General features: G+C 38.1%; 3 protein-coding genes and 1 long non-coding RNA gene across 4 annotated transcripts; 2 read left to right on the top strand and 2 right to left on the bottom strand.

Annotated features, from left to right (window-relative positions):
* Positions 1-121,526: 121,526 nt before the first annotated feature.
* On the bottom strand, positions 121,527-139,548 carry CA2 (carbonic anhydrase 2). Its single transcript, XM_034966305.2, has 7 exons — positions 139,303-139,548; positions 137,945-138,142; positions 129,543-129,661; positions 128,938-129,030; positions 127,190-127,252; positions 125,765-125,920; positions 121,527-122,350 (listed from the first exon to the last, which is right to left on the bottom strand). Exons 1-7 carry the CDS (start codon positions 139,334-139,336, stop codon positions 122,231-122,233), a joined length of 783 nt encoding a protein of 260 aa, XP_034822196.1. The 5' UTR covers positions 139,337-139,548; the 3' UTR covers positions 121,527-122,230.
* On the top strand, positions 138,149-161,274 carry LOC103783782 (uncharacterized). The gene is made up of 3 exons (XR_010112983.1): positions 138,149-138,829; positions 140,614-140,679; positions 161,212-161,274. It is a non-coding gene; the product is annotated as an uncharacterized LOC103783782 (long non-coding RNA).
* On the bottom strand, positions 154,405-235,621 carry CA3 (carbonic anhydrase 3). The gene is made up of 8 exons (XM_003831245.5): positions 230,343-235,621; positions 164,506-165,448; positions 163,541-163,738; positions 161,258-161,376; positions 159,322-159,414; positions 158,230-158,292; positions 157,158-157,313; positions 154,405-155,425 (listed from the first exon to the last, which is right to left on the bottom strand). The coding sequence occupies exons 2-8, from the start codon at positions 164,834-164,836 to the stop codon at positions 155,306-155,308; spliced, it is 1,080 nt and encodes a 359-aa protein (XP_003831293.2). The 5' UTR covers positions 164,837-165,448; positions 230,343-235,621; the 3' UTR covers positions 154,405-155,305.
* A 9,924-nt stretch (positions 235,622-245,545) lies between these two features.
* On the top strand, positions 245,546-278,333 carry CA1 (carbonic anhydrase 1). Its single transcript, XM_057302953.2, has 7 exons — positions 245,546-245,668; positions 265,143-265,419; positions 266,608-266,726; positions 270,065-270,160; positions 271,132-271,194; positions 273,837-273,992; positions 275,009-278,333. Exons 1-7 carry the CDS (start codon positions 245,546-245,548, stop codon positions 275,123-275,125), a joined length of 951 nt encoding a protein of 316 aa, XP_057158936.1. The 3' UTR covers positions 275,126-278,333.
* Positions 278,334-288,358: the final 10,025 nt, after the last annotated feature.

Genomic DNA, 288,358 nt, shown 5'->3' with positions numbered 1-288,358 from the left:
TGGATATGTGTCCCCACCGAAATCTCATGTTGAATTGTAATCCTCAGTGTTAGACGTGGGGCCTGGTTGGAGGTGATTGGATCATGGGGGTGGATTTATCACGAATGGCTTAATGCCATCTCCTTGGTGCTGTTCTCATGACAGGGAGTGAGTTCTTGTGAGATCTGGCTGTTTAAAAGTGTGTGGCACCTTCCCTGTCTTTCTTGCTCCCGCTTTTGCCAGGTGATGTGACTGCTCCCCCTTTGCCTTCCGCCATGACTGGAAGATTTCTGAGGCCTCCCTGAAGCAGATGCCACTATGCTTCCTGTACAGCCTGCAGAACGGGGAACAAACTAAACATCTTTTCTTACAAATTACCCAGTCTCAGGTATTTTTTAATAGCAATGCAAGAACAGTCTAACACTAAAATTTATTCACAGGTCTCTAGACCAATGTAAAGACCATCACAAAACCCCACTCTTCATTGAGCTTGGTGCCATGAATAATAGGGTTATCTCCTAACGGGGGTAGGTAAGTGTGTTCTGTATGTGGGCACTGAAGAGAAGTATTTGTAATATGTGCTATCCTTCCCTGGAAGCAGATTATACTTTCCCAACCTATTGATGTCAAGCTTATACATGTGACTTGCTCTGGCCAATGAAAGAAGTGACATGAAGAGAACCACAGCTGAAGCTGACCCTGAAGGGCATAAAGCACAAGCAAGAAATAAACACTGGAGTCACTTGCTATAGCAGTATAGTTGGCTATCCTGAAAATATATACTAATTATGGTATTTAGTAAACATGTATTGAATTATTGCCATACGCCAGACACTTGAGGTGCAAAGTGGTCCAAGGAAAGAACAATTGCAGCAGAGCAAAAGGGCAACCAGTTATTCCCTGCCTAAGTGCAAAATATGTGCTGAGAATTCAGGATATGGAACTAGAAAAATAAATGCATTTATATTGTTAAGTATCAATCATATATACAATTGTGTGTGCGTGTATTTCATATATAGAATATCTGCTTAGCTGTATCAGAAGTTCACTCTTTAGACTTGTAATAAAGCTTCATTGCACCATTAAAAAAACAAGAAAAAGACATGCAAAAGCATCCCTAGAGCAGCAGGCAAGCCTGGCTGCTTTTGTTGCTGTTATTTTCAGCTTGCCCTGCTTCTGTCAGACTGGGTCAGCGCTGAATGCCAGGGGCAAGATGGCGTCCTTGGCAGGAGCAAGGCCATGTGGTAGAGAGGTTTAAAAAAGAATCCATGCCTAAAGGACTAAGAGGATGTGTAATGAAGTAATTCTTACTTCGGAAGCAATTGTGTTGTGAATTTTAAAATGTCAAAAGTCTTTGAATTGAGGAGATACCACAAATGCCCTTGATCAACTGAAATAAGAACAATCGGCCGCCTCGGCCCTTCTTTCAAAGCATTTTAGCCTGGGCACCGTAGTGCTGATGGTGCATACTCCATAAAGTTCAGTGCTCACTAGATCTTTATTTGGAAAGATTATCTAAGCATCAAAATGTCTTACATTTCAATTTAAGTGACAAGGTCAGAAGGAAATCCTGAACTACAGATTAAAGGAATGCCTCAGAAGGATAAAAGATAATAATTTTGATTCTTGGGTTAGCAGAATCATTTCCAGAATTCATTAATTCACATTTCCAGAATTGTGAATTAATGGTGATACATTCTTCTAAAAAAGCATTGCTTTTTGTTTGTTTGTTTGTTCCTTAAGGTTTTGCTAAGGAATTGGGAGGATTATTATATAGTTTCTTGAATCTAGGTGAAGGGTGAAAGATGTAATCTGGTATCCTCAAACAGAGTCTTCCTAGATTTAGTACTGGCCAGGGTCTGCTGATAAAGTTCCAAGGGCAATTCCAGATGGTGGAAGTTAGACTCAATTATTGCCCATACTCCTAGTTTGTACACAGACTTCTCCAGAATTGGTCATCACCATATCATATATATGCCTAATCAGCTTTTTTTTTAATTATTATTTTCAATGCTCTTTTACAGTATTGTCCTGGAACAGGTTATATTTCATGTACCTCCAAAGATAGGCCTCAGATCACCTGGCAGATCTTAACACGTAAGTCTGAAGTCTGAATTTTGCATGTCCAAATTGCATAAACACCAGGCAATTGTTTATTTCTTGCCTCTGGTTCTGGAAAAGCCAAGTCTTTTTTAATAGGCCTCCATTTGAGAGCCCAAGCTGCAGACTCCAATTGTGATCTCTCTGTGTACTGGAACATTGAAGTGCTTCTCCCACAAAAAGGTCATAACCAGCCCCTCTTCAAATTGTCCCCTTCTTTTGATCAGTTTTCGCAGAAGGTCCCTCCCCTTGTAATTATAATCCCATTCATTCATGTGTTTGTTTGTTAATTCACTGGGAACAAATCAGTTTATACCAAACTGGTTTCCTTCAAGCAAGTTTTCTTTCCATGCTGCTTTTGCTCTGCTTTCTGTCTCTGTCTCTTGAGGTTTGTCCCAGCCCACCAATGCTGTTTATCATGCTACTGAAACTTGCTAGGACTCTGGGGCTTTTCCTAGCTTGATCCATACTTTTTAGTCTCAGGTAACTATTCATTTTTTTCATTCATCTTTCTTAATAATTTGGCTGGGACATCCTAAGAAGACAGGAATCTTTCATTTGTTCTTCATTTTAAATCAAGGCTCTTTTCCTTTTTAATGGATTTTAAAAGGAATCTTCCCTTGATTCATCCTGGGTTTCTTCTAGCTTTGGCTTCTGCTTCCAGTGTTTATCTGGCTAATTGTCCTAGCCTTTCAATTCATTTTGATTTCGTTCTGTCTGAAACTATAAACATTGGTTGAAGGAGTCATGTAATTTTACTTTAATTTCCTTGTGGACAGGGTGAGGTGGCTCGCACCACCTATAATCCCAGTACTTTGGGAAGCCAAGGCAGGGGCATCCTTTGAGTCTAGGAGATCAAAGATACAATGAGCCATGATTGCACCACTACACTCCAGCCAGGGCAACAGAGTGAGAACCCATGTAAAAAAAATAAAAAATAAAAAATGTCTTTGTGCATGAATTGACTATCTGCTTGTGCATGAAGCTTTTATTTTCTCCAGTGGACTACACACCATACCTTGGTTACATACAAGTCATATTTTATCATATTTTTAGTAATTATATTACTGTTGTTCCCCTTTCTTGAGCACATAATCACATGCCAGACCTATGCCGAGTACTTTGTAAATATTTATCCGTGTTTTCCTTGGAATACAATAAATAAGCCATGAAGATACCTGTTACAAATTGAGATCAATGTACAAATACATTTCAAGGGTTTTCCTTATTATATTCATTTCTTAGCTACTTAAGTATGCTAAAAAATTCCAATTTTCTAACCTACTTAACCAGAATTCCCCCCAAATTAATACGTATTGACATGTCACAAAACCAGTTTTTTTGTGGTATACACTTTGTCAATGGCAACTTTGTGTCCATTTTTTATTATAGGAAACCAGGAAGGTAGATGTCAGCATCCTCATTTATAGATATATGGATAATTTCAAAATGATTAAGATCCTTGTTCAGTTGTGCAAGTAGTGAAATAACACAGTTAGGAATGGAATGTTGAGCTGTCTGACCCCAAGGCCCATGTTCTTAATTCCTCTGTTATTTTTACTTCAACATTTCTAATGTTACAGAAAACTTATTTTCAGCCAGTGATATTTTTCTGCCATTTAGCTTTCTGAATTCCCACAAACTGATCAATTTGGCATGCACTATTTGGATTTGAAGGAAGATAAGATTTGCAATGCTTTGTGATCTCCTTAGCCAGATTTTCCTTTCACCAGCACACTTTTGTGACATTTATCCATTTTGATAACTCAATTCAGTGGTGTTCTGGAGCAATCTCATCCTGGCTCCTGAGAACCAGTTGTAAAATTTCCAGGAATTTTCTGAGCCAGTTGATAAACACAGCCTTAACTCAAAATCAAGCTATATAAACCTACAATTAAATGTTATATTAAAAACAAACAATAAATGCTTCAAACTCATCAATTCCTAATTATTTTACTTGTTCCTATGTGCTTGAGTGTTTTTTACGTCCATTGTGGCTGTTTGGTAGAAATGCTATGTAATTGGTAGAAATGCTATATAAAAATGTGCTCAGCACATCTCTTTCCATAATACTGACAACTTGAAATTGACCATGGTGGGAATATTTATACCACAAAACAAAAAAATGCAAACTTCACAGATCACAGCTTGATTTATTGTTTTGTTGATTGTCTAAACCTGTACCTTCCTAGATGGTAGCACCTAGGCACATGTGGCTATCAAGCACTTGAAATATGACTAATACAAATTAAGATGTGTTAGAAGTATAAAATACGCATCAGATTTTGAAGACACTATGGAGAAAGACAGTAAAATATCTCTAATAATTTGTATATCTACTACAGCTTGAAATTATACTATTTTGAATATATTTGTTCAAATAAGATATATCAAGATTAATTTTAATCTGTTTATTTTTTAAGTGGTTACCAGAAATTTACACATATATGGCTCACATTATATTTCTATTGGACAGTGGCCTAGACTTTAAAAAGTGATGATGGAGAAAAATGTTAGCAATACAGATTAAACTTAAAAGTATGTTTTCCTTTACTCATTACATTGTGAATACTGCTCGCGCACGCACGCGCACGCACACACACACACACACACACACACACAGACACACACACACAGAGAAATAATCTTCCAGTATTTAAAGACTGTTATCTGGTTTAGCAAAGAAGTAGCAAAAACTACACTTATTTATAAATTGCAAATGTAGATTTACTATGTATGGATGTATTTTGGCAAATATCAGTGAAAGCATCTGGTGAGGGTCAATTGGCTACATGTAATTTATAGTAAAAAGAACTTTGTAGTTTATTATTGTTTGCAAATTTTGTTTGATACATCCTTTATATCAGTAACATTTATAATGTACATATATATAGACATGTACTTTTTTTCTGAAAGCAAGTTATTAAACATTTACCAGCACACCACTGGCTCAACTCCAGCCCTTTTATCAGCTGCGTTTGTCCATCAACTCTTCATTCCTGTAAAATTAGCATCTTACAACACATCTTTGCATATCACATTGGCAAAATAACTATGGTCAGAAATTGAAGAACATACAATTAAAACATATAAAAATAAGAAAATAAAGTTGATCCATATCGAAATGCAGGAAAAAGACTGATTAGAGCTTTAAAATCTCAAGTTAATTTTTAAGGTAAGTCAACTGTGTTCAATATAGAAAAGTAAGAAATCAAAGTTAATAAAATCTCTTCTCTGACTATTTAAATTCAACAAATGTCTTTCCAAAAATAGAATTTAAACAACTTAAATTTACTTAGGTGATATTTGACACTTGCTGTTTTTTGACAAGGGCTGTGGTTGTTGTTTAGTTTTAGCTCAGAATCAGGTCTTTCTCTATGTTTACCTAAGCCCGCTTCATTAAGTTTGAGACAGCCCATCTGTGAGAGATTGTAGTCACCCTCAGAGTGCTTCATTAATTAAATTATTGCACAAAAAGTGTAGAACCACCACTCTTACAAGTGCTGTGATGAGTGGCCTACCCTCCAAAGTAAAAGAAGCCTGCTCTGAGGCTGTGGAAGTGTGAGGTGTGAAGCCCTAGGGAGAAGGAGGAAAGGATGTTAAGATGCCTTCTGGGTGCGGAAAGCAGCAGGGGAACATGCCCTGTCGGGGGAGGGAGCGCTGCAAATAAAAGGGACTGAAAGAGGCTTTTGAGCATAGAACAAAGAAAATGAGAAGGAAGTTGCTTCAAGATAAGGCCAGAGAGGTAAGATGGCTCAGATCTACAGGTAAACATGCTAACAGTATTCTATTTTACCTTGGGAGGTGTTAAAAGCGAACTAAATATGACCTGAGAAGGACTCTGTACTTCTATATTGGAGTCCTTGTGGACAAACTGCAACCTAGCTTAATAGGTAGACAAGATTGAAAACCTAACTTAGGAGTATGCGCCTGTGACAATAGCTGGGTCTTGGCAAATCCCAGCGCTGTACTTCAACCAGTCATACACTGCTGAGTGTTCAAACCGTGTTCAAATAAGGCAAACGCCAGCCTGTAACCAATCCAGCTGCTCTGTACCTCACTTCCCAATTTCTGTACGTTATTTACCTTTTTTGTCTATAAATATTCTTCCACCATGTGGCTGCACTGGAGTCTCTGAATCTGCTGTTTCTGGGGGCTGCCCAATTTGTGAACTGTTCGTTGCTCAGTTAAGCTCCTTTAAGTTTAATTCGGCTGAAGTTTTTCTTTCATCAGAGAGATGGGAAGCCATTGAGGTGGTAGTGGTAGACGGGAGGGCAGCAGCGTTGATGGACATGGATGAGAGCAGGTGTGCATTCTACAAGGTCAATGCTAGCTACGGAAAAAACAATTGGGCGGGAGGAATACAGTATGGAGAAAGGAGGATCCATTCTAGGAAGCTATTCTCAGGTAGGTGAGAGAATACAGTACTTTGGAATGGAGAAATAGTAATGGAGAAGGAAAAAATGGGTAAGTGTGAGAAACTTACAGAATGCAAAATCGCCAGGATTTTATGTAATCTCTACTGAAGACAAACTCCGTGCTTCTCACAGAATAAAAAAAAAGCCATTGGCCCGGCCTTGCTAGGGCATGTGCAGTCAGCTATTTTTTCTCGCAGTCGGAGGGAATTTGTGCTGATCAAAAAAATATTTGTTGTGTTTCCATCTAGATCTAGAAGAAAGGATCTGAGTGACAGGCTTAGGTGCGTTGTCTGCGTCCCAGGAACAGAGCAAAGCACACTGGCTCAGGCACGAGGAAGCCACACCCCAATCCTGCCTTTCAGGTGCCAATGGAGAACAACCCCTTCAGCGGAACCATGGTGCTTTACATCTCTCTCTGAACTCTCAGATCTCCTAAGTGGAGATGACTGATTAAGGCTCTTATCTTTCACGTTCTAAAATCAATTTAGTGTTGTTCGGAGCCAGCAATGTTAAAATATATTTGTATTTTGAAACAAAGTTAACATACAGAAATGAAAAATTAAATGTTGAGAATTTTACATTTAATTGCAGATATAATTCTGTGTTCTGTATGTTACTTAGTTTTCTATCTTAAATAGTTTGAAGGTAAACACTTCTTTTACTTTTTTTTTTTTTTTTTTTTTGAGACGGAGTTTTGCTCTGTTGCCAGGCTGGAGTGCAGTGGCGCGATCTCAGCTCACTGCAACCTCGGCCTCCCGGGTCAAGTGATTCTCCTGCCTCAGTCTCCCGAGTAGCTGGGACTGCAGGCGCGCGCCAGCACGCCTCGCAATTTTTTTGTATTTTAGTAGAGACAGGGTTTCACCATGTTGACCAGGATGGTCTCCATCTCCTGACCTCATGATCCGCCAGTCTCGACCTCCCAAAGTGCTGGGATTACAGGCCTGAACCACCGTGCCCGGCGTACTTTTTTTTTTTTAATTGGGAATATTCTCAACTAAAAAAAATTAACAGCATTCACCATTTTCCTCATTCTTGGATGTCTGTTAAATCTCTCTCTCTCTCCTGGTGAAATAGATTTTCCGATATTTCTATCTGCTGTAAAAATTCAAAAAAACCAGATTGGGCAACATAGTGAGACCTTGACGCTTAACACAAAAATGTTAAAAATTGGCCAGGCGTGGTGGTGCATGCCTATAGTCCCAGCTACTCAGGAGGCTGAGGAGAGAGGATTGCTTGAGCCCAGGAGTTCGAGGCTGCAGTGAGCTATGATTGCACCACTATACCCTAGCCTGGGCAGCAGAACAAGCACCTATCTCAAAAAAAAATTCTTCAGAAAAAATATGTAAGGCCGGGCACGGTGGCTCACGCCTGTAATCCCAGCACTTTGGGAGGCTGAGGCTGGCGGATCACGAGGTCAGGAGATCAAGACCATCCTGGCTAACACGGTGAAACCCCGTCTCTACTAAAAAAATACAAAAAATTAGCCGGACGTGGTGGCGGGCGCCTGTAGTCCCAGCTACTCAGGAGGCTGAGGCAGGAGAATGGCGTGAACCCGGGAGGCGCAGCTTGCAGTGAGCCGAGATCCTGCCACTGTACTACAGCCTGGGTGACAGAGCAAGACTCTGTCTCACATAAAAAAAAAAAAAAAAAAAAAAAAAAAAAAAAAGTATACATGTGTTTGCATAGAGACGACCAAGATATGACAAGTTACTCAATTTTAAAGCCTTCAAAAATCAATCGTGCAACAGAACTCTATAGGTTTCCATTAAAGTGATATCTAATACTGTCAAACAAAGAGAAATATTGATGGCATTTTTTTAGTTTACTTAAATCTGATTTTTCCCCACATTGAAAGTCATCCATTTTGTTCTATTTAATTAGAACGTGATGGGCAAAAGTGTTAACCTTTCCTCAGGTAATTGTTCATCAAAATCATCATGTCATTGTGCCATGTGACAAGAGTTTCATATTTGATTAGAAAAATCCTTGGGCTAAAATTAATTTTTTGAGATAAAAGTTACTGTGACTGTCATGATTGTACACCAGATTTGTTTGTTCTTCAAATTCAATATACACCATGCATCCTCTACACATACTGACCTGTTTAATGTTATCCTATATGTTGTAGGAAGGCAAGGCCCAGCTGTGCTGTTGTATGTCAGGGAGCTTATAGAGCAGCTCTAAAGGGGGCAGTCATTTGGGCACTAATGGAACAGGAAACAGGAAATAGAGCCTTCGCTATCTCAGTGGACATAGATAATGATACCTGTATTTTATCTTTTTACAACAAGGCAAGAAACAAGATGGTCAATAATCACTGCAACAGAATATAATTATAGAATAGTTTTACTTGTAATGCATATTGTCAAAAATCTCATTCTAGAGGCCTTCTACAGATAATTAAGGTCATAGCAGCTATTGACAAAGAGGAAAGGAAAAGGAATGTTAGCTATTTTACTATGATGTAATGGATGTCTTAGAAACCTGGAGGAAATAAGGGTCTCTGGAACCAAGAAGGTACATTTCCACACTCATTATTAAAGGTGATGTGATTACTTTGGCAAGTTTCCAGACTTTTTCTAAGGTAATAATGATACTGAGAGAGGTGACATTTTTGATTAGTTGCTAAATGCCATGTCTTCTTCTTAAGACTGCACGCTTTATCTTATTCAGTCTTCACAACAAGTTTGTGAGATGAGTCACATTACTAACCTCCTTTTAGGTAAGAAAATGGGGTACAGAAACAGTAAGTTGCAGAGTTGGCGTCAGATCCCAAAGATAAGGGAAGTAAATGGCATGTTTTCTATTAGTTGAACCAATTGCTTATAAATATGTTGTGAAGTTGCGAAATACGCACAAGTTGTGAAAAAGACATCATGCAAATTTCAGCATTTTGTAAAAAGATGTCCTTTTGTTGGCAATTATATAAATCTATTCACGCATGTTTCATCATTGTTGTGCATCTTGTGTGTGTGTGGCTCTTGCTGAATTGCTGGACTCTGAGGAACTGCTGACTCTTATATAACTTCACTATATGGGATTACACTTCAGACTACAGGCTTTGCAGTTTATATCATCCCAGTATTCAGTGAGGAAAATATTCAAAAGAAACACATAGAAATGCATCCTTTAATTTGCCCCTGTTCATTCACAAAGGAAAGTAAATTATCTTCCAAAATCTGGATGACAGACAACAGTTAAGAGGCAATAACACAGATCCAGGAAGGCTAGAGAGCACTGAGTCACAAGTTTAAACAACTCAGCATCATTCTTAGAAAGCGTGATTGTGACCAACCTAGAAACCTGCATGAATAATCCTTTGCTCACTTTACTAAGAGGTGTAACTGAAGTCAGAAGCTCTGTAAATAAGAGCGCTTTTTTGTTCTGTGCCATGCACTGCCTATTGTGGATAGAGTTGTATAAAACCTCATGTGTTGTTTCCCACTTATCCTGTTAACAGATAGTTCCATTTATTCTCATTAAGAAACAAAAAAAATCTATAGCTAAATTCAGATGAACAAGTTGAACAAGTTAAAACTAAATTTTAACCATTGATATATCCTAACTGAATCCTAACCATTGATATATCTCCTAAAGAAGATGGATTGCCCTCTTATGTAAAGGGACTGGTTATATAATCTGTCTTAACCTCTTGAGCGAAGTGAAGGCCCTGCTCTCTTAATCTCACACTCTGCCTGTAGCGTATTTCTTCCGCTTCTTTTGTGCTCCTTTGCTAAGCAATGCCAATTTAATAAAACCCATCTTAGCCAATACACTAACACGTGATAGCATTTCAAGAGATTTTTAAAAGCTTTCATTGTATGATCACTTATCTACCAATAAGGTGCACACACATGCACACTCACGTGCTCTGTGAACATACAAGTTCCATAACATCCCCATGAGAAACAGTATGGTGGAGTGATTAAGAAAAGGGCTCTGGAGGAAAACTTTCTGGGTGTGAATACTGCGACTCACTTTGTAACCTTGGTCAAGTCTTTTAAACCCTCTGAGTCTCAGTTTTCTTACATTTAAAGTTTTGCAAAACCAGTAAAGACAATACTAGATGATTTTAACCAGCATGTTTCAAGCATTTAAAATATGCCAGGCATTGTTCTAATCACATACATTAAATCATTAAACCCTCACTACAACCCTAAGGAGCAGGTATTATTATTATTATTATCCCGTTTTAAATAAAGCAGAGGCACAAAGAAGTTATTTACTCAAGGTTACCCAAGATAACTGCCCTGCCTTTAATTAAAATGTAGATATTTTGTTTATTGTAGATTTATTTGGATTCCTTTTGATTTTTAAATACAATTCTAAAATGTTATTTATTTAATAACTGAGTTTTTGGTGCCCTGTTAAATTTTGTACCTGAAACAAATGCCTCCTTTGCCTCACCCTAGTCCCAGCTTTGAGTTGCTTATCAATAACAGTTATTGAGGGAATTAAATGAGGTAATGCATGTGGAATACTTTGTACTGCCAGGGCTCTATTAAATGGTAGCTGTCATTATTATTTTTTCACGTAAAGAAAAACAAAGTAATTTTTCTAAATAAACACATAATGAAAGTTTGAAGAACAATTTACAACTCTTGCCTCTCTCTTCATATAATAGTATAAACTTTAAAAGTCTGCTTTTGTATCTAAAATTAACAAAACTTTTATAATACTTCCTCCTTTTCCAAAACACATTTATATATAATATATTATATATGTGCTATATTATATTTATGTGTGCTATATTATACACACACAAAGTTTCAACTTTACAACAAGATTAGGAAGATAGGGAAATTATTTATTATCTTCTTCTTAAACGATGGAAAACAACAAACTCAGTGGGATTAAGTTGTTTGCTCACCCAGATAACAAGTCATAAAAAAGCTTTACATTGTCTTTTCTACACGTTTAAGGGGAATTCTTAGTAATTGCATGAGGCAGACACTTTCCTGCCTCAAAATCTACATAATGTCACGTCAGGACTCTGATGTGCACAATTTCTGCCATTTCGATCTTCTGTTCTTCTGCAGACAATGTGATGAAATGGATAGGAAAGCCAGGGAGAACGCTACTCATTTCTGAATCTCTCCAACCCTTTGTTTTCTCCCTGAATGAGCCATAAACACTTGCTGCTTCTCTTGGGAGCCAGGGTGGGGGAGGGGCGGGGGAGGGGCAGGGAGTTGTGGTTAGCAAGGAAATGAAGAATTTAAAATTCTTCTTTCTTCTTTGTTGCTTTTATGTTTTCAAAGTTGTCTAAAAGAAACATGTATTTTCAGACAGTAGTGAAGCCTGAGTTAATCAAAAAATTAAAAGAAACATGCAAGTGTTTTATAACTCATGAAATGACATTTTAAAAAAAACCCTCTGAGTCTTTAGTTTGTGAGTATTCAAACTGCATTATCCTTTATGACTGTACCTAGAATACTTAGAAAAATTATGATGATGACTTCATTTCCTAAAATAATTTAATTTTAAGGATTTTTGTTTTCAGTCTGTGCTTTATGGTTAATATTATCTTGTCCTTTCTCATTTCAAATTTTGATTATAGTTTCCTCATTACAGAATGACACTTAAGCACAGTGTGAATGGTAATGTCCCTCATTTTCCAGAAATAATACATAAGCTTATGACTTCTGAAATTATCTGCTCACACTTGTGCTCCTGCAGGGGAAGGACAGCTTTGGTACAAATATCTTTTGCAAGGAAAATGGAAACAGCAAAGATACAATGTACAGCATCAATAAATGAGTCATGGTAAAAATATTTTTCTCTTAATCTTTCATCTGAAAAATAATTTTAATTCTAAACATACTCACCTTTTTTATTGTTCTAATGCTACAGAATAAACCCAGCCACTTCAGTATTTTAAATTGTGTTTTTTAATCTCATTTTTTATTAGTGTTTCACATGTTAAAGTCAAATCAGAACATCATGCTCATGAAATACAGAATTACAATCAACAACTATGTAAAAATCAATGAATTTTTTTATGTTGATATAGCAAAAATTCATTAAATTGGTTAGCTTTCATAGTTTAACACTATCTAGTATTTGTTGAACATCTCTTTGGTTAGAAGTATCAACCAAAGGCTAACAAGGTTAACACTGGAAACAGACTGCCTGGATTTGGGTCTGGCAAGCTCTGTGACATTGGGTGAGCTATTTAACCTCTAAGCCTCAGTTTCAGCCTTTATAAAATGGGATTAGTAATAATACATATCTCATAGGATCTCTGAGTATCACAGAAGTTCATGAGTTAAAAAGCAAACAAAACAATGCCTGGCACATAGTAAGTATTTGGTAAATGTTAGCTATTATTATGGAGTGGTCCTGTTACCAGCAGCGAATCCATACAGGTCTGCAGCAACCTCAACTCTTGCCACCTCAGAAGAAAGAATAAGACCGAGGGGCATATGGCAGAAGGAGAGACTGAGGCAAGTTTTAGAGCAGGAGTGAAAGTTTATTAAAAAGTTTCAGAGTAGGAACAAAAGGAAGGAAAGTACACTTGGAAGAGGGCCAAGTGGGTATTTGAAAGACAAGAGCACGGTTTGACCTTTTGAATTGGGGTTTTATATGTTGGCATGCTTCTGGGGTCTTGTGTTCCCTCTCTCCAGAATCTTCCCTTGGGGTGGGCTGTCTGCATGCAGAGTGGCCTGCTAGCACTTGGGAGGGCAGCATGTGCAGTGTGTTTACTGGAGTTGTATGCATGCTCACTTGAGGCTTTCTTTCCCTTACCAGTCAAATGTCCCTAGGAGGTCACATACCAGCTAAACTCTGCCATTTTGCCTTTTAATGCACATACTTGAGCCTACTTGCCCAACTCCTGAGATCTTATCAGGAAGCTGCTCATTACCAGTTTTATGTGTTTCTGTTTATTGGAGACTACCTTTCCCTTGTACTGGCTGTGACTAATTATATTTTAGAGAAACAGTTAACAACTGCCTGACCATCACCTGATGGTGGCCTGACATTCCTGGTGTGTGTGTGTGGTGGGTGGGGAGGAGAGGGCTCCTCATGCCTGACTAGCTACCTGCTATAACAGTCAGAACTAGATAAAATGCTTTGTGGTTACCACTATGAAGCCATAAGATAAACAGTGGTGCCCAATTTTGCCCACAAGGAGAACTCACACTCTCTGAAGTTTGTCTGTAATAGGGAATAATAAACAAAGGCATGACTTAGCTTGTGATATGACCATCTGTCATATCCTATAGACAAAGGCAATCAATATATGCTCATTTGCTCATTCATTTACATGTGCTTAATTCTGTATACTCTTATCTCTATGAAAAATAAAAGAAATAGCACGTACATGCATGCACACACAGGAAAATATTGAAGGTAATTCTTATGTACTTTGGAAATATTAGCTTGGACAAGACAGATAAAGCTTGAGGTAGGCCTCATGTGAAGGGTAGGTCTTGCATTGCAGAAGAAATAAAAAGTCCTATAAGTAGGAAAATAGCATTCATAAAGCAAGGTGAGAGGATCATCTTACTACATTTGTAGTTTAATATGGGTCTTCATCAAACTTTATGAGGATAAGGACCAGCCCATTCTTTTTAAACAAGATATCTTCTGCATTTAATATGGCGATTAGCATGGCAGGTATTCAACAAATATTTATTAAATGAATAAGGGAGAATGAGAAGTGTGTACAAACCGGTGGCAGTACAGACAGAAAAGTCACCTTTGTAAGTCAAACCCTGGGCAGGATGGAATAGAGCTAGGGAAGGGGGGTGTATAGTTGGGGCTCTCCAGAGAAACAGAATCAATAGCATACATGCATATATGAAAAGATAAAATGAGAATATTGCAACAAATTTGATTAAAAAATATTTAGATGAAATGAACAATTTCCTAGCAAGGACTTATCAAAACCAACATGAAGCATTGTATAATTATAAATTAGTTCATCATTTTTAAAATTCCCACAAATCAGGGACAAAACTAGCTTTGTGGGCTCTTGTACACACCTTTGAAGATACTGTGTAAGAAAAAATATATATATAAGTACAAATACAATATTACACATGAAAATGAGTATTTCTTTGAATGAGAAAATAAGTCATAGTAGAATATTGAATGAATATGTTAGTAGTGGCAAACATCCAAGTATCACGACATGAAATATATTACTGGTGGAAGGTATCTGAATTACCGGCAGTGAATTCATATGGGTCTGCAGCAACCTCAATCCTTGCCTCTTCAGAAGAAAGAATTTGACTGAGGGGCATAAGACAGAAAAGGAGATGAAGGCAAGTTTCAGATCAGGAGTGGAAGTTTACTTAAAAGGCTTTAGAGCAGGAAAGAAAGGAAAGGAAAGTATGGTTGGAAGAGATCCAAGCGGGCACTGAGGTCAAGTGCAGTGTTTAACCACGATCCTAGGAATTTATAGGTTGGCCCTTTCCACATGATTCCTCCCTTAGCACGAGCTGCCCATATGTGCAGTGCCCTCCTTATCCTTGGGAGGTAAGTAGGTGCAGTGTCTTTAATAAATCCCATTTATGCCTAGTGTTCCACTACTGGAACGCTAAGCATGTGGGAATTATTTATATCCTACTGCTCAAGGTCACTGCCAAGGTCTGATTGCAAAAATGCAAAAAATTGCAACCTCAGGCATAAAAGGGTTAGGAAGTTGTATGCATGCCCATCTGAGGCTATTCCCCTTTTCCGGTGGGTGCCTTTGGAATATCATACTCCGCCATTTTGTCTCTTAAGGTGCATGCCCAGGAAGTTTCTTCTCCCTGGTGCCTACATTCAATTAACACTTTTGCAACAGGTGTGGAGCATCAGGAAACGGCCTCTCCCTGGCACCAGCTGCCAATTTATCACTTTTAGAGAGGCAATGTGGCAATTGCCAAAACAGCACCTGATACTCCTGGTGGATGGGAAAAAGCCCTCTCCTACCTCGTTCATGCCTAACTACTTGTAACAAATATATGTATTTGTTATGTGTGTGTGTGTATATATATATATTTGTTATGTGTATATATATATTTATGTGTATATATATATATTTTTGTTACAGGTAGTTAGACAGGGATGAGCAGGACAGGATATAGGTAATGAGTGATACAGGTAATAAGTCTTTGGGGGAGTCATTTCTGGTTTGGCACAAATTCAAGTGTGGCTTTGAAAAGATATCAGCACACATGTGAAATGAAAACATTAAAAGAAGTTTCCCAGGATGATGGGGATGGCTCTAGAGTGTTTGGGAAGAATAATGCTTTCATTTCTTGAGTGTTGCCTTGTGTTAGGTACTGACATGTATATAATCACTGATTTTCCCAGTGGCCCCCGAACAGGCTTTATCCTTGTGAATTCTCCATTTCACAGCTGATGAAACTGGCAATGACAGTGGGTACACAATTTGCCCATAAGCATGAAGCTAGCAAGTCGAAAGTTATTGATTAAAGCTGGGTTGCATCTGCCTTCAGAATTCATGTTTTCTCTTTCTGGCCCATCACTTCCGGCCGTGTGAGTTTTGGCAAGCCACTTACCACCATTGTTGGTTTGTTCTGCAGTTAAAAAACAAAACAAAAAAAAAACGTGTAGATATATTTTCAGGCCGGGCGCTGTGGCCCATGCCTGTAATCCCAGCACTTTGGGAGGCCGAGGTGGGTGGATCACCTGAGGTCAGGAATTCAAGACCAGCCTGGCCAACATAGTGAAACCCCTTCTCTACTAAAAATACAAAAATTAGCCAGGCGTGGTGGTGCACACACTTGTAATCCCAGCTACTCCGGAAGCTGAGACAGGAGAATCGCTTGAACCCAGGAAGTGGAGGTTACAGTGAGTTGAGATTCATAAGTCATTATTGAAATGTTACATAAATTAAGATTTTCAAATTTGAGAGATACCTCTATCAAGTTTCTTTCATATGTAAACTATACAATGTCAGGGTATTATCAAGTGTATTCCTGACAGGAGAGGAGACTTATTTTGACTACTCACTGAGAAGAACCAAATCCTCTGCTTACAGTCTACTCATCCATATAATGGAAGAATTTTCCACATACTAATTTTGAACTCTGTATTTTGTCACCATTTGATGCTGGGTGCAATAGGATAAGACGGCAATGCAAGACAACCTCTGGTCCTATACCTTTGTGTGAGGACACTAGGTAAAACAGCATGATATCAGCTTTATAATAAATTTACTTCTGTCAAAAAGAATATTCTAGGTCATGAACGCTTCATCAGTAAATTTTTGCAAACAAGGAAGAAGTAGTGTCAATCTCTCACAAATTTTAATACTGAAACCTAACAAGGACATTACAAGAAAGAAAAATTACAAGAAATCACTCATAATCATAAATGTAACAATATTAAACCAAGTATTAGCAAACCAAATCTAGTTATATATAAAAGGAATAACACTTCATAACCAAGTTGGGTTTATTCCAGGATTTCTAGGTCTCAAACTTACCTTTGAACTCAATCAATGTCACTTAATATATTAACAGAATAGAGGGAAATAATCACATGATTATCTCGATAGATGTATAACTGCTTTTGTTAAAATGTAACACTTATTCATAATAAAGAATGATTAGCTGAGAAACCTAAGAAATCAGAAGACTTCCTTAACTTGGTAAAGATATCTATAAAAGGCCGGGCGCGGTGGCTCAAGTCTGTAATCCCAGCACTTGGGAGGCCAAGACGGGAGGATCACGAGGTCAGGAGATCATCCTGGCTAACACGGTGAAACCCCATCTCTACTAAAAATAAAAAGAAAATTAAAAACATTAAAAATTAGCCGGGCGTAGTGGCCAGCGCCTGTAGTCCCAGCTACTCGGGAGGCTGAGGCAGGAGAATGGCGTGAACCCGGGAGGCGGAGCTTGTGGTGAGCCGAGATTGCGCCACAGCGCTCCAGCCTGGGCGACTGAGCGAGACTCCGTCTCAAAAAAAAAAAAAAAAAAAAGATATCTAGATATCTATAAAAATCTTTCAGTAAACTAAATGGTGAGAAGAGGAATGAGATGAGAATGCCCAGTAGTAGTCAGCATTGCAAGGTCCTAGCCCGTGTAATAAGGCAAGACGAAGAAATAAAGGATATGAAATTAAAAGAGAATAAAATTTTTTTATCAAAATGACACATTTGTGTACAGAGAAAACACAAGCACATCTACCTACAGATCATAGAATTAATAAAGGAATACAGCAAGTTTGCTGGATATAAGCTCTTTCTATAAAAGCAACTGTATTTTTACATAACAGCAATTAGACATTAAACATTTAAAAATTACGAATGCAAAAATAAAATCCCATAAATACCTATGCATTAAAGATCTGTGAAGGTTCTACAGAGAAAAATATAAAACATGATTAAGAAGTTAAAGAAGTCAGAATAAATAAAGAAACGTACCACATTCATGGATTAGAAGACTCAATATTATGAAGGTTTGATTTCTCTCAAATTAATCTGTAAACTCAATGCAATCTCATTAACAAATCTCAGCATGTCCTTTTTAGTAGTAATTGACATGTGGACTCTAAAATGTATAGAAATACACTTGGTCTCAAAAAAGAAAAATAAAAGTAAAAGGCAAGACATAAAAGCTTCTGGGAAATAATATAAGAGAATATCTCAATGACCTTGCAGTAGCCAAAAACTCTCTAAATGAGGCCTCAAAAAACGCTACACACAAAGTGGAATCAGGGCCAGTTTCATTGCCATGTGACTCATATGGCTGCACAGGGCCCTGAGAGTAAAAGGGCTTCATGCTTGGTTTAATATTCTATGTCCTCATCTTGAAATTTTTACTAATTTTTGAATATAGGATCCTTCATTTTGATTTTGTTCTAAGCCCGGTAAATTATGTAGCTGGTCCTGTAAAGAATAGATAATTGTCCTACATTAAAATTAGGAACTTACATTCATCAAACAACCTTATTAAAAGAGTAAAAAGACACAGAAAGTGGGAGAATAAATTTATAATACATCTAACCTCAAGACTAGTATCCAGAATAAAGAATTTTTACAAATCATTAAGAAAAAGTACAATCCAATTAAAAATGGGGAAAAGGATGAAACAATTCTATTATAAAAGAAGATAGCTACATGTCTAATAAAGAAATAGAAAAGTGCACAATTTCATTAGCCACCAAAAAATGCAGATTAAAACAACTGTAGGATATATCCATAGAAATGCCTTCCAGAATGATTAAAAATTTTAAATGACGACATCAAGTGTTGACAATAATGTAGAACAGTACGAACTGTCATGCTTCTGATACTATAACAGACACTTCTCATCATTTTGAGAGGTGATTTAGACCCTGGCAGAGTTGTGGTTAAATTTGTGATAGTTATACAAAATGACAAGCAAATGAATAAACTACACAATTCCAGTGGAAATTAAAAGTTGTGGAGGAAAGAAAAATTATTCTAGATGGTAGATGGCTCAGTTGTGAGTAGCATTTGCATGTTTGTAACAAAATACTTTTAATAATTTAAATACTAATATTGACCTAATTAAATTAAGATAAACGTTTTATCACAAAAGAGGTAGAACAGGGTGAAGGCATAAAAGAAAAGTATATCCTTATCTTCCTAGTGGGAGGCGAATAGAAAATCCCAAAACTGAAAAAATAGTAAGTAGCAATATAAGCAAATTATTTAGTCATATGGAGATAAAGAACAAAATAACTAAAAAATGGAGTTGAAAGTTATTTCCTCAAGTAGAAGAATGGGGACTGCCTATTTTGGTAAACACATTATAAAATCAACCTTTTAAATTAAATGCCAGAAGATCTTAGGTATAAAGGAAGGAAAATAAAAAAAGAACTAAATAAATTTTTTTTTTTATACTTAGTTTCACTTTTGTTGCCCAGCCTGGAGTGCAATGACGTGATCTTGGCTCACTGCAGCCTCCACCTCCTGGGTTCAAGTGATTCTCCTGCCTCAGCCTCCAGTGTAGCTGGGATTACAGGCATGTGCCACCACGCCAGGCTAATTTTGTATTTTTAATAGGAAGGTGTTTCTCCATGTTGGTCAGGCTGGTCAATAAATGAAGTTTTAAAAGAAAGAAAATAGTTAAGAAAAATGAGAGAGAAAATGAAAGAAGGAAGCTGAGAACTAATTTTCAAGCCTCCAGTAAAGGGATTTCTAATATTAATGGATATCTGGACCATTCCAGTAAAGTCAGAGTCTCACCGTGACCCTCCTCCTGCTCTTGTAACCATTGCCTGACTAGCTGGGTAAAGATGGGTAAGTTAACCCCTGTGTCTCAGTTTTCTCATTAGTTAAATGGGCCAATAGTAGAATCTATCTCATCGACTGAAAAGAAGTTATCACAAAGCTGACACGGTGGCTTTCAAGTTTTGTAAATTTGCAAAGGTAAGATTTTTAAAGCACCATTGACAAAAAAAGTCACAACAAAGCATAAACCTTACAATGCTTGGCTGGGCCCAGTGGCTCATACCTGTAATACCAGCATTTTGGGAGGCTGAGGCAGGAAGATAGTTTGAGCCCAGGAGTTTGAGACTAGCCTGGGCAACAAGTAAGACATCACCTCTATTAAAAAATATTAAAAATTAGCTGAGCATGGTGGCGCTTGCCTGTAGTCTCGGCTACTTGAAGGCTGAGATGGGAGGATCCCTTGAGCCCAGGAGTTTGAGGTTGCAGTGAGCTGAGCTTGTTCCACTGCACTCCAGCCTGGGTGACAGAGTGAGACTGTCTCTCAAAAACAAAAACAGGCCTGGCACGGTGGCTCACGCCTGTAATCCCAGCACTTTTGGAGGCCAAGCCGGGTGGATCACAAGGTCAGGAGTTCGAGACCACCCTGGCTAACACGATGAAACCCCAACTCTACTAAAAATGCAAAAAATTAGCCGGGCGTGGTGGCAGGCGCCTGTAGTCCCAGCTACTCAGGAGGCTGAGGTGGGAGAATGGCGTGAACACAGGAGGCGGAGCTTTCAGTGAGCTGAGATGACGCCACTGCACTCCAGCCTGGGTGACAGAGCGAGATTCTGTCCCAGAAAGAAAAAAAAGAACCCATATACAATGCATGTATACTTATCTGATTCTAGCTTGTTGTCACCAAGATTGGATTCTACGTTTGCAATTTGATTTTTTTCTCCAATAACACGTCATGCTCATCCTTCCATATGTAGACAGCTTATTATTTATGTGCAGAGAACTCCATGGTAGGTGAGTCATAAGTTATTTTCAGCGTTTGTCTATTGATAGTTTGGTTGCCACTGATTTTTGGCTAGTACAAAAATATGTCAGTGTACATCTTTCCTGTATGTCCTTTATCAAGTGTGTTAACATTTCTATAGCAGAGGTTCCTAAGTGTGGAATGTCTAGGCCAAAGTGTTTTTGCCTATGTAAATTTTGGTTGTAAAATTTGGTATGTTCTACCAAATTGCCATAAAAAAATCAAAGAAAAGAATGTGTCAGTCTACAGCCCAGCAACAGTGAATGCAAGAGCTCTCTAAAACTGAGTGCCATCGAGGATGGCATTTGTACTACTCCTTTGTATTTACAGGAAGCAAGTTCCCTGATCTTAACAGGAACTAAAATAAACAGAAAGGGGAAATTGATTGAGCCAGTTTGAGAGGGAAAGGTAGAGCAGTGGCCTTAGAGAACTCTATCACCAGGAACTTCAAGGTCACCAGAGTGCAGTCATGCTCCTTTCCACACGTTTCTGCATGTCAGCTGCATTAGCTCAGTGGGCTTCTCCATGAGCCCCTCTTCCCAGTTTCTAAGAAGTGAGACACACCACTGAGTTCATATGCTAATAAGTTCCATTAGCAAATAGTAAGAGGCTTCTTCGTCCCATCATCAGTTTGAAAAGCCCTAGGGAAAATTCTGACTGACCAGCTTGCATCACAGACTCACCACTTAGAACAATTATGGTGTGTGTGTGTGTGTGTATGTGTGTGCTCACACACACGAGTGTGAAATACTGTGCTTGAATCAGTTGAAAGTGTGTGCCCTGCCAACTCCTGTGCTTGATACCTATAAAAGGCAGAAAATAAATGTTGGATTGTCTGATATTGTTGGATATTTTATATCTATGTTGGATATTATATATATATAAGCGTCTGTGTGTGCATAACTGAAATAAACTGGTCATTTGAATGATTAAATTACCATCAAGCTGGAAATTTGCATGATTAATTTACCTTTCAACTGGTCATTTAGATGATTGAATTATTAATTTATCCTTTGGAATCGTAGTTCAGCTTTTTACATGTAAAATAATTTTTGTTTGTTTGTTTTTGTTTTTTTGAGATGAAGTTTCACACTGTCACTCAGGCTGGAGTGCAGTGGTGTGATCTTGGATGATCCGCTCGCCTCTGTCACCCAAAGTGCTGGGATTACACTCCTCAGCCACTGCGCCCAGCTGTAAAATAATTTTAAAGTTATTCAGATGTTTAAACAACTACTGTGGACAGCATCTCTTAGCCTAAAATGTGTTCTCTAAAGGTTTGTTACAAGTTTAGATTGAAGAAATCACTGCAGACTCATAGTAGAAGGACTTTTATGACTGATCTTCTGAAGCCTACATCTGTCAGCTCATCATTCTCCATCCAGCTTTGTTCCCTTGCTGGTGAGGAGCTGGGATCCTCTGGAAGAGAAGAGGCACTCTGGTTTTTAGAATTTTCAGCTTTTCTGCTCTGGTTTCTCCCCATCTTTGTGGTTTTATCTACCTTTGGTCTTTGATGTTGGTGACCTACAGATGGGGTTTTGGAGTATATGTGCTTTTTATTGATGTTGATGCTATTCCTTTCTGTTTGTTAGTTTTCCTTAAAACAGTCAGGTCCCTCAGCTGCAGATCTGTTGGAGTTTGCTGGAGGTCCACTCCAGACCATGTTTGCCTAGGTTGGCGGGAGTGTGAACAAGTTCAACCATTGTGGAAGACAGTGTGGTGATTCTTCAAGGATCTAGAGCTAGAAACACCATTTTACCCAGTGATCCCATTACTGGGTATATACCAAAAGGATTATAAATCATGCTACTATAAAGACACATGCACACATATGTTTATTGCCGCACAATTCACAAAGCAAAGACTTGGAACCAACGCAAATGTCCATCAATGATAGACTGGATTAAGAAAATGTGGCAAATATAAAAAGGTAACTTCATGTCCTTTGCAGGGACATGGATGAAGCTGGAAACCATCATTCTGAGCAAACTATCACAAGAACAGAAAACCAAACACCTCATGTTCTCACTCATAGGTGGAAATTGAACAATGAGAACATTTGGACACAGAGTGGGGAACATCACACACTGGGGCCTGTCATGGGGTGGAGGGTGGGGAAAAGGATAGCATTGGGAGAAATACCTAATGTAAATGATGAGATGATGGGTGCAACGGGCCAGCATGGCACAGGTATACCTATGGAACAAGCCTGCACATTGTGCACACGTACCCTAAAACTTAAAAATATAATAAAAAATAAAAAATAATAATGGGGCAATAATTTTTTTGTATATTTGATTCAGGTTCTTTTGGACAGTTTCCTGAGACAAATTATACAACCTCCAGATGCCTCAATCAAAGGATATGAAGGTTTCAATGATAATTGATGTATGTCAATACCTATTTCAAATACATATTTTATCAATTTAATGCTGCCTCAAAATACCACACTTTTGTCTGAATTAGGTATAGTGTTTTTTTTTTTAAAAACTAGTGATTGAAAATAGTGCCTCATTTACATTTTAATTACATTTCTATGATTACTACAGACGTTTGACTTCTCTTGGTTGCTGTAAAAGTTTTCTCTTCTGAGTATATTGTTGTTTTCATGATGTTTACCTAATTCTCTATTAAGGCCTTCAATCCAACTAGTTTGTAAAGTCTCTTATTAAAGTGCAGTGTTGCAAATTAAAACCACAATGAGGCCCAGCGTGGTGGCTCACACCTGTAATCCCAGTACTTTGGGAGGCCAAGCCTGGTGGATCACTTGAAGTCAGGAGTTCAAGACCAGCCTGGCCAACATGGTGAAACCCCATCTCTACCAGAAACACAAAATTAGCCGGGCATGGTGTGACATGCCTCTAATCTCAGCTGAGGCAGGAGAATCACTTGAACTTGAGAGGCAGAGATTGTAATGAGCCGAAATCACGCCACTGCACTCCAGCCTGGGCGACATGAGCAAAACGCTGTCTCAAAAAAAAAAAGTGGTATATATACCCAATAGAATACTATTCAGCCTTAAAAAAGAAAGAAATCATGTCATTTGCAACATGAATGAGCCTAAAGTGTGTTACAGTGAGTGAAATAAAGCAAACGCCAGGCACGGTGGCTCATGCCTGTAATCCTAGTACTTTGGGAGGCCAAGGCAGGTGGAAGAGTTGAGCCCAGGAGTTGGAGATCAACCTGGGCAACATGGTGAAACCCCATCTCTACAAAAAATACAAAAATTAGCCAGGTGTGGTATTGGACACCTGTAGTTCTAGCTACTCAGGAGGCTGAAGTGGGAGGATCTCTTGACCCCAGAGGTGGAGGCCGTGGTGAGTGAGCCGTGTTTGTGTCACTGTACTCCAGCCTGGGTGACAGACTGAGACCCTGTCTCAAAAAATAAATAAATACATAATAAAGTTTTAAAAAGCAAGCACAGAAAGACAAATACTGCATGATCTCACTTATATGTGCAATCTAAAACAATGGAACTCATAGTTGTAGAGAGCAGAATGGTGGTTACCTGAGGCAGGGGCCCGGGAGGGATTGGGGAGATGTCAGTCAAATCATACAAAATTTCAGATAGGAATAGTTCTAGAGATCTATTGAACAGCATGGCAACCACAGTGAATAACTATGTATTGTATACTTGAAAATTGCTATAAGAGTAGATTTTAAACATGTTCTCATCACAATAAAATTAGTATGTGAGGAAACGAGTGTGTTTATTAGCTTGATTTTGTCATTCCACAATGTATACATACATGAAACTTCACATTGTACACCATAAATATATATGATCTTTATTTGTCAATTTAAAATTAAAATGTAAATAAATTATAAAAATAAAATGAAATAACACACACTAAAAAAAAGACTTTTATTTATTAAATCTCCACAGAAGGAGTCTAAGTTATAAAGGAAAATAACATTCCAGGAAAGGTAAAATCAATCAGAAATGCCCAACTTCAGTGCTTTCCAAAATTTGTCTGACAGAGTGGAAATCCAGTTCTTCACTAAGTCATTGCTCTGGAACAGTTAGTGTGTGTGTGTATATATGTGTGCGTGGGCTCACATACAAAAACTAAATTAATGGTAATGTAAGCATTCAAATTATCAGTTTAATTTAGTTATGTACACATACACACACTCCAGCCTGGGCGACAAAGCGAGACTCCATCTCAAAAATAAAAATAAAAAGGACACACACAGACACATACTCACGCACACACAGAAACATCTATATATGTATAGACTCTCTCTGGGATGGTGCACAAGAAATGGATAACAATGGTTGTCTCTGAAGAGACAACCTTAAAGAAGATCCTTAAAGAAGGTCCCTTAAAGAAGACCAGGGTCTTTAAGGGACAAGGTGAGAGGTGGGTTTGCTTTTCACCATCTAGTTGTTTTATGTTTTATTTCAGTATTTCTATGCATTTTCCATACAAAATAAATATTTTAAACATTTCAACAATTTTAAAAATGTGATACCAAGAGATGCAATCAATACCATGGTAAACCCAAACCCAATATCAAAATAAAATATCAAAATAGCTTACATCTTACTTTAGTCACTCTTCAAAGAATGGTGAGTTAGACAGAGTCTCGTATTTGACTTTCTTGGACATTGTTGGTGAATAAAAACATATTTTCATTATTTCTAGCTTATGTCTGCTAAACCAAATGAAAGTAATAAAATCAGAAAATCTAGTGAGATCACTTAATTATTTTTATAACATTTAATTTTGCTACCTTGTTTTAAAATTAATTAATTATTTCAGTTAACCTCTATTGTACACATGTGTGGGGCAGACTGCTAGAGGATAAAAGAGATTGAACTACAGTGCTTGTCACACAAAGAATTTCTCAAGTCATATAGGAAAAATAAATGTATGTGCCTATGGTAGTGTTTATTACATTGTGCATTGGGTCTCTTTGGTTCATATTCTGCTTAAGGTTAATTCTCACTTACTTGAATAACAAAATCAGTGACAACAGTAATAAATTATAACCTAAAGAATACAATAAAAATATATAAATCTACACTAATAGAAATGAATAATTGTCTAAATAATGGAAAAGGGTTGACCCTTTCTCATAATTGTATTCCCATTAAGAAATATAGATAGAATGATGGAACTAGAAAATCCCCATTTGGCAAACACCACAGTAGAATTGTTGCAGACAAAAGTGAAGAATGGATAGTAAAATTAGTGAGTGACGCTATGGTCAGAGACAGGACATTTGCATAATCTCAAAGTATCTCTTAGGAACATACTTAATAATTACAAAGGGCAACATAGTAACTTTACATTGGCAGACAGCTCCATAACCAAATGATTAACTTTAATGCCATCAGTAAGAAGACCTATCCATATTATGTATGTACCCTTTTACAATTTCGTTTCTGTGATAATACTGCCAAAAATGCATAACCTTAATCTAGTTATAACAAGCATCAAACAAACCAAAATTCTACAAAATAATTGGCAAGTATCCTTTAAAAAAAGTCAATGTCATGAAAGAAAAAGAAAGACAGCAACTGTCACAGATTGGAAGCAACTAAAGAGACATGACAACTAAATGCAATGTGGGGATTTTAGTTTAGTTCTTGGAATAGAAATAGGACATTAGTGTGAAAACAGGAATCTCTAGTAAAGTCTATAGATTAGTCAGTCCTATATTTAGTTAATAATATTAATTTCCTGGTTTCAGTGATTATATTATGATTATGTAAGATGTTACCATTTGGTGAAACTGAGTGAAAGGTATACAAGAACTCTCTGTACTATTTTTTTTTTTTTTTTTTGAGACGGAGTTTTGCTCTTGTTGCCCAGGCTGGAGTGCAACAGCGTGATCTCAGCTCACTGCAGCCTCTGCCTCCCGGGTTCAAGAGATTCTCCTGCCTCAGCCCCCAAAATAGCTGGGATTACAGGTATGCACCACCATGCCCGGCTAATTTTGTATTTTCAGTAGAGACGGGGTTTCTCCATGTTGCTCAGGCTGGTCTCCAACTCCCGACCTCAGGTGATCTGCCCACCTCGGCCTCCCAAAGTGCTGAGATTACAGGCGTGAGCAATGGCGCCCAGCCCTTTGTACTATTTTTGAAACTTCAGTGTAAGCCTAAAGTTTCAAACTTAATTAAAAAAAAAAAATAACAGGGCACGCAAATCCTTAACAGAAGTTTTGATTAACTCAAAGGACTTTAATAAATGTCACAGCAACTTGGTTGCTGCTATTGTGGGAGGAAATCTAGCTTCAGTTACTTGTGGCAAATAGGCCAAGCTCAATTTAAAGAAAAATTAAAGCCTTTCGTGACTAATTTTTTCTGTAATATTTGATATATCAGAGTGTTTTACGAAATAACCACCTAAACCTTGAGATCTACCCATAAGCAAACGCTCTCAAGTAAAGAGAAAGGACTAATTTTGACACCAAAAACAGTTTACTTTTTCCATATCTCCAGATTTGTGTATCTCCCTTTGGTCTACATGTGGCTAAAATCTCATTACAATTCCATGTCAGTTTACAATGGCATGAAAGAGCTGCTCTAGGAAAACAAGGGATAAGATTCACAAGTAGTGTGAAACAATGACTTCTCAGTAGTTCTCATCCAGGATAAAATACAATATTAAGAGTTGACTCATTCTTTTTGTATGGTACTGTGAGCCCTCCTAGGATCCAGGAGCTTTGGGAGAATAGGACAGAAAATAAAGCCTATTTGCAACTATGGATTGTTTATTATCTAATTTGGAAAAAAAGAAAACCCAAGTAAAATGACTTAAGAATTAAATACAAAACAACATGTTTTGGTTCCACTTCAATTAAATGAAATCCAGCTAGCCTAGCCAAAACTCTTAATTAACTTTGTTTTCTTTCCAGTTTCCCCTTAAATTGAGGGGAGGTGAGCAAGGAGGCTGCCATGCATAGTCCAAAGTATTCAGGCCCTGCTGGATCTGCCCCTGCCTGCTCCAGCCTTCTGATCTCTCCTTTCGCTCCCCTCCCAGCTGGCCCTAATCAGCCCCACTGGCCTCCTTGGTCTTCTTCAGGGAGCACCAAGAAGCTCCAGAAGTTCTGAGAAGTCTGCATCCGCACCTCTTCCGGGATTGCTCCTCCCGCCCTTATTCATAGGCTTACTTCTACTTACTTCAAGTTTCTGCTCGAAGGTCACCAGGATGTTCTCTGAGAATCCAATGCCAATCAGCTGGCTGCCCCTCACCCCACAGTCCCTATTCTCTTTACTCAGCTTTATTTTTCTCCATAGCTCTTACCACCATTTAGTACACTGTACATTTAGGTGCATTCATTTATTGTCTGTCCTCTACCTCTCATGAAAGTGAATCCCATGAAAGCAGGAACACCATCTCTTTGTTTGTTTTTTCACTGCTGTATCCCAGGGCCTAGAAAGTCCTGGCATATTAATAAGTGTCATTATTTGTTGAATGACACTTGCTTCATCATCTATTTATCCCAATGTCTTACAATCTCTATAATTCCCGGTATCTGTGAAAATAATCTGTTCCTCCACTAAGGCACTTAATGCATTCTGCCCCCCTTAGCATTATTCTATATGAGTATTGTATTCCCCTGTTGGATTCTAAGGTTTCCTAAGGCTGAGCCTATTCATCATTAAGGGCCTAGGACATAGTAAACATTGAAAGAATGAATACATTTGCCCTTAATGATCTAGTCCCTTAAAGCATGGCAGGAACCCATCCCAAAATAAGAGTCAATCCCTTTATTATATTTTGTTTTCTAGGGCTATAAAATATGTTATATCTTAGAAATGTTTCAACAAGGGAACAACTGAAAGGATGTTTTGTTGAGCTCTCATTTCATATAAAATCCAATTAGCCGGTACAATGCTTTTTTTGAACATTCTAACTTCACTGAGATAAAGGCTCATTGGAAAGAAAGAAATGAATCTTACTTTCATTAAGCCAGGGAAATGAAACAAAACATACAAATGAGTGCCAAAAACATTAAAGATATTCAATAGACATTAGAAATCAACTTTTCTGGGTACAGAAGGAAAAATTACTTCATCTGACATACTAATGTTTGTGCCCTCTGACTTTTAGCCTCCTGTAAAATTTGTGGCCACATTTGCCCTGATTTATGTTAGTCCTGGTCTCCAAAAATTCAGTAGGAGTGTAATAGTTGCAACCATTGGCGGCTTGAACCACGCCTTTGTGGGCCCAAAATGAATGGAGCCAGTAGAGTGAGACCAGAGCTTAGAGAGGCCCAGGAGAGAAAAGTCAGGATAGGCAGATGATGTTTAGTGGAATCTGACCAAAGGAAATAGGACAGGACTTGGGGAATGTCACATCAGAAGTCCAGATGAAGGTGGCTGTCTCAGCATTTACTATTGAGCTGGGCAGAGCACAGATGCAAGGAGTACAGATTTAACATTCAAGAACAGGACTCTTGTCCTTGGGAGGATTGTTTCAAACTTTAAACTATAGCAAGGTCATCCTCAATCAGAGAGAAAATTACTCCATGTCTTGGTAATTCACCTAATGCCCCAAGGATAGAGGAACAGAGCAGTTGGAAATTTGGTCATAAACAGTAGCAAAGCAAGAGCCAATTCCCTAGTAATTGCACCTAAGATCACATTTGACTTGCTGACTCAAGGTCTGTAACTAAGAAGAATAATTGGTCTCAGTAGATAGAAGCATGTTAATCCAGAGGACAAGATGGATGGCCCACCTGGGGAGGTGGAAATCTGTCCTTCCAGCAGAGAGCAGAGGTGCACCAGACTGCAATGGAGGTCTTCCCACCTCATCCCCATGGACTGCCAGCTTTCTCACCGAAGGAATTAGTTTCAGGCTTAGAGGCATTTCATTTACTTTGTATACTAAAAACCTTTGTGATTACCTCTGGGAGAAACAAAACAGGACAGAAGGCTGAATATTGGAATTCTCTCTCTTAGCATTTCGTGATTTGTTTTTAATGGGCAGGCATTGGAGTCAACATGGAGAAGCCACTAATTAAGGAAATGAAAGATTTTGGGTGGAATTATTTCAATAGACTGTGCATTCAGGTAATTACACAAGGCTCTGCTTTCTTTAAGCATTGTCCACACGGACTATGTAAAGTCACCCGCTATGAGAAAAGTGCCCCTTCTCCCACAGAAGGGTGATTAGCGAGGTCTGGAAACAATCTGTATCAATGTGAGAGTAGAGGAAGAAAAAGAAAAACAGAGTTATTGAGATAGAAAAAATATACAAGATTTTAGGTATGTAATTTTTACGGTAAAGGAACTATTATGAGAAAATATAGCTATCTCAAAATGTGAACATAGCTAGAATTCTGCCCTGGATTCAGGAGCAATTAAAGTATGAGTGCTAGAGTATGTTGAGACTAAAAATTCAAGAATAGAGGACCAAAGGGGTAAAGGTGAAGGAAAACTTTAGGGGGGGAAAAGAAGAAAAAGAAAAAAAGGAAGCCAGGAAAAAATAAAGGTGATCCCAGGAGACTGGATTGAAGAGCCAAGACCAAATGCAGCCTAATGATGAGACCATTGAACCAGCCAGGGTGATTCTAAGCCAGAGAGTGAGCAGATCACCCTTAAGCAAGGCTGTTTGGTAGCCTGAGCTCAACTCCCAGAGCAACACGATGGGGCACCTTTTGCGTGATCCAATGCAAGGGTTAGTGACAGCCCCTCACAGTGCAGTATCCGTAAGTATTTGGGTGCTGATTTACAGTGAACCAAAGTAGAATATAGATAATATACACCCTCATAAAGAGAGAAAGACTAAATAGTACATGTTTTCTGCTTAAAATTGTAAGCAAGAATTTTCTTGTTTCCTCTTGTCTGTGTTTCTTTCTGTCTTTTTCAAAGTGCCTTTGAAATAAGACATAAGTAATTATTCATAGAAAATTCTGTCATAAAAGCAAATTCCTTGGGGCAGAAACTGAATGTTTTACTTATTTCTTTTATATTCCCATGTCTGCTTCAGTGCTGGACAACATAGGGGGACTTAAAAAATTGCTAATTGACCTTTATTGAGGAAACTGAAGTTGTGTGTGTCCAAGCTCTGGTGATCTCGGAGTTAGTTATGAGAACCACTTTGTATCTCCTACCTGAACTCAAATTACCAGACCCATAATCTTCTTGGATTCTTGCACTATTACAATTTGAAATTAAAATGATTCCTTTTATGGTTTTAAATGAACAGATTCGTTTTATTCATGTGAGTTCAATGTGAGTTCTTATGCAATGAAAGTTCTTTTTAGCTTATTATGACAGTATTAAGAAAAAGAATTAGACCTTAGTGTTTAAACAATTTTAAAAATGTACTTCCAAACCATAAAACATTTATTTTTTAAGTTTTCAATGCTTTAATCTCATTTTCTCCTCTCATCATACACAGAATATTCTGATTATTTTGTTAGTCCTGTTCTCTGTACCACCAACTCCCCAAATATTTGGTTCACCTCTTTCATTTAAATATTTCTTCTTTTCTAATGTTTTCCGTTAATTTAACTAAGAATATTTAGTTAAATATTCCTTCTTTTCTAATCTTTTCTGTTAATTTAACTAAGAATATTTACTAATTTAGCTAAGAATATTTACTGCAAGGTGATTAGCAAATCGCCAGGTGATTTTTTTTTTCTCTTTGCTATGCCATCCTTTTTCACCCTCAAAATTAGTCTTTGGTGCATCAATTGGTCATTATTATTAACTATTACTTTACAAAAACAAGTCCTGCTTTTCTCTAAAGATCTGACATCCTAAAAGGATGACCATTAATTTCCTGATTCATGGAGCCATGTTTTATGTCCTGTTTCTTTACAAGCATGAACATGTTTTGAAATAGTGGCTGCATGGAATCTCTCTTTATAAGGTGTTATGAACCACTTGTATTTTCTTTGACTGGTATCTGACTCATTAAGATTACTGGTTTCTTTACTTTTAAAAATCCCTCTATTAATCAAGTTAGTACCATTCTAACTCTAAAACCATATGTTGCCATTTTAAAATAAATTTATTTTAGGAAAAAAGTAAGTAGATATAATTCTTAAATTTATTTATGTAAATGGATGCAAAAATGCGAGAAAAAGAAATGATGAATCATGGTCTGCTTGTTCTCACTAAATCATTTCCCTGAACCACAAAAATATTGGTCTCTCAGTCCAGTGAATTTTCACCATTCTGAGATTGGTCTCATTTCATATTTTAAAGCAGGTGCTCCATTGTTATTATAACAGACATTATTTTGTACATATTTAGCATGCGTTAGCTTCCAAACCCTTAGACATTATTCCATAATTTTTGTTTGAAATTTTGAGTAAATTATGTGTGTGTGTGTGTGTCTGTGTCTGTGCATGTGTGTGTGAATTGAATGATAAATTTAAATACTTGGAATAAATTAATATTTGATTTTTGATATAGACTAAAATAGCACATTGATACAATTAAGAATTTTTATAAGGTTAGCTGTAAACAGTTATAAATAAGTAGTTATCCTCTTCATCAAATATACAGTATAATTACTTAAATTTTTCCAATTTTTAGACAGTTCTACTACTAATAAGCGGAATTCAAGCCATTTGCTGGTGAAAACTTTGTACAAATTTTAATAATATAATAAAAGACAGGAGCTTTTTCTGACTTTATGTTACAGCTGTCTCAAGGTGGTTTACTGCAGTGCTTTGGAGTCCTGTCTAAATCTTTTCTCCCATCTTGTAAGTTGTATAACCTTAAACATGTTGCTTAATCCCTTTGTGATTCAGTTTTTACCTTTTTAAAGCAGTATGACAATAGCTCTACCTCATAGGGTCATTGAGGGTATTGTATGAGTCAGTAATGATCCTCTATGTGTGATACTCAACAAAGACTCAGTAAGTGTTTGCTGGGTGGCACGTTCTCTTCCAAACCAGAACTTATCTTTCCTAACAAACTTTTAACCAACAAAAATATCCCTAAATTTTTTATTTTGTTTTTTTTTTTATGAGACTGCCTCAACTCTGTTGCCCAGGCTGGAGGGCGGTGGTGCGATCAATTAAGCTCACTTAATTGAGCTTAATGAGCTCAGTTAAGCTCACTGCAGTCTCTCGACTTTTGGGCTCAGGTGATCCTCCCACCTCAGCCTCCAGAGTAGTGGAGCCTGGAGGTGTGTACCACCAAACCGGCTAATTTTTCTATACTTTTGTAGAGATGCGGTTTCACATGTTTCCCAGGCTAGTCTCAAACTCCTAGGCTCAAACAATCCTCCCACCTGGGCCTCCCAAAATGCTGGGATTACAGGCTCGAGGCACCGTCCCCAGGCTAAATTTTTACACTTTTGTAAAACCATCAGGACCTCATTACAGAACTTCAATGTCATATTCACCTTTGTTCTTTTAAACCAACCCTTGCTACTCACCGTATTTTCAAATGCATGTTATTATTTTTTACTTTAAAAGCTTATTTATGGCCAGTCACGGTGGCTCACGTCTGTAATCCCAGCACTTTGGGAGGCCGAGGCGGGCAGATCACCTGAGGTCAGAAGTTCGAGACCAGCCTGGTCAACATTGTGAAACCCCCATCTCTACTAAAAATACAAAAATTAGCATGATGTGGCAGCAGGCACCAGTAATCCCAGCTACTCAGGAGGCTGAGGCAGGAGAATCGCTTGAACCTGGGAGGCGGAGGTTGCAGTGATCTGAGATCGCTGCCACTGCACTCCAGCCTTCGTGTTACAAAGCAAGACTCTGTCTCAAAAAAACAAAGCAAAACAAAACAAAAACTTATTTACTTGTAAAACAAAAAAGTTTATTTACTTGTGAGCACAAGGCTCACCCTCTCCTATGAATCATGAAGTTATTCCCATAAAGCAATTTCTGCAACAATATTGATTGTCAGAGGAAGGGTTGGACCTGAGAATACTGGGGTTTAAAGGCAGACTGTAATTCTGTAATATTAAGAAACAGGGTTGAGTGGTCCCCAACTCTTGACTAGTGAGCATTCTCCGGCTTCCCTCCTGAAATATTGTTCTCATAAATGGCAACATTTTGATTTTTAAAAATTTAAGTCTGTAATCTTTTTTCCTTCCCACAACTTTGGCTGCAAAAGCAAATCATCAGAATTTTTAATAAAAGATTTTCTTAACTTAGGACATTTTGAAAATTTAATAAAATCCTTTTCTGAATAAAAAAAAAAAGCTGCATATATACATTATATGGTTTTTTTCCAGGTTATTCATTCTTCATTTCTGTAATTAAATGGGACAGAGAGGAGATTTATTTAGCTCTGAACTTGAATTTTCCCTTTCTTTAAGGGAAGTGGGTTCAGTTAGAAGCCAAATAATTAGGTTTTACATTGGGAAGAAAGATTCACAGAACACAAAATACCTGGAGTACAACTTTTATTTCTCCCTCAGATAACAAGGAAAGAAATAATTCATAACACCAACTTCAGTGAAAATAATCCCTCTTGGAAGCCAGCTGCTGCCAGTGTCATGTGTCTGTTCAAAACGGCAGAAACAGGAAGAAGAGATTCTTCTTTTTTTTTCCTCAAAGAAATGCTCGAACTCTCTGGGCCTAGAGCTCAGAGTAGTACACAGAAAATCTCCACAGTGGAGTCTACAGTCTGGAAAACAACCATCTCACACAAATGTAGACTTTGGAGCCCTGGGTCCAAGGGTCCTTTGAGTCTCAATTAACATTAACTAATGGAAGAAAAGTCTTAAAGTCCTCAATACCTAAACCTTTAATAGATATCAAGACATCTCAAATGCCATCTGAAATGCTTTAAAAAAGACACTTTAGATTTATAGACAGGCTTTTTCTGAAAATAAAATTGCACCAATATGTATTTCTGACCTTACTACACCATCTGGAGAAAAAGCATTATTTTATTATTAGACCGGTCCTCCGACCCCCCTTGGCCATGGGAAAAAGTAAACAAAGAAGGAATTCATACATGCAGTTATAGCCTGTCAGTTATGGTAAGAATTGGAATAAACAAAATTCATATTTAGCAAACCATGTGTATTTCTAACCTCACCCTCAGAATCACTAACCAGACACAAACAATAAACTGTTATTCCTAAATCCAGAAATATAACAACATCCATAGATTTTTGCTTGATCTGTGCTTCTTAGGTCACTCATGGTGGCTTAATAAGTGTCTTCCAAATTTTTCCTGACCTCATTAACCTGTGGACTCAAATGAGATCAGTGTGTTATTTAGACTCCCCTTTAGCTCAATGACACTCACTACTTTGACAAATTCTGAGGGTCCCTCTCCCTCTCTCTTTCCTCTGAGCATCCCCAGGGACTGTCTCTGCCTGCTTCTGGATGGATCTGGACCCATCATCTCCCTGGTGCACCCTAGACCAGGGCTTGTGAAGTTCTACTTCAGCAGATGCCAGTTATTCCCTTGCAGCATCCTCAGAACTATTGTTCTGTTGTGTGCTGCTGCTCACTGCAAACGGCCGCTTAGGTGGTCTACTCAGAAACTTTCTCCTTTGGGAAATTAGGAGGAAGCCCCTTCCTCCTCTGGATCAGCAAACCTGTGTGTGACCCAAGCTGCAAGAGCCCACTACATTTAAATACAAATCTTCCTCCCTATGGTATTAGGAAACTTCCAGTTTGTCTGGTATCAGGGTGGGTTCCGGTTCCAGCCCTACACCAGTTCCAGATGCAGACCCTTCTCTGAGTCTCCCCACTTTGAGTAAATTCTTTCAAGGGGCCCACAATTCCTTCTTATAATTTGCTTTCTGTCATTTTCCCCTCTTCTAATTAATTGGGCACATATATATATTTGAATTCCTATCATAGACCATGTTCTGGTTCTTCTCACAGGTGGTTCCTCAGCCATTATAAAGTTGGCCAATGAAATTAGATAACAGATAGGAGGTGTTACCTAACCCTATATCCCAAGTGTATATATATATATATATGTGTGTATATATATATATGTGTGTGTATATATATATGTGTGTGTGTGTTTGTGTGTGTGTATATATGTGTGTGTGTGTATATATATATGGTATATGTACATCCAATTAGATGTGTGTGTGTGTGTATATATATGTATACACACACATACATATATATCTCCAATTAGAAATAATTGCTATGTGTATCTCTAATTAGATATGCATATATATATAAAATATATATTAGAAATACATATTAAATACATCCTGCCTTTGCCACCCTAACAAATATAGAGAGTAAACATACATATATATATACACAACTAATTTTCCCAGATCTCACCACCTATGATGCAAATGAAGTTATCTTAATAGATATCATTCAAACTCTACTAGCTTTTATATCTGTCATTCAAACTATCTATCATTTTACATATATATAATGGGATATAGGGTTTAGAATCAAATCCCTGGATTTGATTCTAAAATTTTGGGTTCTGATCTTAGGACTGCCACTTACTAGAGGGACAACCTTGGCAAGTTACTTAACCTCATTGCAGTTCAGTTTTCTCATCCCCAAATTTAGAACAATTATACTTAGTAAACACTGCTACTTTGATATTTGAAAGAGATAACACAATGGGAACTTTGCAAAAAGTTCTTAGTATAAAGGATTTCATATGTGGCAAGAGTCCTCACTTGACCTGTAGCCAGGGTTCAAGAGCACGTGAATGTGTCTGGGGAACTTGCCTGCCTGGGCCAGCTAAAATCTTTTTGCAAGAGGGCTGAAGAAACTTCCGAGAGAGACTCCAATCTTACCAAAGGATTCAGATACAAGGCACTTGACTCAGTAAAGAGATTTTGGTCTTCAGAAAAAAGGGTTTATTTTCAGTTTAAGATGATAATATACCTCTCTTTAAGCTCAATCCCCAACTATGCTCAGGTCTCCCTAAACACCTATTGAGGAAGCTAAGCTTATTTTTGATCAGGGCAAGCTTTTAAAAGCTAGTAGAGTTTGAATGATATCTATTAAAATGACTCCATTTGTATCATAGGTGGTGAGATCTGGGAAAATTAATTTTGTGTGTGTGTATATATATATATATGCTTACTTTCTATATTTGTTAGAGTGGCAAAGACAGAATGTACTTCATGTGTATCTCTAATATATATTTTATATATATATACACATATCCAATTACAGATACACATAGCAATTATTTCTAATTGGAGATATATGTGTATATATATACATCTAATTGGAGATATATATATGTGTGTATATATGTATACACATATATATTAGAAATACAAATTCCAATTAGAAATACACGTTAAATACATTCTGCCTTTGCCACCCTAACAAATATAGAAAGTAAGCATTTCCTAAAAAATTATCCTGTTTACTTCATTACTTTATACAATTTTTTCTGATACTACTGAAAGTTATAGTTTCCATTTCTTTATCTTTGATCTACAAAAGTACAGAAAAGTACAAGGTTTAGTTGGTCACCAGAAAATGGTTTGGGCAATTACAATTAACAATGAATTACTACTTTAAAGGAAATTGTATATAATGGAAATGCTCTTTCTTATTTTGGAAGGTAGTTATCAACTAAGATGAATCACTGGTAATGTTTACTTCTTTGTGACTTGGCAAGAAAACAACAAACAAATCTCAAAGGAGATTGATGAATAAAGTCTCAAGGACAATATCATTCTTGCTTGAAACCGTAACCAACTGAAAGACTAAAGGTACAAAATTCAGAATTTCAATGTTCTTCAAATTGCTAGTGGACAAATGGGGAAAAAACCAGGATATTAATTTAACTGTTCACAAAACAACTGAAGGCAGTTACAATAAGTCAGTCATGGCTGGGCACGGTGTCTCACGCCTGTAATCCCAGCACTTTGGGAGGCCGAGGTGGGTGGATCACGAGGTCAGGAGATCGAGACCATCCTGGCTAACATGGTGAAACTCCATCTCTCCTAAAAATACAAAAAAAGTAATTAGCCAGGCATGGTGGCAGGCGCCTGTAGTCCCAGCTACTCAGGAGGCTGAGGCAGGAGAATGGCGTGAACCTGGGAGGCGGAGCTTGCAGTGAGCCATATAACAAAATCTTGAAAGCAAAATTACTGTCTCAAAAAGTAAGGTGACAACCCTCTTAATGTGCTGAGTCATGCCTCCTCAAAATTCATATGTCAAGTCCTAACCTCTAGCACTTCAGAAGGTGACTGTATTTAGAGACAGGGCCCTTAAAGGGATAATTAAGGTCAAATGAGGTCATATGCATAGGCTCCAATCCAATAAGACTGGAGTCCTTATAGGAACAAAGACAGGATTAGAGGGAAGGTCACATGAAGACAAGGGAGAAGACAAGGCAAGAGAGTCCTCAGAATGAAACCAGCACTGCAACACTTTGGTCTTGAACTTCTAGCCATCATCAATGTGAGGACATACATTTCTGTTTGTTGAAGCCACTTAGTCTGTGGTATTTGTTATGGCAGCCCTACCAAACGAATATAGTCCCCTACACCAAAAGCCTTCCCTAAATTTCACACAAAGGAGGGAGGGCCATAACTCTTTTTCTTGAATCATGAGGTTGTAATCATCTCTTATGTTTGGATCTTGCTCATAATTTTGCTTCGTATCTGTTATCTCCTGTGTGCCCCATGACAGCCCCATTTAATGGATGGCAAGATGGAGGCTGAGAAGAGAACAATGATTTTCCTTGCTCAGTGACAGACTAAATACCACAACAAAACCTTCTGGTTCACTTGTACGGTGGCAGCTAAGGTTTAATGAGGACAGCTATACCATCCCTCCATGTTTACTGTTGGGGAGACTGAGGCACCATGTGACTAGGTGACCTACCCAAGGTCCACCCAGCAGGAAGCCTACTGCCGGGGCCCAAAGCCAGGTCTTCAGATGTTGGGTCCCATAAGGTTTCCACTGTTCTATGAGAAAAAGGCATGCATGGCTGAGTGTGGTGGCTCTCGCCTATAACCCCAGCACTGTGGGCGGCAAGCCAGCAGAATCACTTGAGCCCAGGAATTCGAGACCAGTATAGGCAATATACTGAGACGTCATCTCTACAAAAAAAAAAAAAAAAAAAAAAAATTTTAATTAGCCAGGCGTAGTGGTGCAAGGCTGTAGTCCCAGCTACTTCAGAGGCTGAGGTGGGAGGATCATTTGAACCTGGGAAGTGGAGGCTACAGTGAGCTATAATGTCACCACTGCACTCCAGCCTGGGTGACACAGTGAGACCCTGTAAGGAAAGAAAGAAAAGAAAGAAGGAAGGAAGGAAGGAAGGAAGGAAGGAAGGAAGGAAGGAAGGAAGGAAAGAGAGAGAGAGAGAGGGAGGGAGGGAGGGAGGGAGGGAGGGAGGGAGGGAGAAGAAAGAAAGAAAAGAAAGAAAGAAAGGAAGGAAGGAAGGAAGGAAAGAAAGAAAGAAAGAAAGAAAGAAAGAAAGAAAGAAAGAAAGAAAGAAAGAAAGAAGAAAGAAAGAAGAAAGAAAGAAAAGAAAGAGCAGGCATGCATTTTCTCTGCAGTCCCAGGACAATTCCTGGCATCCTTCCTTTCCTTCCTGCTCCTTTCTTTGCCAAGGAGATGCCAGCCCTCAGGCCTAAAGAGAGAATAACCGGTTAGGTTAGGCGTATACTTATAGCTTTTGAAAGAAATCTTTACTACAAAGGCGAATTTGTATTTTTCTGACTTTAACTTTTGTTTCTAATAAGAAAAAGTTCAATCTCTACATGACAAAAACAAACATAGTAAACATATAAGTAACTACAATCATACATACATGTTATTGTACCCTTTTAGGGAGGGAATAGATTGTTTTACATAAAGAAAATCATTTAAAGAGACAGACTGGGGACTAGGTTTGGGGGTTTGTAGAGATTTATATAACCACAGAACATTTGTGGGAAAGGAAAGATGTCTAATAGAGGTTTTTAGGAAACTTAATTTGTAATGTATTGTGTGAACCCTGCTGTATCCCAGCCTCCTTGGATGTCTTCAAGGACTGTTCAGTAGAGGCCTACATTACTTTTCAATGATTTTTGGAGCCAGAATTGTATTTCTTTCTTTGAATGTCATACAGACAAATATAATCCCCTAGGACTGGTCTTAAAGAAGGACAATTTTGTTTAGATACAATTATTTCCCATTAGTTTCACTGAGGAATAGAAAGCAGCTTCTGCTGCAGAATGAGATAGTGTGAATTTAAGGGAGCGGGCAGCTGGTAACCAGCCAGAAGAACCTGGAACTCTCTAGACACCAAATTGTGACTACCGTACAGAGTCTCCCAGATTACCCAATACCTCTTAGCAAAAGTCACTGAAGACTGAAAAGGAGTAGTATCTATTTATCTTTCTACATTTATGTCTATATATTCTACTAAGTAGTTTCTGTATACAGATTTTTGGTTCACAAAATTATCCCATATGAAAGTTCCAAAAAAGAAAAACTATCCATGACTAAAATAACTGTAAAATCAGAGCCCCTGTTTATAGCTCAATTTTCCCCAGTTGTTGACAATCGACTTCCTGTCTCTCACCTTCATGAAATACAGCGCCAAACGGTGAAGGAGTAAGGATAACACAGTCTTTAATCAAAAAGGGGAAAAAACCTCTAAAAAATGGTTCCCAATTCTCTTAAGTGTTCTATCAGAATCTTCTCTTAGTCTTTTAACATTGTTAGTTCACATTTATCAAACAAAATCATCCGGAAGGCAATCAAATCCAGCCAGGGATTGCTAGAGGGGCTGGGCAGGGTCTTGGAATGAAGACATGCATCTGAGCACTCTTTTAGCATGTCCCTGGTTACTCGTGTTAGCATCTCTTGGAGAATTGGTGGTTGTTTGCATGAGAGTCATTGAGATTCCAAGTGATCTCTAGAGACTTCCAACTGATATCCACCAGTTAAGGAATTTAGCAAGAAGGCCATTGCCGAGAGTTAAAATGCACCCTGCATGTTAATGCTCAGGCTGCAATGGAACTGCGTCCATGATGTCAGACACAGTCAGCAACTCCTATAAAGCAAGAAGAAATGGACTTTGCCTGAAAAGCCCCAAAAGAGAGGCCAGAATTTCCCAGACACAATCTTAGATTCAGCCTTTCCTGGTGTTGTTGTGGCAGAGCAAGCTCATGCTCTGGCCGTAAGGAGGGAGGCTCACCTTTTCTGGAAGGTCACTCCCTCCAGCAGCCCAAGAGCTTTGGGCACCTATTCATCCTTTATTTAGTAATAGTCTACTCTGCAATCTGCTATTCCCAACTGTCTCCTCTATTTTTATCCATGTCAGAGCTGGCTCTACCTAGCTTATATGCTGTCTGTATCCTGACCCTCTCATCCACCCGACTCCATCCCTAAGGTGCTCCCATCAATAAATACACATAGTTCAGCAGAATGTCTGGCTGTTCTTGGCTGAGTTCTCCTTCTCTTGCCTTAGCTATGTGCTCACCCTTCAACCCCTCCCTTCTTGACTCATTGTGTGGAGGGCTTTCTAGAGCACTTTCCTCAGACATACCCCTCCTAGGAGAAGGTTAGTCTTAAAATAGTTCCCAGTTTGGCAAGGCACTGTGGCTCACGCCTATAATCCCAGAACTTTGGGAGGCTGAGGCGGGAGGATTGCCTGAGGTCAGGAGTTTGAGACTAGCCTGGCCAACATGGTGAAACCCCGTCTCTACTAAAAATACAAAAATTAACCGGGCTTGGTGGCATGCAACTGTAATCCCAGCTACTCGGGAGGCTGAGGCAGGAGAATGACTTGAACCCGGGACATGGAGGTTGCAGTGAGCTGAGATCATGCCATTGTATTCCAGCCTGAGTGACAGAGTGAGACTCTGTCTCAAAGAAAAAAAAAATTCCTAGTTCATTGCCCATCTTCTCACCTACATGGTTTCTATTTTAAGTCTCTAAGGGTTTTCTTTCTTTCTTTTTTTTTTTTTTGGTCAAAAGATTATCACATGGAAATCCAAATACTCCTGGAAATTATAAAGCCTTATTAGCAAATGAGCAAATATTTTAATCAGAAAACAGTTGAAACAAGACCCTATAAATGCTTGATGCCAAATAATGGGTTAATGATACTCACATTGGATTTTCAGCTCCTATTTTTCTCCTGTGCTTTACACTTATATATTCAGCCATAAGCTAGGTATTTCCTCCTGGATATTGTCCATATCCTTCACTCTCTACATGTCCCATGTAGATATGTCTACATGTACATATGTACATATATATGTATATATGTATATATATATGTCTGTATATATATATGTATTTGTGTGATGATGATAAAGCTAAACATAAGATAGCTTTATTTGCATTTATGCAAAAAGGCTTAAATACTATATTCTTTGAAAGGGATAACAAACATGTAAATCAATCCCAAAGTAATTTAAACTATTTGATATAGCACTCTCCCATAGAAATAAAATGCCAACTACATTGTAATTTTAAAGCTTTTACTAGCCACATCAGAAAAAGTAAAAAGAAACAGGTAGGATTAAGTTTAATATATTTAACCTACAATAACTGTAATAGTCATTCTGACATGTAATCAATGCAAAAGTTATTAATGAGATATTTCGCATTCTTCTTTTTGTACTGTTTGATAATAGGTATATAATTTACATTTACAACACATTTCAACTTGCACTAGCTACACCTATGACTAGTGGCTACCAAATCAAATAGTGCAGAACAAAAATAATCTCAATTAGGCCAGGTATGATGGCTCATGCCTGTAATCCCAGCACTTTGGGAGGCCGAGGCGGGTGGATCACTTGAGGCCAGGAGTTTGAGACCAGCCTGGTCAACAAAATGAAGCCCATCTCTACTAAAAATACAAAAATTAGCTTGGTGTGGTGCCACATCCCTGTAGTCTCAGCCACTCGGGTGGCTGAGGTGGGAGAATCGCTTGAACCAGGGTGGTGGAGGTTTCAGTGAGCCGAGATCACACCACTGCACTACAGCCTGGGTGACAGAGAGAGACGCTGTCTCAAAAAAAAAAAAACAACAAAAAAAAAAAACCTCAATTAAAATATAACTTGAAAAAAACTTCTGACATTATTCTAAAATTTATCAACTTTAAATTTCAGAAAAAAATCTGAAAAAGAAGAAAAATAAAGTATTAGACAAGTAGAAATATAGAAACTTAGATTAACGGGGGCAGCAAACATTATAGATTCAGTTATAAATAAGAATGTAGTTAACTCCAAACAAAGGAGAAAGGGAGAAACATTTAATAAACAGCTTTAAGATCATTATTCAAGGAGGTGAGGAAATAATATTTTTAAGTCTCCCACACCTTTTTTACCATATATAGAAATAAATTGCAGAGCATATAAAGTATTATGTTTAAAAGGAAGAAAGATAAATTAATCAAAAATAGAAAAATTATTATATCTTCAGAGAACTACTAATTTTCCAATAGATGATATGATAAAATAAATTACAAAGGAGAGGACTCACAGATACAATGACAAAACAATTTAACACATGTGTAGAAAAAGAATGTAGACAATAAAAATATGTGAAAAATTTGAAGGAAATGTTCTTTAGATTTACAAGAAATGATTAAGATACCAATTAGAAAAGAATACAAATAGATCATTATATTTAAAAATCAGTAGCAAGTATATAGAATCACCATTAGTCAAATAAATGAAAACAACTGCAAGTAATACTTTATATAGCTTAAATTTACTAAGTCAATATTTATAGAGCATGTAATGCATGTAAGAAATTCTTTAAGGTTCTATGGATGTGCAATTGAACGAAACAAGCAAATACTCCTGCTGTCATGGAGTTTATATATTCTATTTTTTATATTCCATTGTGGAGAGAGAAAATGAATTTATAAAGATGTAAATACATTCTGTAGGTGACAAAGACCAAGGAAGCCAAGTACCCAAGAATATGGGTCAGGGAGCAGGAAAGAGGGGTGCTGTCCGGGAAAGCCTTGCTGCTAAGTGCATGTGAGCAGAGACCTGAGGGCTGTGAGTGAGTCAGTGGCTGATGAAAAAGAGGACATTCTATGCAGAGTGAAAAGCAAGTGTCAATGCCCTGAGTAACAGGGTAGAAGCTAAGGAAAGTAGGGCAGTTGGAGATCGATCTTGTGGGTGTTTCAGGCTATCATAACAACTTTGGCTTTTACACTAAATAAGATGAAAAGCCATTTGAAGTTTTTAATCAAGGGAGTGATTGATCGGACTTTGTATTAAAAGCAGTGCTTTTGCATGTGGAGGGTAGCATATGGAATGCAAGGGTGAAGAATAGACTGTGGGACCAGAAGTAGAAGCAGGAAAAGACCTGTTTCAATACTTCAACAGAGAGGCCACGGTGCCAGGATGAAGACGGTGGAGACGGCAAGAAGTAATCAATTCTGGGGATGTTTTGAATTTAAAGTTCTGTCGATAGATCATGTGTGAGTTGTGAAAGAGAAAATTCAAAGATGAATGGAGACTTACGTCCAAGAAAGGGGAAGAACTGTTCTGTTCCCATTTCCAAGAGAGGAAAGATACATGTGAATAGAACATGTTTCAAGGATGGAGGTGGGGCGATGACATTAAGAAAGTTAGAAAAAAAATCAGCAATTTCTTTTTGGATATGCTATTTTTGTGCTACATAATTGATATCCAAATGGAAAAAGGTTAAGTAGGCAGTACATTATTAGAAAATGTATCAAACAATTTAGTAGAATAAAGAACAAAAGAAGAAAATCATTTTAGAATCTCAACAGGTGTAGAAGAAGCATTTCTTACAGCACTTACTATGAAAAAAATGTGAGTTTTTTTTTTTTTTTAGAAAGTCAAGTATGGGAGAGTACTTTATTAACTTGCAAATAATATATTCCAAAAACCTATTGTGAATATAATACTTAGGTTAGTTTCTTTAAATTTCATAATTGTCATAAATGTCTGCTTTCTTAGATGTTTTTTGCATTCTAATGGAATCTAATGGAAATCATGGCCAACAAAATAAGAAAAGAAAAGGGAACGAATGGTGTAAGAATTAAAAAGTAAGAGATAAGCCATTAGTACTGACAACTCTTCAGAATGACCACATAATACAAGATCAATAGAATGCCTCTACTCCATGTGCTTGCACACTTTTTCTGTAAAAAACAAGTTAGTAAATATTTTCACCCTTGCAAGCCATAAGTCTCCATCACAACTATTCAACTGTGCCATTGTGGTGTAAAAGAAAGCAGCCATAGACAATCTGTAAGTGACTGGATGTAATTGAGTTTTAATAAAACTGTGCTTACTTACGAAAACAGGTTGGTGGGCCAGATTTGGCCCCTCAGTCATAGTTTTCCAATGTTACGTCTTCTCTATGCCAATGTTACCAACCAGAAAAGGGAATCAAAAATGATATACCTTTCTTGTTAGCAGCAAAAACTGTGAGGCATTTAGGAATTAATTTAAACAATATGGCACAATACTTTTATAGAGAACATTTTAAAATACTCTCAAGGATATTGAAAAAGACTTGAATAAGTGGAGAAATATACGTGTTCACAGATGGGAAGTCTCATTGTGAGGGTATCACTATTTCCCAGATTAATCTCTAAATTAATTTAATCAAATAGAAATTTTAGCCACATTTTTCAAAAATATGAAAACACTTATTCTAGAATTTATGTGGAATATAAAAACCACAAATAACTAACTCAATAAGGCAAAAATAAGAGCAAAGTAGGTTGCATCTTCTACTATATTTTAAAGCTATAAAGGCTTAGTAATAGAAACAAAATTATATTGGTGGAGAACAAACTAATGAAACTTAGGAGAGACAATATGCATGCATGCATATATATCCTATATATACATATACATATGTATTAAAACTATATGAGAAAAGGAGCATCAAAACCAATGAGGAGAAAATTCCTCATTTAGTAGATTATACTGGAAAAATTTCATTCAGTATACAGAGCAAAATAAACTAGATCCTAACTTTGCTTGTTGTTTGTTTGAGACAGGATCTCCTGTCCCCTTTTCTCAGGCTGGAGTGCAGTGGTGCAATCACTGCTCACTGCAGCCTTGACTTCCTGGGCTCAGGTGATTCTCATGCCTCATCCTTTTGAGTAGCTGGGACCACAGGTGTGCACCACCACACCTGGCTAAATTTTTTTTGTGTGTTTTTAATAGAGATGGGGTTTCTCCATGTTGCCCAGCCTCATCTTGAACTCCTGGACTCAAGCAATCGCCCACCTCAGCCTCCCAAAGTGCTGAGATTACAGGCATGAGCCACCGTGCCCAGCCTAGATCCTTACTTTACAAAATATACTATAATGAAAGCCAGATTAAAGATATTAATTTAAAATTAGAAAGTCAAAATAGTAAATATAGTGGACTATCTTTATAATCTTGTAATGGAAAAGAGATATATTTACACGAAACACAAGATATGCTTGTCAATTTGACAAAAATTAGAGATATCTTTTTTACAAATAACATTATAGGCAAAGTTAGTAACAGATGACAGAATGGCAGAGGATATCAATAATATCTGAAACAGTCAAGGGATTAATATCTTAATAACAGGAAACTCTTGCACATCAAAAGAAAAGAAAATGGACAAGTACTGGAATAGAAATCACACAAAAAAGGAAAACTGAATGGATTAGAGATCCTAAAACTCATCAGTAACCAAAGAAATGCAAATTAAACAACAATATCACTTTAGAGCCATCAAATTAGCAAATTTTTAAAATTCAGATACTGCCCAATACTGAAGAGAATGTAAGTCAACTGGAAGCTTCACGCCTAATTGATGAAAAGATTTGAGTCACTCTGAGCAGCAGTCTGACAGTTCTTAATGAAACCTATTGTGAAAAAAGCCTGTGACTCAGCAGTCTCATTCTTGGGTATAAATCTCAGAGACGTGCTCTCAAAGTCCATTATGTGATATTTGCAAGGATATTCATTGCAGCATTATTTGTGTTTCCTGGAAATACGAGGCAACTTATACAACAAAATGCCACATATGTACATTTAAAACTCTTGTAAATATCATGTTTTAGAAGGGTGCATACATATCCAAAAAGCTGATGTCTACTAGAGAAGGAAATGTGTTTGCGAGTCAGGAATAAAGGGAATTAAGAAAAGGGGAGAAGAGAAAGGTCTCAATTGCACTGAGAGTGATGGAGCTTCATAAACTGAGTGTATGATCAATTCTACACATGAGGCTCAAATAGAGAAATGTCTTGCTTCTATATTGCAACCAAAAATTGTTGAAAATCATAACTAAGAATCATACAAAAATATAGACATGCAAGAAAGTAGTGTAGAAAAAAGCAAAGATTGGTGTGTCTGAGTGATAAAATTATGTGAAAAAAAAATTTCCTTTGTTGTTATAATGTTGTTAGTGTTAATGAAACTTCTCTTTAAGCACAATACAAGGTAAACCCTAACAATGATGCTTGTTGTCAGTGCTGAACATTTTCCAGGGGCAGTGGATAAGCAAAATTAATACTCTGAGTAAAAGTACTAATTAGTTATTTATTTGGAGCTTTGTTAATTTTTTTTTAACCTCATAATACCATGGTAAGTATTTTGGCTATTTCTAATATGTCACAATAACTTAGTTTCATTCGTTTACGTAGCACATTTTTGTTCGGTTTTAATTGCTGAGTACGGTAGCCTCCGGTAATAAGCTTTGGGATTAAGGAAAGGCAGTGGGGCTCTGCTTCAACATCCACTGGCAGATAAGTCTTGACAGTGGGAAGATTTTAAACCCTGTACATGACCTCCTAAACCAAGAGTTGCAAACCCCTAGTCTAAGTTTTTCTTGATAAACCCAAAAACATGAAAGGACTCACTCAAATCCACTACAACCTGTTCTCCTTGTTAAATCCTCACAGAGTGGACTCACATATCCTTAGCCATCTAAGAACATTTGCCTCTCTATATACCTCATTTTTTTTGTTTCTTTGTTCTCCTTTTCTCCTGACCAATTTCCATTGCTGTAATATATAAAACCTCTGTTCACTACCAGCCAGGGTTGTCCCACTTTGGGAATGACCTTCCTGCTAGCAGCAAATAAAGGTTTTCATGTGGTTGCTCCCTGTGATAGTCTTTAGTTTAGGACCTTTCTAGAGTGGCCAATCCAACATAAGGCTCTGGAATTCAGCCTATACCTATTGTGGCACACTTTTATAAACTTCTGAAAGTCTACCCTTAGGACCAACAGGTTTCAGACCAAATAGTCTTTTTGGACTAGTAAGTCTTCAGTATGCCTACCATTCTGTGGCTTCTAAGTCTTGAAAAAGAGCAGATAATTTTTTTTCTTAAAGGGAGAGAAAGTGATTTTCAGGCCCATTGTGGTTTTCACTCTCCTTTTCTCTAAACTAATGGTCAAGCATGAGCCTAAAGCCAGATGACTGGGTTGCAATACCATTTCCACCACTTACTATCTGTGTCCTCTTGGGTAAGTTACTTGGGTAAGTTACTCTTGGGTAAGTTAACCTTTCTGTGTCTCAGTTTCCTCATATGCAAATTGGAGAAAATAGTAATAATCTCATAAATTTGATGTGAGGATTAATTGAACACCTAAGTAAGTACTGATTGCATTTCTTCTATTATCATTGTTACTATATGCCATCCACTTCAGGCTCTGTGCTAGGTTTGCCGTGATGAATCAGACATAATCTCTGTTCTCATATTGCATCTAACTTAACAAGAGTCATCAATCTGTCATTTAGCAGCAAGCTTCCATTGACTAAAAGGCAAGGCCCTAGTTGCATATCCCAAATACTAGGATTCTTTGTGCCTCCAAATACCCTCTTCTACTTCATTTGTTGGGACCAGAGCTTTCAGGGATTCCTATCCACTAATCTCTCATTTGTTGCTTCACAGCCTTCAGGGGTTCTTAATATCAGAGCCATCTGCTCCAATATCCCCACTCGCTAGAATGGCAGACCTAGTTATATAAGAAAGAGAACACCAGGAAGAAGGTTGTGAACCTGTTTGTAAATAGAGCAAAGGCAACACCCTTATAGCCCCTGTAATGATAAGTCAACAACTTATGTTGCAATTGAAATCCTCCTCATTGGATTTATGTTAATGTGTCAATGAGGAAAGAGATTAAATGTATTACCAAGGGTGAATTAAGAGTAGAAAAGTTTTATGAGAAATTACAAATTTAGGCTGGGTGTGGTGGCTTACGCCTCTAATCCTAACATTTTGGGAGGCCAAGGCAGGTGGATTGCTTGAGGCCAGGAGTTAGAGACCAGCCTGACTAACATGGTGAAACTCAGTCTACAAAAAAATACAAAACTTAGCCAGGTGTGGTGGTATGTGCCTGTAGTCCCAGTTACTCAGGAGGCTGAGGCACAAAAATCTCCTAAACCTGGGAGGTGGAAGTTGCAGTGAGCTAGGAGCATGCCCCTGCACTCCAGCCTAAGCAACAGAGCAAGACTCTGTCTCAGAGGAAAAAAAAAAAGAAATTACAAATTTAAATTTGGCTCAAGAAAAGCTGAAAGGCAAGTAGTCCAATCAGCTTGGCTACAATATGTGATCCAGGCAAGGCTCCATCTGATTTAGATGCATCCAGGTGTAAACCTAGTACCAAACAATAAAACTAAACAATACTGTAGTACAACTGATAAGAAGCTAGCTTCATCACAGACAAGAGATGCAGAAAAGAAAATAGATTATTAGGAAGAAGACACTGAATAATTCCAGTGAAGACTTGACGGCTGCAAAGGTTTATTCAATCCCTCTGGGCTTATGAAAATAAATCTCTAAGGCATATTATTAACACTTCAACCCAAATGGACTTTTCTTACCCACTGTTCTCCCTTGGAAACTACACAGAACAGGTATAGTATGTGTGAGAGTGTTGTGTATGTGTGTATATAAATTAAGTAATGGAATAAGTAATGCAATCAAGACTTTAAAATTTGAAACTTGAATCTCTTGGTGAATTATTCTAAACCTTATCCACCTCCCAGCATGTCTTACACTTATAAAGTTACTATTTGCCTTTTACTTGCAAGAGGATAAAATTTGGAATCTTAGACTTCATTAGGCTGAAAGGAAGCATCTAGATAGACTGATAGGATGGTGATGTGGTTGGGATATTATCCCCTTCAAATCTCATGTTGAATGTTGAAATGTGATCCCCGGTGTTGGAGGTGGGCCTAGTGGGAGGTAATCTGGTCATAATGATGGATACCTCATGAATAACTTGGTGCCTCATGAATTGCCCCTCTCTCGCTGTGTAACAGGCCTACTCCCCCTTTGTCTTCCACCATGATTGTAAGCTTCCTGTGGCCTCACCAGAAGCTGAGCAGCTCCAAGCACCAGGCTTGTACAGCCTGCAAAACCATGAGTCAAAAAATCTCTTTTTTAAAATAAATCATTCAGCCTCAGGTGTTCCTTTATAGCAACACAAAATGAACTAATATAGATGTCCTGTCCCTAGGGGAAAGTTATCCAAGTCCTAGGATTAGAAATATATTTTCAATAGCCTAGCCTCTGGAACAAATTATATCTAAAATTTAAAATATTTGAAATTAGTTGAATCTAGAATCTGGTAGGTAGATAGATCTAGTGGGCTGAGAGGAGGCCCAAAGTGTGCAACTCATTTCTTTGATTAATGAGGTACTAATGGCTAAATGTTGTTCTAGAATCATGTGTCTCCAGTCCTGCCTGAGGCAGGACTGTATAATGTATATATACTCATGCCTGAGTGTACTATCCAACCAACAACAAAACAAGCTGCTACATTTAAATGCTAACTTCTGCAGATATACAAATGACCACACACTGACACTCAAATATTTATTCTTATTAATAATAAACCTCAAAATCTAGAGTACTGGTGCAGACACACTGTTTATTTAAAAATATTCCAAGATAAAGCCACTGCTCCTCTTGCAAATATATGTGCTACTTTGTTGAATAATTTGATAGGAATTTTAGGTTAAACAACTATTACCTTTTGTCCCAGGCCAAGTTGCCTTTTACTGATTTAAATGTTGACTACAGCAAGTGGAAAGCATAAAAAATATAATGATACAGCCCTATAAAAAAATCAAGAAAGGAGAGGCGCAGTCCTGCCTGAACAAATATCATTAAGCCTAACCATACCTAGAGGGCAGGGATTTGTGTCAGTTTTGTGTCTCCAGCGTCTAAGAGAATGCTTACGAGCTGGAGACACAAAATACATATTTCTTAAATGAATGGTCTTCAATTTTTAAATTCCTTTCCATTTCTAATTATAAACTCTACATCTCATTCTCTCATTTATTTAATTCCATTTTCTCCTTTTTGTGTGTCATTCCTTCAGTATCTCTAATAAGCACATCTCTGTCTATCCCCAAGACACATGCTAAGCAGCTTAATGTGATGCCCATGCATCTCCAAGGTGTTTCCTAAGGGAAAAGGGAGATTTTGGAATCTTGCAGGATCAGATTTTGTTCTTTGGAAATAATAACTGAGTAGATGAAAATCTGTAAGACAATCACTCTTTAAAACATTTACTACCTTGGAAGACCGGGAGGATTGAGGGTTGAGTCAAGAACAAGCATCCTTACTAAACATATTTTATTTAAATAAGAAAGCTTTTGACCACCAACAAAATTGTTTTTAAAAATACAGCAACAACAACAAAAACCAGTGATCCTGTGAGATGTAATTACACCTCAGGACACCACATAATTTTAATTATGCCAGAATATGTTGGAATATGGTGAAATGTATAGAAAACGTGTCCATCTGAAACCCTTTACTGGGCGAAAATGTATTTCACAATAGCAAGCTTAAGCAGTAATGAAACCTGCAGTGTATCAGGATGACCTTTCAGACTGTGCCAATATTGACAAAATCAAGGAACTCTTTGGAAACCTAGATAGGACAAGCAAATAAGAAACGCCAAGAGATCACACTACATATTTAAGTCAACCAAACCAAGTTTGTTTGTAACTTGATAATATTCCTATGAATCAGAAATTATAATGCCTTTAAAAAATGTGTTGGGGTTCTAAATTTTAAATTTGATCTCTTGGAATTGTTCATGTTATTTTTAAGAAATTCCCAGACTAGCAATTAGCTCAAATAGCTTTTTAAAAATCAACTTGCATTAAAATTAGTTAGCATTAAAATGTTCTATATTATTGAAATATGTCGAAGCCACTTCAGGTGTTTGCCTGGAAATCATGGAACCATATGTATGCATATGGTTATGTATGCATGTGTATGTATATGCATGTTTATGTATGTGTATATTTATGTGTGTATATACCTATATATGTCTGTGTATATATGTGTGTGTATATGCATAATGTTTAAATATCTTTAAGTATAAAAACAACAAAAAATTCCAACTCAGTGCTTGTTTAGGGTAAAATTCAATGCAGATTCTCAAGCCTTAGCATATTAATGCTCTCCAGCTCAAAAGATCAAATGTCAGCATCCACAGTACTTGTAGCAGATTTAAGACAACAGGGAACAAGAATCCCAGATGCTTTGCCTTATCAGCAAATCTTTTTCAGGTAACTAATCTTTAGCTCATCATGCAGTTTTGCCACCTAAGAGATTTCTTTTACTCCCTCTCTTAAGTGTCTGTCTGACTGCATTTGTTCTAACAACTTAACTGCAGTGTCCTGTCATTATTACCTGATTTATTAAGTAGCCAAGGGTCAAACATGCTTGAATGTCTACGATAGGTATCAACAATGTGGGCAGCATAATAAAATGAGATCCAAATAAATGACTGTGTTATAAATATTTTATATTAGTGAAAAAAATGGTAAAAGCTTTTGGGCTTCTCTGAGTCCTTCTGAAAGGATGTGGTTTTTAAACAACAGAGCCACTTCAAAACCAAACTCTAATTTTAATTCAAAGATGATGTCTCTCAGTGTTCCACACCTGAACTCCAGTTGGTATGTAATTCCTAATAAAATTTCTAGGTAAAGGACGTCACTGTTTTTGTCACTGGATAATATTCTGAATACCATTTCCATCTCAGCAGCCTGTATTTGGCAGCTTAATAGTGCTATGAAGTGAAAGGCATGAAAGAGGACTACAGTGCTGGTGTTTGGGGAGTGAAGAATATTTTTAAAGCAGTTAAGGCAGGAAAGAATAGGCTGGGTCTAGGGAAAATAACTTATTCAAGTTTATTGGAAAAAAAAATGCAGATAGCATCACAAAGCTAAGTCTCCTGCTTTCATGTTAAGGATGAAGGATATTTCTTAGCAATTTTGAAAGTCAGCCAGCCTTTAGTTCTTTTGCATTATAATGAGCCACTTCCTTATTCCCTGCGTATGCAACCTGTTGTCCTTACTGACCTTCATTTCTTTCTATAATTGTGGTAACATTTAACATGAGCTCTACCCTTTAAATAAATTTTTGAGTGCACAATACAGTATTGTTATCTACAGGTGCAATGTTCTACAGCTGATCTCTAGAGCTTTATTCATCTTGCCAGACTAAGACTTTATGCCCATTGATAAGTAACTCATCATTTCCTCCTCCTCCCAGCCCCTGGCCACTATCATTCAACTTTTTCTATGAGTTTGACTACTTTAGATAGCTGATCTAACTGGAATAATGAAGTATTTGTCTTTCACACTGGCTTATTTCACTTAGCACAATGCCCTCATTGACACATATGGCAGGATTTCATTCTTTCTTTAAGGCTTAATAATATTCCATTTTTTGATATATATCATATTTTGTTTATTTACTCATCCTTCAGTAGACATTAAGGTTGTTTCCACCCTTGGCTATTGTGGATAATGCTGCAATGAACTTAGTAGTGCAAATATCTTTCAAGATCCTGATGTCAATTTTTTTTAATAAATACCCAGAGGTGGAATTGCTGGATCATAAGGAAGTTTATTTCCACACTTGCTCTCATCTTCATCAGGGTTATCCCTATTCACTCATCAGGTCACATTTTAGCTGTCACTTCCCAAAAGAAACTTGTCTGGCCCCACCCTCTCACAATTGTATTTCTTGACTTCAAAGTGTTACAACTCAATAAGCATAGACCCAAGGTCACCACGCTTCACCAAGCCTTCTTATCTCCTTCTGTGTTCTTCCCTCAGGGAATGGCTCCACATTCATGCAGCAAATCCATCCATCCACGCAGGGGCCCAAGACAGAAATGTGGATGCCATCTTGGTTCCCCTGTTTTTGTTCCCAACATCAACTTGGTAAATAAGGTTCTCAGTCAAATCTGCCCACTTCTCACCATGCCTACCCTGACTCCTCCGATTCAGGTCACCATCATCATCTCTCACTTGCTTGATGACAACCTCAGAGTTTCCTGTTCTTGGCTCCCTGATATCTGTTCTCTACTTTATTGTCAGCCATCCTTCTAACATGTGAATCTAATCATTTATTCTTCAGTGCTACCCATTTACTAGTCTCCGTTGCCTTCAGGATATAATCGAAACTTCTCATCACGATTTACAGGGTATTTCATAATCCCTAATCCATAATCTGTGTGGTAGATATTATCACCCTTAGATTGATTATACAGAGATACACCCTTGATTATACAGAGATAATCAAATTAGAGTCTCCATGATATTGAAAACCTTGATTAGTATCATACAGCCAGGAATTGGTGGTGTTAGAGGTGAATTCATATTATAAGCTTGAATAATGCATTCAAGTTTGATTCATATTTAGAAGTTTTAATTTATTTTTTGCCCAGCAAGATATACATTCTAGGGTCCCACTTAACATACTTATGATTTTATACACAGTATAGCACGGTTAAATTTCATTAGAATGTTACTTGTGTATAAGTCTTTAGACAACCCTTACTTGTTATCTTAGGTGGGTTCTCCTCAAAACAGAATCTGATAAAGGATTTGTGTGCAGGTAATTTACTTGGGAGGTGATCCCAGGGAGCAGGAGTGGGGAGGATTTTGAGCCAGGGAAGGAGAAATAGTCAACAGAAGTATGTGTTAAGGAATGCCAATGCTATGACATTGGGGCTTAATTTTGTAAGGACCTCATAAAAAGTGTCCTGGATGCCTCCCAGAACTCCTACCTGAGGGACAGAAAATGGAGAACTTTCCATCAGCTTCTGGCCTCATTGGCTAAGAGTAGCCCTCAGGGATATTAACTTCCCCCAAGGTTCTAAGCTGCACATATGCAACAACCAAGCAAGATCCTGCCAGCTCCTGGGATCTGCAGAACTCCAGGTCAGAAAGCAAAAACAGGCAGCACACATATAGTCTCTCTGCCAGAATGATGTGAATTGAAGACCACATAGACCTGTCTAAAACAAAATCCGAGATAGCGGCCTTGAGGATAAATCTGGGCACCAGGCATCTAAAACATCCATCTCAAGAATGAAATAATTTAGAAATAGAATGCTATTTACTAACATTTCTAGACTCAGAACAAATTTCAAGTACAAATCATTGGTTATGGATTAACGCAAATACGTTTTTCACTGATTTTTCTCTGCAGAAAATAAGTATAATTGAATTATGTGTATGTGGTCTTATTAAATGATTCATTTATTGCAAATAAGCACTAGGTATTTAGCTGCAAAGCTGGGGTTAATTAAGAAATCATTCTTTCTGGAAAAGGAACAGAATTCGCCACTATAATAGTCAATTTATGGAAATATTAAATATTAAAAACTCTAGGCCCTGAATTTTTCACACAGAAAACGGTTTTAACCATTGGTAAGAGCCTTTGAAGTCATATGGCTGACATTTTTCCTTCTTTTTATTCTCAGTCAGTTCTCAAGGTTCTTTGCTGACTTATGTATTAGGGCATTAAGAAGTATGTCAGGATCATCTATAACTTTCAAAAATGAAATATTTCACATATTTTTGAAACATAAACTCTTTATATCTATTTTGCTTCATTTAAAAATGTATGTTAATATATCCCCAGGCAGGGATAGGGACAAGATAGGAATAGGATGTAATTTAACATAGTAACAAAAGTGACTGCTTGATGTTGGAATTAAAGGAATTTTATTTTCTTCCTTGTGTTATTTCTGGATTTTCTATAGGTCTTACACAATTTTTGTAATATGAAACAATCCTACACTATACATTTTTGAAAGTTAAATTAAAAAGAAAATACTATGGTAACCACTTTTAACTCAAATGTGGCCCAAGATACTTTTTATGAAAAACTCACAACATGAGCTCAAGTAGAAAAGTTTCCCTTGCTATGAAAAAGTCTCAACCATTTGATTGTGTACTGAGTTAATCTATTTCCCATTTGTCAGAGGTGTTAATATCTTTGGTTTGGAGCCCATGCAGAAAGGGCTTGAGAGGTGATGAGCAATATGTATACAGAAGTGGGAGCTACAGTGGGGAAAAACTACAGTGTCCTTTTTGTAAGATAGGTTGCAGCAGAGCCTTCCAGGCAGGAATGAGGGAAGAACTGCAATATCCCACTGGCCTTAATTTTGACTAGATAGGGACACACATAGCATTGTACCATTTGTCATTTCATGTCATGCCTTTCTGGGTTGGTGATGACCTTGCAGTTTCTGGATAGATTTATCCATATGCTCCTGTTAGGAAGGTTCTTCTGGATATATTCCACTGTATTTCTCCTCCTGTGTTAATGGAAAATTCTGGGAAAGAACCAGAAACTTTTTACCTAAGGGAGCTGGTGAGCCCATTAATCATTAACCACTGTAATCACACCAAACCAGCCAGAAAAATAGGCTGATAGGCATAGCCGATAATTGCGTCAGGCTCACTGCTTACCACTGACAAACCCTAGGTGGATCTTTATGTTGTTAACATGAGTCACTTCCGAGGCTCTCCTTTTCCACAAATTCCTGACATTGGTCAGCTGTCGCAGCATTTCTAGAGCTGCAGCATCTTGTCCTTCTCTTCCCCATGGCTGGCTGCGGAGTGGAGCTCCGTCTTTCTCCTCTGCCATGTCACTTTCAAAGACAGTCACATAGGCCCTTCAAGTTTGTCAGAGTTTTTGGTTTTTGTTTTTGGGAGGTTTGTTTGTTTGTTGCTTTGCATCATGAAAAAAATGGGCATAACTGAAATAACAAACAAGAAACAAAATCTAGTTTCTGATCATCATAGCCCTCATGCTACAATGCTGATGCATTACTGAGATGGTATCTAGTTCTAGTCTCTACTTTCATTCTTCAAGTTGTTGTTTCCCAAATATCCCATCATTTTCTGACCTCCTCATTAGAGAAAGGAATGCAGAGTCTTTCCTATTCAAAGTTTTTTTATTCTGTGTATGTTGGCAAGGAAAGAAACTAGGACAAAACAAATGTGCCCTTTGTCTTTAGTGATTGATTTGCCTCTCTGTGAATGTCAATGCTAGACATTAGAGAGGCTTTACCTAATTCCCAGTCTCCCCACCAATATATGCTCTCTAAACACTACATATTTTCCCTTTACAGCAGAGTTTCTCTACCTTGACACTGTTCACATTTTGGGCTGGATGATTCTTTGTCATGCAGGGCTGCACTATGCATTTTAAGATGTTTTGCAGCATCCTTGGACTCTACCCACTAGATGTTGGTAGCACCACCCCACCCCTTATCCTGGTCATTCATTCCTCAAGTTGATGCTCTCCAGATATCCCGATTCTGACCTTCTCATTAGAGAAGCGAATGCAGAGTGTTCCCTACTTGAAGTCTTTACTTCTGTGTATGTTGGCAAGCAAAGAAAACAGGGCAAAACAAATGTGCCCTTTATCTTTAGTGGTTAATTTATGACAACCAAAAATGTTGCCAGACATTGCCAAAAGTCTTCTGAGGGGGAGGGGGCAAAATTACTCCTGCTTGGGAGTAAAAACCACAGCTCTAGAGAACTTATTAAATTTGTAATTATATGTTTATTTGTGTAATTTTAAGTAATTACTGTCTCTTCCACTAGACCGTAAATTCCAGAAGGCTAGGATCATCTCCATTCTAAAACATGCCTAACTTATCTTCCTGGCACATAGTAGCTACATATTGAATATATATTGACTTAGTTAATGAATAAATGATATGGTCCATTTTATGAGCAATTACAATAATTCTGAAAGATCCAGGGTTAGTGTCTACATCACATTTCATGAGAAAAATGACTATTCTTGTTATGCAACATAAATTATATTTACAAACTTTAACAATATATAAGGGACATAATATTTGAGACATATGAGTAACTTTTTTCTTATATTATTATTTGAAAAACTTACAAGTAGAAGAGTTAAAATTTTTTCAAAAATTGATTTGAATTTTAATGTATGTTGTATTTCTCCACAAATTATATCTGAATGTTTTTAAGTATGTAAGTACATTTATTAATGCTGATGGCAGAATAATTGTTAAGTTCTCTTAAAACATTTTATAAACCAGGTGTGGTGGCTCACACCTGTAATCCCAACACTCTGGGAGGCTGAGGTGGGCAAATCACTTGAGGTCAGGAGTTCAAGACCAGCCTGGTCAATATGGTGAAACCCCGTCTCTACTAAAAATACAAAAATTAGCTTGGCATGTGGCATGTGCCTGTAGTCCCAGCTACTCACGGAGGCTGAGGCAGGAGAATCTCTTGAACCCAGGAGGCGGAGGTTGCAGTGAGCCGACATTGCGCCACTGCACTCCAGCGTGAGAAACAGAGCAAGACTCTGTCTCCAAAAAAAAAAAACAAAGCTAAATTTATTATAATTTTAAAAATTTTAATTACAAAATTAATATTCACACACTCTAAAAAAATAATTTAAAAGAATTTAAACTATACAGATAAAGTAAATCCCTTGACTGTTTCACAAACTAGTGTTGTCCTCATAGTTGAAAACCGTAGTTTTGTTTTTTAATAAGTATTAAGATATTAAGGTTTCTTCCCCATACACACATTTATTTCCTGGCCCTTGACTCCAGTTAGTGGCATTCATCACCTTGGGGGAGAGCTAGCACACTCAAATGAACCAAACAGCGAGTCTAGTTCTTACGTTTCTAAGCAAACTTTTAAAAATCATGACAAAAACCATAGTCTTGAAAACCTTTTTTAAAATTTTTGATTACAAATATGGGGTTTTCGGTTTTGTTTTGAGTTTTAAGACTCAAAAGTAAAATTTGGGCAGAGCTGAGTAAAAGGGAAAAAAGCCACAAACAATAGCTTGAAAAGAGAATAGCTGAAGATTCAGAACAACTACCCCACTTCCATCCCTTCCCCCACCAGCATAGTAGATAATACCCGTCCTGGGAATGGAGATAGAGCAACAGTCAGACGTCCATGTAGGTCTTGAGGAAGAGAAAACTTTGACCAGGTGCTACAAAATTGATGGAAGGAGGGCTGTTGCAATGATCTGTTACTGCATAACAAATTACCATAAAATTTTAATGGTTCAAAACAAAAGTAATTATTTTATTACCTCTCACAGTTTCTGTTAATCAAGAATTCAAGAAGGGCTGGGCTGGGTGGTTCTGGCTCTGAGAAGCCTATATATTCAGTGACCATTCCTGAGAATGGTATGATACCCCTGTCTGCGTGGGCAGACACCAAGTGGAGACCATTCCCAAACCTGATGGCCCTTCAGCACCTGTGAATATACATGACAGCTAAGGTAAGAGAAAGTCCTGAATTGATATCTGGAAGTGACCAGATTAAGTTTTCTACCATCAGTCCACATTGGAGCTCAACATATAATCTCTATGTTGATTTACAGAAAAATAAAGAATGCTATTAATTTCATTTTCATATGATACCCACTATATTACTATTCCTCTTGGGTGAACATTTAGATTGCTTCCAATTTTTTACCATAGAAATTATGCTGCAATGACAACTTGTACATGTTTATATGTGTACATGTCTATTTCTCTAGAAAAGATAAAATTTAAATAAAAATTCAACAGATTCTTTGTGCTTTTCCACAAAGAATTATCCTGCCCAACCGTTCATTGTATTACTAGAATGTGAGCTACTTGAGGACAGGGATTTTTGTGTGTTCTGTGAATATTACTTGTACAATAAACTTACGTTGAACACAGTTATCCTTTATGTATCAAATAACTCTATTCTTTCTACTCAATATGTTTATCTTTGGAATAATCTCATGAGCCCTTTTTCTCAGAGAGCTCCATGTTTCCTGAATAAAACTAATGCCACAAGCAGTCTTACAAACCAGCTAAGGAAGATTGAGTAGGAATTTGAGTAGGAAGCTGGCTAGGGGACCCTTGCTCAAGAATATCAACCCTGTCATCTTTGAAGCTGTAATTTTCACAGCATAGTTGTTAAGGGTCTTGAGGAGGTTTGATCCTCTACTAAATGCAAGTATTCTCAGTAGATAATAAATCTTCTGCCCCCACCCATCACCACCAATAAATTTTACCATAATTATCAGCTGGTAATTTAAACATGGCTTGACAGAAACCAAGAGGACCAATTTTAATTGAGATTTTTTAAAAATAAGAAGACCAAAAAGAAGGACACCAAAGGCATAAAATCTCCTAACTTCATTTTGTCTGGAGCCCACTTTGCCTGGGATTAGAGATGACAAAATTTTATACTTAGAGAACTTCAGTTGCTTGACAGTTACATTTCATTTGTGAATGTCACTCACTCTCTACTTCTCAGGTTTTCTTTTACCAATGTAAATCCACTGGATAAGTGCTATACCTACTTCTACTTAATGTATGAAGAAGATTGCATTATTAGACATCAATAAGCATCTGTAATGTCACAATGCTGTCATTAAAATGTTCAGGTTTTATTTCTCTTTTCACACAGGACAGCCCAGGCAAGTAGAACAATAGTGTTTGCTCTCTCATCCACACAGCACCACCATAGTGGATATTGGGTTTTTTAAATCCCAAACCTGTCTGGGTGCGGTGGCTCACGCCTGTAATCCCAGCACTTTGGGAGGCTGAGGCGGGCGGATCACGAGGTCAGGAGTTCGAGACCAGCCTGGCCAACATGGTGAAACCCCGTCTCTACTAAGGATACAAAAATTAGCCAGGCATGGTGGTGCACGCTTGTAATCCCAGCTACTCAGGAGGCTGAGGCAGGAGAATTGCTTGAACCTGGGAGGCAGAGGTTGCAGTGAGCCAAGATCGCACCACTGCCCTCCAGCCTGGCGACAGAGCAAGACTCTGTCTCAAAAAAAAAAAAAAAAAAAAAAAAACAAAGAAAGAAAGAAATCCCAAATAAATGACTAAACAAGAAAAATGCAGACCAAGGCTTTTTCTGGGAGATCTTAAAACTGTTGATAACTTTTGTCAGTCAGCTTCAGATTTACACTTTTAGCTAAATATAATTGTGGAATAAATAGACCTTGGGAAAAAGACAGGTGGGAGGGAAAGGGAGATTGCTCATGCACCCTCAAGGATGTTCTTGAGACTTTCAGGATTACAAAAGGCATTGTTTTCTGCTTCTCTAAATCAACCAATAGCAAAGGTTTCACATAAAAATGTTCTTGGGAAAAAAGCAAGACTAGTAAAACAAAATAAAAATCTATATGAAAAGAATTATTTTTCATTCTTATTTCCCTTTGACAATTGGCTAATGATCAGTTAGAAAATGAGGATATGATAGCTCCACTGGCAGTCTAATAATTTAAATTTTTTTCTGAACTTGGCTTCCATGTGTGTTTCTACAGAAGGAAGCTCTTGGCATTTCAAAAGAGTATTAATAACCCAAGACTTCATCGGATTGAACAGACCTGGATGATTCCTTCTGTTCCTGTGGCTCATTCTTAGCTGATCTTCGAATGTCATTTAGATGACATTCAACAGCTATTGTATGTCCATGCATATTAAATATTCACTGTGTGCCTCATAATTTATGCAGCTATCACATTTAATTATCATAACAACTTTATGACTTGAACACCAATGTTAACCCCATTTTGGAGTAGAGAATGGAGGCTCATGGTGCTAAAGTCATATGTGTTTAGCTGTGTGTATGGGATTAAAATGCAGGTAGCCTGACTCTGAGGCCTATGCTTAACCTTCATGTAATCAATCCTTCAATCTGGCTATATGCTTTCCTATATGCACCCATGGATCCAAGCACTTACACTATTCTTGAACTTTTAAAATATCACTGTGGCTGCCTGCTAAATTGCCTATCTCTCCTACAAGATTACAAGCAACTTGAAGGCATAAATATTTTCAGTCATAGTCATATTCCCAGTGCCTAGCACATTGCCTGGCACATAAACAAAAACATTTCAAATGAATATTTTTCCCTCTAGTGATAATAATAGTGAATAGCTTTAACAACTAATCTACCTGGATTCAAATCTTGGTGCTGATAGTTACTTGCTATATTGACCATGGAAAAATCATTAACCTCTTGGTATCTGTTTCCTTAGAGATAGTAATAGTCTGCTTCATAATATTGCTGTACAGATTAAATGTTAAAATTAGAGAAATTAAAATAGTACTTGGCACATAGGAAGCCATTTCATGAGGAATTCAATTCACAGACATTTTCTTTTAATGAAGAAGACAATACACTGACGTTAAAGAAATAAAAGAAATTATATTATTAAAAAGAGTCTATTGAGATTCAAAGGAGGATCACATGCTAACTAATGAAAGACAAGATTGATATCTTACACAATAGATGACTATTCTTTGCAATTTAGCTATAATTAGAATTTTACATATTAGACAAATATTATCCTTGGCTGCACTTCATGCTTCGGAATTATGGTTATTGACCTCTAAAAACAACTACCCATAAATCTCAAAGCATTACCTCTAATAGTTCCTCAAAGTGGCTGATCATAATAGTAACTTGAGAGTTAAAACACACACATACACACACACAGACACACACACACGTTTCCTAGCCTTACCCCTAGAAAGTCTGATTCTTCAGAACTAAAGTGGAACCAGAGTTTGCATTTAGAGTGTTTTATTGATCTTTTTTCAATCTGGGAGTCATTGATTCAAGAGAGTTCTACTCTGGTTAGCTACAATATGCTCCCTTTTTGACCCTGTTTTTCAAGAAATACCAGCAGAAATCAGGCCACAGCTGAGAGATCATGCTGCTCCAAACTCCATCCTGGATTTTCCTGATGGTGTTCCTCTACCCCGTTCAAGGATTTCCCATCAACCACATTTTGCCTCTTTTGCTGGGATTTACTAAATATTGAAGATTTTAAAAATATTTTTAAGAAATGTATTGGAACCTAATATTTCATTTTGTCCGTAATTAAAACTGTGGTTGAAATTATTGACTAAAAAAACACATTTTTTGGTAAACACTATCTTTTTTCAAACAATTAAAGCAGGAAAATTATTCATTTCCACGAAATAATAAAGATACTACTAACATTACTGAGCATCTACCCTGTCTCAGACACAAGCTGATTTTACTCTTTATAATAACCCTGCAAAGTAGGCATGATTTTACCGTCTTGTTGATTAGGAAATTGACATTCAGTTCAGTTGAGTAACTTGTTCAAGATCCCATGGCCAGTAAAAGGCTGAGCTCAGGTTCCAATCCAGATTTCTGATTCCACATTCACAGCCATTTCCTCCTTCACTGGCCAGTAGGGGCACATCTCCCTTCTGCAGTGAAAATTACATTCAATTAGGTTTTTTAAAAATGTAATGCATTGTCAACATATAATAACATTTTTGGTAACCTTACTTTTTAATAGGCAATGTCTTTTTTGTTAGAATTACTCCACAGTGCACTGTGAATAGGCTGTGAAAATTGGCAGCACAGGCCAGAGTCTGATTTAGTCAAACATCAATCTACTTGTAAAAGTTCTCAGAAAACAAAAAAATGCCTTTAACACTTCGCCAAGCATGGAGAGGAGGCTGGCTTGAGGGTTACATGTGCTTTCTTCCTACAGTACAGAACAGTCTACTTCACATCTTCAAACATCAGTACATATATTTTTCCTCTTGTTTGATCACTTTGAGTACGCTTGGAAATGCATTTGCTCCATAAGACACATGAAACTGCCAGGTAGCCCTCCGGGTGCCCACAGGTGCCCAAAACACATCATTTTGGGCTAGGTGCCCTTCTCAGCTTGGTCAATTTGCTGCCAACAGAAAGGGAAACATTCGCATCCTCTGAGTGGGCAGCCACTGCTCCCAACACCTGCTCCAAGACCTTTGTCTTTCTTCATGTAAAGCCTTTTTCCAAAGTTCCTTGGCTGAGCAAGATGAGGAAAATCTCCTCAAAATAGATGACTCAGCATTTATAACCCACTTTAAAAATCTTGCATGGCTGAGGTGGGCTAGTGACTTGGGGTCATTTTCCAGCTTCATCCCATTTTCATTTACTCATTTATTCACTCATTCATTTATTCAATGCTTTTTAAGGGGCAGCTGTGCGCCATGTGCTCTGTAAGCACTAGGGATGATTAGTTATCCACTGTCCCTCCTCAAGAAGCTGCCCGAGAGATGTTTCATAAAAGGCAGCCTGATAAGTCCAGTGATGGAGGAATGTGCAGGGCACTGTGGGAGGAACAGAAAAGGTTTGTCCATCCCAGCAAGAGGAGGTGGGCCGAGGGTGAGGGAAAGCTTCCCGGGGAGGCAACCCCTTAGTTCATTCTGACAGGATGAGTGGGAGGAATCCAACTGGGGTGGGAGACTGGGACTTGCTGAGGGGCATTATGGACAATGAGGACAACATGAGCCTAGACTTTAAGGAGTTCACTCTGTGTGTGTGTGTGTGTGTGTGTGTGTGTGTGTGTGTGTGTGTGTGTGTTTGCATCTGTATGTGGGAGCTGTGGGGATGCGTGTTGTACAATGTGTGTTGGGGAGGAGCAGAGCTGCAGCAGCTCTGCATGTCTAGGGTGGAGGCTGAGGTAAGAAGCCCCAGCAGATGAGGCTGGAAAGACAGGAGGTGAGGCAGTTAATGAAGTCAGTTCATCGTGTCATCAGGGAGCGGAACAAAAAAGTTAAGAATGAAAGACTACACTCATAGCTGCCTTGTTATGCCTCTGTAGTTACTGATCAGAAATCCTGAGGTGTTCCAAGATCTAACAGCTTCCAAAAGCATGAAAATTAAGACTGACACTCCGGAGGATCCTTGGCAGCTCTTCCTCAAAGGCTTCTCTGGGCTTTCGTTTCTTAAGTGGGGAAGTGAAGAACCAGAATTCTGGAATGATTATGCACAAAGGCTCTGAGGTTGACTGCCTTGGTCTGCATCCTCACTCCAATAGCAAGTTCTATAAGCTGAGGCCAATCACTTAAGTCTCTTTGCCTCAGTTTCCTTGTTTATAAGGAAGATTATGGTTTTTATCTTTGAGTTGCCCTATTCACAAAATATTCATAAAGAGCTTAGAAGCTTACCTGGCACAAAAGAAGCACTCAGTGAATGTCCACTATTACTGTAATTGTTGCTATGGAAACTCATCTTAAATCTAATACTTTAGGACTCCCCAGTTATCTCAGATATTTACTGCATAATTTTCATTGTAAAAGTTTAGCAAAGGTTTAGAGAAAGAAAAAGATTTGTGGGCTAGAGTGTCATAAACTGCCACATTATAACTATGGAAGCATTTTTTGCCTGTTTTCTTATTGAAAATATAATTTATAATACCAAAGCTCAAGATACCTACATGTAATTTATATAGTTATTTTAGGATTAAATAAAAGGAAGTATGTAAGGATGCTGAAACGCTTGGTATAGGCATCTGGTATACATATTCAATATGAAATAAATAATTATATTCCCCTTTATTCAAACATAAATAGTTACTATTTCCATTAGAGGAGAGAGAATATAAAGAATAGAGCATATGTCACTTTTTGATAAGTCCTGCAAATGTAAGGACAAGAAGACACATGAAATTATAGGTACTTTATCAGAAACAAGCAAGGTGGAAATACTTTTACAGCCACCTGTGGAATTGGGGTTATTGATAGCCACAGATATATATTTAATAACAGTGCTTTATGGATATCAGTGACATCCATGAGTGCTTTATGGATATCAGTGACATCAACATCATGCAAGCTGAGTGATGGCAATGACAGTATAAAAACCTTGGGAGGTACACCTGGAGGGTGCAGAAGAAATCTTCCCTCAATACAAAGCAAGAGGATGGAGACTTATAAAACAAACTAAAAACAGGGGTGATCAAAAAGGTGTTCTTAGAAATGTTAATACTAACCATGATGCAACAGATATATTAAGAAAAAGTCATCTTGTAAATAGCATAGAATTATGTATTGAGTAGAACCAATGCATATATTTATGTACATGATTAAGCTAAAAGAAGAGCTTTTAAGTGGGATCTAGATAGAAGGAAAAATAATCATGATGAGGCTTCCCCACACTGTCACTGAGTGTCCTGTGGGTGACAACAGCTCCCAGCATATGCTGAGAGAGTGGCAACTAATTATTTGCCAAACCTATTCCCATGCCTCAGCCTTCTCTTACATCAGCCACCCCTTCTATTCCATTCCCTCACTGAAAAGTTACTTTCAAGACCCCTGCAATGAAGCAGACTAGGAAAATACTAACTTACTCTCTTACTCATAGAGGCAGCCTCCAGTCCTGCCAGCCACAATAATGGGACACTTTTTTATTTAAATTACCAAACCCATACAGTCAATCAATAAATATCTGGTGTTTTCCCAGAAAGTTTCTAGGGAAACTTCTAGGGAAGTTTCCCAGGGAGCATCTAGGACTCATGGAGATGGCAAAAAAATACATTTCATTGATGATGCCATCAGTTATAAGGTAAGCAATAATTTTATGTCAACTCAGAAGGGAGAAACACTTCCAACTAACTGATGACACAATGCCATACTGATAGTATGTATGCACGCATGAGTTGGTCATATCAATTTTCATTGTGTTACATTTTTTTCATCTATTAAGAGGTAATTAGCAATTTCTCCTTTTTTCATCACCTTGCCTTGCATATGATAAGCAGTCTTTTTGCCCACATTTTAATAAAAAGTGTAACAAAGCTTCAACCATTTATGGATATCTTTCTTAGGTCATGTAAAGCACTTCATAATTGCTTTGCAAGAAAATATGGAATTGCATTCATCCCTCCAATCACTAATATCTTCTTCATTACTATTACATGTATGCCCCCACTCTTCTATTTCTGCATCTTGCTATGTACAAATCACTTTCATTTCATTATTGGATTATAATATATTCTTTCTATATTCATTTTAAGTGGCAATTAAATTCAACATGTGGATTATCAACAATGCCTCAACAGATGTGATGATATTGTTGAGAGCTACAACCAAGTTCACCCACGTGCAGGCAATGACAGCTCTGTCACCATGATGATGGTAACAATTCATAAATTACAAGACACATCCTGCTTTCAGAGATGCTAAAATATGGAGGTCTTGGATAAGCCCATCTTAGAGTGGATAAAATGTAATAATAAGCTTGATTCCTGTCTCCCAAATGTCCATACACCATAATTTGTAAATAAGACACAGGCATATAATATGACACCCACAAGTCAGTGACTTGCATAATTTCCAAAAGGCTGTCACAGACAGCAAGTTCTCTAATTTTTCAGTGCAGAAAGAAAATACTTAATATTGATTTAGATTCCTTCCAAAGAAAAGGATAGAGACCCAATTCTCTTTAGTATTTTCATTTCCTGTTGTCCTATTCCTACATGCCAAAATAGTGTACAGTAATATTTTATGCAAGGTAATCTGACACCTCCACCTTAATTCCCAGGCATTAAAGAGGTGTAGAGTGTTATAACACAATCCAGAGTGCAGCAAATATTTACCACACAGGCGTTAGTGCAGCAAATAAAGAGGAATGGGGAGTGTGTGTTTTGAAGGTCAAAGTCTCTACACAGACCTCCTGCCAGGCAGGCCCAGGTGCTGTCTCCATTAGAGTTGGCATATATGTGGATCTGTACATATTTATTCTCAAACCATGTCCCCAACTCAAATATTCTCACCTAGCCTCAAACCACCAATCATTTAAAGAAAGCTCAGCTTAAATCCTCAATAAGAAAAAATGAGGTTTGAGGATTACTGGCCACAGGAGGTTGATCAGGGCACTGGAAGAGAACAGATGGACCATTACTAATGGTATCACCCAGAGGACATTCAGCATCTACCAGGGCAGCCGTGCAACCATCCATCCTCTTCCCATTCAAGCCCTTCAGCCTGCTTCCATAGTAGAAAACATTTAAATCTGTAAACCAAAGGGTATAGTCCTTAAATCTGAGCATAATACCTTTCGTGTATTTTGTGGTTATTTCGAAAGATGTGTAGCCAGCATGTCATGGGTGGAATTGTATCTCCAAAAAGATAGGCTGAAGTCCCACACCCAGTACCTCAGAATGTGAGAATGTGACCTTATTTGGAAATAGTCTCTATAGAGGTAATCAAGTTCAAACGAGGTCATGAGGGTGGCCCTAATCCAATAGCACTGGTGTCATCATAAAAAGGGGAAATTCAAACACAGAGATGGATACATACAAAGGAAAAATATTGTGAAGATACAGAAAGAGAATGCCATGTGAGGATAGAAGGTTAGAATGATGGTTCTGCAAACCACAGAAACCCATTGACTGCTGGCAAATCATCAGAGGCTAAGAAGAAGCAAGGAAGGATCCTCTTTTTCAGGTTTCAGAGTAAACATCGCGATGACAACACCTTGACTCATGACTTTGAGTTTACAGAATTATGAAACAATAAATTTCTATTGTTTTAAGCCACCCAGTTTATGGTACTTCCCTCTGGCAGCCCTCCCTGGGACATGAATACAGCATGATACAATCTTTTTTTTTTTTTTTTTTTTTTTTTGTGAGGCAGAGTCTTGCTCTGTTGCCCAGTCTGGAGTGCCCTGGTGCAATCTCAGTTCATTGCAACCTCCACCTCCTGGGTTCAAGCAATTCTCTTGCCTCAGCCTCCAGAGTAGCTGGGATTACAGGTGCACGCCACCATGCCTGACTAATTTTTTTTTTGTATTTTTTAGTAGAGATGGGGTTTCGCCATGTTGTCCAGGCTGGTCTCAAACTCTTGGCCTCAAGTGATCCGCCCGCCTTGGTCTCCCAAAGTGCTGGGATTAGAGGCATGAGCCACCACCCCTAGCAATACAATCTTTTACTTAGTGGGCTCCTAAGAATGATAAAATGTCAACACTTCATCTTTTGTTCAAAATATTTTTAAACATAGAGGAAAAGTGTGGAGAAGAGGAGCCAAAATACATCTATTTATTTGTTACAAGCTACCAGAGTCCAATGAATGCAGTAGATAGCAACATTTTTGCCCGTGCTGTTTCCAATAGCTACCATAGGAAGTGCTGATGTAAATTTGGCTAAGTGGCTGTTTCCCACTGGAATGTGATTAAAACAAAAGCAATGCTAGACCACACCAAGGATTTCAGGCAAGATGCCAGCTTTTCCAAGGGAGAAAGTTGAAAAGTACTTCAGTGGTTCAGAAACTGTTACAAACCAAACACGTCACTGTTGCTGTGAAAAGGAAAGGTCATAAGCATGTTGTTCCAGTGTTGAGGAATTGTGGATGTAGCTGCAAGTTGGTTCCCTGGGAATAAAAGATTTTTTAAATTGAAAAGCTTGTGACTGAAACCTAACACCCAATACCAAAAGCTAATGGATTTATTGTTAGGGTATCCATATCCTATTATCTACCTGAGCATTTTCTAGACTCTAATAGCAACCCAAAATTCATTAAACCTTTCTATAATTCAAAGAAACACAAAGTCTGAGATATACAGGTTTTGAATCACAATCAAGGTATGCTATAACTTAAAATACTCTCAAAATATGAAGTTTCACCTTAATCCAAAAGATGTCAATTTTTCCAGCAAATGTAGTAAGATCTACAGATTTATATACTCTGTTTTTTGATAATACCAAAGATGAAATATACAGTAGGTTTTTTTAAAGAAAAATGTTATCATTCAAATATTTGTTAAGATGACATTTTAATCAAGTATCTTGAGAAATATACCAAAATCAGATTTTATTAACAGATATTTCAAAGTAGAAATGTATTTCAGTATTACAGAATTACCCAGCATGGGGACACTATAAATTCTCTTTAGAAGATAAAACGTTATTCAAGTTTTTACATATCTAAAATAGTATAAGGAATAGTTCTCTATAGGTTTAATAAGATGCTAAATAAAACTTAGTTTGTGTTTTAATACTGATTAAAAAGAAAATGGTAGATTGTCTATAACTGTCTCAATTCAGAACACTTCTTTCATTTGTTTCATTGGGATTTGTCACTATTTTGGAAGTGAAAACTTTCACTTTCCGTTTTTTCCCTACCTGAAACTCTCCTGGACTTCTTTTGGTCATTACATTCAAGCCCAAATTGTTTATTCATTCACCATTTCTGTCTTCACTCTACAAACTCTTTATGTCATCAAAGCCATGTAGGAGTCTTTAGGTATGACTAAAAGGAAGACGAAAAATTGGTAATTTTTAACAGGTAGTAAGTAGTCTTCTTTATACAAAATTCCAAAATTTTTCCTCTTAATTCAAACAGCTTTTCTTCTATGTCTTATAGAGCAACTGAGGCAATGAGTTACTGCTCAGCCCTGTGTTTTCTTGGAGTCCTAATAAAGATCACAGCGATGCGGAGGAATGTGGTGTCATGGCTCTTGCTTTTTTCTTAGGAGCTAGCTTGTAGGTCCTCCTTCTGTGCTAAATAACTTTCAATGATTATTGCAAGGGCTGTGCACAAGTTTGGATACCACATGAAATCAATTTGTTAATTTTCACTTGTTTCCCAAAGAATAATTAATCTCTGTGATAGAACCAACTTAACACTTCCATTTTGAGGGTCCGTTACCTGAACCATGTCAATACAGAGATTATTTTCAAAGTTACTGAGTCAGTTTTTTAAGGGCCACTGGATAGGTTTTAATCATCATGACTTTTAAAGTCAATTAATTACAAGTAACTCAGATGTGTTCCGTTCTGAGACTGTTTCCACACGTTTGTTAAAATTGATTCCCCTTTGGGGTCAGGTTGTACTTGCTTTGTTCCTGCTGAAATCAACATTTTGGACTCAATGAGTTTTCTTGAGTCCTATTATTTTCAGAAATTTTGCTATGGAAGAATTGCTTTCTCTAACACTCAGAGTTGACATTCCATGAGACTGAGTATAACACACCCCCTACCTTCATCTACCCAAGTCAGGATTTACGCTGGGATCTGAAACTCATACCGTCACTCAGTTCAAAATATTGCTTTTCCCCAGAAGAATATTTAGGAGTCATGGAGTCAGAAGAGATTAGCACAAGGGAGGCAGAGGATGATGGCAGTGTGGTTCTAAGAGGAATCTCAAAGGGCTCCTTCTCTAAAGGTCTCAAGTTTTACACCAATGATTGCCTGAACATGTGGGTAGAGTTGATTAAAAACTGGAATGAAAAGTATGTTATTCTTAAGGAACCAGGAGACCCAAGTTACATCTGGTAGGGCCTGGATATCATTTATATTCAGGAATAGAACAGCAACTATTTTTAGATGTAATTATTCATAATAATAAAAGGTAGCCTTATTATGGTCTTCACAGATGATACTCATGCTCCTTTAGTTCAACCAAATCTAAAATGCATATATTATCACTTCGTATTCAATGTCATTGGTTTTTCCTCATGTTTAGTTACTGTATTGCAATAACATTGCTTTATTATCCCTTTCATTTTAGATGAACAATTCCACAACCATATTAAAGACTTAATAATCTTTTCCTTGTTATTTTGAAAAACCACGTATACAATTTCTGTTAGAATGTGCATTGTAATTTCAAAGAAAAGATTTTAAAACAAAATTTTGCAGTATATCCATTTATGAACTGGGTCCTGACGGTCCTAAGAGCTGAGTCTAAGAGAACTGCCAGAAGGGGAGAGTCAGTAGGGAAGGATGTGGGGGACCACAGAGATGAACTTCTTTTTATAGGGAGATACATTTAAAGAGGGTAGTAATTAGACTGGGTACTGTGGCTCACGCCTGTAATCCCAGGACTTTGGGAGGCCAAGGCAGGCGGATCACACGAGGTCAGGAATTCAAGACCAGCTTGACTAACATGGAGAAACCCCACCTCTACTAAAAATACAAAAAATTAGCCGGGCATGGTGGCGCATGCCTGTAATCCCAGCCACTCAGGAGGCTGAGGTAGGAGAATCTCTTGAACCTGGGAGGCGGAGGTTGTGGTGAGCCAAGATTGTGCCCTTGCACACTCCAGCCTGGGCAACAAGAGCGAAACTCCATCTCAAAAAAAAAAAAAAAAAAAAAAAGCAGGTAGTAATCGGTGAGGGAGTTTGGGGTTAGTGCTGATAAAGGGAAATTTATTGTGTTGAAGGAGAGCCATAGATTAAATATAACGTTGTTAGTGAATTCTGAAGAACATATTTCTCAGCAAGACATTGAGAAAAACAAACTAGATAAAGAGACTGTAGAATGTTTATATTCTTCTGACCAACCAAAGTAAGGCAGGCCAAGTTTATGGTTGGAATTACTCCAAATGGAGAGAGGTTCCAGCTACATTCAAAGCACTGGCACCTCTCCCAGTTGCTCTAGTGATTGAGCCCCTCCTAACCTTAATGATTTTATAATATAAGGTAACATGCAAGCAAAATAAGTCTTACGTAGGAGTAAGGTCTGGCGAGGAAAGTGTATGGGTGAAGGATGAGATCGTGAGGGAAGACGCTTAGGTGAACTACATGGAATACTGTCACCCTGAGTGCTACAGCTTCTCACGTTTTAATGCACACACACATCACCTGGAGGTCTGGTTGAAATGCATATTCTGGCTTAGTAAGTCTAGGGTGGAGCCTGGGACTCTTGCATTTCTAAAAGACTGCTGCTGGTCCATAGGTCACATACCCTAGACATCTTGCCTCTCCCTCTGACATCAGTGTCAATAAATTATTCATTCCTGAATCCATCTCAACTGTTCTACTGTGTAGAATTGGTGTCCAGTAGGAAGTCCTGGAAGTGGGAAACTGGGAATCTTTCTCCCTGGGACTTTTGTGAACTGGCTTGACTGTTAGCTGTGGCCACTTGCTGTCTTCGCCAGTTCCTTGGCTTTTGCTGTCATCAAACTCATCCAAACGGGTTAGGAAAAGTAGAAGCAGGCCCCAAAGGGGATATTATTTATTAAGTAAAAAATAATTTTGCTTGGATGAACAAGACATACAATATGATGTTGCTAAGAGTACAAAGATTTATCAGGGCCTCCAAGTCCTAAGAAACTTTTGGTTTAGTACAGAGGTTCTCATCCTCTGGGGAAAGGGAAGCTTCTATCTTTATGTCACTAGCCATTAACTGAGATGTACTACTTCTTTCCAGTATGAAAGTATGTATCACCGTGATATTAGAAGAATCTACAACTCCATCATTAATGGAAATCTCAGATATTTTTATATTACATTATTGTTGCAAATGTCTCTCTCTCTATATATGTATATATAGAGAAAGACTAATGACAATTCCATCACTGTTTTGGAATTGCAGTCATTATTATACTGACATCAGGGTTCACATGATTCTAGTCTTTCTGCCCACAAATGTTATTGTAATATAAGTTGGCCAACTATTGGGCAGTTTTGAAATTCATTTTGATCAGCCACCTGACAGTGAAGTCATGTGTAATACCTTGGTGACCTCAGCATCCACATTTCTTTCCCCATCTACAATTTTGTATTAGTCAGTATGTGGAAAGAGATGGGTCAAGGACCACTCCACAGTTTAATAATCTTACTTTAGCTAAGCTACAGTAGCTGATGTTTTAAAAAATAAAACTAACTTGCTGACTCTTTAAATGTTGTCTTTTTCTTCAATGTGTTAACAAAAACATATGTATACTACTATAACACAAATTTGTTTTTTAATGTTTTGATAACTGTATTTCACTATTTTAAATAATTTCTTTTATAATCCCATGCATTATATTTCATGCATTAAAAAATTACTTTGAGAAGGGGGCTGTAGGCTTATTGACTGCAAAAGGTGTCTATGGCCCAGAAAAATGTTCAGAACCCTTGATCTGGTAGAATAATGCCCATTTGAATAGTTCATTACCATAAAAAATACTTTTTTCATAGAGGTAAGCTAGTGACTAGAGCTACTCCAAGGTACTGGGCAGCTCTTTTGTTAAAAATTCTGCAAGAGGCCAGGCTCAGTGGCTCACCACGCCTGTAATCCCAGCACTCTGGGAGGCCGAGGTGGGTGGATCACAAGGTCAGGAGTTCGAGACCCGCCTCTATTAAAAATACAAAAATTAGCTGGGCACATGCCTGTAATCCCAGCTACTTGGGAGGCTGACGCAGGAGAATTGCTTGAACCTGGGAGTCAGAGGTTGCAGAGAGCCAAGATAGCACCACTGCACTCCAGCCTGGGTGACAAGAGTGAGATTCTGTCTCGAAAAAAAAAAATCCACAGGAAACAGACACTGAGACATTAAGTTCTTGCCCGTAATGTGGTGTAGAGTTATCCAGGGAGAAACTGGTTCTGTCTCCAAGGATCTATTCCTTCACTTTTGTTGTTGTTTTTTTTTTTTTGAGACAGAGTCACTGTGTCACCCAGGCTGGAGTGCAGTCGTGCAATCTCTGCTCACTGCAACCTCTGCCTCCCAAGTTCAAGTGATTCTCCTGCCTCAGCCTCTTCAGTAGCTAGGATTACAGGCACATGCCGCCACAACCAGCTAATTGTTTGTATTTTTAGTAGACACAGGATTTCACCATGTTGGCCAGGCTGGTCTTGAACTCCTGACCTCAAGTGATCTGCCCACCTTGGCCTCCCAAAGTGGTGGGATTACAGGCATAAGCCAATGCGCCCAGCCTCATTCATTTATTTACTTTTGGCTGGTCATGTGGCTAATGCCTATAGTCCTAGCACTTTGGGAGGCCGAGGCAGGCCGATTGCTTGAGCCTAGGAGTTTGAGACTAGCCTGAGCAACATGGCAAAACCCCATCTCTATAAAAATACAAAGAGAGAGAGAGAGAGAGAGAAAGAGAAAGAGAAAGAGAGAGAGAGAAAGAAGAAAGAAAGAAAGAAAGAAGAAAGAAAGAAAGAAAGAAAGAAAGAAAGAAAGAAAGAAAGAAAGAAAGAAAGAAAGAAAGAGAAAGAGAGAGAGAGAAAGAAAGAACGAAAGAGAGAAAGAAAGAATTAGCCAGGTATAATGGTGCATGTCTATGGTCCCAGCTACTTGGGAAGCTGAGGTGGGAGGGTCACTTCAGCCCAGGAGGTCGAGGCTGCAGTGAACGAAGATCAAGCCACTGCACTCCAGCCTGGGCAACGGTGTGAGACCCTGTCTCAAAAAACCAAAACAAACAAAACAAAGGTTTCTTAGTTCCTACCTGCCACATGCCAGGAACAATTCTACCTGTTGGGGATAATAACAATAACAAAACAAAAAGACAAACAAAAATGCTATCTCCTGAAGCTTATATTCTAATGGGTCATCTTTCCTCCACTGCAGATACCTCAGATAAAGAAACCACACTTAAGAAAAACAGTGAGAATGCAGGAGATAGAGACAAAAACTTCAGCTAACAACCAAATAAGCAATACTCTTTTTGAGACAGCAAGAGACTATAATTTACTGCTTTCTTCATCCAAAGTGTCTTGTATTTTAAAAAGTTTCACTTTGGTCCTTTCAAAATAATTTATAATTATTTAAAATGAATAAGCAGAACACTAGAGTCAGGATATTTTCATGAGTTTTAGGTTTCTAGGGCATAATAATTGCAATAAATTTATCTGAGAGAATTTGATATTTATACTACTTGAAATTGTATTTTCCACGGGCACCTTTTTCTGAAATATTCCAGTGGCCACATAAATAATCTTTGCAACCTTCGCCTTAAAAACTCCCAGGCCAAGTTGTTTGAAGTGATGATGTGTAACCCGGAACTTTGGGGACTTAGTCACTAGTGACCTACATACTGGAGCAGCAGGAGAAGTGTTTTCTGAGGAATATCTTGTCCCAGCATCTAGGCAGTACCTTTGCCCACCTTTCTGCTACTGCAGGGTGGCCATTCCTTTCAGGCATGTGTCTTAGTAACAGACTTTACCCCTACCCTCTGTTTCTTCCATATCTGCACTGCAGGTTCTTGGCAGAAATGACAACTTCAACCATTTGTTGTATAACTTCTCAATAATAGCCTCATTATGAGAACTAGTAAATGTGTAGAAATGCTTGAAGAACATATTCAATTCTCCAGTTATTCTAAATGTTTTCTTCGGACCAAAACAGAAAATGAAAATAAAAACAACCATTCTTTGAACACTTATTCCATATCACTGGCTAAGACATTTACTTAATGGTGTGCTAATAACAATGCCATGTGTAGCTATTAATTATCTTTATTTTGCCGATAAGGCACAGCGAAGTGATCTGCCTGAGGTTGTACAGCTAGTAAATGGACTACTATTCATATCAGTCTGTCTAATCCTAAAGAGAGTTACCTTTATCGCAGTAAAAGATTCCACATTAGAGTACTACATGCTTAAATTATGTTGCTTCAGACATTTATGAATTATTTTTACTTAAATATGAGTTAGCCTTCCTTTACCAGACGTCATTGCAAAGTGCTCCAATACATATCCATACAAACTGGCAATGTTGATTATTATTGTTGCATAAATGAGGACACATCAGAAATTATTCCCGAGGGTATTGATCAAATAAGTTTAAGATAATTCTGAATAACTTTTTTTTTAATCTTGAGGATACTGAATGTCATGTAACTGATCATGTTTTCTTCTTTACTTTGGCTACTAGGATGCACAAAGACAATTGATGCCAATCTCTAGCAACTGTACATATGCATTTCAAAATGCCAATTTTACCATAGATATATTATTTTTCTACTCATACTTTTCCTTTATCCTAGTTCTCTCACTTATTTATTTTAGGTATTTTTTATTGCATGTATTTTTAAGCCTACTCAAATCCTTGGTGAAAATAGGCATAGTAGATTAAGTAAATAAATGCAGCATATTCAAAGTTATTCTAATTACTGTATTAGTCAAGAATTTATTAAGTGCTTACTATATTACCACAACTATTCTAGGCACTGCATTTATATTGAAACCTAAAAAAAAAAAGCCTATATATTATTCTGATGTTTAAAATATAACTTCTACTTCTTATTTTACTAGCCAAGCAAATATCTGGCCAAAAATAAAAAACATGGACTAATAAAAACTTCCTAATTCTGGTATCCTGCTTTCTCGTACTATAATATACAAGGACCTTTTACTTTTTTTTTTTTTTTTTGACAGTTTCGCTCTGTCACCCAGGCTGGAGTGCGGTGGCACAATCTTGGCTCACTGCAACCTACACCTCCCACGGTCAAGTGATTCTCCTTCCTCCCGAGCAGCTGGGATCACAGGCGCCCACCACCACACCCTGCTAATTTTTTTATTTTTAGTAGGGATGGAGCTTCACCATGTTGGCCAGGCTGGTCTCGAACTCCTGGCCTCAAGTGATCCACCTGCCTCGGCCTCTCAAAGTTTTGGGATTACAGGTGTGAGCCACTGCGCCTAGCCTTAATATGTACTTTTTTTTTTTAACTATATTGAATATTATCAGCTTGAGCAGTGTAATGGATAAGGCAGGCAGATCAATTACAACCAAAACATATTCATGAATGAAGCTACAGTAGAGGAAAGCAAAAATAGAGTTTCTTTGACATCTTAACAACCATTAAATAATACTCAAAACTACTTTTTCTCAGCTAGATAATGTTCTTGCACCTCTAGTCCTGAGAAGAGCAATGCATTATGCTTTATGTAACCTTTTCCATGAGATGAAAATGAAATGCAACCGCAGAACCCAGATGTAAGCCAGAGTTGCCTGTTATGACTACTAATCTTATTTTACAGAGAAAAGAAGAAATAAACTAAGAAAATTAGTCAAGATTACCCAAAACAGACCTGTGTAATTCAGTTTTGTTATCCTTAAAGTTTATCTCACTGAGTGTTCTGACCACCTTTGAAAAAGTGAATTAATTATTAAGTAATTTCCGTAAGGCTACTTGGTCAGCTTTTTCCTCCCACCTCAAGAGCAATAATGCACACAAATGTATCACAGAGTGGGAGGCAATTAAACCTTCAATTGATTTCAATTATTGACAATACTTCAGTTAAATTAGGGGTTTAGGATTTCTTTCCCTGACTATCTTTTATTTCCTAGAAAAGTGAGAAAATAGATGTTTTAAACTTCTTGACCATTTACTTGTAAAACACATATTTTAATGTTTTTTCAATACAGTAACTATTATCCACTGTTCTTTTATGAATAGAAACTTCTCTAATTAATGGACTTAGTGATTTTTCATAGCTATTTCCAGAGAAGATTGCTACTTAATTCTGTCAAGACAAAACAAAGTTCCTAAAAGTTCTTGAGAAAAGACAATGAAAATAATAAGCTAATATTATAATTATTGACCTCTAGTCATATCTTCAATAATTGTTGAAATGTTCTGACTTTATCTATGGTAGCCTGGTACAATGACTTTAGAATTAGATAAAATGCATTTTTATTTTAAGAACAAAACTGAGATATACTTAGGAACTCAATTAAAAAATCTTTTTCTGATGTGCAGAATTCTGTGTCAAAGTTATCAAATGTTAAATAATGATCCACTCAAGGTAGGGTTTACCTTTGAAACAAAAACTTTTCTGTAGATTCATTTGGGCAACTCTTTATGATTAGTGTTACTGACAAATGAAAATTTAAAACAGTTTTTTGTTTGTTTGTTTTTGTTTCTTTTTTCGTTTTTTTGAGACAGAATCTAGCTCTGTCCCCCAGGATGGAGTGCAGTGGCCCAGGCTGGAGTGCAATGGTACGATCTCAGCTCACTGCCACCTCCACCTCCCGGACTCAAGTGATCCCACCTCAGCCTCCCAAGTAGCTTGGACTACAGGCGTCTGCGACCATGCCCGACTAATTTTTGTATTTTTTGTAGAGACAGGGTTTCGCCATATTGCCTAGTTGGTCTCAAACTCCTGGGCTCAAGCTCTCCTCCCTCTTCGGCCTCCTAAAGTGCTGAGATTACAGGCGTAAGCCACCCAACCTGGCCTAAAACAGGATTTTAATCACAGTTAAAACATACGCTGTTTGAGTTGTTTTCTGTTGTGGGTCTCTGACAACGTTTCCAAACTCGCTTGAACAGTAACAAGAGGTTGATTGGCCCCAATAACTGAGGTCTGCCGGTGCTGGGGCTCCAGCGTTTCCATGCCACTTTCTCGTGTTCCTTCAGCTGTGTCCTCTGCTGGGTTTTGACTTTGTCTTTAGATGGAACTCCCATCATGGAGACAAGATGGCTCTGATGTTCCAGACATAATATTCGTGGACCACAACATCCAGGAAGAGATCATTTCTTTGAGTAGCTTTCTCTAAAGAGAAGCAAGGGCCTCCGCAACCAAAGCTCACATCTCATGAGTTTGAACTGAGTCACTTACCCATGGGGCGGGGCTGCCCTGACGGGCGTGACCCAATCACAGCTCCCCACAGGGCGTGACGAGGGGCGACGCCCACCCAGACCACAGGCTGCCACGCGGGCCGAGTCAGGTTGGATGCCAAGCAGACAACTGCACGGACCACTCCAGTCCCTAAACTTCTTTCTGCCTTTTTTCGTTCTACTTTATTTAAGGGTGGTGGGGGTTGGGGGCTATAATATGAAACCCAAGCATACCAAGAGAAGCTAAAAATAATTCTCATAGAGAGAAGCCTAGACATCATGTGAGTCCTGACTTTCCACTTGTGACATTTTACCAAAGACCCAAACACCGAAATTTACTTCATTCTAGATCAAAGTAAATGTGACTTTTCATAGTATTTTCTCACCGTTCTTAAAAGAAACGTTACTGGCAAGACTTTACTGCAACTGGCTCCCGGGCTGCCTCTGATTTGGGAAAAAGCAGCAGGCATGAGGATTCCCATCTCCTTAACAACTTCCTGGGAAAGGCTGCTGCTCGGTGACATCTCGATGTGAGAGTCCAACGGCAAAGAAGCTGCTAAGTGAGCCAGAGCCCAGAGTTAGGTGATATGTCCTCGTCATGAGCACAGAGACAAAGAGGCCTGCTGAGCCAGCAACTCCTCGTGAACAGCACTGGAAAATAGAAAGAATAGACATGTTGAAGAATGTATCTAAACAAATCTGTAAATGAGTCCACAGAGGCAAATCATTTCTGAAATAAAAACAATCAACCATGCCACTAAACTTTATCACTGAATTTTATGTACCTTAGCGACTGTTAGAAAAGAGAACAGCAGCATCTAGGCATCTACTGAAGGATTCTAGTACCTCTCTTGAAAAGAAAAAGATATTGTATTCTAACCAAAATAATAAATAAATTAAGGAATTTGTCCATAGGAGTATGCATTACCTATTCATGTGACAAGTTGTCATTTAAAACAATAGAATTCACAGTGTTTTCTATTTTGATTCTTTCATTTTTAAGTCTCTTAAAATTGAGTTACTAATAAATTCTGTCAGCTTCACAAAAAACACATCACACCCAATTAATGAAATTCCTGTCAGTGGCCAAGCAGCAGATCTGTTAGTGCCTAGAGGAAGCCAGAGAAGTGATCCATCTTGATTTAGGCAAACCTTTAGACTGTCCCATTTGGCATGTACTGGAATAATCTAGGAAAATATGCTCTCTAGAATTCCACTGACTGCAGAACGGAATCTGTTCATTGATTCATTCATTTAGTCAGTCAGTCAACAAGCATAACATGTGCACCTATTGCGTGCCAGGCACTGGGCTTGGTGCAGTGGTCTCCAACTTCACCACTCCCAGAACCAAATGGAAGTTGCAAGAGAAGATAGTGAGGGATGGAAAAAATTGGGGGCAGGAGAGAGGGAAGAAGAAAGAGAAGAAGAGAACGAAGAAATGACAGGAGAGAAGAAGGAAGAAGTAAAATGTACCTATTAATGACCAATTAATGTTGCTGGCCAGACTTGTTTCCTGGCCAAGCCTTTGTTTAGTGAGAATGAACAGGAGAAAAGGGAGAATGGGGTGGAGGCAAAATGTGAAGGGGAGGAAGACCTGCCTTAGAGGTCTCTACCACACCCATTCATTAAGTCTCAGTGTCATTCTTAATTCTCACATCAACCCACCTCCTAGATTCAGTGTCATGCCTCTTAATACTGGTTACTTTATCCCAGATTGTTGGGAAGACAACTCTAGTGCCTTGAAACCATCAGTGATGAAACAGAAGATGTACGCCTATCTCGTTGAGGCATAAATCTGAGCAAATATTCCAGTGACGTCAGCTAGAGTCTCTATTACTGCATACAGTAGTCCTGTAGAGTTATTCTTTAATTCATTCACTCATGCGTTGAAGATCTTCTATTTCCAGTCACTTTTTCAGGCTATTGAAGGCAATGTTGAACAAGACTTTCCCTCTTATGAAACGTACCTATTAGCTGGGGACACATAGAATGCACAAGGAAATTAACAAGAGAATATCAGGTGGTAGGTTTTTTTTTTTTGAGCTATGCAAAGAATGGAAACATGATAACATGTTTAATAGAATGATTAGGTGGCTAATCTACACTGGGTGTCAGAGTAGGTTTCAGTAGGTGTCAGTAGCTAGGCTGAGTCTACTAAGCAGGTGCACCCAGTGACATTTTTCTTAATGTCTGGAGGAGAAGGAGTCAGAGAACTGCATTCTAAGTGAGAAAACAACTTAGGCAAATGCCTTAAGGTGAGAATAAGTCTGACTTATTCAAGAATCTTGTGGAAGACCAGTGTGACTGGAGCACAGACAGTTAGGGGAGAGTGGTGTGAGGTGAGGTCTGCAAGGAGGCAGAGGATGCCTCATGAAGGACATCATGGGATAGGGCAAGGGATTTGAGCTTTACTCCTAGGGTAAAAGGAGAGTATTGCAGTACACTGGCATTGTACACCTTTAGCATTGTCCGTATATACTGCAAACATACAACATGCTAAAGAGGTTTGTGGGCTTTTCCGGGGTCCAAACCACCATATGAAAAATTGTTTCTATGAGAAATGCTTTCTGAATGCCAAACAAAAATTCTCACAATTTATTCAAAGCCTGATCAATTTATCATCAGTGCTGAGATCTTTTTTAAATATGGCTTGGGCATTATTTCAATATTGCTTTTATTCCTGATAATAAATTTGGAAAATGGGGAACTGCTGTTTGAATCTTCCAGGCCTCAAGAAGAAGGTGGCTTGTCATTTATCTCTCTCTTCCAGTGTACAACAAGGCCTACCACTTGCAGAATCTGTTTCGGGATGGTCATTTATATTATCTACTACTGAGTCTACAATCCTTAGGTCATTTAGTTTGTATTTGAAATGTTTTCTGACAAAAAATTTAATTCACACCATCTTCTCCTTCTTGATCTTAATTAAACCAACTTTCACTTTGAATTTTTCTGTAAGCCTTTTTGACCTAAAAAACACTAGAAGTAAATCTTTACCATTTTGAAAATTTCATTAGTAAGCAAAATGTGAAATGCAATTATACGTTTAGTTATTTGTGAAAATTATTCTCTAGGGTTCAATTATTTTATTTTGGGAAATACATTTCTTCTAGGATAAGAGATTACTCTAGTATATATCATGGGCCACATCAAATACTTTGAAACAAGTTGGAACTTAAATAAATGTGTAAATGTAAAATGGTGTTTTCCACTAAGTCAATGACTATCTCATCCACAAAAGACTTCCCTTCAAGCAAGTTACGAAGACAGAAAATAATTATGTTTTGTATTATCATCTTAAATTGAAGCTCACTGTATCCTTACTGTAAATTACTTTCTGTAGGAAGAGATTTTGGGGAGTGTTTTTAAGACCTTAGATAGAGCCTTATAATGGAAGCTTACCATGTAAATTTCACAGACTCAAAAATCCAGAGGCTAAATAAATTGATCAAGTAATATAATAAAATTAAAATAAATTTTATTTTCCAGTTATGGATACTCACCACACAATATTATCAAAATACTTTTTTAAAACTGCATTTTATGGAAAAGTTCAAACACTTCCAAAAGTAGAAAAAATAGTATAGTGAACCCTCATTTATACACCATCCAGTTTCCATAATTATCAGCATTTTGTCCATTTGTTTCAGTAACTCCTCAATTTTTGAGAACATTAAGAGCTGAAAATAATTATATGCATAAATTGGTCGTTAGTTTGAAGTTAACTACAAGATCACTCTCTTTCCTAACACCATATATCTCTTTATGGTTTTTCTATTTTTAATCATAATTATTAGATTTAGTCCTAATTTCTTAAGCAAAAATATGGTCTTTAGTGACTTCCTGTCATAGTTTTTCAGAGCATCACATCTTTCAGTGCCTCGTGGGAATTCAGTAAAAAATAAGCATTAATGGTTTTGGTTTTTCAGAGCCATAGTGCTTAGGTTAACAAGAGAGCAAAGCTGTGAAATAATACCTGAAAAGGACAAAACAGGAACTCCTTTTTGTCTGATAATTGTTGAGTTTAGGCCGTGACGGCGTTAATGACAGGAGAGCAATCTCACAAAATGAGAAGCAATGTAAAAGAATGTAATCTTCTTCTGTGCTTTTGCCTAATGAATAATCTTAGATTTGTTTCCCATACAGTAGAATCCAGTTTAATAAATCTTCACCTCTGCAGCATTATTTTATTTAGGATTTCTGTTATTTAGGGGCCCTGAGTCGTCATCTCTATGAAGTGCTCCTCCTCTGCTCTCACAGAACTGAGCAGGTTATGTTTGTTTGTTGGTTTGTTTTTTGAGACAGAGTCTCGCTCTGTCACCAGGCTGGAGTGCAGCGGCACGATCTCGGCTCACTGCAACCTCTGCTTCCTGGGTTCAAGCGATTCTCCTACCTCAGCCTCCCGAGTAGCTGGGACTACAGGCATGCAGCACCACTCCCAGCTAATTTTTTGTATTTTTAGTTGAGACGGGGTTTCACCATGTTGGCCAGGACAGTCTCAATCTCTTGACCTCGTGATCCACCCACCTCAGCCTCCCAAAGTGCTGGAATTACAGGCGTGAGCCACCGTGCCTGGCTCTGAGCAGGTTATGTTTTAAATATCCATTTACATCCTCATTCCCAACCACATAAAATACTCCCTGAGGCCAGGGATGGTGTTGTACTCATCTTTACATCCTCAGTGTGTTTCCCATTGCTCTGCATGTACTAAATATCCAATAAAGAGTTGTTTAATAAATGGCTGAAGTAATGAATGAAAGATGCACAATTCTGCTTTTATTTAGTAAAAGCATTTTACCAAAAGGAAAATGGAAAATCATCATTTGGAGTGTCATTTTCTGCCATAAAAGTTATGGTGGCAACTTACTTCTAGGCAAGTATAGGATTCTAGATCTATTTCTTAAATATACCTATTCCAGATCTATAATCCTAAAATATTATTCACTGATATCAGATCCATGTTAACAATGTACCCCGTCAAGATTTCAACAGTATATGTGAGTTTAATAAAAGTCCTCTGCTCTCTCATATCACATGGGTTGGTGAGCCACAACCCAGATAGCTATAGGTTCCCTAAGAGAGCTCCAAGGAAACAACAATGAATAAGAAGAAGTTGAGTCTATTTTTTCCCTCAAGAAAACAAGCAGACCTTTCCCAGAAACTGATAGACAAAAGTTACTTAGGTTTCTTGTGGGATTTATTGAGTTATGTTATGGGTGTGTATCATTGCAAATTTAAACCATGCATATATTTATACACTGTCTCAAGTCCTTTCAGAAACAGACAGGAGCATAAATTTAAAACAAATAACAGTACAACTTAATCTATATATAACTACAGAATTGTTGGCACATGCTACATGATATGCTGGCATACTTGTTTCATATTTGTAAGATTAAATTGATCAGTGTTATTACCAGCAGTACGGCTATATTGCTTTGCTTTATTTCTAAGAGATTTGAACCTTATTACTTTAAATAGAAAATGTGACTGCATCATTTAAATTGCTCTGATCGTAACCCAATGCAATGCATAACAGAAAAAAAGAGTTGAAAAACTGTACCCTTTTTAAGAACCCAGGGAATATGTAATTCTTTCCAATACATTTAAGAATAGTTTGTCTTGAATGTTGTAATTCAAGTTACAATTTATTCTTATTCTTTCTTATATGCCTTGTACAAAAAAAAATAAAAACGGTTTGCATCTGTCTCTAACAATGCATATTTATAATAAGGCTATGAAAGAACTTTCAGATTTAAAGTACGCAATTTTTTTTAAAGTTCTCTAATCTTTGTTTTTTGTTTTGCTGTGTTTTGTTTTTGTTTGGAGACAGGGTCCTAACTCTGTTGCCCAGGCTGGAGTGCAGTGGTGTAATCACGGCTCACTGCAGCAGCGACGTCCCCAGCTGAAGCGATCCTCCGACCTCAGTCTCCCGAGTGGCTGCGACTACCAACGTGGGCCACCATGCCCAGCTAATTTTTTGTACTTCTTGTAGAGAAGAAGTTTTGCTGTGTTGCCCAGGCTACTCTCGAACTCCTGGGCTCAAGCCATCCTCCTACCCTGGCCTCCCAAAATGCTGGGATTACAGGCATGAGCCACCACACTTGGCCCTAATTCTCCAATCTTAGTCTAAGAATAATAGGAAAAATTATACGATTCAGATTCAGATTCCACAAACATTTATTGAAAAGCTACTGCAGGCTGGGCACAGTGGCTCATGCCTGTAATCCCAGCACTTTGGGAAGCCGAGGTACAAGGATCACCTGAGCCTGGAAGATTGAGGCTGCAGTAAGCCATGATCCTGCCACTGCACACTGGCCTGGGTGAAAGAATGAGAATCTGTCTCAAAAAAAAAACAAAAAACAAAAAAAACCTACTACAGGCCAGCCACTGCACCAAGTTCTTCCTATGGTATCTCATTTGCTCTTCATAACAGTGTGGTGAGGAAAGTATTATTACCGTCTCTATTTTATAGATGGGCAATTGAGACTGATGGGGTAAGATGCTTACTATCACACAGATAGAATGGAAAACGCCCAGGAAACAGTCCAGCACACAGTAGGCATCAGCAAATGTTTGCTGAATCTGAAAATACACTGCCTTTTAAGACAAATTTGCTGCTTTTCAGCATTCTTAGATCCTATCACAGTGGGTGAGTAAACATGAGGTTTGGCAATCATTTTAGCTTTTTGTGTATTTATTTTTATACGTGTTTTCTTTTATCTGAACAGGTTATTAAACTGTCTGCCAAATGTTTTACACTCTTTAAACACGTTTGAAGTCAACCTTTTCAAATTATATTGTATTATTAACCCACTACATTTCTCTGCCTTGTTGTTTTATAGAGTATCTAAGAAATTGAAGTAAAGTAGTTTGAGTTTAGTTTGATAAATCTGGGAAAACATCCCCTTATGTTCAATCAATGTTTATATGTTCTAACATTACAATTTGGACATGAAAATGGCAAATTGCTTTAAGGTGAACCTTTATGTTTTACTAATTTCTTGTCCCCTCAGCACATACCACAGTGCCTGGTACATCATAAATATTCAATATGTTTATTTATCAGATAAGTAAAATAATGAATGAACAACTCTTATATTGAATGCTACCTACATATAAAACAAGTAATTCTTTCCTGCAATGTTTGTTTTGGTTGCATTCAATCTGGCTATTTAAAGACAATGTTAAAACTCTGCCACTTTCTAGCTGTGGAAACTTGATCAAATCATAGAAAGAGAGTAAGCCCCAATTTTCTCCTCTTTAAAATGGGGACAGTAAACTCTATTTGCAGAATAAATTATGAAAGTTGAAGGAAGGTAGTTTTGAATTTGTACCTCTTGTGGATTGAATTGTACACTCCCCACAAGAATCGTACGTTGAAGTCCTAACCTAGATTACTACAAAAGGTGACCTCACTCAGAGATAGGATCTTTACAGGGGTGATGAAGTTACACTGAGACTAATATAGTGGGTCCTAATCCAAAGTGCCTCGTGTCCTTACTCAAAGGGAAGTTTGGAAACAGGTGCGCACACACACACACACACACACACACACACACACGGAGAATGCCACGTGAACATGAAGGCAGAGATTGGAGTGATGCGTCTAGATGCCAAAGAATACCAAAGATTACCCCAAAACCACTAAAAGGTAGGGAAGAAGCATTGAACAGATTCTTCCTCACTGCCTCAAGAACGAATCAACTCTCCTGACACTGGATCTTGGACTCCTAGGCTCCAGAATTGTGAGACAATAAGTATGTTGTTTAAGCCACTTAGTTTGTCACATTTTGTTATAGAAGCTCCAGGAAAGTAACACAATGTCTGATTATGATTATTTCCTGAGTTAGGAAGTTATAATCGCCAGGTGCAGTGGCTCAAGCCTGTAATCCCAGCACTTTGGGAGGCCGAGGCGGGCGGATCACTTGAGGTCACGAGTTCGAGATCAGCCTGGCCAACATGGCGAAAACCTGTCTCTACTAAAAATAGAAAAATTATCTGGGTGTGCTGGCAGGTGCCAGAAAGCCCAGCTACTGGGGAGGCTGAGGCAGGAGAATCGCTTGAGCCTGGGAGGTGGAGGTTGTGGTCAGCCGAGATCGTGCCTTGGCACTCCAGCCTAGGTGATAGAGTGAGACTCAGTCTCAAAAATAAAAGAAGTTAAAGTCACCTTCTGGGAGGAAGGAGTTGGCATAGAGCTAAAAGCTTGAGAAGAGAGACTCATTCTACCTGTAGTTACTGGACATCTCCCATGCATCAGCTACTATGCTTTGTCACCAGAGATATAACCGTGACTAAGAGTCATGGCTACTACCCTCACAGAGCTGATTGCCCAGCAAAGGTTTGAAAGTGCTATGGTGGAGAACAGGTAAAGGTGGCAACTTGGGTTGAGTAAACTAATTGTTAAACCCTACCAAGTTCAAACTGTTGATAGGCACAACCTTTTATGAGTTAGATTTTACCTGCTTCTTTGATTTCATTTTCAACCTCCAATTGATTCCTTCCCCATCACTCCACATATTGTGTACATATATGCTTGTGCACATGTGCACACAGATGCGTGCACACACACACACACACAGAGGTTATGCTGCCACCACACTCACTTGCATTTCCCAAAACTCCCATAGTTTTTGTCTCTCACCTTTGTACATTCCATTCTCTCTGCCTGAAAGTTCCCTCTCCCATTTTATTTACTTGGCAGGTTACCAAGTTTTCCGGTGTTCTAAACTCAAGCATTATCCTCACATTTTAAATTTTCTGACCAGAGTCTGAGTTAGAGGTGTCTCTTCTGCTTCCATAACACCAGACACTCATTATTACACTGGATTGCAATTGGCTGTTGGTTTGTTTGAAACCAGAGGCTGAGTGTTTTTCATCTCTCTCCTTCATGCTAAGCACAGTACCCGGAACAACATAGATATGCAAAGCACATTTCTTGAATCAAATGAATAATTAATTAATGCAGAAAAACGTCATATGCAAAGATATTCAGCAACCCATACACACATGGCAAAATACCCCTAGAGCTGATTTTTGGTATCACAGGCACCTGTTCCCTGATCCTGTCTCACTCTGTCCTGCAGGCTTCTGCACCCACCCTCCACATCTTCATCCACCACAAAGGTACCTCTCACCATTAGCCCAGCTTGCCATCAGGTGCTGAATGTGTGTCTCCACCCTTCATCATTCACTAGCAAGCCTCTGGAATGCTAGCATTTATCTTCTGAAAAGTTGCCAAGCACAACAGTAAAGCTGTGTGGTATTTTTCAACTGTGCAACTTTAACATGTCTCAAGGAGGCTCTGAAAAAGTCATAAAGTATTAAGTCCCTCCTTAGTGATATTTCAATCCCTTTGGAAATAAGTAAATGTGTAAAAATAAAAGGAAAATAAAGTCTGTTGAAAGATTTCAATTGTTTTCTTTATTTTTAAAAATTTATTTTATTTTACTTTTAATTGACAAATAATTGTAGATATGTATGATTATAGTGTGATTGTTTTGACATATGTATATATTATACCACCACATATCTTCAGTGGTAGATACAAACAAGTACTTCCTAAAACAGTCATGCGAGAATTAAGAACCATAAATCCTAATGTTTTACTCTGCCTCCTCATTGGATTGTGACTTGGCTTTAATCTCTTACATTTAGAAAATTTGGATTTTCTCCTGTTTATAAAATAATTCAGGTATTTCTCCTACAATGCATGTTCACCTCTGTAAAATTGGACACTAAAAATAAGAGAGCTTATGGAAAGAATAGAATTGGGACAAATTCCTCGTAAGCTATGGAATTTTGCAACCAAGACACTAATGAGAGTAATTAACCCTCCTAATAGAAATACCAGCATTGTTAAATCTCTCTTTGTATTTATGTCCAATCAGTTAATCTTCGCAATTTTAACTCCTGGTTCTGGTGATTTCCCTTTGAAGGAGAGATCCTAGAGGACACTCTCTTCTAGTAGATTATTTAACAAATATTAGAAATCTTATCCAGAGTGTACCTTCTTTTTTAATAGAAGGGAAATGTCATTGCAGCTTTGTTATCTGCAGTAACAGTTTACCCAAGAAGCTTGGCATAGTAGAAAGGGTAGCAATTCTTGAAGCCACTAACCTAGTCTCCACCTGCAGTTCTGCAGATTTCCAGAGTTAATTCACAGATTGCTAAGGCTTTTTCTTTAGTTGTAAGAAAGCCTACTGTGACCACTTTAAAACATTAACCTGCTGGAAAAAAAATTATACATGAACTAAGACACAACTGCTGTGTTATGTAGACATTATTCTCCTATTTTCTCCTATTTGCACGAGGGAAGCAGTATCAATGAAACAGCTTTAAAGTAGAACAGATTGTAGTTCTAAATACTTACTTAGTTTATGAACAAAATAATTAACATGGCTTAATAAGATCATGTCAGAAAACTCTTTAAATTCCATGAGACAAATCTACTATGCAGCAGTCAGTATCTCTTTGGAGCCTCACAAATAACAATTGCTACAATCACTTCCACTTTCACATTTAAAGGAAATGTATTTTTAGCTAGGGCAACTCCTACCTTGGCTACCTTCCCAGAAAGTTGTGTGTGAAATATATTGAGGCAAAAACAATGAAGACTTGGTCAATTTTTGCTGTTGAAGTTCTTTTGGGCTTTTCCAACAGATACCTTACTAACCAAATGATTTGGAGGACACAGTTCTAAATTCTGCAGCTCAAAATGCTTCCATTGTAGTATGTCATTTTATTTCCCTCTGGAATAAGGACATTTAAGTACCATTGGAAAGGAACTGTGCTGAATCTGGCATAAATATAAGTCATCTCTTCCTAAGCCTACCAACTCGACTCAAAAACTGTTGAAATATAAGCAAGAATGATACTGGAGTGCATTGGTACAAAATGAAAAGAAGTGTTTCATTACAGCAGGGATACTTTTAATTTTGCGTTTTAGTCTGAAACTAGGTTACGCTTCTGGAAATTGGATGATAACTTTATGTAGTATTCTGTGAGGCTACTGTTTCAGAATAGGTATTTAGCATTTTTATCCTTCTGCATTGATCCTAGGTGAGTTTCTATAATATTAGATATATGTACTCACAATTCATCTACTCATAGAGTTACAGATGTGCAGAATGTTAGAATAGATTGGATCTTAGAGGTCAGTTAGATCATCTGTAACTTCCTTTCATAGGCCACAACATTCTTCACACGGAAGAAATGAATGGTGGGATATTATAATATTTCTTACAATATTTTCTGGGTTTTTTGAGGGGTAAGGGTGGGAAGAAACTATTATCAGCTGGCTAAAAGGAGAGTGATAATGTGTGGTTTTCTCGTGTGTATATTAAAGCTTATGAATAAAACTACTAGGTATAAGAACTTACCCAACACGCAGTGAACCTCAAAGGAGATGGTTGCCCATCTGGTTTCAATTTGATTAAGTTTATGTTCTATTTGACGCTTAGTATGTGGAAGACACTGAGCTAGGTGGTTGGCATACAAAGATAAGCAAGAGAGGAAAACATAATAACACTGTTTCTTGAAATTAATCTTAACTTACTTTGAGACCCAGCTCTACCACCTATTAATTTATTATTAACTTATTATTAATCTTGGGCAAATCACTTAATCCCTTAGACTTTCCATTTTATTTATCTGCAAAACTAAGATCCAGTTTGTAAAGTTTGGTTTAAGGAATTAAATATCTCATATGCAGTTACTTAGCACAGTGCCAGCTATCCAAGAAGTATTTGTCTCCCCTAGATCTAGAGCCAGAAGCCTTAACTTTAAGGAACTCATAATCCAATAGAGACATGAATAGTGCCTTACCGATGCTGAAGAACGAACATATAATGAATATATGGGAGCACATACGCAAGAGACCGTGTTTCTGATGAAGAAGGATTAAATGTTGGAGAATAACAAAGAAGTGTTAGGGAAAGAAACCAAGGGATTTCTGATATGGAAATAGGCAGGAGATGGAAATATTTGGGACAAATTCAACACTGATGGAATAAATGCAGGTAGGACATAGACTGCTTATATATAGTACATCTACTTTGTTGAAAATTGGAAACTTTTAGATTAATAGAGAACAAAGAATCATGATTTGTATTATTTCATTTATGCCAATTTCATTCATTCTTTTCACAAATAGCTTCTATGTGTCAAGCACTATACTAGGCACTGGGAATCCAGAGGTAAGCAAAAGAAGACAGTTCTTATTTTCTTGTAACTTATAGTACTGAAGGACAAAGAGATCACTGAATTGATAAGTGCTGATAAAATGCAAAGTGCTGTGAAGGAAATGAAGATGCTGTTACTGGCCCCTTGGTAGAACAAAAGGATTTAGATAAAAGATGCAGGAACACCTTCCTAAGCAATGATGAATCCTGAAGGGAAAGAAGTAGCTAGCTACACTGAATCAGGGAAGAAAATTCCAGGCAGAGAGACCAGCAGGAGAGATCTAGAAATGGAAACATGTGTTGGTTCTAGAATACGTACACTGTATTGCTGAGAACTTCAGCACAATGCCTGGAATGTGCTAGATACTCAACACTTGTTGACTAAATGAGTGAACGAATGAATAAATTCTGAAAAGACTGATTAGTTAACAAAGCTTTTGAGCAGGAAAATGATATAGTCAGATCAATACTTTAGAAAAAGCAATTCTACAGCCATCACCAATTAAGATAATTTTGCAATAGCACCAGATTAGAAAGACTGAGAGTATATCTAGGACAGTGTTTGTGAGAGACCGGGATTGAAACGGTTGGGATGGAAATGACAAATAGCTTGATATTCCTACCAATGAAAGGCTAGCTCGGCCATGGTGATAGTGGTAGATCATGGAGGTCCTATGTGTGTTGCTTCAGGCCCTAAACTTTATCTTGTGGAAAACAGAAAGGTTTTGAAGAGTTTTTAAGCAGGGGTGTAACTGGTTGCAATTGCATTTTAGATAGGGCATTCTGTGACAGTATGGAAGATAAATTTGAAACCTCCTCAGATGAAAGGAGAGTAGAAGGATATTGTAATATTCCTGTGAGAAATAATGAATAAATTAGATTAGTGGGAAGTAAGCAAATGTAGGAGGCTATTGTAATATTCCAGGTGAGAGAAACAATGAGTAAATGAAAGAAACCTGTATATCAGATAGAAAAAAAGAGCATTGACTCAAACTACTTCGGAAGCAGAATACTCATTTTATTTTGTTTATCTTCTTATTTTTGAGATGGAGTCTCACTCTGTCACCCAGGCTGGAGTGCAGTGGTGCTATCTCAGCTCACTGCATCCTCCACTTCCCGGGTTCAAGAGATTCTCCCGCTTCAGCCTTCTGAGTAGCTGGGATTTTGGGCACCTGCCATCATGCCCAGCTAACTTTTTTATTTTTAGTAGAGACAGGGTTTCACCATGTGGGCCAGGCTGGTCTTGAACTCCTGACCTCAGGTGATCCTGAGGCCTCCCAAAGTGCTGGGATTACAGGCGTGAGCCACTGTGCCTGGCAGAATATTCATTTTAGTGCTTAATTGGGTGTGCAGGGAGGAAGGAGCAGGAGGAGTTCAGGGCGATTCACAAGTGTATGACAGGGCTGATTGTGCCATTGAATAAGCAAGAAAACCAGGAGGAAGGGCTGGTCAGGATAGGAAAATGTCATGGGGGTGAGAGTGAGACGTAAAGTCTAAGGAGCCTGTGGTACATCCAAGCGAAGATGCTCATTAAGCATTTGGATATTCAAGTTTATATCCCAGATGTGAGAGCAATGCTATAAAGATAGACGGATGGATAGACAGATAGATACATAGATAGGCAGATACCTAGATAGAGAGGATAGATACATACATACGCTGGATGATAGATAGAGTCATCTTCATATGAGAGTTGTTTAAACCATGTGAATCACCCAGAAAGACCTGTTGAATGGAAGAGCAATGGGTAAGAACAGAAACTGGAGAAGCAGGAGCTTGAGAGGGCAGGGTTAAAGGCCCATGTATGATAGTAAGAAGGGACGAGAAAAGAAATCAGAGGATGACCAGGCCGGACAATTTTTATGATAAACAAGAAAGTTAAGAGTTTTTATTTAAGAAAAAAAAAAAAGATGGACAACAGCATCAAATGCTACAAAGTGGTCAGGTAAGATGAGGGCTGAAGATAATCCAGACATATTTGCAAGAATAAGGACTGAACATTTTGGACATTATGGCCAGAGTAGGATAATGGAATTGAAGATTTCTAATAGGAATTAGTCTAGTTGGTGACCAAGTCCCAGGTGAAAGTATGACTCTATGTGGGACTGAGGAGGAGGGGCAGTCAAGATCTTTAGAGATGAGGAAGTCAGAGGACTGTGAGGGTCAGGATTTCAGACAGGACATCTACATGACCACTGAGGTCACTGATATGTTGGCAGGACATGAGGTACAAAAAAAGACAATTTTCCACATCCTTTGCTTTTGAGAAGTCAGTAGGAGACCAACTGAAGAATTTATAGTAAAGACAATGAGGTTTTACACAGGGAAAAAGAAGCAATTGAGTTTTCTTAAATCAAGTGTAGTCTAAAGACGCCTCCTTGCATATTTTAAGTTTGGCCTAAAGATTTCTCTGTACATCGTGAACTATAACCTAAATGAAGTTGTATACAGACTGTAGTCTACTCTTGTGCCAATCACCAAGTTTCAGCCAATCAAAGCTGGCCAACCATTCAAACCATGTTCAAATAAGGCAAATGCTGAACTGTAACCAACCTGGCTGTTTCTGTACCTCACTTCCATTTTCTGTGGGTCACTTTTCTTTTTCTGTTCATAAATCTTCCACCACCTGGCTGCGCTGGAGTCTCTGACCCTACTCTGGCTCAGGAGGCTGCCCGATCTGTGAATCATTCTTTGCTCAAACTCTCTTAAATTTAATTTGGCTAAAGTTTTTCTTTTAACAATTTTGATACAAGAACTGGGATTTAAGAGATTATTCACTCCACTTTGTAATCTCATAGTTCATGAGGCCCTCATGATATATGAGTTCAGGATTGGACTGAAAAGGAAAAATGAAATATTGGCCATAAATAGGAGGCACAGAACAGCATAAGTTGAGATCAGAGAGAAGCCAAATGGTTTACATTTAAGGAGACTTATCAAGGGCTAGTGAAGAGCTTTCAGGACAGCAAGAATTAGCGAGGACAAAAAATTAAACCGTGGTCCCTACCCTCATGGAATATATACTATTGGGGATAGATGTTATCAAAGACTCGATACATGTAAGGTTATAGCCAGATAAGGGATAGGAAGGAAGTGAACATGGGATGGGAAAGCAGGTTATAGGAGGGGTTGGTCTGCTTAGGGAGGAGAGGCTTTCTGAGAAGTAATAATTATGCTGGGTTCTGAAGGAGCTCGTGGTCTGAGGAGAGGGTGTTCTAAGGGGAGTGAGTGGACTGGGGTAAGAAGATAGTGCATGCAAAGGCCTGTGGTAGGAGGACTAGGAGCATCCCACGTGGGGTGGGGCACACAGCACAGTGAGCATGTGCCATGGAGAGAAAAGCTGGAGCTAATCATGCCAGGCCTTAGCAGCTTCCAGGAAGCGTGGTCTTTATTTAATGGCATGTTTTGTCCCTGTGACAAGAATCCCCAAACTATCCATGTAAGGCAGATGGGGAGGCCCAAACACATCCTATTTGTTCTGATTGACAAGTCAGTTGGCAAGCACAGAGAAAAAAATTTATCGTTTGCTCCAGTGAAGGCTATTGTGATGCTCACAGTTGACACTTCTTCAAAACGATTATAACATCTTGGGGATCTTACACAGCTGGTTCTTTGTATCCACAGGTTCCACTTTGGTGGATTCAGCCAACCGCAGACCTAAAATATTTTTTAAAAAGCAATAAATAATTAGCAATAAAAAATAATAGAAATACAATACAATACAATATAACCACTATTTACATAGCATATACACTGGATTAGATATTATAAATAATCTAATCTAGAAATCATTTAAAGAATATGGAAGGATATCCATAGGTTATGTGAAAATACTACACCATTTTATTTAAGGGATGTGAGCATCCAAGGATTTTAGCATTAGTCCAGGAACCATTCTCTGCTCTGTGAAAACCAACTTTACTTGTGAACAAACCAAGCAGTTTAAAGTGTCACGTGAGCCCATCCTCCCCACGCTGCTTCCTGTCTCTCTCCCCTCCATGGGTAAAACAGCCTCTTTTGCCTGGAGAGTGGTGGAGGGGGGAAGTGAATTAGAAGATGACATAGATGTAAGATGCCTTTTGATAGAGCAGTTTCAAGAAAATTGTGTGCATAAAAATCAAGTTGCTGTAGGTAAACAAGGAAATAAAAGTGTTTAGCTAGACAGCTATTTCCAAAAATGTCAAGAGAATGAGAGGGAGAGAGATGAAAATGAACCCTGAAGAGAAATGAAGTTAAAGGAAACATACTTGTTCATATGGCCTTTTGCAACAACTCTTTGAAGAAAAAAGTTCAAACATACACAAAAGTAGAAACAATAGTAAAATGAACCATCGTAATTCACTCAGACTAAACAGTTATCAACAATCAGATTGCTACTTTTGCAACATTTTTCTTTTCTCCTGCTCTTTGTGAAACTGCCTTTGCAAAATTATGACAGGTTGAGAAATCTGACATGGCTGACTCCATCTTGCTTCTTTCTTTACAGGCTGGCTGTTGTCACTCACTCCTGGACGTATGCCAAGCTAACTTTGGGGAAAATTTAGTTTATAGTTTAAATGCTAATAGGCCTTCCCAAAAACTAAACTACCCTTGTAAAACTAAAGAAAGGCCACAAAGTTACAAGGATGAGAGGGTTCTGAACTCTACTACAATGTAGGCAGAGTTAAATAATTACCAATCATTATTCTGGAGCTCCCAAGACTTGTGTTTTCCCCAATTACTTCTGCAGACAGCATCACTACTGTAGAACCTAAGACTGGCTTTTTGAGACGTCTTTTCAGGCTTCTGCATTTCTGACAACCAAATGGCCCCACTGGGACTCACCAGTAGTCCTGTGGCCCCACCCAGGAACCAAATCAGCACAATTGAACAGCTTCAACTCCGTATGATTTCATCTCCCACCCAACGAATTCCTGGCTCCCTACCCACCCAGCTATCTTTGAAAAACCCCTAACCTCTGAGCCTTTGGTGAGATTGATTTGAGTAATAATTCCATCTCCCACAAGGCATGGCCGGCCTCCCGTCAATTAAACTCCTTCTTTACTGCAATGCCGTGGTCTCTGTGAATTGATTTTATTTGTGCAGCAGGCAGGAAGAACTCATCAAGAAATTATATCTTTTCCCTAAGTATTTTATGGCAAATCCCAGACATCATGAAATTTAACGTAGTCTTCATATTCTGACCTATGCTTCACTAAAAATATATTTTTTCTTATATAAATATAATGCTGTTGTTACGTCCAACCAAATTACCAATAATTCCTTGTCACAACCGATACTCAATTCATATTCAAAATTCTTTCATTGTCTCAAAAAAAATCCTTTTACAAGGAGCTTATTGGAATCAAGATTCAAACATGTTCCAAGTATTATATTGGATTGCTATGTCTGTTTTAATTTTCCTGCCATCTAAAATAGCCCCTTCTTATGAGTTTTTTGTTGTTGTTGTTGGTTTTTCATGCCTTGGATTACCTGATAAAACCAGTCAGTTTTTCTACCTCCATATTTTTTATAAATAAAAGTTAGCTTTAAAGCCTTCATGGGTGGATTTCATTGGTTTGTTTGTTTTTAGTGATGAGGAGGGCTTAAATATGTCAAACACAGAGTGAAATAAAAAAGTCGAAGATAGAAGGAAAGGCAAAATAATTTTTAGTGCAAAATGATGAAGAGGTGGAACATAGAAGTTACTTTTGGACTGAAATCAAAATTTTCTTTTTCTGAAACAAGAGACAGAGATAAAAATGAATAAATATATTGGTAAATTTTGAAATGGTAACAGATGTGATAGTCAAAATATTGATTAATAAGCATAACACTGATAGTCAAAATCAGCTTGGAAACGAATTGAATTATACAAATCAAGTCTTATGCAGACTGGTCCTGGTTATGAAACAGCATGCTGGCAACTTCACAGCATCCAGCTAGTTCCAGCAGATTTGGGAGGCCTGCCAGTTCCTACACACAAGTCCCTCGTAGACTAAAAGACGTAGAACATTTCTCTTGTGGGCCCCTCTCACCTCTCCACACCAGAATGCCTGCCGTGTTTGACATGGACATCAATCATATGAAACAGATTGATGCAAACAACCCATGTATGTGAAGGTATTGGTTCACATCAGTTACATGTCTGTTCTCAGTGATGGGAGGGAACATTGATATGTGTGTCTAATGGCCTTTCTTTTCTCATTGAAATAGAAAGTTAAGTTATTGGATCAAAGGGAAAGTTAGGGCATGGTTGGAATTTTTACACGTGGGTATTTGGGGTGACTGTAGTAGTGAATGACAAAGTATGTTAGCCAAGGATGAGGTAAAGAGTTCCTATCAAAATCAAAGACCCAGAGAGAATAATTCAGTTTTGGGTCCTGAAGGTACTTGGTTGACTGGTTATAGAGACAAAGTGAGTGAAGTTATTAACATTGGTGAAAAGATATCCAGGAATCAACAAAAACAATATGACTTGCATATATACAAATCTTACTGGTGTTGTTTTTTAAATTAGTAACTGAGGAGAAAAGACAAAGCAAAAATGATTAAATATTAGCAAGTGTTAGGGCCTGGCACAGTGGCTCACGCTTGTGATTCTAGCACTTTGGGAGGCAAAGGCAGGTGGATCGCTCCATCACTCCAGCTCAGGAGTTCCAGACCAGCCTGGGCAACATGGCAAAACCCTGTCTCTACAAAAAATACAAAAATTAGCCAGATGTGGTGGCACACGCTTGTAGTCCCAGCTACTCAGAAGACTGAGGTGGGAGGATCACTTGAGCCCAGGAGGCAGAAGTTGCTCTGAGCTGAGATCATATCACTGCACTCCAGCCTGACAGACAGAGCAAGACCCTGTCTAAACAAAACAAAACGAAGGAAACCAATTGTTAGTAGAAGATAATGAGAATATGGGTATTTATTTTATTTTGGATACTTTTCTAGTTTTCACTATTTATAAAACCTTTAAATAATTGACAGATGAAAGCTAGATTAAGACATACAAAGTTGAACTAAAAATCAGCTTTAATGAAAATTATTATGAATATGTACTTCTGTTTTTAAATCAGATACTCATAATAAAAATATGAATAATTAAAGAAAGTTAGAAATTAGAGAAAAAGGAAAAAAACAGCCAAAGCATCATAATATTAGCACCCCAGTTTATGTATTTCTATTCTCACTTCTTAAATGGATTTTCATTTGGGAGGGGCATTCAGTGTAGCACAAGTTTGTGTAAGTTTTTATTTTAAGAATATATAATTACAATTTCCATATTATTGCATAAATTTTGTAGCAATTTTTCCTACAGTTTTGTCATAATTTTAACTATTTTTAAGGAAATAGTTAACTATTTTTAATTAAATATTGTACTTAACTATTCCCTGTTGAGGTTGATTTTAGATTTATACTCTTATAAATAAGTGAATATCTTTTTTGTTAAGTTTATTTTCTGAAAATATAGATTTTTTTGGATATTTATGAGTCAAAGGATATGAAAATTACTAAGGCCCTTCATAACAGGTTTAAAGTCTTGCTCCACAAAGCCCAGTTGCTTTCTAAGAGGATTTACATTTCTACCAGCAATGTATGAGACTGTCTATTTCACCATACCCAATTCAGCATTAAATAGCATTTACTGCTATCTAATGGATAGCTAATTTTCTAGAAGAAAATTTACATTTTAATAATTACGATGGCTAACATTTACAGAGTACCGCTCTATAAGTACAGTTAAATACTTTACAAACATTCATAAGATATGCCTTGCTACTGTCTGGATCTTACAGAGAATTAAAGCATCCAGTCAGCCAGCCAACAACTATAAATGAAAGAAGCTCCCGCTAAGTGCCAGACACTGTTCTGCATGCTGGTAATACAAGGATCTCACATAGCACAGGTCAGAGAAACAAGATAAACAAAACATATAAATAAGTACAATAATATCAAATAACAGTAGGTGCTTTGCAGAAAATAAAATAGAATGATACACAAGAAAGTGATGGAGGTAGGGCACTGGGGGAGCTATTTTTACTAGGATAGTAAAGGAAAATCTTAATAAAATGGCATCATTTCAGCTGAGACCTCAAATGAGAGGGAATAGCCATTTGAAAATCTCGGGGAAAATCATCCCAAGGAGAAGGAATGGCAAGTGTAAAGCCCTTGAGGCTCTGGAATGCAGGGAAAGAGAGGAGGTCAAAATGTTTAAAGAGGAAGGCAGGTCAGATCATGTAAGGCCTTGGGGGCAAGGGAGAGAGTTTGGATTTCCTTATTGATTCAATGGGAAGGCACTGAAAGCTATCATGGAGGGGAGGATATGATTTGATTAATGCTTGTTTGAGCTCTCTGCCTCCTGTGTAGAAAATAAACTTCAGAGTAGCCAGAGTAGAGGGAGAGAGACATGCTGAGATGTTATTGCAGTAGTTCGCGGAAGATATAATGATAGTTTGGATAGGGTTGCATGAAGAATGTTAGACAGAGAGAGGAATCAGATGTGAGTTGCAAGTGTTTGGCTTGAGAAACTGGATGGAAGATGATGCAATTTACTGACTTGGAGAACGCTGAGAATGAAGAAGATTGCACAGACAAGCTCAGTTGGTATTTTTGGTCATATTAAAGTCTAAGATGCCTCTTAGACATCCCAGTGGCAAAGCTGAATAGTCAATTGGACATGAGAGGCTGTGGTTCAGTGGGGAGGAAGGACACAAATGTGATAGTCTTCAACACGCAGGTGGCATTTGAAATGGAAATGCTGGATCACTCAGGTGGACTGTGTAGCTAGAGGAGGAACAACAAAGAGTAGGTGCATAGGGAACTCCATCGGTAGGAGGTCTGGCAGAGAAAGAAAAGCCAGCAAAGTGGGTAGCAAACCAGAAACTAAACATTGAAGCCACTGAAAAAACATTTAAACACAGAAAAAGCAGGAGTGATGAGCTGTATCAGTTGCATCATGATGTCAAGTAAGATTAGGACACAGAAGGGAGAGTTTGCTTCATTTAGATCTTTGTGATTTTTGTGTGTAGGTCTTTGTGATCTTAAATTAGTGCTATTTCAATGGTCTAGTGGAGACAAAATGCTGATTGAAGTGAACCAGGGAAAGAAGAGAATGAGGAAGTTGAGACAGCAATTATGAACTACACTTTCGAGGAGATTTGCTGTGAACAATGACATGGATTTATAGGTGAATTGGTTGACATAACTTGTCCAGGTGTGCACAGAGAGCAAGCCTTCAGATCTTTACTTGGAAACAAAAATGTTCTGACAAGCTCTTAACCAAATATACTGTTTTGATTTGTATCTAAAGAGCACTTTCTAAAAGTATTTACTTAACTGTTTCTTTAATTTTTAGAAAACGATATTACTATAGTCATTGAGACAGTTGCCTGATGTTGAGATGCTGCCAATTCCTAGATAAGAAGTCTGGAAATACTAGATAGCTGGGAGGGGCCCAAAGAATGCCAGAGTGTGGCGCAGATTGTATCACTGAAGAGATCCATGTCTGTCACAGGAAGAATTAAGTGTATATTGTACACTATTGGCTTCCAATTTCCAAAAGAGAAATAATTCCCACTTCCCAACTGCATGCAATACTTTATTGTAGAAAGAGTAGAGCTAAAAATGATTTCATCATACTTTGTCTGAAAGCTTATGTATGACCAAGAAAATGATTGCTCTTCAGTTTGTATTTAAGGTCTGCCAGTTATACGTGACACAGGAAGTGAACATCACATGAAGTGGGACTGACTCAGAATAATAAAATCTATGGCATCTAGGTTTGGGGATGTGATTCTTGATGTAAAACTTAAAGGGAGACTTTCAGACTGCATGTGGCTTTACTGATAACAAAAATTGAAAGGAGGAAGGGAAGGAGGGAGGGAGCAAAGGAAATTAACCAACAGTTATTGATTAGTCATGTGCCCCAGCACTATGCTAAGTACTTAAAAATGCATTATCCTTTTCAGTCCTCACAAAAGACCTTTTAAAGTTACTATCTACATTTTTCAATATGGTAAAATTGAGGCTCAGGGAGGTGAATTCCCTAAAACCACATAGGTGAATTAAGGAGCCAGTGCATGGTCTAACTAAATTCTAGTTCTAGCAATTAAATATAATACCATCATACACTAGCAAAAACTTTGTCAATCATCTGTGACATATTATGTTATTTCTTGTTCAAGTTTATTTTGAAAAAGAAAAATAATGGCTGGAATTCTTAGAATGGTACTCAACAATGTTCCATTCATCCTTAGATGTAATTGCTTGTCATGTGCTGTTCGTGGGAACATGTCACATAAGGGAAGAAATCCTTGCACCCCTGGCTCAAAATGGGCTTGTAATTCATTCACAAAATCTTTCTGGAACACAGAAATAGAGACTGAGTATAGTTTTGCTAATAGAAGAGACATATTTAAGTGGTCTCTTGTATAGATTTTTTAAAAATTAATTAAAAAATTTCTTCTGTGTACTCCCGGAATACTGGAAATCTCCAGCACAGAGCCCAGCACCTAATGGGTAGTGGCGATGGGAGGAAGGATCTCGGTAAATATGCATGGAAAAATGTGGTCTCTGATTATGCATATGTAGACACTTTGGATTATTTAAAGGAAATAATAAGTCAGGCCACCTTAAGAGATGGGAGGTTAACAATTTACATAAACAGACCAGACGGAAACAAAGAGCTGTCAGAGAGACCCAGACAGCTCTGAGGACTAGCTTCTTCATCCTCCCCTCTGAGTTTTGGGGTTTTTGTCTTGAAGGCTCCCTGTGCTGTGTTGTTTTCCGTTCTTTGTTACACAATCCTCTTTGTAGCCTTCAGGCTGTTTGTAAAGGAAGACTACCTGATAGGCTCACCTATTCATTGTTGTCTCTTCTGGGGAGAGATCTTGATTTCAAGTCACTTCTTGGTCCAAATTTGAGTTAGGTCTCTTCCACAATCCAATAAGTGGTCAATGGTGCTCAGAGAATAGCAGACCACTGCTTTCCTGAAATTATTGAGAAACAACTTTAGCTGGAATGGGGCCTGGCAAGGTGATTATGACCAATTGCGGAGGCTAATGCAACGCCACCTTGGATGCTAATCTGCCGTGTTGGCTTCTGATCAACCTCTGTTCCTGGAGGGCCTCTAAGATTTCCAGTTTATCCATTGCTTCTCGCGTAAGCAGAGGTATTTACTGTAAATCTTACCTTCAGGTCAAACAACCTAATATACTTCAGTTATCATACTTCAGATGTCCTACACATCCTTTTGGAATTATCCTTTCCCTGTGGTATGTAAGCCCTGGGTTGGTGGGGTAATAGCATGAGTTTCCACCATCTTGTCCCACCACCTCCCGAGATACAGACCAGACACAGCTTCTGATCATAAGTTCCTATTAACTATTTCTTTCTAAGAAACTGATCTGTCACTCCTCCTTTGGCCTCTCAGCTTCCTCGAATTTTGGGGTTGGTTTGCATAGACCTGCTCAACATGGAACACCACAGCATTAGTTTCTATGATCTCTAACCTAATGATCTGATTTAATTTGCATCAACAGCAAGGAGTTTGCCTAACTCTCTGCCCAAAGCCTTTTCAATACAAGTCTAACTCATTTTTTTCCAGTCTTTGAAGAACAATGGAAAATTATATGAAGTGTTGCTTCAGAATTCTTTAAAAAAAAAACATAGTATTTGAACTCCAGATGTGCCAGAGTATTAGTTACTGAAGAAAAAAGCTTGAAAGTGAATTGTTTCTCCTTATAGAATCAATGAGTTGACACAAAACCCAATTCATGCTTACTTTATACAAAAAGTACTTTTGTCACCTAACAAGACTGTGACAGCTTTATTTTACTAAAGATTAAAGAAATTTGATGCACTGATAACAATGTCATGTTCTGACATGTATAGAAATAGCTTTGCAGCCAGGCACTGTAGTTCATGCCTGTAATCCCAGCACTTTGGGAGACCAAGGTGGGTGAATCACCTGAGGTCAGGAGTTTGAGACCAGCTTGGCCAACATGGTGAAACCCCATCTCTACTAAAAATACAAAAATTAGCTGGGTGTGGTGGCAGGCACCTGTAATCCCAGCTACTTGGGAGGCAGAGATAGGAGAGTCGCTTGAACCCGGAAGGTGGAGGTTGCAGTGAGCAAAGATGGCGCCACTGCACTCCAGCCTGGGTGACAAGAGCGAAACTCCTCTCAAAAAAAAAAAAAAAAAAAGAAGTAACTTTGCTCTCATTGTAAAACAACAAGTCTTATAACTATAACTTTATATGGCTAACAAACATACAGGTGAAACACAGGACTTGAACGAGACGCACATTGCTTCCTGAAAAATGAGGTTTGTAACAACATACATTTGAAGACATCAGGGACATGAGTGCAGCTTGATAAAGTGTTTAATATTTCTAACTTGGGACCTCCACAAATATTCTGTAAAAATTTTCGCCAATCGTGAAAGATTTACATATAATATAAACACATGGTACATTAAAATGTGCTTTCTTTCTCCTTTTAAAATTTATATTGAATCTGTCACAGTAATTAAAACATGCCATATATATTTTATGAAGTTTTTTAACAGGAAGCAACAATGAAATAAAGTGTAGGCCCAATTAAGACACATTTAGCAATTAGTGAAGAATAAAGTTTCCCTTTGTCATGTAACACAAATTTTTGTGCGGAAAGATATTTTGAATGGTGTTAAGGGTTGAATTGTGTCTCTCCCCCTCAAAATAATATAATGTTGGAGTCCTATTCATTGCCGATGGAATTAGTTAAGATGAGCTCATCTTAAGTAATGGTGTAGAGTGGGCATTCCATGGTATAATCCAATATGACTGGTGTCTATAAAAAGAGGATATTTGGACATAGATACACAGGGAGCATGCCCTGTGGAAATTGGTGGTATGCTGCCACAAATCAAGTAACTGCCAGAAACTAGGAGACAAGTCTGGGACAGAGCCTTCTCTAGTACCTTCACAGGTCTGGCCAACACCTTCATCTTGGTCCCAGGGTCCAGAGTTGCAAGACAATAAACTATTGTTTAAGCCACTCAGTTTGTGGTACATTGTTACAGACACTCTAGCAAACTAATACATGGTCAACCACAGTTGGTAAGTGGATATAGGAATCCCCTCTCACTCAGTGAATCCATAAGAAGGTTAAGCTTATATGCTGAGGAGGAGCAGAGTTAGACAATAGCCCAAGTATCTGTTAGAATGAATTAGTGTATATAAGAGCTGAAAATCTACCTGCCTTTGAAAAAGATACAAGAACACTGACCTCACTGAGATTCAACCCTGTAAAAATGCATAAACTGGGGTGATATGTGATTGAAATCAGATTGCATCATAAAAGGGAAAGCACCAACAGGAAAGATGATGCCTGGACCCCAAGCTGTCCTCAGTGTGAAGGCCAAATGGGGCCCGCGCTGTGGGAGCACTCGAGAGACAATGACGTGTGTGTGTGCATGCGTGTGTGTGTGTGTGTGTGTGAAAGAATTGTGCCTGCCAGCATTTAGGAGCACAGACAGTTCTAAGCCAATACATTATAATATAGATAATAGAGAGAGAGACAAGAAGGGATTCTACTCACCTCTTTTTCTTTTTTTTTTTTAATTTCTTGTGTCTTTAAAATAATTTTTTTTATTTCTGTAGGTTTTTGAGAAACAGGTGGTATTTAGTTACATGAGTAAGTTCTTTAGTGGTGATCTGTGAGATTTTTGTGCACCCATCACCAGAACAGTATACACTGAACCTGATTTGTAGTCTTTATTCCTCACCCTCTTCCCACCCTTTCCCCCTGAGTCCCTAAAGTCTATTGTGTCATTTGTATGCCTTTGCGTTCTTATAGCTAAGCTCCCACTTATGAGTGAAAACCATATGTTTGGTTTTCTATTCCTGAGATACTTCACTTAGAATAATAATCTCCTTTCCCATCCAGGTTGCTGCAAATGCCATTAATTCATTCCTTTGTATGGATGAGTAGTATTTTATCATATATATGTGTTTATCATATATATATTTATCATACACACACACGCACACATGCACACACACACCTCAATTTCTTTATCCACTCGTTGATTGATGGGCATTTGGGATGGTTCCACATTTTTGCAATTGTGAATTGTGCTCACCCCTCTTTCAAGAGCATCACAACTTGTGTGAGTTGAAGGAGGTATGCACTAAGGCCATGAGACTATAAGGCTCAGCTAGAAGCCCTGGCAATGGTGACAGTGCTACCAGACATGTGAGTGGATCCCCAGCCCCAGGACAATGGCAGATCTCCCTTTCTCTCACTGGTAGCAGGAGTGATGGGAGGAGACAGAATCAGAGACATTTCAGGGGACCATCACCTGTGGAATTTGCCCACAAGAAATGTCTGTGACTTCCTACTTTATCAGCAGGCAATAATAGTGAATTATGCCCAATGAATGTTTCTTGAAGAGATGTATATACCTCTCAGATCTGAAGAAATCTCTGGAGAGAAAGAATCTTTCGCAGATCAGACTTTCTTGTGAGTCTATCAGGTAGGATCAGAGCATCAAAAATGTAAAACTCAATGTAAATGCTTTCTGATTTGTATGCAAATTTAGATATAGCAATCTCACTAGTCTACATGTAAAGTCAATTTCTTGTCTTCTATACAAATATAAAATTAATGATTTCAAGGACAATGGCATTTTTAGAAAACATACATTATGTTCTCATGGCTATAGCCACCATTTTGTAGTTACTCAGTGAATTTACCTGAGAGGTAGGTAAATGAAAACTAAGCAAGACATTGAATTGCTTGCTACTAGCACAGTAGAAAAGGCTATGAAAATGCTTGGGAGTGTCCCAAGAAAAGTGCTTTTTGAACTCTACAGGATCAGCTGAAAAAATAAATGGTGGAGCCTATCAGCCCCTGACAACACTGTCTACCAAGGAAAGTATCAGATACTTGTGTCTTCACAAACTCATTCTAAGGACTGTCATTCCACAGGGACCATTACCTGCTAGATGACTTCCATTCTGGGGTGGGTGTTCCTTGACCAATACCCAGAAGAATCAGGCATTCCACTAGGCTTGCAGCATGACCAAAGTTTGTTCTGAAGTAAAAGAAAAATTCAACATGATTGTTGGAGGCAGCCATATATTCACTTATTTGGTTACACATTTCCAGAAGCCTGGAAAAAAACCCCAATTGCCACATCTTGAAGTGAATTTCTGCATGGTTGATTCAATGAACTTTTAATAACCTCAGATAGCATTTACTGGTTTAAGTTTTACCTTAATTATCTTTTTTAAATCCTCAAAACAACCCTTAAGAAATAGGTACCTTTATCATTTCCATTGAATGGATGAGGAAACTGGAGCCCAGGAAAGTGATAGCTAAGCCAGTGTTTAATTGTCAGCGGTCTGGCTGACCTCACATCTTACTGTACCTGAGTCAGCCAGAAAGAGGCTGATGTGATCCTTAAGTAAGACTGTTGTTTGATTGGAAAATATATCTTATTTTGAGTATATTTATAAGAATAACCATTTATTGAGCACTTACTATGAGCCAGACTACACTGGTGCTCTTTGTGCATAATTCCATTTACTTCTCACATTGACTCTCTGAAATGTATCACTCTCCTCATTTTATACATGAAGGAGCAGGTCTGAGTCACTGATTCATTAAGTAACACATTCAAGGTCACATAGTTAAAATACAGGCCTCTCAGTCGGATTCTAAAGACTACATTTCCCACTCTAACTTCCTTCTTTTACTAAAAAAATTCTCATTTAATCAGTTTCTGATATCTTACCTATTATCCCTGATTAATAATAATGCTGCATGTGAAATATTTTTCCTCAAATATGATATTTGTCTTTTCATATTACATTAGACTAAGATAAGCTGAGAAATTGCTCTCAGTTCGTTTCACCACAGTGGTCAGTAAGTAAAACAAGTTAAAATGCCAGTCTGAAATAGATTAATCATCTCCCTTTCAAAAAAATATAAATTAAAGCAAAAGTGAGAGAAGGGGGAGAGGGAATCCTGGCAATATGGAGTTTGTATCCAATACCACCTTGCCCAGGAGCAGTGGAATAGTTCTACAGGTTCCACTGGGGGAAATCAAGTGTGGCTTACTTGATTCATACAAATTTTTAAAATATAATCTGTAATGTATTTGGGAAGGCAATGCAATAGGAAGCAATTGGATTTTATTTTCTGATTACATAAAAGCTTTCTACACTTTGAAATAAATGGAGAACATACTAGATATTTATCCATCTACAATTCACTCGTTCCTATACTCAGCAATATTTCACAGAATGATCAGGAAAGGCATGCATTCTTGGGGCATTATTCAAGAGGGCAGCATAGAGAGTCTTCTATACCTAGGTAAAAGAGAGGAAAGATGACACATCAAGTCACTCATAGCTGTTTACAAGCAGGAGCCTGGTTTGAGTTAGACTGATACTGAAGGCCCTTCATTTTTAGTCACTTTTGGAGCCTTACTAATCATAGTTGGGATTTTTTTAGTGCTTTCAAAGCATGACAGTTTGTCTCTTACCTGGATTAGTTCACAAAAATCTTATGTGTTAGGTAGTATTATGATCCTCATTTACAGATGAGAAAAAAAGAGGTTTAAAGAGATTAAATAACTGGCCCCAATTCGTACAGCTAAGAGACAAAAAGCCAGGCATTACACCTAGACCATCTGACCCAGAACTCACTGTGGTCAACCACAACATTTGTCACCATTAAATCCAGGTCATCTCGATGCTACATCTTATTTAAGGTCTTATCCATCTTTTTAAGTTAGATTTGTATATATCAGTTTGTTTTGTGCAAAATATGACTACTTTCAAATGGCAGGGAACAAATGAATAATAAAATAGTTGATAATATAAAGTAAATTACTTTATATGGCTTTATATGACTCCAGTCCCCCCGTGCACATTTGACTTTTTCAAAATTTGTGATAAAATATATTTAACAAACAATTTACCATTTTAACCATTTTTAAACTTACAGTTTGGTGGTATTAAGTACATTCACATTGTTGTACAACCATCACCAACATCCATCTCCAACTTCTCATTACACTTGAATTTAAAACAAATTTATCTATTCACTCAGCAGTGCTATTGAAGTCCAGCTGAACCTCTGCTCTGAGCCAGGTGCTGGACAAAGTCTGGCCCAATTCACTTTCTCAAATTCCCCTTACAGGGCTGGCTGGCCCCGCCTGATGAGCCTTAATCCTTATAGTTTGGCCACCAAAACCAGTAGTTAATTGAAAGGGTGGGAATGGGGGGATGGTTTGATACAGTTAAAGAACAGGCCCTGGGCCATCAAGTGTCATCCTTCACGTGGTGCTGTAGAGAGGACGTGAACACTAAAGCTTGGGCTTGCATCTCCTTTTTGCCTCATTTCTTGTGGGATTTGGGCATATTTCCTATCCTCTTTGAGCCCCCAAGTCTCCGTTTGTAAAATGGGAATAATGTCAGACGGGTGCAGGGGCTCACTCCTATAATCCCAGCACTTTGGGAGGCCGAGGCGGGTGGATCAGCTGAAGTCAGGAGTTCGAGACCAGCCTGGCCAACATGGCAAAACCCTGTCTCTACTACAAATACAAAAAAAATAGCTGGGCATGGTGGCACGTGCCTGTAATCCCAACTATTAGGGAGGCTGAGGCAGGAGAATCGCTTGAACCAGGGAGGCTGAGGTTGCAGTGAGCCGAGATTGTGCCATTGCACTCCAGCCTGGGCAACAAGAGCGAAACTCCATCTCAAAAAAAAAAAAAAAAAAAAAAAAAGGAATAATATTTATTTTGTTGAGAATATGACAGATAATACAAAAATGATTGCTGACAAGAAAAATAAATATTTGTAATTCTCCTGCCACCTTTATGGAGAGACCTTGAAACTGGAGGAAATTACCTTTGCTAGCCTTTAGCATGCTTAAGTGTGGTAAAGTAACAAGAGACAGCTATGTTTATGTGCACGTGTGTGTGTGCATTCACATGTGCTTGAGTTTCTCGGTGTACGTGTGAGTGTGTGTAAATGTTTATTGGGAGCGAGGAGGAAGAGAAGGTGTAACTAAATTGCTCTGTGTTAGAAATAGAGAAGAAAATGAGCCCCAAGGGAGGCTCCAGGGACAGGGAACTGCAGCCAGGGGAGATTCCAAGTCCTTGAAGGGGAAGGAGAAAGGATGGTGAATGGGGATTTGGGCCATGAAACGCTGCACACTGTGTGATATAAAACCTCATTCCTTTTTCATGGCAACTGTAGTCTACGTTGTTCTGTAATACTTACATTTTCTATTTTGGGGGCTATATGGTTAGAAGGTGATGTTGGAAGAGGTGAATCAGTAAATCCTGCTTCAACATTGGCTCCTGAAGGAACCAGGTGGCTCATCAAGGTAGCCATGTATAAAATATCTTACATATCATAAACACACATATTGCCAGCCTTTATCTCACTCTGTCGCCAGGCTGGAGTGCAGTGGCGCTATCTCGGCTCACTGCAACCTCCGATTCTCTGGTTCAAGCGATTCTTCTGCCTCAGCCTCCTGAGTAGCTGGGATTACAGGCACGTGCCACCACGTCCAGCTAGTCTTTTTGTATTTGTAGTAGAGATGGGGTTTCGCCATGTTGGCCAGGCTGGTCTCAAACTCCTGACTTCAGGTGATGCGCCTGCCTTGGCCTCCCAAAGTGCTGGGATTATAGGTTTGAGGCACCGTGCCCATCCCCCGTGCACATTTCTATAGGCTGAAAGGCATCACTGTACCTGCCAGAACTTTCCAAGCATGCAGACTTGAATTCTTCAGAAAGTAGAAACACAGGTGGAGTGAAAAGAGGAAATAAATGACAGTCCAGTGACTGAGCAGTAGATGGACCCCTTCTGGGAGGGCAGGTTGCCCTCTGCCAAACATGTCAGAATCATTCTTCTAAGAGAAGGTGAAAATACTTCTCTAAAAACATCAGGGACAATCTTTCTTCCAAAGACCAAAGGTGTGTGGGAGAAATCTTCAATGTCTGGGTCCTGGTTTGGAGTATGCAGGGTGCCCAGGACTGTGCTGGACTCACTCTCTCCACTTGCACCTGCAGGCTCCTGTTAGCTGAGGACTCCTTCTGTTCCTAAACCTTTTTCCGGGCATCTCTACTTGAAAAACAGATCCTTGGTGGTGGGGGGCCATGCTGTTCTACAGAATGTAACTCCATCAGGGGTGCTGCGTCCAGTCGCAAGCCAACAGTTGAGATTCTCCCACAAGTCCCACAGAGGGACCATCTCTGCACCATCTCTGTTTCCTACACAAGGAAATTGTGCACTGTTCTATTTGTGGAACATGAACCTTTCAGTATCAGAGCCTTCAGAGTTCTTTTTTGTTTCATTCCATAAAACAAATTGTTAAAGATACTAGATGAAAAGTAATAATGTATTTTTTGGATTAAGTTGGTGGATAGGAGGCAGGACTAGCTTGCAGCTCCTGCTCAGGACAGAGCAGCGTGTGGAGACTCACACTGTAGCCGGATGAGCCGCAGACAAAACTCCTCAGACACCAGATTAAAGAAGGAAGAGGTTTTTATTCAGCCGGGAGCGTCAGCAGACTCGCGTCTTAAGAGCTCAGCTCCCCAAAAAAGAAATTCTTGGCCTTTTTAAAGGCTTACAACTTTAAGGGGTCCACGCAAAATGGTCGCAATACATCAAGCAAGCGTGGGAAACGTGACTGGGGGCTACATGCAACAGCTAACAGAAAAAAAGTTTTACAATGCTTTTTTCATACAGTGTCTGGAATTTACAGATAACACAAGTAGTTTAGGTCAGGGGTTGATGTTATTATTATTACTTTTTTTAACTCCTAGGGCCAGGTGGTGGCGCCCAGGTTGTCTGGCTATTTATCTTACTTTTGTTTTTTTCCAATTTTTTGCTTTTTCTCTCCTCCTGTCTTGTGAACTAGGCAAGGTAGGGGGAGGAGGGCAGCAGGAGTAGTAGTGGTCTCCTTCCTTAACATCATGAACTTTTGCTCCAAGAGCTACCACGGGAACATGCCAGGAAAGCTGAGAGAATCCACAGACCCTTTGAAGGAACTGGATCACTGCTGCAGGCTCCCTGAGATGCCGAAAAACTATGAGTGTGCTTTCTTTCTCAACAGGGAGGCCTGTGGTCTGGGGCAAGTTCTCAGCCCTGGTCACTGGCTCCTGGAAATAGACTCGGTGCTGCTGGGGGGTCACAGTGGGGGTGAGACTGGCCTTTAGGACTGTGGTCTGTGTGGGAGTGGAGTGAGACCTTTGAATGACAGCTCTCCCCCATTTTGCCTGGTGAATTGTATGACTCAGCAGTGGCAGCCATAATCCTTCTGGGAATATAACTCCATTGGCCTGGGAACCACACCCCCATTTCCCATAGCCACCACAGCAAGCCCCACCCAAGAAAAGTCTGTGCTCAGACATGCCTATCCCTGCCCCCACCTGGTGGTCTTTCTCTACCCACCCTGTTAACTGAAGACAAAGGTCATAATCTCTTGGGAATGCTATGGCCCTGCCCATTGCCTAAGAAGCCTGAATACTTAACCACATGTCCCCAGGGCGAGTTTGCATCATCCCTATAGGATTGCAGCTGATGCACTCTTGAAAGTGCCACCTTTTGGCTGAAGGCCAACCAACACAAAACCAGTACACTAAACAAAAACACAACCAGGGACCCTCGCAGAGTCCTCTGCACTCCCCTGCTACCTCCACTGGAACAGGTGCTGGTATCCAAGGCTGCAAGACCTGAAGACAGATCACATCACAGGACTCTTTGCAGACACTCCTCAGTGCCAGCCCAGAACCAGGTAGCTCTGCTGGGTGGCTAGACCCAGAAGAGCAAAAACAATCACTGCAGTTCGGCTCACAAGGAGCCCCATTCCTAGGGAAACAGGGAGAACACCACATCAAGGAAGCACCCCATGAGACAAAAGAATCTGAACAGCAGCCCTTGAATCCCAGATCTTCCCTCTGATATAGTCTACCCAAATGAGAAGGAACGAGAAAAACAATTCTGGTAATAGAACAAAAGAACAAAACAAGGACTTTTAACACCCCCAAAATATCATAGCAGATCCAAATCAAGACAAAATCTCCAAATTGCCAGAAAGAGAATTCAGAAGGTTGATTACTAAGTTAATCAAGAACACCAGAGAAAGGTGAAGTCCAACTTAAAGAAATCAAAAACCTGATACAGGATATGAAAAGAAAATTCTTCAGTGAAATAGATAGCATAATTGAAAAACAGTCACAACTTCTGGAAATCAAGGACACACTTAGAGAAATGCAAAATGCACTGAAAAGTCTCAGCAATAGAATTGAACAAGCAGAAGAAAGAACGCCAGAGCTTGAAGACAAGGTGTTCCAATAAACCCAGTCCATCAAAGACGAAAATTTTTTTAATGAACAAAGCCTCCAAGAAGTTTGAGACTATGTTAAACATCCAAAACTAAGAATAATTGGTGTTCCCCAGGAAGAAGAGAAATCTAAAAGTTTGGAAAATATATTTGAGGGAAAAATTAAGGAAACCTTCCCCAGCCTTGCTAGAGATCTAGACATCCAAATACAAGAAGCTCAAAGAACACCTGGAAAATGTATCACAAAAAGATCATCACCTAGGCTCATAATCATCAGGTTACCTAAAGTCAAGACAAAGGAAGGAAACTTAAGAGCTGTGAGATAAAAGCATCAGGTAACCTAGAAAGGAAAATGTCTCACGTGTCCGTGTGAAGAGACCACCAAACAGGCTTTGCGTGAGCAACATGACTGTTTATTTCACCTGGGTGCAAGCGGGCTGAGTCCGAAAAAGGAGTCAGCAAATGGTGGTGGATTATCGTTAGTTCTCATAGGTTTTGGGATAGATGGTGGAGTTAGGAGCAATGTTTTGAAGGCCGGGGATGGATCTCACAAAGTACATTCTCAAGGGTGGGGAAAATTACAAAGAACTTTCTTAAGGGTGGGGGAGATTACAAAGTACACTGATCAGTTAGGTTGGGGCAGAAATAAATCACAATGGTGGAATGTCATCAGTTAAGGCTATTTTCACTTCTTTTGTGGATCTTCAGTTGCTTCAGGCCATCTAGATGTATATGTGTAGGTCACTGGGGATATGATGGCCTAGCTTGGGCTTAGAGGCCTAACAGAAAACCTTTCAGATTAACAGCAGATCTCTCAGCAGAAACCCTACAAACTAGAAGGGATTGGGTGCTATCTTTAGCCTCCTTAAACAAAACAATTATCAGTCAAGAATTTTGTATCCAGCAAAACTAATCTTCATTAATGAAGGAAAGATACAGTCTTTTCCAGACAAACAAATGCTGACAGAATTTGCCACTACCAAGCCAGCACTACAAGAACTGCTAAAAGGAGCTCTAAGTCACGAAACAAATCCTTAAAAATACACAAAAATAGAATCTCCTTAAAGCATAAATCACACAAGACCTATATATCAATAACACCATGAAAAAAAACCAATGAGGGCAACAAATAGCATGATGACTAGAATAGTACCTCACAACTCAATGCTAACATTGAATGTAAATGTCCTAAATGCTCCACTTAAAAGATACGGAATGGTAGAACGGATGAGAAATCACCAACCAAGTTTCTCCTGTCTTCAGGAGACTTACCTAACACATAAGGAGTCACATAAACTTAAGGTAAAGGGGTGGAAAAAGATATTCCATGTAAATGAATACCAAAAGCAAGCAGGAGTAGCTATTCTTATATCAGATAAAACAAACTTTAAAGCAACAGAGATAAAAAAGACAAAGAAGGACATAATATAATGATAAAAGGACTAGTCCAACAGGAAAACATCGCAATTCTAAATATATAGGCACCTAACACTGGAGCTCCAAAATTTATAAAGCAATTACTACTAGACCTAAGGAATGAGTTAGATGGCAATACAATAATAGTGGGGGACTCCACCGACAGCACTAGATAGGTCATCAGGATAGAAAGTCAACAAAGAAATGGTGGACTTAAATTATATCCTATACAAAATGGACTTAACAGATATTTAAAGAACATTCTACCCAGCAACTGCCGAATATACATTCTATCCATCAGCACATGGAACATTCTGCAAGATAGACCATATGATAGGCCACAAAACAAGTCTCAGTAAATTTGAGAAAATTGAAATTCTATCAAGTACTCTCTCAGACCACAGTGGAATAACAATGGAAATCAACTCCAAAAAGAACCATCAAAACCACGCAAATACATGGAAATTAAATAACCTGCTCCTGAATGATCGTTCGGTCAACAATGAAATCAAGAAACTAAAAAATTCTTTGAACTCAACGATAATAGTGACACAACCTATCAAAATCTCTGGGATGCAGCCAAAGCAGTGCTAAAAGGAAAGTTCATAGCATTAAATGTCCACATCAAAAAGTCTGAAAGAGCACAAATAGACAATCTAAAGTCACACCTCATGGAACTGGAGAAAAAATCCAAACCCAAACCCAGTAGAGAAAAGAAATAACCAAGATCAGAGCAGAACAAAATGAAATTGAAACAAACAAACAAACAAAATAAAATAACACAAAACATAGATGAAACAGAAAGCTGGTTCTTTGAAATGATAAATAAAATTGATAGACCATTAGTGAGATTAACTAAGAAAAGAAGAGAGCAAATCCAAATAAGCTCAATTACAAACAAAATGACAGATATTACAACTGATACCAAAGAAATACAAAAGATTATTATTCAAGGCTACTATGAACAACTTTGCATGCATAAACTAGAAAACCTAGAGGAGGTGGATAAACAACGCTCCTAGATTAAACCAGGAAGAAATGCAAACTTTGACCAGACCAATAACAAGCAGCAAGATTGTAATGGTAATAAAAAAATTTCCAACAAAAAAAATCCAGGACCAGATGGATTTACAGCTGAATTCTACCAGACATTCATAGAAGAATTGGTACCAATCCTATTGACACTATTCCAAAAGGAGAGAAAGAGGGAATCCTCCTTAAATCATTCTATGAAGCAAGTATCATCCTAATATCAAAACCAGGGAAGGACATAACAAAAAAAGAAAACTACAGACCAATATCCCAGATGAACATAGATGCAAAAATCCTCCACAGAATACTAACAAACCAAATCCAACAGCATATCAAAAAGATAATCCACCATGATCAAGTGGGTTTCATAGCAGAGATGCAAGGATGGCTTAACATACATAAGTCAATAAATGTGATACACCACATAAACAGAATTAAAAATAAAAATCACATGATCATCTCAATAGATGCAGAAAAAGCATTTGACAAAATCCAGCATTGCTTTATTATTAAAACCCTCAGCAACATCAGAATAGAAGGGACATACCTTTAGGTAATAAAAACCATCTACGATACACCCACAGCCAACATTATACTGAATGAGGAAAAGTTGAAAGCTTTCCCCCTGAGAACTGGAACAAGACAAGGATGCCCACTTTCACCACTTCTGTTAAACTTGGTACTGGAAGTCCTCGCCAGAGCAATCAGACAAGAGAAAGAAATAAAGGGCATCCTAATCGGTGAAGGGGAAGTCAAACTGTCACTGTTTGCTGATGATATGATCGGATACCTAAAAATCCCTAAAGACACCTCCAAAAAGCCACTAGAACTGATAAAAGAATTCGGGAAAGTTTCAGGATGCAAGATTAATATACACAAATCAGTAACTCTGCTATACACCAACAGCAACCAAGCTGAGAATCAAATTGAGATATCTCAACCTCTTCACAATAGCTAATAAACAAACAAATAAAAAAAAAAAACTTAGGAATATACCTAACCAAGGACATGAAAGACCTCTACAAAGAAAACTACAAAACACTGCTGAAAGAAATCATAGATAATGCAAACAAATGGAAATACAGCCCATGCTCATGGATGGGTAGAATCAATAATGTGAAAATGACCATACTGCCAAAAGCAATCTACAAATTCAATGCAATTCCCATCAAAATACAACCATCACTCTTCACAAAACTAGAAAAAAAAAAGACCTAAAATTCATATGGAACCAAAAAAGAGCCCACATAGCCAAAGCAAGACTAAGCAAAAAGAATAAATCTGGAGGCATCACATTACCTGACTTCAAACTATGCTATAAGGCCATAGTCACCAAAATAGCTTGGTACTGATATAAAAATAGGCCCATAGACCAATGGAACTGGATAGAGAACCTAGAAATAAAGCCAAATACTTACAGCCAACTGATCTTTGACAAAGCAAACAAAAATATAAAGTAGGGAAAGGACACTCTATTCAACAAATGGTGCTGGGATAATTGGCAAGCCGCATGTAAAAGAATGAAATGGGAACCTCATCTCTCACCCTATAAAAAATCAACTCAAGATGGATCAAATACCTAATCTAATACCTGAAACCATAAAGATTCTAGAAGATAACATGAAAAACCCTGCTAGACATTGGCTTAGGCAAAGACTTCATGACCAAGAACCCAAAAGCAAATGCAACAAAAACAAAAGATAAATAGTTAGGACTCAATTAAACTAAAAAGCTTTTGCACAGCAAAAGAAATAATCAGCAGAGTTAACAGACAACCCACAGAGTGGGAGAAAATCTTCAGAATCTATACATCTGACAAAGGACTAATATCCAGAATCTACAAAGAACTCAAACAAATCAACAAGAAAAAAGCAAATAATCCCATCAAAAAGTGGGCTAAGGACATGAATAGACAATTCTTAAAAGAGGAATTACAAATGGCCAGGAAGCATATGGAAAAATGCTCAGCATCACTAATTATCAGGGAATACAAATCAAAACCACAGTGTAATACCATCTCACTCCTGCAAGAATGGCCATAATCAAAAGATCAAAAAATAATAGATGTTGGCATGGATGCAGTGTAAAGAGGACACGTTTATACTGTCGGTGGGAATGTAAAGTAGTACAATTACTATGGAAAACAGTGTGGAGATTCCTTAAAGAACTAAAAGTAGATCTACCATTTGATCTTGCAATCACACTACTAATTATCTACCCAGAGAAAAGTCATTATATGAAAAAGATATTTGCACATGCATGTTTATAGCAGCACAATTTGCAATTGCAAAAATATGAAACCAGCCCAAATGCCCATCAATCAACAAGTGGATAAAGAAAATGTGATATATATATATTCCATGGTATGTGTGTCACAGAGGTACGTATGGGTATATATATATATGTAGTATTACATGGTATGTGTGTCACAGAGGTATGTATGGGTGTATACATATATGAGCTGTAGCAAATAAAGCGATATATATATATGCATACATATCTCTGTGACACACATACCATGGAATACTACTCAGCCAAAAAAAGAATGAAATGGCATTTGCAGCAAACTGGATGGAATTGGAGACTATCATTCTAAGTGAAGTAACTCAGAAATGGAAAACCAAACATCATATGTTCTCACTCATATGTGGGAGCTAAGCTATGAGGACACAAAGGCATAAGAATGATACACTGGACTTCGTAGACTCAGGGAAAAGGGCAGGTCAGTGGTGAGGGATAAAATACTAAACGTTGGGTACAGTGTACACTGCTCAGGTGATGGATGCACCAAAATCTCAGAAATCACCACTAAAGATTATTCATGTCAGCACCTGTTCCCCAAAAATCTATTGAAATTAAAAATTAAAAATTAAAAAAAATAAAATAAAAGTAATGATGCTACCTTTGTTAAACATATGGAAGCACTATAGTTTACTTATAGTAGAAGCAGAGGTCAGGGGCGGAGAGGAGACGGAGAAAGGAGAAACAGAAGTTGAACTTCTAGATTTTACCAAGTGGGCTAAAGAAATCTCACTGAGTCTTTGGCAGCAGCATATTGCTAAGTATAACATGGGTCTTAATTTTGAAATATTTTCTGATGGCCCTCTCCTATTGTAAAACCAATTTTCTTTCTGTGCATTTTGTCTGCTAGTATGACTCTGGGGAAGGCGCCAGGTGAATGCTGCTTTCAGAAAGAAACAGGGTACAAGAGAATATGCCTCCACCCAGGGAAGAATTACACAAGGACAAACTAACATTTTCTGACCCTGTGTGAAGAAGGAGAGAGAAGAATTAAGCAAAGATGTCAGGTACCAGTGTCCTTTTTGCCCTCATTCTTTAAGGGTGCAATCTGGGTGATGAGGAAAAGCAAGGAAACTGGTTCTTCTTCAGAAGATAGGTTGCCTCTGTGTGATTCTTCCTGTGTGACAGAGGCTTCCCTTTTACTGTTTCTTTCTGGAAACAAGATTCACCTGGACCCCTCCCCAGGGTCATAAATGAAGAGCACTAGACTTTGCAACTAGAGGCAATGGTGGGGATAAGCCTTCAGCTATTAGTACCTCCAAAGACCAGATGGAACAGACCGAACACCAGCAGACACAGATGGAGCCAGGGCCAGCCTAGGCCACCCCACAACAGAGGCTAGCAAGGATACAGATCCTGGGCCCTCTCCTCTGTCACCCAGACACCATCTGTGTGGGCTGGTATGAGTGGGGAATGAAAACCTAAAAAAAAACTGCTGAAACCTGAACAGACTGAAATGCCCTTTACTGACAGGTTTTAATTGCCAGCCACCCTGCCACCACTGAGTGGGGACTGGAGACGAGGATGGTCCCAAGGAAGTTGAGATAAGCTGTAGCAAATAAAGTGCAACAATCCAGCCTGGGCAACATAGTGAGACCCTGTTTCTACTAAAAATACAAAAAAATAGCCAGGTGTAGTGCTGCACACCTGTGGTCTCAGGTACCAGGGAGGCTGAGGTAGGAGGATCACTTGAGCCCTGGAGGAAGAGGTTGCAGCAAGCTGAGATCAAGCCATTGTGCTATTGTAGTCCAGCCTGGGCCACAGAGTGAGATCCTACCTCAAAGAAAAAAATAAGAGCAACAATCCTGGGTGTCACTGTCTACATATACCCAGGACCAGAGAGGTTGAGAAGAGCTGGGATTCAAAACAAATAATCAAACTAAGCATAATTCTTTAGGAAAACAGGTGGGAATGTAAGTTGTTTTGGTTACTTGATCTGCAAAGGTACCAAAACAATTCAGTGGGGAAAGGATAGTCTTTTCTACAAATGGTGCTGGGAAAGTTGGATCCTCAGGCCAAAAAACTGAACTTAAATCCTTACCTCACACCATATACAAAAGTTAACTCAAATTGGCTCTTAGACCTATGATCTGCTAGAAAACACAGAATAAAATCTTTGTAAGCTTGGGTTAGGTAAAGATCTAAGGTGAGTTTAGGAAATTTTCTATCTAAAGCAACAAGGAGTTTTTATTCCCTGACATGTAGAACCTGAGTTATGTGTTCTATTTGGTTTTCCAGAATAACTCATCAGCCAAAGACTCCATGGTCAAGGCACAGAGCTAAATCCAGAAAAGCATAATAGTAAGAGATTTTTGTTTCATTTATTCACTCTTTCCTATCTGTAATAGTTGTATAATTCATCTTTTATTTGTTTGTTTGTTTGTTTAGAGACAGGGTCTCACTCTATCACCGAGACTGGAGTACAGTGATGCAATCATAGCTTACTACAGCCTTGAATGCCTGGGCTTATGTGATCCTTCTGCCTGAGACATCCAAGTAGCTACAACTACAGGTATGCAACACCACACTCAAATAATTTTTACATTTTTTGTAGAGATGAAGCCTCGCTATGTTGCCTAGGCTGGTCTCAAACTCCCAGCCTAAGGCAATCATCCTGCCTCAGCCTCCCAAAGTACTGGGAATACAGGAGTGAGCCACCATGCTCAGCTTAATTTCTCTTTCTAAAATTCAAATTATTCTTTCACTTCTGGGTATCACTAGAATTCCTTTTTTGAATAAAATGAACTTTTATTTATTTTTTTCCCAAGGGGCTTATATTGATTCAGTGTGCACACTCTTCCCCCTTCTCTACCTTGCTACTTTTAATGTAATCATTTCTCTTGCAGGATTAATCTTCATAGGATTGTCAGGAAGATCACATGAATGCTCAGACAGCACTTAAAACAGTACTTGGCATAATAAGTAAATGACTTCCAGAGATTTTCCTTTTCTGGAGACTTTTTCAATTATCAGTAAGCCAATTAAGATGGCTCATTATTAATAAGGAATTATTGTGAATTGTAAAAGTAGACATTTGTTCCTCCATTACTGTATTACCCACCACTCAGTACACAATAAAATAACCCAGAATATTTTGACAAACCTGACAAAAACAAGAAATGGGGAAAGGATTCCCTATTTCATAAATGGTGCTGGGAAAACTGACTAGCCATATCTAGAAAGCTGAAACTGGATCTCTTCCTTACATCTTTTACAAAAATTAATTCAAGATGGATTAAAGACTTAAATGTTAGGCCTAAAACCATAAAAACCATAGAAGAAAACCTAGGCAATACCATTCAAGACATAGGCATGGGCAAGGACTTCATGTCTAAAACACCAAAAGCAATGGCAACAGAAGACAAAATTGACAAATGGGATCTAATTAAACTAAAGAGCTTCTGCACAGCAAAAGAAACTACCATCAGTGTGAACAGGCAACCTACAAAATGGGAGAAAATTTTTGCAACCTACTCTTCTGACAAAGGGCTAATATCCGGAATCTACAATGAACTCAGACAAATTTCAAGAAAAAAACAAACAACCCTATCAAAAAGTGGGCAAAGGATATGAACAGACACTTCTCAAAAGAAGACATATATGCAGCCAAAAGACACATGAAAAAATGCTCATCATCACTGGCCATCAGAGAAATGCAAATCAAAAGCACAATGAGATACCATCTCACACCAGTTAGAATGGCAATCATTAAAAAGTCAGGAAACAACAGGTGCTGGAGAGGATGTGAAGAAATAGGAACACTTTTACACTGTTGGTCAGACTGTAAACTAGTTCAATCATTGTGGAAGTCAGTGTGGCGATTCCTCAGGGATCTAGAACTAGAAATACCATTTGACCCAGCCATCCCATTACTCGGTATATACCCAAAGGATTATAAATCATGCTGCTATAAAGACACATGCACACGTATGTTTATTGCGGCACTATTCACAATAGCAAAGACTTGGAACCAACCCAAATGTCCAACAATGATAGACTGGATTAAGAAAATGTGGCACATATACACCATGGAATACTATGCAGCCATAAAAAAGGATGAGTTCATGTCCTTTGTAGGGACACGGATGAAACTGGGAACCATTATTCTCAGCAAACTATCACAAGGACAAAAAACCAAACACTGTATGTTCTCACTCATAGGTGGGAATTGAACAATGAGAACACATGGACACAGGAAGGGGAACATCACACACTGGGGCCTGTCGTGGGGTGGGGGGAGTGGGGAGGGATAGCATTAGGAGATATACCTAATGCTAAATGACAAGTTAATGGGTGCAGCACACCAACATGGCACATGTATACATATGTAACAAACCTGCACGTTGTGCACATGTACCCTAAAACTTAAAGTATAATAAAAATAAATAAATAAATAACCCAGAATAGAATTCTGAATTTTATTAGAGAATATATCTAAAATACAATATTTATTAAGTTATGATATATTGTCTGAATGGGAATATACTCTGTATCACAACTCTAATTGTAACAATTTTTACAGATAATACTTCATTTATATCTCTGTAATTCAAAAGTCATTAAATTACAACAGAATTCATATTTAAGATAACTTTGCTATAAATATATAATAATTTTTAAAGTTTTTCTTTAATATAACATCTTGAAATCATGAACATTTATTTTTTCTGGTTTACATTACATAGAATCATGACTATTTTACCTGATTTGCCTTAACTAGCTCAATTTATCTTGTGCTATGGATTTGCACTCAACCATTCTACTTTCCTATGTTTTAAAAGCAGCATTTTAGTGAACAATTGTGAGTGCTCATCACCCTACATGCTGTGAACAAAGTCAAGGTACTTTATTCTTATTTCTTATCCTATATTCTGTGTTACAGAAAAACTACTACCATAAACAAAGCACCAACCAGCCACAGCAGTTGTGTCAAGCATGACAATTGGTCTAGTCTTCACATTTTATTAATAAGTCTATCAAGTAAGAGATGAAGGGTCTAGAAAACTAGACACAAAGCAACCAGGGTCCAAATCACCAAGGTAGATCTGTGCTTAGCTAAAGGGAAACACCCGAAGATTCATTATTTGGATACAGACTATGGGACCATCTTATTTGAAGGAAGCTTTGATTTGCCTGTTCTTCAGTGGCTGAGCTGGGCGCCAGTTGTCCACCATCAGTTCTTCGGGTTCACCCTCCCCATTGAAGTTAAGTTTACGGAATTTCAACATCTAAAAGACACAATAAAACATTGATAATTAATGTTTCACAATAGTATTCAGTTATATACTTGTGTTATATCTTTAAATACATTCCCCGGCCAGGCGCAGTGGCTCATGCCTGTAATCCCAGCACTTTGTAAGGCTGAGGCATGAGGCAGGTGGATCACTTGAGGTCAGCAATTCGAGACCAGCCTGGCCAACATGGCGAAACCCTGTCTCTACAAAAAAAACACACACACACACACACACACACACACACAAAAATTAGACAGGCGTGGTAGAGCACCTGTAATCTCAGCTACTCAGGAGGCTAAGGCACGAGAATCATTTAAACCCTGGAGGCAGAGATTGCAATGAGCTGAGATTGCGCCACTGCACTCCAGCCTAGGCGACAGAGCAAGGCTCTGCCTCAAAAAACAGAAACAAAAACAAACAAAAATTACATTCCCCAACATTCAGTGCTGTGCATCAATGGCCAAAATTCAGTTTGATTCCTAATGAATACATAATCACATATAGATTATGTATGTATGCTTTAATATAACAAACCAATTTATACAAAATACACAAATTCGTTGGGGTCATTTTTAAGGGAAATTTTCAGTGACCTTCTAATTTAAAAATCTAACATCAAAAGTCTATAAACTCATACCTTTAGATGCAAAATAATAACAATTTTAGTTCCAAATTAAAGCTTTGTTTTCTGCCCCAGGGAAGACAAACTACCACATCTATACAATTAGATCAAGTGATCAGGACCTGTAAGCTCCATGGGCTGAGTGACAAGCTGGCATCTCCAAATACACAAAAACATGGAAATGAATTTGCCTAGGCTGATTTGCCTTAAGAAGCTCAATTTATCTCATGCTATGGATTTGCACTCAACCATTCTACTTTCCTGTTTTAAAAACAGCATTTTAGTGAACAATTGTGAGTGCTCACCACCCTACGTAGCCCTACTGGCATTTTGCCAATATATGCATTTAACATTAGAACCCCTTGTCACTGGTTGATTTTTATTCCCTTATAAACTTGTTTCAGTTTACTGGCCACCACTGAGATACAGGCAGCCGTTGAACAGTCTCCCACTTCTTCAAGGTTCTCAAAAAGTGCTACTTTCCCCCCTCTAACCAAGACTTGATCCAAATGAAAAAGGGTGGTTTGGACAGTAATATAGCAGCCCATGAATCAATAGCCTTTAACCTGATCTCTTTTGTTCAGTAATAGTCCCTCAATCACTCCCGTAGAGCCACGTTCCATGCACATATATTATAACGTGCACAGCTATGGTTACTGAATGCAAGGGAGCATTCTAAGGATATATAGGGTTGATTCACTACGACAGAATTCCAGCAATCTGAAAGAGAGTCTGTTCATAAAGTGTAAACAGGTCAAACTTTTGATCAAACCAGTATAACCGATTTCTGCTACTCACTGCACCAATTAAACTACACTGTCACATTAGTCAACTTGACTCATTGTTTTAGCATCACAGAGACAGAGCCTGGGTATAGAAAATAAAGGTAGCAGAATTAGCAGACCCATTTATACTGCTTACCTAAAATCCACGCCCTGCCATACTTCCTCATTAACAGACATCTGCCCTCTCCCTGTAAGCCTCAGTGGGGTAAACCTGCAGGTCTTAACTGACTGTGATGATCACATTCCCGGCCTAGGGACTGAGCAAGAAACACAATTCTAGCCAGTGAGAAGTGAAAGGTTTGCTAGGGGCCTTCAGAGAAAAGCTTCTCTGCACTTAGGAAGCCAATGGAAGAGGTATTAATTTCCTCCTCAAGAAGTGGTTGTATCTAGATGTGATGCTCAAAATGCTATTACAACCACCTTGAGGATGAAGTCACCAATTGGCAAGGCCAAGTCAAGGGACTCAGATAGAGGAGGACCTGCAGCCCTAGCTTCCTGAGCTGAGCATGACCCTCCCTCCAGATTCCATGTTATAGGACAAAAAAAGAGCCCTATTGGTATTTTGCCAATATATGCAATTAACATCATTAGTTTAATACCACTTTCAACTTTAAAGAGCAAACTCAGGGTACAGGGATTAATGCAGTAGGTTCAACTGCCCTTATCTATATGTGTATTTCTGCCTGTGGGTGTGTATACACCATAAATCCATTTGTTATAATGGCTCTAAATGTCAGACTATCGCTTTAAAGTTGGATTGCTCTCAGTGAAAGAAGAAAAAAAAAATTCATGTTTTAAATTATAATGTAAACACTGCGTCTACAAAAAGAAGGGCATTATAATCTTTCCTTATGCTACACTTCAAGAAGCTTACTCAAATATGTTATTACTACAAGGTCAATCTTCAAGTGACATACCAAGCATGCTATTTTTTAGGCCCACTTTGATATGCTACAAGTAATTTTCCAGTCAGATACATATTTCCTTTAAAGAAAGATATGAAGTATCTTCAGCATTCATAAGTTCATATTCTAAGGGAGGACACAGGAATAGAATCCTTGCTCCCAGACCTGATTCTGTCGCAAGGTAGCTGAGTGGAAAACACTTCAATTTTCCTGCATCTCAGACTGTTGATCAATGTGATTCAAGCCAGTGAAATGAGAAAGTTGGACAACATGATCTCTATTGCACATTGCAGCTCTAAACCTCTATTATTCAGCATTTTTGTAGGTTTAAATCACACTACCACTACTCACATAGTTACCATTTTCAAGACTGTTGGCTCCTAAAGCTATCCTTAAATTATTCAGGATCCATCCTCTTGTGAATCCTAAGGAATGTTCACTTTCTACATTTCAACTGTGCGCTAAGAGGTAAGTCTAGGAAAAACTCATTTGTATCCACTTTTGTGGCTGCTCATCAGTGACTTAGAAGCTGCACTAATCACTTGACGATCACACACTATATTTTATTGGAAATGTAAGAATACCTGCTCTAAGCCTCTAAAGCAACCTGGAGTGAGTTTTAATAGATACATGTTCTCCAAGGGATGACTCTCATCTGTCAGGATTCAGAAATGCATTCTGATATAAATAAAATGGCAGAAAGCCCTTATGTGAGTGAGTAGTAGGCTCACTAGTAGTAGGTAACTCACTGATACCTGCGTAACCTTGAACATGAACTCTCACTTTTCTAAGCCTTAGTTTCCTCATAACTGGCAAAAAAAAAAAAAGGCATTTATTAGGTGACAGACATCTTTCTCATTGAATCTTTACAATGACTATTCAATTTTACAGACTAAACGAACTAAGTTTATAGTTAATAACAACAAAGATTTACTGAACGCTGTTTATTTGCTAGGCACCATCAAAGGCACTATTTCCATAGCAAGAAGTAGCAGGAAAAGGATTAAATCTCAGGTCTCTCTCAGTCTGGAGGCCAAGGTCTTCTGCCTTGACTAAATGCTCCACCCGTAAACAGACCTGTCATTAGAAAACAAACCTGCTCGCTGCTGACGCTGATGGGTTCCTTGAGCACAATCCAGGTCACACATTCCAGAAGAGGAGGGGTGGTCAGTGAGCCTGGGTAGGTCCAGTAATCCAAGGATTCAGGAAGGAGGCCATGAGGATCGAAGTTAGTGAAGTCAGCACTCTTGCCCTAGAACAAGGCAAATACACAGCTTCAAACTATCACATTGACAGAGTAGGAGGAAGGTAGGAGAGCAGCAGACACAAATAGGTATACTCCCCTCTGATGGTCAAAAACACTTTTTAAAAAAGAGGTTCTATATTCCCTGGCAAACAAAATAAAAAGAAATTAACAGAAGACATTCAACTTGAAAATATGTGGCAAGTCTTAGTAAAAAAAAAAAAAAAAAAAAAAAAACTATTTTCACATGTCCATTTTTCATCTTGGCCTTTTATCTAAAATGATCCCTTACATTCTCCATTAAGTCATTAGCTGATCACACCCAGTATTTAAAGTGAGACTGCTGCCACTAAAATGAGGTGACTTCAAGTTGCAATAACAGAAATATGGTATCCTGATGAGGAGGTGATTTTCTTGCTCTAGGTCAGAATCAAATAACTACATTCTGTTTTGGACACTACACTTTTCAAGTAAACAGGAAAGATTTACTGGAAGAATGACAAGGTGGTGGCAAAGAGAGAAAACTATATCATATGAGAATAGTTAAAGGAAACTAAAGATAATTAGCTTGGGGTAGGTGAAAAAACAAAGTAGAGACAGAGTAGAGTTATTTGGAAGAGAGATCAGGTTTATTCTATGAATTCAAGGGGCTCAAGCCAGTGAGTGAGCATTTCAGAGGACAGATGCTGCTTCAATGTGAAGATCAGCTTTATAAAGCCAGGGCTGCCCCTGGTGATAAGTTCCCCATCACCGGAAGTGACTGTAGTGTTTAAACAGATGCTCAACGACCTCAACACAACTATGCTGTAGAGAGGATTTAAATGCAGGATGGATGAATGCAAAGAGGTCATAGAATAGAAATCTCCATGAAACAGGGCCTTGTTTATCTTGTTCACCATTGTGTCTACCAGTTTGCAAAGCGACTGGCACATAGTACATACTTAACAAATATCTGCTGTATGAATGAGTGAATAATTTGACTAGAGGACCTTTGAACCTCCTTGCAGGCATAAGATTCTCTGACTCTTACATATGGATGTTCAAATGATGGGGGAGCAAGATTAAATAAATACAAGTCTTAGAATTATGCTAGCATTAGGATCAACTTTGTTGAAAGAAACGTTAATTAAATATTTAAGTAATATTCTACCTTTACTAACTGCTCATCCAAACACCACATGTCATTGAGACTGTGCAATTTGATCAAAAGAAATTTCTAAAACCAATGGAGTATTGCAAATTGGTACCCTAAGGAGGTGGCAGAAAATTCAAATTTACCTTTGTTTTAATGGAATCCAGCACATCAACAACTTTCTGAAGGCCCGGTTTAGCGCTGCCAACCTAAAGAAAAACATAAAGGGCAAGATACTATCACCCAGTTGGTACTGTACCAGTTTTTATTTTTATTTGGGTAGCTCTATTAGAAAACATCCAAATAGTGAGCCCAAATTCTCCACTTCATACATGACCCCTATCAGTACTGGCTTGATGACACTGACACCATAGACTTGCCTACTTTCACTGAATCTTCAACTCGCCTCTAATTCCACTCAGAGAGTAGTCCTGAAACCACCAGCTCAATTGTCCCCAGTGACCTCTAACTGCCAAAGGATACTCCTCAAGGGCTTGCCTTGATTTCCTTGTAGGACTTTACACTATGGTCTTCCCTTCTTTTTAAAAATTATTTTCTTCTTTGGCTTTCCCTATGCCTTCCAGCATCCCAAATCTCTCTTGACTCTCGCTTTTTTTTCTTTTTTTTTTAGAGTCAAGAGTCTTGCTCTGTCATCCAGCTTGTAGTGCAGTGGCATGATCATAGCTCACTGCAACCTCAAACCCCTAGGCTGCAGTGATTTTCCTGCCCTGGCTTCCCAAGTAGCTGAGACTACAGGTGTATACCACCACGCCCAGCTAATTTTGTGTTTTTGTTTTTGTTTTGTCTTTTGTTTGTTTTTTATGCCCAGCTAATTTTTTTTATTATTATTATTATTTTTGAGACGGAGTCTTGCTCTTTTGCCCAGGCTGGAGTGCAGTGGCCCGATCTCAGCTCACTGCAAGCTCCGCCTCCTGGGTTCACGCCATTCTCCTGCCTCAGCCTCCCGAGTAGCTGGGACTACAGGCGCCCGCCACCACGCCCGGCTAATTTTTTCTATTTTTAGTAGAGACGGGGTTTCACCGTGTTAGCTAGGATGGTCTCGATCTCCTGACCTCGTGATCCGCCCGCCTCGGCCTCCCAAAGTGCTGGGATTACAGGCGTGAGCCACCGCGCCCGGCCGCCCAGCTAATTTTTAAAAAAATTTTGTGGAGATGGAATTGCGCTATGTTGCCCAGGCTGGTCTTGAGCTCCTGGCCTCAAACTATCCTCCTGCCTTGGTGTCCCAAGGTGCTGGGATTACAGGCTTAAGCCACCACACCTGGCCCCTTTTAAGTTGTTTAATTTGCATCTCTCCCCTTGTAAAGGCCTTACATTTTGCAGTTTCTCAGGATTGCTCCCTGGGCAGATTTCTCATCTCCCTCTTCGTGCTGTACTTGGATGATTTCATACACACCTGTAGCTTCCACCTCAACATATGAATCAGAGCTCATAAATCTCCAGCCCAGACTTTTCTCCATTCCCCTTTACCACTGTTTAGAGGGCAGCTCAACCGGTTCTGTCCCATTGTTGCCTGAAATTCACTGTCCTTCCCCTCTTCAGAACCTGATCTTACTTTATCATAATATAGTACTGTCTAGCCTCAGGTTAAATGAAAAGAAAACAAACAAACACCTAGCAGTCACCCAAGTTGATCTCTTTATGTTCTTCACATTTACATCCAAAAGGTACCAAATAAATATCTCTCCTATTGTCTTTCTGCCCTCCATCTCCACTGCAACTAGCAGATATGAAAGGAGGAGATAAACTTGAAAACATTTCAGGGACAAAGGCATTTCCTAAGCTCTTTTGTAGAATGTCCTGTATGTTACAAATATTCTGTCTGGTCATTCTTTATTAAAAATAGGGAAAAAAAAGAATTGGGTCATCAACTAACCTTCAAAAAAATACCTAGAACGGCCAGTCCATCAGGTTGCTGCACAGCTTTCCCAAAATCCCCATATTTGGTGTTCCAGTGAACCAAGTGAAGCTAAGGCCGAAGAGACAAAGCCACAGTGAGTGATTTACATAATCAAAGCTGACAGATTTTATTCAATGGTCTTTTTCTCACAATAAAGGTTACTCAGGAAATTGAAAATATGAATAATTTTAAATCAAAATTTTCCTTTCATTTTAATTCTAATCATCCACACAGTACTTGGTATAACAGCAAGTGTTTTCGTCAATAACTCTAAGACAAAGAAATGTACAGTTTTGACAGAAGGCACACATTTTATTTCTAAATTTCTGTTAAAACAGGATCCTCCAGTTTGAGTCTGTTTACTTTTTGCAAATGGTGGAGTTGGAGACAGTAGAGAAAGTTTTGCAGCATTAAGTATGATGTCACAATTAAAGGTTATAAAAAGCAAATGTGAAGGTCCTTTGTAAAAGAAGTGGTTCACTGGGCGTGAGTTGAATTTACAAATTAAGCTTTTGAAATTAATGCTAAATATCAACTTATAAACATTTTTCCCTGGAAAGAAAAAAAAAAGTATATCTTACTTCTGCAGCATATTTCTTTTTATCCACAGTATGCTCTGAACCTTGTCCATCAAGTGAACCCCAGTGAAAGTGAAACTGAATCAATCTGTAAGTGCCATCCAGGGGTCCTCCCTTGAGCACTAAAATTAAAAACATATATATATATATATGTAACATATATGTATGTATCTGCATACACATATATACATAGGTATACACACATACACTCATACATACACACACATGAAACACATGCCTAGATATTACAATCTTAATTCTGTTTTACAGTACTAAATGTTTGCCATTAATCACATTTTACTCTGAAAATTCAATCCAGAGTCAAGTTTAGTCTACGGTGCTGAACAAAATCACTTTACCTGTTTTTATTCCTCACATGCGTTGTCTGGAGAATGGATGCTTTTCACATCTTTCTTTCTGAGCATACTGATTCCTTTTTCTGGGTTTGTTTTAGAGTCATAGATTCAGGTCCAGAGAGAGAAAATTTTAAGTGAAACTAATAATCTGTGAAACATTTAGGAAGTGCCCACGCAGCTACTGGCCAATAAATTGGTCTGCTACACACACTTGCAAACGTGAGACCCTCTCTTCTACCAAGGCCCGATTGCTGCCATACAGCCTGCTTTGCTAACCTCTGATACCAGTTCTTACACACCCGAATTTGTGAAATCAGTATTCCATTGATCTTAAAACTGCAAAATCCAATTATCCTTATATACGCTTCCCAAATTCTTTAGAATTTAGACTCTCACTGCTGAGGGCTAGCTTTGCTCCCTTAATTTTTTTTACTATTTATTTATTATTATTATTATTATTATTATTATTATTATTATTATTATTATTTTGAAACAGAGCCTTGCTCTGTTGCCCAGGCTGGAGTGCGGTGGTGCGATCTCGGCTCACTGCAACTTCCGCCTCAAGCAGAGTTCAAGCGATTCTCGTGCCTCAGCCTCCCGAGTAGCTGGGATTACAGGTGTGCACCACCATGTCCAGTTGATTTTTGTATTTTTAGTAGAGGCAGAGTCTTGCCTTGTTTCCCAGGCTGGTCTGCAACTCCTGAGCTTGAGTAATCCATCCACCTCGGCCTCCTAAAGTGCCGGGATTACAGGCATGAGCCACCGTGCCCGGCCAAAAATTTTTATTAAACCTCTTTGACCTTAATTTACTCATCTGTGAAGTGGACACACTAAATCATTTACTATTTCACTAATAATTTATGGATCATCTTCTATATGCAGTGTAATGTGCTCTATTATCTCCAAGAACTTAAAATTCTAACTTGATAACTATTCCACGATTCTACTATTCTGGCATTAATGTAACTTTATTAAGCAAAATCAGTACCAAAAATCACATCCTTGGGCTACAAACTATCTGTATATAATTAATAAGTTGCGTCTTGACAGAGGATTAAAATAGTGTGAAATCACTCTTTCTCCCATCCACCAAGAAACTCTGTACCTAACTTTATATGTATTAATGGGATTTAACCAATATATTCAAAAGCTTTTAAAAGCAGTTTAGTTCTACAATTTAAATTTTATTTTTCTAGTACTGGGAATTAAACATCTGTTGCTATAAGTGTATTTTATTAGCTTTACTTTATAATTCCATAAAATAATGAACCCGAATTTACTTTGGCATTGCAGAACAAAGGGATAACTTCTGTACAACAAGATTTGTTCATGAGCTTCACCTAAATATCCTTACATGGTAGCAATATCCATTCATCTATTCAAAGTGAAAGACTGCTTTGAAGATATTTAAGCAGTGGGGTCTTTCTGTGGTTCCTGATACAACCTCTGGCTGCCAGATCTGCTTTACAATAGGCCAGGAGAAAAAAGGAAGAATGAAAACAGAAAGAATTATAAATGGTGTTATGTTAAAGATCTGCTAAGAAATATGAATTTGGATGTATTCTGACAAAGTCACATCTCTTGGAACACAAAAACAACTTATTACAACAGTTTGTTTCCTGACAATTCTATAAGGAAATATTAGCCTCTAATCCTAGACTTTTTTTAAAAGAATGAAAGAGTTCCCTTTTTTCATAATAATATATAAAAATTAAATATATGTTTATGAAATAAATTAATACTGAAAAAAATCCTTTATAATAACTCTTTAAAGCTAGCAACCAACTGGCTGATAATAAGAAGCAAATGTCATTTGTCAAATCATTAATTCTACCAAGTGGTAAAACTAACTAACTAAAACCATACTAAGAATCTGAGATAACCAATTTTCTAAATGTATCTTCTTTCCCCCCAGTGAAGAATCATAGCAGGATCTTACATTTTAAGGAGAATAAAGTTTATTGCTGTTTCTTATTCTTTCTCTAACAAATCTTAAAGTTTCATCTTAATTTGTTTCTAAAAACATTTAGAATTAGGCAAGAGTGTGTGCAAACCTTCAGTAAACAATACTTGTTAACAGCTAACACTAAAAGAAAAAAAAGATAACGTGCTCTGGGCTCAATGATTAAACACATTCAGTGCTAATCTGTTATCACCAGATACCTGTTTTAGCCCCTGTTAAAATAAAACTTGTTCCTATGAAGATTAGAAACCCACTGTAACTAGAAAAAGTTATTAAATCCTTAAAGTTTACTTGCTACAGAAGGCAGCATTTCTGGCAAACTCTTAGCATGGAGTTTAGTCAATGAAGTCCTTCAAAAACATTGTTATAATAAATTGCCATAAACTCAAACTTTTTATTTGAGAAACATAAAACATAATATCTTGGTTTAAGTTAGGGACTTTATGCTGTATTCTGGATCTACTTACTTATTTAAATGACTACACGCTATTTTCTAAACTGTTGCAGTTTAAAATGAAATCTATTTTCTAATGTAAAAATAATTTTAAAAAATAGCAGAAATTGCTAACTGCCTATTTTTTCTCTGTAAAATCCAGCCATGGCAGTGGTGCTTTAAAGAGTCAATGATTCATTGTACCCCAGAAATGGGTTCTGTGAGGGATGGAGACATAAATACAGTTTTCTACTCTAATGTTTTTTCAAGAACCCCCCCAATTTAATTTAAATTCAAATCTCAACACCAAGAGCTCCAGCCAATTTTAATTTTCATGATTGTCATCAATTATACATACTCTGTATATAACACAAAACAAGCACTAAGTATAATGTTATAGAATAATCTCTCTTCCTATACATATTATTTGAGGAAATTATATAAATTACTTTTTGAGAAAAATAAGAAATCCAGTAATATTGAAATGAATCACATTACTTATACAAATTAAAAGCTGAACATTTAATATTTTTAAATTTTTTCTCCCTAATCACTTAAACTAAATTAAGATGCACTGGAGTAACAGACTAAAGACCGTAATGAATGTCAACAGTTTCTCCTAAGTCCAAAATATAAATAAACTAGTCCCAGTAATCTTTAGTTTAAAAATATAATTTAAATGATTTCCTACTAATAAAGCAAAAGATTAATTCTACAGAAAACATGTCATTTTCGGTACCATCTTTTCTATAAATAACCTGAAAAATTTTAAATCATGCATTACTGTTTTGCCTGTTGGCAGCAGCCAATAATCCTAGGGCTACGTGCCAATATAGACAAATCTGGGGGGAAAAAATACACGTATTCCATTTGTTTTAAAGCAATAAGATGTTTAGCTGTCACTTTCGCTAGAGTAAACACAGTTGAAATTCAACAGAAGTCGTGGTTTAAACTATGTGGCAATTATATAGGAGTAAAAAAGAAGCTGTTTTGATGTGAATATAGTAACTACGGTGTTTAGAATATGTTGGTCCATTTTCTAGATATTTAAGGTTCGGCTGACACCATTACTGCGTGCATGACAAGCCCTTTCATTTGTTGTTATGCTTTCTTTTAACTTAGGACTGCTGTGGAAGAAAACTTTTAGAGCTCCAAAAGCAAGTCCCTGAAAGTCAAGCAGGATCCGTGTATGAAGATCCATTACGTCATACAGACAATGGGTCACTTAAAAAAAGCACAGGTAAACTCATCCAGCTTCCTTTACTCTTTTCTTGAAATAACAAACAGATTTTAAAAATTCCAATTTCTGAAAAACAGAAATGATGTAAGACTTGGATAAGAGTTGGCCCAATAATTCTGGCATTGACTTTCAATATTTGTCCCTAACTTTGCAATAAAGCAGGAGAGTATTAAACTCATTAATAAAAGTTAATAAGTTAGCAGGAGTTAATAATTTGACTACTATTATTTTCTCCCAGATAAGGCCATTAATAAAACATCTCAAGCAGGGTGAGTTATTTTTTAATAAGTTTTTGAAGAACCTAAAGGGATTAGCAATTTTTCATTAACTTAAGGTGAATTTAAGGTGGCTTATTTTCAAAGGAATTTAGAAGATTGATGAGAGCTCTAACCCAAGTTTCTAGTTAAATCCTATTAACTCCATAGTTTAAAAAATTCTCTCAAGCTTAAATCAGCAATAAAGTCAACCCGCTCAGTTCCTGATACCCAAGTTCTTAAGTTTGGATATAAGAGAACATTTAAAGCATATTGGAAAACCTCAATCTATGAAAAGTTCTAGAAGGCTGAAATCTCATTGAGGCAAAGAAGACAGGTAAATGAACTGCATTTAAATGCAGGAAATAAGAGGTATAGGAAATCTAAAAATGTTACCACCACAAAAATAACTCCTAATAAAAAGAGATGTTAAACTGTCGATTTTTTAAAATTAAGTGACTAAAATAAATAACTTTTTGACTTAAGTGTACAGAAAAAAAATGCCAGCTTTTAAAAAACATGGTATGTACAAACTAAATGTCAAATAAGGTTATCCTTCAAATATTTTTATTCAAATTCTATTTTTAAGTGATTGCTACTTAGTCCCTCCAGCAAACTAGCAAGGAGACGACTTAGCAAGTTATTTAAACTCTTCGGCTTCTGTTTCTTCATGTTTGTTAAGGTGAGTTTAACTAGAGTATCTCTACTCTTTGTTTTGGCTTTGAGAGTCTAGGATTGTTTTATTTAAAAAAAAAAAGAAAGAAAGAAAGTCTAAAGGGAGTTTTTCCACATGGTTTTGTGTGTGTGTGTGTGTGGTTTTTTGTTTGTTTGTTTGTTTTGAGATGGAGTCTCGTTCTGTCACCAGGCTGGAGTGCAGTGGTGCGGTCTCGGCTCACTGCGACCTCTGCCTCCCGGGATCCAGCGATTCTCCTGCCTCAGTCTCCTGAGTAGCTGGGATTACAGGCACATGCCACAACACCTAGCTCATTTTTTGTATTTTTAGTACAGACAGTGTTTCACCCTGTTGGCCAGGCTGGTCTTGAACTTCTGACCTCAAGTGATCCGCCCACCTCAGTCTTCCAAAGTGCTGGGACTACAGGCGTGAGCCACCGTGCCTGGCCCCCACATGGTATGATTTTTAAAAATTTATTCTGTAGATGTCTTTTCTCTTAATATTGACATTTTAATATATTCTGCATTCTTGTTTAACCAAAGTAACTGAAAATGTGGAAAAGAGAGGCAAAATTACAAAGGAATCTTTCATATGCAAAGGAGGGCAAGTCCTTTCTGACCTTGCTTTTAGTATACCTTCTTGCCTTTCTGGAGCACATGCTGTGCTCTCTTAAGTCTCCTGGTATTTCCTATCTCCCTTTGCCTGGACTCTCGTCCAAGACATCAAAATCCTTCAAGCCTCCACATAAGCCTTACTTACCCTGGAAAGTCTTTCCTGTCTTATCAGTTAAACTGCCAAGCCTCCTTCACGTTTCCATAGTTCCTTGGAGTACTTCCTTTCTGCACTTATCAAAGTGGCAGTCAGGGTCTACTATTTCTATGTCTTTCTACTTTAGATATTTCCAGCATGGGCTCCGGGGAACAGGAGAGGGACCAGGCCTCCACCCTGCTTTCATGATGCTTAGCTTCCCATGCATTTAAGTGGTGTTAGTAATGACTTTTTTGTAGAACTAGGTGGATAATACATGTGTCTCTAAAGGCATGGGTGGGAGCTCCTACCTAAACCCTGTGGTTTTCATCTGTTTCACAATCTAAACATGGCCAACTTCTTTAAAAATGTATGCATTGCTCTCCAGAAGAAATAGCTGTGAAAAATGTAGCTAGATCTAATTAGTTACTGCTTATGGAGAAATCTGTCAAAGTTTAACAGATTCATGGTAAAATATGTAACTATATAATAACTTCATACATAAAATAAGTACATATTCAGTATGATAAACAGTATGCTTCAGAAAATATAAAAATAAAAATTTAAAATACATCAAATGATGGGAACTAATCTTAAAGCTGTTAAAGAAAAAGTTTATTCAGAAATCTTATCTCAGGTGCAACATCTACAGCAATGGTCTAACAGAGGTGGTCGAAGGGTTCAAGTTGTGACAACAACAGAGGCCATTTATTGAGGAACTTCTATGCGCCAGGCACTGGGCTAGGGGCTTTACATATACTGTCCCATTTCATCCTTCCACTGTGGCAGACACTATTGTTACTCCAACTTTACAGTTAAAAACAATTAAAACCTAGACAGTATTACTCCCAAAGTCTCTGAGCTAGTTGTCGGCAGCTCTAGAACTCAAATCCAGGTCTCTCTGACCCCAGTCTATGCTGATAGCCACCAGACCATGTGTTCAAATCCACTTTCCAGTAATATATATTACTAGAATAATTTATTTCACTATCCATTTTTTAAGGACTATTAAGAACCTCATCTGCTTTCATTTGTTGGAGATTTGTTTCTTCAGTGCTCCAAAAAAGACTTAAACTATCCAATTTCTATGTAGCATCCAATGAGATACATAATTTGGCAGACATTACATCCATTGAAAACAATGACATCATTGTGGCTCTTTAAAAAAGTACAGCTACAGACTAAAGTAGCTCACTTCTTTTGGTTTGTAAATGACTAGACATGAAATGTTATAGTATTCTTTCTGTATGTGTAATACCTTGAGACCTTTGGCCTTGTCTTGTTATAAATATACAGTATTCTTTACAAGAAAAAAATTGTTTAATTTAATTATATGAGCACTGTTCCTTTGGAGTGAGAGGAATGCTTGGGAAAGCAATGTAGCAGAATCACTGAACTGTCTTCAATGTACAACCTTTACTTGATTCTAATAAATCATCATACTATGCCAGAAAGTGTGAGTATGATTGTAAGTGTGTGTGTGTGTGTGTGTGTGTGTGTGTATGTATGTATGTATGTATGTGTGTACTGGGGAGGGGTGCACACAGACAGGCACAGGTAGGTTGAAAACATTTCTCAGATGATCTCCACATTATCCCCCATCAAATTGTCTTCCAGAATCACCATTTCAGAAAGCCAGGTGTTTGCAAATTTTTTTAAAGTTGAAAGGAGGGAAGAATTCTTTTTTCAAAACCAAGTTGACTATATAGGATAGCTGCTGACAAAGAATAGTCTACTTGACTAAATGGTTATAATTACATATTATATAATATATTAGTACCGTAGGTCACTACTCCAAAACTTTCTCATTTTGTTCCACCACTCCCCTCACTCCCACACCACCACCAAACAAAATGTGTTTGCAGCACCATTTCATTCTATGACCTTCAGAGGAAAGCACTCAGGAAAATAGGGCACTGGCAATTAAATTAACTGCTTAGCAAAGAAGGCAGCTACTATGTGTGAATGGGATTGTTCTCTTGTTTCAAAAGAGAGAGAGATAAAAAAAAAAAAAAGCAGGATTTTTTTTCTTCTTTCTCTCTCTTTCTTTTCTTTTCTTTCTTTTTTTTTTTTTTTTTTTTACAGTGAGCATCCTGTAAACAGCTCTATTACAAATAAATACGGTAATTGGTTTTGTCAGTAATGGGCCAGGTATGTTCACCAACTCTAAAACATCTTCGTTTGTGAAATGAATTTCTGAGTAGATATCAAAACATGCTGCCATCTTTATCACACTAGCCCAATACTAAGAAATACTCATAAGTAAAACATTTTCCCAGAATTTCAGTATTTTAAATTGGCACGTTTTTGTTACTCTTCTCGCTGCTAACTTGAAGATAAGGCTCACTAAGATATACTTTTTAATGGATATGCATCAGCTCTGCAAGACAAAATATTTTACAATCTTAAAAGTTCAATTGGTGCAAATCTCATCGTGACTGATCTTTATTGCAAGGGGACTTTGCACCTTTTGTGATTTTTCACAGGCATATCGCAGTTATTCAATGGCCTTCATAGAAGCCAAGGATTTTACAGGGAAGAAACGGCCCCGGGATACTTCAAACTAATTAGCCTACTTCTCAGAATCTGAGACCTAATGAAAATGATCAGGGTGGCATCCTTGAGTCCTGAGACAAACTGTATTATTAAGAGGGTTCCTGCCACTGTTCCTGGCTCCTTCCATTAAGCTCGGAAAACAGCTACTGGCTAAAAGACACAAGTTATTTTCTAAACACTGACCTGCTTTGTCCTGAGAGTCATCAAACTCCACGTTGAAAGCATGACCATTGTTGAGGATCCTCAGGGAAGTTGCTTGACCATAGGAAACAGACAGGGGCTTCAGGGAAGGGTCATACTTGGCTGTATGAGTGTCGATGTCAACAGGGGACTGGCGCTCTCCCTTGGCAATGGGGAAGTCCTTATGCCAGTGCTCAGGTCCTGGGGGAAAGAAGACGTGTGAATCCCCCATTGTGGGGAAAGGTACACCCAGACCCCTAGAGAAGAGTAATCATTCCGGAGCCAATCTGCTCAGTTCCAATTTTAGAAGCACCACTTAACAATGGGCTAAATTTTGGGAAAACACGTAATCTGTGCCTCAGTTTCCACATTTGTAATATGGGATAATTAGAATTCTACCTCATAGATGTCGCTGTAAGAATTAGAATAGATATATGTAAAGCTCTTAGATCACTGAGTGCTATATAAATATTAGCTATTTTAAGGTCGTTTTACTGAAATTCAGCAACTGAAATCGGGCAGACACTAATGTCAGGGCTTGTGGTTGCGATTTTGGGATATGCAAGCTCACTTAAGACATTCAAGGAGGTCTGGATGTCCTCACTGCCCAGGCCCGGGCCCACCCCACCTTTAACCGTCAGGGTTCCCCACTACCTGGGAAGCCCCACACCCTCCAAAGATGCGCTAGGTGCGCCAGACGCATGCTCCTCTGCTCCGCTGGCTCCGAAGAACCAGATCTGAGGCCAAGATAAAACCCGATTCCTGATGTCCGACCCCCTAACATTAGAAGTCGAGAGATGAAGGGAAAACTCGGAAATCAGAGCCATGGATTCAAACCAGCACTGGAAAATGCCCCGGGACAGTTCGTGCTGAGCGCCTTAGCCACAGGTGGTGCTGAAGCTGGAGGGGTGGGGTGGGGGTGGAAGGTGGGGGAGGGGGGAGGGGAGTCTCTTAATTTCTCTGCGATCAACAACTAGAATTTTCCGTTACAACCCTTTCCCGCCTCCTCCTAGGTCCGGTTAAAATGATCCCCAGGTCGGGACCCGGGAGGGACTGTCCTCGGGTCCCGCGGCCAGGGCTGCGCCTCCCCTCCCTCGGGCCCTACGCGCCTCGGGCGGACGCGGGGATTCCTCGACAGTGGCCTCGCAGCTGGGGCAAGGGGGACATCCCCGGCGCCGGGGAGCTGCGAGCGGAGCGAGCGCCCGGGGCGCACCTGAGCCTCCAGCACTCCCCGCGGCCGCGGTAAACAGCATGTGCGGGCGCTGCGGGCCCCGGGCCGGCATCCGGGCTCGGGGATCTGGGATCGGGGATCGGGGATCGGGGATCGGGGCGCCCCCGCGCTGGCCGTCGCCGGCACTCACCGTTGTGTTTGCCGTACCCCCAGTGATGGGACATGGTCGCGCTGGCGGTCGGGGCAGGGTAGGAATCGGCACCGATCTAGCGGCGGCGGGTTGGGCGCCTGCACTGTGTGTCCGCGGGTCGCGCCGGCACCAGCTTTTATAGGCTCCCTCCAACTTCGTGCTCGGGGGCGGCCCGGGGGAGGGGGCTCGGGTGGACCTAGGCCACAAGGGGAGGAGGTGACGGGCGGAGGTGAACTCCCCGCGCTCGGGGCGGGGCGGGCCGGGCCGGGCGGGCGAGGCTCCGGGGGCGGGGAAAACGCCCTCTCGGCTGGCGCCCGGCGGGGCTCCGGGGCTCCGGGGCTCCTCTCCCGCCGCCCGGCTCCCCTCGGCCCACGGCAGGGCCCGGGTGTCCTGGGCTGGCAGCGAAGCTCGGAGCTCTGGGCGTGCGGCGGCTGCGGTGGCTCCTGGGCTCCTCCGTCCAACCGGGGCCGCGGAGCCTCTACGCGCACCCCATCCCCCTCCCGGCTGCGGAGTCTGGCGGCGGCGGGGACTGCTAGGGACCCGGACCCCTGGAGCCTTTCGTCCCCTGTCCCCATTGTGACCTGTCTCTTGGCCCCGGAGCCCTCCCGCCCCACCCGCGCCGGGGTCTCCAGCGCGAAGGGCTCAGTCTCTGGTGTCCCCGGCCTGGGGCTGGCAAGCTGGGTTAGGAGCTATGACCTTGGGGCAAATAGGGATACGATCCTAGAGGCGCAGGGGAGCGCGCAGCATGAGTGCTGAGAGGCACGCGCCCTCTGCTGCACTGCCGTGGAATAAAACGAGACAGCGGCGCCACAGTCCCCTGCCCGCAGCCCACGCTCGGGCGAGCCTGGAGGATTGCATTTCCTCGTAGGCTGGCAGAGCCTTACATGAAGCGCTCATCTTCTCCTACTTTCCTCCTCTTTAAAAAATTAACGTGGGTGAGGAGACGTCCTAGTTGAGTACATATTGATTTGAAATAACCAAAACTTTTAACAAATCACTTTTCTCAGAAGAATCCAGTAAGAGAAAGATAATTTCTTCCAAAGACATGAGACGTTCCCTGGCTGGCCAAGAAAAATTGGCATCTGGCATACCTAGGAATCATTCAAAATAGTTTAATAGGAAGGACATTTTGAGGCCAGCCAGCATTATGACATTTGTGGGTCCTACGGCATTTCACCTTGGTGGGTCCCTTTTTCATAAACACGCATTTATACCCACACTGACATAAAGATAAATATCTTAATATTATATATTTAAACATTTTCTTTAACCAAAACCTAATGTTTTTCTTTTTTGTTCTTATTTTAAAAGGAAACATTTTCCTGGGCATCTAAAAGTATTGTGGACCTGAGACACTGTGCTTACAGGGCCTACTGGGTAAGTGAGGCTGTTTTGAGATATAGACAGAATTCATTTCCTACAAGGGACTTTGCCACAGAAAAATCCGGGGGTTTGTGGGAAGGAGTTCGGTTCTGTGGTCTCTGCAATCTCTGAGGGCAATAGTATTAGAGTTACAGTTGGGGAAGCAGGACACAGTTTAATGTGATTGTGTCGGCCTTGACATCACATTACTTACATTTGAAAATATACAGATAAATACAAGGATAAGTTATTAGTGTACATTTTTGCAATATGTATCTCAAAATCACTCTTTACTATTTATTTCAGTCAATTTCACCCAAACAAATATGATTCATGTTTAGACTTACTTGTTCTAAGATTCTAGAAAATTGTGTACTTCTGCTTATGTGGGTTTTGGGTTGATGTCACAGGGAATTCTTAGGCAAGAAAGCAGCAATAAAGTTTTTAAATTTTTAGGACCATTACAAAATGGAGTTTGTAGCAAAGAAGCTTTTATTTGTGCCTCTGTAGGTGCATTGTATCTGTTGGGGCCCATTGATGTAATTTTGTTTCTTTACATAATTTTCAAATATTAACTTAGTTGCTATGAGACTCTTCACTCGGCCCTGGAGATATGGCGTTGATAGGTGCCAAGAATTGAGTGCAAAGTTTGTGAATGTAGAGTGGCTTCCCAGGATTCTGTGGAGGGAGCCAGGCGATTTGATCAGCAGGAATCCTTGTCTTTGATTTTCCGTGAAACTGGATTGTGGCTTTCCTAACAGGGATGAAGTAAGAGCATGTTTGATTCTTAAATATGCGTAAAACTTCAAACACCACCAAACTGCAGTTCACCAAATGGATTATTGTCATGGGAATTTTTCTTTATCTCTCACTTCTGGAAAGTGAATTAATTCTCAGTGGGAGCAAGCCCTCCCCACAGAGCTGCTGTTAGGGAGAGTGTCACATGTTCACCACAGGGTGGAGAGTGGTTCACCTTTGGTTACTCAGAAGCAATCTAAATTTTTTAGCAGCGTTTTTGGTATTACAGTGGTTGGCTTAGCATTGTTTTATTTTCCTGGTCAATTTTTTTTAATGGAGTTAACTTTATGCATTCATGTTGGTCAGTCCCAACCTAACTTTATTTTACTGAAGGCATTCTTCTTAGCAGGCTGTCACGATTCACTGGCTGCAAAAGACTACTCTAATACTGGATTTGTTCAAATAAAAAAAAGTGCTTATCTTATTATGTACCTATCTTTCCATTAGAGGGAAGGATGGGTTCATTTCAGAATAATCTTAAGTAAAGGAACTGACAGTAGCTTAAGAAAAGTACTTTTCTTTGCCCCAGAAAAAAAAAAAAAAATTCAGGCAGTACATCAGGAAAATGTAATGTAAAAAAACTTAAAGTCTGTGTTCCAATTATTATAATAAAAAAGCTTCTAACATATTATTCTTAGTAAAAATGTGAAAGTATTTGCTTTTTCTCAAAAAATGTAAAGATATTGTTAAAATATTTTACAAAGTGAGATATACATTATTTATTAAATATTTAATTAAAAAGCTAATAAAAATCCAGATATTCTCATATTTGTTACCATTATAGTGTTTAGGTAGATATCTGGGGCTGGACTCAGTGGCTCCCGCCTGTAATCCCAGCACTTTGGGAGGCCAAGGCAGGCGGATCACTTGAGGTCAGGAGCTCAAGACCAGCCTGGGCAACATGGCAAAACCCCATCTTTACAAAAAATAAGAAGTTAGCCAGCATGGTGGTGTGCCCCTGTAGTCCCAGCTGCTTAGGAGGCTAAGGTGGGCAGATCGGAACCCAGGAGGTCGAGGCTGCAGTGAGCCATGATCATGCGACTGCACTCCAGACTGGGAAACAGGAAGACACTGTCTCAAACAAAATAAAAATAAATAAATATCTATGAAGGCCAAGAGCCATTTGTTTCTTAGGGCTCCCATAGGTCTTTGCATACACATCCTTCTATCCTAATATTGGCAATTCTGCATTGTAATCAGACACTCTATTGTAATCATTGGGTTATAATCCAATGCCCCAATAAGCTGTTGACTGCTCATTTGTAAAGCAGGAATAATGACACTCACCTCATTGTTTTAAGAATTCAGTCAGTGAGCATAGATAAATCACCTGTCACGTGTAGGCACTCAGTAAATGATGGCTATTCAGTCCCTCCTAGACAGTGCTAAACAGTTAGAATATAATTTAAGGAATGCAAAATTAAACACCTGGGCCAGGTTCATGGGAAACATTTAAGAGGAGTGAGTCTCCACAGCAGGAGGTGTTTTTTTGTTTGTTTGTTTGTTTGTTTTGTTTTGTTTTGTGAGAGGACAGAGGAGTGTTTGGGTCATGGAGATGTCCATTCTACCACGCTTATGTTTTTCTTCCTAAACTGTGCCCCCTGAAGTTGAGTACTGTGTCACATTATTTATCTCTGTATCTTAGGCACCTAGTACCCTTTACCTAGCCTGAGTCCCAAGATACATATAGTAGTTACTCACATAGTACTCCTTGAAATTATAAACTTTGAAAAATCCAAATGGAGATAATGGCAGTTTCACTTTGCAGAAGTTAGTAAATAATTTTGTTACAGATTATAGTTAGCAAATAACATTGTGCTGAAATTAGGTTGGTTTTGAATCTGGGTTAATTTACTAGCTTTGTGACTTTGGGCAAATTTCTTGATTGTGCTAAGATTCAGTTTCCTCATCTATAAAACTAGGATAATAATAATACCTACCTCACAGAGTTGTGGTGAGGACTAAGATGATACAGTGTGTGAAGGATTTAACCTAGTGCCAATAATTAGAGCTTGATCAATGTCAGTTATCATTACTACCGTTACATGTTTCTCAGCTCCTATTTTGTGCTTAATATTTTCTATGTGCTAGGTGAGCTACACAAGATAACTTGTCTCATCATCCATTCACTCAATGAATCATTCTGAATGCTATTATGTGTCAGGCATCAGCACAGAGGCTATAGCCATAAACCAGATCAACATGACTCCTGCCCTCACAGAGTTTACATGGGGATGGATGGGGGTACTGTACAATAAATGACTCAAAATAAACAACAAAAGTAAATTTCCAATACTGAAAATTAGTATGAGGAAAGTAAAACAGGAATGAGGTAAAGAATAATGAGTGAGGAAATCCTACTTTAGATGCGGTGGTTATAGAAAACCTATTGAAGGAAGTACATTTGAGGAACCACTAAAAAAAGATCTGGGGGAGGGCATTTCAGGCAGAGGAAACAGCAAGTATAAAGGCCCTGAGAAAGGAAATTTCTAGAACAGAAAAGCTTGTGACTGAAGCATGGTGACTGAGGAAGAAAAGACAAGTAGTGGAGTCAGAGACAGTCAGGGGCTACAGCCTGCAGAGCCTTGCAGACAATGATAGCAAGAAAGGATTTTATACTAGTTGCGCAGGGAAGCCACTAGGGAGTGGCTTATGCACAGGTATATTATGTGCTGGGAGGGTATAATACAAACCACAACAATATATCATTGTAGAATTAAAAGAAGTTTGGAGGTCACCTGGTCCAACTATTTATTTTATAGATGAGGAGACTTGTAGAAGTCCCCAGATACAACACGCTGTTGCCTAGCTCCTTGCTTTTATTCATCTGACAACTTCCTTTACAGAAAGATCCAAACTTCTTCTTCTGACTATAAAACCATTTAATCCTGTCTCTGGCTTCCCTCTTGGACTCTGAGTCTCTCAGTATCCTTCTTTGGTAAGATAGGAGGCAGCATCACACGTGGCCAAGAGCCCAGGTTTTATAGTTTGGATTCAGCTTCGAGGGCTTCTTCACTACATGATCTTATATACTTATTTCACCTCCTCAAAGCTCAGTTTCCAAAGGTGAAATGTAGTAAGAGTACCCAGGGCTGCTGATCGTGGTAAATGGACTAGTTTGTGTGAATTGGTCCTGTGAATGAACATGATTCCTGGTATATTGTTAGCTGCTCCATTAGGATTATTGTTATTGTAGTCAAGAACCATAGAATTGTGAAATGGGAATCGACTTTGTAATAAGACAGACCTGAGTTCATACTCTGACTCGAACACTTACTTGCTGCATCACCTTCAGCAAACTAAGCAATCCCTCTGAACTTCACATGCTTTATTTGTAAATGGGGACTGGGCGGAACGGGGCGAAGGGAATTCTAGCTCCACAACGTGATGAGAATGAATGTCTGGAAGATGCTAGATACAATCCTGGCATATTTTCTTTGTTGAATAAATGGTATGATTGTCATTACATATAATATTTTCCATTGTCAAATAACAGGTTGACTTTCCTAGTTCTCTAACTTGGATGAAAATTCACATGTATTTAATTGACATTATTTGAGTTCCTGATCTATAAAAATAGCTAACACTTATTGAAAACTGATTACGCACCAACACAGTTCTGAATGCTTCACATAGTCCTACTCTACAGCTGGTGTCATTGAGGCATAGAGGTAGGTCAGATTACCCCAGGTAACTCAGCTAGGAAGTGATGGGGCCAGGTATGAAACCAAACAGTTTGAACTGTTAGCCATCTGCTATGTGGTCTCTCCGAGGGCCAGCGAAATACCTTCAAGGAGCTTATGAAGGCAACTGCCTGGTGGTGATGTAATAGCAATGAATTAAGATTATGTGAGCAATACTCCTCTATAAAATAGAATGTTCTATCAAAATGCTGGCCATTTTTAGGGTTTCCTGCGAAACTCCTTTTAACTATTTGGGGTAGCAGGGGATAACAATAACTTTACATATAATAAACAGTTGAATTCAACTTCCCTTAGTAAATAGCTTTTCAGACTTTTAAAAATTTAGTTTCTGAATGTGTCTTTGTTTTTTCATAATAACTAGTAACACTTAACTCTTCTATAAGTAATAGAATCTATTTAGTTTTGAAGAGTAGTGGATAAATTCCAAGCTCATTACCTAGTTTCACTTTCAACCAGAACTGGAAGAAATATTAAGTGGGACAATTACACTAAAAATATGCAAAGTATACATTTTAAGTATTTTATGTTCCAGAACAGCTACCACATGTGATACTATAATCAATCTAATAGAAATAAAAGTCCACCTCTTCTTAGAACATAGGTTCTCCACTGGAGGCAGTTTTGCTCCCCAGGAGGATGTTGACAATGTCTGGACACATTTTTGGTTTTCACAGCTGGGGGAGAGAGGGACTGTGTGCCATTGGCCTCTAGTGGATAGACGCCGGGGATGTTGCTAAACATCCTACAATGCAGAGAATCACCCACTGACAACAGTGAATTTTTCTGTCCAAAACGTTAACAGTACCAAGATTTTGGAACCCTACCTTAAGAGTATACATAAGGTAATGCTTTTCTAAAAGGTCTGTGTTAGAGTTGCATATGTATCCAGCAACATGTGAGCCCTAGGACAGGGCTTTGCCCATAATACTCCCTCACTCATCTTTTGTTTATTGGATTGAGTAGAAAAGAACAAAATCCAGCCTCTACACCTTAAGATTATTGTCTATTCACTTTGCTTCAACACATTTCCAATGATGGCTTTGCGCCTAAATCATAGTGGTTTGGTTAAGTTAATATTAGCTTCGCCACATGATTAAACTTCTCTTTTGCTTATAAATCACCATTTTGTATAGGGGAATTTCTGACTTCCCTTTAGTTATAAGAACAATTTAACATTTTCCATGCCAGGGGAATTGTAGGCATTACAAATACGTTTTTTCCTCCTATTCAAGGGCAGGAGTCCTCATTCACCGGTGTCACTAACTGACAACAGTCTTAAGAGTATACAAGTGGAAAATCAGCACTTTATAATCCTATAACATATGTGGATAGGCTATAGGAAACAAAGATAATTACATTTTATAACTCTGTAGTTTTCTCATTTGTGTTTATCCAGGTTGATTCTAAAGAGGAAAGAAAATCTATATGCATGAAAAGATGTCTTAAAAAGTTTTGAACTACTCAGAGTTAAGATTTGGGGAAATAGAAATAGTATATAACTTAAGAAAATTGCCACTGGCTGTGAACCCCTGTGGCATTTTCTTTGCACTTTTTTGCTTCTCGTTACATTGTATGTGTTTTTACCATTTCACACAAACTTTTAAAGATTATTCCACGCCGTTAGCTCTGTGCTTCTGTTAGTGTCTCTATCTCTCTTTCTCTCTCTCTTCCATCTGAGTACAATGGCTAGAAAATAATACACACTTGAATGAATAAATGTCATTTAAATATTTTAATAAACAGAAGGAATAGTACAATATATTTCCCTTGACCAATGTATTGTGATTGCTTTTTTCTTTCTTTTTTTTTTAATCTTTTGCTGTCTTTGACCAAGTCAAAAGAGTTACAACCAAATTCAAAAAGCCACCCAACCCAAGATCAAAACTGATGAGTCAAAAATGTGTGCTGTTCCTCCAAGAACTCATTGACATGTCAGTCTCTGACCTTCCTAGGATGAGGCCACAGCTCCCAGTAGCTCATGAACCTAGACTGGCATTCAGTATTTTAGGAGTTTCATTGCACCATCTGTCCATCCATCCATCACTCCATTCCTTCAACCATGAAACAATTCACAGCAGTCTTAATGGCTCTTTTTTTAAAAGATTTGTTATAGAATTATCTCCTTCTACTTCCACTCTCAGTTAATCCCCACTCAGTGAGTCAGTGAATAAGACAGTAAGCCAGCATGGCTGGTGAGAAACCACAGGACAGAACAAAGTGGACCAGTTGGCAGGAGACTCTGTAGCCTGTTTTGTTAGCATTCAACTCTGCACCAGCTGCCCCCCACATGACCCTGCACATACTTCAGGGGTGCACATGATGACTGCTCCATGACAGGAAGAAAATATGAGAAATTGTACTTATAGTTAACTTTTTAGCCTCTAAAATTTTCTACTTTGTTTATATTTTATAATATATAAAATAATAAAATACTGTGAATATATACTTTATTTTTTAAAAATGCAGTGTTGTAGGAACATGTGGAAGAACTGTGTCCCAGGGGCCTTACATCATTCAAAAAGAGTCTGGAGTCCATTGCTCACCCAAAGACCCAGGTGACCCAGAGCCGTGTTTTGCAGGTCGCCTGTACCCTCGGTCCTGCTATCTGTTCCTTCTTTCCTATGGCACTGATATCACTGTTTGACATGTATTTCATGCCCAGTGTGTTGGGCACTGTGCTTGTGCCCGATAAGCCCTTTCCTTCAGTATTCACAGCCACGTCTAGTATCATTTCTCTTGAGCAATGTTTGGAAGTCGACTTTATCTTTCAATTTTTTTCTTCTCCTTGATGCTTCTAGGTAGTTCCTTAACCTGCTTTTATCTCTTCCGTGTTTGACACATAAACACTTTTGAAAAGCACGAAACCTTTTCAAAAAGAGCCTTTCTTATGGCCGGGCATGGTGGCTCACACCTGTAATCCCAGCACTCTGGGAGGCCAAGGTGCGCAGATTACTTGAGGTCAGAAGTTTGAGACCAGCCTGGCCAACCTGCTGAAACCCCATCTCTACTAAAAATACAAAAATTAGCCAGGCGTGGTGGCATGTGTCTGTAATCCCAGCCAAAACCCCACCATTGATTGCACTCCAGCCTGGGTGACAGCAGAGTGATACTGTGTCTCCAAAAAAAAAAAAAAAAAGCCTTTCTTTAGTCATCTGTGTATACTTTTAAAATTATATACCAAATAGTGAATACTTTTGCCCAGCTGAAAGCATTACCCTGAAGCTATAAACTTTCTTCTTTATGCCTTGTGGTTATTTCATAATTCCTCTGCAACTCTCCACTCCTCTTGGGGCCTAATCAATGTTTCATATCAATTAAGCTCCCAAGAATAAGAGACTTAGTACACCTCACAATCTTGACAACAGGCCCTTTGTTAGAGAAAACAAATTAAAAGGAATGAATTAGACCTTCTCAGATAAGGCGTCATTAAAATACTCTTTTAATTAAGAAATATTTATAATAGGCTCTCTGAAATTTACATATCAAGTTACAAGTTAAGCTGCAAAGTACTTACTATTCCACCCTGCCACTCCCCAACCCACCACCATCATAATTGACCGTGACTTCTAGTAATTTACTGTCTGAGGTAAAGCTTTTTTAAAAAAAATTCTCAGCTATCCTATAAAGCTCAAGGTAGTAATTATCAGTACCTGAACATACATGGGGTGTATATGCCTATATTGTTTGTGGAGGAAATTTACGTGAATTTACCATCTATTTGGCTGGTGTGGAGTGGAATATGTCAGTTGGAAATGCTTTTTGGATTTTCAAAAGTTATCATACTTTGCTAATCATGACTGTGAAACAAAGATTTGTGTTAGGAAGAGGTATCTTTATTATGTACGTGAACTTGCCATAAGCATCTCTACACAAAACTGAATGAAATGGAGAACTAAAGTCGCTAATGAGAAAATTAAGGCAAACTTAGAGAAAAGAGAGAGTGGGTAAGTTCAAGTACCAGTATGAATCATGCCAATTAGTGTCATCAGAGTCTAATGCCACAGACTCATTGCTAATCTACCTCTTCAACTTGCACTTTAGAAGCATGAGTGCTAAAAGAGATAAATATGTGGGGAGAGACTCTGCTGTTATATCTCCTAAAACATGTCTCTTTTATACTAAGTGAAATTAGTTATTAAAATTAAAATTTGCAAATGATAAGCTTTGGATATAAGTAAAGCTGCTTCTCTTCTTCCATGCATACTCTTTTTATAGAGAAGCCTGCGTTGCAGCAACAGACATCTGTATATTTCTGCAAGAACTCTTTGAGAAGCCAGTCTCTGGCCTTCCTAAGATGAGGCCACAGCTCCCAGTAGCTCATGGACCTAGACTGGCATTCAGTATTTTAGGAATTTCATTGCACCATCTGTCTGTTCATCCATCCATCCCTCTATCAATTTATCCATCCATCTATTCATTCCTTCAACCATGCAACAAATATCTTTGAGCTCCATTCTAGGTTCCAGATACTGTGTTAAGTGCTGGGGCTTCAATAGTGTAATGAAACCAATAAAGTCTTTACCTTCATAAAACCTCCCTGTCACCACTACTTATCACACACACACACACCCCAACTTTTATATTACAAACATAATTTAAAAGTGTTGTTGTTACTCCTAAAGTTCCCAGTGTGAGAATCTGAGCTCCTATATATTCACTGATGTGCAGCCTTCTCAGTTCTTAGTTCTTCCCAGCACTTGGCCTTGCCCTTACATCTGCTGTGCTTGGCTTGTACAATTTTCCTACCCTTAATAGGCCCCCTTCTTTGGGGTCCTGATCCATCCAAGTGCCCCTTGTGATGCCTTAGATCTTGCTGTAAACTGATCTCACAGGAGCAGAAGTGTAAATTCTGTGAGCGCAGTATTTTCAAACACTTCCATTTGTATTATAGTTCCATGGGAGCCAGGTTCCTTTTAGGGTAAGAATTACCCTGAATAAATGCGTTTGGAACCATCCAAATTTCAAATGAGCTGAGTACATATTATAGAAATGTATGGACATGTTGGAACAGAATATGTACACTTAATGGCCAAAATATTTCCCTGGAATTCCAGTCTCCTCTACCTGAGAAAGATTTAAATACAAGGGAGGATCTGATTCCTGTTTACTGAGCAGAATCAATTCTAACCTGGCTAAAATTAGCTTTTAAATCACTGGGTTTTATGCTGCTGCAGCGCACATGGTCCCCTGTGATTACACCATTAGATTTGCTCTTAACTCCTGCTGATTACCTGTGATTACTTACGCGGTCAAGTTGTCAAGTGGCAGCGCCTACTAAACACCTTCACATCTAAAGTAGTTCTTTAACTCTCTACTTAATTCCTTTATGCTGCATTTTATGCCTAGACTGTTTTATCTCCTTTTTTGTAGTCAAATCACCCCAAAGTACAAGCTCTTCCCTCAGGTGTGACTTGTGCATCTCATTTAGGATTCTGACTTTATGGCATGCTCAGACAAGTCCAAAATTAATTTCATGGCAGGAGACTTTCTGTATTTACTATTAAGATAGATTTTTCCACTTCGCGTTGCACTCCAAGGGATTCTATCTTGCCAACATTTGAAAATCAATATTGAACTAAATGAATGCTATGGTTCTTCCAACTCTCCTCTTTGGTTTATTTTCTGGATGTTTTGCTAACTCTGTATGCTTCTCAGGAAAGGGGCAGAACTCCTGGAGCAGAAGCTTCCTCAGGAAAAGTTATTTGGTCCTCCTCTGAATCGCTGCTTCTAGTGATGTGCTGGTTTCCAATGTGACCACATCTTGTTTTGCCTCCTATATATATGGGACAAAAGTTATTGTTATTTAAAATACCATTTTCCCCAATAACAAGCAGAGGTGAGCCTGTTATAGAAACTCTTTTAATATTACCTGTTGATGAGGTGTGGATTCACGATGTTACTAATGGATACCTAAAGAAAGAAACATGATTTTAGGTATTGAATAAGGCATCCGATTTTTTCTTGGTTGATGTAAAATTAATTAATAAAAGATCATCGTTAACTCTTATTGCGAGTTATGTCAGAAAGACTATTCTAAGTGGTTTACCAGTAATTCTTAAAATCTCCCTGGAGGCAGGTATTACTCTCATTCCTGTTTACAGATGAGGAAACTGAGGCATAGAGAAATTAACTTGCCTGATGCCACACATTCAGCAAGTGTTGTGTGACTTCAATCTAGTCCTCCTGAAAACTGAAGAGGCCTTTAAAATGTTAATTTCCCATTATTTAAGTTTCAGTTCAATTCCTACTATTCTTTTATCCCTCAGGCCTTATTTTTAGCTATAAAGACTCAAAAATATGTAAGAATCCTTTACTCTTTTCTTTTGCATAGATATTAATGGCTAATAGTAAACATTTGAAAAACAGAAATAGGCTGTCAAAAACAATTTTTAAACCTTATTGCTCTGCAATTAGTGTGAATAAAGAACAGCATGGCTTTTAATGTCATAGTCATTTTTGTAATTATTTTGCTGCCATCTAGTGACTCACATGAAATTTTTAAATGTTTTGCTGCCATCTAATGACCTAAGTGAAAATAACATTCAAACATGATTTTGCTTTTCATTTGCATTTTAAGACTTTAGGGGTAGGTTTTAAAAAAATCATTAAATTTCTATACCTCAAATATGAAATTTTAAAAATCTGACATTCACAGTTATCATTCATTTTTCTTACCTCTTCTCACTTCTTCTTCTGCTAAAATAATATATTTTGCTCATAACTGGAGATCGCCTTTAATATCAGATAAGAAGGCATTAGAAAAGAACCTAGAGTCTAATTAATTTTCTTTATGTGTGGTCTTTGATGTGGGTTTAGACCATATGTATTTCTCTTAGGCCAATTTTATTTGTGCCAATTCTCATCTTAATAACTGTCATATTAATTTTTCCACATGTATCCAAGCTTGTTAATAGCTGATCAATTTCAACTATATTTAATTACATAAATGATTATGGTTAAACACTGAGAGCTCCAGTTTTGCATGTTCTATGTAGAATACTTCTCACTCATCTACATAAATACTCACTGACTGTACAGTTTAAAGAATTTTGGATCAATATTCCTGAAATTATTTGCCTTTTCATAAATATATCCTGTCTGCTCATTTAAAAGGCAGCTATTACATTAACAATATATTTGCACCCTTAGTCTTGGCCGGGCGCGGTGGCTCGTGCCTGTAATCCTAGCACTTTGGGAGGCCGAGGTAAGCAGATCACCTGAGGTCAGGAGTTTGAGGCCAGCTTGGACAACATGGTGAAACCCCATCTGTACTAAAAATACAAAAATTAGCATGTCATTGTGGTGCATGCCTGTAATCCCAGCTACTTGGGAGGCTGAGGAACAAGAATCGCTTGAACCCAGGAGGCGGAAGTGGCAGTGAGCCAAGATCACACCACTGCACTCCAACCTGGGCAATAGAGTGAGACTCCATCTCAAAAAAAAAAGTTTTTTATATATATAAAAATATATATGTAAATAGACATATGTAAATATATGTAAATATATATGTAAATATATGTAAATGTATGTGTAAATATATGTGTAAATATATATGTATATATATGTAAATATATATATTTGCATACTTTTAACAATACCCTATGTTAGATAAATTCTTGTTAATTCTGCTCTATCCATAGGCTTTTAATGATATGATCATCGGAATATTATGAAACACAAATTCAAATTAGTTTCTGCCCTATTTTGAAATTTTAAAATACCTACAATGATTATACCCTGAAGAACAAAAGTTGGCAGATGCTGAAATCTTTTTACCACAGCAGTTCTTGGCCATGCCCCTTTGTAAGGCTGTGTGTATCTGAAATGCAATTGTTTGAGGGCCTGTTTATGATCAGGAAAATGATCCCCCTGCTGAATAAGGACACAGTATGTCTTTAATATTCTAATGGACATCTATAATATCACATATCACAGAACTCTGAGTTCAGCACTTTGAGAAACTGTGAGGAAATTTTAAGATGGGCGATAATTGTGAGCATTGACAATGACTCAGACTGGAGGGAGGGGGAGAAGTATGTTCTACTAGAAAGCTCCCACCTGAAGCTAGTGAGATCATTTTCCAAGGAGATTTAAACTAAGATAAACAAAAACAATATTCCTATTAACCATGTGATGTGTTGTTCAAGAAGGTAAGTATTTTACCTGGATTCATCTATATTCATGACATCACTTATTCAACAAATATTAATTGAGTAATTATTATGTGCCGGACACAGTATCAGACAACAAGGTGAATGTCAGCATGCAAGACGCATATTTGTGCCCTCATAGAGCATATGGTTTATGAAGATAGCCTCTTTTGATGGGGCATTTTCCCTCAAAACAGTTCTAACCTTGTTCAGCTTGTATACTGGAATAAGGACCATTTGTAGCTGACATTAAGTCATATGTTCCTCCCCCACATAGAGTCAATACTGGATACATCTTTTACAGTGCATAAGCATTACTAAGTAAGTACCTTGAGAGAATCAGCTTGTGTATTTTCACTAATGATCAAAGCTCCACACCTCCTAATTTCGAGGGATTTAATTAACACTTCCAGTTCACACTGACCAACCTGGCTTGACTTCACCTGGGTGGTAATCTATTAAATAACTTTGGCCTCATAGGACTCTGTCACGTGATTTGACTTCTGGCATCTCAGGACTCTCCTGACCCAATATTATTTCATTCCTTAGGGTAATGAACTTATTCCTGTCACTTTCTAAAGTAAGTTAACATATTGGCCAGTGAGGTGATGAAAGATGTATCAAAGCCACTAACTGCAAAATTAGACTTTATGTCTAAAGATATTATATTAAATGGTTTAAAGGTCTAAATATATGGATTTTTGCAGTGTTAGGCCAGCATCATCCTAAAGGCACAATTTTTAAAAATATGGATGTAAAAGCTACAGTCTGACTTGATTTCACACCCCTAAAACCCATTGCACTAGTCTGAACCCCAGAATCCTAAACCAATTTTGAGGCCTCTGGAAAGTATTTCCCACTATCAGATATATGGCCATACATTCCTCTTCTGGTCTGCAGTTTCCTCAGAAGGGCTTCACTAATTGCTTTTTAATTTTTTTTTCTGGCCCTCCTTGAGGAATGTAGCATCCAAACTCAGAATTTCAGCCCTTAGTGCCATCCTTCAGCTATAAAAACAAACTTACAAAGTTTGTTGCTCCTAGTTAAACTCCATTTTTGTCACTTATGATCCCTTTCCATTTAAAAAACACAACACTCAACGTTTTCCATTCATGTCTTTATTGGTTCTGGTGATCAGTACAACTGCTTTGACTTCAAGTGTCATCATTCACTCTTTTGTGTTCTAGTGATCATTCATTCCAGCCTCCAGTGAGAAACACAACAGAGGCAGTTTTTATTTTAATAATCATGCAAAGAAAAATGTAGTGAAATTAAAAATAAATGGCCCTCCTTCAGGTAAAGAAAAATACTAGGATAAATTCAACTACATTTATGAAGAAGAAATTCAAATACTGAATCAAAAATTTGAAAACTCCTGATTGTATTGTGTTTTCTTTTCATTGGTAATCAAAACCAAGTAATCTTAGTAGCTAAAACTTCAATAAATGACTGACTTCTTGCTGGTGTTAAGAGTTAAAACATATTATTAGCTCAATTCTTGCTGTCTATAGTCATTTTAATTTCTGGCTTATGTTTAATTGTTATATGATCTTCATACACCTCTACTACATGTAGAATTACTCATATTTCTTTAAGATGGACAACTCATAATATAAAAATAAAAACAATGAAGTTCTGTGAAATTTTAGATAACAGAAAAACTGGTGCCCAATAGCTAGCCATTTTAAAAATATCTTTACTCTTCCATCTCTGTTTCTTCTTCTTTGAAACTTTACCAAAAATGCTACTTTTATAGGAAAGATGATTATTACAGAGATCAAATGTGAAATCTATGCTTTCATATTAGATCTTGTCGAAAGTAACTTTCTTTCAACAAGTAACTTAGATCTTGGTGACCACATCTCTCACATTCATTGCTCAGTGTGGAAAAATGAAATAGACTTGGAGTAAGGAGCACCAGAAGGAGGCAAGGAACCAAGCTCTCCAATGGCAGGTTTCCTTTCCTGAAGAGGGCAAGATCCAGCAGCCTCATTTGAAGGAAGCTCTCACCACCCTGTTATTGATAGGCTGTGGAGGTCGCCAGTTGCTCACAAGAGGCACTGGGGGCTCGTTCTCAGCACTGGAGAGGAGGCTCCGCAGCTTGGCCATCTGCAAAGGGCAGGGGCAGACTGTTAACAAGACATTCGGATCAACTGGACACACTACGTGACAAAGAGGTATAAATACTGCTGGGGTTTTTTTTGTTGTTGGTTTTTTTTGTTTGTTTGTTTGTTTGTTTTTGAGACAGAGTCTCGCTCTGTAGCCAGGCTGGAGTGCAGTGGTGTGATCTTGGCTCACTGCAACCTCCACCTCACAGAACTCAAGCGATTCTCCTGCCTCAGCCTCCCAAATAGCTGGGATTACAGGTGTTCACCACCTTGCCCAGCTAATTTTTTGTATTTTTAGTAGAGATGGGGTTTCACCATGTTGGCCAGGCTGGTCTCGAACTCCTGACCTCAGGTCATCCACCCGCCTTGGACCCCCAAAGTACTGGGATTACAGGCATAAGCCACCGCGCCTGGCCAATACTGGTGTTTTAAACATGACAAGCAAACCACACAACCTGTCCCCAGTGTCCAGTCCAGAGCTATTTAGCTAGCAGCTCTAGAGTGACACACATTTTTTCTTTATTTGTAAAGCCCTTTTCTTCATTCTATACAGGATCACTATGCTCTCTGGTCACAACCTTTTCCTGTTGAATCTGAAACATATATTTTTTATTTGAGGGGTCAGTATGAACTACATACTTTGTTGGAGAGGATGACCATATCCATATATCAGTGTAAATAAAATGTAGTAGACCTTTATTGTATAAGTTTAGGGAGTCAATTATTTTAAGAGCAAAAAGAAATCAAACTCATGCTACATTTTCAATTTTAAATTGACTTTTCTTTCTTAAAGGATAAGAAAATAAGAAATTCTCATTAATAACACTATGATTCTATATTAAAATATTTTTAGATTTCTCCTTGAAAAAATTTCATTCTTTCAAAATAGTTATATCACTGAACAAGGTTGTTATATCTGATCTTTTAATAAAAATGTCTTTATAAACTTGAGTTTACAACTGACATAAATATGAAAGCTGTTGCCTTATGCAAGAGACACACACTGGGAAACTGAGTTTACTATTAGAGTATATGCATGCTCTAGGTTGTGAGTCCCTGTGTTGTTTACTTGCTTCAATCTGTTTTTCTCCATGTTCTTGCCCACTTATTTTCTCCTACACAGCTTTTCCTTGATAGTGTCTTTAATGAATGTTACTAGGACACTCTTTAGATCAAACAGTAAGAAGGGAACCTTGAGAAGAGATGCCAAAAAGTACTGGAAACAGTTTGGAGGTGGGATTAGAATCCTGCACTTGGCTGTGTGATCATGGACAAATTACTGAACTTTTGAGCCTTGAATTATGTATCTGTAAAACTGCAGAAATAATATATAGCATACAAAATTGTTAAATCCTTTCCATTAGCACCCTTCTCTTCTCCAGGTCTGTATTTATCATCCCATCTCCTTACCAGTGCTCAGTATTTGGCAACATCCAAATTAACAAAGACTCATATTAATCTAAACCCTTTAAAGTGTTTATAGAGCATAAACTCAGTCATGTTCGGTATCAAAACTACTTTTAAATGAGTTGCATTTATCCTGGTACCCTTTGGGGGCCAAGTTTTAGAAAGCTGAACAGGCTGGTTGTAATTAACCAGGGCAGACCATGAAATTGCTGGCCATAGAGCTGTTCAGTGAGTATCCAGTTAGTAGCTATGTATTTTTGATTTAGCATCTGTATCTTACATAGGCAGACAGCAACATAAGCCCACGTGTTCACAAGGCTGCTCACCTGGTCAGAGCTCACGGTCATGGGCTCCTTCAGCAGCAGCCACACAATGCATTCCTCGCAGGGCGGCGTGGTGAATGAGCCCTGGTAGGTCCAGTAGTCCCGGCATGCCGGGAACAGGCAGGATGGGTCAAACTTTGTGAAGGGCGCCTCCTTGCCCTGGGTAAGAGCAGGTTGCAGGTGCAGTGAGTGCATGCATGCACATCCCCACCCACCCCAATGCCCTCACCACTTTATTTGTAAGAATGAATTTCAAATGCAATAGAGAAAATAGAACTTCTAAACAAAGTATAAGCCTTTCAGAAATAAAGATCAAAGCAGGGAAGCTGGTTTGCACATTATTACTTGATCTGACACAATCACTGTCATACTGTGTTCCTTAGTGTTTTAGCTGTGAGTAGAACTATCTGTGATAATTCTATCACTCAAGAAAAAGGAGAAACTGATATCTCAAGTGTAATTGAATTATTTAATATAAGTTAATGTTTTGTTCTTGATGATACCAAAAAATATCAGGCTTGTATTTTTATTGAATGATCTACTTGGAATACTTACTTTCTCTGTTAATGAAACTCAATAATATTTGATTAGAACGGTCAGAAAAAAATAATTAAAATGTTTCTGTTACTTACATGAGTCTATTGTGAAGATTTTAAATTTTTAAGTGCTTCCCAGAAAGCTCATCACCAAGACTCAAAAGACCAGCACTGGCTGACATTTAGTAGCTCCGTGATGGTATGCATGCATATATGCAGTGTGTGTGTGTGTGTGTGTGTGTGTGTGTGTGTGTGTGTTGGGCGAGGATGCGGTGACCACTCAACTTCTCTCTCACTTACTCCATTGAGAAAGTGATTATCTGACAGGATGACTATGACCATTAAAAAAACTGATATATGTGAAATTGCTCTAAAAACGGTATGCCATACAAATATAATAGCATTTATTTTTATATGTATGCTTAGCATATCCATCAAACTTAGTAACAGATTTTAGGTGAAAAAAATACTTGAAAATATGTAAAGAAAATCTGCATAATCTGCTTTATGTTTTAGGAGGGAAAATGATTTTTGTTTACCTTTGTCTTAATCTTGTCCAATGCATCAAGGAAAATCTGGAACTCGCCATTCTCACGTCCTATCTGTAAGAAAACAGAAATCCAAGTATAGTTATTTTACTTCTCCATAGTTTAGGATTGTCTTCAAAGCTGATTTTGATCCATCCATCTGCAACTAGTGTTTATAAATCTGCCAGAATATCTCGTACTAAGCAAAAACATAAGTTTATTTTTCCTCAAGATTTTAGAGTATATATTTTCTGATCTAAATTTGGACTCCAGGCTTCTGAAGTACAGGACCACAAAATTACACGTTCATCTAGTTCTGTGTCTTTGACCTTCTCTGCAAAGTCATTCCACTTTTCTAAAAAACAGATTTAGAACCAAAATGGACCCTATGTATCCCAAACTAAACTCATTGTCTTTCTTCTCAGACCTACTCCACCTCCTGCTGTTCTGTGCTCAGGTACCAAAAATGACCCAATGAATTAAGAACCTAAAACAAATTAGGTCATTCAAAGAGAAAGAAGCCAGATTTTCACCTCTGGCTTGAAATCTAGATTATGTTACCACTAACTTCATGTGTTAATGACACTAAGTCCTCTTTAAAGCAAGGTTGGCTCAACAACACACACATTCCATGTGCTATCTTAGCCTGGGATCATGTGAGTGGTGACCACCTCAAGCCGAGGGGATGTCCAGCCAGGGACTTGGAATCATATGGTTCGCAACACTGACTTTTCTGGTTTCCAGTGCAATTGAAGTTGAGCAGTGAGAAAGGAAAATGAATATATGCCACCTTTGCCCTTACCACCACCGTAATAAGCTCACTCTAAGGCTCTGTCCCCAACACCTACACACACACACACACATCCCCCATCTGGGGAAAATTTAGAAGTACTAGGGGTCCTGGAGTGTGGTAAAAGATATACTTTTAGAGAAAAGTAAGACATTTTGAGCTGATCTTAGCAGAAATATCTTGATTAGTTGAATGAATAATAAAATGCATATGGAAGGAGGAAGGTAAAAATGAGGAAATGAAACTCAAACTATGCTAACCATTGGTAGGGAAATACATTTTGGAAGAAAATATATAGTCAATTTTTACTTTACCTTCAGAAAAATGCCAATCACAGCGATCCCATCGCGCTGCTTCAGGGCTTCTTTAAAAGTGTTATACTTCGGGTTCCAGTGAACCAAATGAAGCTGAAACCATAGAAGACAGATTAGAAGGTAAATTCCTGGAATATGGAAATAAGTACAACATTATCCACAATAAACCCAATCATTGTACAGGCTAAGGTTGCTGAGCACTCTCATAAAAGCTGAGAAAATTTGAAAGAGTAGCATGTAATATTTTGGTAACATTTCTAGTGGCTCAAATAAAAAGCATATAAAATTATTTATTTATCTCCTTTTATCAACCAGAGCTCTGAAACCTGGTGGCAACCTGACCTTAATTTAGAACATGAGCACCAGTTAGGTTAATCAAACTTTCTATGCTGAGTTACAGAGAATGGCAAGAGGATACAATCATTTGCAGCAGTTAAAAAATGTTTTATTCAAGACCAAAAGTATGAAATAATCCCATGTGCAAAGGTCAAACTGAAAGCCTTGCCTGCATCTGTAAGAAATATACTCAACTTTCCCCATTTGGTTGGGGAAGATGTCTAGAAGGCATTCTCAATATTTAATTTATCTTGCCATGGCTCTCTAGATTGGCTGTAAAGAAACAGAAAGATCACAGTGAAGTACTTTGGGTTTTGCAGAATTTAATTTAACCAAGAACTAAGATGCCTAATGATTCTGCTTAAGAACATGTTCATAGTGTGTTTCTGAGCTTCTGTCACAGCCCCTATGTTAACCAGAGCCTATCTTTGGAAAAGAATAAAGCAGGAAAAATGAATTGGTCCTCACCTCCAAGGCAATTGCCACCACTTATTGGTTTGGCTTTATAAAGAGAACATGTCAGAGGCCTGTCTTAAACCCTTGTAATTTGATGCGTTGATCTGAGTTAAAATTCATGTTTTTCTTTAATGAGTTAACTGAGACAGAGAGTAGTATGTGCTCAGATTAAATGGTATGTGTGTACACATATCTCTATGTGTGTGTAAATATGTATGCATGTGTATATATAGATATACACACACACATATATATGCACACGGTTCATTAAGAGATTGGAACATAAGCATTATTCAGAATTTCTAAATGCTATTTTTAGAGCACTATATTCTTATAAAATAGGCAGTATAGGGCACTGGATAAGATGATGAATTCTGAAGCCAGTCTGTATCAGGTAGAGCACTAGCACTTACCAGCCGTGTGACTTTATTATGTGTCTTTTCTATGCCTTCTGTTTCCTCATCTGTAACCTGTCTCATAAGGTAGCTAAGAGGATCTAATGAGTTAATACATGTAAGCATTTAATAAGTATTAGCTATCCTTTTTCCGGTTCCATTGAGGACCCTGGGCTTTTTTATTAAGTAGCTATCCAATTTCTAACTTTTAGGGTTTTTTTTTTTTTCGAGACAGGGTCTTACTCTGTTGCTCAGGCTGGAGTGAAGTGGCGCAATCACGGCTCACTGCAGCCTCGACCTCCCAGGCTCAAGTGATCCTCCCACCTCAGCCTCCTGAGTAGCTGGGACCACAGGTGCATGCCACCATGCCAGGCTAATTTTTGTATTTTTTGTAGAGACAGGGTTTCACCATATTGCCCAGGCTGGTCTCGAACTCCTGGGCTCAAGCAATCCACCTGCCTCAGCCTCCCAAAGTGTTGAGATTACAGGTGTGAGCCACTGCACTCGCCCCAGTTTCTTAACATAACCTTGGAAATCTTCATGTTTGATGCCAACTCACCTATACCCTTTTATGTGTCTAGCCTAGAATGTTCAGCAGCTTCAGTTCAGCTAAAACTAGTACAGCTCTTTTCATAACTATAGACTTGAAACAAAAGCAGTGGATGATGCTTTGTTGCTGTGGTTCTTATTTTTAATTTTGCAGTTTTCACTGTATGAGACTGAGAATGGATTATGGCAGTTCCTCTTACCTCCGCTGCATACTTGACTCCATCCACGGTGTGCTCAGAGCCATGATCATCCGAAGAGCCCCAGTGAAGATGAAACTGGCGAAGTCGGTAGGGTCCAGGGAGAGGACCCCCTCTCAGCACTGTGATTCAGATAAGCTTGGTCAACAGTGAATTCATGCTTCTTTTACAGAGCTCTACTTTAACCAAGTGCTCTTAGAGCCAAGGCTTAATGGACAAAATGTGGTCAGTTTGCTGGGTGGATGGTGCCACTCCCAGGACACTGGACTCCTCACAAAATGAAGTCTGGGGATATGTCAAGATAAATGATTGTTCTTTTCTGTCTTTCTTATTTTGTTTGCTTGTTTCATTATTATTGAAACATCATTTTAACATTTAGGAAAGCAAAATTAAAACAACAGATAGACAATGAGGATGCATACACCAAAAGAACAGGTCAGTAGTGTGGTGCAGTGGGAAGAACTGGACAGTTGAGAACCAGGTGGATGTAGGTTTCCAATGCTGGCTTCACCCCTTGCTAGTTCTGTGGTCTCAGGCAAGTTGCTAAACTTCTCTGAACCCACTTTCACATCTCTAAGAAGGTGATAATAATACCAAACGTTCAGAGCTGCTGCGAAGATTAACTGAGATTAAGCACCTTAAAGTGCTCATCATAGTGCCTGCATGATGATCACTGAGCAGATGTGAATTCCTTCTCCACGTGTTGCTTCCAACTACACTTTTCTTCAAGACAACGAGCAAAAACTTTCATCTACGTCTAATTTAGACTGTGTCTATTCAAATGAGATGAAATGGAAAATTCAGAAATCTCCCAGAAAACCAATCAATGTGGATGATTAAACTAGATAATTCTCAGCAGCATTAATTTGGGCTTGTTGATAAACATCTCAACCCATTGCAGAGTGATTTAGAGGTTCAAATGTCTTCCAAAGTATATTGGAAACTATGCAGAAACCCTAAGATCAAGATTTGGCAATATAAGCTAGATCAAAATAGAATTCAGAGCATAGCTATTTTAGAAGAGGTTGCCCACACTAAGTGGCCCAGGGAAAGCCATAAACATAGACCTCAAACAATGAGGCTAGGCCTATATGAGTTTGTTCAGGTAGAAATGGAGTGGTTCAATTCATTGCATTTTTCCTGTCCAACCACTCAGAACAGTTATTATAGGGACATGTGAGTCCAATTTATTAGAAGAAACTATATGAAATTGACAATATTCAACTATTTTTGCACACAAAAATGGCATTTTCATATGGTTCAACCTAATAGATATGTTTAATTTTGTTATGTTGCTTTCAAAATGGTACTTGATATATAAGGAGAAGGGGAAAAAAAGGAAACAATAGCAATACGAAACCACTGTTTAAGAAAATTTAAATTTCTGTAACTTGGAACCTCCTGGTAGGTAGGAATTATGAATATCATTCTTCATTACAACATCATTAAGAATGTTCATTTATGTATATCAATAAATATAACTTTATTAGAAATGGGGCTATAAGGAATTATTTTGCTGTATATCAAGCACCAAAATATTAAAGGAAGATTCTTTCTTACCTCATTTATCGTGAAATAAAGTATTTCTGACTAGCCTTCTTTTATTATACTGATTTGCTTACTAGTGTAGGTGAAATAAAGAGATTTGTTTTTTCTAAACATGTATTTTTCAGTCGCTGTCTCACACACAAACTACTACTCAAGAAGAAATTGTCAGATATTTCAAAAATACTCACCCAAATGATTAATCAGATGAACCCCACTGAAGGCTTGAAGGCAAGTCATCTTGACACCTTCAGTGGCCCTGTTCTCTCCCCTAGATTGGTCACCTCCCAGGCACCAAGGGAAAAAAGTGCCTATTTAGGGTTTCTATTGTATATCTGGCTTTGTAGAATGGAATCTATGCAATTGAGAGTGGAAGCCTGGGTCTCCAGACCATGGACAAGAAGCACAAGAACCCTCAGGTATAGGCCATCGGAGTCTGAAGAATACTCATTTGAGTTTATTGTCATCTCTGTCCTATCGTGTTCCATTTCGGGAATGCATTGCCAACTTTTAGCTTGGACATGGGGCCGTTTTCACAGAGACCAAGTTTGGAGGGTGTGACATTCCTCTTCAATACATAAATATAATTATTCATGACTAAAGCAAAATCAAATGTCATCTGCATTTTAAAAGATAAAGTGCTCCCTCTCCCCATTAATTCTGGTACTGTGTCATAAACCACATTTTGTCAATATGGACCTTGAAAACATCCATGTGATTCTACCTCATTGTCATACTTACTTGACCTATCATAAGTATCATCAAATACAACTCGGCAGGTCTTCCCATTATTCAGGATGGTCTTGGCAGAGCCACCATCATAAGACACAGACCATGGCTGCAGAGAAGGGTCATGCCTGATGTCTTTAGTATGCAGCTCAATGGGCGACTGGTTTTCCCCCTTGGCATTTGGGAAAAGTTCATGCCAGTGGTCAGGACCTAGGAAATAAAGTCGAGGAGATGTATTTATTTGGTGGCACAACCCAAGGCCTCTTTCTAATTGACTAAACCAGCAAAATACAGAGAGGCTAGATAGTGATTTCAAAAAGGTCTTAGGTTTCAGACTGGGCAATAAGAGACTTAGCATTCATTTCAGGCCTGTTGGTAGTTTTGTGAATAGCACACATGGAGACTATTTAACTCAGTGTGTTCACTCTGCCTGCTCAAAGGCTTATTTTTCAGATAAACTTTATCACATTTTCTTTAACCAATGACACCTTCCATCATACAGTTGGAATAAAATAATATTGACCACCTACATTTCAGCATTATGTTGTGGGTTTCAGAGCACACCCATATTCCTTTGCCTTGGATTAGGGAGAAGCTTAGGCAGAGCAGAGATTCTCACACCGGCACCAAGCTCAGGTTAGGTGCTTGTCCAGTAAAACAGAATAAGGGCCAGTCACACCTGACCCCGGGCTGTCTGACTTCTCAGAGGCAATGGGATCTTAGGCAAGTGATCCAACTTCTCTGCACTTCAGTTTTCTCCAAGGGAAATAAAAACTCCATTCTAGGGAGAACCAAATGAGATGAAGGAAAAAAAGAAGCAGCAGCATTTGGCAGTTGAAAAGCCTCAGTAAATGTTAGGTCTTATTCTACTCCTACATTTTCCACTGCAGTCTCTAAAGTTGCCCATTTCTGTGCAATCGCAGGGCTCTCCTGGACTGGCATCCCTTCCTGGCCGGGTCGCGGCTGCCTGCACTCACCGTTGTGACTGGCGTAGCCCCACTCCTTGGCCATGGTCGCCTTCCTCCGTCCTGGACGGCTCCTGCTTTCTCTTCCCCTGCGTGGTGCAGAGTCGCCGCGAGCCCGCGCTTTTATGTAGCTCCCCCGCACACTGCATGGCCTTATTAGGTCAGCGAGGGTGGGGCGGGGGGCTAAACTAGATTGGGGTGGTATTTGGGAGGCCGGGGAGAGGAAGCCAATGAATTCCAAGAGCGGGACAGCTGTCGAGGTGACGGGGGGCGGAGGTGGGCGAAGGGGCACCCACGCCCCTCCCTGCGCTCTCCCGGGAGTCGTGGCTCCTGGCCCCTCCATCTCCTCTTCTTCTCTCTCAAAACTGCAGGGTTTCTAACCGGCGCCGACGTGCAGAAATGCAGGCGGCCCTCACCTCGTCCTCTCTCCTTCCTCCATGCATTCTTGGGGATGGGGTGGGGGCAGGGACAGGGTGTCGTAGTTGTGCTTGGCCACGAACTAAAATCTACATCCCGGCGGCTCTTGCAGCCTCACTTAAAAGTTGCTTCAAGCGCAGGCTGGCGGTCTGGCTACGATCTCTGGACACTTGTGCGAGTTTATTTCGCTCTAGCGATCCGGTTACAGAGGCTGGAAAGAACTCGTTTGTTTGCCTGCCCCCTAAGTTTGACTCCCTTTGCAGGCAACATGTAAAGTCCTAGGAGCAAAGGATGGGAAGAAAGGGTCCGGAGCAGGGTGAGAGGGTGAAGAGGCCCTCCAAGTCCGTTATCCTTAAAGAGATGGCCCTTTCTGGAATCGCACCAGGCGGCATTTCCCAACCTAGCGGATCCTTTTGGCTTGCAGGAAACCAAGGGCTGGATCTCAGAGTGCGCCAGATATCCAGGAGATGTCTGGATCCCAGGTTCACGCGGAGCTGGAGACTGGGACTGATTTAGCCACACTCCCTGAGCTGTACCTCTGTTCATGAAAAATCAAGAATATTCTGAAGTATTGGAAGGCCACTAACATAAAATGAGTCATATTTCTTAAAACCTGTGGTCTTGCTCTCCAAGATACAATGAGAGATTGCAAGAAAAGAAAGAGGGAAAGATTTACAGAATGGCTTTTAATTTTTTTCTCCCCCTACTAAGTTGTTTTCTTATACATTGAACCATGCAAAGGAGAATAAAAGTGGCATATCTAGTGTGTCTACATGACAAAAGTATATTTTTTAAATGTCTGGTTATGGTTCATATCAAAGAAGTCAGTAGTAGATATTTACAATTTTAAGAGTATATTGTAAAATTTCTCCTGTTTTAATTCAGTAATAATTTTTTAAGACAATGAGGAAAGATAAACCTAATTTCAGTGCTATCTTGAACAATATTTCGATATACATTTCCTTAATTAACTTTTATTGATAATAGTATTTAGTATTTGGGGATTACAAAACTCGAAAAGGAAATCGCTCGTCATGGCACAGATAGCTCATCCCTAAGGCATGTGGAATGACTGACCACACTCATAACCTGGACGCCAGGGGAGTCATTCCCCAGGGTATTTTTGTGACAAGGGATTATTTGATCCACACAATAGCAGTGTGGAATCAGGAACTAAGGCAGTTCGGAAAATCCAAGCAAACATAGTAAACAAATGCCCTTAAACTCTGAGCTCCTATCTGTCACTGTTTGATCAGAAAGACTGCAGTGGTTAATGGAGATGTTTTGTAGTTCTTATAAAATGTATAATTATTTGTATGAGTAAACCAATCCACTCAATCATTACAATATTCTTTTTCTGGTATGAGTGGTTAGAAGATTGGCAAATAAATTTCATGTTATTTGATATAGTCATACAGAGAAGACAATAACATTTATACCAAGAACGATCTAGAAATTCATCATGTTGCTATTATTTATGCATAGAAGGATACCTTTTTTTAAAAAAGTGCTATTTATGATTAATTTTAAACGTGCACAATAGCACATAATTTCAAATAAATGCTAGGTAAACTTTGCAAAGTGAAATATTTAATAGCTTTAGATGTGCGGCCTTCAAAATTACGATTTGTATTGCATTATACTTTCTCATAAGAAGTTAATAGAAATTGGAATTTCAAGACAATTTATATTAAGTCATGTAATTTTAGGCCATAGTAAGTTTTTCAGAAACTTTATCTAAATTTTTCTGCAAATACATTTTTCAAAAACCTCATCGGCAAATTTACTATCTGCATCTTAGTTGATTTATTCCAGCATGTTTGCCTATACATTTCAAAATTCTCTGTCAATAAACAGATAATTCTAAACTGTGTGTTCAAGACTTTGAGATTTCTGGAGTTCACCTGAAAAAGAAAACTGTTAGGTATACACTGAGATAAATAATGCCAGAAAAAAAGAGTGAGCAATGATTAACTACAAATTATCTCCTAGCATATTGGCAGCATTTCTCACAGTGCCATTACTGAAAAGTTGATATATTGGGCAATTTGTAGGAAATGACTGTACACATATAGAGAAAGAGAGAAAGAGAGAGTAAGAGAGAGGAAAATATTTAAATAAACAAAAGTTATTGGTGGGGAAATAGTGTCCAATATAGAAGTTTCATCTAGGATTGTACGTTAACATTATAAACTTGAAAGAGCTAAGGATATAAAATTTAACTATATTTTACTCATGACTTGGTATTTTGTTTTGCAAGATATCAGGTAATATAACTAACTCAAATCTTCTACAAGTTACCATTTGGCATTTCTATTGCACTACAAAAAAAAAAGAGTGAGAAATTGCCCACAAAGTAATTGCAAAATTTTGCCTAGATATTTTACATATTATAGAGGCATGCACTTTCTATTACATTTTCATTTTTATGAAACAAGTTCTGGCATAGGAAGGTGAAAATGGCTGATAAAAATTAAAATTGTTGATTAATCTACTGAACTGTCACAAATAACGTAACTTTTACGTTCTTCCCTGACAATGTTATTTTCCAAAGCTTGACTCACTAGGTTGTATAAGAACATGATAGGCCCAGCCCCTGAGTGTGTCACCAGTGACAGCTGGGCCACTTGAATCAGGTCTTAGAGTTTGGCTCCTGTTCATGGCAAATTTGTAGGAGAGCAGCCTAGGCCTTGTCCCAACTGGTCTCCCTCCCTGGAATGTATCAACCTAAGGTAGTCACTTTATTTGAGAGTAGGAGCATGAATCCAAAGACGAAGTCCTCCCAAATCTGTGCAGCAAGATTTCATCATCAGGGTCAGCAAATGCAAACTATTTTCTTTCAAAAACAAATTCTTCTCTTCAAATATATTAATAACACCTTAAATGGAGGAAAGTTCCTTAAACTTTATGATTTTTTTAGGATCAAATTTAAATGCTCAACTTTAGTTTTCAATAACTTGATGGCATTTGCTTATAGAAATAACAGGTGAAATTTTGCTTTGACATTTCAGAAGCATTTAGGTGGCCATTTGCTTAAATTTTTCTTTGACCCCATTCACCTCATCTTTGAAATGGAGAAAATAACGCCCCTTGCGGGGTTCTCGTGAGGCTTAAACGAGATGCTATATGTAAGGCAACTGACTAGGCCAATGTAGTTAGCACTCAGCAAAGTTAGTGCCCTTCTCTGGCCTTATTCATTTCATCTAATTTCTCTCTGGGCAACCAGCTACCCTAAATAATCCTTGTTCCTTGTTGGCCATAAACAGTGCCTCTTTGCATGTCATAAAGCATAGGTGCTAACCTGCAGACATCACTTAAATGAAGGACACATCCTGCTTATGTAGGATAAAAATTAATGCTCACAGCATTCACCCTTTTCTTCAGCTGTTTGAGCTGTGTAATCTAATCACCGTTTACTCTTCCCATAGTGGGAGTCAAAGTAAACCTTTTCAACCATATGTGACCAGTTATGCACAAAATGCATTCATCTAACATAATTAATGGAAACTAATAGAATCTAAACAATAAAAATCATATAATTCCGACAAAGCTTAAAACTCCTTTGACATATTATTTGAATAACAAGTTTTTTAAGGTGAAATTCAAACTCCTCTAAATGGCATTCAGGAGTTTTCAGAAGCCTCGGTGCCTACTTACTTTTCAGCCTTATCCCAGCCTTTCTTCCCAAATTTGCCCACATTCTGCTTCAGCTACAGAGCATCCTTTACTCTTCCCATAGCACACTTTATTCTTTCCCGCCTCTGTGCCTTCTCACACATTATTCCCTTTGGCTCAGTTGTCCTTTCTTTCATTTATACCTGACAAATTTCAGCTGTTTGTACCTATAGTTATTCAGACTGTGTAGGTAGTGAGTATTTATGTAATATTTTATGTGAAAAATGTTATTGTCTTTTTAAAATATGCATACTTTATAAAATTTCTCATAGATTCAGAGGGTACATATGCAGATTTGCTACATGAATATATTACGTAGTGGTGAAGTTTCGGCTTCTAGTATATGCATCACCTGACTAATGAACATAGTGCCCAATAGGTAACTTTTCAACCCTCACTGCCCCTCTCACCCTCCCCTCTTTTGGAGTCCCCATTACCTATTGTTTTCCTCTGTATGTCCATGTGTACCCATTGTTTAGTTCCCACTTATAAGTGAGAACATGTGGCATTTGATTTTGTTTCTGCGTTATTTCATTCAGGATAATGGCCTTCAGCTCCATCCATGTTGCTCTGAAAGATATGATTTCATTTTTTATGACTGCATAGTATTCCGTGATATATATATGCCACGTTTTCTTCATCAAATCCACCATTGATGGACACCTGGGTTCATTCCACGTCTTTGCTAATGTAAATAGTGCTGCAATAAACATACAAATGCAGGAGTCTTTTTGATGTAACATTTTTTTTTTTCCTTTGGGTAGATACCTAGTGGCAGGTATTGCTGGGTCCAGTCGTAATTCTGGTTTTATTTCTTTGAGAAATGTCTATATTATTTTCCACAGAGGTTGTACTAATTTACATTCCCACCAGCAGTGTATAAGCATTCCCTTTTCTCCATAACCTCACTAACATCTGTTTTTTGACTGTTTAGTGATAGCCATTCTTACTGGTGTGAAACAGTATCTTTCTTTTTTCTTTTCTTTTTTATTTTACTTTAAGTTCTGGGATACATGAACTGAATGTGCAGGTTTGTTACATAAGTATACATGTGCCATGGTGGCTTGTTGCACCTATCAACCCGTCATCTAGGTTTTAAGCCCCGCATGCATCAGGTATTTGTCCTAATGCTATCCCTCCACTTTCTCCCCACTCCCTGGTAGGCCCCAGTGTGTGATGTTCGCCTCCCTGTGTCCATGTGTGTGAGACGGTATCTTATTGTTGTTTTAATTTGCATTTCTCTAATGATTGGTGACGTTGCGCTTTTCTTGTGTTTCTTGGCCACTTGTGTATTTTCTTCTGACAAATGTCTGCTCATGTTCTTTGCTCACTTTTTAATGGGGTTATTTGTTTTTCTAGACCCTATCTCTCACTATATACAAAAATTAACTCGAGATGAATTAAAAGACTTATATCTAACACCTGAAAGTATAAAAATCCTAGAAGAAAACCTAGGAAAAACTCTTCAGGACATTGGCCTACATAAAGAATTTATGATTAAGACCTCAAAAGCAAATGCAACAAAAACAAAAATAAACAAATGAGACTTAATTAAACTAAAAAGCTTCTAGACAGCAAAATAAATAATCAATAAAGAGACAACCTACAGAATGGGAGAAAATGTTTACACACTATGCATCTGCCAAAGAACTAATATCCAGAATGTATAAGGATCTCAAACAACTCAACATGAAAAGTTATTGTCTTCAACCTGCTTTCCTTGGCTCCCTGCAGCCATACTAATTCAAGGCCAAGCCATTGTTGGAGTTGCATTGACTCATATTTGGAGGGTGGAGGTGGGAGGGTTCTATTTTCACTGTAATATAAATTATTTTGCTTCCTTGGAAAAAATCAAGCATCTACCTCATGTCTATAGCAGCTAGGAAAACAAAACAAAACAAACAAATAAACTACAAAAAAACTTCAATTTTACATCTGGAGCTTCCTTTAAAGTATTGTTACCCTAGGCTGGTTGACTAACTTCTCAGAATAATAATTGCCCTGGATACTTCACTTGGTTTTTAACACTAAATGAAGAAATACATGTCAAGCACTTGAAAACTAACATTTTGCATTTATTATTCTCATTTTATAAGTTTAATTAAATAAATACTTAAGATCTGGGAAGTTTTCACGCAGGAAGCACGATTTTTTAAAATTACGTCATTTAAAAAATAAAGCATCATTTAAAAAATTGCAAGTGCCATTTTGCAAGGCAAAACCTGGTGAACTGAAGATCATAACATCTTAAAGACATTAAGAGACGTTAGAGATTGCCTTTAATCAAATTTCCAAATAGCAGTGCAGAAAAATATCTGCACTGATTGCTTGAATTTTATAGCCCTTTAATGTTAGTTATTTCTTTATTTTTCTAAAATTAAGTAATGAAGACTAATAGAAATCTTTCAATTAGTATAATGCCCCACAAGCTATTTTATCTCATTTACTCCAAATAAGTAATAAAATTTAAATAATATATTCTTAAAATTTTTTAAATACTGATATAATGAGGCATGCAATTTTCAGTATTTTAAGGGTAAACATGTCTGCTATAAAAATGCTACTTAAAGCAGGACCAGAGTATATGATTGGTCTGTCATAAGTATTTTTAAGAAACATGGCATTGGTTAAAGGTATGATGAAGAGCACAATGAAACAAAATGAACAGATAAAATACTGTTAGATAAATTTGAATCTCACATTAAAAAAAATCAAGATTCCAATTAATTAGCAGCAATTAACTCTTTCCACAATTCATTACTTATGGTTTTCAGAGGTTAATTTTAAAATCAATTCTCTGTATCTATATATCTACCTATCTGTCTAGCAATATATGCATGTTGCCATGGATGTATATCTGTAAAGTATTCTGGAGAGTAAACAAGCTTCATAATCATGGACAAAGTATGTTCTTTATGTTACTGGAAATGGTTCCTGACCCCAAGAGAGGGTTCTTGGATCTCATGCAAGAGAGAATTCAGGGTGAGTCCATACAGTAAAGTGAAAGCAAGTTTATTAAGAAAGCAAAGGAATAAAAGAATGGCTACTCCATAGACAGAGCAGCCCTGAGGGCTGCTGGTTGCCCATTTTTATGGTTATTTCTTGATTATATGCCAAATAAGGGGTTGATTCTTCACGCCTCCCTTTTTTAAATCATATAGGGTAACTTCCTGATGTTGCCATGGCATTTGTAAACTGTCATGGCATTGGTGGGAGTGTAGCAGTGAGAACCACCAGAGGTCACTGTTGTTGCCATCTTCGTTTTGGTGGGGTTTAGCCAGCTTCTTTACTGCAACCTGTTTTATCAGCAAGGTCTTTATGACCTGTATCTTGTGCCAACCTCCTATCTCATCCTGTGACTCAGAATCCCTAACCGTCTGGGAATGCAGCCCAGTAAGTCTCAGCCTTATTTTACCGAGCCCTTATTCAAGATGGAGTTGCTCTGGTTCAAATGCCTCTGACATTTATATGAAAATAAATTAACCACCCCATGCCCTACGTTACAATGGGAACAAAAAGAAAATGCTACTCAGTATTTCTACTTTCTCCACTGATCCTAAGATGAACTTATTTTATACTCATCTACAAAAAAAAAAAAATGCTGTCAATCAAACCATAACACACTGCATTTTAAAAATCCCACCAACAGTGTCTTAGCACTAAGATTAAGATATAATTAGTTTTTATCTGTTGGCTTTAGAAAGTTATTTGGACACTTTTGATTTTGCCTCTAAATGATGAGGAGCACCTTGTCATTGTAAAAAAAATATGTATTTTTTCTTTAGATATGGCTCTATAATGTTTGTTACTTTGCTTTGCTTAACCTAATCCATCTTCTTGACTTGTGATGTTTTTATAAAAATAATTACTGTGATATAATATGAATTACTCTTATAAGTTACAGTCAACTGAAATCCTACAAATATATATTGGCATATGGTTTGGTATTCGGTATTTAAATAATTTTAAGCTGGTATGAAATCCCTAAGTAAATTTTTTTCAAGCCAGAGACATCCATTTTTCAAGCCAGAGACACCCACTGATACTAGTTAACAAGTATCAATGTAAAGAAAAATGCAATTATGGAATATAATATGATAAGCTACATAGTCTTTGAGATGGTTATAACACATACTCATTTATGTGGAACGTAAAATTGAGAAAGGGAATTTCCAATTTGAGCGTGAGTAGCTATATGAAGCTAATTGCTTCTATGTGCTCTGGTACATAAACCATTTACTTTGTTTTAGCACAGGAATGTTTTTAATGAAACAGGAATGTTTTTAACTATATCTTAGAAAAAGATAGAGAATTCTCTATGACCTTGAAAAGCACAATGCAAAATGAATACCTAATGATTTGAAATTCTGCGATACTAAAAGGGTTGAAAGAGATCAGTATAAATATTGATGTCTAAAACAAATGTGTTTTGTTACATGCTAGAATAAATGCTTTTTCTGGAGCCAATTCAGTATGTAAACAGAATTGAGATCTTTGGAATTATAGTTTCTTATCTGTATATCTATAGTTTCTTAGCTATAGTAAGATGTGTTTTTCTTTGTACATTAGAAGTATCAGATGAATTCAAAAGACTGAGAAATTTAGTTTCAATACTAAATAAATTCCTTTGTAGGACCCAGTATAGTTTAACCTTGAAACACACTATTACTTACTAGAAGCAAGAGCTAGTCTTTGTAGTTTTAATTTCTCAGTATATCCTATTGAAAAAGGAATATAACTGAATGAAAAGCACTTGCATGACATGTAAAAGTGAATTGCAATGCTTGGAGCAGCCAGAGAACCTTTCTCAGGGCAATGAAGAGACTCCATGTGTAATTCTTTAAACTAGAGCACCTAATTATCGTTAGTTAATATTTATAAATGTCAACAAGATGGAAAAATTGGAAAGCATATCCACAATTTAGGAGCCAAAAAAATTTCAATCTAGACTTGATACTTAACGTGGACAGACAAGAACCAGTGGGGAAATGGTGGTCGTATGGGGAATAATATGATACAGAGACATGAGTTGTCTTGCTCCTGCTTGAAGATCTATCCTGCCACCTCTCCACTGCTAATCCTTCATTAAATTCTTAGGTTCTATTGACATTAACCCTCAGGACAGTTGATCCTTCTGTAAGGTCAGAACTTGAATCCTCAAGGGAGGCTATCCTGACCAGATTTTTGTCTTTTAGTTTCACACACAGAAGTAATCATTTATTATTGATGTTAAAGACATTCTTCTTTTCAGAAGGTGCCAGGGTAAAGAAGACAAACAATTCACACAGAGAAATCACCATTCAAATGAGAGGGGTGAACCATGCTGTCCCTCTTGGGCAGAAGCACGCGTATAAATACATTGCTTACAGCCAGATTGATGCACACGTCTCTTCCAAAATAAACGGGGCTAGATTTTTTGTTTGGCAACCGTCGTATTAGGACTCACAGTTACTTTTCTAAGGTATTCTTTTTTACTCACAAGGATCAGAACTGAGCCTGAGAGGAACAGCTGTTCAGATCTTTTTATCTTTGGCCTAAGTCACAAACTTCCCACGTTGATATTTGATTGAAAGAATGAGTAATGGGTATTGTTGACTAGGGTTCAGTACTCAGATTGCAACCAACAACACTGCCTCGACTGGGACAAGGCGGCGAGAGGAATAAATGGCAGCCCAGTGTGTCTGATGTTGCACATACTTTCCCCTTAGCGTAATTAAAAGGTGGCATAATCCCCAAACTGAACTTTTTGAAAATTAGTCCATTTGTTCTGATTTAGGAACACCCATTTCTTCACACTTTCACATTGCTGAAATGTTGCATTTCAGCAACAAAAACTGAAGTTTATGTTGATTTTTTTTAACGTTGCCTTATTTAAATAAATTAAGGAAGATCTCTCTTTGGCAGTGGTAAACTAGAAAAAGTTGTTCATTACTTCTTATCCTGTAAAAATTTCAGGGAGGGGAACAACACAGGGGGTGGGGGGCAAGGGGAGGGAGAGCATTAGGACAAATACCTAATGCATGTGGGGCTTAAAACCTAGATGACGGGTTGATAGGTGCAGCAAACCATCATGGCACATGTATACCTATGTAATAAACCTGCACATTCTGCACATGTATCCCAGAACTTAAAATAAAATAAAATAAGAATTTATTGTTCTTTCCACAAGAATAAAGAAAAGAAATTCAGAAATGTAAGCATTTAATCACATGGAAAATATAAATTATAATAATTTATTTCATAAATTTAATATGCTTTGACTTGAGCATATATTTTAAATTTAAATTTTCCTGCAGATATAGTAAATGGCATGCATAAATCTTAGTGCAAATCTTCAATCTCTCAGAAGTGGTTTCTTTGCCAACAAACAAACAGAAACTTATGAGGCACCACATCCCATTCTACAATTTTTAACTCATTACAGTATAAGAATATATTATTTTGTTCAATGACTAGACCAACACTTTTCTATAGTCTGTGATACTGGTAACTAATCATAGTAAGCTACTACTTTTAAAGTTCCTATGGATATTGAAACCACCTTTGCAAAAATTATGTCAGTGAGAAAATTATGGCAGTGGGGGAGATCTGATCCAGCCAACCCTCCCTCTCGCCTTTAGCTTTCAAGCTGCTTTATTCCTAGGCTTGGGCTGAGTTAACTTTGGAAGATATAGAGATTATAGTTTATTTAAATATCTTGCAGTTTGGGCCTTCCCCAAAACTCAACCACCTTTAAAAAGTTAATGAGAGATCAGCAGGCTAGGGGGAGGAGAAGAGCCTTCATCTTGCTAAGTTGTAGACTGGTCAAAAGATATGCAGTTTCTTTAATTACTGCTGCAGAGAACATCACTGTTGTAGATTGACCTTTTGAGATAACTTTTCTGGTTTTTTGCATGTCGGACACCCATTGCTCTACCACCTGATCCCACTTACCAATGGCTTCTGTGGCCCCACCCAGAAGCAACTCAGTGCAAGAGGACAGCTTCAACTCCCTATGATTTCCTCTCTGACCCAACCAATCAACAGCAAGCACTCACCCATGGCCTAACCATCTCCACCCCTTCCTCTAAACTACCTTTGAAAAACCCCTAACCTATGACCCTTTGATGAGATTGATTTGAGTAATAACTCCATCTCCACGTAGCATGGCCAGCCTTGTGTCAATTAAAGAGTTTCTTTACTGCAATGCCATGGCCTTTATTTGTGCAGTGGGCAGAAAGAACCCCTCAGTTGGTTACAGTGTCTTTGACATTCTACATTCAATAAATTCCAAATGGAATAATATTTTAGCAAAATCCAATAGGTTTTTAAAATATATCTAAAGAATGTTATTAAAATAATATCATCTATTCATGCATTCTACATATTTATTTAGTGCCTTTTGCGTGCCAAGTTCTGTTCTAGGAACCAGCACTATATCCGGGAGCAAAAGAGAGAGTTTCTCCTCAAGCTTACATTCTAGTTGAGTGGTACTGACAAAAGTAAATAGACAAATATCCATTGTGGCTTGTGATACACACTAGAATGAAAACTAATGAAAAACTGACATAAGGAATAATCAGCTGGTGATACTGAAAAAGAGTGATCTTCTCTAGACAGATAATTATGGAAGTCTTTCTGTGAAGGTGAAATAAAAGAACTATAGCATGGAAAGCATTAGCCACTTGAATTCAAGGAAGAGCATTCTTGGCCATGGGAGTTCCAAGAACACTGTGGCTGGAGGGTAGTAATCCAAGGAGAAGGTGGTGCAAGGTGAAGTTAGGATTGATGGTAGGAGACAGGACACCCAGGGCCCTGCAGGTTACAGCTGATCTTTTCGTTTAGGGCAATGGCAGGTTGGAGAGTATAATGCTGAGGAGGAACACAACTTAATTCACCTTTGCAGGTCACTGGCTGATATGTAGGAAATGGAGTGGAAGGGGAGGCAGAAAGCAAACAGAGAATAGTAATTCCTGTTATTATGATTCCAGTAAATAATTTTCTTTATGTGATGAAGCTACAGATTTCAAATAGAGTTTCAAATATTCAAATAGTGAAATTTGTCTGGCTGAACATGGAGGAAGAAACGAGAAACAAAACTCAGTTCTGCATTTCAATATTGTTATCATTAAAACAAGACAATGGAAATATTAAACAATGCTTTGTATTTCTCCACATTAGGAGATGGGATGTGGTTGTCAGAAGTTCAGGTTAACTAATAGGTCATTGATATTGCTCCTGGTGATCTCATTTTATGATTTTTTTTCTTTTTCTTTTTTTCTTTTTTTTTGAGTTGGAGTTTTGTTCTTTTTGCCCAGGCTGGAGTGCAATGGCACAGTCTTGGTTCACCACAACCTCCACCTCCCAGGTTGAAGTGATTCTTCTGCCTCAGCCTCCTGAGTAGTTGGGATTACAGGCATGCTGCCACACCCAGCTAATTTTGCATTTTTAGTAGAGATGGAGCTTCACCATGTTGGCCAGGCTGATCTTCAACTCCTGACCTCAGGCTATCTGTCCCCCTCAGCCTCCCAAAGTGCTGGGATTGCAGGCGTTAGCCACCACACCCGGCCTACTTCTCTTAAAATAGATCTTAAATCATGTAGACCAGAGCAGCCTGAGAAAGGGTAGTATAAAGCTTTCCAGCTCCCTTCTCATTAAAGGAAGCAAGAAATGGGTAATGCTAAAACAAGTTTTTATTTCTTCATTTGTGTGCTTTTATTTATGTATTTGGTTGGTTAGCTTTAAAATAAAATTTAAGATGACATAAAGCATTGCAATTAAGAGCTGGAACTCTGAGTTCCAGAGACCTGAGACTAAGACTAACTCTGCCACTTACTTAGGGCCAGCAATTTCCCTGAGCTTCAGCTTCCTCATTAACAGAATAGAGTTTTAAGGATTAATTAAGATAATACATGTGAGGAGCGACATCAGGAAGATGGCAGAGGAGAAGATCCTAGCCTTCACACACACACACACACACACACACACACACACACACACACACACACAATTAGCTATCCAAGAATAAAAATAGCTCTAGGAGAGCTCAGAAGTGTAGGTAAGATACTGTCACAACACAATGGAGCAAAAAAATCAAGAAATAACTGCACAAAAATGGTAGGAAGAACAGTTTTATTTTGCCACATTATCTCATCCCCTAGGCCATCACAGTTCAGCAACCAGTGATAACTCCCCAGCCCATGCATGAGCTTCTCAAACAGGGAGAAGAAGAGCAGGGTGAATGCCCAGCTTCCCCAGCCTTTTGGGCATTGCATGAAGGACCCACTTTGGCTTCATCTACCCAGATTGCTGGGGAAACCAACACAGCTGAGACATCTGGAGATGGCTAGAATAAAAGAAGAAGAGTAGGGCCTATCAGTTTCAGCCACATGGCAGAAGACACCATGGTCCCCAGAGGCCTCGAATTTGTATTGACAACTTTAAGAAAATTGAGCTCATATCAACTATCTTCTCAGTAGAATGAAACTAGAAATCAAAAATAGAAAGAAAACAGGAAAATTCACAAATACATGTAAGCTAAACCACACATTCTTAAACAACAATTGAGTAAAAGAGAAAATGAAAAGGGAATTTTAAAAATTATCTCAAGACAAGTAAAAATGAAAATATAACTTACCAAAACTTATGGGATGCGACAAAAGCAGTACTAGGAAGGAAATACTTTAACACCTAGTATTAAATGCCTATGTTAAAGAAGAAAGATATCAATTTAAAAACCTAGATTTATACTCCAAGAAACTAGAAAAACAAGAACAAACTAAACCCAAACTTAGCAAAAGGAGGAAAATGATAGAGTGATGTAAAATAGAGAATAGAGGAAAATGGATTGGTTTTTAAAAAGTTAAACAATCAACAAATCCTAAACTAGGGGGAGGAGCCAAGATGGCCGAATAGGAACAGCTCCAGTCTACAGCTCCCAGCGTGAGCGATGCAGAAGACGGGTGATTTCTGCATTTCCAACTGAGGTACTGGGTTCATCTCACTGGAGTGTGCCAGACAGTGGGTGCAGGACAGTGGGTGCAGTGCCCCGTGCATGAGCCGAAGCAAGGCGAGGCATCGCCTCACCTGGGAAGTGCAAGGGGTCAGGGAATTCCCTTTCCTAGTCAAAGAAATGGGTGACAGACGGCACCTGGAAAATCGGGTCACTCCCACCCTAATACTGCACTTTCCCAACGGGCTTAAAAAACGGCACACCAGGAGATTATATCCGCACCTGGCTCGGAGGGTCCTACGCCCACGGAGTCTCACTTATTGCTAGCACAGCAGTCTGAGATCAAACTGCAAGGCTGCAGTGAGGCTGCGGGAGGGGCGCCTGCCATTGCCTAGACTTGATTAGGTAAACAAAGTGGCAGGGAAGTTTGAACTGGGTGAAGCCCACCACAGCTCAAGGAGGCCTGCCTACCTCTGCAGGCTCCACCTCTGGGGGCAGGGCACAGACAAACAAAAAGACAGCAGTAACCTCTGCAGACTTAAATGTCCCTCTCTGACAGCTTTGAAGAGAGCAGTGGTTCTCCCAGCATGCAGCTTGAGATCTCAGAAGGAGCAGACTGCCTCCTCAAGTAGGTCCCTGAACCCTGAGTAGCCTAACTGGGAGGCACCCTCCAGTAGGGGCGGACTGATAGCTTACACGGCCGGTACTCCTCTGAGACAAAACTTCCAGAGGAACGATCAGGCAGCAGCATTTGCGATTCACCAATATCCGCTGTTCTGCAGCCACCGCTACTGATACCCAGGCAAACAGGGTCTGGAGTGGACCTCTAGCAAACTCCAACAGACCTGCAGCTGAGGGTCCTGTCTGTTAGAAGGAAAACTAACAAACAGGAAGGACATCCACACCAAAAACCCATCTATATGTCACCATCATCAAAGACCAAAGGTAGATAAAACCACAAAGATGGGGAAAAAACAGAGCAGAAAAACTGGAAACTCTAAAAATCAGACCACCTCTCCTCCTCCAAAGGAACGCAGCTCCTCACCAGCAATGGAACAAAGCTGGACGGTAAATGACTTTGACGAGTTGAGAGAAGAAGGCTTCAGAGGATCAAACTACTCCAAGCTACAGGAGGAAGTTCGAACAAATGGCAAAGAAGTTAAAAACTTTGAAAAAAAATTAGACAAATGGATAACTAGAATAACCAATGCAGAGAAGTCCTTAAAGGACCTGAAGGAGCTGAAAACCAAGGCATGAGAACTACGTGAAGAATGCAGAAGCCTCAGTAGCCAATGCAATCAACTGGAAGAAAGGGTATCAGTGATGGAAGACGAAATGAATGAAATGAAGCGAGAAGAGAAGTTTAGAGAAAAAAGATTAAAAAGAAATGAACAAAGCCATCAAGAAATATGGGACTATGGAAAAGACCAAATCTACGTCTGATTGGTGTACCTGAAAGTGACAGGGAGAATGGAACCAAGCTGGAAAACACTCTGCAGGATATTATCCAGGAAAACTTCCCCAATCTAGCAAGGCAGGCCAACATTCAAATTCAGGAAATACAGAGAATACCACAAAGATACTCCTCGAGAAGAGCAACTCCAAGACACATAATTGTCAGATTCACCAAAGTGGAAATGAAGGAAAAAATGTTAAGGGCAGCCAGAGAGAAAGGTCAAGTTACCCACAAAGAAAGCCCATCAGACTAACAGCTGATCTCTCAGCAGAAACTCTACGAGCCAGAAGAAAGTGGGGGCCAATATTCAACATTCTTAAAGAAAAGAATTTTCAACCCAGAATTTCATATCCAGCCAAACTAAGCTTCATAAGTGAAGGAGAAATAAAATACTTTACAGAGAAACAAATGCTGAGAGATTTTGTCACCACCAGGCCTGCCCTAAAAGAGCTCCTGAAGGAAGCCCTAAACATGTAAAGGAACAACCGGTACCAGCCACTGCAAAAACATGCCAAATTGTAAAGACCAAAAAGGCTAGGAAGAAACTGCATCAACTAACAAGCAAAGTAGCCAGCTGACATCATAATGACAGGATCAAATTCACACATAACGATATTAACTTTGAATGTAAATGGGATAAATGCTCCAATTAAAAGACACAGACTGGCAAATCAGATAGAGTCAAGACCCATCAGTGTGCTGTATTCAGGAAACCCATCTCCTGTGCAGAGACACACAAAGGCCCAAAATAAAGGGATGGAGGAAGACCTACCAAGCAAATGGAAAACAGAAAAAGGCAGGGGTTGCAATCCTATTCTCTGATAAAACAGACTTTAAAACAGCAAAGATCAAAAGAGACAAAGAAGGCCATTACATAATGGTAAAGGGATCAATTCAACAAGAAGAGCTAACTATCCGAAGTATATATGCACCCAATACAGGAGCACATAGATTCATAAAGCAAGTCCTCAGTGAACTACAAAGAGACTTAGACTCCAAAACAATAATAATGGGAGACTTTAACACCCTACCGTCCACATTAGACAGATCAACGAGACAGAAAGTTGAAAAGGATATTCAGGAACTGAACTTAGCTCTGCACCAAGCAGACCTAATAGACATCCACATTAACTCTCCACCCCAAGTCAACAGAATATACACTCTTCTCAGCACCACATCACACTTATTCCAAAACTGACCCCATAGTCGGAAGGAAAGCACTCCTCAGCAAATGCAAAAGAACACAAATTACAACAAATGGTCTCTCAGACCACAGTGCAATCAATCAAACTAGACCTCAGGATTAAGAAACTCACTCAAAACCGCTCAACTACATGGAAACTGAGCAATCTGCTCCTGAATGACTACTGGGTACATAACGAAATGAAGGCAGAATAAAGATGTGCTTTGAAACCAATGAGAACAAAGACACAACATACCAGAATCTCTGGGACACATTCAAAGCAGTGTGTAGAGGGAAACTTATAGCATTAAATGCCCACAGGGGAAAGCAGGAAAGATCTAAAATGGACACCCTAACATCACAATTAAAAGAACCAGGGAAGAAAGAGCAAACACATTCAAAAGCTAGCAGAGGGCAAGAAATAACTAAGATCACAGCAGAGCTGAAGGAGACGGAGACACAAAAAGCCCTTCAAAAATCGATGAATCCAGGAGCTGGTTTTTGGAAAAGATCAACAAAATTGATAGACCGCTAGCAAGACTAATAAAGAAGAAAAGAGAGAAGAATCAAATAGATGCAATAAAAAATGATAAAGGGGATATCACCACCGATCCCACACAAATACAAACTACCATCAGAGAATCCTATAAACACCTCAACGCAAATAAACTAGAAAATCTAGAAGAAATGGATAAATTCCTAGACACATACATCCTCCCCAGACTAAATCAGGAAGAAGTTGAATCCTTGAATAGACCAATAACAGGCTCTGAAATTGAGGCAATAATTAATAGCCTACCAACCAAAAAAAGTCCAGGACCAGAAGGATTCACAGCCGAATTCTAACAGAGGTACAAGGAGGAGTTGGTACCATTCCTTCTGAAACTATTCCAATCAATAGAAAAAGAGGGAATTCTCCCTAACTCGTTTTATGAGGCCAGCATTATCCTGACATCAAATCCTGACAGAGACACAACAAAAAGAGAATTTTAGACCAATATCCCTGATGAACACTGATGCAAAATCCTCAATAAAATACTGGCAACCCTAATCCAGCAGCACATCATAAAGCTTATCCAACTTGATCAAGTGGACTTCATCCCTGAGATGCAAGGCTGGTTCAACATACGCAAATCAATAAACGTAATCCAGCATATAAACAGAACCAAAGACAAAAACCACATGATTATCTCAATAGATGCAGAAAAGACCTTTGACAAAATTCAACAGCCCTTCGTTCTAAAAACCCTCAATAAATTAAGTATTGATAGGACGTATCTTAAAATAATAAGAGCTACTTATGACAAACCCACAGCCAATATCGTACTGAATGGGCAAAAACTGGAAGCATTCCCTTTGCAAACTGGCACAAGACAGGGATGCCCTCTCTCACCACTCCTATTCAACCTAGTGTTGGAACTTCTGGTCAGGGCAATTGGGCAGGAGAAAGAAATAAAGGGTATTCAATTAGGGAAAGAGGAAGTCAAATTGTCCCTGTTTGCAGATGACATGATTGAATATTTAGAAAACCCCATTGCCTCAGCCCAAAATCTCCTCAAGCTGATAAGCAACTGCAGCAAAATCTCAGGATACAAAATCAATGTGCAAAAGTCACAAGCATTCTTATGCGCCACTAACAGACAAACAGAGAGCCAAATCATGAGTGAACTCCCATTCACAATTGCTTCAAAGAGAATAGAATACCTAGGAATCCAACTTACAGGTGATGTGAAGGACCTCTTCAAGGAGGACTACAAACCACTGCTCCATGAAATAAAAGAGGACGAAAACAAATGGAAGAACATTCCATGCACACGGATAGGAAGAATCAATATCGTGAAAATGGCCATACTGCCCAAGGTAATTTATAGATTCAATGCCATCCCCATCAAGCTACCAATGACTTTCTTCACAGAGTTGGAAAAAACTCCTTCAAAATTCACATGGAACCAAAAACGAGCCCGCATTGCCAAGACGATCCTAAGCCAGAAGAACAAAGCTGGATGCATCAGGCTACCTGACTTCAAACTACACTACAAGGCTACAGTAACCAAAACAGCATGCTATTGATTGCTGTTTTGGTTACTGTAGACCAATGGAACAGAATAGAGCCCTCAGAAATAATACCACACATCTACAACCATCTGATCTTTGACAAACCTGACAAAAACAAGAAATGGGGAAAGGATTCCCTATTTAATAAATGGTGCTGGGAAAACTGGCTAGCCATATGTCGAAAGCTGAAATTGGATCCCTTCCTTACACCTTATACGAAAATTAATTCAAGGCGGATGAATGACTTAAATGTTAGATCTTAAACCATACAAAGCCTAGAAGAAAACCTAGGCAATATCATTCAGGACACAGGCATGGGCAAGGACTTCATGTCTAAAACACCAAAAGCAATGGCAACAAAAGCCAAAATTGACAAATGGCATCTTATTAAACCAAAGAGTTTCTGCACAGCTAAAGAAACTACCATCAGAGTGAACAGGCATCCTACAGAACGGGAGAAAATTTTTGCAATCTACTCATCTGACAAAGGGCTAATATCCGGAATCGACTAAGAACTCAAACAAATTTACAAGAAAAACCAAACAACCCCATCAACAAGTGGGGGAAGGATATGAAGAGACACTTCTCAAAAGAAGACATTTATGCAGCCAACACACACATGAAAAAATGCTCATCATCACCGGCCATCAGAGAAATGCAAATCAAAACCACAATGAGATACCATCTCACACCAGTTAGAATGGCGATCATTAAAAAGTCAGGAAACAACAGGTGCTGGAGAGGATGTGGAGAAATAGGAACACTTTTACACTGTTGGTGGGACTGTAAACTAGTTCAAACATTGTGGAAGATAGTGTGGCGAATCCTCAAGAATCTAGAAATAGAAATACCATTTGACCCAGCCATCCCATTACTGGGTATATACCCAAAGGATTATAAATCATGCTGCTAGAAGGACACATGCACACGTATGTTTATTGCGGCACTATTCACAATAGCAAAGACTTGGAACCAACCCAAACGTCCATCAATGATACACTGGATTAAGAAAATGTGGCACATATACACCATGGAATACTATGCAGTCATAAAAAAGGATGAGTTCACATCCTTTGTAGGGACACGGACGAAGCTGGAAACCATCGTTCTTAGCAGACTATCGCAAGGACGAAAAATCAATCACCGCATGTTCTCACTCATAGGTGGGAACTGAACAATGAGAACACTTGGACACAGAAAGGGGAACATCACACACCGGGGCCTGTCATGGGTGGGGGGAGGGGGAGGGATAGCATTAGGAGATATACCTAGTGCTAAATGACAAGTTAATGGGTGCAGCACACCAACATGTCACATGTATACATATGTAACAAATCTGCACTTTGTGCACATGTACCCTAAAACTTAAAGTATAATAATAATAAAATTTAAAAAAAAAATCCTAAACTAGACTAAGAAAAAAAAAAGAGAAAGTCTCAAATAAATAAAATTGGAAATGAAAAAGGAGACATTACAATGGATAACACAGAAATTAAAAAACTTCATAAGGGACTATTGTGAGCAATTACATGCCAACCAAGGAGTTACAAAACTGAGAAGAAATGGATAAATTCCTAGAAACAAACAACCTACTACAACTGCATCAAAAATAAATAGAAAGGCTAAACAGACCAATAACAAGCAAGGCGATTGAATTAATAATCAAAAACCTTCCAAAAGGCTAGTGCGGTGGCTCACACCTGCAATTTCAGCACTTCGGGAGGCCAGGCTGGAGAATAGCTTTAGCCCAGGAGTTTGAGACCTGCCGGGGCAACATAGTAAGACCCCTATGTCTACAAAAACATTAAAAATTAGCTGGGTGTTGTGGTGCATGACTGTAGTCCCAGCTACTCAGGAAGCTGAGGTAGGAGGATTATTTGACCTCAGGAGGTCGAGGCTGCAATGAGCTGTGATTCTGCCACTGCACTCCAGCCTGGGTGACGGAGTCTCAGGCTTAAAACAAAAACAAAAACAAAAATCCTTCCAACAAAAGCCCCAAACTAAATGGCTTGGTAGGTGAACTGGACCATATATTTAAAGAAGAGGTGATACCAATCCTTAAACTTCCATGAAGTAGAAGAAGGAACAATCCCAAACTCATTTAAGAAACCAGCATCACTCTGATTCTAAAGCCAGACAAAAACAACACAAGACTATACTAGCAAACCAAATTCAATAGCACATTAAAAAGATCATGGAGCAGGATCAAGTGAAATTTATCCCTGGGATGCAATGATGGTTCAATTTATGAGAATCAACCAATGTAATACACCACAGTAGTAGAATGAAAGACAAAGGCCACGTGATCATCTCAATAGATGCGGAAAAAGCATTTGACAAAATTCATTATTTTTTCATGATAAAAAGTCTTAACAAAATAGGTATGGAAGAAGCTGACCTCAACACAATAAAGGCCATAGATGAAAAACCCACAGCTAGCATCATAATCAATAGGGAAATAAAGGCCACATATGAAAAACCCACGTAATCATCAATGGAGAAATAATAAAAAAATTTTCTTGTAAAATCTGGAACAAGGCATGGATGCCCACTCTTACCACTGCTATGCAACATATTACTGGAAGTCACAGAGCAATCCGGCAAGAAAAAAAAAGAAAAGGCATCCAAATCTAAAGGGAAGAGGTAAAACTATCTGTTTTCAAATGATATTATCTTTTATGTAGAAAACCTTAAAGATTTCACAAAAAAGCTATTCAAACAAATAAATGAACTCGGTAAAGTTGTAGGATACAAAATCAACATACAAAATTCAATGGGATTGCTATGCACCAACAACAAACTATCCAAAAAGGAAATTAAGAAAACAATATCATTTACATTAGCAACAACCAAAAAATAAAATACTTAGGAATTAACTTAAGCAAAGAGGTGAGAGACCTGAACACTGAAAATTATAAAACATTAATGAAGAAAATTTAAAATGACATGAATAAATAAAAAACACCTCATGTTCATGGATTGGGAGAACTAATATTGTCAAAATGTTCATATTACATAAGGTGACCTACAGATTCAATATAATCACTATCAAAATTCTGATGATGTTTACAGAAATAGGAAACAAAAATTCTAAAATTCATATGGAACCACAAAAAGTCTTACATTTATCTAAACATAATTGTTTAATTTTAATAGCTTTAGGGGTAGGAGTGGGTTTTGTTTACATGGACAAATTGTGCACTAAAATCCCAGTTCACCCAATTCATGTACATTGTACCTAAAAGGTAGTTTTTCATCCCTCACCACCTTCCCCACTTCCCACTTTCTGGGTTTCCAATGTCCATTATACCACTCTATATGCCTTTGTGTACCCATACCTTAGCCCCCACTCATAAATGGGAACATGTGGTATTTGGTTTTCAATTCCTGAGTTACTTCACTTAGAATAATGGTCTCCATCTAATTCCATGTAAGTTGTTGCAAAAGACATTATTCTGTTCTTTTTTATGGTTGAGTAGCATTCCATGATGTGGAGATATATATTATGCATATATATAATTGATATAATGACTTCTTTTCATTTGGGTAAGTACCCAGTAGTGGGTACTTTTAGTTCTTTAATGGAAGATTTACTTTTAGTTCTTTAAGAAATCTCCATATTATTTTCCATAGAGGTTTTACTCATTTACATTCCCACCAACACTGTATGAGTGTTCCCTTTTCACCACATTTATGCTAACATCTATTGCTCTTTAACTTTTTAATAATGGCTATGCTGGCTAGGGTGGTGGTATCTCATTGTGGTTTTAATTTGTATTTCCCTGATGATTAGTGATTTTGAGTATTTTTTCACCTGTTTCTTAGCCATTTGTATATCTTCTTTTGAGAAATGTCCATTCGTGTCATCTGCCCACTTTTTAATGGGATTATTTGTTTTTTTCGTGGTGATTTAAGTTCCTTGTAGATTCTGGATATTAGTCCTTTGTTGAATGCAAATATTTTCTCCCATTCTCTAGGTTGTCTATTTACTCTGATAATTATTGCTTTTGCTGTGCAGAAGCGTTTTAGTTTAATTTGGTCCCATTTATTAGTATTTATTTATTTATTTATTTATTTATATATTTACTTATTTATTTTTGAGACGGAGTCTCACTCTGTCGCCAGGCTGGAGTGCAATGGTGTGATCTCTGCTCACTGCAATCTCCGACTCCCTGGTTCAAGCACTCCTCCTACCTCAGCCTCTGGAGTAGCTGGAATTACAGGCACAAACCACCATGCCCAGCTAATTTTTGTATTTTTAATAGAGATGGGGTTTCCCTGTGTTGGCCAGGATGGTCTCAAACTCCTGACCTCACGATCCGCCCATCTCAGCCTCCCAAAGTGCTGAGATTACAGGCATGAGCCACTGAGCCCAGCCTAGTATCTATTTTTGTTTCTGTTGCATTTGCTTTTGGGGGCCTTAGTAGATTCTTTGCCTAGGTCAATGTCCAGAACAGTTTTTTTTAGGTTTTCTTCTAGAATTTTTATGGTTTCAGGTCTCAGATGTAAGTCTTTAATTCATCTTGAGTTAATTATTGTATATTGTGAGAGACAGGAATAATAGGGTGTCATTTTCCCAATTTATGTTTTTGTATGCTTTGTCAAATATCAGTTGGTTGTCAGTATTTTGCTTCATTTCTGAGTTCTCTATTCTGTTCTATTGGCCTATGTATCTACTTTTATACCAGTACTATGCTGCTTTGGTTACTATAACCTTGTAGTATAATTTGAAGTCAAGTAATGTGATGGCTCCAGATTTCTCCTTTTTGCTTAGGACTGCTTGGGCTACTCAGGCTCTTTTTTGATTCCATATGAGTTTTAGGATTTTTTTTTCTAATTGTGTGAAAAATGATATTGGTATTTTTACAGAAATTACATTGACTCTTTAGATTGCTTTGAGTAGTATGGTCATTTTCATGATATCGATTCTTCCAATCCATGAGTATGGGAAGTATTTCCATTTGTTTGTGTCATATATGATTTCCCTGAGCAATGTTTTATAGTCCTCCTTGTAGAGCTCTTTCACCTTATTGGTTAAGTATATTCCTAGTTTTTTTTTGTTTGTTTTTTGTTTTTCATTTTTGTTTTTTGTTTGTTTGTTTGTTTTGGTAGTTAGTGTAAAAGGGGTTAGTTTTTTATTTGATTCTCAGCTTAGTTGTTGTTGGTGTACAGCAGTGCTGCTGCTATACATACATTGATTTTGTAACCTAAGACTTTACTGAATTCATGTATCAGATCTTGGAGTCTTTTGAAGGAATCTTTAGTGTTTTCTAGGTATAAGATCATATCATCAGCAAACAGAGATAGTTTTACTACCTCTTTTCTAACTTGGAGGTATTTTTTTCTCTTGCCTGATTGCTCTGACTAGGACTTTCTTAAACATAAAATTTGGAACTGTAAAATTCCTGGAAGAAAACATAGGGAAAAACCTTCTGGACACTGGTCTTGGCAATAATTTTCTGGGTATGAAAAGCATAGGTAACAAAATTAAAAATAGACAAGTGGAATTGCATCAAACTAAAAAACTTCTTCACAGTAAAGAAAATAACAGCAACCTATAGAATTGGGAAAATATTTGCAAATAATATATCAAAAATGTATTAATATCCAAAACATATAAGGATCTCATTTAGCTCAATACCCCAAACACAAATATCCTGACTAAAAAATGAGCAAAGAACCTAAATAGACACTTTTCAAAAGAAGAAATTCAAGTGATCAACAGGCATATGAAGATGTTCTCAACATCACTAATTATTAGGGAAACGAAAAATCAAAACCACAATGAGATAATTTCCTCACACCTGCTAGTATGACTATTATAAAAAAGACAAAAGATAACAAGCGTAGGCAAGGATGTGGAGAAAAGAGAACCCGTTACACTGTTGGTGGGAATATAAACTAGTGCAGCCACTATGGAAAACAGTATAAAGCTTCCTCAAACATTCAAAATAGAAATACTGTATGATCCAGCAATCCCACTTCTGGGTATATATCCAATGAAATTGAAAACAGGATCATGGAGGGATGCCTGAATTCCCATGTTTATTCCAGCATTATTCACAATAACTAAGATATGGAAAAAACTAAAATGTCCTTCAATGGATGAATGGATAAGAAAATGTGATACACACACACAAACAATGGAATATTATTCAGCCTTTAAAAAAAAAAGAAAGTCCTGCTATTTGCAACAACACGAATGAAGCTAGAGGACATTATGCCAAGAGAAATAAACATGACACAGAAAGAGAAATACTGCACGGTTCTCACTTATACGTGGAATTTAAAATAGTCAAACATGTGGATGAAGAGAGGCCAAGGGAAGAAAGAAATGGGGTGATGTTGGTCAAAGGGCACAAAACTGGTACCTATATAAAGGTGACATGTTAATTGGCTGGAAAGAGACGATCATTTCACAATGTATATGTATATCAAAATGTCAAGTTGTGCAACTTAAATATATACAATTTTGTGTCAATAAAATTAGATCATCATGAAGTAGAGAATTTAAAAGACAAAAAACTCTTTAAATACAAAAAGGTTTTTTTATTTTAAAGATATTATTATACCTCATCTCCTAAAAATGGATAAGTCAGATAGAGCTATCATTCAAGTCTAAAGGCAACGTTTGCCTTTTGAATTCTGGGCAGTGTGTGTTCCTTTTGTTCTCAGGACATATTTAAACCCTAAGGCTTTTTCTGTACATGTCCACTGAATTGGCCAGTCTTTATAAATGATTGTGAATCATCTCAAGGTTCAACAGGTGGGAATGGTTAAGAATAGTATAGATTCAAGAAATGAACAATTCAGTAAACACAATCCTTATGATAAAATTTATTTAATAAAATGAAAAATGCTTACAAAAAATAAAAGTAACATGCTCAGCATGCTACCTAGAATTTAGTAAGCATTCAGTAATTATTAACTTACAAAATAGAAATGTAAAGTAGATAAAATTCTGTTTGGGGTAATCAGCACCTAATTAAATGAAAATTTCATGAAAGCAGTAACAAGGACTGTTTTGTTCATAACTGTATGTTCAATACCTAGCCCAGTGCTTGACGGCAAGTAGGCATATATTAAATATTGTTGGAGGAAGGCAGGCAGGTAAGAAGAAGGAATGCAGGAAGAAAGGGAAGAAGGGAGAAAGGGAATTTCTAACAAACAGAAAGTGAATTGTCTGAAGAAATATCCTCTCTCATACCAAGGAAAAGGAATGGCTTCTGTTTAAGAATGTCTGATAAAAGATTGAAATGTATTGAAGATTTTTGAGATTATACAGAACCGAATAGCGATTGGAGAATGATTTGTATGCATGTGTTATGTACCTAAAATATGACATATATGTATAGAGTCTACTCCAGTGTGTGAGTACCTCCAAAATATGCCTCCACCGCTATCATCCTAGTCCAAGCTGTAGACATCCCTCATCTGGACCGCTGCCATCTGTTCTGTGTATGACTAGAATGTGCTAAACTCCTCCCAGCCTCAGGGCCTTTCAGCTTGCTGCATTCTCTATCTAGACTGATCCTGCCCTAAGCTCTGCACCTGCAGGTTCTTTCCCAACATTAAGGCTTCAGCTTAAAAGTCACTAGCACAGATTGGCTTTTTCTTACTATCCTATCTAAGCACATTCCCCCTCTTAATTTTTGAGAGTTGGTATTTATGTTCTTTCTTCCATTTATCAAAATCTATACTTTTTCCTTTGTCTGTTTCCTTGAATGAATTAATCAATTTATTTCTGGTCTGCCTGTCCAAAAGTTATTCTGAACAAGGAAATAATTTATTGAGGAAAAATACTATACTGCTCTTTTCTTCATCCAAAAACTTAAACTTTGTAGCAGGGCCTTCAAATTGAAATCAACCAGATATTTTCAAAACAGCATACCATAGAGCACCTGTTGGTCACTCATTCACTATTTACAGAAAAATAAAATCACCATGCAAGTCGCAGAAAAGTCCTTTGCCTAACACGAGTAAATACGGTAATTTCCATCCCTTACTCATTCCATTCTTCGGTAGGCATCTCCTAGCATGGCATGCATACTGAAATCTCAATTCAGGAATGAAAATCTGAAACCAAGCTATCTACTTTTGTGTACTCTGGCATTGTCTCATTTAAAATAATCCAAGAATGAAAATATGAGCTAAGCTGTTTGCTTTTTTAAACACTGAACGTGTTGATCCTGAAATTCCATTGGACAGGCATTTACTCTCCATGAAGATAAGAGTCCCTGTTGACCTTGAGTTACTCAAATGTCTTAACTATACAACACCCCTCCCCATATATGTATGCACTCTAAGCAGGTAGAATTCTAGCCAGATTATCTAACTGCAATCAACCTATTATAACACATTAAATAACAGAGACCAAAAGAGTTTTAGGAAAGCAGTTAAGAGCTGAAGTTCTGAATTAGAGTGACCTGAGTTGGAAGTCTAGCTTTAACATTTACAACTCATGTATCCTTGAGAAAGTTACTCGGCCTGTCTAAGGCCTCAATTTCCGCATCTATAAAATGGGAGTAATAAAATATTGTTTTTGTCAGACTAAATATGATCACGCATGTAGAATATTTTTATAACAGTTTTCTCAATTTATATTAGCTGATACTATAACAATAATGTTATAATTATTATTGGCTCTTTGAGCTCAAATGGATCTTGTAAGACATTGAGGCAATCTTCAATGAAGTTTCAGTAATATCTCTCAATTATTTAATAGTGTTCATATAGATTACTCTTGCATAATTCCCATGAAAAACTGCTCAGTAAATTACAAAGTAGATTATTCCATTTTCTACAACTCCCAATTATCTGAAAATAATTCATGAGCAGAAATTTGTCTCCCTGTCTTGTTTGAGTGTGAATTCTACTAAAGTAAATAGAATTGAATTAAACCATCAGCCCCAAGACATCCCCTTAAATCTTTGAAAATAGCTACTTTACTTCCCTTCTCCCCACTCCCACTGCACCATCCAGATCTTCCTATTCCAAGCTAAACACCCCCAGTCTTCACATGACACAGTTTCACTCTTCTGGTCTCTCTCTGAACATGCTCCAGTTTGTCAATATCCTTCCTAACAATAGCCACCCCAAACTGAACAAAATGCTTCACAATTTGTCAGACAATAGCAGTGACCAGAGTGCAATTACATTCCTTTTCCTGGACACTATATTTTAATGCAGGATAAGAATGCCTTAGCTTTTTTGGCTAACACCTTTGAATCATATTGAGCTTGCTGTCAATTAAAATATCAAAGTCTTTTTCATGTGAATTCCTGTTAATCCAGTTCTCCCTCAATCCCGTATTAATTTCAGCCCATAGTTCCAGTCTGATGAGATCTTTTCAAATCCTGATTCTTTCTTTGAGCATATCAACTATCACTTCCAGCTTTGTGTCAACAACAAATGTGGTCATCCTGCCCTCTGTCTTCATTTATGTTGTTGATAAGATTATCAAATGGGATCCAGCCATTCTCAGAGCCCTGTGACAACTCTGGGGATGTCCCTCAAGATTGAGATCAGTCCATGAGTTAACATTCCCTGCATTCAGTTATTCAACTCTTTGTGAATATCCGGAATTACATCATCACTCAGTTCCTATTCTTACCCACAAGCACGCTGCTGTTGGAAGCATGCCATAATGGAACGTCATGGACTTTTCAGCCCTATATAATTTAGTTCAAATTCTTTGTTACTTTTTAGCTGTGTGACATCAGGAGAGTTATTTAACTTCTCTGAGCTTCTCTTGCCATATTTAAAGCATAATTTTTAATTAGTAGGCTAGTAAAGAACTGTCATATTGATCTCTGAATCTCCAATAGCCAGCACAATTCAGGTACATTCTTAGTAAATTTCCAACAGATAATGAATTACTAAACAAGCAAACAATCAATGACTGGATCCAAATTACTTACTTAAATCATGATACATTGTCTATAGGTTGTTTCTCTAATCTGCTTGTCTAGTTTGCTTATGAAAAAATGGTAATAAATTATGTTAGTCAAGTTATTCTTAAGTGATTCATTGCTGGTTCCTAATAATCATCATACCTCTTCACTTTTTATTGGTACATAATTCATATATTATAAAGCATATTCTTTTAAACTGTACAGTTTAGTGACTTTTATTCACAGAGTTGTGCAAACATCGCCAGAATCTAATTTCAGAACATGTCATCAGCATGAAAAGAAATTCTATACCCATTATCAGTCACTTTCCATTTCCTTTCTAAACCCCGAGCCTAGACAACCACTAATCTACTTTCTGTTTCTACAGATTTGCCCATTCTGGATATTTTATATAGATGAAATCACTTACTAGGTGGTCTTCTGCAACTATATTCTCTCACTTAGCATAATCTTTTCAAGGTTCATCAAGGACTTAGCATGTATCAGTACTTCATTTCTTTTTAGGGCCAAATAATATTCCACTATATGGATGTACCATGTTTTATTTAACCATTCATCAGTTGATAGACTTTTGAGTTATTTCCACTTTTTGGTTATTATGAATAAAGGTGCTATAATGTTTGCATACAAGCTTTTGTGTGAACATATTTTTCATTTTTCTTGGATGTATACCTAGTAGTAGAATTGGTGAGTCATATGGTAACTCTATATTGAACCTTTTGAAAAATGGTTTTTCAAAAGCAGCTGCACCATTTTAAGTCTTATCAGCAATATAAAAGGGTTCAAATTTCCCTACATCCTAGCTACCACTTTTTATTGTTTGACATTTTTATTATAACCATCTTAGTGAATGTGTAATGGTATCTCATTGTGGTTTTTATGTGCATTTCCCTAAGACTAATGCTGCTGAACATTTTTCATGTGCTTATTGGCCATTTGTATATCTTCTTTTAAAAACGTCTATTAAAAGTAGTTGCCCATTTTTCTGTTGCACTGTCTTTTTTATCGTAAAGTTGCAAAAGGTCTTTTATATTCTGGATAGACTAGTCCCTTATTAAATATATGATTTGCAAATATTTTCTCTCATTCCATGAGTTGTCTTTTAACTTTCTTGATAGTGTCTTTTCAAGTACAAAAGTTTTCAGTTTTACGAAGTCTAATTTATTTATTTATTTTGTTGCTGCTCATGATTTGATGTCATGTCTAAGAAACCATTGCCTTATTCGAGAAAGTTTTGTTTTCTTGTAAGAGTTTAATAGTTTTTGTTATTAAATTTAGGTCTTTGATCTGTTTGGAGTTAATTTTTGTATGTGGTGTGAGTGGTCCAGTTTTATTCTTTTGCATGTGGACATCTAGTTGTTCCAGCACCAATTTTTTGACACAACTATTTTTTTCTCCATTGAATATCCTTGGAACCCTTCCTGCAAATCAATTGACCATAAACTTGAGATTTATTTCTGGACTTTCAATTGTTTTCTAATGCTCTATATATCTGTTTTTATGCCAGTACCACATAGTTTTGAATACTGTAGCTTCACAAGAAGTTTGAAATTGGTAGTATGAGTCCATCTTTGTTGTTTTTCAAGATTATTTAAGCTATCTAGGTTTCCTGCACTTTCATATGCATTTTAAATTAAGCTTGTCTATTTCCGAAGAAAAGACAGCAAATAGCTGGAATTTTTATAAGAATTGCATTGATTACGTAGATCAATTATCATCTTAATATTAAATCTTGCAATCCATGAACATGGGATGTCTTTCCATTTATTTAGATCTCCTTTAATTTCTTTCAGCAATGTTTTAGTTTTCAACACACAAGGCTTAAACTCCTTTTGTTGATTTTGTTTGTAAATATTTTATTCTTTTTTATACTACTATAAATTGACTTTTAAAAATTTTCCTTTCAGATTATTCATTGCTACTACATAGAAATAGAATTAATTTTTGCATAATTATTTTGTATTTTTCAACTTTGTTAAGCTTGTTTATTAGCACTAGTAGCTGTTGTTTTGTATCTTCCCTAGAATTTTCTACTTATAAGATCATGTCATCTGCAAATAGAAATAGTTTTACTCTTTCCTCTCTGATTTGGATGCCTTTTATTTCCTTTTCTTGCCAAATTACATGGAAAAATCTCCAGTACAATGTTGAAAAGAGTGGTGAGAGTGAACATCCTTGCCCTGTTCCTGATTCTGGTGGGAAAGCTTTCAGGCTTCTACCATTAAGTATAATGTTAGTTGTGGGTGTTTTGTAGATGCTATCAGGTGGGGAAATTTTTTTTCTATTCCTGGTTCGTTGAATGTTTCTATCATGAAAGGTTGTTGAATTTCATCAAATACTTTTCCACATCTACTGAGATGATCATATGAGTTTTGTCCTTTATTTTATTAATATATTGTATTATGTTGATTCATTTTCACATGATGTAGCAACCTCACATTCTGGGATAGGTCCTACTTAGTTAAGTGTGTAATCTTTTTTTCTGTCTTTGGATTCAGTTGACTAGTAATTCAGCGAACCAATATTTTCCAAATGAACAAAGAATGATACTATGAAATCATGCATGGGTAAACAACCTATTTAAAGTACAAGATAAAATCCAAAGCCATGGATTTTAATGCAACAGAGTGTGGATAGTTTATTAATATGGTTTCAGATTCTACACTGGATCTAATATTTAGAAACCTACAACTTGTTGAGTGTTAGGGTAATATCAAAAATAGCCACAATTCCATGAAAAAGCTAACAAAATTCAGTCAGTTCTGCTTTCACACAGAAAAATCTGAATTTGTGCAAGCCAGAAAACAAATCTGTTTTGTTTTGAAGGCCTGAATATTTTCCAAAGAGAACCATTAGGTGAATGCAGAACCCAAAAACTCCAGACACACACCTCATGAGGACATTGAGCCACATCATCTGCATTCAGTGTCACAATTGTTCCATGTGATTTCAGATCACCTCTTGCCACCCCTTTACAAAAACTTTCTAGCTACAAGCTTGAGTTTTAGGATAATATAGCCACAATTATATGGAAAAGCCCCTGCCCTAAAGACTCTTTCATTTTCCCATTTCCTCTTGGCTTATTATATATTTTTTCTCTCTGCTCTCATCTCTCTTCCTCTCTCCTTACCCTTGCTGCCTTGTTCTTTTATTCTTGCACACATGATGGTGGGTGAGGAAGCCAGTCAGGCAAGCCTGGTGGGAGTGGGAGTTCAGGCACCCACTTCCACAAGCAAACTTTAGATATTTTTCAAGGTAAAATACCATAAGTATTATAGTAGCCATTTATTTCTTAACCATTTAGAATGTGTAAACTGTGCTCCCGTTTTATTAGATTCCATTCTGTTTAATTAAATTCCTACCTGCTTTTTATGTGTCACTGATAAGTTTTTGAGTATTATCTCTTAAATCCTATTTTCTCATAAACCTTGTGATCTATTGTATTGGGATAATGTGACTAACATTAAATTCACCATTTAAGCAATTTTAAAACATACAATCCAGTGTCTTTTAGTATATTCACAATATATGGAACTATCACCACTAATTCCAGAAAATTCTCATTACCCCAAAAAGAAACTTCATACCTATTAAGTAGTAACTTCCAATTTCCCCTCCACTACCCCCTTGCACTGGCAACTATTAACCTACTTTCTATGAATTTCTTATTCTGGACTTTTTAGATAAATGAAATCATACAATACATCGACTTTTTGTCTGGCTTCTTCCACTTAGCATAAAGTTTTCAGGTTCATCTATGTTTAGTATTTATTGGTACTTCATTCCCTTTATGACAGAATAGTATTTCATTGTATGAATATATGACATTGTGCTTATTCACTCATCAGTTCGTGAACATTTGGCTTGTTTACATTTTTGGCTATGATGAATAATGCTTCAGTAAACACTAGTATATAAGTATCTGTTTTGAGTCTCTCTTTTCAATTCTGTTGGGTATATAACTAGAAGTAGGATTGATTAATCAGGTACTAATGCTATGTTTAACTTTTTGAGGAGCAGCCAGACTGTTTTCCTTTCTTTTTTAAAAAAAATTATAGCCATCTTAGTGGGTATAAAGTTGTATCTCATTGTAGTTCTTATTTACATCCACATTCATAAGGGATTTTTATCTGAAGGTATTTTTTTGTTGTGATCTATCTTTCTAAGTTTGGTATAATGATATTATTGGCCTTATGGAATGCATTTAGAAGTGTTGTCTCCTATTCCACTTTTTGGAAGATTTTGAAATGGTTGGTGCTAATTATTCTTTAAATGTTTGGTAGAATTCACCAGGGAAGCCATCTGGTTCTGGGCTTTTCTTTGTAGAAAGTTTACCAATTACAGATTCATTCTCTTTACTTGTTATAGGTCTATTCACATTTTCTGTTTCCTTTGGAGTTACTTTTGGTAATTTGTGTCCTTCTAGGAGTTTGTCTGTTTCATTCAGGTTATTTAATTTGTTGGCACACTGTTGCTCATTGTATTATTTTATAATCCTTTTCTTTGTTCTACCTTTTACAATTTAAAGATCATTCTCCTTGTTAGAAAAGAATAGCTGATTGTTTTTAATTTATTCCCTTAAAATTTCATCAAACAAAATTTGTTAAACTGGACTACAGTTACTAATATTTATTGAATGATAAAATTTATGAATTTTTTACTAATGTTTATAAGCAGGTCCTTTTTACTGTTCTGTCCTTTTGCAGCAGGCAGAAGGTGGAGATGGAAGTGGAAATTGCCTTTTTACAATATATGGCACATTGAAATTTGTTTGTGTGTCTCTCCTTCTCCATTTGAGAAATACTGATTCCCAGTATTTGTGTTCTCCTCCAGGATTTTCTGCCTTGGTCTTTTTATATCTGGGACATGCTTGCTGCCATTTTTGTATGTATCAAATGGAGACAGATGTGCCATGTCAGTAACATTTACACTGGGAAACAAAAAACAAAATGTTCCAAAAGCAACTTGACAAATAATTCACTCTTACTTTTTCTGGGTATCTGTTAAAATAAGAGTTTCATTTTTGGGAGAGCTCCACTTCACATTCTGCCAATGTTTATGCATGTGAGCATATAACTCAATAAATGTGTTGAATAGACTTCACATGTATAATTCCCTCCTCCTAGAAGATACCACCTCTTCTACCCACAATAGTTTATTCATGTGGGCATTCATTTATTGACTGATGCAAGAAATTTGTGTTGCCATATGCCAGGAATACAGAGGTGCACAATAGAATAAATGGACAGATGCACCTGTCCTCATGGAGCTTACGTTCTACTGAGGGGAGACAGACAATAAACAAAACTGATAGAGAAATTTGATAGCATATCAAAATGCAACTAGTGGTTTGGAGAAAAAAGGAAAAGAAATCAGAAGTGTGAGAATAATTTCACAAAGGGTGTTCATTTGCTTCCCTGAAAAAGTGGCATTTGCACAAATAACTGGAAGATCTTTTCATGATATGATTCCCCTGTTGAAATTGGTATCATTATAGGTTTCCTCCTTCAAAGTCTCCCTTTGACATGCAGCGTCTGCTTTCCCGCCCCCTGTCATGCACCCCACTGTTTCTTATGTGCCGCTCTTCCACCTCCGACACTTCCATGCATACTTGTCCCTTTTCCAGTCCTCATCAAATATCTTTCCACTGTGCTTACTATGGAGGATGTGTCCTCCCAGCAGGAGAGACATTTGTTCCTCTAAGTGACATTTTAAAAAAGTATTTGACTTATATTGTGAGCCTCTTGTAATAGATATATGTCCTCTGAAGAATTTTCCCTTTGGGACGTGCTCTCCAAGTTCGCCCTTCTACATCTTCTTCACATGCTGCAATATATTCCAAAACAAGGTTGCCAATTTCTATTATTTTCATGTGGGCCATGATTCTCTACAGCTAGAGCAACCTGTCTTTTCACATGGCAAATAATAATAATAATTTAATTATTTTTAATTACTTAAAATGTTTTTAATTCCAGCTAATTTTGAAAAACTATTTAATTAACAAGTGTTAAATTCAATACTTTATATGTACAAATAGAAAGCAGCCTACCAGTTTTTGTTTTTAATTTCCTTAAGACAGACACCTCCTATTGAATTACCAAAAGAGTCCCTAAAATCAGAAACCTGGAGAAACCTGGTGTTCCTCCAGGGATATTTATATTATCTAAAGATATTTGTATTCAAGGATTTTGTTGTTGTTGTTAATGAGAAGTTTTATGGGGGTAAGATAAATTTTTAAAATTGTAGAGTAGGGCTGGGTGCGATGGCTCATGCCTGTAATCCCAGCATTTTGGGAGGCTGAGGCAGGTGGATTGCTTGAGCCCAGGAGTTCAAGACAGCCTAGACAACATGGTGAAACTCTATCTCTACTAAAAATACAAAAATTAGCCAGGTGTGGTGGTGCACACCTGTAATCCCAGCTACTCAGGAGGCTAAGGCACGAGAATCACTTGAACCTGGGAGGCGGAGGTTGCAGTGAGCCAAGATCGTGCCACTACACTACAGCCTGGACAACAAAGCTAGACTCTGTCTCAAACAAAATAAAACAAACAAACAAAAACAAATAAAATTGTAAAATAGGAGCATTCCAGAGGTTGAGTTATATTTTCTTTAGAGGGATGCAAGAGAAAGAAAATTATTTGTTGAGCACCTTACTAGAATTAAAGCCTTGTGATGAGTCTTACAATGACATAAAGAGTTGAACTTTAATGTCTCCATTTGACAATTGATATGACTGAGGCCTGAAAAGGTAAGTAACTTGCTCCAGGTCACAAAGCTATAGACCAGCAAAGCTGGTACTTAAATCTGGCCTGTTTGGCTCTAAAGACCATAGTCTATTTTTCTAGTAGTTGGTGTCATAATAGAACTCAAACTGGGCTCATTCTGAAGAGTAGTTGTTATAGAAATCCAAATTATAAAAGCTTACTAACCAAACAGAGAGTGACTGAGTTAAGTGCGACTTGTAAAGTACACAAGGATAGTTAATTGAAGAACAATTAATACACATGAAAAAAATAAATGCATGATTAGTGACAGGAAAAGAGCCAAAACCCAGCCCCACCCCTCACCCACAAAAGCACAAAATGTTTTGCCTTATTACCTTATAAAATTATCTTTACAACTTTTATTTTCACTATATTTTAGGAAGCACGACAAGTATTGCCAGTATATTTTAGGAAGCATGACAACTACACAAGTATTGAAATTGACATGGTGGTGAGAATTCAAAGTTGGTATGTGAATTATAATTCTAGTGCAAAGTGTACTGAGGGGAGTGTCTCTCCTTCCCTTTGCCAAAGTTGCAATTATCAAGCTGTTAACAGAGCCAGCTTCCCTCTTGGCTCATGCAGAGCACTGATGGGTTCCCATGGTCATGATCTCTACACAGAGTAGTTAGCTCTACTCTGAGAAAAAGTGTTGCACACCCACAAACAGCACTTTTAGTCTAGGCCAGACATCATAAAAGTTCACATCCCTGATAAAAAAGGAGAAGGGATTGTGCAAGACAGCATGGATAATTTGGCATCCACAAATAAAGAATCACTGCTGGGAAACCAGCTCAGTTGCTCATTTTGCTGAAAATTTGTTGTTAGTACAGTGGCCATGTAATTTATTATCCAAACCATAACTCTTGTGAGGGGGGCGTTATTAACAAATCCTCTGGGCCAGGCACGGTGGGTCACACCTGTAATCCCACCACTTTGGGAGGCCGAGGCAGGGGGATCACCTGAGGTCAGGAGTTCGAGACCAGCTTGGCCAACATGGTAAAACCCCATCTCTACTAAAAATACAAAAAAAAAAAAAAAATAGCCAGGCGTGGTGGCAGGCACCTGTAATCCCAGCTCCTCAGGAGGCTGAGGCAAGAGAATCACTTGAATCCAGGAGGCGGAGGTTGCAGTGAGCCGAGATCATGCCATTGCACTCCAGCCTGGGAAACAAGGACGAAACTCCATCCCAAAAAAAAAAAAAAAAGTCTGGATAACAGGCCTAAACTGGAGTTGCACAAACGAGTGAAGGACTTACATTACACCAGCTATTAGTATCATCTTTGCAAATGAGAAGACAAACATCTAAATGATATATATGCACTATGTAGTGTTACAATCTCCCTGGAATTGTTTCCTTTAAAAGAAGTCTCTGTGTTGGTCTTAGCTAGAATCAGAGCCTATTGTGGAGGTAACAGAAGTCTACGATTAAATGATCCTCAGAAAATGTTAGTGCGCTGCAAGCAAGAACACTTTTCCTGTTTTGCCTTTTGTCCTAAGAATATGAACTCCAAGACAAAGGGACTAATATAGAGAAACTAAGGCTTTCACTCTCTCACCTATGGTTTCACAGCATTTTGTTCACAATTAGGAACTAGAGCTTAGCAAGAACTGTTGCCATTTACCTTATTCTGTGTCTATCAATGAACAACTTAAGAAGAAAGATCACATATTACTCATCTCTGCAGCCCCAGTATTTAACACAGACCTACACAATGCATTTCTGTAAATGTACATACAGCAAATGAAAATGGTAGGATAAATTTTCTTAATCCTGAAACTATGGAACCTACTACATTGACTAACATTGAACTTGAAATAAATTTCCCAGCCGGGTGCGGTGGCTTTGTATTTTTGTTAAAATAGAAGAAAATTAGCCGGGCGTGGTGGTGTGTGCCTGTAGTCCCAGCTACTCAGGAGGCTGAGGCAAGAGAATCGCTTGAACCTGGGAGGTGGAGGTTGCAGTGAGCCAAGATTGCCCCACTGCACTCCAGCCTGGGCAACACAGTGGGACTCCATCTCCAAAAAAAAGAAAAAAGAAAAAAAGAAACAAAAGAAAAAAATTTGCCTCTTGGTTTAAAAAATATACATTGAGTTTCAGGAAGACTCTTCTATGAAAATCTAAGAAAATCACTTCTACTTGGCTTTCATATGCAGATGTGAGAGTGAAAGCAAAGTATAGCTTTTCAAATTTGTTCCAATATGAGCAACTAGCTGAAAAGCAACCTAAACTTTGCCGATTACTTGTTCAGTCTGTGCAGGGCCTTTTTGTTATCTCAGCTTTGTTGTACAGGCAAGCTATGACTTTTACCATCTTATTTTTGTGTCTGCTAAGCAGAAATTATTGCAGCATTTCCTAAGATGCCTGGAATGGTAAATATTCTTTTTGAACTCATGCTGCCAGCCATACCTTTCTTTCTCTTCAGCTACCATGGAATCAGAGTTCTAAATAAAGAGCTTACATGTGTTTTCAAACAGCCAAATTCAGCTCTGTTTATTTCACCTCCAGGAATATTCTTTGGCTAGAAGCTCTGGGAGTTTCATTTACTGGTTGCTCAGTTAAGTCAGACAACGACATACTTCCAAGATGGCCTTTGGGAAGAATTCAAATAAAGCTGCTTCATATTCTCTTTAGTAGACAGGGCATAAATACATATATTTTTGATAGCAACTATGGAAGAGTTGTGGTATTATATCATTTTTGGAATGAAGTGGGATATAAATAAACAGATAACTATGCAGAGTTCCATCCCAGATATTTGTTTACAAGGAAAAGGTTGGATCCCTCCAATTCATCCTCTTTATTGCAGCCAGTGTCACTTTCCTAAAGTGAGAAACTGATCCTGTCTCTGCTCTGCCTCCCATTCTTTCAAGCCTCTCTTCCTCTACCAGTCCACATTTCTTACCTCCATTTACAAAGCCTGGGGTCCTCTATAACTTCCCAGACTCTCCTCTCACCAGTCACATGCACCTTCTATTCCTACATGTGACATGGATTGATAGCGCAAATGACCCCAGTTCCCCACCCCTGCACACCCTTTGCAATGTGACTGTGCAGCAGTGACTTATTTTCCCCCTCTGTGAATCTGCACTGGCTTACTGACTTGCTTTGCCTTATGGAAGGTGATGGTGTGCTGGTTCTAAATCCAGTCCTCAAGGGGCCTTATGCTGTCTCTTAGAACCCTGCCTCCACCATGGAAACAAGTCCAGGCCAACTTGGGGGAGGAGGAGATTTCACACAGAGCAGTGACAAGTCATCCTGACTGAGGCCATCTTAAACCCACCAGCTCCCAGCTTCAGGCCAGTTGATCACAGATTCAGGAGAGAACTCAGCTTAGATCAGCAGACTACAACCAGATCAGCAGAAGCATCCAGCCTACTCACAGATACATGAGAAAGAATGAATGATTGTTGTTCAGCAGCCAGATTTGGGATGGTTTTTTACACAACTTTTTGTGGCAAAAAGATGACTGATACATATACCAAACTACCTATAGTTCCTGAACAAAAATATTCTTTCACCCTATCACTCCTTTTAAAGATGCTATTATCTCTATATGGAATAAGTCTCAATTCAGTCCATAGTCATTAATATGTCACCCATATGCCCCAGTGTTTTTCTCCCTGGGAATTTATCTGCCAGGGACAACCCTACCTGGATATCAAGATCTTGCAGCTTGGAATCCCCCGTCAAACCAGCAATAGTGTGGAGAACTGAAATCGCCCTTATTCCTCCTCCTCCTCGCTCTCACCTCACAGCTACACACTCTCTCCTCTATGCTGCTTAGTACTTTGCACCTATATGCATTCTGGCAGTTGTCACATTATTTTGCATTTATTTTACATCTTTGTCTCTTCCACGGGACAGTAAGCTCTTTGAGAGGAGAGACCATACCATTTATTTTGGAGTAGCCAGGGCCTGAGACAGGCACTGCTCACATTTGCATGACTGCATTAATTTTCTACTTACTGTGAGTTTGTTTCTTATCAATGAATCTCTGTACTAATAAAAAAATGGAAAAATAACTCAACATAAGTGAAGACAATATTTAAGTTGATATTCAATCAGGTGCTAGGCACTATGGTAGCATCAAGGAAATAAAAAATAAATAATAATTAAGTCCTTTATTAAAAGGATGGGTTAAGGTCATCATAAAGATTTGTGGGTTTGGGCCAGGTACAGTGGCTCATGCCTGTAATCCCAGCACTTTGGGAGGCCAAGGCAGGAGGATTGCTTGAGCCCGGGAGTTTGAGCCCACACTGTCTCTACAAAAAAATTTAAAAATTTATCCAGGTAGGGCGTGGTGGTGTGCTCCTGTAGTCTCAGCTACTCGGGAGGCTGAGATGGGAGGATTGCTTGAGCTCAGAAGGTTGAGGCTGCAGTGAACCATGATCATGTCACTGCACTCAGCCTGGGTGTCAGACAGAGACCCTGTTTCAAAAATGAAAAGGAAGATTTGTAGGTTAGGTAACCCCCCACATGATTTGGTTTATCCAATTCTTACTTCATTCAGAAACCAAAAGGTATATTCTATTTGGAAATCATACATTTAAGAAGGAGGATATGAGGCAGAAAGGTTCAGGCAATTCTGTCTTGGCAAAAGTGTTTAATTCCTATATAGAATTCCTCTCAAAGAACAGATCTTATGACCAGGAGAGATGACTTGCTAAATTCATAAAGTGGATTAAATTTGTTTTAATATTACAATGTACTCTCTTCTTTTTTATGATAACCATGCTAGGCAGGTTATTTTGGATGTGTGGAATAAAGACTCTATCAGGATAGCTCAAGTGACAGGGGAATTATAAGAATTCTCAGTCTAAGGCTGACAGGACCTTATTTGAACAAATCTGAGGAAAGGAACCATAGGACAGATGTATCACAGGGAAGGGAACTGGAAAGGTGATAACTTATATGATTTGTCATCAGCAACAGGAATTCATATGCCATTAACTCAGCTCCGGTCCACCCCTGTGGTTCCACCCACCATTACTTCCTCTCTTCCTCCCTGCCTCAAGGTCTCTGCTTATACCTAAATTAGAAGTCTCATGACTTTGGCCCAGTCTGCCTCATGGCCTCTCTCACTGTGGCTGATCAACTTCTGCTCTTGTGTTAGAGTACTGATTCCTTGCATGTTTCTAAATTCTAATTGCTAAGAGAAATAACATGATGGCATAGCTATTTCACATTTGGCTAAGCCTTCCTACATCAGGTATCCTAACAAGCTATGGGCCAGCCATGAGATTGGCTACCTTCCTCCTCTGGAAGGGAACACTGTGTCAACACAAGACTGAAGAGTGAAATTTACACTTTCTCTGGGGCCTTTGATACACACCATTAGCTTAGCCTTTGTTTCAAAGACAAGAACTGTAACAAAAATTTTTAAGATCCTGATTGGTTGGCTTTTTCTGAAATAGACTCTTTATACCAGCAGTTTTAGTTCACAGAGAAATTGAGCAGAAAGTATTATAAAAAGTCCTTGTATGCCCTCTGCCCCTACACGTGCACAGGTCCCCAGCTGTCAGCCTCCTTCACCAGAGTGATTCATCTGTTAAAATCAATGAATGCACATTGACACATTATTATCATCCAAAATCCATAGTTTACATTAGGGTTCACTCCTGCAATTGCACGTTCTATGGGTTTTGACAAATGTGTGACATGTATCTACCATTATAGTACCTTACAGAGTAGTTTTACTGCCCTAAAAATCCCCTGTGCTCTGCCAATTCATCCTTCTCTTCTGCCAACCCCTGGCAACCATTGATCTTTTTACCATTTCAATAGTTTTGCCTTTTCCAGAGTGTTGCATAGTTGATAGTTGGATCATACAGTATGCAGCCCTTTATATTGATTTCTTTCCTTAGTAATATGAATTTAAATTTCCTCTGTGGATTTTTATGCCTTGATAGCTCATTTCTTTTTAGTGCTAAATAGTAGACCCTTGTCAGGATGTTCCACAATTTATGCATCCACCTGCTAAAGGCACATCTTGGTTGCTTCCAAGTTTGGGCAATTATGATAAAACTGCTATAAATGTTCATGTACAGATTTTTGTGTAGACATAAGTTTTCAACTAATTTGGGTAAAAACCAAGGAGCACAACTGTCAGGTCATATGGTAAGAGTACATTTAATTTTAAAAGAAACTGCCAAACTGTCTTCCAATTTGTTGACTTCAAAACGTTCTGCTCTCAAACACTAATTCTTTCTTCTCTGAAGGTTAGAATTGGCAATCACATGAAATAATTTGGCTATGTTCTAATCAGACACAAAAATCCTCTTCTATTGCCTTTCTTACCTCTTCTTGTTCTTCACCACAATCTTCCCAATCTCCATACCTTACCTACCACCAATTTACCATCCAAGATGGGGATTGTAGAGAAAATGAAGCTACAGGCTTGAGCCTCTTCAACTGCTTGACATCTCCTAGATGCAAAATTACTTGTCTCTTTGCCTCTTTGCATTATCTCCTTTCACTTTGTCACACACACACACACACACACACACTCCACAGCTCTCCTCCAATCAAACATCATCCATCCATCTGAGCTCTGAACCTCAATCTTACACACATACTTTTCTACAGTTTACTTTTTATGTCTTAACAATTTCCTTTTCATCTATTTCCTCTCAGCAGGTAAACAAGCTTACTTCACTTACATCTGAAAACAAGAAGCCAAACAAAGGCCTCCTATCACCCTGCCATAACTCTCTCTTCCCTTCTCTCTTCTTTCCTCTATAGCAGCAGTGGGTCTATCCTGTTAACTCAACTTGCTCCCCTAACATCCAGTTTTCTGCACCCGTTTTTGACTTTTTTAAACTTTTGCACCCCTACTCCTCTGAATTTGTGTTCCGTAAAGTCAGCAGTTACCTACTAAAAGCATAGCCTAATGAACACTTTTCAGCTTTGCTCTGGCTCTCTTCCCATTATTTCGAGTGCTTATTTTGACTTATTTCCCAATTTTTACCCACTCCTACCCTTTGATCTCATCTATTGATTTGGCTCTCCTGGTTCTCCTGGTTCCTATATATTTATGTTACAGACTCTTCTCCTCTTGCTCTTTCTTCTCCTCAAGGTTTTAAGACAGCTGCTTAGACCTAGCTATGATCCTTTAGGATTGACCTGCATTGCTGACACTCCAGCCTAGCACACCCAAGCCCCACTGATGGGTGGTAGGACACCTCAACTCTCTATTATCTCATCAGATTACTTCAACTCCCACTTACATACTAAAGAATCACAAATTTATGTCTCTAGCTGTCTCTTAGAAACATCCACCAGTATGTCTCACAAGAACTTCAAATTTCACACATCCCAAACTGATCACCTCATCTTAACTCCATATGTGTGTGCCTCCTCCAATATTCTTTTTCTTTATAAACGGATTTCTTGTCATTCAAACCAGTTGTGTTTTTGCTTCAGTAATGCTATGGTCTGAATGTATCCACTCAAAATTCCTATGTTGCAATTTAATTGCCAATGTGATAGTATTAAGAGGTGGGGCCTTCAGGAGGTGATTAAGGTGTGAAGGTAGATCCTTCATGAATGGGATTAATGACCTTATAAATGAGGTACAAGGAAACTGTTAGCCTTTTCAGTCATGAGAGGACACAGAAAAGGCACTCTCTGTGAGGAACAGGCCCTCACAAGACATTAAATCTGCTGGTACCTTGATCTTGGACTTTCTAGCCTCTGGAACTATAAGAAAGTACACTTCTATTATTTTTATTACCTGGTCTAAGATATTTTGTTATAGTAGCAGGAACAGCCTAAGGCAAATAGTGTTAATGCTATTACAATTGTCTCCTATGATTTTCTCTAAACTCAACCCTCCCCAATTCATCCCCTAATGCACTGCCAGTTGTACACTAACAAACAAACCTGATCGACACTTTCTTATTCAGAAATCTTTGCTAGCCCTCTGCTACCCAAGGAATAAAGCACACACTGCTTGAAGGAAAGCGAGTCCTCCATTATCTGGCCCTTCTCTGCCTCTCCAGCTTCATCACTTGCCAAGGTCACTTTCACCCTTTATGCTCCAGAAATATTAAATTATTTATAAATATGTGCTGTGGAGGACATTTGTCATTTTGGAAGCTATATTATTCAAACTCTAATATTTTAAAACCATACTAATTTTTTTAACAGGAAGAATGTAACATAAGAATTAGTTAAATGGGTGTTGAGGTCTAAAGAAGGCAAAGGTACAACTGAGGTGACACAGAGATAATAACTGTGGAAGCATTTGCCACCTCTGTGCTTGGAGCAGCAAATGGAAGAGGTTGGCCTTATGAGAACCTGAAAGCTTAGGGAGAAGGCCCTGTAGAGTTGGAACCCAAACATCTTAGGAGAAAGGACAGCCCCCCTGGTGCGTTAGTAGCTCCTAAGGGAGTCACCACCAAGCTAAGACCCAGGTCACTGAAGATGGAGCACGGGCTGATTGGAGTTAGCCTCTCAGGGTAGGACGTGGGCAATTATGAGGTTGGTTCTTGGAATATGGGAAGAAACTCAAGACTGGAATCGACTGCCCCAGACAGGGTGAATAATCATTCCTGGGGAGAGCCTGACAGGCACATGGAGCAAATGAAGAAGGAACAAGTTTCTCCCCTCTCCCCTAGCCTTCTCATCTCCTTCTAGTGGCCCCCTATTGGCAGAATCTGACAGGGGGCCAATTGGCAATGGAGGAATGTGGTTCACACAGTCCCAGCCCCAGTGCCACTAAGCAGAGAGCAAAGAGACAATTGCTTAATAACCAGCATCCAGACAACTTTTGTATGTGAAGAAACATCAAGACTAGTAGAAAGTGGAGCCCTGCATCTCATCCTGAAAGACGAAGGAGGTGGGAGGCTGCTACTCCCTTTCTGAGCTCCCTGTAGCTAGAGGACCTATGTTCAGCCAGAGAAAGGTCTCATCTGAGACATTATTCCTAGAGTGAATGATGCAATCAAGAGGGCACAGTGCAGAATTCATTTCAGTTGTGACTCTGGCAGCAGAAGAGCCTAATATTAAAGGGGAGTGGTCTCAGAACAGGCAGTAATGGTGACCAGCAACAGAGGGCCACTCATGGCAGGATTGCCAGTGGCGGCAGCAGGGTCCATCTCTACCAGCTCTGGCCATCCAGTCTGTCCTGTTTCTTCCTTTATTATGAGTTTGGTTCTTTAGACTTCCAGAGGGTTTGGGAGCTACACAATATTCCTTCAATATATCACCTTTCTGCTGAACTAGCATCATTTTCTAATGCTTGAATATACATAGATATAAGTAATAATAGAGGGATCTGAAATGACTTTTTCCTTTTTCATGAGCCTCTATAATCCCAGGGTAGAGAAAAGGGCCTGTTTGCAGGCCATTTATGGACGCACTTCTGTGTAGTTAGCTGATCTCTCTCTTCCCTTCCTAACCCTCATAGTGTTATTATTGAATGTGCTATTATGGAATGCCCAATACAGGTTTTGGGCCACAGCCAACCGTGGGTGGCTCTGGAACCTGTCCAGGGCTGGCAGCTTCCTTCTCTTTTTTACAAATCTGATTTCTCGAATCTCTATGATACCCCATGCGGGAGGCTTCCTAGAGGACAAAGCTGGTCTCTGTGCCAGAACACGCGAGCATGCTCTGCAGGCTACTGTAGAACAGAACTTAAACCTCTGCGCATTGACACTCCTAAGCCAGTGGGTTAAGAAGACTGATAGCCTTTTAAAAAGTCGTAACTCAGGAGAGAGTTCTAAGGAGCAAATGCCATAAGGACATTCACTGACCAAGCGCTTATTAAACATTTACTGTGGGCCAAGAACTCTGTCCCCCGCTCCCTATTTGACTTTGAATATGCCTAATGGATTCACCACCCTCTTCTTACTATGCTAGTGGTCTCTGCTTCTGATTTATCTAGGAAGAGCAGAGCCATCTATAAGACTGGTCAGAAGTGAGTTAGAGTTCATTTTTGCCCCTTCCAATTACGGAATCTATATCTAAGCTTACCGACCTTTGAGACTTGTTGAGAGTCTACCAGACACAAAGAGACTCCAGAGGACTGAAACTAGAGAAATAAAGAAATTGTACAGGTTTTGGCAGGTCTTCTAGTACAAATTTTGTAATTTTATGAACAATAGTCAAAATCCTTCCAATATTATACTTTGGTGAATTTACATGGGATCCCATATAAATAGATGGTTATATTCACTTTATAAGTCATTCGCATCAAAAATATTTCTTGTATCCCAACCTAAAATGAAGCATAGAGTTACAGGAAAAATAGAGTTGACAACTTCTTTATTTGTTCCCTTTGCTGTCTCTAGAGCAGAGCTCCACAATAAATTTTTCCATAACTGAATTATAATAATGTATTTGCATTCTTGTCCCTTCCACTTCTCTGCACCTCATTGAGGACCAACTCAGGGTCTGATTCACCTTCATGTATCGAGCACTTGGACCTGAGTGTCTCAGTGCCTGAGACAATAAATGGTTTGTGAACACATAAATAAAAACATCTTGAGAAACAAAAGAGGTAAAGAGAGAACTACGGAAAGCTCACACATGGTGCAATTGGGGAACTACTGTAAAGTGAGTAGTAATGTATGAGATGATGGTCTACATTTTTGAGTATGAGGGTTGGGGGAATTTCAGGTAAGAAAAAAAATAAACATTTAGGGTTAAAATGGTCTATGCAGGGTTTCATGGAAGAAAGCATTGAGGTGGACCTTAAGGGATAGGATTTGAAATGACAGAATAAAAGCATTTTTAGTAGAAAGGCAAATAAGGCTATAAATGGAAATTCATAGAAGGTATCAATGATTGTATTATAAGTTTGCTGAGTAGAGTAGTGAATGAAAGGGGCTTTCTCTTGCTTGAAATCTCCCTCCACATTTTTTTTTTGTAAATAGTCCACCTGTTCTTCAAAGTAATGTTCGTAACTCACTCTCCTTCCTCAGCTGACCCATACTGACTCTTGTTACCTCCCATAAAATTATTCCTGCACATTATTTTCTTGTCCCATTTGATACGTAAAGTATACTACAGTGAAATGGTGAAAAGAAAGTCCCCAAAATGGACATTTCAATATTAGCTCTTCAACTGACTCGTTTGGTGACTTTGACTAATCGTTAAGCCTCCCGGGGACTTTGTCTGTTAGACAATTTCTAAGATCCTTTGCAAAATAAGAGTCTAAAATTTGTCTTTTTGGCCCTTTGGCATCAAAAGGAGAAAATATCAGACAGAGCCTTCAGTCTGACCAGTTTCAGAAACTCATATGCATTTTCTAACCCAATCCATGTCTTGTCCTGGTGGGGGAGGTCTTCTGTGGCCTTCTCTAGCTACACAAAGTATTCATGTAGAAATTGACTCTCAAGTCAGACTGCCTTGCTTTGAATTCAATGCTATTACTTTCTAAGTGTTTAATTTGGGCAAACTGCTTAACCTTACTATGCACAAAATAGGGCTATCAGAGTATCTACTCCATAAGTTTGTTGCAAAGATTAAAAGAGATAATCCATAAAGAATTTAGCACAATTATTCTCAAAGGACAAGCAGAATGAAGTGATTTTCTTCCTCTCTTCCAGTTTGCTGAAACACTGCTGCAAGAATCATGACTGCCCCTAGCAGCCATTTGAGCCATTAACATTGCTGTACCTGGTGTAGTATAAGCTGATCTTGCCCACATTCTTGGTCCTTCAACTTCCAAGCTAATTTCTAGGTGTCATTCAATAAGAAATGTTTAGCTTTCTCCACAGGTAGTGATGGTCAGAAGAAATAAGATTAACATGTATATATTCAACCCTAGGTTCGAGTTCTCCCATCACTAAATGTAGGAGTGTTCCTGACATGTTCTAACGTTGTATTGCTCTATCTTTAAAGATCTTTGAGTTAATCAGTTTCTAATCAATGAGGCTGAGGAGTGGATGACTTAATTTTGTAGGCAAAGAAAAAAACTGTACATTTCTTCAGAGACTAATGAACAAGGAAGTGATACTTTAGGACAAGTGAACAGGCATTGTGATACAAGAGGTACTGAATCTGGGGAAAGAAGAGATTTTTGTTCCCAAATGTGTGTGTTCCTTATGGAATTAAGATGTATTATATTTAGAAACACTTTGGAAAAATAAGATCTCATCCAGGTGTCAAAATCTAATTAATAGAGTTCTGCTCTCAGAAACAATTCAAAAGGAAGGGAGGAATATGTAGAAGGAGGGAGTTTCAGAGGGAGGGAAAGACCCAAGAGATGCTTGGTTTGTTTTTTTAATTTTTTAATAATTGCCTGAATAGAAGTTATAAACAGAAATGCTAGTTTCTGACCTAAACATATTTTAAATAATAAGATTTTCATGTATGCCTAGGTTCTAGAATCCACATTAGTATTTTAAAATCTGTAGAGTGAGTTTTCAAATCACTGTTTTAATGGCATCTCACTTAAAGAGGAGCAAACAGGCTGAAATTTTGAACTAGTATGCTTCATCTTCAGTAACTTGTCAAGGAGGCACCCAGTAGGTAATGTGCATTCTGGAAACTAAAGCCAAAACTGAGTTGAATTTGGTAAGGAAAAACGTTCTTAGCAACTATCCAAAATTAGCAAAGCGAAGTTTCATTTTCCTCAACCAATAATGGGAAAATGAATAAAAATAAACTATTATGCAAAAAGGTTCTGGAAAATAATAAAGTCATTTTTCCCAAATATAGCACATTTTAAAAAAATTGAATTCACCCTTTGAAAAAACACACAGGCTGAATGCAGTGGCTCACGCCTGTAATACCAGCACTTTGGGGGGCCAGGGCGGGTGGATCACTTGAGCCCAAGAGTTTGAGACCAGTCTGGGCAACATGGTGAAACCCCATCTCTATGAAAAATGCAAAAAATTAACCAGGCATGGTGACGTGCACCTGTGGTCCCAGCTACTCGGGAGGATGAGGCGGGAGGATGAGGCAGGAGGATCACCTGAGCCCTGGAGACTGAGGTTGCAGTGAGTCAAGATCGCATCACTGCCCTTGAGCCAGAGCAACAGAAAGAGACTCTATCTCAAAAAAATAAAAAATAAAGAAAACACACAACTTTAATTCCTGAAACTTCCCTAATCGCCCTTCAATTCAATTGCTATTCAACTGATCAAAGAATACAAGTTTTATTATTTATAAATTCAAGAATATATGTTGCTTTATTGTGGTTGTTTTTTCATAATTATAGTGAATTAAATGAGGAAATATACCTCTGGTGTTAAATATAAAATATTATTTTCATATTATATAGGAAACATAACCTTAATTCAATTCAGAATGAAGTACACACTTAAATATGTATGATTTCACATATGATCATTTTATTTTTAATAAGAATTTATATTCATATTTTACTTTTTTATATCTAAAAGTAATATGAAGCTGTTTGTTTATATCATCTCATAACTTAATATATGCATATTTATCTTACAAATTATATTCCTTATTCACACTCATCTTTTCTTCTTCCCCTGAGGAGAGACTGTACGTGAAGAAAGCATTAGAAGGAGAGAAGGAACAATGGCTTTTCAGGAAGAAGAGAAAGAAACCTGATTGGTAAGAAAAAAGCCCAGGGTGGGCTGGTGCTCTCAGCTTCCTATTGGAGAGGCACAGCACTGATTTCTAAGAAGACTTTGAGAGAGGGCAATTGTCAGACAGAAATTCCTATAGTCCTATAAAATAACCTGACATACAAATGCTGCAAGCATGTGTCAGAGTAATCATGTTGAGGTGAGCCAAACTTAAGACAAAAGATTCCTAAGAGGTGGTAGGTACATTAAAAAAAATAAGAATTTGCTTCCATAATTTCCCACTCAAGTTGCTTTATTTTTATTGACATCCGTATTTCTTCCAATTTGCTATTTGGTTTTTGTACAATTAACTTAAGGTGTTTTTGCCTTGACAGAATTTTTATGCAGTCGAATTCATCAATCTTTTCTTTTGAATATGGATTCTTAATCATAGTTTAAAAGTGTTTTCCTATACCTAGATTATAGAAGAATTCATCCATCCTTTAGTACTTTCACGGATTCTTTCTTTTTTTCTGTTTTTCATGTGTGAGAGGTGAGGAAATGATCTGACTGTGTCTTTTGTCAAAAGACTTAACTCTTTTTTTTAAATTTATTTTATTTATTTTATTTTTTTTGAGACAAGGTCTCACTCTGTAGCCCAGGCTGGAGTTCAGTGGCATGATCTTGGCTCAGTGCAACCTCAACCTTTTGGCTCTAGCGATCCTCCCACCCTCGCCTCCAGAGTAGATGGGACTACAGGCGCATGCCACCACACCCAGCTAATTCTTTGCATTTTTTGTAAAGACAGGGCTTCGCCATGTTGCCCAAACTTGCCGGTCGCAAACTTCTGGGCTCAGGTGATCTGCCTGCCTTGCCTCTCAAAGTGCTGGGATTACAGGCATGAGCCACTGCACCTAGCCAACTTTCTTCTTTTCCCAGCAATTTATTTAAAAGTCTATCTTTAGTCCAGTAATTTGAGACATTACTTTCATTAATAGTAAATTTCCATATTTATTTTGATCTATTTCTAGACTTTTTATTCTATTTCACTAGTCTGTCTGCCTACTCATGTGACAGTACCACACGGTGCTAATTACAGAGGCTTTCTAGCATGTTTTAATAGATGGTAAAGAAAGTCTCCTCATAGCTTTTTTTTTTCCAGTATTTTACTGGCTATTCTGGTTTTAAGATTGCATTAAAGTTATAAACTACCGTAGAGAGAAATGACATCTTTATGATTGAGTCATCTTACCCAAAATTAATGGATATCTTTTCTTTTTTTTTTTTTTTTTGTTTTTTTTTTTGTTTTTTTTTTGAGACGGAGTCTCACTTTGTCGCCCAGGCTGGAGTGCAGTGGCGCGATCTCGGCTCACTGCAAGCTCAGCCTCCCGGGTTCACGCCATTCTCCTGCCTCAGCCTCCCGAGTAGCTGGGACTACAGGCACCCGCCACCATGCCCGGCTAATTTCTTTTTCTATTTTTAGTAGAGACGGGGTTTCACCGTGTTAGCCAAGATTGCTACGATCTCCTGACCTCTTGATCCGCCCGCCTAGGCCTCCCAAAGTGCTGGGATTACAGGCGTAAGCCACCGCACCCGGCCTCTGTTCAGTTTTAAGTATTTATCTTCCTTTGCTATGTAAATGAAGTTTTCTGTATCATTTTATCTTTTAGCTGGCTATTTTTATTTTGTATATAAATGCTATTTCTACATATTAATTTTATATCCTGCTACATTACTGAATTGTTTTATTATCTGAGTCCATGGACATTCATTTGAAAGCTACATACTACACACATTCTGACAGATGACATTGTCTAATTGAGGATGCTGTACTTCGGTCAAGGGTATGTGATGTTATTTAGAGTTGAAGGAAAATAATCTACAACAATGTTGAGCCTTAAAAATCTGTTTGTTTCAAGAAGAAATCAGCATACTTCCTGATTTTAAAACGGTCTATGAAGAAATGGTAATGAAAATAGTGTGATACTGCTACAAGAATAGACATCTATACCAAATAAATAGAATTGAGAGTCTAGATATAAAACCATACATTTACAGAATGGACAAATGGAAGCCAGGGCCAGAAAGGAAATTATGATCTGCTGCATAGTTCTGATTTTCAGAAAGGGGCGAGCAAGTTGGCCGGGCGCGGGGCCCACGCCTGTAATCTCAACACTCTGGGAGGCTGAGGGGGGTGGTGGATTACCTGTAGTCAGGAGTTCAAGACCAGCGTGGCCAACAGGGCAAAACCCCATCTCTACTAAAAAATACAAAAAATTAGCCAGGTGTGGTGGCCGGCGCCTGTAATCCCAGCTACTGGGGAGGCTGAGGTAGGAGAATCACTTGAACCCAGGAGGCAGGCTGGGGTGAGCCAAGATGGTGCCACTGCACTCCAGCTAGGCAACAGGGCGAGACTCCATCTCAAAAATAAAAATAAAAAAGGAAAGAGCAAGTCGATCAGCTCCTGGCTACATAATCTTTTTATCTGCCACTAAACTCTTGAAAGTCTAAAAGAAATATTATAAAAAAGGCTATTGAAGAATTTAACATGAATATTCCATAATATGCATATTTATGGTAATAGTTACAATTATAATTGTTCTAAATTACTTAAACTAGAAATATATAGTGTCTTATTAACATGTATTATATCAGATTTCAGGAGATTTTGTTGAAGGTAAGGAAAGAATTATGTGAGAATCACCAAATTTACGAACAAAATGAAAATTTGTAGGAGTTCTTTAATCTTTAAATGGACTCTGGCCTCAAAATTGTGATTGTGAAAAACTGCCATTCTTCATCAAATACTTGAGACAGAAAAACTAGTGAAGCACAAAAGTCATGCATGCAAACGTACAAAGTCTTTATATTTAAAAAAAAATTGTAGCCACAGTTTATTGAGAACTTGCTAGGTTCTAAGTGTTGTGTTAGTACTTTAAAACATTATATTACTGAAACCTCACAAGCACCTAATGCAGTTGCTGTTTATAGTCACTACTTTACAGATAAGGAAACTAAATGTGAGAGGCAGTGGGAGCTTTGTCAATGGTCCACAACCACAGCTAGTCCACGGTTGAGCTTGTTACTTTAGCAGATGACTTGCTATCACATAGCAGGGCTCCCAATAATTAATATTTCTCAACATGTTACCAATGAATAAAATAACTAAAAATGTAAAATTGCGTATATAAAAGAGGAACATTTTCACCATATTGTTTATCTTAGGTTGCTTTAATTTATTATTTATCTTCTAAAAGATTTGGCTGATCCTTTTTCACCTGTCTCTCTTTTGTCAGAAGCAAACTCAGTGTTATATAAAAATATGATCACATTTCCCAAAAGGCAAGGTAGTCAGAGAAAGCCAGTGATGATGATATGATACTGGACATTAAATATAGCCTTAAGCCAGACTTAAATTTCAGGTGGAGTCACTTGTCTGCCGAGAGAAATGCCATCATTGCTGATAAAGATTTTTAGACCCTAGCTTCAGAGTCCTGAGTTCTGAGTGATAGTTCCAAATGGTCAGTTAAAATCTGAGATCAGAGCCTAGTGTGAATTCTATCAAGTCATGGCACTGAGCCCAAGAGCAAGACTGATTGTACATTTGCAGACTTGGCAGCTTTTGAGATGATGATTTAGGGTAATCAACTTTCACCTCTTCCTTTCCTCTGAGATTTATGGAGAACATATTTAGTTTTGGAGGTGTTTTTGTTTTGTTTTGTTTTGTTTTTGTTTTCTTACAGAAGAAGGATGCTTAGCTTTAGTGACACTCTAACTTCAGAACTAATTCAGAAAATCACACTAAAGTCTTTAATATGTTTGCATAATAACACATATTTAAAGCATTATAATTACAAAAAAAGTAGGATAAATCACCTTCTGGGTATTTATAACCAACTTTAGACTAAAGTAAAAGCTGAACATACAGTTTGCAAATTATTTAGATTCTCTGTTTCTTCCTCTGTGGTTTCTACCTGGCTTTCGGTTTGTTGTTAAAAGCTGCATAGAGTAGAAGAAAATAGCTTTGCAGGTATTATTTTTAAAAAGAAGAGAACTTGAAGTTAACATGATTGCATTGTAATTATTTATGGATTAAATTTTCTGTGTGCTGGTTGCCTATTCCTGCTAACCTCTGAAGAAGTTTAGAGAGACTTCATTCAGCATATATCTAAACTTGTGTCCTAAAATATAAATACATTTATATAAAGATGCATTTTAGTGAGCACACACATTCCCTTTAAGAAATCAACAGGGAAATCACTAAAATATATGGAAAAAAATCATTGGATTGAGTCAGGGTCCTTTTTTATTTTTGGTGACAAATGGATCAATAATCTCCAACATCAAGACTCCTACTGTCTTGATGTTGAAGGTTTTCCTGTCCTTTTTGAATGTCTGCCTCAGTCCTAAACCAATGCATTGTCATTACCCCTAACAAGTGCAGTTGTCTATGGCTCTCAAATATTGCCCAGGTCAAATTCTCTCAGCCTAGCTTGTGTCCTCTCTAGTGACCTTCAGCCAGCCTGGTCCTGGCATTTACATAAGAACAGGATATTAAAACATTCCCTGTGCATGTTTGAAGTTGATACTCACTGCACAGTTATTTCAGAAACTTTTTAGAACAACTGCTCTATCTTTAAAGTGTCTGCAGACAGGTGTCATAAATGGGCCATCCAAGAGTGTCAGAAACCATCAAAGCATTATTTGCAAAGTCAAAGCACTCTAGTGATGTTATTCATTGAACACAGTCTCAAAGCTTGCAGGTCATCTAGTCCAATTCTCTATCTAATTCAATAAATTCTTTCTCCAGCATTCATGGAAGGGGGCCTGAGGGGAAAGAGCACACGATATTTGTGAAGTCTGAAGGCCTGGGCCTGAGTCCTAGCTCCAGTTCATTCTACCTCTGTGTAAGCAAAATACAAACCCTCTGAACCTCAATTTGCACATGTTAAGTACTTGGGTACATAGTAAGTGCTTAATACATAATTTTGAATGAATAAACATGACAACAACATCAGTCTCTCAAAGTTGTACTTGTAATTTTCAAAATCATTCTCTTTCTCTCAACTGTGCTTTTGCATAGCCTATATTCTGCCTGGGATTGCCTTTGCACCATTTCACCTGGTTAACTAGTACCTGTCCAGAGAAATCTCTCCTGACAAGAGCCTCCTACCCCAGGCACCTGAAGCCTGTCTAAGGTACCCACTTTAAACATTCTGTGCTTATCGAATTAATCATGTGTTACAATCACATGTCTCTACCTATGTCTGCCTACCAGGCTGTGAGTTTCTTGAGGACAGGGACTATGTTTTATTCCTTTATTTATGTACTTTCTGCAGGTGCACAAGGTCAAGTTAATCACATCTCTCAGTTCAGGGGAAATTGCCATTATTTCTGTGATAGTCCCTTTCTTCTTTTCCCCCTTTGTTATATTACTTTTTAACTTATTCTTTTCTGTATCCCCATAACCATCTCCCATTTTTCTCCCCTGCACAAGCATCCATTATAATGCAACCATATGTATCTTTTTGTTTGCATGTATTTTCAAAATGAGCTATGTTGTTCTATATAGCTATGTCTTACTTAATTTTAATGCATTGACATATTTTTGTACCAACACTTGTTTCCTGACTGGCACATCTTTAATTTTCAATAAATGTCTGTGGAATTACAAAGGAACAAGTTTAAAATGTGGTCACTGAATTTACTGTGAATCTGGCTTAGAAAGAAAATTGTGAAATAAAGTATGTGAAATTGATGTACAAATAGCATATTACATTACAAGTGTTACTTGTAACTAGTAATCTTTTAGCTTTTTCTAATGTAATTTGAAGAGCAGGAAACTCACTAACTCACAAGAGAGTACATGGTAATCTAAAACAGGGATCCTCAACCTTTTTGGCACCAGGGACCAGTTTCATGGAAGATAATTTTTCCACAGACCGACGTGGGGGTGGGAATAATTTTGGGATGATTCAAGCGGATTACATTTATTGTGCACTTTATTTCTATTATTATTACATTGTAATATATAATGAAATAATTGTACAACTCACTGTAATGTAGAATCAGTGGGAGCCCTGAGCTTGATTTCCTGCAACTAGAAGGTTCCATCTGGGGGTGCGGAGAGACAGTGACAGATCATCAGGCATTAGATTCTCATAAGGAGCACACAAACTAGATCTCTTGCATGCACAGTTCTCAATAGGGTTCATACTCCTATGAGAACCTAATGCCACTGCTGATCTGACATGAAGTAGATCTCAGGCATTAATGTGAGTGATGGGGAGCAGCTGTAAATACAGATGAAGCTTCCCTCGCTGGCCTGCCACTCACCTCCTGCTGTACATCCCTGTTCCTAACAGGCTAGGGACCTGTACTGTGACCTGTTAGATCAGGGAACTCCTGATCTAAAACACAAAATTTGCATCATTCATTCTTAGTGAACCAATGCTGGCTCTTGGTGATTACCTCCATCTTTTGGTTTGTAATGTTTATGAGGGTATTTATGCACAGAAATAGTCTCTTAGTCTACAATATAGGGTTTTCTTTTCTTTCTTATTCTGTTTTTTTTTTTCTTTTTTTTTTTTTTTTGTAATTGTGCTGTCTTGACCCAGTTTGAGGCCCTGGCTAAAGGCTGATAAATTCCCTTTCTCCAGCAGCTGAGTAATTCCACACCTTGAAGACTTTCCTTATCATGCTCTCACACTCACATCTGCCCTAATCTGCCCTGGGACCTAGCACCAAACAACTAGGGACAGTCCCTAAACCCCAGGGCCCACCAAAATTATTTAAATCATCCAATCCACAGACAGCCTATGAAACCAAGCTAGCCCCACCCTGTGTGCCATACGTAAGCTGCCCCCTGTAGCTTGCAGTTACTCACTCAGTCCCCGACACAACTCCTGTAAGTGTCCACCATCAAAAGTCTTCAAATATTATAAACAATTGGTGCTGTGAGCAGGAAGGTGTGGCCATGATTGTGGACTCTTGGGTAGCTCCTTGTGGGGCAGGGTGTGAGGGTCTGCTCTTGGCTTACTCATTGGCTCCAGACCTACACCAGCACAACTAGGGATGTAACTGCTGCCTGTTGGTGAGCTGCAATTTAGCTGGTGCTGCTGTGCCTGCCGGTGGTTGCCAAGTCTCTCCTTATCCACATTCCTGTGTTGGAACATTAAAAATGATCATTGCTGACTGGCTAAACTCCAAAGCTATACACTAGTACAGCTGGGGCCCACCTTAGACCATTAGGAGTGATGGGCCACTTGAGCTGCACTTTGCAGGGTCTGCATTCCCCGTGCTTCTGCTCATAGCCTGTGTTTGGCAGAAGCCTATTCCAGGAGTCTGTAACTTCTTTGGCAGCAGTGTTTCTTTATTATTATGTAGGGCAGAATCCTGTTTGTCTGAGTGTTTCAGGTAAACTCTTGTGGAGGAAAGTGTTGGTTGGGCTCTCCCACAATACAGAAATGGCACCCCGTTCTCATTGTCAACTGGACCAATTTAACCAATTACTGTAAAGGAACTATAAAGGAACATAGAAATTGGTTAAATTGGAGGGCTTCCTATAGACTAATACTGGAGTTACAGCCTCAGCCATAGATATATTAATTGGCAAACAACCTGACACCCTATTAACCATATGCACTCAAATCAGGCCATATGATTTAAAACCTGTGTACAGCAGAACCCCTCTCATCACATGTCTAGAAAAACCAGGGACTGTTGAGAGCTTTTATATTCAGCTGCCTTTATTTTTATTAATTTAATTTTATTTTAAGTCCTGGGACACAGGCGCAGGATGTGCAGGTTTGTTACATAGGTAAACTTGTGCCATGGTGGTTTGCTGCACCTATCAACCCATCACCTAGGTATTAAGCCCCACATTCATTAGCTATTTATCCTGATGCGCTCCCTCCCCGTGCCATCACCCCCCAGAAAGGCCCCAGTGTGTGCTGTTCCCCTCCCTGTGTCCACGTGTTCTCATTTTTCAGCTCCCACTTATAAGTGAGAACACGAGGTGTTTGGTTTTCTGTTCCTGTATTAGTTTGCTGAGGATAATGGCTTTGAGCTCCAGGATACAATATCAACGTGCAAAAATCACAAGCATTCCTATACACCAACAGTAGACAAGCAGAGAGTCAAATCATGAATGAACTCTCATTCACAATTGCTGCAAAGAGAATAAAATACCTAGGAATACAGCTAACAAGGAAAGTGAAGGTCCTCTTCAAAGAGAACTAAAAACCACTGCTCAATGAAATCTGAGAGGACACAAACAAATGGAAAAACATTCCATGCTCATGGATAGGAAGAATCAATATCATGAAAATGGCCAAAATGTCCAAAGTGATTTATAGATTTAATGCTATTCCCATCAAGCTACCATTGACTTTCTTCACAGAACTAGAAAAAAACTACTTTAAAAGTAATGTGGGCCGGGTGCGGTGGCTCACGCCTGTAATCCCAGCACTTTGGGAGGCCGAGGCAGGTGGATCACGAGGTCAGGAGATCGAGACCATCCTGGCTAACACGGTGAAACCCCGTCTCTACTAAAAATACAAAAAATTAGCCGGGCGTGGTAGCGGGCGCCTGTAGTCCCAGCTACTCGGGAGGCTGAGGCAGGAGAATGGCGTGAACCCGGGAGGCGGAGCTTGCAGTGAGCCGAGATCGCGCCACTGCACTCCAGCCTGGGCGACAGAGCGAGACTCCGTCTCAAAAAAAAAAAAAAAAAAAAAAAAAAAGTAATGTGGAACCAAAAAAGAGCCCATATAGCCAAGACAATCCTAAGCAAAAAGAACAAAGATGGAGGCATCATGTTACCCTACTTCAAACTATACTACAAGTTTACAGTAACCAAAGCAGCATGGTACTGGTACAAAAACAGACACATAGACCAATGGAATAGAATAGAGATCTCAGAAATAAGACTGCACATCTACAACCATCTGATCTTTAACAAACCTGACAAAAACAAGTAATGGGGAAAGGATTCCTTATTTAGTAAGTGGTGCTGGGAGAACTGGCTAGCCATATGCAGAAAATTGAAACTTAACCCCTTCCTCACATCTTACACAAAAATTAACTCAAGATGAATTAAAGACTTAAATGTAAAACCCAAAAGTAAAAAAAAAAAAAACCCTAGAAGAAAATCCAGGCAATACCATTCATAACATAGGCATAGGCAAAGATTTCATGACAAAAATGTCAAAAGCAATTGCAACAAAAGCAAAAATTGACAAATGGGATCTAATTAAACTAAAGAGCTTCTGCACTGCAAAAGGAGCTATCATTAGAGCAAACAGGTAACCTACAGAGTGGGAGAAAATGTTTGCAATCTATCTATCTGACAAAGGTCTAATATCCAGAATCTTCAAGGAACTTAAACAAATTTATAAGAAAAAAAATGAACAACCCCATTAAAAAGTGGGCAAAGCCCATTAACAAACACTTCTCAAAAAAAGACATATATGTGGTCAAGAAACATAAAAAAAGCTCAACCTCACTGATCATTACAGGAATGCACATCAAAACCACAATGAGATATGATCTCACACCTGTCAGAATGGTGATTATTAAAAAGTCAAGAAACAACAGATGCTGGCGAGGCTATGGAGAAATAGGAGTGCTTTTCCACTGTTGGTGAGAATGTAAATTAGTTCCACCATTGTGGAAGACACTGTAGCAATTCCTTAAAGACCTAGAACCAGAAATAGCATTTGATACAGCAATCTCCTTACTGGGTATATACACCCAAAAGAATATAAATCATTCTATTATAAAGATACATGCTTATGTATGTTAATTGCAGCACTATTCACAATAACAAAGACGTGGAATCAACCCAAATGTCCATCAATGATAGGCTGGATAAAGAAAATGTGGTACATATACACCATGGAATACTACGCCGCCATAAAAAGGAATAAGATCCTGTCCTTTGTAGGGACATTTAGCTGCCTTTAATTGAGACTTTGATTGTACCATTCAGATTCTGGCACTTTGGTCCAATTATAGCAGTATTCTGGATGCCAGCATCTTTGCTAGCTGTGCACCCACAAAGCCTTTGACTTAAAAGACATTTGTGAATCAAGCTCCCAGGACCCAACATTGTATTCAAATTCTACAAATGACTCAGCCTCATTATAACACCACAGAACCACAAAAATACGGCCTACATCAACCCTAGTGGGTATCCATGTGGGAAGGATACCCTAGTCCGACACTGCCCTAGCTCAAGACCACACCATTAAAGATGACATGCCCCCTGCCTCCCAACCAACTATGGGCAGTGCCAACTACACCAGCACATGGAATGTCTTGCCATTCATAGGAGACCAGAGGCTCTTGGTTTTCCAGTAGCTGGCTACACTGCTGACTTCTGTTTTAGAAAAGCAAGACCCACAAAACTGGAGTAACTTTCCAGACTTTACAGACACCTATAAAACTCGAAGTTCTGCTCTCTGTGATTGTAATTCCACTCTATACCTGGCTAAGCCCTTATGAGACCAAGTCCAATACCTCCCTAATGCTTCTAAGATTCAGGTTCCTGCTAATCCCGCCCACTTCTCCTGCCTAAAGGGTAGCCTGACTGAAGTATTCCACCCTGTGTGCTCTCCTAGGAGTAAAAGGAGCATCTGCTGGTCTCCCACTGTCAAATCATTTATTCCCTTCCATCCTCTTCCCCTTCCCTTTCTCATTGTCAGTATCCCTACTCCTACCCCCATCTCTTCCGTCCTAACAGCATCTTCTCCTCTTGCCCTCTAAAAGACTACATAAGTAAAATTCAAACCCACTGCCCCAGCTTCTCTGATATTTATACAGACATCCAAAATACAAACACATTTGACTGAAGTAGGCTCTTCTGCACTGACTATCCATAACTCATCACCCTGCTTCCACATATCCCACATCACACATTTACCCAACTGATAATTGCCCCAGAGATGAAAAATACTGAGAAATGAAAACCACTTCCAAACGGCCTTTTCTTTTGTATTGGGGTGCCCCCTCATGGCAAGTGGCAACTGCACTCGTATTTCCTCAATACATACCACAGATGGGCTACCCAATGAACAACTGCATATTCTCACCATATGCCCAACAAAAGCCACTGTCTTCCTCCAGTCCCATTCTTTAGTAATTTCCCTTTACCTAAATCAAGGTACAATTTTCCAGTCTAAAGGTAATGCCACAAAACTATATTGTGTCCCACCCAACAAGAGTGTTTATCCCCTCTCCTTTGCCCTTCCATTACTCTGAAACTGGAAGCCACGAGATGCATTCTGGCCTCTCTTGGCATTCCTATTTATATAAATGTTAATTATTCTTTCCCTACCCAGCCAAATGTCATTGATGTGCCACATTCGTACCTATAATATTGGGACTCACCACTGCTCTGGGACTTGCTGCGATGGCCACAAGGACCATTGCTTTAGCCCAACAGTCAAAATTAATTGATGCTACCCTACAAATGTCCAAAACCCTAGTATATCATATTTCTAAATTACAGCAAATATTAGTCCTGCTAAACCAGGGAGCTTTGGCAAAAATGTTTTTTGACAGTAAATTTGTCCTTCATTATATATTAACTAGTCAAAGAGGTGTTTGTAACATTATTAGAGCTTCTTGTAGGTGTGTTAACACCACCAGTCAAGAGGTAATTCTAACAGAAAGCCTGGATCAGAAAACCATCATCCTAAAAAAACATGCCTTACATATTTAACACACTCTGAAATCCAGTCAAAATATGACTAAAGGCCCTTGCCATGACTGATGTATTCTCCTGGCCAACGCCAAACAAATGGGAGCCTGGTTACAAGTCAGCCTTCAGGGACTTGTCATATTTCTACTTGGTTTCTTCCTTGTTATTGTCATAATAAAATGTTTTCTATGCTGTTTAGTGCAACTTAGGCCCTATTCTGTAGAAGTCTCCTCTACTATTCAGGCCACTCAAATACCCCAAATAATTGAGTTCAAAATCAACATCAAGATATAAAGGAATCAGTGACTAAATATATTTCATATATGGTATTTTTATTGATTATTGTGCTGTCTTGACCTAGTATGGAGGCCTCGGCTAGAGGCTGGTCAGTTTCCTCTCTTGAGCAGCTGATTAAATCCACACCCCAACCACTTCCCTTATCAGGTTCTCACACTCTGGGGCCACTATGTACCCACTCTAATCACCACAGGGCCAGACATCAGACAATTAAGGACAGCGCCCATGCCCCAAAGCCCGCCAAAATTATGCAAATTATTCAAAATTATTCAACCTAGCTAACCCCACCCTTTTTGCTGTACATAAGCTGCCCTTTCCCTCTCCAGCCTGTGGTACCCGGTCCTCAGGTGCAACCCCCTGCGTGGTCCTCTGTGGCAGCCTTCTCTCATTCAGAGCTGTAAGTAACAAAGACTTCTTTCTGCCTTCCATCTAGCTGAGCATTGAAGTGTTTTGTCCGACTGCCAAAAGAATCTTTAAATCTTATAAAATACAGTCCTACCTACATCTTAATTACTATTCAATGAATGAAAGCTGCAAATTTTAAAAAACCTTTATAGTTTTTCTAAACCTTTTATATTTATCAAGCAGATCTCTGTAAATCTGTAAATCTGAAAAGGATAATATAAATTACCTTTTTTTTTTTGAGACAGAGTCTCACTTGGCAGCCTAGGCTAGAGTGCAGTGGCACCATCTCTGCTAACTGCAACCTCTGCCTCCCAGGTTCAAGTGATTCTCCTGCCTCAGCCAATCGAGTAGCTGGGATTACAGGCACATGCCACCACACCTGGCTAATTATTGTATTTTTAGTAGAGGGGATTTCACCATGTTTGCAAGGCTAGTCTCGAACTACTGACCTCAGGTGATCTGCCCTCCTCAGCCTCCCAAAGTGCTGGGACTACAGGCATGAGCCACTGCGCCCGGCCAATATAAATTACCATTTAAACTTATTCCATGACTAATGTTCAATTTGACATTAATTCCCCTAAACAATTAATGCAATTGATAGACTTGGTTAATTAAGTTCCTTTAAATATTATATATTATATCAATTACAAATTCAGTCTACCTGAATCTCTCAAGCATTTCAAATGCCTGACATATTAGTATCTTTTATACATCTTGCAAGTTTATAAAAGGAGGGAGGGGGCTCTAATAATTAAAGCAATTCCAGTAAAAGTAATAAACCAAATGTATGCAGTAGTAAGTTATGTTCTCTTAAACATTCAAACACTGTGTATAGACTGAAGAAAATGCTCTTATACTTTAAAATTGAAATTATATGGTCCATATATCTGATTTTCTAATATATCAGGTTATATTAAATGCTTCAAGTAACTTAACAAACAATCTTTCATAGGTTATCTCAAGGATTAAATAATTAAATTTCTAAAGTTAATACAAATGTGTTAATATTGTGGATTTGACTAACTTCAACATTCTTATAGTTATTTCTCTCTTCTCCCAGTATTGTAAAGCCACTTATGCAAATAAAGAGAATAGATAGATGTATGATCTGATTGGGCTGAGGATACCGTAACAGAGAATCAAGGCCAGGGTTGAAGTGTCAGTTAAAGAATTTGAGAGAGGGTCAGGGACCTAATTAGGTACCACACATGCCCAGGGTGCCTCTACACGACCCGAAAGTTAATCTGCTGGGCATCTCCTTGAGGTAACAGAGCTTTCCAAACTCACACTGTTTCATGCAGTCTAGTATATCATGTGTACCCTTAACTAGTTTTATTTTATTTATTTATTTATTTATTTATTTATTTATTTATTTATTTTTGAGACAATGTCTCTGTCACCAGGCTGGAGTGCAGTGGTGCGATCTCGGCTCACTGTAACTTCTGCCTCCTGGGTTCAAGCAATTCTCTTGCCTCAGTCTCCGGAGTAGCTGGGACTACAGGCGTGTGCCACCACGCCTGTCTAATTTTTGTATTTTTAGTAGAGACAGGGTTTCACCATGTTGGCCAGGATTGTCTCAATCTCTTGACCTCTGATGATCTGCCTACCTCGGCCTCCCAAAGTGCTGGGATTATAGGTGTGAGGCACTGTGCCCGGCCCCCTTACCCAATTTTTAAAGTTACCTCTTTTATAACTTTTTTGTTTTTTTGAGACAGAATCTCACTCTGTCACCCAGGCTGGAGTGTAGTGGCATGATCTTTGCTCACTGCAACCTCTGCCTCCCGGTTCAAGCAATTCTCGTGTCTCAGCCTCCCGAGTAGCTGGGATTACAAGTATGCGCCACCACACCCGGCCAATTTTTGTATTTTTAGTAGAGATGGGGTTTCGCCATGTTGGCCAGGCTGGTCCTGAACTCCTAACCTCAAGCAATCCACCAACTTGGACCTCCCAAAGTACTGGGATTAAAGGCGTGAGCCACCATGCCCAGCTTCTTTTATAACTTATAACTGTGTAATTTGATAGTTGAAATTCCCTCTATAGGATATTATTCACTACTCGACTGAATTCAATCTCTTTATTGCCTGATTGGAGTCAACTTGCTTTTTACATGTTTTATATCCAGTTCAATATCAAGAATCCTTTTGTCATTTTATTGACCATTCCCTACGTGATTAACACTATCTACTGAATACTGTATCTCAGAATATTACCTACATTTGCATCAAGCTCATGATCTATAGCTCACCTACATCCACCATTCTATTTTTGAAATTTGGGATAGCATGTGCCAGGATACAGTTGTTCTGCCTGAGTCTTCACTGCACCTCGAGTTATTTTGAGGTTCATCCATCTTATCTGAACTTTCTCCGTGCTCTGGATTTTATTCCTCTCCAAGAGACACAAACTCATTTAGAGCATGTAGATCTTCCCTTGGGATGTTTCTGCCTATTTTATTCCTTGTTTCTATCATGCCAACATTTGTTCTAATCTTTCTATTTGTTCTAATCTTTTTTTTTCAAAAGAAAAGGAAAAAAACAGGTATTTTATGGCACCACTGGTCAGTGTAGGGGGGGTGGGTGGGACATGGCATTAGATGTGCTAGTTGGGCAGAGCTGTGCTGTTAATTTTCTGAAAGTGGTAACAAAATACATAAAATAAAACAGTGCAATGCCAGGACAGGCCAGCATGAGATAGGTGAGTTCTTCCCTCTGAAGCCTTCCTTCCAGGCTGTTTTATGTGTCTTTCTTTAGTGTGTCCTTCCTGTCTAATTAGGTTTCTCTCATTGCCCTTGTCCTAACGTTTTACAATTATCTAAGGTGGAATAGCACAGTGGAGAGAAGCAAAAATGTTGGAGTGAGACAGACTTAGGCAGAGGTGGCAATATTGTAAAAATAATGATGCTTAAGCTGTAAGACCATTCATTGCTTGATTTACTTCCAAGATCCCAGAAGGGCACAAGAAATGTGTTCACACAATCATATGTTTTATATAAAATTTGCAAAAGATATTTAACCACAATCAGTCAACCCCATTATCATTTTACTCTGACTGTCCGGCATCATATTTCCTGTATCAGGTGGTATTGGAGGGGCTGTGGGCATTTTTGAGACCCAAATGCGGGAAGTTGAGTTGAGAATAATTTTAGTTTGGCTTTAGTGGGTCATATTTATGTGGGTATCAGTCATTTCTGTATATTGATAATTTATTGCTAGCCATTCAGGGTAGCATCCACTATGCCAAAACAAATATGCAGGGCCAGAAGTCATATCGAAAAGGGAAAGTGTGCTTCCTAATGGCTCCCAGGTTCCGAAATTTGTAGGTTATTGAAGAGAAACAGATGGTGAAATGCACAGAGACAGAGCTAATCTAGGGAAAATAATTTCAATCATCCAGTGTGTAAAGCTGCAGGCAGAGAATTTGGTTTTAGAATTTGACCAGAAAACCTAGTTCAGACAGGTTCTCTCAGGAATGTATCTGATAATGTCTTACGTACGATTAAAACCACATCATATGTTACAGAATTTTTTTGATGAAAATAGTACAAAATTAAAGAATCCTGTGTATTAAGACACAAACCTATAGCAGTACTTCAAATGTGTGTGAAGTTTTATGAATCCCAGTATTAATAAGAACAAACATAAATTTTAATCAACCATGCTTGAAATAAGACTGAAATATCTTTCTATTCTCTCTACAGAAAATAATATAAAATTTTTGTTATATGAAGAGATAATCCAGAATTATGAAATTAAAATATAGATAAAAGCTCTTAGAGAATTGTGTCTGGCAGTGGCTGAATATGAAATATTGTTTTTTAGATTTTGTGATATTTTTGATATTTAACTTTGTAAAATATTTGATTTATTATAAATCATTTTCTTGTTCTAAATAGATATTCACTTTTGTCACTAATTTTATTATTAATTTTATATTCTTTTTGTGGTAAAATTAAATTTACTACTTTAAACATTTTAAGGTATACAGGTCTGTGGCATTAAGTACATTGACGTTGCTGTGCAACCCCCATCGCGTATCATCTCCAGAACTTTTTCATCTTTCCAAACTGAAACTCCATATTCATTAAACAATAACTCCCCACTCCTTCCTCCCCCGAGCTCTGGCAGCAATTACTCTATTTTCTAGCTCTATAAATTTGACTATTCTAGTTATCCCATATAAGTGGAATCACACAGTATTTGTCCTTTTGCATATGGCTTATTTCACTTAGCATAGTGTCTTCAATCTTCATCCATATTGTAGCATGTATCATTTCTTTTTAAGGCTGAATAATATTCCCTTGTATATACAGTAGTCCCCCTTATCTGTGAGGATACGTTACAAGACAATACCTGAAACCATGGCTAGTACCGAACCCTATAAACACTATGTTTTTTTCCTTATACAAACACATCTATGATAAAGTTTAAATTATAAATTAGGAATAGGAAGAGATTAATAACAATAATAATAAAATAGAACGATAACAATATATCATAATAAAAGTTATGTGAATGTAGTCTCTCTCTCTCTCAAAATATTGCATTGTACTGTACTCACCTTTCTTGTGATGGGAGATGCTGTGATGCCTCTGTGATGAGGTGACAAGAGGTGAATGATGTAAGCATTGTGATGTAGCCATAGGCTGCTACTGACCTTCTGTATTTCTGAATCAGTGTATCCAGCCCTTTGCAGCATGGTGTCACTCATTTCTTGCTTGCTGAAGTCTTCACAGATGCTCAGTGCTTTCTGGTGCAACGGATGGTTATCAAAACATGTTTTCTATTCATGTCTTCCACCCACCCATTTAATGTCTTTTCCGTCTTAATGAAACACCCATCTTGCACTGTAGCTGTAACTTATACAGTTTGAGTTGCAACACCAACACTAGCATGAATTTCTTTTTCCTCCGTCACAATTGCCTGGATAGAAGATTTGTTCTTACCATAGATCTTAGCAACCTCAGTATATGACTTTTTTCCTCTCCTTATTAAGCCAAGAGCTTTCAAATTTTCACTTAAAGGAAGGACTGATGGCTTCTCTTTGGCATATCCAAATTACCAGCATCACAAGTCTTGGGCTTTGGGGCCATTATGACGTAAAATAAGGGTTACTTGAACACAAGCACTGCAACATGGCAACAGAAAATCTGATAACTGAGAAGACTACTAAGTGAGTAAGGGGAGGGCAGCGTGTACAGAGGCGATACGATGGACAAAAGGAAGATTCACGGCCCCATCAGGATGGAGTGGGATGCTGTGAGATGTCATCACACTACTCAGAACGGCATGCAATTGAAAACGTATTAATTGTTTATTTCTAGAAGTTTCCATTTAATAATTTTGGACTGTGGTGGATCATACATAACTGAAACAGAGGAAAGCAAAGCTTTGGTTAAGGGGGAAACTACTGTATATATAGTACCACATTTTGTTTATTCATTCATCTGACAATAAACACTGGGTTTGTTTCCACCTTTGGAATATTGTGAATAACACTGCTATGAATACAGGTGTACAAATATCTGTAGAATCCCCTGTTCTCACTTCTTTCAGATATATACTCAGAAGTGGAATGCTGGACCATAAGGTAGTTCTGTGTTTAATTCTTTGAGGAATCACCATACTGCTTTCCACAATGGTGACAGCTCTTTACATTCCCACCAGAAATGCACAAGGGTTCTCATTTCTCCACATCATTGCCAACACCTGTTTTCTGCTGTATTTTTGTCTGGTTGGTTTTCTTTTTGTTTCATAGTAGCCATCTGATGAGTACAAAGTGCATTCTTTTTTAAAGAGGGCCTCCCAAAAACCTGGGTCTTCTCTGTGCTCGCGTCTGAACTTTAGTTCTACCATGGCATATGGTCCATCGTCCATGATTTTGTTTCCTCGCTTGTAAAATGAGGATAAAAATAAACATGACTCTAGGATTGTTTTAAAGATTTGGTGAAATAATACATGTGAAACCATTAGCACGTAGTCTGCACTTAAAAAGTAGCAATCCCTTTCATTATTATTTACTTACATGTCTTTCTCCTGTACAACATTATGAGCTCCTCACTCATCTTCTGTCCTCAACACCCAGCATAGGACCTGACATATACTTGGTGTTTAATGGATGTTTGATGGTTGAGCTTAAAATCATCCATAGAAGACAGGCCACAATTCTTTTAGCCACAATGCATGTAGAAGTTCAAAAGTTCCTCAGTGAAGAGGAACTGAAAGTAAATATCAGAACCTTGCTGCTCTGTAATTCACTGAGTGCAATCAAGTCTTTATCAACACAGTAAAATCTTTACTGTTCTCATTCTCTAAAGTAGCTTCACTCACGCTCAGCAAATGATTTTATTTTTCTCATTAAGTTGTAAATCATATTACCTCTCCGGGTATTGCTTTAGACAAATATTTGTATTGGGTGGACCCTACCTGACTACTGCTGACAAGATTCTGGTGCACCAAAGGGCAAGAAAGGTTCAATGGCATGTGATTTAGGATGCTGCCCCAGCTGGGCTGATTTCTGCTTGGGTGTACTACACATGGCATTAAAGCCTGCAATATTCAGAGACCCCGTTCTTTGGGGGTTGCCTTAGGATTCATGAAAGCCCAGAAACTGTATTCAAAATTGTGAGTATGTGTGTATACGCACACACACCTGAGAATATGTGCACTTTCAAAAGAAACAAACCTAACTTTTATCATAATTTCAAAGGAATGCATGACCAAAAGAATTAAGATTAACAGACCTAGAAAGCCTAGGGCGCCAGAATCATTATCAAGCCAGAGGCTTACCTTTAGGAAAAGAAACAGATCTTGAAACAATTTGTGGTATGAGTTCAGATCTTTAGGGGAGCTAGAACCCCCAGTTACTAGGACCAAGGCACAGAATCAGCTAACCAAACTCCAAGGATGAAGAGTCACTGGAGTTGGCAGGGTAATTTAAATCTCCTTTAAACTCCCTCTAACTGCACATAAGTTAGATCCAGAATCTGTGGATCCATCCTAAAGATGGCAGTAGTCATTATAGCTGGGAGCTATTCAGAGAGGCATTCAGATATCACACTGTGTCATACGTTAAATGCAGACAACCAAAGGTGATAGAAGAATTATGACATCAAATTTAAAATTCCTAGAAGTATCCAGAATAGTATGCAAAAATAAATTTAACACTTCTAAGATCCATTTAAACACAACAATGGCAAATTATATTTTAACCTATTTTGTGTCTTAATCTGATAAGAAGAAATTTGAAATTGTGCATCTTTTAATGCAGGACTGATTAAAATAATTTCTGAGAAAAGTCAATAAAAATAAATACTAGCGAGAAAAGAAAATCTAAGACATAAATTTAAAATAGTGTATCTGTACATACTTATACTACAGGTTGTCATACATTTTGACAGCACTTGTCATTTTTAGAAAATTGAAATTACTTTCTATTTACTCTCTGTAAATAAAAAGCATCTCTACTGAGACATGGTTACTGAGTTCCATATTTACAGAAATGAGCTAGAATGTTTTACTCTCTAACTACAATAAAATCATCCAAGGTGATCATAAAGTTCCCATATCTCTTTCTAAAAAATAAAAATAAAATAGAACAAAGCCAAAAGATTTTAAAAGTTTTTTTAAGAAAACTCCAAGGTTTTAGTACTATTAAAAAATGCCTAAGTTTAGAGGGTTTTGATTCAATTTCCTCTGAATTTCACTCTTCCCATGATAACCAGTCACTACCATTTGTATCCCCAGAGGTTTGAATGAAGTCTGAACAAAGTTTACTTCAATTTATTTCCTGCCAATCTGAGATAGGCTGAGACTGTCAGAGTGAAGGAAAAACAGTACAAATAAACATATAAAATACAAGAAGCATAAATCTTTATGGGCTTATAAATTACAGGTATTAATATACAACAATCACTAGTTCTCTAGAACAGTCCTAACCTATTCTATGGCTGTGCCATCTAGCCCTTAATGATGGGGTTCAGCTTCAAAGACAGCTGGTTCAACTTTACCCCCATTTCAGTTCCTGGCCTGATTCCGAAAGGTTTGGTGTCATGTTATTTCTCACTACAGAGGAAATAGTTTGCTAGACACATTAAACCCTAGGTAGCCAAATTCCAGGGATCTTAGTTGGTCATATATTACTTGGCTACTTGTTGAACTGTAATCCTATCCTCTACATACAAGTCCAGGACTATAACAGTTTCTTAACCATAAGTAAAAGTAATTTCCAATTAGTAAGAAACAGACTAACATGGGTAACAGGCGTAAGGGATGAATGGAGAACATCAAGATTAACCCACCATAGCGCCAGGGTTCCCATTCATTTCCCCTTCAGGTAGCCATTTGGAGTATACTTTTAAAAGAGAACCCTGTTCCCATGCTTTCTCTTAAGTACAACTTTTGCATCAACCAAAGATGGACTAGCTATTATGATGCAAAGGACCACGGGAAGCTGCTCTGGCTAAACATCTCCTTCTCGTTGGCCCTACCAGTCCACGGCATTTCATTGTTCAAAATGCATTTCTTTACTTAAGATCTTTGGAGTTTCAAATCACTATGTAGAGCAAAGATGTGACTAGAAGTTACCACATTAAGCTATTTTCTGTCATTAATGCATTGATATGAATTTGTTTCAAGATGGTTAACTAGCCAAGGTTAGGCATTGAAAGTTGGAGAGATGCATCCTAGGCAAGCCGGGGTAATCTCCAAAGTGGGGTAACCAAGAGCATTAGGAAACTGAAGTTGGAAAAGAGAGGGTAGCATGAAAGATGAAATCTGATATAAATAAGGAGGTAGCAGGGCAAAGCCATTTCACAGATCTGTAAACAAACTGCAATGCTGACCTCTGGTTTCCCTAACGTAAGAGCTTTCACAAAGTAAACATGTTATTTAAAAATAATATCTCAAATAGCCATGCAGTTATGATGCACAGTTTAACTGAGGTGGGGGAGATTCTCAGAGGGAAGAACCCAGAGATCAGGGTTCAAGGCTGGGAGAGAAGTGGCTACTTCCTTGGAAATGTTCCTAGGTGTCCTGATCTGCCACTGAGCTACAGCCTTCAAACTCAAACTGCAAGGGAAGCTTTTTTCGAGCCTCCCTGGAAAAAACCCATGACCCCAAAATCCTTCCCTCGAAGCTCTGTCCAGAGGCTTGGTATTGCTTCAAGTAGAAAATCTGATTTGGTTTCTGGGAAGGAGGATCTGTTGGAAAGTTACAAGATTGACGTGACAGTGACAAGTCTGGAACCTCCTGGCTCTAACGCATAGTGCTTGAACTCCCTTAGAAATGAAGCATTGCCCCCAAGATAGTATAAAGTTACAGTTATCTAAAGTTTTCTCTCTTTTTTTTTTACCTGTTTCTCTTTCTCCAAAAAAAAGTTTAATTTTAAGAACAATGAAAAATCAATCTTGAACAATTATAGGGAAACTCAAAAGAGCACACTGTGCATTTCAGCTACTTCAGTCACAATGAAACAATCATTAAAAAGATATTATGTTTGTTTCACACAAAGAAAATGTGAAAAAAAAAAAACACCTCCATATTGTTAAAGCAATCATGTACCACAACTAAAGACAGGTAGAATTTTTAAATTTTAAATTTGGCCAGGTGTGGTGGCTCGCACCTGTAATCTCAGCACTTTGGGAGGCAGAGAAGGGCAGATCATGAGGTCAGGAGTTCAAGACCAGCCTAGCCAACATGGTGAAACCTCATCTCTACTAAAAATACAAAAAAATTACCCGGGCATGGTGGCACACTCCTCTAGTCCCATCTACTCAGGAGACTGAGGCAGAAGAATCACTTGAACCTGGGAGACAGAGTTTGTGGTGAGCCAAGATTGCGCCACTGCACTCCAGCCTGGCAACAGAGTGAGACTCTGCCTCAAAATAATAATAATTATTATTATTATTTTAAATTTAATTTAATTTTTAATTTTAAAATTACAAGCCATTTGTAAACATTCTGTCCTCTCTTCTTTCAATATTTTGTTTTTATTTATTGTCTAATATGTATAACTAGCTGGAAAATTGTACAGCTCATATTCTTTTATAAGCAATGAAAAGAAAATAAGTGAGATTTAATACATATAAATAATTTTCTATTATTCTTTAATACTTTCAATTTATTTAATGCTTTTGTTTTATACAACATACAAAATACTACCGCAGCACATGTAGTGTAATAGACAGCTTAGTCGTAGTCTTACTTTTCAAAAAATTGTATATAATACATAATCTCTACCCCAGTATCAGATATCACTTGTGTACATCTTGCCTTTATTCCTATTCTTGCTTCTGGAAATCTTAGCCATTTCTGACAAAGGGTATACAAGGAATATTTCTAAAGCAGTGGCTCTCTAAGTGTGGTCCTCAGAGCAGCAGTATCAGCATCACCTGGGACTTGCTAGAAATGCAAATTCTCAGCTTCCATCCCAGACCTACTGAATCAGAAACTCTGAAGGTGAGGCTGGGCAATCTGTATTTTAACAAAGCCCTCTGATGCACAGAAATGTTTGAGAACCACTCGCTTAAAGGAACCACAAAGCAAAGATTTTTTACATGCTTCAGAACTTATCCCTAGCTTTGTTTTTCTCTTTCCAATCATTTAATTTAAATGTTTTCTCTTATGCCACAGAGTTGAGTGAAATTCCCCTGACTCCCTTGGTTTTTTTCAAACAAGTACATTTCTTTTCATCTTAGGAGTATAATCATCATGTAGATCGTACAAAATAAAATAACTTCTCCATGTGTTCATCTGGTTAGGAGATTTCCAATTTTATAAGGCAATAAAATAGTATTCAAAAGGGGGCACAATAGCTATATTGACATGTCAGTAGACATGTAGAAACTATAGAAATGGTTCTTTTCCTCTTATAAACTTTTTTTATTGGTTAAAACAAGATTTTATTAAAATATTGGCTTATTCTTAAGGCAAGAATAATTTTAATTTTTAAAAAATTTTGATTTTTAAATTCTATAATCTGTCTCTGAAATTCTTCAGATTAATATCTCAAAATCTTATCAACTTTTAAATATGAGGTTAAGAAAAAATTTAAATAATTTTATTACAAAAATGATATATGTTCTTTGCAGCTATCAAACAATACAGATGTAAATCAAGTAAAAATTAACAACCTGTCATCTTTTAGAGTCATATTCTCTTTAAGGCAACAAATGTTACCAGATTGGTATTTCTTTCTAATCTCTCTTCACTGACTGCATAAGTGTGTAGATGCAAAAAAATTTTATATGCAAAATCAGGATCATATTATGCCATTGCTCTTCAATTCACTTTTTACACTTAAAGTATCACAAATGCACTTGTCTAGTATCACTATTTAATTCCATTCCCCTTTAGGTTATTTTGAAATGCCTGCTCTTATAAACACTGATTCAGTTAGCATCCTTGCACATTTATTTCCAATTACTCTTGTTAATTTTTCAATTTCACAGACTCCTAAAAGTGGAATATTTGAATCTAACTCTATGTCCATTTATAATTTAATTAAGGGCTGCAAATGAATTATTGGAGTACTTTGTGCTTCCGCAGGAATATTATCAGTCTTTTGAATTTTGCCTCCCATTCCCATGGTCTCTCATTGTTTTGATCTACGTTTCTCTAAACAGTGGTCGCATAGATGATCTTTTCTCACACTGTTGGCCATTGGCTATTTTGTGAGCAAAAGATCAAAAGTCTTCCTTGGAGGCTAAGGGGGAAAAGTGACCTTTTGAAGCTCAAGGTAAGAAACAGCATGATGGGTAACACACAGTAACTCACACCTGTAATCCTAACAATTTGGGAGGCCGAAGAGGGAGGATCACTTGAGCTCAGGAGTTCAAAACCAGCCTGGGCAACATAGTGGGACCTCATCTCTAAAAAAACTTTAAAAAAAAAAAAAAGGGAAGAAAGAGCATGGTGGGGCTTCTCCCCTCCTTAACTGTGTGGATTAACAATAGTTCTGCTCAAAGTTGCAGTTCCTCTCCAGGGCTGCTAGAGTTGGCCTGCAGAAGCAAGCTGTACATAGGACATTGGCAAAGGCAATTTTTCTCCAAAGACTGAGAGACATCTACTGGGTTTCATTGATTGCACCCACTCAGGGAGCCAAGGGTTCTGAGTTCCTTATCCCAGGGCAAAACATCAACCCTGTACCTAGAGGAGCCACTGCCCTCTGCCTGGGACTATAAAAGCCTTCATTATTTTGGAGGTCCCTAGGCCTTGCTTATTCTACTGATTGACTCTCACCTGCAGGGCACTAGCAAGAAGGGGGGTGATGGATATGCAATGAAATTGTCATCTGTCCCAATATTTTGTATTTTCTTCATGTGTATGGCCACAGTTGTTCTCCCCGAACTTAAAAATAAATTAACAAGCCCAGGCTATATTGAAGGTGAAGAGAAGATGATTTCAAAATAAGATTTAAAGGGAATCAACCATTTATAAATTTATTTAGAATATAACACAAGCAAAGTGCATAAAACGATTTACCAGTTCTTCCAAATGCTCATTTTAAAGCAAAAGCCCTGTGTACGAATGGGTGCAGAACACTGTGGCACAAAGTCCATATTTGGCTTCCCCAGCCTGCAATGTGAGAAATTCCTTTTACCATAATAATATTAGGGAGGCTCTGTCCAGCCAAGCAGTGCTCACTTTCTTAAGTCATAGAGGTTTATCATGTCAGGCAAAGTTCAGAATCATTTAATCTCACCTTTCATCATCCATTATGGTAGAGACGGAGCTACCTACTTCTAGATTTATATGCCTGTAATTTTTTCATGTTGTTCTGAAATGAAGCGCCTGTTAAGTTTACTCCCCAGATAATCCTTTGTTTCTGGAAATTCATAGAAGTCACCCTTTGTCATCATTAATGTAATATCATCTCACAAGCAGGTATTATAACTCAATTCTGAGATTCCCTCACCCTTTTATATACCGGTGATGCCATAACTAATTGCTCTGCTTCATACAGCTCAGCTGTATCTCCAACCAGGGCCTGAGGCCTCCTCTTAAGCCCCTGCCCCATCTGACCACCCACCTCCCCATCTCATCCTGGACCTCTTGCCCACAGAGGGAGAGCAGAGGGCTGCCTCCAGAGCCAAGTGGCAGCTGTTGCTGCCAGTACCGTCTAGAAGCTGAGCACCCACACCCACCCTCAGCACCTTTCTCTCCACATGCCCCTCAGCTGGCACTGCAGGGTGGATAATGCTCAAGTTAATTTGATACTCCCAGCCCTGTCAGAGTTATGAGCTATTAAAAATTGAAACTTATTTATTCTCCAGTTAGGTTTCACATTTCTGGTACTAAGATGAGGTCATATCTTAGGGAAAGAAATGGTATCTCTTTCCTGAAAATAGTGTACTAATATTCTGGCACCTTTTCCAGCATGAGATTTTTCATAGCTCAGTGTGTATTATAGCAGTGTAGCTGATTAAAAATTCTGTTACTCTAGTTCCAGATGGTTTTTATTTTGGATGTGCTCAAAGTGTTTGTTCACCACATCACTAATGTTCTGTAGAAATAAATCGACAAAATCAATTCACTTGCTTATTCATTCCAATATTTAACAAAAGTTTTTGATTATCTACTGAAGAGAATGGAAGACTCCTAGGACTTATAAAATTCGGACTCTGATTTTAAGAGTCTTACTACCCATCTGGTGGAGAGACAAGTATACACATAAATATAACTAAGGTTTGAATGTGAGTGCTGTCATAAGAAAGATGTAAAACAAATTCTATGGCAATGCAAAGATGAAAGACTTTATTCAAGAAATACCTATCATCTGAGATGTACTTTTGATGATAGGTTAGATTTTCACAAGTGGATATGTGTGTTTGGGACAAGAGTTGGGCATTTCACATTAAAGAGCAGCACATCGCAAAGTCTGAAGGTAAAGAGAGAAAGACACAGAATAAATTTGGGGTTAATAGCCAGGTGCAGTGGCTCACGCCTGTAACTCCAGCATTTTGGGAGGCCAAGGTGGGCAGATCGCTTGAGCCCAGGAGCTCAAGACCAGCCTGGGCAACATGGTGAGACCCTGTCTCTATTTAAAAAAAAAAAAAGAAAAGAAAAAAGAAAAGAAAGTAAAGGAAAGAAAAGAAATTTGGGGACAACATATAGTCCTGCTTTACAAAATAAACAGTATAAAGGAAACTATTGAAATAAAAATCTGGAAAAGTAGATCTGAGGCCCTTGCCTGCTAGGTGGTGGTGTTTGCCTTTTATGCAAAGCAATGGGAAGCTGTTGAAAATTCCCTGACCATGAATGAGCTGACTGGAACAGAGCTTCAGGGCTATCATTCTTGCAGTAGGTCTTTAGCTGGATATGAGGGAGCAAAGGCTTAGGCAATGAGGTCAGTTAGGATGTGATTTGATGTCAGCAGGTAAGAGGCAATGGTGATGAAAGCAGAAGGAAGGAAAGAACACCAGAGGGGTTGTGAAGATAGAATTGGCAGCATTTACCACAAGAGCCTAAGAAAAGGGAAGGAGACACAGGTAACTCCAAGCCGGTGGGCCTGGACCCTTACCTTTGATAAGGATGGCAACAGTAACCAACACACTGGAGGCAGGAAGGGAACAATCACCAATTCATTTGGAGGCAGGAAGAGCTCAGAGTGTGGGCAAGTCACTCAGGTGGTGCTCACTTTAGCAGAAAGGCTGTGTAGATGAGTGTTTAGTTAAAGAACTGACATTTTCACAGATATGCCTTGAAAGTATGTAAATCTGTATTTCTTAAATGGTTAGCAAGCGGAGCCCTCAACAGCATTTATCACCTGCATGAACAGAATTATTTATTGTGCTGTGCTCCTGTGAATGGTATTCCAGGAATTGGAAAGATGCGGGCAAAGTTTTGTTTTAAAATTAACTCTTAAAGAACTGAAATTTCTCTCATTAGTAGTAAAAGCAACAAGAGGTTGCCAAAAGCAAAAGTGTTGAGAAAGAAACATGTTCCCTTTACTTTTTCTTTAAATTATAAGTGAATGGGCATGACACAAAACAGCGACCACGTAGACTTAACAGCCCTTATAAAATAAAACTCACATCACCCTGACTTGCTTTCGTGCTATTGTGCCACAAGGGAATTGAAGGTAAGCAGTTCACACAGATGACTATATTGATAATCATTCTGCCAAACTACACATCTTTAGTGTTTTTAATTGCTTCTTCTCAGGTATCTATTGCTAATATCAGCATTGATATTTTCATCAAAATAATATAAGTTATCTGCCTAAAAATTTCAATAGAATCAATAGAATCAATGGATGACTCTTTTCTGCTACATCAACTACAGCCAATTGAATGATATCCATCAATATCCAGAGAATGATACGCTTTAGTAATGAAACTATTCGTACATTGTATTATTTCAACCATCACTAACTCCCCTTGCTCTTCCCCTACGCACCACAATTATACTCCCAATTTTGCTTTTTAGAAAGCAAAATCCCTGAATCTTTTTCAGCTCTCAGTGAAGCTAATTTCCTTGAATCCCATCCCCTCAAAATACGCCATTTCAATTACACCCAGGGCCAAAAATCATCTTTTATTTCCAGTTTGGCCTGTTTCCTCCTCAATACCCCAGCCACCACCACCTTCAAACGCCACCATCACTAAATGAGTCCTTGAGAAGTTTTCCCTTGCTTCCTACCAGTAGTAGGCTAAATAATTGGCCCCAACAATGTCCATATCTTAATCCCCAGAATCTTTGAAAATGTCTTACACAACACAAGGGACTTCACAGATGTGATTAAATGAAGGATCCTGAGATGGGAGATTATTCTGATTCATCCAGATGGGCCTGATATAATCACAAAGATTCTTATAAGAAGGAGGAAGAAAAGAGGAGGGAGAGAAGATTTTATACTGCTCGCTTTGAGGATGGAGAAGGGATCATAAGCCAAGGAATGTAGGAGGCATATAGAAACTGGAAAAGACAACAAAACAAATTCTTCCCAGAGACTGAGAAGGAATGCAACCCTGCCAACCCCTTGATTTTAGCCCCAAAAACGTATTTTGGATTTGTGACTGCCAGAAGTGTCAGGAGAATAAATTTGTATTGTAAGAGGCTAAACTTTTGATGATTTGTTTCAGCAGCAGTAGAAAACTACTATATTACCTCTCTGTATGGTCTGCCATAAACTCAATACCATAAAGATGTGGATTGCCTGCCCAGAGAAGGTAACTTGCATGATCAATGGGTACCTTCAGATGATAGTAGCTGGTGAATTGGTGCTAATAGTGCTGGTCCAGTGAAGAAAGGATGAGGTGCAATCCACATGGAGTTTCCACATAGTAAGCCCCACTGAGTGTTAGACATCAAGCTCAATACTTCATGTCTGTTATTTTATTTTATTTTATTTTTTGACAGAGTCTTGCTCTGTCACTTAGAGGGCATCTCACATTGCACCCAGGGAATGCAGTGGTGTGATGGCTCACTGCAACCTCCACCCCCTGGGTTCAACTGATTCTCCTGTCTCGGCCTCCCAAGTAGGTGGGATTACAGGTGGCTGCCACCATGCCCAGCTAACTTGTGTATTTTTAGTAGACAGAGGGTTTCGACATGTTGTCCAGGCTGGTCTCAAACTTCTGGCATCAAGCAATCATCCCGCTTCGGCTTCCCAAAGTGCTGAGATTACAGGTGTGAGCCATGGTGCCTGGCCACATCTGATATCTCTTTAACATTTTCTTCTTTATTATCTTTTTAAACGTATTTGACACATACAGTGCTTACCTTCTTGGGTATCTGGTGGTCTTCATGAACTCATTATTTGATGATTTGGAGGAGTCCTAAATCCCTAAACTGGACAATCTTTCCTTAAAGAGATCAATAGCCAGTGGTCATCAGCAACCATGAACCAGTTCAGCTCCCTTGAGAGTGTCTGAGCAGAAGAGTCACAGATTCAGATTTCCCCTCCCAGTGGCCTGAGCCTCAGAGTTATTACTGGCATCCACTCTCAGGATGGGACAACATGTGCCTCTAAGGTCCAGTTCTCAGTTTTGGGGAGTTTTGCTTTGTGTTTAGAGGGAAAAGGTGCATTTCCTGAAGGGATCAGTTACTTCTTGCAGAACCCACATTCCCTACAGGAGCGTGGTCTCCCCAGGGCCTGGTGGTTCTGCAAGAGAGAAATGGTGATGGCAGATGGTGGTGCAAAAGTAGATGATTTAAATTATGTTTAGGAGGAAGAAGCTATTAAACTTGCTGCTGATTTGATAAATAGATTTTGTGAAAGGAAATATTCAAAGAGGACTCCTAGATTTCTTCCTTAAGAAATAGGGATGGTGTAATGCCATTTACAGTTACCGGAGATGAGAAACAAGAGTTATGCTTGTATCATTTTTAATTGTTTATTTATATATATATTTATTTATTTATTTAGAGACAGGGGGTGTCGCCCAGGCTGGAGTGCAGTGCTGCAAACACGGCTTACTGCAGCTTTGACCTCCCAGGCTCAAGCAATCCTTCTGCCTCGGTCCCCCAAGTAGCTGTGACTACAGGCACATGCCACCACACCTGGCTAATTTTTGTGTTTTTTAGTAGAGATGGGGTTTTGCCATGTTGCCCGGGCTGGTCTGGAATTCCTGAGCTCGAGTGATACTCCTGCCTTGACCTCCCAAAGTGCTGGGATTATGGGCCTGAGCCACTACACCCAGCCAACGCTTGTATTGTTTTCTAAAAAGGCTTTACTGTTGAGTGCCCAGGCCATTTAAAAAATTTTTTACCTTTTAGATTGACAGGGAAAGGTCAGCAGTGTCTTTAATTTTACATTTAGGCCTACTTTCAGGGAAAATTGGTATTTCATCTTCTTATAATCTGGCTGGCTTGATTTTTCTATTTAAGGTATGAAAAATTACTAGATATTTCAAGCAAGTTAGGGTTAGAGGAGGTAAAAGGCTACAAAATCTCATATTTTATCTTTCTAGAAGGATTTATGGAAGAAGGGCTATGGAATTTGTTCCCAAAGACTGGCTAACAAAGATTCAATGGGACTTGAACCGTTCTTTCTATATGTTCATAGCTTGCTTTTTCAGTGTCTGCTTTTTAACCAAATGCTACAACCAGAAAACGTAATTTGTCTAGAACATCAGCACATGTTTTCCATGGTTTTAGTCTCCTTATTGGTAAGGAATTTAGTCTCCTTATTGGTAAATCATACACAATACCAGTAAGTGGGTTTTAAGCCCTGGGACTCAGGTTTCAGGGTATCTGGATGTCCCAGGGTATATCAAAGAGGCCAGTGCACAGAGATAAGATACATGCCCACATTTTTAGGGGCATTAGTGGAATAAGCCTTTGTTATAATACCTACCAAGTTATCAACAATATGTGAAAGACTGTTGTGAGCAGCTTCTTCTGTGCTCTTGCACAAACAAAGATAAACAGAAAATAACCGTTTATGAAATTGGTCTTTTGTTTCTCCAGCTGCCCTGTCCTGTCTCACGTCATTTCCATGCAGGGCTTCCTTTTCATTCGAGGTTCAGTGTCTCTTCTTCCAAACCCTCTCCACCAATTAATACAAGAAGGGTCCTGATATCATCATTTACAAGTGGTTGAATCTTATTTTTCATTCGTTAGCAATTCCACGTCTTTCTATTTTTAAGAGTTACTTGAATTTCCCTAGGACTCATCCACTGAATGAAGTCACTGACTCATAGATCTGGCCTGCAGGAATAGATTCTCCCCATACTCCACTCCAATCAAAACCCACCATGTTAATTCTTGGATGTTTCATGTGCTCAGAAACAAGTCTGCTCATGTTCTTCCATCTGGCCTTCCAGTTACGGCCTTTCTTGCCTCAAAAGCTATTTTTAAAAGGCACTTCCTCTCTACCTTGGCTTCTGAAAACCATTAAGAGAATATGGCTTTGCTGAGTAGGGTACAGTGAGTAGGGTACAGTAATAAGTCTTCCCTTCCTTCAAACCTGTTAATTTCCATTGTGTTTAACATACAGTAACTTGACTTGTGTAAGGTTCTGAATGATTGTTTTCCTTTCTAAACCATCTCACACTACCTTTGCCTGCTCACTATGCCTCGGCTCTGTTTCAGGTTTTTTGCACATAGAAGACCACCCAAAAACTCAGTGGCTTAGAGTGACAACTTTTTTTTCTTCTCACTGTTATGGGGTTGATGGGTGGATATTTCTGTTGGTTTTACGTGGACTTACTCACTGAGTGAATTTCAGCTGGGTGGCTGAATTTCAGCTGGGACAGCTGGAATGCCAGCACCTTGCTCTCCAAGCGGTATTTCCTCTTGAAGGAGACCAGACCAGGCAGGACTTTCTCACATGGCTCATCTGTGTTCTAAACAAGCACTTATCAAGCCTTCGCTCGTGTTGTTCACTGATGTCCCATTGGCCAAATAAGTCATGTGGCCATGCCCTGAGTCAGTAAGGGAGGAGACTACATAAGGGTATGGATACCAGAAGGCAGGATTCATTGGAGGCCATTAGCATCAACAAGACCCAAATGCCTTGTTTTATTTCCTAGAATGCATCGGGCTCTTTTTTGCTTTAAGGTCTTTGCATAGTCTTCCTTTTAATCATTCAACAAATATTTAGGCACCCTCAGACACTGGACAAAATGCTCAGAGATCTCAAGTATCTTTCCTTCTAAAGAGGGGAAGCATATAATAAATACATGCAAAACTAGAAAAGATAATTTCAGACGGTTATAAAAGCTCCGAAAAAATAAACTGGGATAATGGGTAGAAAGTGATTGGCGAAAGTGGAGAGTGAAATGAAGTTTAGCGAGGTCAAGAAGGCCTTCTGAGGGGATGGCACTCCATCTAAAAGCTGGTGATGAGAAAGCACAGCAGCGAGGTGTCACAGAGGAGGAGTGTTCTAGCCATACCTCAACCTTGGTCATGGCTGTCCTGTCTCCTCTTGCCTTCCTCCTTGTAAGTAGCCCATTCCTGCCCTTACCACTGCCCACCTAGTTTATCCCTTTAGAAAATTCACCACAATTTTGGGTGATTTGCTGTTGATCCTTGTTTAAGTCCCTCATAAACTATAATGCTAATGAAGATAGAGTTGTTTCTGTATGTTTCTTGGATATTTTCATAGATCTATGCTTAGTTGACATTCAAAAACAATTGCTAAATGAATAAATAAATGAATTCACATAGTCACTCGTGCAGGTTGAAAGCATGACCACAGATGCTCAGAGTGAGACAAGTTCCTATGTCCAATTCCTCATGGGCCCAGACTACATTTGCCTGTCTCTCAGTTGGGACCAACCCACTGTGCAAGTTCTTTCTACCCTCCTGGGGGTTTCATTTCAGGGGTTCTTTGGACTCTTTGGAACTTCCCTGACTCTGAGCTGAGAACAGTTGCTATCCCGTCCAGCCTAATAGGTTTCAATAAATGTTAAGTCCCAGAGACAAAGCTTTGGGGCCTTGCCCCTTTTCCCTTTAGGAAGTCTGCTGGAATTCATATACAAAATTTCTACCCCTTTTCCCTGCTACCTTCAAATTTGAAATAATAAAAAAAGAGATTTTATTCTATTTCATTAGATACCACCTCTCATGAACAATGATAGCAGCTATCAATCATACTGTAAATACCAGGTAACTAGACACCTGGCCTATATTATCATTAACCCTCGCCACAATCCTGCAAGGTAGGATTCTTTTCCCCATTTTCAGATAAGGAAACAGAGGCTTATAGAGGTGAAATAATTTCCACAATAAATCCGAGGATTAAAAGGTAGATCAGGTGTTCAGGCCTACTTGAGTCTGGATCTCATGATCTTCCTACCAGACACGTTGCCTTTGTGTTGACCCGCTCCACATTGGGGATAAAAATACAGCTCCACTGTCTCTTATCTCCAGCTCTGAAATCCAAAAATTTCTGAAAACCAAAACTGTTCCTGAAAACACATGACCTGATGTGACCTGAACTCATCTGTGGGCCTAACCTGACCTGACACGAAGCTATTTATAGTCTTTATTTATTCCATGTACTATGACTATTCATACATTTGCTCCAAAAATAGTAATGTGTTCAATTACAAGGTACTCCCCCAGACCCTGATAAGGCCATTCATATATAATATTTGTGTTGTATTGCTTTCCAAAAATCTGAGAAATTCTGAATTCTGAAACACATGTGGCCCCAGGGTTTTCAGGTGTGCAACTGGGATTCTGTAATAATAAATTATGTTTGTCAATGGTTTTAGAGCTCACAAAGTTTTTAAGGGTTGAGGAAATTTTATTTTGTTTTCCTCTAGTACACAAAGAATAATTTAGGAGATATATCTGCACCTTATTTTCTTACTCTTCCATAAAGCAGCTTTATTTCTGATTTCAGGCTATTAATCATACTTGATCCCAACAGAAGTCTCGAGTTATCTCTTCTTGCAGAAAGACATTTAGTTTTAAGATTAAGTAAAATGAAAAAAAAGGAAAGCACTTTTCAGAAGCATTGGTATTCACTTCAGTTAAACTAACTTTAAATTTTTAATTTCCTAAAATAATGGCTTAGAATAGCACTAAAGTGAATATACTAAATGGATCCAACCATTAAAACGTATTCTAAAATTAGTGAATAAATATTTTTAAATGTAAGAAAATAATTATAATAAGAGTACCTTGCATTTATCAATTTGCAATTTATAAAACATTTTCACCTACCTGATCTCCTATATAATAATAATTATTATTATCATTATAGGAAAGTTGCCATTCACTGAGTGCTATCTTTTCATGAGACACTTTATATATACTATTTACTCATCCTCACAACTGTGTAAGGTTGTTATTGTTATTTCTGCCTCACAAACAAAAAAATTGAAGCTCAATGAGGCTGATATATTTGCTTCCAATTGCGCAAATAGAAGGTTAGAGTGAGTACATGAGAAAAGCTGTGTGTAGAAGGCATTTTCTTTTTGGTATTTTATTCTTACCAACATATGACAACATTCAATGTGTTTTTAATCTCAAGGTTCCTGATTGTCATAGAAAAAACTCTTGGGCTGGAGGCACAAAAAGTAGGATCAAATATCAACACTGCCACCCTGACATGGGACTTCTGGCAAGTGACAAAATATTTCAACTTCAATCTCCTCATTTGTGAAATGAAGGACATTATATTCAGTCCACACGTTGTCATGGGAATTATGTCAAATACTAGAAGGATTAAATGCTAGTAAAGGAAGCCAAGAAAGTCATGGCAGGCTGAGGTTCTTGATCTTTCAATAAGAAGAAAAAAAAAACTAGACCTGCCATTTACCACTGATCAAAATGGCTTGGTTCACACAATAAGTTTAGCTTCAAGTTACATTAAAACAAAATAAATAAAATGCACTTAATCACTTTTTTAAAATAAAAAATATATACTTTTAAAAGTAAAAATTTAAATCTGGGCCAGGCACGGTGGCTCATGCCTATAATGCCCCTACTTTGAGAGGCCAAGACAAGAGGATCCCTGGAGCCCAGGAGTTCAAGACCAGCCTGAGCAACATAGCAAGACTCTGTCTCTACTAAAAGTAAAAAAAAAGGAACTAGACATAGTGGTGTGCACCTGTAGTCCCAGCTGCTTGGGAGGCTGAGGTGGGAGGATCGCTAGAGCCCAGGACCTGGATGCTGCAGTGATCTGCACCCAGCCTGGGTGACAGAGAAAGATGCTGTCTTTTAAAAATTTGTTTTTAATTTTTAAATAAAAAATAAGTGCATAGGTACATTTGGTTGCTTTCTCACTAAGCTTTAAAGTTTCTTTCTTTGTATATTCACCTTCATACTTCAGTTACAGAAAAACAATTTTGGGGTGATGTTTCTCAGTGTTCGTGTGTACCAGTTCTTCCTTTGCAGCTACAGTTTTTCTCGCACAGCAGTCAGTGATCTCAGTGCCCTGATTGGCTGCATTTCTCTCAACCTCTGGTTCAAGCAGTCACTTGACCCTGAACTCAACTAGTGGTCAGTATCAGGCCATGAAACAGGGTGAGATAAGAGGGTACTGGAGTAGAAGCTGGGCTGAGCTGGCAGGAAGGGGATGGGCAGAGCAGGGACATGCATCCTGACACAGGCAGCAGTCATTGGCTGTTATATAAGACCAACCACAGGTCAAAGGCAACGTCACAGTCTAGATTGGAAGACTGGGGCTAAGGTCCAGAAAGCTGAGTTGCTCCAGATGGCACAGGACAGAATGGAAAGCAGGCATACAGGTATAGGTTGGACATTCAAGCTAACCTAAATCTAGCTTCCAGAAAAGACAGGTTCATACATGTCTATTCCAGGATGTAACTAAGGTATGCTCCCTTGGTTTTAAGACTGTGCTCACAAACTTGTTTTCTCTCTTTATATCAAACACAAAAGTTGTCCTGGAGAGCTATTTATAAAGACAATGAGACTCCTCCTGCCTCGCCACCACCACACACACCCTTTAGTCAGAAGCTGGTTCGCCGCCTTGAAAGATCTCTCTTCTCTGTTGTCTCAGTGACTTCCACTGGTGACTCCACCTTGAATCTGCTATCAATCATGTAAAAGTCGTCCTTGTTCTATGAGCTATTTGCTTTCCTTTACTTTGTATATGTGTGAGGAAACAGATATTTTTTAAAGAACTCTAAAAACAGATCATCCCAACAAGATTTTGTCTTAGCACTTTTTCTGGAAGGAAGAATGGACTTCTCTGCTAAAAGGTGGTACTCTGGGGTGTATCTAAGAGATTAATTTCCTTCCATTCAACTTTCCCTTTAAAGAAAGCTGTCACCTTTGCCTCTCTCTAGATATGTTTTTCCTTATGTTAAAAAAAAAAGAAAAAAAAGAAAGAAAAATGGGCCAGGCACAGTAGCTCACACCTATAATCCCAGCACTGTGGGAGGCCAAGGTGGGTGGATCACTTGAGGTCAGGAGTTTGAGACCAGCCTGGCCAACATGGTGAAATCCCATCCCTACTAAAAATACAAAAAAAAAAAAAAAAAAAAATTAGCTGGGTGTGGTGGCACGGGCCTGTAATCCCAGCTACTCGGGAGGCTGAGCTGGGAGGATCTCTTGAACCCAGGAGGCAGAGGTTGCAGTGAGCCGAGATCCACGTCACTGCACTCCAGCATGGGTGACAGTGAGACTCTGTCTCAAAAAAAGAAAAGAAAAAAAAAAGTATGTATTACCTTTCCCTCCCTGTCAGGATAGTTATTAGAATCTAAGCAGTGAGAAGTCATTGAGAAGAACAAAAATCTATGTATTTATTTACAAGGTATTCATATTACTAGACCCCTTTTCCTGTATCCAGTAACAGTCCTCTCCATATACAAGGAAATGTACCATTCATTTCAACTTTGTTTGTAACAATGAGAAATAACCTAAATGCCCATTGATTGAGGAATGGCTAAATAAACAATGGCAATCCATAAAAAAGAACATTGCAAAGCCAAAAAAAAATACTCTTTGTATAATGGCCAAATTCCAAGATAATGAATTAAGGAAAAAAAGTAAAACAAAACATGTAAAACAAAAAGAAAAAAATTACTCTTTGTATAGTAATAGGGCCAAATTCTAATGTATTAAGGGGAAAAAGTAAGGGACAAAAAAAGCGTATACAGTATGTATTATTTGTATTTTTTTCGAAAGAGCAAAATAATACGTGCAGTTATACCCACGTATATGCATCAAATATCTCTTTAAATATATGAAATAAATTGATAACTTTGGTTTTCTCTGGGACAGAAAATGGGAGAAGATTGTTTTTTACTTTGTACCCTTTTATACCTTTGAATTTGAAACCACATGAACACAGTACCCGTCCAACAAAATTAAATTAAGATCATAAATAAAAATATCCCTGGGTGATTTTTCACAATGTGTGAGAAACTCAAGATGCAAACACTACCCAAGTGAGCTGAGTTGCAAGTCTATAGCGTCATGTTAGTTATTAGTGTGGCACAAGATTAACGGCTCATGTTCTTCTTGCTTTCACTTTTCTCCCGCTTAAGCCAGATATTTCTCCTCAAATTTTTGACCACTGGAGAGCACACAGTGCCCTTTGGTTCTGGCTCAAAGCAGCCTGTACTCTCCCCTCTGGGACTTGGGTCCTTCAGCAATATTCTTTCCAGGCCTAAACTCTCAGCCTCTGGTCTAAGCAGTCACTTGAGCCTGCACTCAACTAGTGGTCAGCATCAGATCATGGAATAGGATGGTGTAAGAGGTCCTGGATTAGAAGCTAGGCTGAGTTTGTGACCAGTCTGTCCAACTTGGCAAAACCCCATCTCTATTAAAAATACAAAAATTAGCCAAGCATGGTGGCACATGTCTGTAGTCCCAGCTACTTGCAGGCTGAGGCACGAGAATCACTTGAATCTGGGAGGCAGAGGTTGCAGTGAGCTGAGATCACACCACTGCACTCCAGCCTGGGCAACAGAGTGAGACTATGTCTCAAAAAAAAAAAAAAAAAAAAAATGGAGCTGAGGGCTGAGCTGGCAGGAAGGGGCTGGGCAGAGCAGGGGCATGCATCCTGACATAGGCAGCAGTCAGTGGCTGTTATATAAGACCAACCACAGGTCAAAGGCAAGGTCACAGTCTAGATTAGAAAACTGGGGCTAAGGTCCAGAGAGCTGAGTTGCTCCAGATGGCACAGGACAGAATGGAAAGCAGGCATACCGGTATTGGTTGGACATTCAAGCTAACCTAAATCCAGCTTCCAGAAAAGACAGGTTCACACATGTCTATTCAGGATGTTACTAAGGTATGCCCCCTCAAATGGTTTTAAGCACTTTTCCTGCTGAGGAAGTAGAGAGAGGGAGCCAGGATTCTGCAAGTGCCACTTGTAACATGTAGCAGGGCCAAATGTGATTCTCTCCCCTCCCACACTCAGTGCTGTCTAGCCCAAATTTTACACCCTAAGAAGCCATGGATCATTGAGTTCAAAACATACTTTCTCCATCCACCCCTTGAGGTTAGGTTGAATGATTTGGATGCAGACCTGGTGTTTCAGGAGACAGGTTGGTGACATTAATGGTAATATGCAACTATGAGTTACAAAATCAACCCATAGCTAATTTCAACAACCAGAAGTTGTGGTGCCTGAGACAGTGCCCAACTGCCATGGTACCGTTTGTTTTGTTCCTTGTTCATATTATGATGAAGGGATTAAGTTGTGTTGGAATTAGCTTCATCTAGACACTGCAGTTCAAGTCTTTCGTCAGTAGCTGCATTTTAATCCTACTGGGTTTAATAACAGTACTAAAAATCTTTATGGTATGTCATTTAATCACCGACCTTTGCATTACTTCAACAGCAGCCTTACAAGTAACAAAGAATAAATCCTGTGCTTGCCTCTAGGTTTTCCACAGAGGTAGTGAAAAGAACTGGATTTTCAAGTTCACTTTGCAAGAGGCAAGTAGGAAGGAGACTGAAAGCTGCTCGTAAATCAGTAAATCAGTTGCTTTAGGCCGGACACCTGCCCTGTCAGTCTCAGCTGCATCCAAATGGAAAAATGGGTGATCTAGGATTACCCTCAGGCGATGCCAATGGCCAAGGCACTAAAAGGTCACATCTATTATTGCTGGCATTTCTTTCCCCACTGGGCTGTTTTTTGAGTGGATGTCATACTCATCTCATACAGAAGGCATGTCCATCATGCTAGAGCAGTGCTGTCAATATTAGATCTAATGAAATACACCCTATTTTTCTTTTCTGCAAACTTCATTATACCTAGCTGCCGCTAAAAGATGATTCCTTTTTTCCTTACTACTCCAACATTACATTTTAGGGACATGAATCCTTAAGCAAAGTTTCATTCGCCACCTCTGATTTTAAAGTTAAAATGAGTCTTTTAAAAACATTAACCAAAATAAATGGCACAGTGAGTGCCATACCCAGAAGTGGCTACATAAAGCCACTACATAAACAGTCAATGCTCCCTTGGAAGAAGTCACTGGCCTTTACTAATAATATCATGTTCATCAGCAAACAATTTGGCAAGTGTGTAGTATCAGAAGTTGGGGGAGGACTAGAAACACAATCTTAACACACAAAAATAAATGTAGATAAAAAAGTGTAGCAACAGCTGTTGCCAGCTGCAAGCAACCACGCAGCAAAATCCTGTCCAACTCTGCAGGGGACTGTATGAGGACTCTTGGAGCCTGAGACAGGAGTGACAAAAGATCGCATTGTAAGAACATCGAACGTGAACCCTGGCTAGCAAGCACCCCTAGGAATTACCAATAGGAGGAATTGAGAACATTGCCAAGAATTCATCTTCCCCAGATCGAATCACTGCATAAAATCAGCCCTATTTGTTCTAAGAAGTCCACATTCATAAGCTTCATTCTAACTGAGCTTGGTTCTTAGCCTATAAGGCCCATAAGAACTCCTTTGGACTCTGTGGATCTCCATTTTAAAAGCGTTATTGACACGAACCTGGGGAGGTGTTTTTCCTGGAGTTCTTTCTCACCAGACTAGTTCTGGCTGCCTCCTGGGTGATGATGGAAAACTGAGGCACTTGCCAACATGTCATCCCCTCATTTTGCAACCCTCAGGCAGTTGCACAAAGGTTATGTGGAACTTTACCAACTAGTTAAAGGCAGAGTCTGGGACAGTCTTAAAGGAATTAGGACTACTACAATGTCCAAGTGTTGCATATTAAGGAACTCCATCACAGGGCCAGATAAACTAGGTGCAAGGCGATGCAATTAAGAGCCTTTCATTCAACACCTCTTCACTCATAACCCTGGGGTTTTGAAATGCAGCGCCTTTCAAGTCACACTTGAAAACTGTTGCCTAAGCAGCCTCTCCAGAGTTTTCTGATTCCAGAAGCTAAAAGAGCCCTAAGAAACCACAGGAGAAGCTGCCCTGCACTCCTTCTGTGGGAGTCACTGAGGACAGAAGTTACGCGATATCAAACATCTTTAAGAGGCCTGAAAATTCTTCACTTACTTAGAGCTAAACCCATCTTAGAAATCTGCTTATTGTATATGTTTAGGTAATCTCATTTGCCTGGAGCAACTTGAAAAAAAATTTTTTAGAAAGTAAAACAGGAAATTCAGAATAAGACATGGCCTTGACCAGCTAAATTAATTGCCCAAGTAACCTTTTGCATAAAGGAAACAGGATCAGGAAGGACTTCCATTCAAACCTTGCTATTTTGCCTTTAGCTAAGAGGACAGGATTCTTTTCTAAAATTTTGCTGTGAAGACCCTAATAAATAATTTTGCTTTTTTCTCCTTCCTATCCTAGAAATAGAAGGGAGGAGGACCTATGTTGTTCCATCCTGTAGGCTGATCCTTTACACCTAGGACTGGAAGAAATAAGGTAGATTTTTGTGGAAACGTAGAATATGCATTCACCAGCTACACTGGAATCAGGAAGCATAAATCACAAGTAGCTTGGTCTCTCCACAGAAATGTGGAAATGGTAGGCCCTGAAAGAGCCTCAGTAAGGATGCATGTGATAGCTTCGTGGGCTGGGCAGGCTAGCTGTGGAGATGCAAAAACCACAGCATGCAGCATGCATTCTCTCCAAAGATAATGGTGGTCCATACCCCATCTCTAGCACCCATGGATAAAATCAAGCCAAAGTTATAGGGTCTGTTTTAGGGAAACTACAATGACTGTTGTGAGGTAATAGTTTCCCACACGACTAAACTCTTTTGTGATAATAAAGTAAAAAGTAATGAAAAAAAGTTATTGTTAGATTTTATAATTTATCATAGTGGGAAGAATTCTTGACCCAGAGTTTAAAGACTTGACATTCCACTTTTAACACTTTCATCTGACTTTGGACAAGTGGCTTAATTTTCTCATCTGTGAAAGCCTCTTTCTTCCTTTTGAAATGGAAATACTGATATTTGTTTTTCTCAGCCTCCGAACTTCTTAAAAGTTACAAATTAAGATCATGTGAGTAAAAAAAGTACAGGAGTAAAATGGTCTCATTCTATTGGGCTATTCTAAAAGAAACTATTTCTATTTCTTTCTTTAAAAGCACCTGTTGTGTCCTTAGTGTAGAGGCTAAAAATAAAAAGATTTTTTAAAAATCAGAAAGCACTTGTAATCATTCCATTTATTCCTTCCCCATTTATTAGAAAAACCCCGGGGTGAGGGGGTCAGATTATGTCCCTTGATTTCAAGGCTGATCAGCTAATGTACATCATCAAATCCTTGGAAGCTCAGACATAGCCTTGTGTCCTCCTTAACACCTGGCTGCATTAAAGTTTCAACCATAGCCCACACAGTTTTCTATTAGTAGTAGCACACTCAGTAAAAAATAAAAGCCATCTTTTACTGTGCATCCGCTATGTGTATTAATCGTTGCTCCTCATTTAGAAAATATTTTTAGGTATTTTATACTTATTAACCCAGTTTTATCATAAAGAAACAGCATTACTCAAAGTAATTGGGTTAGACAGATTAAAAAAATTTTACCGTTAATGCTAATTCTTAAAAATAACTGTGAAACAAAAGACAGTCTAGAGACTAAAGGAACGTTGTAGATACTACTTCATCCTCGTTATATGTCTTTGTTTACTCTTTTAAGATCAGTAAAGAGGACCTCTATAATGTACTTTTTCTGTGAAACCTGCCCTTGAGTAATGAGTCGTTCTGCAAATCATTAATTCAAATAGTGCTCTTGCCACTTTTCTTTGATAGATCTACTAAGACAAAGATCAGATAAGAGTAAATTAAAATGACAATCTCCTGCAGGCAACAATTGGTATTGCCAGTACTAGAAGGCATTTAGTTATTGTACCTGTCTTTACTTAATCATGGCTCTGACTTGAGCATTTGATTTAAAAACTACTGCAGAGCAAGTCACCACCCTGTATTTAGCATACTGACTTAATAATTAAAAGGGTATCACAAAAAAAGAATGAAAAAAAAATTTATTCACTGGAGTTAGGTACTAGTAAAAGCATTAAAAATTCAAGAAATCTTATGGGGGAAATCTAATTTAGAAAAACAGTGAGTAGTTTTTGAAGTGGCTGTTGAAGTGAATATTAACTCAGTATTCTTCCTAAAGGAGAAAGCATGTCAAGAAAATAGCATTTAGGATTTTTTAAAATGTTTGTAAAAGTCTACAAATATGTTTTTAATATATTACCTGGAAATGTTTGTTAAAAACATAGATTCCCAGGTCTTGCATGCAGAGATTTTGATTCAGTAGTGTTATAATTATACATCACTTCAGTATAAATAACTTTTGTTCATATAATCCAATGCCTAATAGGAATGCTTGATAGTGTCCTAATCAGGACCTGCCCTCTTCAGAGGTGGCTACTTAGCTATTTGTAGTGAAATCAACACTTAAAGTTTTGTTATTTACTCTAAAAGATGTCAGAAAGAATTTTGTACAATTAGTGGTATCAAGAGTAGTAACTGAGAAGGAAAAATTGTCTGGACCCAGAAAATGTCTTGTATGAACAAGACACAGGAGTGGAGAAGCCCAGCACTCAAATGTCATTGATGGAGTATGTGAGGTCTAAGCCCCACTGAACTCAGCTGCCTGACCCAAAAGAGGTCTTGATGTCATTGATGTCTGTTTGGAGTGAACTTTTCATGCAAGGTGCTGGTTGGTGAGCCTCACTTGCGGCCAGCCTGCCTGAAATTACAGGCAAGGCATATGACTATTTTCTGGCTGTTTGTTTATAACACATGTACACTTGGGAAATTTGACTGTTGAAGACTTGCTTTCACTGAAATACACCTCTTGGTAATTAGATTGTGAGGCTGGAGTCATCTAACTCCCAGATACCTCTAACAAAGCTACCAATACTTACTGAAAGAGCTTATTTGTTGATCATCTAAACTGGCCAAGACCATTCACAAAAATAAAGGATTGGTTGAGACACACACATTGTATTTTAATATCACTTCAGGTGACGCTGAAGCAGGTGATTTACAAACCATACATTGGGAACCACTGGATTAAGAAAAGACATGTCATTACAAATGTATTTTAGAAATCTAATCTTTGATAAAAGGATTTAAGAGCTAAAAAAGCTGATTTCAGGAGTAAGAAGACATGCTTTTTTAACCTTAAAATGATTTTAGGTAGCTAGAACCCCCAAACAGATGAATGAAGGATGTTACTACAAGGTAATTAATAGAACTGACCTTCACCTCCCTTAATATTTACACTTGAGAACTTATCTCTTTTCATATTTACATATAGGATTTAGTTTAATCTACAGCAAACATGTATCTATGAAGCAAGTGTTTGAATTTCAGGCCACATGCAATATTTGAACTGTTTTGTTTTATATCATCATCTATTTGCCTGAGAGTTAAAATCAAACTCTTTTTTTTTGAGGCTTATGTTGATCATTTATATTTGTGCAGAATTTTATTATTTATTTATTTATTTTGAGACGGAGTTTCACTCTTGTTGCCCAGGCTGGCGTGCAGCAGTGCAGTCTCAGCTCACTGCAACCTCTGGCTCCCGGGTTCAAGCGATTCTCCTGCCTCAGCTTCCCGAGTAGCTAGGATTACAGGTGCCTACCATCACGCCTGGCTAATTTTTTGTATTTTAGTAGAGACAGGGTTTCATGATGTTGGCCAGGCTGGTCTCAAATTCCTGAACTCAGGTGATCCACCGGTCTCAGCTTCCCAAGGTGCTGGGATTACAGGCATGAGCCACCACGCCTGGCAGAATTTTATGCTTTATAAATCATTAATGCATGTTATTTTCTTTTTAGGTGAAAAATGTTACTTAATAGTGTCATTATCTGTTCTATAAGACTCATTAATTTCCCAAACAGTTATAGAAGATAAGATACAAATAGTATGTTCTCAATTTTAAAAATAAATACAGGGATAGTACTACTAACTTGCCCAAGTTATCCATTCATGCAGTAGAAGAGATTCCTAATTATTAGCATAAAAGTTCACTAGACATTCTCTGAATATCAGTGTGTCTTTCTAGCCAGTAATTTCAATAAGCATGACAGTCAGTGAGATACACTTAAAATTTAATATTTTCAAAAGCCTGAAATTGTAAGACATTGCGAATGTCTCTATGCTGTGTATTAAAATGATTACATATAAAGAGTTGACTTGATTGTTAATAAAAAACACCCATTAGCAGATTTAACAACTGTGTTAAAAATAAAATGTTCCAAGACAGGAAATAAAAGGTTGAAACTTTTCTTTAGTTACAGCAATAAAAGCCATAAAAGTGATGGATTTTTGAAATTTATATGTCAAAAGTTCAAACTATATTTGAAGAGTTAGATTTTGACACTTACAAAGTGTCAAAAATTTGACACTTACAAAGATCAGTGTTCTCATTCTCCCAGTAATGACTGACAGACACAGACGGGTCACTTCATTCCTCCCATTAATAGAACTGAGAGGGGAAAGGCTTTTTCCTTAATCCAAAAACAAACGAGTGTAGCAAAGCTCATTCACATGCCCAAATATCAATGTACCACGCAACCTGAGTTCAGATCAGTGCACTTGGGTAAGCATAGTCCCTGATAACATTCTGCTCTTCTACATCTTTAAAAATATACAATAGTTTAAATTTAAAATGACCATTTAATTATTCTCTCTATAAGTGTCTATTGAGCACCACTGTTTTCCAGGCATATTATAGATGAGGAGAACATGGTGGTGAAAAAAATGATCAAGGTTTTATCATATCATAGAGATGCCATTTTAGAGATGGTTATAGACATTAAGCAAGTAAATTAATTTCACAATACAAGCAAGATGTGACAAATGCTATGAAAGAAATAAGACAGAATGATATAATGGAGTGACTGGGAAAAGGAGGACATGTGAATTTGGAGTTCAGGAAAGTCATTTCTAAGCAGGAGATATTTGAGGCTATACAAAGGTCTGCGTACAGAGCAATCCGGACAGCAGGACAGCAAGCACAAAGGTCCTAAAATGGGAACAAGCTCGGTATGGATGGAGACAAATACAAACACTGGAAGGAATAAAGTTACCAATACAGCTTTGTTACAGGTGATGAGAAAGCCCAACTGAGAGAAAATGATAGCTGTGAAATCCAGATAACCCATCCTGCCACTTCAGTTGATTAATCAGAATTTCTAGTTGTCTCAATGCAGAAATGTCCAGGCTAATATCACCATTTTCCATGACCCACTTCTCCACTGGAAATAAGATTTATGTTGCCACCCTAAATGATACCATTTCTAGAGGGGCAGGGAATTTAGGAGGCAATGTGAGAGTCAGGCCAAATTTAATAGTCAACAATGACATTATTTTCACAATATATATTTCCTCATTTTAGGGAAAATATGAGTCCCAGGAAAGCCACTTATTGTTGTGGAACTCTAAGCATTGTAGAACAGCTATGGCTTTTTGGAATTTGGTCCTGCCAAGGTGTGGATTTTTCCTTTCAGTGGCATTTAGCAGATCTCGTCCATAACTAGGCACGGATGGCACTCTTTTTCACTTTTTGTTCCTTTTATAGCAGAGAGTTATTTTCTAAGTACAAATTTAAATTTGAAACTCACCATAATTTACTTGCTTCCAGAAGAGTTCATGTTTTTGATTTTAAAATATTAAAATAAAAATTAGATGAAAAGTATCAAAGGAACTAGAAGAACAAAAGTTAAAATAAGAAATACTAAGGCTCTTAAATATAATTTAAAACTGATTTAAATAGATACTTAAAAACACTGAAGAAATGCTTTTTTGAAAAACATTTTAGGGTACTAAAAAATATTTAGTACCCTAAATTTAGTACCATTTAATTTAGAAATTAATTGGTGTTAATAAATAAATGTAATAATCTAATATACATAATATATATGTATAAATTCAAATTATATTATATATTATATACTGTGTACAATATATAATTATATTATATACTGTATATAATATATAATTATATACAGTATATAATATATAATTATATTATATATAAATTTAAATTTTATATATATAAAATATAGAAGAGCAGAGTCTGTGTAGATTAAACTCCTTCTTGGTAGGCAAAAGTAACCCAAAGATCATCCTGGAAAAGTATACTGGGAGGAAGCTGTTGGTGAAAGTGAAGTGAATACAAAACTAAACATCTTGAATTTGGCATAGATTCAGCTGAGAGAAGCAAAATTTGTAAGCAGAAAAAGAAGGATAAAGGTAAATGGGAAGGGTGTTTGGACTTATAAAGGCTCATTAAACTTTATATCCTTTCTCTATATAATTTTCTGCCAGTACAATAACACACCCTGGGTACATAATAAAATAAAAGGTGATAATAGTTAGGGTCCAGTGTCATTCTGTGCCTAAAACTTTAAATAAATTACCATTCCATATGGATGTTAAAGCATTCATGTGACAAATCATCACATAATCGTGTAATGAAAGGGGGTTGCTGTTTTTCAAATTTGTCGATTAATAGAGTAGTTCAAGCTAAAGTTGCTTTTTACAAAGTATACAATATTAGGAGGCAAATTACCTGGCAGGGGGTAGCCTGCTCCTGTCACTCCATGAGCTTCTGGAGTGAAGTAAGCCCAAGGATGAAGCCTGACTCTTGGTCATCTTGAGCCAAACCAAGCTACATCACCTAATCCAATCCTCCAGAAAATAGAATCAACTGGAGGTCAGTGGACAATTGTTGACAGTGGAAGGCTAAGCAAATGTATTAGCTTTGGAATTACACAGATCTAGGTTTAAACCCTAGGCTTATGGGATATAAGCAGCCACTTGCAAGTTTTGTAACTCTGAGGAGGTGTCTTCACCTCTGTAAGCCTCAATATTTTTTTAATGTAAAACACAATTTTTTTCTTTTTCCAGAAACAGAGTATCACTATGTGGCCCAAGCTGGTCTGGACCTCCTAGGTGCAAGAGAACCTCCCACCTCAGCCTAAAACACAGATTTTAATGCCCAATTTTGTTATAATAAGAATTAAATAAGTTAATGTACGTAAAGTTTTTAGCACAGCAGTTGATCCCTATTGGGCCTTCAATAAACAGTACTTTGGAAAAAAAAAAAAGAATTCTCTTTTAAACAATATCTTCTTATGCTTACTAAAGCCATAGAATGGGAGCTTGGGCCTCTTCCCACTCTGTGGATGTTCATGACCACAGCCCACTCTGCATATGAGACAATGAACCATCACTAACTGCAAAGGAGCAAACAACGTGTCTCCAGTCAGCCTTAGTGAAAATTGCTCCTGATCCCTCTCTTCTTTCAGGGGTTGCAGCAGCTCAGACAATCCTTACCATGTGAAAGGAGGAATGACTGTCATGGCATGAAAAAAGCATCACTATGGTAGCTTATTTTTCCGGTTTTCTTTTCTTTGAACATGTTTAGAGCTTTGAACATGTAGAACTGGCCAGAGTCTGGCACATCCTAATCAGTTTTCTTTGCCATCCTGAAAAGTCCTGTGTACCTTCTCATCATTCAGTTGGCATCAGTTCTCATCTTGGTCCAGGCTTAACTTGCACTTAAAGAGTATTGTGAGCATAGGAGGGGAATTAGTGTGGCATTTGGTGGAGGTATAGTGAAGAAGGGAACTGGATTAGGAGGCCGAAGTCTCGGCTTCTTGGCTTGTTGCCAGTTGTGGCAAAGTACCCCAACATCTCTCAATTACAAATGCTAATTCTTACTATATAGCATTTGTATGTATGTGTGATGGTGAAATAAAATAATAAGAAAGGGGTTTATAAATTATATAGAGCTATTAAAAAATAAGACCTTTATTCTTGTAGACCTATTTGATGTATAAAATAAATATTGTGTTATATTTAACTTTAATATTAATAAAATCTTCTCCATTTATGAATTCCAATATTGCTCCAAAATGGACTTTATTCTTACCCTGTATATCTATAAAATGTATCATTATAAATAACATATATTACAAATGATTAGTAATTTAATTATCTGATTTTAAATTAACATTAAGATACTAGTTCAGATCAGCCTGTAAACACACAAATTATTCTCCTGATAAATTACTTTTGCCTATATTGCTTAGGTAACTAACAAAGGTAGAGTTGGAAATCTTGAGTGTACAAAGTATTTTTCATTTAGAAAATCTAAAGAATTACATATTATAATATTAAGCCATATCTTCTACTAACATGAGTGAAACAGGACTTGGCTTTATAAAATCTAGGATCTGATAATTCTCTTTTACAATATAAGAAAATTAAGCAATTGAAACTAACATAGCCCTTGTAGAATTTTTTACAACACCTTTTTTTTAGATATGTGTACTTCCTGATAAGCAGAGATGATGAAATAATGGCCTATTAAAAGCAAATAAGTTTCTATAAAAACGCCCAAGCAGGGATTTAAGGCATCTCCTGCATGCACAGTTGCAGTTAGTTATTCCAGATATTATTTTTGTTTTCAGAAAAAGAAAACTCGGTAGAAGATAATGGCAAGTCCAGACTGGGGATATGATGACAAAAATGGTAAGAGTTCTCCTGTTTATATAGATCAAAATGATAACTTGTTCCCATTTCCAACAGAAAAGATATTAAGCATTTAAAATAATTGTACAGCTATAGGTTAATTGTTGAACTGTCTGCTTTAAATAATTATACTATCTTTGCATGTATTCTTAGCATTGTCTTTTGGGGCATGGCTGACTACAAAATATGTTTGATATATATATACAGGCATACCTCAGAGATACTGAAGGTTCAGTTTCAGACACCTATCATTAAGCAAATATCACAAGAAAGCAAGTCACATAAAATTTGGAGTTTTCCAGGGCATTTACAAGTTATGTTTACACTATGCTGTTGTCTATTAAGTGTGCAATAGCATGTTTAAAAAATCTACATACCTTAATTAAAAATACTTTATTGCTAAAGTATGCTAGTGATCACCTGAGCCTTCAGAAGTATTAATTTTTTTTTCTTTGACACAGAGTCTCACTCTGTCACCCAGGCTAGAGTGCAATGGCATGATCTAGGCTCACTGCAATCTCTGCCTCCCAGGTTCAAGTGATTCTCCTGCCTCAGCCTCCCGAGTAGCTGGGACTACAGGTGCCCACCACCACCCCTAGCTAATTTTTTTGTATTTTTAGTAGAGATGGGGTTCCACCGTGTTAGCCAGGATGGTCTCGATCTCCTGACCTCATGATCTGCCCTCCTTGGCCTCCCAACGTGCTGGGATTACAGGCATGAGCCACTGCGCCCAGCCAAGTATTAATCTTTTTGATGGTGGAGGGTCTTGCCTCAGTGTGGATGACTGCTGACTGATCAGGATAGTGGTTGCTGAAGGTTGGAAAGGCTCAAAGTTATCCATGACTTTGGAATTAACTTCTTTCAAACTCCTGTTAATGTTGATAACTTGACCTTCTCCGATGAATTACAAAAGTTCATGCAGAATGGTGAATCCTTTCCAGACATCTTCCATTTCCTTTACTCAGATCCATCATAAAAAAAATTATTATCTATGGGAACTACAGCCTTACAAAGTGTATTCTTAAATAAGATTTGAAAGTTGAAATTACTCCTTGATCCATAGACTGCAGAATAGATGCTGTGTTAGCAGGCATGAGCATAACATCAATCTCCTTGTACATCTCCATCAGAGCTCCTGGGTGACCAGGTGCATTGTCAATGAGCAGTGATATTTTGAAAGGAATCTTCTTTTACTGAGGAGTAGAGCTCAACAGTGGGCTTGAAAATAGTCAGTAAACTAGGCTGTAAATAGATGTGCTGTCGTTCAGGCTTTGTTGTTCCTTTTATAGAGCACAGGCAGAGTAGATTGAGTATAATTCTTAAGGGTCCTAGGATTTTCAGAATGTTAAATGAGTGTTGGCTTCAACTTAAAGTCAACAGTTGCATTTGACCCTAACAAAAGAGTCAGGCTGTTTTTAAAACTTTGAAACCATGCATTGACTTCTCCTCTCTAGCTATGAAAGTCCTAGATGCTATCTTCTTCCAAAAGAAGGCTGTTTTGTCTGCTCTGAAAATCTGTTGTTTAGTGTAGTCACCTTCATTGGTTATCTTAGCTAGATCTTCTGTATAACTGTCCGCGGCTTCTGTATCAGCACTTGCCACATCACCTCACACTTTCATGTTATGGAGATGGCATCTTTCTTTAAATCTCATAAACCAACCTCCACTAGCTTCTAACTTTTCTTCTGCAGCTTCTTTGCCTTTCTCAGCCTTCACAGAATTAAAGAGAGCTATAGCCTTGCTCTCATTAGGATTTGGCTTAAGGGAATGTGGTTGTTGGTGTGATCTTCTATCCAGACTATGCAAACTTTCTCCATATCAGCAATAATGCTGCTTTGCTTTCTTATCATTTGTGTGTGCACTGCTGTAGCACCTTTAATTTTCTCCAAGAACTTTTCTTTTGCATTCACGGCTTGGCTAACTGGCACAAGAGGTCTAGTTTTTGGCCTGTCTCAACTTTTGACATGCCTTCTTCACTGAGCTTAATCATTTCTAGCTTTTGATTTAAAGTGAGAAACATGTGACTCTTCCTCTCACTGGAGTACTTACAGGTCATTGTAGGGTTATTAAACAGATTAATTTCAATATTCTTGTCTCAGGGAATAGGGAGACTTACAGAGAGGGAGATAGATGGGGAATAGCCAGTCAGTAAAGTAGTTAAAACACACAAAACATTTACAGATTAAGTTCATCATCTTACTTGGACATGGTTTATGGTGCCACAACACTATTATAATAGTAACATCAAAGATCTCCATGATAGATATATGAACAATTAAAAAGTTTAAAATATTGTGAGAATTACCAAAATGTGACACAGAGACGTGAAATAAACACATGCTGTTGAAAATATGCCCCTAATAAGCTTGCTTGATGCAAGGTTGCTACAAATCTTCAGTTTGTAAAAAATGCAATATCTGCAAAGAACAATAAAGTGAAGTGCAATAAAATGAGTTAAGCTTGTATTAGAAATCTATTGCTAATAATAAAATATGTATGGTCTGATTCTATAGACTATGAGTATAGATCTATATTAGTAGTATTGACAAATACACTATTTTATAGTACAATATAGAAAAGGGGCCGGGTGCAGTGGCTCATGCTTGTAATCCCAGCACTTTGGGTAACCGAGGCAGGTGGATCACTTGAAGTCAGAAGTTCGAGACAAGCCTGGACAACATGATGAAACCCCATCTCTACTAAAAATACAAAAAAATTGGCCAGGCATGGTGGCATGCTCCTGTAATCCCAGCTACTTGGGAAGCTCACGCATGAGTATCGCTTGAGCTTGGGAGGCAGAGGTTGCAGTGAGCCGAGAGCGCATCACTGCACTCCAGCCTGGGTGACAGAGCAAGACTCTGTCAAAAAAAAAAAAGAAAGAGAGAGAGAGAAAGAAAGAAGGAAAGAAAGAAAGAAGGAAAGAAAGAAAGAAGGAAAGAAAGAAAGAAAGAAAGAAAGAAAGAAAAGGGACATTTTCAAACACAGAATTTCTATTAATCTTAAGAGAATATCATTTAATACACTTAAATAAACCCTAATCTAATAAGCAAACAGGTAACTATACTCCTAAAACTTGGAATCAAGCATTTGATAAGGCATTGATTTTACACGTGTTTGTCCTGGTAGGTCCTGAACAATGGAGCAAGCTGTATCCCATTGCCAATGGAAATAACCAGTCCCCTGTTGATATTAAAACCAGTGAAACCAAACATGACACCTCTCTGAAACCTATTAGTGTCTCCTACAACCCAGCCACAGCCAAAGAAATTATCAATGTGGGACATTCCTTCCATGTAAATTTTGAGGACAACGATAACCGATCAGGTGAGCTGAAAGACCCTTCTGATATTTTTTTCTTACAGTCTACTGGGAAAATTTAAAAAATAGTGCTCGAGAAATATGACACCCATTCTAAGTCTTTTGTGCTTGTGTGCAGCATTGCTGTAATCTAGTGAGGCATCTTGGACTTCTGGAAAACGCCCAGGTGGTAAAGACAATTTTTGGAACTCCCAGCTCTCTATTTTCAGTCTTGCTTCTCAAAGTCACCATCACGTCTCTTCTCGTCATTCCAGTATCTGTATGCTCACTTCACTGTCTCTGAATAAACAGCATTTATCCACAAAGGTCTAGTGAACCAGTCATTACAAATATAACAACTAAAAAGAAAAATATTTTCTAATTAGGATGAGTATGAATGAGCACAGTAGAAAAGAAAAACAAAGCAGTGACTGAATTATCCTTATACTCCAGAATCTAGAACAAATTTTGCTACGGAGTTAGCTTTTCATGAAGGTTTATTGAATATTTTATTAAATGACAATTCCATAAAATAGTTCTACTGATTTAAAATGCTAAATTTGTTTATGAGTTTCTGAGGCCTAAATTTTAGGCACCTTGGGACTATGTCCATTATTAATATTAGATTAGGTCTGGTATTATATGCATTTAACTAATATTATCATTGGATAGGCTCTCCAAACAAAGTTTTATAAGTGCCCCACTGCCCCACTGGTACTCTCTCTTGGTCCCTGGCCAGGGATTCTCAACAAAGCTGTCAAGATATACTGTTGTGTCTTCATCAGTTACACAGTAGGTGATGAATGGTTCATTACTCAAAATAAACTACTAAAGATTTTTGATGCATACTGTCTTTGTTGAAAGAATGAAGGAATAAGCTTGCAAATTAAAGGAGATTCAAGGACAGCCCTGTAATGATATAATTCACTCACATTGCAATATGCTTTCTAGGAGTTAGAAATAGGTAAAATTGTAGCTCGTGTGGCTGGGAAATGTGTATAATTCATGGAATATCTCATCAATGCCACAGTCAGGGGTGCACCATACTTATGACTGTCATCCTCGTGGATGTGGGGGAAAACAAGATGAAAGTTTAGGCACTAATGTTTGTTTTCACTTCTACTCAACACAATTTAGTGTTGGTTTATATTAAATGCAAAGATAAGCTAGAGTTTGTGTAGCATCGGGCTAACAATCGGTTCCCTTTTCTTCCAGTGCTGAAAGGTGGTCCTTTCTCTGACAGCTACAGGCTCTTTCAGTTCCATTTTCACTGGGGCAGTACAAATGAGCATGGTTCAGAACATACAGTGGATGGAGTCAAATATTCTGCCGAGGTAATGTAATTTAGTAAGTGAGAGATAATTACCCTGAGAGTACTCCCAGAAGCAGCTTCTCCCTTCTCTTCTAAGACAACATCATAATGACTCCAAAGGAATGGGTATTCCAGTAAGGAACTCCCAGTTTCCATTAAAATCAAGCACAGACACATAATGTTTGGCAAGAGAGGGAAATTTTCATGTGGAAAGAGGCAGCTAAACTCCTGAGCCCAAGATTCACCTTTCCCTGAGAATGCCTCAAAAACTGTTACCTTGATATCAAAGCTAGCTTCAAAGGATGACACTGCTCCTCCTTTAAAGCTGTAACCCCAAATGGAACACACCATCATTTCCTCTTTATTTAAATGTTCAAGTTTGGATACACCAGCAGTATCGTTGTGGCCAAGCCAGGACAATTCAATGAGACTCTACTAAGAGCTCAAATTTAACCATAGCAATGGTCACAGAACAGCATACACCTAGATGAGGGTCTAACCTTCCCTGGCTCTTAACCTGCTCTCACATGGAAGTTTGCGACTTATTTCAGGACATTATTATCTGTATATCCAAAGAAAAATGGAGACATGTACACCAAACTGTCAACAGAGGGTCTGAGAGATTAAAATGTGAGAAATTTTGCTCTTTACTTTAGGTGTATGAATTATATAATACATGTGTACCCATATATGCAGGTTGACTTTTTAATTTTACTTTCATCAAATGAATTCTACAATATATATAATTTTGCAACCTGCTTTTTTTCTATTTACCCATTTATCATGACAATTTTTAAAAATCAGAAGATTGAATTCCACCTTTTTTACTGTCTGCATAGTATTTCATTTGGGTGAACGCATCAGAATTTATTTAACTGCCTTCTATTGATGAACAATCACAACATATGATTTTTGTTATATTGGTTTCTTTTGCTTTTATTAAAAAATGCTTCAGTGAATATATCTGTACATATATCTTGTGCACTAGTGAAAGTAATTATGTAGGATAGATTTTTCCAGGGCAGACTGCTACGTTACAAAGTATATGTATCTTCTATTCTGATAGAATATCAGCGGATTGTATACGAATAAAACTTGCTTTACCTTGTGTTGTAAAGCACGACTAACACCTTTCAATGCTGCAGAAATCTGTTAATTGGGTTTTCCCCTCCGTAAAATTGAAGGTAGATTAAAATTAAATGGACTAAGAGCCTAAATTAGTATTATCTTTTTGGAAGGATAGTTGGTAGTATCCAAGAAAACTAAATTAGTGACTCTCTCATCTAAATTGAGAAAAATCAATATAATCCATGCTAGATATGAGAGACACTTAGCCACAAAGTTTGGCATATGATTAAATTCAGTTCAATAAACCTTCTTGAGATACCTATAAGACAATAGGTTTGAGAGGCAGTGCAGCCTGTTGCTTAAGAATGCAAGTACCCAGCTGACTGCCAGAGTTTGAATCAAAGCTCGATCACTTACTAGCTGTACAACTTCAAACAAATCACTCTACGCTCCAATATTCCTATATAGAGAATCTAGATAATATAGCATTAGTATCTATCTTAATAATTGTTGACAGCATGAAAAGAGTCAACCCATACAGAGCACACTTAGACCAGCACCTTTCATGTTGCATGTGCTGAATAATGTTACTTAACATTTCCGTAGAGACACAAGCAAACATTTTTCAAGCAGGGAAGTATAGGCATAAATTGTTGTGATTAAATAAATATAGCAGTAAATGGCAGTATGACTATTCACAAAGAAGCATAGGAATACAGATGTAAGAATAATTAATTACAAGTAGGGACAGAATCTACACTGGCATGGTCAGAGGAAATTGCAATAAGTGATCCCTCTTAATATACTGTCTTAATTATTCTTTTTTCATTCAACAAATATTCATTGAACACCTACAATATGCCAGATACTGTCCTCATTTTTTTTTGTCGTTATTTATTTATTTATTTTTGAGAAAGAGTCTTGCTCTGTTGCCCAGGCTGGAGTCCAGAGGCGCGATCTCGGCTTACTGCAACCTCCTCCTCTCAGGTTCAAGTGATTCTCCTGCCCTGGCCTCCTGAGTAGCTGGGATTACAGGCATGTGCCACCACACCCGGCTAATTTTGTATTTTTAGTAGAGATGGAGTTTTACCACGTTGGTCAGGCTGATCTCGAACTCCTGACCTCGTGATCCGCCCACCTCGGCCTCCCAAAGTGCTGGAATTACAGGCGTGAGATACTGTTTTTAAAAAGTACTTGCTATCAGAACTTGCATTTGATAGGGAAAATAAAAATTTCAGGGGAAGGAAGGCAGGAAAGAAGGGAGGGAGGGAGGAAGGAAGGGAGGGAGGAAGGAAGGGAGGGATGGAGGGAGGGAGGGATGGAGGAAGGGAGGGAGGAGAATAGGAAGAAGAGAGATTAAATAAGTGATATGGATGAACTGTTTTGATTTGTGGTGGTTACTTTATATTGGATGATCAGGAAAGAATTATTTAAGGAGGGGCATTTGAGTTCAACCCTAATTCAAGACAAAAGTCTGCCATTTGAAGATCAAGGGGAAGGAAATTCCAGAGAAAATTAGAAGCTAATGCAAAGGCTCAAAGTTGTGAACATGTGACGAAGTATAATCTGTAAGATGTGAATGTTGATAGGTGGGGAAATGAGAAATGAATGATAATTGTTGTACTTATTGATTGAGCACTTAAAAACCTTATCCTAAGAAGGTAAAATTAAGCAGGTTTGGCAAGAAGGAAATCTAGAGTTCTATTTTGGCCAGATTAAGTCTGAAACATCTATTAGACATCCATGTAGAGATATCAAGAATATATCAAGAATACATATATACATACTTGGATGTACAAATCTAGAGTTTGCAGAGACATTAAGCTGGAGATATTTATTTGAGAGGTGTTTGGAAAGGGCACAAATGTGCCTGAAAGAATCTGTTCTTGGCCAAGACTCCCAGGTACTCCAGGAACCCTTTCTCATAAATTTACTATGAAGTACCTCATGTGAGAGAAAATTACTTCAATTATTTTCCCAAAAACTAGTTAGTCATATTTCCTGATCTTTTCATAACAAAGAGAGATACATTTAAAGAGTAATATTAAATAACAATATCGTAGGAAAGGACATTTTGCTTACTGGTTCCAGGTTTTGTAATCTCTACCTGGCACACAGATAACCCTTCCTACGAATGAGAATGTAACTCTTCTAATCCACTGGATAAAGGTTCACATAAGTTTTATGTATCTAAGCCAAGATACATCATCATATGGTAACAAGTTAACTTATAACTTATCTTTTTTCATCACACTGGTATAAATAATTAATTAACCATAGTATCATTTTTAGCTTCACATAGCTCACTGGAATTCTGCAAAGTACTCCAACCTTGCTGAAGCTGCCTCAAAGGCTGATGGTTTGGCAGTTATTGGTGTTTTGATGAAGGTGAGTTACAGATAATTACACAGCTCTGCTTCCACTGTCTTACCAATTAGACCTCAAAATAGAAGGAAATAAGGCAACATATATTTTAGAATTTCTTATTTTAAAGTTTCCATTTAATCGATGACTACAGGTGAACAAATAGTTCCCTAGTATTTTATTGCTTGGGTTTATCTCTGCTTTTCCCTCTTAAAGAGAGAAATGAGTTTCAGGTGGAGGTGAGATAGAAATGTGTTCATAGGGAAAAAGGAATTTCTATTTTCCAGCTCTTCCAAATTCCTTTTCCTCTAAACTTCCTACATCATAGATTCTGAAATTTATTAACTTAATATCTCATCAGGAAAGAAATATTATTAAATATTAATAAGGAAACCTGAAATCATAGATTCAGAAATTTATCAATTTAATATCTCATTAGGAAAGAAATAGTAAGAGAATTTTTTCTTACAAAGAACATTCAATTGATTTTTTAAATGGGAGATGTTGCTCAAATCCTCTATAGAAGAATCCCTGAAAAGTTCTACGAAAAAGTTATTATTAAATTGGGTATGCCCGGGTAACCAAGTAACTCTTGAAATTATAGCACTTCTACTTAACCTTTACTGAGCACTTACAATATGCCAAATACTGTAGTAATGAAAACAAATATAACAGACCAAAATAAGAGATTTGTTTTTGTGTCAGTTTTGATAAATTACTAGATTTTGCCCTGTATAACTTTGAACATATTGCCAATAATTAAGTTTAAATCAAGCTTTTTGTTTGCTACTTTATCTGTAAGTACATATTATAAACAATTTATAGAGTACAAAGACCCTCAAAGACATACAGCTTGAAAAATTTCCCCTTCTAAAGCAGAGAGAAAATACCTTACCTCTTGTCAGTTGTTAATTGAAAAAAAATTCAAAATTTAGCTAAGCAGTGTTCGATTGATAATAATCTTTATCTCATACTTTATTTTCTTAAATCTCCAGGTTGGTGAGGCCAACCCAAAGCTGCAGAAAGTACTTGATGCCCTCCAAGCAATTAAAACCAAGGTAAACACACTAAATAAGTAGTTTAAATCAGAGAACAAGAATTTACAGATCTATGGAAATCATTTAAGGAAGTATTAAAACTGGGGAGTAGGAAGGCCATAGTAAAAGCTACCAACTGAAAATCAAGGTGCTACTTCAATACTGCCTACCTCTGAGAAAGTCTCTAATGCAGGGAATTGTTTTGGTTTTCTGTTTTTCATAGTTATGGTTTATTTATTTCAGCAGAATATGGCCTGTAGAAAACCAGATTACATAGCCATTTAAATTTGCTTGAAAAACTATATCTAACAAAATTGTGATTTTCCATTTGATAAATAAAGATATCTCTAGTTTTTTAGCAGTAGAAAAATTCAGAAGTAAAGGGCATTCTTTTGAGATATGGTTGATATACAATCTTTGATAACCATAACTCTTGCCAACTCAAAAAAATATTGATTTTTTGATATACACAAACTTAGCTTTATTGTTTTAAAGGTAAGCAGTTAAACCATAAATCAGAGATTTGTCATGTTTTGCAGCATGGAGAACTGTCATATATTTGTGTAAAATAAATCTGATTTATGCTGATTCCAGAAAAGATTAAACTTAAATGATTGTCTTACAAAGTATAAATGACAGAAGATAAAAAATAAGCCCTCAACTCAAGAGTTATCAAAAAAATATGAAAAGAAAATATAAGGAAATAATTAGTGAAGATAAAAGCAGAAAAGAATAAAATAAGAAAGAAAAATGATGGCCGGGTGTGGTGGCTCATGCCTGTAATCACTGCACTTTGGGAGGCCGAGGCAGGTAGATTGCTTGAGGTCAGGAGTTCAAGACCAGCCTGGCCAACATAGTGAAATCCCATCTCTACTAAAAATACAAAAAATTAGCTGGGCGTGGTGGCACACACATGTAGTCCTAGCTAATCAAGAGATTGAGCCAGGAGAATCGCTTGAACCCAGGAGGTGGAGGTTGCAGTGAGCTGAGATTGTGCCACTGCACTCCAGCCTGGGTAACAGAGTGAGACTCCATCTTAAATAAATAAATAAATAAATTTTGAAAAGAAAAATGATGGCTAAGTAAGGGGTAAAATTTTATCAATAAATTGAAAAGTTGATTCTTTGGAAGAACAACAAAAAAGTCAGACTTTGGGGAAGCTGGATAAAGAGAAAAAAAGCCGTACATATAAAACATTATTAGAAATAAATAGGTTGTGACTAAAGATATAGAAGAAAATTTTAAGAGACAAAATTTTTTATAACATTATGCCAGTAAATTTGAAAATTTAGATAAAATGGATAATTTTCCAAGAAAATGGGAAGTAAGGGAATTGACTCAAAAGGAGTTAGAATACCTAAATAGACTGAGAACCTAAAAGTAAATTTAAACAATAGTCAAAATGTATCTATTAAACAAAAAGACTAGGCCCAGACCACTTCATGGAAAAGGGTTACTCAACTTTTAAGAAACAATCATGCCAGTGTTAACTAAAGTGCCCAGATGAAGGAACAGACAGAAAACTTCCCATCAATTTAATGGAATCTGATACCAAAACCGGGTGTTAAAACTACAAAACAGACAAACAAAACAAAAAACATAGGATAAACTTTCTTAGGAATATAGCTAAAGGAAATCCTAAAATTTATTATAACAAATCAAATTCAACAGTGTTTTAAAAGAGTAGTTTCTGAACTAGTAGAGTTTATCCCAAAAATACAAGAATGACTCAATATTAGAAAATCTTAAATTCATTCATTATATTAACTAGTTAAAGATGAAGAAAACCTCATGATCAACTTGTTAAATGCTTAAAATCATTTGATAAAAGTTAATGCCCTTTCTTTAGGATGAAACAAAATGAAAGAAAACTGTCTGAAAACTTATTGAATTTGATAAAGAATTTACCTAGAAACTTGTATCAACATTTAACTTCATAGTGAAACACTTGAAGCATTTTCATTTCAATCAGGGACAAGACAAAAGTGCCACTGTGATCATCACAATTGAAAATTATAATAAGGGTCCTAGTCAGTGCAACAAAATAATGAAAGAGTACATATTATGATAGATATTGAAAGAGCAAAAACAAAACTATCATTATGTGCAGTTGATATCATCACTAACATCCACCTGAAAACTCCAGAAGAATCATCTAAAATACAGAATGCATAAAAGATTAGCATACAAATATCAGTATATTTCCTACACACCAGTAATAATCAGAAAAGACGATAGGAATAAATAGAATAAAACTAAAACAACCAATATGCATGTCAATAAAGATTTTTGCCATTGAAATAGAATCTGGCATCATTCCTAGAGAAAAAATAAAAGCTTTATACTAGAAATTAAATATGTTTTAAAGATTTAGATTGTAAAAAAGATTTTTGAATCTTTGCTTATCTGCAACCAAATGAAGAAGGAAGACGTCTTGGTCAAAAACTTACATATAACACATTTTTCATCTTTTTTTCTTCTGTTGATATTATTGTTTATATCCACAAACACACCAGTCATGAAATACTAAATAGTAGAAAAATCAATGACTCTTAGCTAAAATCTCTAAATAATGTATAACAAGATAATATAGCATATATATGTCACATATATTCATATAAGTATTTTATGTCATGCTGTAATGATGTATTCTTTTCTTCCAGGGCAAACGAGCCCCATTCACAAATTTTGACCCCTCTACTCTCCTTCCTTCATCCCTGGATTTCTGGACCTACCCTGGCTCTCTGACTCATCCTCCTCTTTATGAGAGTGTAACTTGGATCATCTGTAAGGAGAGCATCAGTGTCAGCTCAGAGCAGGTAGAGTTGTGAATGAATGGGAACTGGGAATGCGTAGCAGGAATATTACTTTAATTGATAGTATCAGTGAGAGAGATTATTATTTCAGTCAGCTTTGTGAGAAGTTCATTTTTCCTCCCAACTTAAAAATATTAATTTGGGGACATAGGTTTATTAAACTATCCAAAAATGCATTATAATACTTTTTTTTTGCCTTTATGCAGAAAAAAAAAAATGACTCCCGCCACTCTTTCCTCCTTAATAAGGAAAAGTCCAACCTTGTTAAATATCTTATTAAGCATTTCAGAAATAAAGGAAAAACTGTGACTGGACATTTCAACAAGACTTTGGGGAACTGTGGCTCCCAGCTGGCATACCTTGATAGTTGGCAAAATATTTTTGTTCCTTTTGTGGAGCTTAAACTTTTAAATATTCAACAAAATATCTCATTAACTGTTGTTAATAATGGTGATTATAGTAAGTATCATTCATTGCTCTACCACGTTTATTACGTGCCTTACATATGTTTTATTAGCCAATTCTCATAACAAACCTACAGGACAAGCATTGTAGCCTGTTGCTAACTGACATTTATTGAGCACATGCTATGTATCAAGTATCATTCTAAGGACTTTGCATGTATTAACCCATTTAATCTTCACAACAACACAGTGAAGTAAGTACTATATGGAAACTAAGGTACTAAGCTAATAAGTCGCTCGCCCAACGTACCCCAGCTGAAATTAAAAAGTTGATACTTTAACCCAGTCATCAATAATTAAATCAATAATTAAAGCAAATAATTAAATTTGCTGTATTTAATTGATTTAATTAAATAATTAAATCAATAATTAAAGCAAAATGCCTGGTTCAAAGGAATGAATGTAAAGGATTTGGGGCTTTCTCTCCTCCTATTAGTGATATTACTGCAATTTCTAACTCAGTTTTCTAAATATCAGTGCGTTAGTAATCCTGTAAATAAAACGCTTTATGTAACTTTAAAAACTTTTTATTTTTAAAATATTTTATCCTTCTAGCTGGCACAATTCCGCAGCCTTCTATCAAATGTTGAAGGTGATAACGCTGTCCCCATGCAGCACAACAACCGCCCAACCCAACCTCTGAAGGGCAGAACAGTGAGAGCTTCATTTTGATGAGTCTGAGAAGAAACTTGTCCTTCCTCAAGAACACAGCCCTGCTTCTGACATAATCCAGTAAAATAATAATTTTTAAGAAATAAATTTATTTCAATATTAGCAAGACAGCATGCCTTCAAATCAATCTGTAAAACTAAGAAACTTAAATTTTAGTTCTTACTGCTTAATTCAAATAATAATTAGTAAGCTAGCAAATAGTAATCTGTAAGCATAAGCTTATGCTTAAATTCAAGTTTAGTTTGAGGAATTCTTTAAAATTACAACTAAGTGATTTGTATGTCTATTGTTTTCAGTTTATTTGAACCAATAAAATAATTTTATCTCTTTCTTTCTGTTGTGCATTCAGTTTCTAAAACCATTAAGTTTCTACTCCATTTACATTCAAAAATCTTAAATACTTTACTTGCAAGAGTATTTTGCTTCAAATACAACAACCTAAGAGCAGCTGGAGATGAAATATTGGGAAATTCATTTGCTTACTCCTGAAGACAAAAATATAGCTGAGATGACCACTGGATTTAATATCATTATGCTGGCCCAACATTGCTACCATTTGTGTTGTCTGTGATCAAAATGATTATCTTTTATATAGGAAGATGATGCTTCTGGATATTGCTTTCACTTCTTCTCCCCACGTTAGCAAGGACAATGCTTCTCTGCCATTATTACAACTAGTTAGTTTGCATGGAGAATCTTTACTTTAAAATTGGAAGAAAAGTCACAAGTGAATGGTTTATAACAATGCTAAAGAAGTCATTCTTGCTTAGAATCATATAGAAACATCATGCAATCTTTTAGTCAGATGTGCGCTTCACCTTATGTTATTTTTATCTTTAATTGACAACACAATAATTGTACATGTTTATGGAGTACAGTGTGGTGTTTTTTGTTTGTTTGTTTGTTTTTTGAGACAAGGTCTCACTCTGCCAGTCAGGGTGGAGTGCGATGGTGTGATCATAGCTCACTGCAGCCTCAAACCCCTCGGCTCAAGGTATCCTCCCACCTCAGCCTCTTGAGTAACTGGGACTATAGATGCATGTCACCATGCCAGCCTAATTTTTAAATTTTTTTTTGTAGAGACATGGTCTCTCTATGTTGCCCAGGCTAGCAGTGTGATATTTTGATTCATGTATACACTGTGTAATGATCAAATCAGGGTAATTAGCATATCCATTACCTTAAACATTTATCATTTCTTTGTGTTGAGAATATTCAAAATCCTTTCCTCTAGCTATTTAAAAATATACAATAAATTATTGTTCATTATAGTCACCCTATTATGCTGTAAAACACTAGAACTTATTCCTCCTATTTTGCCGAAGCCATATCTACATCCAGAATTCTATGAATCCTGTGTCCAGTGTTTAATCTTGTGATTTACTTTAGTTATCTCATTTGAAGTAGTAAAGACCAAGCCTAATTGTTCATTTCTGTAAGTTTTAGTAAAATTACTTAAAAAACATTAAGCAGATTCTTCACTGCTCTAATAAGCCTTTCTGCAAAGGCTGTGTTTGTTTTACACCTAAAAACCATACTAAGAGACTTGAAATATTTGACTTGGGTCCTAGAATTTAGGTGAATCCTCTTTATTAAAATGTAATTTGTTTTTATTTTATTTTTAATCAAAATTAATTTGTTTTTCTACACAAAGTTGGGAAATTTAGAATTTATTAATTGAAAAAATAAATACAAATATAATGGAGTCGAGTAACACATTAGCTCTGCCCCCATGTGTAATCTCTAAATATAAAATACTTTATTTGCAAAGGAATCCAACTGTGTATGATACTCTATATTTGCCAAATATTGAGAAAGCCTGCAACACTTATACCTGGCCTAGGATCCTATTACTTCACATGAGTTGTATTGATAGGATTTTAATTATAAAGTGATCAAAGGCTCTCAAAAGGTGGGAGCCAAAGAAAGAGGGATATGAGCTTAAGTTGAGAAATACATTTGCAAAAGATGTTCATTTGAAAACATTTTCTGAAAAGAAATTAAACAATTTAGAAATAAGTTTCACAGGAAGGATCTGAAAAACACTTGACCTGATGGTCCATATATTTTTTAAGAAGGTTAAAATGGATTCCAGCATTTAGATATAAGTCTGTAAGTCTTATTATGGACAGGGCAAAGATGTGACAAAAAAATACATGATGACCATCAAACATTATCCCTAAGGCAAATGCCAAATGGGGAGCATGTTTCCCCTTACTGCCTCTGCCAGAATTTCATATATTTGGCAGAACTCATGAGATTCATTATGAATTTCTCTGAAGTAGCCAATAAAAACAGCTGTTGAGAGGAGGTGTGTAAACTAGGCATTGGATCATCTGAGAGTGTAACTCATATGTGTCACTGACTCACCCTCCTCTTGTATGTCCTCATCCTTTGTCAACTTACATAAAGAATTTAAACATCCTGCAAGGATTCTCTGGCTTTTCCATGATGTTTGGCAGCTGACCTTCTTTATGCCACATCTATTGGCATCTAGAATGATAAGCCAGCTGGTGAGGCCCAGCGTGGGCTCAAGGATAAAGAGTACTCTTACTCCATGCTATTTTCTGCCTTTTCACTTGCCCTTCAGAAACACCCTGCTGTACCGTTATCACTATGGCACCCTTCTGCTGAATTGTGAGTCCAGGTAGACCAAAATATTTTCTGCATTGTTCATTTATGTAAGGTTTAGCAAAATGACTCAAAATACATTAAATTCATCATAATAGGAATTAGGGCAAAGGAAAGAAAGAAAAAGAAATATCTTCATTAAATTTAATTTCCTTACATGACTCAAAAGAGCAGATATCTATTTATTATAACTCTAGGAACTCCCTATCCGTGGTCCTTCTCTGTTCTGTGGTGGCAGATTCCTACCAATATGTGATTAAAGCCATGAAACTTCTCTCCCTTACCAAAAATGTTACATAATCAAATATAGCCAAAATTTTGCACTGAGTCTTAGAATGTTTAGAAACTCAGCCTTTTGCTTCCTTCCCCATCACAAAGTCATTCCTGGACCTCAGGAAAAGATCCCTGCTCTAAACTATTTAAAAAGTTAAAAATGGACTCCAAGTCTCTCTTGATCTTGCATCCTAGTATAATATTTATTTTTGCTTTTCTTCCTCATCCTTTATAACACATACCTACAAATGGTATGACAGTATATTTCTGGTATCATTCATGAATTATCTTTTTTTCCTTTCTCCTCTAAAAATATTACTTTGGGTTGATATAAGGTTTCATTGCAGAAGAGATATAAAAAGATTTTTTTTAAAAAGAGAACTCAAACCTTAGTGAATTGTTTATTAGTGGGTAATAAAAGATTACAAATGAGAATAAAAGGGCATAGAAGAGAAAGTTTGTTTGAGGAAGATATCATTGGATAAATAAAGGGCCAAAATCATTTTAAAAGCCATCAATATTCTCTGCATCCAAGACCATGAAAGCATAAGGAAATACTTATTTTATAAGCATTATCTTCTTGATTATCTGTAAACCCCAAATGTTTATTTACTCATTGATCTTCTGAGACACTGCACAGATTTTCTTATTACTCTTAATAGATTTACCAGTTTTTAATTTCAGTAGATACACATAGAGATAGGCAGACAGACAGACATAGATACTGTATAAATGAGTATATCTACTTTGGCAAAATGGAACTATGGATATAGGTATTTAACCAATTAACAAAAGGTAGCTGATTTTGTGTTCCTAGACTAAAAGCTAAGGAAAATAATGAATAGAATAAAAAGTATTTTAACAGAAGTATAACATGCTTGAAATAAATGTGGAGAAGTAGCCATAGGATTCTTGTACAAAAAATCTTGCTTTCAATAAAGAAGTAAGTTATAAAGAGTAAACTTAGAGTCTTAAAAATATGCACACACTCTCACCATGTACCAAAACAGTGAACTGGTGAACAAAGGGGTTGTGTTTGAAGACTTTAGAATGCTCAGATCACAAGTGCATTTACTAGATGTTGCGGGAAGTCAGGGACCCCAAATGGAGGGACCAGCTGGAGCCATGGCAGAGGAACATAAATTGTGAGGATTTCATTTTAATATGGACATTTATCAGTTCCCAAATAATTTCATAATTTCTTATACCTGTCTTACTTTAATCTCTTAATCCTGTTATCTTCATAAGCTGAGGATGTACATCACCTCAGGACCACTGTGATAATTGTGTTAACTGTACAAATTGATTGTAAAACATGTGTGTTTGAACAATATGAAATCAGTGCACCTTGAAAAAAACAGAATAACAGCAATTTTTAGGGAACAAGGGAAGACAACCATAAGGTCTGACTGCCTGTGGGATCAGGCAAAAAGAGCCATATTTTTCTTCTTGCAGACAGCCTATAAAAGGACGTGCAAGTAGAGAAGGTATCACTAAATTCTTTTCCTAGCAAGGAATATTAATATTAACACCCTGGGAAAGGAATGCATTCCTGGGGAGAGGTCTATAAATGGCTGTTCTGGGAATGACTGTCTTGTGTAGTTGAGATAAGGACTGAGATACGCCCTGGTCTCCTGCAGTACCAGGCTTACTAGGGTGGGGAAAAACTCCGCCTTGGTAAATTTGTGGTCAGACCGGTTCTCTGCTCTCGAACCCTGTTTTCTGTTGTTTAAGATGTTTATCAAGACAATACATGCACTGCTGAACATAGACGCTTATCAGTAGTTCTGCTTTTGCCCTTTGCCTTGTGATCTTTGTTGGACCCTTATCAATAGTTCTGCTTTTGCCCTTTGTCCTGTTCCCTCAGAAGCATGTGATCTTTGTTAGACCTTTATTAGTAGTTCTGCCCTTTGCCGTTTGAAGCATGTGATCTTTGTACCTACTCCCTGTTCTTACATCCCCTCCCCTTTTGAAACCCTTAATAAAAAACTTGCTGGTTTGAGGCTCAGGTGGGCATCACAGTCCTACCGATATGTGATGTCACCCCCGACAGCCCAGCTGTAAAATTCCTCTCTTTGTACTCTTTCTCTTTGTTTCTCAGCCAGCTGACACTTATGGAAAATAGAAAGAACCTATGTTGAAATACTGGGGGCGGGTTCCCCCAATAACTAGAGTTTTCTCACAATGGCATCTTGGATGCTAATCCCCTAACTATGAGAAGACAGAAATAGCATTTATGTTATAGAGGAACAAACTTTAAATGACTTTATTTTTTCTCTCAAAAACTAGAGTATATCTTTCCCAAGTCATTAATAAACATTTTAATACCCCTTACAGGTAGAAGCATGTTATGCTATTTAGGTATGTTACCTTCTACTATGTTATTAGATGATCTAAATTGCCAGCAGAAGCAAACATGCACAACAGAATCACACTGTGCTAAAATAACATTTAGCTACTTAAAAAAATAGTTAGAACCTGATCTCACTCATATATCAAAATATATCCAAGATAGGTTAAATTTTTCAATGAAATCATTAATATGCTAGAAAATACATAAATATTTAAATAATATCTGGTAGGAGAATTTTATTCAAAAACACCAAAGGCAAACCCAGGAAATGGCAGAATAATTGATTGAACTGTGAAAAATTAAATATGTTGGTAAAAGCAGCAACAATAAAAAAATTTAATAAAAAGGAAAATGACAACCGGAAATAATGTTTCAATATAAATGGCATCCACAGGAACAATGTCCTCGCTATGTAAAAAGCTTTCACAAGTTTCAACATAAAAATTGAATTTCCAAGAGAAAACGTCAAGAAGACATAAAGAGGCAATTTAGTAAAGAAGAAATACAAATCATAAACAAATACATTTTTAAATGACCCAACTTAATAATCAAAGAAGTACAGATTAAAATAATGTTCTATCAATCTTTACATTCTTTAAATCGGTAAAGATTTTTAAATAATACACAGTGCTGTCAATGATGCAAAGAAATAAGAACTGTCATATGTTGTTGAGAAGAGCATAAATTGGTACCATCTGTTCACTATAAATACAAAGGGCGTGTTCCAGAAGAAGTCTTATTATAAAAAATCATGTAACAAAAAACGATAGGTTCAATGTAAGAAAAAAAGAGTTAAGTGGCAAAATTTTAAACTTGCTATAATAAGGTTCGCTTATCCATAACTTTGGCTTCAAAGGCTATGTAAACTTTTATTAGGTTTATGATCTTAAATTTACATTTTTATCCAAGACTGTTTCAAATGCCCACATCCAATGCCTATTTGATATTTCCATCTAGATGTCACAAGAACATCTCAAACTATTCAAAACACGGTTCATGATGCCCTCTCAAAGCTGGTTCCCACCAGCTCCACTGTGCACAGAGATGATGAGGCAGCAGGAGCTTCTTGTAGCTCAGGGGCTGCTTGGCATGGTGGAAATCCATAAAACATGGCCCTAATCAATGTCACCACTGAGCTTGATGTGACCCCTTCCTTCTATTTTTTCAAACATAATATTTTTCTTATCATTATCCTCCTCTTTTTTTCTATTATCAAGAGCAGTGTTCTTGGACTAAACTTCGTATGTCACAAGCTACTTCCTATGTTTTTCTTCTACAGGAATGATGATACCTACCACATGAAGAAACAGATGTATTTCTAGTCCCAGTTCCATATTCCCAGGAAAAGGACCCCAGCTGGCTTGGATGGGACCCAGCTATGGTCCTATCAACTGTGGTTGGAAATGGGGTGGAGATCCCACTGAATTCACTGACATTTAGGAAGATAGGCTATAGGCTGCAGGAGCAAATGCAGCTTAGGGGCCATTGTGAACCAAGTGGAAACTTTAAAAAGGGTTACCACTTCTTTAAAGATGAGAGAGGAAAAAGACTGGGCTAGGAGTAAAGTTTGGTGAATCTAGGTAAAGTTTAGAACTGGGCTCATTTGAGAAAGACACTTCCAATTCTAAAATCTGAATTTTCCCTGAAATTTCTAATGGTAGAACCCTAGTATGTCAATTGAATATCAAAAACAGCCATTTCCTTCCACCCACCATATGACCTGAATAGCAGGTCAGGAAGTTATTTTTATTTTGTAAATACTAGAGCTAATCATTAAGCCATTTCCAGGAAAATAAATCTCTATACTAATCAGAAAATTAACTGTGTTAGTCAGAAAATCAACTCAAAAAGAAATCTAAGCTTTCAGGTGGAACATGGATTAAACAGCAGCATTTGTTACTTCTGCAGAAATGAAGAGTCTCAGAAAGCTCTGCAGCTTAAATAACATGTAAAAGAATATAAATGGCAGTTCCTGGAAACATTTATTGCTTCCTTAGATAGCTAAGATTCAATGATAGATAAAGAGAGAAGTTGTACCTACAGAAATATTTTAGAGTTGAGAGATCTCTCAGGCATTTATTTTCTTTCTAAAATTGGGAAACGATTTTTTTTTGTATTTTTGTACATTGGCAATGTTCAAGAAGGGTAAATAAACTTTAAATTCCTTATTTCAGCAGAAATATAATTTTCTGTTGCACTGAAGGAGAAGTTAACAAAGACTCAATTCCAGAGACCACAGCCCCAAGCCAAGCATTAAGTGCTTGGGAAATGGCACCAATTTTATTAAAAACTTGGGAAATCCATAGTTCTGCCAAAAGGATAGCTCACATTTTGCTTTACTTTCTGATGATTTTCCTTGACATATTTTTCCCCTTAATTTTGCTGGACAAAGCAAACAGAAACAGAAGCTCATCCTTCTCCCCCTTCACTCTTGTCCCTATTTCAAGTCATTATTTAACTCTGAATTACTTACAGTGACTCTCAAACCTTTCACCTAACTGAGCCCCTGAGCTTTTGATAAAAATTTTACCTCCTCAGGGTCATCTCCCCTAACTAGAGTTGTCAGGCCCATCATTATGTTTTCTCACAGTACCCTGTGTTTCTCCTCAATAGTACTTAGTACAGTTATAATTTGTGTAATTACTCATTTAGCATTGGTTAATCCTGCTAGGCTGAAACTCTATGAGATCAGTGATGGTGCCTGTTGTCTTCCTTTCTATATTTCCAGTAATTACACAATGTGTAATACATAGTAGGTGTTCAATCGACTTTTTTAAATTTTTATTTTTATTTTTTGAGACAAAGTCTCACCCTGTCACTAGGCTGGAGTGTAGTGGTGCAATCTCAGCTCAGGACAACCTCTGCGTCTCGAGTTCAAGCAATTCTCCTGCCTCAGCCTCCGGAGTAGCTGAGACTACAGGTGCTCGCCACCATGCCAAGCTAATTTTTGTATATTTAGTAGAAACAGGGTTTCTCCATGTTGGCCAGGCTGGTCTCAAACTCCTGACCTCAGGTGATCCACCTGCCTCGGCCTCCCAAAGTGCTGGGATTACAGGCATGAGCCACTGCAAGCCTGGCCTCAATAGACTTTTGATAAATGAGTGAACAGAATTTCCTGGCCAGTAATCTATAATCCACAACTGACTCCCAAACCTGGGAAATAAAAATTACCTGAGGAATTTTGGGGGTTTTGTTAAGTACAGTTTCCGAAGTCACCTTAATATTCTCACTCTAGAGATCTGGGCTGATTCAGGATCTTTCTCAAAGATACTGAAGTGATTTTAGTAACCTGCTATGGTTTGGAGCCCTCCCCTTACCCCCATCTTTCTCTTTCTCTCCTTACACACACACAAACACACACACGTACACACACATTCTCATGCACGCACGCACACACGGTTATGGCTCTCCACTGTCTTCCCAAGTTAAGTACAGATTCCCTAAAGTTCATAATATGTCTTCCATCTACCTTGACTTTGTAAGACTTACCGCCCACTTGTTTGTTATTTGTACATGAAGCCTAACAAACCCATTTGACATTCTCTAGACATATCTTGCTTCTCTGTCTCTATTCACGTTCTTCTCTTCTCCAATGGTCTCCTACTTCTTCAGTCAAAATCCTGGCCATACTTTCACGTTGATTTCAAATGCCACTCCTCTAGAATGTTCCCACAGCTAGATACAAGCCTTTCCCAGCATAGCGCTCCCCCCAGGACATCAGATGAGCATCTCCCCAAGCTCTTCCCCTTTGTCATGTTTCATAATTTTCACGCACTTGATTTCTCTCTTCTTTTTTTCTTGTTTTGGAGACCAGCAGGATTGAATTTGCATCAAGCAGTGTAGTTGATCTAGCTATAATAAGGCATATGATAAACATATAAAAAGACCCTATCTTCTTTTAGAGATAGGGTCTCACTCTGTCACCCAGGCTGGAATGCAGTGGTGTGATCATAGCTCACTGCAGCATCAAACCTGGGTTCAAGAGATCCTCCTGCCTCTACTTCCCAAATAGCTATATCTCTTCTTTCAGACAACAGAATGCAAAAAGAGCAGATGAGAGGAAAAAAATAAGGAAGGCAGTGATTCATCTTATCATTCATGTTTGTATCTCTTGAAGAACTTGAAAAGTTAAAGCATACAGTGGGCACTCAATGTATTTGACTTGAACAGAGATGTAGCTGTTCTCACCATAAAAAATAATAATACGGGCTGGGTATGGTGGCTCACACCTGTAATCTCAACACTTTGGGAGGCCAAGGCGGGCGGATCATGAGGTCAAGAGTTCAAGACCAGCCTGGCCAACATGATGAAACCCTGTCTCTACTAAAAATACAAAAAATAAGCCGGGTGTGATGGTGGGTGCCTGTAATCCCAGCTACTCAGGAGGCTGAGGCAGGAGAATTACTTGAACCCAGGAGGCGGATGTTGCAGTGAGCGGAGATTGTGCCACTGCACACCAGCCCGGGTGACAAAGCGACACTCCGTCTCAAGAAAAAAAAAGAATAATACGTTGTGTGAAAAATCAAGCACAAAAAGCCAATATGACAGCTGATTTCTATGCAGGAAAAAAATTTAAGAGTAAATATACATTAGAAAAGTGATAGTCTAATTCTATCTTTACTATTCAAACATTTACTAGGTATTTCACCATGTGGAAAGCATTACATTAATATATAGCAGGTAAATGAATAAGACACTGATCCTATTAATGAGAATCTTACACATTCTAATTTTATTATATGTCTTTATTTTTTCAACCATTTACTATGCATTTACCACCTAGAAAGCACTACCCTCATGCTGCAAGGCATACAGCAATGAATAAAAATAGACCCTGTCACAAAGGACCTTACAATCCTACTGGGGGAGACTTAAATAAATGTAAGTCAAATTGGAATTAAATGCATACTATAATATGTACACAACCAAATGCTAGGAAGGCAGAGGAATAATGATTTAACTTCGACTTCCTGTTGCTATTTATCCAGCAAGGTTTTTCTACTGGTGTATGAGCTACAAATTTGCCCCTCTTCCAGGATACAATCAATGTGCTCAACAAATTGAAATGCTATAGAAGGGTTTGAAAGCTGCTGTCGGCCGTTTCTCCTGGGATGATGAATATGCGAGAAGAACAGGCCTAACTTAAGAAGAATAGAATAGATGTCATTGAAGAAAAACCATCTTGTCGTACAAACTAAAATATGTAAAACATAATGCAACAGACAAAAAGTAGTAAGTCCATGCTAAAAATTCAGACACAAGATAATGGTGTGCCCTGGAAAAAAAGCCAGGACCAGCTGGATAATCCAGAATGTAGACACACAATCAAGAGTCCCAGTCCCAAAGTTGGGATTGAGGAAACAGACTTCAATTTCTGTATTTAAAAAAAAATAGATAAAAGTGTGTTATTGTCCATATTTTAGACAACCTTGGTTAACAATTCCTGGACTCAGATACACAGAATTGGACAGAAGCAGTTATTAGAACCAGATCACATGGTCAATAGCAGTAGGAGGGTTGGCTAGGTGTGGAGTTCCTAGTTGTTAGGGCAGGCTTCTCATATCCCTTTATTTAAGCTCAGGTTATATTTTGGATTGAGTTTGCATCAAGCAGTGTAGTCGACCCAGCTATGAAAAGGCGTAAATAAAGAGGGCTTTTAAAAAGAGATATAAGAACAACATAGTCCCTTTGCCTGCCATTATCAGATTTCCAAGCCAAGTTCAAGCTACATTTATTATAAATCTGCCCCCGACCTGTTTTGAAAGGTTACTTGAAATCAAATAGAGCAAACCAAAACTAAAGTTGCGTTAGGTTAAACCTGATTTTAAAATAAATGATTCAGCACTTTAAAGAACAAAGGAAACATTCTGTGAAGTTATAGTCTATTTGGAAAATTTGAAAAGGATTCCAAATGTTTCCCACTGGGCAATGTGGACAAAGAATCTTATGAAAGGTAACTGAATGGCAGGTTTTTTTCTGTGTACAGAAAACTTGTTGATGAGCATTGTACATTATATCACAGTTAGCTATGACCTGACGGACCCATGAGATGAACTTGGACCCAAGGAGCTCATAATGGGAATGAACACAGCTCTGTAACAGTAACAGACCAGCTTCACTGAGAACTTTGTGGCACCACTCTGTTGGAATGAATCTTTTCTTAGTGGAAAGAATGTACCCACTTTGCAATTCAAAGTATTGAAACAATGTATGCAAATCAACCACCGTTAAACAAGGGTATGTGATAGTGCAGTTAAAATGCTGGAGGCACTGGAAACGAGCAAACTTCACCCAAACAACATTATTAAACAACTAAAATGTGCCACCCTCACGCAGACACCCAGCCTCTCAACTTATCCCGGATCCCTCTTAACTTCCCTCATCATTTCCAAGCCTACTAACACATCATTATTAAAGTCATCCTTGCTTCTTGCAGGGATAAATTGGTGCCTCTGCCTCTATGGTTGCCCTTCTCTTAACTATACTCTCCCATTCAGGGTTCAAAATAATCAACTATTTCCCTGTATAAAACCCTTTAGGTTCCTCTTTGATTTAGGATAAACTCCGAGTTCCTTAAAATGGCTCTTGAGACCTCCGGGATGTGTCCTAACTTATCTCTCCTGCTTCACCTCGCACTACTCCAAGAGCAACTTGTGCTCCAGCCACACAGACTTGTCTGCAGTTCCCTTAACAGATTACATCACTACATACCTCAGTGCCTTTGCACAGTCAGTAACATGTCTCACGGTGCTATATCTTCTTCAAGATGCAACCAAATATCTGTCTCATTCTAAAAAATTCTTTGGTCCCATAAGAAATAGTTACACAGACCCTTAGACCTAAACAAGAAGGAGACCTGGGCTAAACCCTGCACTTCAGAGGACCTCACACATCATAAACAAACAAAAATAAATTTCTTGAGGAACATATAAACATAACTGTCTTTTTGGAGCTGATGCTCAGACTGGCACAGCAGAACCCATAACCCTAAATATCTGTTGTCATGACTAAAATGATTCAGGGCCCAAGGAAATACCTCTCTCCAAGTCTTTAGTCCTATGTCCTTGAAACAAAAGGCCACTGTGTCTGAACAAGGCAAGGTTTTGTGGGTTCTGCCGCTGCCAATACTGGAGATGGAGACTGCTGCAGAGTATGGGGAGGATTTGAGCAGTAATAGCACTTAGGCAAGAGAGAGGCCACAGTAATCATTTTCTTCAAACAGCATATGTGCAATAGATTCTTACAAACTAAACTGTTATTCCCAGTTCTCCGAAGAGAGAGCCAAGTACACATTTTCTTGTCTATGTGCTCAAATTTATGGTTCCAGAGATACTCACAAATGAATGAGTATTCATAGCAGTTGCATATGGCAGCTGAGGAACATTTTGAAATTTTAAGCAATTCATATTCCTCTTAAATGTTCATGTAAGTTGGTCTAGATGTAACATGTGTGACACATCAATCCAATTGGCAACTAGATGGACACTGATTGCTAGAATTGGGAATTGTTTTATTTTTATAAAAATACTAAGTAATTAAATTTTCAAAAAATTGAATTATAAATTTCAGGTTTAACTAATTTTTAAAAATTTCTTATTTAATACTTTTATATCATACATTTTATTTTTAATAGATGATATAAAAATACATTTTTTAAAAAAATATGAAAATGACAAACTTTTAATTTTGTGTATTGTTTTATTTTACTTTATTTATTTATTGAGACAAAGTCTCTGTTGCCCAGGCTGGGTTCCACTGGCATGATCTTGGCTCACTGCAACCTCTGTCTCCCACGTTCAAGCAAGTCTCGTGCCTCAGCCTCCTGAGTAGCTGGGATAACAGGTATGCACCACCACGCCCAGCTAATTTTTGTATTTTTAGTTGAAACAGGGTTTCACCATGTTGGCCAGGCTGGTCTCGAACTCCTGACCTCAACTGATCTACCCTCCTCGGCCTTCCAAAGTGCTGCGATTATA

Source organism: Pan paniscus, chromosome 7, assembly GCF_029289425.2.
Source record: "Pan paniscus chromosome 7, NHGRI_mPanPan1-v2.0_pri, whole genome shotgun sequence".
In the NCBI taxonomy this organism is placed as follows: Eukaryota; Metazoa; Chordata; class Mammalia; order Primates; family Hominidae; genus Pan; species Pan paniscus.
The sequence above is the reverse complement of the archived record's forward strand: the minus strand, read 5'-3'. Positions and strand labels throughout refer to the sequence as shown.

What these genes read in the sequence shown, in the direction of transcription:
- CA3 (XM_003831245.5), bottom strand. Translation starts at nt 164,836, where the DNA reads ATGGAGGGGCCAGGAGCCACGACTCCCGGGAGAGCGCAGGGAGGGGCG. An exon ending in TGATTGGCATTTTTCTGAAG is followed by an intron (nt 158,293 to 159,321) that starts GTAAAGTAAAAA and finishes GTTTTCTTACAG; the next exon opens with ATAGGACGTGAGAATGGCGA. An exon ending in TGACCGTGAGCTCTGACCAG is followed by an intron (nt 155,426 to 157,157) that starts GTGAGCAGCCTT and finishes TGCCCTTTGCAG; the next exon opens with ATGGCCAAGCTGCGGAGCCT.
- CA2 (XM_034966305.2), bottom strand. Translation starts at nt 139,336, where the DNA reads ATGTCCCATCACTGGGGGTACGGCAAACACAACG. An exon ending in AAAAGAAATATGCTGCAGAA is followed by an intron (nt 129,031 to 129,542) that starts GTAAGATATACT and finishes CTTCGGCCTTAG; the next exon opens with CTTCACTTGGTTCACTGGAA. An exon ending in TGGATTCCATTAAAACAAAG is followed by an intron (nt 125,921 to 127,189) that starts GTAAATTTGAAT and finishes GCCTTGTTCTAG; the next exon opens with GGCAAGAGTGCTGACTTCAC.
- CA1 (XM_057302953.2), top strand. Translation starts at nt 245,546, where the DNA reads ATGGCACTCCATCTAAAAGCTGGTGATGAGAAAGCACAGCAGCGAGGT. An exon ending in CTCCTCTTGCCTTCCTCCTT is followed by an intron (nt 245,669 to 265,142) that starts GTAAGTAGCCCA and finishes TAATCTAATAAG; the next exon opens with CAAACAGGTAACTATACTCC. An exon ending in TTATTGGTGTTTTGATGAAG is followed by an intron (nt 270,161 to 271,131) that starts GTGAGTTACAGA and finishes TTAAATCTCCAG; the next exon opens with GTTGGTGAGGCCAACCCAAA.